The 252069-nt window shown below is 52.0% G+C and overlaps 83 protein-coding genes, 8 non-coding genes and 2 pseudogenes across 97 annotated transcripts in view; 46 read left to right on the top strand and 47 right to left on the bottom strand.

Moving 5' to 3' along the window:
- Window positions 1-1894: 1894 nt before the first annotated feature.
- On the bottom strand, window positions 1895-2407 carry NCU04501 (hypothetical protein; the record flags this gene model as incomplete). The annotated part of the gene is made up of 1 exon (XM_951977.1): window positions 1895-2407. One exon carries the CDS (start codon window positions 2405-2407, stop codon window positions 1895-1897), a length of 513 nt encoding a protein of 170 aa, XP_957070.1.
- A 1556-nt stretch (window positions 2408-3963) lies between these two features.
- Window positions 3964-6111, bottom strand: gh18-1 (glycosylhydrolase family 18-1; the record flags this gene model as incomplete). The annotated part of the gene is made up of 3 exons (XM_951976.2): window positions 3964-5688; window positions 5765-5894; window positions 5982-6111. 3 exons carry the CDS (start codon window positions 6109-6111, stop codon window positions 4662-4664), a joined length of 1287 nt encoding a protein of 428 aa, XP_957069.2. The 3' UTR covers window positions 3964-4661.
- Window positions 6112-7513: 1402 nt separating this feature from the next.
- Window positions 7514-10007, bottom strand: NCU04499 (hypothetical protein). Its single transcript, XM_951975.2, has 5 exons — window positions 9535-10007; window positions 9418-9440; window positions 9321-9340; window positions 8904-9248; window positions 7514-8839 (listed from the first exon to the last, which is right to left on the bottom strand). The coding sequence occupies exons 1-5, from the start codon at window positions 9792-9794 to the stop codon at window positions 8078-8080; spliced, it is 1410 nt and encodes a 469-aa protein (XP_957068.2). The 5' UTR covers window positions 9795-10007; the 3' UTR covers window positions 7514-8077.
- A 1184-nt stretch (window positions 10008-11191) lies between these two features.
- On the top strand, window positions 11192-14485 carry NCU04498. Of its 2 annotated transcripts, none has more exons than XM_011395807.1 (4): window positions 11192-11406; window positions 11508-11572; window positions 11630-12824; window positions 12889-14485. In XM_011395807.1, exons 3-4 carry the CDS (start codon window positions 11718-11720, stop codon window positions 13078-13080), a joined length of 1299 nt encoding a protein of 432 aa, XP_011394109.1. In that variant the 5' UTR covers window positions 11192-11406; window positions 11508-11572; window positions 11630-11717; the 3' UTR covers window positions 13081-14485. The 2 variants fall into 2 exon arrangements, with proteins under 2 accessions (XP_011394109.1, XP_011394108.1); XM_011395806.1 differs by having other exon boundaries at window positions 11192-11391; window positions 11527-11572; window positions 12889-13986.
- Window positions 13142-14972, bottom strand: NCU04497 (hypothetical protein). Its single transcript, XM_951973.2, has 2 exons — window positions 14562-14972; window positions 13142-14502 (listed from the first exon to the last, which is right to left on the bottom strand). Exons 1-2 carry the CDS (start codon window positions 14799-14801, stop codon window positions 13474-13476), a joined length of 1269 nt encoding a protein of 422 aa, XP_957066.2. The 5' UTR covers window positions 14802-14972; the 3' UTR covers window positions 13142-13473.
- A 1197-nt stretch (window positions 14973-16169) lies between these two features.
- On the bottom strand, window positions 16170-17782 carry NCU04496 (hypothetical protein). Its single transcript, XM_951972.3, has 2 exons — window positions 16834-17782; window positions 16170-16719 (listed from the first exon to the last, which is right to left on the bottom strand). The coding sequence occupies exons 1-2, from the start codon at window positions 17101-17103 to the stop codon at window positions 16324-16326; spliced, it is 666 nt and encodes a 221-aa protein (XP_957065.1). The 5' UTR covers window positions 17104-17782; the 3' UTR covers window positions 16170-16323.
- Window positions 17783-18678: 896 nt separating this feature from the next.
- Window positions 18679-18779, bottom strand: NCU15170. The gene has a single exon. It is a non-coding gene; the product is annotated as a tRNA-Leu (tRNA).
- Window positions 18780-18819: 40 nt separating this feature from the next.
- Window positions 18820-20954, bottom strand: NCU04495 (C-type cyclin). Its single transcript, XM_951971.3, has 3 exons — window positions 20380-20954; window positions 20116-20323; window positions 18820-20058 (listed from the first exon to the last, which is right to left on the bottom strand). The coding sequence occupies exons 1-3, from the start codon at window positions 20607-20609 to the stop codon at window positions 19168-19170; spliced, it is 1329 nt and encodes a 442-aa protein (XP_957064.3). The 5' UTR covers window positions 20610-20954; the 3' UTR covers window positions 18820-19167.
- Window positions 20955-21389: 435 nt separating this feature from the next.
- On the top strand, window positions 21390-22986 carry NCU04494 (acetyl xylan esterase). The gene is made up of 2 exons (XM_951970.2): window positions 21390-22090; window positions 22154-22986. The coding sequence occupies exons 1-2, from the start codon at window positions 21875-21877 to the stop codon at window positions 22883-22885; spliced, it is 948 nt and encodes a 315-aa protein (XP_957063.1). The 5' UTR covers window positions 21390-21874; the 3' UTR covers window positions 22886-22986.
- Window positions 21720-24837, bottom strand: NCU04493 (hypothetical protein). Its single transcript, XM_951969.3, has 3 exons — window positions 24145-24837; window positions 23781-24083; window positions 21720-23706 (listed from the first exon to the last, which is right to left on the bottom strand). Exons 1-3 carry the CDS (start codon window positions 24191-24193, stop codon window positions 23540-23542), a joined length of 519 nt encoding a protein of 172 aa, XP_957062.1. The 5' UTR covers window positions 24194-24837; the 3' UTR covers window positions 21720-23539.
- A 1759-nt stretch (window positions 24838-26596) lies between these two features.
- Window positions 26597-28102, top strand: NCU16802 (hypothetical protein). The gene has a single exon (XM_011396096.1). The coding sequence runs from the start codon at window positions 27093-27095 to the stop codon at window positions 27402-27404; it is 312 nt and encodes a 103-aa protein (XP_011394398.1). The 5' UTR covers window positions 26597-27092; the 3' UTR covers window positions 27405-28102.
- A 447-nt stretch (window positions 28103-28549) lies between these two features.
- On the top strand, window positions 28550-29665 carry NCU04492 (hypothetical protein; the record flags this gene model as incomplete). Its single annotated transcript, XM_951968.2, has 1 exon — window positions 28550-29665. One exon carries the CDS (start codon window positions 28550-28552, stop codon window positions 29432-29434), a length of 885 nt encoding a protein of 294 aa, XP_957061.1. The 3' UTR covers window positions 29435-29665.
- Window positions 29666-29967: 302 nt separating this feature from the next.
- On the top strand, window positions 29968-31281 carry NCU16803 (hypothetical protein). The gene has a single exon (XM_011396097.1). The coding sequence runs from the start codon at window positions 30089-30091 to the stop codon at window positions 30701-30703; it is 615 nt and encodes a 204-aa protein (XP_011394399.1). The 5' UTR covers window positions 29968-30088; the 3' UTR covers window positions 30704-31281.
- On the bottom strand, window positions 30458-32493 carry NCU04491. Of its 2 annotated transcripts, XM_011395805.1 has the most exons (4): window positions 32278-32360; window positions 31954-32167; window positions 31716-31866; window positions 31135-31599 (listed from the first exon to the last, which is right to left on the bottom strand). In XM_011395805.1, the coding sequence occupies exons 2-4, from the start codon at window positions 32149-32151 to the stop codon at window positions 31343-31345; spliced, it is 606 nt and encodes a 201-aa protein (XP_011394107.1). In that variant the 5' UTR covers window positions 32152-32167; window positions 32278-32360; the 3' UTR covers window positions 31135-31342. The 2 variants fall into 2 exon arrangements, with proteins under 2 accessions (XP_011394106.1, XP_011394107.1); XM_011395804.1 differs by having other exon boundaries at window positions 30458-31599; window positions 31954-32493.
- Window positions 30877-30970, bottom strand: NCU15171 (annotated as a pseudogene). The gene has a single exon. The product of its transcript is annotated as a tRNA-OTHER (tRNA).
- Window positions 32494-33970: 1477 nt separating the features above from the next.
- Window positions 33971-34964, bottom strand: NCU16805 (hypothetical protein; the record flags this gene model as incomplete). Its single annotated transcript, XM_011396098.1, has 3 exons — window positions 33971-34625; window positions 34724-34829; window positions 34908-34964. 3 exons carry the CDS (start codon window positions 34962-34964, stop codon window positions 34246-34248), a joined length of 543 nt encoding a protein of 180 aa, XP_011394400.1. The 3' UTR covers window positions 33971-34245.
- A 545-nt stretch (window positions 34965-35509) lies between these two features.
- NCU04490 (hypothetical protein) lies at window positions 35510-36911 on the bottom strand. The gene is made up of 6 exons (XM_951966.2): window positions 36482-36911; window positions 36329-36415; window positions 36160-36258; window positions 35945-36089; window positions 35659-35868; window positions 35510-35598 (listed from the first exon to the last, which is right to left on the bottom strand). The coding sequence occupies exons 1-5, from the start codon at window positions 36701-36703 to the stop codon at window positions 35678-35680; spliced, it is 744 nt and encodes a 247-aa protein (XP_957059.1). The 5' UTR covers window positions 36704-36911; the 3' UTR covers window positions 35510-35598; window positions 35659-35677.
- Window positions 36912-36922: 11 nt separating this feature from the next.
- NCU16806 (hypothetical protein) lies at window positions 36923-38655 on the bottom strand. Its single transcript, XM_011396099.1, has 7 exons — window positions 38417-38655; window positions 38254-38352; window positions 38078-38176; window positions 37926-38006; window positions 37742-37840; window positions 37504-37660; window positions 36923-37399 (listed from the first exon to the last, which is right to left on the bottom strand). The coding sequence occupies exons 1-7, from the start codon at window positions 38465-38467 to the stop codon at window positions 37170-37172; spliced, it is 816 nt and encodes a 271-aa protein (XP_011394401.1). The 5' UTR covers window positions 38468-38655; the 3' UTR covers window positions 36923-37169.
- Window positions 38656-38793: 138 nt separating this feature from the next.
- Window positions 38794-39707, bottom strand: NCU16807 (hypothetical protein). Its single transcript, XM_011396100.1, has 3 exons — window positions 39514-39707; window positions 39256-39442; window positions 38794-39175 (listed from the first exon to the last, which is right to left on the bottom strand). Exons 1-3 carry the CDS (start codon window positions 39514-39516, stop codon window positions 38982-38984), a joined length of 384 nt encoding a protein of 127 aa, XP_011394402.1. The 5' UTR covers window positions 39517-39707; the 3' UTR covers window positions 38794-38981.
- Window positions 39708-39909: 202 nt separating this feature from the next.
- On the bottom strand, window positions 39910-40845 carry NCU04488 (hypothetical protein; the record flags this gene model as incomplete). Its single annotated transcript, XM_951964.2, has 5 exons — window positions 39910-40127; window positions 40195-40315; window positions 40385-40480; window positions 40561-40659; window positions 40741-40845. The coding sequence occupies 5 exons, from the start codon at window positions 40843-40845 to the stop codon at window positions 39910-39912; spliced, it is 639 nt and encodes a 212-aa protein (XP_957057.2).
- Window positions 40846-40982: 137 nt separating this feature from the next.
- On the bottom strand, window positions 40983-42956 carry NCU04487 (hypothetical protein). The gene is made up of 6 exons (XM_951963.2): window positions 42704-42956; window positions 42527-42616; window positions 42283-42414; window positions 42070-42213; window positions 41875-41985; window positions 40983-41814 (listed from the first exon to the last, which is right to left on the bottom strand). Exons 1-6 carry the CDS (start codon window positions 42797-42799, stop codon window positions 41479-41481), a joined length of 909 nt encoding a protein of 302 aa, XP_957056.1. The 5' UTR covers window positions 42800-42956; the 3' UTR covers window positions 40983-41478.
- A 1199-nt stretch (window positions 42957-44155) lies between these two features.
- Window positions 44156-45594, bottom strand: NCU04486. Of its 2 annotated transcripts, XM_011395803.1 has the most exons (5): window positions 45446-45594; window positions 45062-45374; window positions 44801-44924; window positions 44632-44740; window positions 44156-44560 (listed from the first exon to the last, which is right to left on the bottom strand). In XM_011395803.1, the coding sequence occupies exons 3-5, from the start codon at window positions 44801-44803 to the stop codon at window positions 44364-44366; spliced, it is 309 nt and encodes a 102-aa protein (XP_011394105.1). In that variant the 5' UTR covers window positions 44804-44924; window positions 45062-45374; window positions 45446-45594; the 3' UTR covers window positions 44156-44363. The 2 variants fall into 2 exon arrangements, with proteins under 2 accessions (XP_011394105.1, XP_011394104.1); XM_011395802.1 differs by lacking the exon at window positions 44801-44924 and having other exon boundaries at window positions 44173-44560; window positions 45062-45462.
- A 361-nt stretch (window positions 45595-45955) lies between these two features.
- On the top strand, window positions 45956-46876 carry NCU14097. Its single transcript, XR_897888.1, has 2 exons — window positions 45956-46355; window positions 46419-46876. It is a non-coding gene; the product is annotated as a ncrg23 (non-coding RNA).
- A 32-nt stretch (window positions 46877-46908) lies between these two features.
- Window positions 46909-49385, top strand: NCU04485 (pre-rRNA processing protein Esf1). The gene has a single exon (XM_951961.2). The coding sequence runs from the start codon at window positions 46977-46979 to the stop codon at window positions 49137-49139; it is 2163 nt and encodes a 720-aa protein (XP_957054.1). The 5' UTR covers window positions 46909-46976; the 3' UTR covers window positions 49140-49385.
- On the bottom strand, window positions 49240-51726 carry NCU04484 (hypothetical protein). Its single transcript, XM_951960.2, has one exon. It carries the CDS (start codon window positions 51519-51521, stop codon window positions 49623-49625), a length of 1899 nt encoding a protein of 632 aa, XP_957053.1. The 5' UTR covers window positions 51522-51726; the 3' UTR covers window positions 49240-49622.
- An 896-nt stretch (window positions 51727-52622) lies between these two features.
- NCU04483 (sedoheptulose-1,7-bisphosphatase) lies at window positions 52623-54047 on the top strand. Its single transcript, XM_951959.2, has one exon. The coding sequence runs from the start codon at window positions 52778-52780 to the stop codon at window positions 53852-53854; it is 1077 nt and encodes a 358-aa protein (XP_957052.1). The 5' UTR covers window positions 52623-52777; the 3' UTR covers window positions 53855-54047.
- Window positions 54048-54260: 213 nt separating this feature from the next.
- Window positions 54261-54376, bottom strand: NCU15632. The gene has a single exon (XR_897889.1). It is a non-coding gene; the product is annotated as a 5S ribosomal RNA (ribosomal RNA).
- Window positions 54377-54628: 252 nt separating this feature from the next.
- NCU04482 (hypothetical protein) lies at window positions 54629-56549 on the bottom strand. The gene has a single exon (XM_951958.3). The coding sequence runs from the start codon at window positions 55678-55680 to the stop codon at window positions 55045-55047; it is 636 nt and encodes a 211-aa protein (XP_957051.1). The 5' UTR covers window positions 55681-56549; the 3' UTR covers window positions 54629-55044.
- A 1467-nt stretch (window positions 56550-58016) lies between these two features.
- Window positions 58017-60430, top strand: NCU04481 (mitochondrial ATPase). Its single transcript, XM_951957.3, has 3 exons — window positions 58017-58462; window positions 58542-58625; window positions 58714-60430. Exons 1-3 carry the CDS (start codon window positions 58192-58194, stop codon window positions 60024-60026), a joined length of 1668 nt encoding a protein of 555 aa, XP_957050.1. The 5' UTR covers window positions 58017-58191; the 3' UTR covers window positions 60027-60430.
- NCU04480 (hypothetical protein) lies at window positions 60405-62005 on the bottom strand. The gene is made up of 2 exons (XM_951956.2): window positions 61940-62005; window positions 60405-61873 (listed from the first exon to the last, which is right to left on the bottom strand). Exon 2 carries the CDS (start codon window positions 61659-61661, stop codon window positions 60579-60581), a length of 1083 nt encoding a protein of 360 aa, XP_957049.2. The 5' UTR covers window positions 61662-61873; window positions 61940-62005; the 3' UTR covers window positions 60405-60578.
- Window positions 62006-63054: 1049 nt separating this feature from the next.
- NCU04479 (LAP2) lies at window positions 63055-64856 on the top strand. The gene is made up of 3 exons (XM_951955.2): window positions 63055-63455; window positions 63521-63715; window positions 63792-64856. The coding sequence occupies exons 1-3, from the start codon at window positions 63252-63254 to the stop codon at window positions 64599-64601; spliced, it is 1209 nt and encodes a 402-aa protein (XP_957048.1). The 5' UTR covers window positions 63055-63251; the 3' UTR covers window positions 64602-64856.
- Window positions 64857-65607: 751 nt separating this feature from the next.
- Window positions 65608-67935, top strand: NCU04478 (phospholipase D active site-containing protein; the record flags this gene model as incomplete). Its single annotated transcript, XM_951954.2, has 3 exons — window positions 65608-65970; window positions 66047-66153; window positions 66249-67935. 3 exons carry the CDS (start codon window positions 65608-65610, stop codon window positions 67933-67935), a joined length of 2157 nt encoding a protein of 718 aa, XP_957047.2.
- Window positions 67936-68319: 384 nt separating this feature from the next.
- NCU04477 (hypothetical protein) lies at window positions 68320-69863 on the bottom strand (the record flags this gene model as incomplete). The annotated part of the gene is made up of 3 exons (XM_951953.1): window positions 68320-68928; window positions 69206-69240; window positions 69338-69863. The coding sequence occupies 3 exons, from the start codon at window positions 69861-69863 to the stop codon at window positions 68320-68322; spliced, it is 1170 nt and encodes a 389-aa protein (XP_957046.1).
- A 917-nt stretch (window positions 69864-70780) lies between these two features.
- On the top strand, window positions 70781-72674 carry NCU04476 (hypothetical protein; the record flags this gene model as incomplete). Its single annotated transcript, XM_951952.2, has 2 exons — window positions 70781-70994; window positions 71280-72674. The coding sequence occupies 2 exons, from the start codon at window positions 70781-70783 to the stop codon at window positions 72212-72214; spliced, it is 1149 nt and encodes a 382-aa protein (XP_957045.1). The 3' UTR covers window positions 72215-72674.
- Window positions 72675-73328: 654 nt separating this feature from the next.
- NCU15172 lies at window positions 73329-73415 on the top strand. The gene has a single exon. It is a non-coding gene; the product is annotated as a tRNA-Ala (tRNA).
- A 201-nt stretch (window positions 73416-73616) lies between these two features.
- Window positions 73617-75707, bottom strand: NCU04475 (lipase B). Its single transcript, XM_951951.2, has one exon. It carries the CDS (start codon window positions 74937-74939, stop codon window positions 73704-73706), a length of 1236 nt encoding a protein of 411 aa, XP_957044.1. The 5' UTR covers window positions 74940-75707; the 3' UTR covers window positions 73617-73703.
- Window positions 75708-76068: 361 nt separating this feature from the next.
- On the bottom strand, window positions 76069-76157 carry NCU15173. The gene has a single exon. It is a non-coding gene; the product is annotated as a tRNA-Phe (tRNA).
- Window positions 76158-76663: 506 nt separating this feature from the next.
- Window positions 76664-76754, top strand: NCU15174. Its single transcript has one exon. It is a non-coding gene; the product is annotated as a tRNA-Arg (tRNA).
- Window positions 76755-77180: 426 nt separating this feature from the next.
- On the bottom strand, window positions 77181-78873 carry NCU04474 (sulfite oxidase; the record flags this gene model as incomplete). The annotated part of the gene is made up of 3 exons (XM_951950.1): window positions 77181-77394; window positions 77471-78462; window positions 78523-78873. 3 exons carry the CDS (start codon window positions 78871-78873, stop codon window positions 77181-77183), a joined length of 1557 nt encoding a protein of 518 aa, XP_957043.1.
- A 670-nt stretch (window positions 78874-79543) lies between these two features.
- Window positions 79544-81095, bottom strand: NCU04473 (polysaccharide export protein). The gene is made up of 2 exons (XM_951949.2): window positions 80305-81095; window positions 79544-80240 (listed from the first exon to the last, which is right to left on the bottom strand). The coding sequence occupies exons 1-2, from the start codon at window positions 80893-80895 to the stop codon at window positions 79599-79601; spliced, it is 1233 nt and encodes a 410-aa protein (XP_957042.1). The 5' UTR covers window positions 80896-81095; the 3' UTR covers window positions 79544-79598.
- A 760-nt stretch (window positions 81096-81855) lies between these two features.
- NCU04472 lies at window positions 81856-88946 on the top strand. Of its 2 annotated transcripts, XM_011395801.1 has the most exons (7): window positions 81856-82861; window positions 82935-84349; window positions 84455-84508; window positions 84614-84854; window positions 84928-85957; window positions 86031-86885; window positions 86957-88946. In XM_011395801.1, the coding sequence occupies exons 1-7, from the start codon at window positions 82663-82665 to the stop codon at window positions 88599-88601; spliced, it is 5439 nt and encodes a 1812-aa protein (XP_011394103.1). In that variant the 5' UTR covers window positions 81856-82662; the 3' UTR covers window positions 88602-88946. The 2 variants fall into 2 exon arrangements, with proteins under 2 accessions (XP_011394103.1, XP_011394102.1); XM_011395800.1 differs by having other exon boundaries at window positions 82935-84508.
- A 739-nt stretch (window positions 88947-89685) lies between these two features.
- On the top strand, window positions 89686-90726 carry NCU04471 (hypothetical protein). The gene has a single exon (XM_951947.2). It carries the CDS (start codon window positions 89860-89862, stop codon window positions 90610-90612), a length of 753 nt encoding a protein of 250 aa, XP_957040.2. The 5' UTR covers window positions 89686-89859; the 3' UTR covers window positions 90613-90726.
- A 1004-nt stretch (window positions 90727-91730) lies between these two features.
- On the top strand, window positions 91731-93316 carry NCU04470 (HD domain-containing protein). Its single transcript, XM_951946.2, has 4 exons — window positions 91731-91873; window positions 91947-92093; window positions 92165-92342; window positions 92409-93316. Exons 2-4 carry the CDS (start codon window positions 92039-92041, stop codon window positions 92995-92997), a joined length of 822 nt encoding a protein of 273 aa, XP_957039.1. The 5' UTR covers window positions 91731-91873; window positions 91947-92038; the 3' UTR covers window positions 92998-93316.
- A 240-nt stretch (window positions 93317-93556) lies between these two features.
- On the top strand, window positions 93557-97555 carry NCU04469 (hypothetical protein). The gene has a single exon (XM_951945.2). The coding sequence runs from the start codon at window positions 94781-94783 to the stop codon at window positions 96812-96814; it is 2034 nt and encodes a 677-aa protein (XP_957038.1). The 5' UTR covers window positions 93557-94780; the 3' UTR covers window positions 96815-97555.
- Window positions 97556-97681: 126 nt separating this feature from the next.
- NCU04468 (proline-specific permease) lies at window positions 97682-100249 on the top strand. The gene is made up of 3 exons (XM_951944.2): window positions 97682-99450; window positions 99512-99623; window positions 99680-100249. The coding sequence occupies exons 1-3, from the start codon at window positions 97842-97844 to the stop codon at window positions 99861-99863; spliced, it is 1905 nt and encodes a 634-aa protein (XP_957037.2). The 5' UTR covers window positions 97682-97841; the 3' UTR covers window positions 99864-100249.
- A 1199-nt stretch (window positions 100250-101448) lies between these two features.
- On the top strand, window positions 101449-103063 carry NCU04467 (hypothetical protein). Its single transcript, XM_951943.3, has 3 exons — window positions 101449-102066; window positions 102294-102354; window positions 102485-103063. Exons 2-3 carry the CDS (start codon window positions 102349-102351, stop codon window positions 102737-102739), a joined length of 261 nt encoding a protein of 86 aa, XP_957036.2. The 5' UTR covers window positions 101449-102066; window positions 102294-102348; the 3' UTR covers window positions 102740-103063.
- Window positions 103064-103813: 750 nt separating this feature from the next.
- On the top strand, window positions 103814-105779 carry NCU04466 (cyanamide hydratase). The gene is made up of 3 exons (XM_951942.3): window positions 103814-104139; window positions 104217-104523; window positions 104621-105779. The coding sequence occupies exons 2-3, from the start codon at window positions 104298-104300 to the stop codon at window positions 105136-105138; spliced, it is 744 nt and encodes a 247-aa protein (XP_957035.2). The 5' UTR covers window positions 103814-104139; window positions 104217-104297; the 3' UTR covers window positions 105139-105779.
- A 225-nt stretch (window positions 105780-106004) lies between these two features.
- Window positions 106005-106075, top strand: NCU15175. The gene has a single exon. It is a non-coding gene; the product is annotated as a tRNA-Gly (tRNA).
- On the bottom strand, window positions 106024-109193 carry NCU04465 (nonselective cation channel protein). The gene is made up of 2 exons (XM_951941.2): window positions 108307-109193; window positions 106024-108243 (listed from the first exon to the last, which is right to left on the bottom strand). Exons 1-2 carry the CDS (start codon window positions 108597-108599, stop codon window positions 106305-106307), a joined length of 2232 nt encoding a protein of 743 aa, XP_957034.1. The 5' UTR covers window positions 108600-109193; the 3' UTR covers window positions 106024-106304.
- Window positions 109194-109688: 495 nt separating this feature from the next.
- Window positions 109689-110012, bottom strand: NCU16813 (hypothetical protein; the record flags this gene model as incomplete). The annotated part of the gene is made up of 1 exon (XM_011396101.1): window positions 109689-110012. The coding sequence occupies one exon, from the start codon at window positions 110010-110012 to the stop codon at window positions 109689-109691; it is 324 nt and encodes a 107-aa protein (XP_011394403.1).
- A 961-nt stretch (window positions 110013-110973) lies between these two features.
- On the top strand, window positions 110974-113280 carry NCU04464 (hypothetical protein; the record flags this gene model as incomplete). Its single annotated transcript, XM_951940.1, has 2 exons — window positions 110974-111736; window positions 111890-113280. 2 exons carry the CDS (start codon window positions 110974-110976, stop codon window positions 113278-113280), a joined length of 2154 nt encoding a protein of 717 aa, XP_957033.1.
- Window positions 113281-113843: 563 nt separating this feature from the next.
- On the top strand, window positions 113844-113991 carry NCU15176 (annotated as a pseudogene). The gene has a single exon. The product of its transcript is annotated as a tRNA-OTHER (tRNA).
- Window positions 113992-114558: 567 nt separating this feature from the next.
- NCU04463 (non-repetitive nucleoporin) lies at window positions 114559-120059 on the bottom strand. Its single transcript, XM_951939.2, has 3 exons — window positions 119103-120059; window positions 115853-119028; window positions 114559-115796 (listed from the first exon to the last, which is right to left on the bottom strand). Exons 1-3 carry the CDS (start codon window positions 119482-119484, stop codon window positions 115029-115031), a joined length of 4326 nt encoding a protein of 1441 aa, XP_957032.1. The 5' UTR covers window positions 119485-120059; the 3' UTR covers window positions 114559-115028.
- A 184-nt stretch (window positions 120060-120243) lies between these two features.
- NCU04462 (3-ketoacyl-CoA reductase) lies at window positions 120244-121904 on the bottom strand. Its single transcript, XM_951938.3, has 2 exons — window positions 121618-121904; window positions 120244-121546 (listed from the first exon to the last, which is right to left on the bottom strand). The coding sequence occupies exons 1-2, from the start codon at window positions 121759-121761 to the stop codon at window positions 120692-120694; spliced, it is 999 nt and encodes a 332-aa protein (XP_957031.1). The 5' UTR covers window positions 121762-121904; the 3' UTR covers window positions 120244-120691.
- Window positions 121905-122021: 117 nt separating this feature from the next.
- On the top strand, window positions 122022-123500 carry NCU04461 (transmembrane domain-containing protein). The gene is made up of 2 exons (XM_951937.3): window positions 122022-122414; window positions 122483-123500. Exons 1-2 carry the CDS (start codon window positions 122349-122351, stop codon window positions 122942-122944), a joined length of 528 nt encoding a protein of 175 aa, XP_957030.2. The 5' UTR covers window positions 122022-122348; the 3' UTR covers window positions 122945-123500.
- On the bottom strand, window positions 122899-124764 carry NCU04460 (galactose-1-phosphate uridylyltransferase). The gene is made up of 4 exons (XM_951936.2): window positions 124445-124764; window positions 124321-124372; window positions 123457-124258; window positions 122899-123385 (listed from the first exon to the last, which is right to left on the bottom strand). The coding sequence occupies exons 1-4, from the start codon at window positions 124543-124545 to the stop codon at window positions 123162-123164; spliced, it is 1179 nt and encodes a 392-aa protein (XP_957029.1). The 5' UTR covers window positions 124546-124764; the 3' UTR covers window positions 122899-123161.
- A 1103-nt stretch (window positions 124765-125867) lies between these two features.
- On the top strand, window positions 125868-128265 carry NCU04459 (SAGA complex subunit). Its single transcript, XM_951935.3, has 2 exons — window positions 125868-126199; window positions 126448-128265. The coding sequence occupies exons 1-2, from the start codon at window positions 126107-126109 to the stop codon at window positions 127921-127923; spliced, it is 1569 nt and encodes a 522-aa protein (XP_957028.3). The 5' UTR covers window positions 125868-126106; the 3' UTR covers window positions 127924-128265.
- A 2029-nt stretch (window positions 128266-130294) lies between these two features.
- On the top strand, window positions 130295-134258 carry NCU04457 (DUF803 domain membrane protein). Its single transcript, XM_951933.3, has 2 exons — window positions 130295-131977; window positions 132035-134258. The coding sequence occupies exons 1-2, from the start codon at window positions 131201-131203 to the stop codon at window positions 133652-133654; spliced, it is 2397 nt and encodes a 798-aa protein (XP_957026.3). The 5' UTR covers window positions 130295-131200; the 3' UTR covers window positions 133655-134258.
- A 462-nt stretch (window positions 134259-134720) lies between these two features.
- NCU10270 (hypothetical protein) lies at window positions 134721-136730 on the top strand. The gene is made up of 3 exons (XM_001728483.2): window positions 134721-135306; window positions 135460-136063; window positions 136188-136730. The coding sequence occupies exons 1-3, from the start codon at window positions 135212-135214 to the stop codon at window positions 136359-136361; spliced, it is 873 nt and encodes a 290-aa protein (XP_001728535.2). The 5' UTR covers window positions 134721-135211; the 3' UTR covers window positions 136362-136730.
- Window positions 136695-139811, bottom strand: NCU04456 (hypothetical protein). The gene has a single exon (XM_950821.2). It carries the CDS (start codon window positions 139360-139362, stop codon window positions 137458-137460), a length of 1905 nt encoding a protein of 634 aa, XP_955914.1. The 5' UTR covers window positions 139363-139811; the 3' UTR covers window positions 136695-137457.
- A 2392-nt stretch (window positions 139812-142203) lies between these two features.
- NCU04455 (hypothetical protein) lies at window positions 142204-145539 on the bottom strand. Its single transcript, XM_950820.2, has one exon. It carries the CDS (start codon window positions 145250-145252, stop codon window positions 143147-143149), a length of 2106 nt encoding a protein of 701 aa, XP_955913.1. The 5' UTR covers window positions 145253-145539; the 3' UTR covers window positions 142204-143146.
- Window positions 145540-145831: 292 nt separating this feature from the next.
- On the top strand, window positions 145832-148196 carry NCU04454 (mannosyl transferase). The gene is made up of 3 exons (XM_950819.2): window positions 145832-146175; window positions 146286-146967; window positions 147032-148196. The coding sequence occupies exons 1-3, from the start codon at window positions 146105-146107 to the stop codon at window positions 148076-148078; spliced, it is 1800 nt and encodes a 599-aa protein (XP_955912.1). The 5' UTR covers window positions 145832-146104; the 3' UTR covers window positions 148079-148196.
- A 360-nt stretch (window positions 148197-148556) lies between these two features.
- On the top strand, window positions 148557-152192 carry tol (tolerant). The gene is made up of 2 exons (XM_950818.2): window positions 148557-149459; window positions 149554-152192. The coding sequence occupies exons 1-2, from the start codon at window positions 148664-148666 to the stop codon at window positions 151890-151892; spliced, it is 3135 nt and encodes a 1044-aa protein (XP_955911.2). The 5' UTR covers window positions 148557-148663; the 3' UTR covers window positions 151893-152192.
- Window positions 152193-152588: 396 nt separating this feature from the next.
- mig-3 (menadione-induced gene-3) lies at window positions 152589-154208 on the bottom strand. The gene has a single exon (XM_950817.2). It carries the CDS (start codon window positions 153986-153988, stop codon window positions 152849-152851), a length of 1140 nt encoding a protein of 379 aa, XP_955910.1. The 5' UTR covers window positions 153989-154208; the 3' UTR covers window positions 152589-152848.
- A 1085-nt stretch (window positions 154209-155293) lies between these two features.
- On the bottom strand, window positions 155294-158102 carry NCU04451 (hypothetical protein; the record flags this gene model as incomplete). Its single annotated transcript, XM_950816.2, has 4 exons — window positions 155294-156408; window positions 156483-156556; window positions 156649-157067; window positions 157168-158102. 4 exons carry the CDS (start codon window positions 158100-158102, stop codon window positions 155473-155475), a joined length of 2364 nt encoding a protein of 787 aa, XP_955909.2. The 3' UTR covers window positions 155294-155472.
- Window positions 158103-158190: 88 nt separating this feature from the next.
- NCU10500 (F-box domain-containing protein) lies at window positions 158191-160686 on the bottom strand. The gene is made up of 3 exons (XM_011396031.1): window positions 159512-160686; window positions 159079-159413; window positions 158191-159001 (listed from the first exon to the last, which is right to left on the bottom strand). Exons 1-2 carry the CDS (start codon window positions 159955-159957, stop codon window positions 159197-159199), a joined length of 663 nt encoding a protein of 220 aa, XP_011394333.1. The 5' UTR covers window positions 159958-160686; the 3' UTR covers window positions 158191-159001; window positions 159079-159196.
- Window positions 160687-160883: 197 nt separating this feature from the next.
- NCU04450 (hypothetical protein) lies at window positions 160884-163446 on the top strand. Its single transcript, XM_950815.3, has 2 exons — window positions 160884-161544; window positions 161618-163446. Exons 1-2 carry the CDS (start codon window positions 161010-161012, stop codon window positions 163054-163056), a joined length of 1974 nt encoding a protein of 657 aa, XP_955908.1. The 5' UTR covers window positions 160884-161009; the 3' UTR covers window positions 163057-163446.
- Window positions 163314-165594, bottom strand: NCU04449 (prolyl-tRNA synthetase). Its single transcript, XM_950814.2, has 3 exons — window positions 165438-165594; window positions 164824-165312; window positions 163314-164760 (listed from the first exon to the last, which is right to left on the bottom strand). Exons 2-3 carry the CDS (start codon window positions 165308-165310, stop codon window positions 163580-163582), a joined length of 1668 nt encoding a protein of 555 aa, XP_955907.2. The 5' UTR covers window positions 165311-165312; window positions 165438-165594; the 3' UTR covers window positions 163314-163579.
- NCU04448 (T-complex protein 1 subunit alpha) lies at window positions 165556-168541 on the top strand. Its single transcript, XM_950813.3, has 3 exons — window positions 165556-166346; window positions 166456-166541; window positions 166615-168541. The coding sequence occupies exons 1-3, from the start codon at window positions 166259-166261 to the stop codon at window positions 168139-168141; spliced, it is 1701 nt and encodes a 566-aa protein (XP_955906.2). The 5' UTR covers window positions 165556-166258; the 3' UTR covers window positions 168142-168541.
- Window positions 168542-169305: 764 nt separating this feature from the next.
- NCU04447 (hypothetical protein) lies at window positions 169306-169769 on the top strand (the record flags this gene model as incomplete). The annotated part of the gene is made up of 2 exons (XM_952431.1): window positions 169306-169391; window positions 169517-169769. 2 exons carry the CDS (start codon window positions 169306-169308, stop codon window positions 169767-169769), a joined length of 339 nt encoding a protein of 112 aa, XP_957524.1.
- Window positions 169770-170663: 894 nt separating this feature from the next.
- NCU04446 (hypothetical protein) lies at window positions 170664-172474 on the top strand (the record flags this gene model as incomplete). The annotated part of the gene is made up of 3 exons (XM_952430.3): window positions 170664-171233; window positions 171347-171783; window positions 171877-172474. The coding sequence occupies exons 1-3, from the start codon at window positions 170676-170678 to the stop codon at window positions 172472-172474; spliced, it is 1593 nt and encodes a 530-aa protein (XP_957523.3). The 5' UTR covers window positions 170664-170675.
- Window positions 172475-172996: 522 nt separating this feature from the next.
- NCU04445 (hypothetical protein) lies at window positions 172997-176942 on the bottom strand (the record flags this gene model as incomplete). Its single annotated transcript, XM_952429.2, has 5 exons — window positions 172997-173333; window positions 173413-173443; window positions 173504-173594; window positions 173683-174240; window positions 174306-176942. 5 exons carry the CDS (start codon window positions 176940-176942, stop codon window positions 172997-172999), a joined length of 3654 nt encoding a protein of 1217 aa, XP_957522.2.
- A 1479-nt stretch (window positions 176943-178421) lies between these two features.
- Window positions 178422-185459, bottom strand: NCU04444 (hypothetical protein). The gene is made up of 2 exons (XM_952428.3): window positions 182013-185459; window positions 178422-181954 (listed from the first exon to the last, which is right to left on the bottom strand). The coding sequence occupies exons 1-2, from the start codon at window positions 184048-184050 to the stop codon at window positions 178449-178451; spliced, it is 5544 nt and encodes a 1847-aa protein (XP_957521.3). The 5' UTR covers window positions 184051-185459; the 3' UTR covers window positions 178422-178448.
- A 526-nt stretch (window positions 185460-185985) lies between these two features.
- On the top strand, window positions 185986-188375 carry NCU04443 (quinone oxidoreductase). The gene is made up of 2 exons (XM_952427.3): window positions 185986-187296; window positions 187398-188375. The coding sequence occupies exons 1-2, from the start codon at window positions 186785-186787 to the stop codon at window positions 188248-188250; spliced, it is 1365 nt and encodes a 454-aa protein (XP_957520.2). The 5' UTR covers window positions 185986-186784; the 3' UTR covers window positions 188251-188375.
- On the bottom strand, window positions 188339-190559 carry NCU04442 (GAL10). The gene is made up of 4 exons (XM_952426.3): window positions 190265-190559; window positions 189681-189915; window positions 189139-189589; window positions 188339-189070 (listed from the first exon to the last, which is right to left on the bottom strand). The coding sequence occupies exons 1-4, from the start codon at window positions 190291-190293 to the stop codon at window positions 188658-188660; spliced, it is 1128 nt and encodes a 375-aa protein (XP_957519.1). The 5' UTR covers window positions 190294-190559; the 3' UTR covers window positions 188339-188657.
- A 2771-nt stretch (window positions 190560-193330) lies between these two features.
- On the top strand, window positions 193331-197042 carry NCU04440 (hypothetical protein). Its single transcript, XM_952424.2, has 2 exons — window positions 193331-193395; window positions 193632-197042. Exon 2 carries the CDS (start codon window positions 193711-193713, stop codon window positions 196768-196770), a length of 3060 nt encoding a protein of 1019 aa, XP_957517.1. The 5' UTR covers window positions 193331-193395; window positions 193632-193710; the 3' UTR covers window positions 196771-197042.
- A 378-nt stretch (window positions 197043-197420) lies between these two features.
- NCU04439 (ATP-dependent RNA helicase dbp-4) lies at window positions 197421-200225 on the top strand. Its single transcript, XM_952423.2, has 2 exons — window positions 197421-197688; window positions 197766-200225. Exons 1-2 carry the CDS (start codon window positions 197542-197544, stop codon window positions 200088-200090), a joined length of 2472 nt encoding a protein of 823 aa, XP_957516.1. The 5' UTR covers window positions 197421-197541; the 3' UTR covers window positions 200091-200225.
- A 2035-nt stretch (window positions 200226-202260) lies between these two features.
- On the top strand, window positions 202261-203291 carry NCU04438 (hypothetical protein). The gene is made up of 4 exons (XM_952422.2): window positions 202261-202356; window positions 202440-202723; window positions 202795-202808; window positions 203017-203291. Exons 1-4 carry the CDS (start codon window positions 202327-202329, stop codon window positions 203088-203090), a joined length of 402 nt encoding a protein of 133 aa, XP_957515.2. The 5' UTR covers window positions 202261-202326; the 3' UTR covers window positions 203091-203291.
- Window positions 203292-204248: 957 nt separating this feature from the next.
- Window positions 204249-206502, top strand: NCU04437 (hypothetical protein). Its single transcript, XM_952421.2, has 2 exons — window positions 204249-205789; window positions 205856-206502. Exons 1-2 carry the CDS (start codon window positions 204463-204465, stop codon window positions 206362-206364), a joined length of 1836 nt encoding a protein of 611 aa, XP_957514.2. The 5' UTR covers window positions 204249-204462; the 3' UTR covers window positions 206365-206502.
- Window positions 206470-208150, bottom strand: NCU10965 (hypothetical protein). Its single transcript, XM_011396042.1, has 2 exons — window positions 207206-208150; window positions 206470-207139 (listed from the first exon to the last, which is right to left on the bottom strand). The coding sequence occupies exons 1-2, from the start codon at window positions 207894-207896 to the stop codon at window positions 206673-206675; spliced, it is 1158 nt and encodes a 385-aa protein (XP_011394344.1). The 5' UTR covers window positions 207897-208150; the 3' UTR covers window positions 206470-206672.
- Window positions 208151-208338: 188 nt separating this feature from the next.
- On the top strand, window positions 208339-210056 carry NCU04436 (hypothetical protein). The gene is made up of 2 exons (XM_952420.2): window positions 208339-209112; window positions 209174-210056. Exons 1-2 carry the CDS (start codon window positions 208515-208517, stop codon window positions 209488-209490), a joined length of 915 nt encoding a protein of 304 aa, XP_957513.2. The 5' UTR covers window positions 208339-208514; the 3' UTR covers window positions 209491-210056.
- On the bottom strand, window positions 209999-212296 carry NCU04435 (general amino acid permease AGP3). Its single transcript, XM_952419.2, has 4 exons — window positions 211516-212296; window positions 211355-211455; window positions 211167-211279; window positions 209999-211107 (listed from the first exon to the last, which is right to left on the bottom strand). Exons 1-4 carry the CDS (start codon window positions 211898-211900, stop codon window positions 210096-210098), a joined length of 1611 nt encoding a protein of 536 aa, XP_957512.1. The 5' UTR covers window positions 211901-212296; the 3' UTR covers window positions 209999-210095.
- A 4876-nt stretch (window positions 212297-217172) lies between these two features.
- cys-14 (cysteine-14) lies at window positions 217173-221586 on the top strand. Its single transcript, XM_952417.3, has 6 exons — window positions 217173-218479; window positions 218554-218633; window positions 218701-218751; window positions 218810-219342; window positions 219415-220277; window positions 220366-221586. Exons 1-6 carry the CDS (start codon window positions 218201-218203, stop codon window positions 221017-221019), a joined length of 2460 nt encoding a protein of 819 aa, XP_957510.3. The 5' UTR covers window positions 217173-218200; the 3' UTR covers window positions 221020-221586.
- Window positions 221587-222572: 986 nt separating this feature from the next.
- On the top strand, window positions 222573-223178 carry NCU04432 (hypothetical protein; the record flags this gene model as incomplete). Its single annotated transcript, XM_952416.2, has 1 exon — window positions 222573-223178. The coding sequence occupies exon 1, from the start codon at window positions 222639-222641 to the stop codon at window positions 223176-223178; it is 540 nt and encodes a 179-aa protein (XP_957509.1). The 5' UTR covers window positions 222573-222638.
- A 1324-nt stretch (window positions 223179-224502) lies between these two features.
- On the top strand, window positions 224503-224591 carry NCU15177. The gene has a single exon. It is a non-coding gene; the product is annotated as a tRNA-Phe (tRNA).
- A 226-nt stretch (window positions 224592-224817) lies between these two features.
- NCU04431 (endo-1,3(4)-beta-glucanase) lies at window positions 224818-227316 on the bottom strand. Its single transcript, XM_952415.3, has 3 exons — window positions 226699-227316; window positions 225280-226638; window positions 224818-225217 (listed from the first exon to the last, which is right to left on the bottom strand). The coding sequence occupies exons 2-3, from the start codon at window positions 226057-226059 to the stop codon at window positions 225134-225136; spliced, it is 864 nt and encodes a 287-aa protein (XP_957508.1). The 5' UTR covers window positions 226060-226638; window positions 226699-227316; the 3' UTR covers window positions 224818-225133.
- Window positions 227317-229021: 1705 nt separating this feature from the next.
- On the bottom strand, window positions 229022-231631 carry NCU04430 (leupeptin-inactivating enzyme 1). The gene is made up of 2 exons (XM_952414.2): window positions 230350-231631; window positions 229022-230288 (listed from the first exon to the last, which is right to left on the bottom strand). Exons 1-2 carry the CDS (start codon window positions 231346-231348, stop codon window positions 229761-229763), a joined length of 1527 nt encoding a protein of 508 aa, XP_957507.1. The 5' UTR covers window positions 231349-231631; the 3' UTR covers window positions 229022-229760.
- Window positions 231632-233014: 1383 nt separating this feature from the next.
- Window positions 233015-235849, bottom strand: NCU04429 (mitochondrial import protein mmp37). Its single transcript, XM_952413.3, has 2 exons — window positions 235233-235849; window positions 233015-235132 (listed from the first exon to the last, which is right to left on the bottom strand). Exons 1-2 carry the CDS (start codon window positions 235266-235268, stop codon window positions 233495-233497), a joined length of 1674 nt encoding a protein of 557 aa, XP_957506.1. The 5' UTR covers window positions 235269-235849; the 3' UTR covers window positions 233015-233494.
- A 783-nt stretch (window positions 235850-236632) lies between these two features.
- On the top strand, window positions 236633-239604 carry NCU04428 (hypothetical protein). Its single transcript, XM_952412.3, has 2 exons — window positions 236633-236855; window positions 236936-239604. Exons 1-2 carry the CDS (start codon window positions 236703-236705, stop codon window positions 239258-239260), a joined length of 2478 nt encoding a protein of 825 aa, XP_957505.3. The 5' UTR covers window positions 236633-236702; the 3' UTR covers window positions 239261-239604.
- A 614-nt stretch (window positions 239605-240218) lies between these two features.
- NCU04427 (hypothetical protein) lies at window positions 240219-243877 on the bottom strand. Its single transcript, XM_952411.2, has 6 exons — window positions 243542-243877; window positions 243385-243477; window positions 243227-243312; window positions 242454-243100; window positions 241347-242396; window positions 240219-241289 (listed from the first exon to the last, which is right to left on the bottom strand). Exons 1-6 carry the CDS (start codon window positions 243593-243595, stop codon window positions 240562-240564), a joined length of 2658 nt encoding a protein of 885 aa, XP_957504.2. The 5' UTR covers window positions 243596-243877; the 3' UTR covers window positions 240219-240561.
- Window positions 243878-244535: 658 nt separating this feature from the next.
- div-4 (nuclear division- 4) lies at window positions 244536-246433 on the top strand. Its single transcript, XM_952410.3, has 3 exons — window positions 244536-244850; window positions 244902-245955; window positions 246015-246433. The coding sequence occupies exons 1-3, from the start codon at window positions 244765-244767 to the stop codon at window positions 246045-246047; spliced, it is 1173 nt and encodes a 390-aa protein (XP_957503.3). The 5' UTR covers window positions 244536-244764; the 3' UTR covers window positions 246048-246433.
- A 1026-nt stretch (window positions 246434-247459) lies between these two features.
- NCU04425 (hypothetical protein) lies at window positions 247460-251459 on the top strand. Its single transcript, XM_952409.3, has 2 exons — window positions 247460-248171; window positions 248792-251459. Exons 1-2 carry the CDS (start codon window positions 248011-248013, stop codon window positions 250965-250967), a joined length of 2337 nt encoding a protein of 778 aa, XP_957502.1. The 5' UTR covers window positions 247460-248010; the 3' UTR covers window positions 250968-251459.
- Window positions 251460-251652: 193 nt separating this feature from the next.
- Window positions 251653-252069, bottom strand: part of NCU04424 (hypothetical protein) — a gene marked incomplete at both ends in the record, with an annotated part of 2084 nt that continues 1667 nt past the window's right edge. Inside the window, 3 exons of the mRNA XM_952408.2 lie at window positions 251653-251688; window positions 251769-251834; window positions 251928-252069. The exon at window positions 251928-252069 is cut by the window's right edge and continues 9 nt beyond it. Coding sequence (XP_957501.2) covers window positions 251653-251688; window positions 251769-251834; window positions 251928-252069 — 244 coding nt within the window. The remainder of the gene's footprint in view (window positions 251689-251768; window positions 251835-251927) is intronic.

Consider the following 252069-nt stretch of genomic DNA (forward strand, 5'->3'; position numbering starts at 1 on the left):
GCCATACCCACGGCAACTTCGAGACGTTAACCGAACTGAAGCCCGACACAAGCAAGCTCGGCCTCAAACGGAGTCCCGAAGAACCGAGCTGGATAGAGTGGACCTCATGAAACTTCTCCCGTCAAAGTTCTCGTAAAAGCTTAACGGGCTTCCCCAGTTTACTGTCGGTGTTGGATCCCCCCCGATGCCCGTCGTCTGTCTTCGTCATAGCCACGCGATGGGAGGAGGTCATCACTGGCGGTCCTTCGTCATGGTGTTTTGTTGGTTTCCACTTCACCTCTGCTCAAAAATACACTGCCCCTAACAATTTCCTCCTCCGCTGCCAACAACAACCGACGCTAACTGCCAGGCTTTCTTCTGGACCCCCTTCGTCAACAACGTCGTCACCGCCGCCAAGCGGTGATGATGTAAGTCTTGGCTCTGCACCAAAGCCCCAAAGGGTCCATTTTCCTGCCTTTTCAGGGAAATCAGGGTCCCGCACTAGGCCCACCGGACAATTCCCATTTTACAGAGTGACGATGGCGATCGCTTCCATTGACGTTCTTGACGTCTTCTGCTCCCCTTTTCCCGCCTTGCAATGCTCCAAGTCGAGATTCGGAACCGGCCGATTGACAGAACGACAGGTCGCTGCACACAGTACGGAAGTGCTTCGTTCATTGCCATGCTTAAAGCTGCGCATCATGGCATCTGCTGAAGAAAACACGAGGATGCTCACTTACATGCAAGAAACGAGGACGTCAGGCGTCTGCGCGATCATCGGATACGCATCACATGAAGTCGTCCGACATAATTCGGCCTTTCCACCTTGAGAAATTCTGCCATGCCCGCGCCTGCGCGTATCTGCATGGCATGGTATTCTCTCCATTTAGCTCGCACGTGCGCCTCGTACTGCACATCTGATATGGGATTTCCAGGTCGTGATTGGGAACAGCATTACCATGATTGCCATCCTCATCATCAACATCGTCATCGCAATCCTTCAGATCCTCCACTGCAACACCCCTAGGCCCCTTATGTAAGGGTTAGGGTCTAGCACCGCAGATGGTACTCCGGCTTGTCTGGATCGATTCATCACATGTCATAAACTGGACGGATTATTTCACTGGGAAGTCCGCCCTTTCATATTGACCTTCTCGACGAAACGATCGAGGCACAATGTTGAGCGAGCTTGGGTCTCGATCTCGCGACCAACAATCCACACTTCGTGAACAATTTCGGGTAACAACACTCGACGGTTCATGTGAGCACAAAATATGAACTCAATAATTTTAAAGGCCCTCGGCATTAATTAATTACTTGTGGATGTTTGCAGCTGAAGGCCTGAGATTGAGCTTTAGGTTTACTATTGTCCGGATGTGAGCCCAGATCGCTCAGCCTCACTCTCACACAGATTTGGAGTTGGCCAAGGCCACGCTAGGATAGCTTTCAAACGTTTCAAGGATGTGCTTCAGACTTTATAAGGTTTCGAAAAGAAAAAAAAACTATGATACACATACTGATCCTCCAATAAGCGATTCCAAAACCTAGACAAGCCAAACGCTTAACAACTTCAAACATATCGCCGGAGAATACCATCAACAGTTCGAACGCCCGCTTCTACGACCCGGGGCACTCCGTCCCCGTCAGGCATCCGGTGCCTTGTGCCGCGCCGAACCGTAACCAGAACCAGAACCATTTCCCACCTCCGACTTTCAAAATATCCAACCCTCTATCATAACCACCAATATTCATCATAATCATCAAAATCTTACACATTGGATGTCATTAACACTCCCCTTGTCCATCTCGCCAACTAACAACCCCCTCCGATCCTATATCAAGTCCCTGACTTGATTATCGTGCTTAGAGGTAAGCGATTTTCCCGTCACACCGTTCAGGCTGAGCTTAGTAGGTCTCAAGCAGTGGTCGTAGGCGTAGGTGGGACCGGGACAGAAGCCGTAACGGTAGGCTTGGGCGGGGGACCGGTGGGTTTAGGTGGCGGGCTGGGGACTGGAATAGTAGCGGTTGGCTTGGGAGGCGCGGGAGGCGGAGGCGGTGCGCTACCGGTGCCGATAGGCTTGGGTGGTAGGGCCGGAGGAGCGGTACCGATAGGCTTGGCGGGTAGGGGAGGCTGAGGCGGGGCAATCCCGGTACCGAGGGGTAGGGGAGGCCCGGGAGGTTGAGGCGGTGCGATTCCGGTGCCGAGGGGCGGGGGAGGCCCGGGAGGCGGAGGTGGGGCAATTCCGGTGCCGAGGGGAAAGGGAGGCCGGGGAGGCTGAGGCGGGGTACTACCGGGACCGATAGGCCTGGAGGGCAGGGCCGGAGGAGTGGTGCCAGTGGGCTTGCCGCCGACTTGAGGGAAGGGGGCACCGAGGGCGCCTTGGAAGGCGGCAGCCGTGGCGAGGAGGGTGAGGAGGATGCGCGTCATTTTAACGACTCTATATTTTAGGACGACTCTATATCTTGGGGGATTTGGCGTAGGTTGATTTCTTGGTATGTAAATGTGAGATTTGGATGGACTGGTTTGGCTTAACAAACTTAACTCTGCTGACCTCAATTGTTATCGACATTGGGAGGTTCGTGAAGGGGTTGTTATACTCATGGAGGCGAGTCTCCTTTCTGGCCCGCTTGGTAAACTCTAGTGTTTCATACTCAAACGCTCGCCTGTATTCGATAACGGGAAGGTAACATCCGGTATCATCATGGCTGCGACAGCTTGGCTTGCCTACCTGCCGCCTTGGAGTGAGCATCGCCATATTCCTTTCTTGTTGTTGTCTCCCATCGTACTCTCCCGCGATCGTCATTCACGACATCGAATGGCTCAAGCAAGGGGTGTGCATGGAACATGATCAGATGAGGCTAAAGTGATGCCGGCCTCCAGTTAAACTCTATCGAATTCCGGGGTATGTTAGAAGTATGCCTGCTACATGGACCATCTTATTCAATCACCCTAAAGCTAGGTCGGTAGTAATTAATGTAAGACGAGAGATCGACTATCCCGTTGCAATTGGGGTAGTGCGATCGGTCGCATGTATTTCGTGATGCTTATTCAAGCGAACTTTTCGCCGTCTACAGTCACCGGCCGCTCTTCGTTATTGCACTCACTCAACTTCCCATATTACGATCTGATTTTAGATACTTCTTCCCTAATACTTTATTTGAGCCGCGAGCATATTTAGCTCTTCTGTGCAATGGTCTGATGTAACGATAACAGCCGCGATCCGAAATCCTCCTTGACCTCACTCATCTGCACACTAACTTTGAAATAAACTTTAAGCTTCACGAAGAAAGAATCCATCATTCAAGGGTCCCGCAGGCCGGCCATCAAGTCTTGGGTCGCTTTTCATCCATCCATCCATCCAGTGCCGGCAAAATTAAACTTAAACGATGTCCAGTAACATTTCGCTCTTGCCAAGATTTCTTGAAATGTTAGAGTCCAGACCATTGTCACAGTACACTCCGGAGAAACAGGGGGTGCTTGCAACTTTGTAAGGGAGGAGGTATGTAGGAGTAGGCTCGTGTTGACTTGGTATCATGATGTGAGCTTATTTCTTCTCCGGTTACAAAACCTTACATTGGTAATCGGGGACTCTTGGGGCGTTTCATGGTCAAGGTTACGGCAAACACTCACAGTAAGTCTTCAACATTGGAAAGCTGCAAAACGAACGAAAAGAGAAGCGGAGAAAACGTCTCCGCACATCCCGTACTAGGAGGGGGCTTGCGATCTATAAAGAGCTCCGATGTCTAAATGGTTTCGGATGCCCATGTACTATCAATTTTCGTCGCGCCTTACGTTTGAAACGTCTGGATTTGCAAACGTATAAGGTATACAGGTGGCGGAAAGACTGTGATCTGGTAGTGAAAAGGCTTCCAAATGCCCCGAACACGAGACGTTGTTCATTAACATTTTTTTCTCTTTGGTTAAAAGAGAAGTCAAAAAAAGAGTCGAGAGTTCTACGTACAGGTCACTAAAGACTAAGCTGTCAAAAGACCGTTCGCGGGTATGTTTTGAGAAACACCTTGTCCCAGTACGGCCTGTGATAGCTCGCTATCTACTATGTTGATTCATTTGCGGCCCGGTACCCAAAACAAGAAATCCGAAAGCCCACGGACTGCTATGACTCCGTCCCACGAAGGAACATCAAGGGGTTGTGGCTGGGAGAACTACCAAAATGAAACCTATAGCCTAGGTTGAATGGACGTTAGGAAATGGATCAACATATCATAATAAGCTCTTATTGTGACATGGTCCGCTCTCCCACATCCCGAACTTACCTAATCTTTATCTGGTAGCTAAAGCTTTACCGGGAACCCAGAGTGAAGAATGCGACATAATGCCACTAGCATTATGTGCAAGTAAGGCCAAAGAAAAACCAGAATATAAGAGAAGACTTATTGACCTCCCAGGTCCCTCGATCGTCCTCAATAGAACGATAACGTCTCAAGTCGTGCCATGAGTGCTCGAAGAGGTGAGAAACAGGAAAGTATTTGTATATGTACAGAAATACAAACAAAGAGAGTACGAGAACGCCGGATATGTGCAATGGGAAATGCGCAGTCCACATCAGTCGATATCGATCAAGAATGACCGGAAATTCGTGCCCAAAACCCACAGAGTGTCGACTGCCATCCACTACTCATTTTTCTGGGTAGCAAAGATGAAATGAATGAGTGCTCCACGCTCAATTGCAGTGTGACCACCAGTCACTGAGCTTGACACAGCTATACGGAGCCCGGCAGGAGGTCAGGCCCTTATAGCCATTTCCGCCGCACTGTCCCCACTGGTTGACCAGCCCAGCAGCCGGAGTAGGCGCAGAAATAGCTGTCGTACTTTCAGCCCACAGTGTCGTAGTCGACGTGCTCTTAGCAGTCGCCGCGGGGCCGTTGACCGTGGCTGTAGCCCAGATCGTAACCGTAACCCAGGTAGTGGCAGTTTGCACTACGGGCGTGGAAGAAGTCGTGGTGGAACCAGGCAATGAGGTAGTTTCAATCGTCGGGGTTATACCGACACCGCTTCCGCCGGTTGAGCCAAGGGCCGAGGCAACGCTGTCGAGGAAGCCGGCGTTGGCCCAGACTTGGCTCATGTCCCACATCATGACGCCGCCAAAGCTTGAGAATGTTTGGGCGTACTTGATTACGTTGGCCAGCTGGCTTCCAGCAATGTACCCGGTGCCTGCAGCTGACGAGCTGCCCGGGACTCCCAGGAGGATCTTCACATCTTTGTTTTTGCTGACGGTCTTAGCCCAGTTGTCCCAAGTGCCAAAGTTGAAGTTGTTCTGACTAGGGGAGCCAAATTGGAAGGTGTGTACACCACAGTAGTTGTTATAGAACTGGACAGAGACAAAATCGAATGCCACAGATTGCAGAAGGTCGTTGTTAGCGCGATCTGGGAAAGGGCATTGTGGTGCTGAGCTCAAGAGGAATTTCTTGCCGGAAGTGGCAGCGGCGGAGTCCATGAGTGAGCGCAGACGAGTGGCAAAGGGGACCATGTTCTGGGCGACGGCTTCGAAATCGAAATCGAAACCGTCGATAACAGCAGTGCCAAAGGGGCGCTTGTCTGAATTGGAGACTGGGCCAAACATGGCCCAAAGGCGGTCGGCCCAGCTGATTGCCTCGGCCGGGGAGCTGAAGCCGCCCTCAGAGTAAGTAGCGCCGCCAATGGAAAGAAGAATGGACTTTCCGAGGGACTGGCAGGTCTTGATATCCTCCCTGTGTCCTCGAACTGGTGGTTAGAAGTTTGGTGTCCCTGTGAGGGGGAAGTGAGTTGAAAGAGTAAGGAACTTACTCAATCTGGGTGCATTTGATCAGTTTGGTGCCAGGGAAGATGCTACAATCGTCTCCAGCATTCGAAAAATTCATCTCAGTGTCCCTAATCACATTGAGAAATGCCAGAGGAATAGTGTTGACGTTTGTGTCTATTTGGCTCAGTGTTAGATCAGTGACAGGAAGGCGGTCTGGCCCAATCTTGAACCAAAAGTGAAGGTGAGGTGATAGGTACGTACTGCGGCAGTAGTAGGCAAGGCGCTGCTGACCACCGACTTGGTTCGCAGAGTTCTGTCCTGTGTCGAGAGAGTCGAGCCCCGAGGTCAGTTCCCTCAACCTTTGGATGACATTCGACGAAGTGCGCGCCATGTCGGCTGGAAGAAGCTGCTTACCCCAGTAGATGGCAATATTTCCGGTCGCAGTCGACGAGAAGCCCCCAAGTGCTCCAGGCAAGGAGTTGGCGAGCGCTAAAAGCGCAACGAGCATCGAAGACGAGTACATCTTGGAGGAAAGAGTGGACTAGCGCTGAAGAGACTACCAAGGACGTGTAGTGGGATAGAGGTTTGTGGTGGGGAGAGAAAGTGACTTGGTGGTGATGAAGGGCGAAGAAGAGAGACTGTACCCAAGCAACGATGGGCAGAAGAAGGAGGAGGTGGGCAACCGCCAGTGAAGGGAAGAAGCGTTTTGGAAAAAAAAAAAAAAGCGGGCGAGGGAGGCAGAATCTTGCGGCTCCCCAGCAACAGTTCTCAAAATCAGGAGGTACGGAAGGTACGACTTGGGATGAAATACCAAAAGGTGAAGCCACAGCCTGGGGTTTGATCCTGTCAAGGAAGGTGCGGTGACGGCAGGTCATTCGAGATATAAACTCCACTCCTGCTTGTCCTTCAGTCTTGGGTATTCAGGGTCCGTACAGTAGCATCTCTGATTCACGCGGATTGAGTTGACTTCGAGTTTGCTTCGAACTTCTAGTTCCTTCACCCCTCTTCAAGTCTCGATCCCACGTTGTTCTTGCCACGACGTGATACCCGTGATGCTGGCACGTAGCACATTCTAACACGCGCTCTTCCCCTCGATGGAATGGAAATGAAATGGAAGACAAACATCGAAGGGAAGCTGGCTGGGAAAGCTCGCTCTGGACAAGAGCGGATGGAATGAATGAACTGATTTCGATGGAATGTTGGAGCGCGTGCCTATAATATATCAAGATCGCAACAGCCAGTGCCCAAAATAAGTCGGTCTGGAACCATTCAGGCCATGTGCCTTTTGATTCGGTCTCACTATGTATGTTAATGAGCTGAGCTTTTCTTGACATGCCCCATTCAAAACCCTCCAAGTCAAGCGTGTATATTTCAGTTGATGTCACAAGTAGGCCGCCTGTGGGATCTGGATCTGACTTCGTGAGAGAGACCAAAAAGGTGGCAAGACTTTTGGGCCATGTTTAGACGGCCTGACACTGAGTGTCTAGTGTAGCTGTCTCGATAAACCCAATGCGAAGCTTCAGCTCTATCACAACGGCTCTGATCACGGTGGAATCGAGTTCACTCTCCACTCATTGTTTGCACTTCTAGTTTGTTGCACGCTACAGTAGGGTTTTCTGCGGATCTCCTCCACTCCAGCTTTTATCAATTTCCATTCATTACACTGTTTAACACTTGAGTCGAAAGAGGGCAGTGTTGACTGTCACAATGTGTCAATCGGCAAGGAACCAAGTGACCACCCATTTGTTATAGGGCACATGATAGATAGTTGAACAGTCTGGGATAGCGTAACAGTTGTATTTGAAGTAAAGCAAAACATGTGCCACGCTTCGTGCGCGTCTTGAAGTTGTAGTGACACCATGCAAAGCTGTGAACCCCTTGCTGAAGGGCTTTCTTTCATCACGGACTCGGCGACCCTCAGCTAGGGTAGATGGTAACATGAAATGTCAATGGGTCGTGATTCTCGGGGAGTCTTGTGCTGGAATAGCACTAGCAATGTCGAGTTTGACGCCTATTGGTAACGTTGCAAGGGTGACTTGTCAACCATCCAGCACTTTATGTTCCCGCGGGAACTACCGTTGTACAGGAATACCAATCGGTAAAAGACGAGATGAAGACTCGGCAAGGGGTCGTGCAAAATGCCTCGAAGGATATGAAGTTGTGATTGCACCTGGCGGTTCGGCTTTGTCGACGTCATGTGTCCGGAGATGTTCTTGCGTAATGGTAGGGCAGGATAGTCTGCCGTTGTCGATGCAATTCTCGGTGAACCTTTCTCCCCTTGCGAGCCAAGCGATTCTGATCTTACAGTGTGGCTTCAAGCTTCCAGATTACCTTAGCCAAGCCTTTTGAAGCCACTCTCATCCCCCTTGCTCATGGTCACTGTAGGTTTTTGTCGGTGGGATCGCTCCTTGCAACAGTCCATCGGTATCCAGGTCTGCTTGAGAACCATTATCCCGATTGCTTCTTGAACTCCGATAATCCTGCGAAATGCAACGTTTGGCACGCGGCCTGTCCACACCAGTATCTCCGTTGTTGTCTTTTCCATCGTCGTACCCAGCACAAGTCTCTGCGCGCTGCGTCCTAGGCCGAACCCTCCTCGACTGCCTTAACTCTTGACTGCTTGATCGCCTCTTGACATCCATTATTGACCATGGCGAATCTTTGACACGAACTTCGCTCGGTATCGATGGCTTTCCTACTTCGTCCTCCTTTTCCGCAGAGATGTCGTACAGCCCAGCCCCATGAATCCCACCCCACTTGTTTGTACAATCATGGCTCTCCTCCCCGCCTGTTAATATATCCATGTTGAGCGGGTGCATTTGCCCGCCAGATGGCTTGATGTGAAATTGGTGCTTCGACCGCCGCCATTCGCGGTTGAAAATGTAGTCGTGCGGGCTGCCGGTCGCTTCGAGATCGGGGCGCCAGCCATCAAATGTAGTGAGACTGTGGCAGTCAATCGACAGAGAAAAGGAGTTGTGTCGACGGTTCGATTGCTTGAGGATCTTGCCGAGGAATTCGGCAATATTCATCTCGATGTAAAGTTTGGCCATGTAAGTTAGGGGATGGACTTGTACGTAAAGAGCGTCGTTGCGGAGAGACATGAGAGCGATGATCAGGACCTAAGTTGAAGTGCGCTAGTTAGCTCGAGCATCATATGTACGTGAACAAAGCAATGATGCCTACATCAAGCGAAAGTGAAATAAAGACCATAAACAGATTAAATCTGTATACGAGTCTGTATTTTGTCAACCCGTTGGCGACTAGTTTCGACTTGATAAGCCACATAAAGTAGTAATTGAGGCCACCGTCAACGGCCATGAATAGGAACTTCTCAACCCGGTCCCAGACCTCGTTGACGTGGATCCACGTCTCGCTCACCTGGAGGCGGGCAGGGATCCAGACAATGAACACGCTGACATTGATGACGCCGATGGCCAGGAAAATGTAGACCTTGAGCTTCCTGGCCTTCTCAGGGTTGTAGAGGATTAGGGAAATCCTGTTTGTAAGAATTTGCATAAGGCATTGAGTCTGGAACATAAGGCGATGGTCAGCACATGTTTGTTTGTGAAATAGAGTAATGGTTTGGGAACCAATGCGTACCTTAATGGTCCAGGCAATGACTGACATGTGAAGTAGTGGCGATTAGTACGTCAACGCTTGCCTCTAGCACCAATGATTTGTTGAGGATGTGACTTACTCAACGTCAAGAAGTACCAAAAGCTGTATGGTATCATCCCAAGTCAGCAAAGCTCCTAATTGCATGAACAAAAAACCAGGTCGAGAAAAACTTGGGTGGCGAAGTAATTGAATGTACCTTGGCTGAATGACACCTCTTAGAAAAAGCCAGCTGATGACCGCAACACCAAGACATGAAGCCCACTCTACCCAAATCATGATGATATATGGATTCCAGAAGTGGCAGCGTCGAAAGCTTCGGAGTGTCTGCTTTACTCCCTTGGCGAGTACACAGATAGCAAGGGCCAGAGTGAAGCCCCATAAGAACGTCGCCAAGATGAGGTCGCTTTCCGTTGGCTCATACAGTTTGTACCACGGCGGGATCAGGAATCCGACCATTTTGGTACGTCGTATATGCCCTTTTTTCGTTGTTGTTGTCGTTGTAATTTTGATCCATGTCAAGTAAAAGGGTCAACCAAGCTGCGAAGAAAGCGGAAGGGCTGAAGATCATAAACAACCTGGTGCTGAGATCGTGTACCCACCAGACCGGGTAGACTATTGATCTCGCTTGCGTTACCCTCGTCGGCTTTGTCCCCATGGGGTGAGATTGGCCGATGCATTCAACATGGGATAGAGGCTGAAAGATGCAACGAACCATCGAGAGGGAAATAAGATCTAGACAGGCATAAATTAACACCAGGATGCTACATGACGCTACATTGAATAACCAATTGTCCGCCAACAGGGGACTCCGACAACAACGAGGAGAAAGGGATCATAAGCACTAGCCCATGTGAGCTGTGCGGACGGATAAGCTGTTCCTGAGCCGGGCAAAGCAACCGAGAAAAAGAAAACATGCATGTCTCCTCCGAGTATCGCTAATGGCTCACCGCAACACTCTGTCAAGGCGCTGAAGATAGCCGTGTGAAGACGGCGCCAGGGTTCAACCTCTGCGTACAAGGAGAGGTAAACCGACTTCGAGCCTCTTACGTCTGATGTAGCAATTACTGTGGTGTCTCGGTATATTGATGAAACTCCAGTCGGGCCTGGAACTGAAATGAACTCTAGAACAGATCCGTGCCCGGGGCCGGGTGCTCCCGCCGTCACTGATGAGCTTGAGGATCCTTGGGTCGACTGTAGGTGGTCGGCTGTCGTTGTCACGAGACAAGACAAGTTGGCGGCGCAAGAGGAAAGCTTGAATAGAAGGAGGTCTCATGCCGTTTCATGCTGTGAACTCGCGGAGGTGAGATGAGGTTACATCGCAACGATTTTTGGGGAGCATTGAAGTGAATGATGAGCGGCGCCATGCCGGATGCCTCTGTCGTGTGAAATGGTCTTTTCTCCTTTACGACGTCGACTGCCAGTGAGGTTGTGCCCACTCACTGGAAAAGGAAACTCCCGCGAGAGCGGAGGCGGTTCCTGGTGGCCCTGACCCTGCGTGTCTCCCATCAGTGGGCCCGGGCCACTCTTTAGCGATAGGTGTCCGTACCCGACTGCCCCAGGCAGGCGCCCTATGAAGATAAGGGGGCGTTAGGTGGATTAACAGGAGATACCGGATCCAGGGCCGTTAACCATTAGTCCTCTTAGCTTTGTTAACAGCCCTCCCAATAGGAATCACCTCGTCGCTCCCCGCTCGCGGTAGGTATTGGCCCGGAATCATCCGTCGCATCGCTTCAAGGCACCGGGTGCAGAGGTAAGGTAGCTACCTCTACCTAGCCAATCCCTGCTGCGCTCCAGCAACTTTTGTGAATCCCGTCTGGCTCGACCACGACATTAATCTCTCTCCACCACCGTCACACTGCCGCTGCTGCCATTTTAAAGCAATCTGACAACAAGCAGCCGATTGACCAAGCATTGCACAATCACTAAGTATTCACTAGTGCCACTAACTTTTGTTTCGCTTGATCATCTCGTTGGAGCCTGTTCTCAATCATGGATCAAGAGTCATCATCACAGCATCCAAAGGGGCATCAAAGGACGCGGTCTGCTGTCAAAGGTAAGTAAGTAGGTAGTACGTATCTCAGCTGGTGGGCCGATGGCTCAGACCCCCTCGATCTGACCCTCGCCCATTTGATCGTCAAACGTCACGGTCAGATCTGATCAGGAGCTAAGCCATCATCTCTCGTCTTAGCCACCCGCCCACGCTCATCCACCAAAGGACCTCTTGACGTTGGCGAGTGAGTCCATATGTATGTACCATCCAGTGCTCTGAACGTCGACTGACTGCGGCGCAGCACGCCTCTGGCATCTCATCTCCTGCCCCCTCAAACACAACAGACCGATCAACAAACATCATCGTCACACGCGGAGCAACAACATCAGATGATGATTCCCGGCGGACACGGACACCAAGCCAGGGCTCCGGTCTCCGCCTCCCCGCTTCTCCCCCGTTCCCCAGCAGCCCACTCTCCCGCTCCGCCCCACTCCCGCCGTCAACCGCCACCCTTGTCCCTGTCCCCAGCCGGCCCGAGTCCCCGCATGTCTTTCTCTCCGGGCCCTGGTAGTGGCGCTGCCTCTGGACGCGGCGCTCCACGCCCTCCACCCGACTTCTCCCACCTCCTCCGTCCTGACATCTACCATGAACTGGCTCCCCTCAACGTTCCGCCCCCTTTCCGCCAGTCCGCGAAACAACCTTCGGCCTCTACACCCATCCCCGATCTCCTTGCCGGAGGCCACTTCCGGGCTGCCGCTGTTGCTGCCGCCCAAGCACTCACTGGGGCCAATGGTGCTCCTGCTCCGGACCCGGCCGACCATGCCCTTATTCTTTCTCTGTTTTATGTCCGCTTGGCCTGCCTAACCCTCATTGACGCCACTGCTCTTGCCACTCAAGAGGTCAAAGCTCTAGAGGATCTGAATGCTACCTTTTACGTTGATGAGACTGGCCACAACTTGATCCCTTGGGAGCTACGTATCTTAGCGGTCCGGTTGCAAGCTATTAGCTTCGCCGACCAGCGGCGTGCAGTCATGAGCTACTACGACCTGGCTAGGGAGGCACGCTTGCGCTTGGCCGAGGCGGCAGCCAAGCACGACAACTCGGAAAAGCAACTGTGGAGAGAAAGGCTAAACGATCTGGGCGTTAGGGTTGCCGGCGTCCTGGTCGAAATGGATGACCTTAAGGGGGCAGTTGAACACTTGACCTCGCTGAAGGAAAGTGATAACGGGAGTGGTAAAATGCAGATGGCGAGAGCTCTGTTGTGGTTACATCTGGGAGATGTTGACGCCGCGAGGGGGTGCGTGAAGCCCGCGGAAGGCAGCGAAGGCCCTTCCGATAACATGACGGAGAGGATTATGCATGCCTTGTGCGACATGGCCGATGGAAAGTACTCCGAAGCATTGAATCAGTGGGAAGAGTTGAGCAAGGTTTCAGATGACGAGATGATTGGTGTAAACAGGGGAGTTTGTCTGCTTTACGTTGGAAGGTTGCAAGAGGTAAGTCCTTGCTGTTCGAACCTGAACTACTTATCAAGTTGCTAAACTGAACATGGCGATGTAGGGCAAAGATTTGCTTGAGGGTTTGGTGGACTCCGGTAGGACCTCACATACCCTTCTCTTCAACCTGACGACCATGTACGAGCTTTGCACGGAGAGGTCCCGAACCTTGAAGGTCCAACTGACAGAGAAGGTGGCTGCCTTGGAACCGACATCCTTTGGGTGGGAAAAGACCAATGCCGACTTTAAGCTTTGAATTGACGTATGTTCATGCGTCACATCGCAGTGCCATCAAGGATGCAGAACAGCGGAAGGGGTCCAGCCACAAGAGAGAAGATGATAAAATTAATAACCTGGTAATTGAAGCAGCAAGTCACAGTTCGTTAGATGCGGTATTCCGGATCACATGTCTTTCACACACGAAACCGCACATAATACGCGACGACCAAATCTTACCAAGGTTCACCGAAAACGTACAGTGTCCTCCAACTGATGGTCACTAACCAGGAGCGCATTCAAACCCGCACGCCCATGCGACCTCATCCAAAAACTCCATGCCGAACCGTTAAAAACACCACATCGTGGCTGAAATGCCTCCCTGTCTCCGAGAAAGAAAAAAAAGAAAACAAAGGCCAGTGAAGATCCCCCGTTACAGTTGCGTTGTGCTGGTATATGGCTCATAGCTAGCAATTGGATCCCTCGTTTGCCTGTTGCCAGGAGGGTCGGGGGCCGGCTTCCTCTTTTGAGTGTATTCATCCGGAGCCGCCCAGTTCTCGTCAAGCCGGGGTTTCGAATCTGGTGAGCCAAGGGCAGACACCGGCTGGTTCACAATGTCGTCTACACCTTGGGGATGTTGCTTTTCGACCTGGACATAGTTATGCTTGCCGCCCACGAACCCGAACAGCCCGTTCTTCTGCTGAGGTTGCCCGGCACCATCACTTGCACCGTGATAGACCTCGATGCCTTCGATATTGTAGCTGTTGCCGCCATCCATCAAAGGCATTGACTTCTCTTTGGTAGGACGAGCAACAGGCCGGTTCCTTCTGCGACGCCGCTGGCGGGTCGGATCCTCCATGAGCGAACGGCCGACATACAAGATGCTCGCCAATAGCGAAATGAAGGCACCCACACAAGCAATAATGATAGCGGACATGCCCAGGTTGCTTGTCAAGCCAATAGATCTTGAATAAGTGGCCATGATCGCGTTATGAAACTGGTTGAAGACGATAATCGCCGAGATGGTTGCGCAGATTGCAAAGCACGTCGAAATGACGCTCATGACGCCCGCTCCTCTCGGCGAAAAGCATCCCACAATGGACACCAAGAAGTTGAATATGTTAGAAGCGATAAGACCGCTGGACATGAAGGCGCTAGCTGTCTTGTAGGACTCCGTGGCTTTCAAAAAGGTGCCGTCCACTTTTCCCTGCAACGAAGTGGCCGCGAAATGGAGGACTTTCGGAATGTCGAAATAGTAGCCAACGTACGAGCTCATGCACGAGGTAGTCCCATTGCCGCGCCCACAAGCTGTGAGTAAGCCAACGGTGTATCTGCTGGCGACGCCAAGTGATTGGGCAGTGAAGTTCGGTCCAGTGTAATCCGTGCTGGAGACCATCGAGGTATCATTCGAAATACTCGATTCCCCAAGCTTCGGGGGAATTGACATCGACGACACATCGACCTAGAACATAGCGGTCAGTTGTCGTCGACTTCCCCAACGGATGATGCATCAACACTTACTTCCAGAAAGTAGACGCCATTCAGCCACGTGCTATGCTGACCGAATAGGGCCGTACTAATGAGGACGAACGCAAGAAATGACAGCAAGCCGGGAGCCAGCGTCCAAAAGAGGTTCCGCGTCATTTCTGCACGACAATTTTCCACCAACAATCTGCGAAAATTAACCTGAGAGTGACGAAGGTAGGCAAGCACTAAGCGCAAGCGATTACTTTTCACCTTGCGCAAAAGACGGGAGGACATATGGGAGGTTATACCCAACAGGACCAATCTCCAGTTCTTGAGACGAACGACAACCTTAGACCTAGGGTGGAGCTGGATGGTACCGTGTCATGTTGGTATTTGCGGAATACGGACAGCAGATAAGTGCGCCAAGAGCATCACCAGCCTCTCAAAACGTACAGTGGGATCCGCTTGAGGCTCAAGCAAATCTTGTGACTCCTCAGTGGAGAGCTATCTTTAGGCGGTCTGCGATTCTCGAAGGATGCTAAAAGATGCTCACCGTTGGGAAGAAAGACTCTTGGCCGTGGCGCGGATGCGGTGCTGGTGGATATGTAGCGTGAGAGGGGAAGGCAATGCGCCTCTATAATAAGAGCCATTGAACAACAACCGACAACAACCCTCCCCTGGAGAGACACTTCAACATCGCTCCAACAGGTCCACGTTGCGGGCCTAGTGAACGCTTGTTTTGTGGGGCACTCCAGCTACAGAGCTACAGTTCAATACTGGTTTGTTCGTTAGCTCAAGACCTCGGATCAACTTCCGTGGGCGTCTTTATACCTAACTAAATCGCTTCGTTTCATGCTTAAAGCGTGATCTGACGCTGAATAGGATATTTCTGATATGATATGTTACAACAAGTTGTATCAACGTCTTTGTAGTCCGTACTAAGCCATTCAATTTGGCTTAGTAAAGTTTGGGCCCATTCTGGATAGATCTCGCCCAGGAACTATACGAGGAGCATCAAGCTACTAAACAAACCAGCATTGGATTATACAAGCTCACCTCCCCAGTTAAAGTTCTATCAAGATGATCCGCTTGGCTACCGATCCCAGTTTCTCCACCTCATGTGTCAAGAATTTCAATATAGCGATATTTGGGTTTGCCCAGCTTACCCTTTGTTAGGTGATAGGTTATGCATTTTTCTTCTCGCGCCTTGGAACAAAACATAAAATCAGGTCAGGGCCTTGAGTGGAAAACAATTCGTGATTCCCATCCTTAGTTTCGACTGGTCGGTAGAGGTATTCCCTGAAACCATGAAATCGACATAGGTCAATGCGCCTGTTATCATATAAGCTGACCCAAACTCTTTCGCGTAGGTATGTTTCGAGCTCAACGCCTGGGGAATGCTCTGTAGAATGGCTTGATTGGTATATCTTCTTTTTAATTGCAACCTTTCAGGGTGAAAAAGAGCAACGGCCTTCGCGTACGGTCAAGTAATTGAGTTTCGGTACACATTCATCTTTGCTTTTGTTGCTTCCTCCCCAAATGAAGGTACGTTCATGTCATCAATAAGCATATGATCATAGGGTATACAGCCGAAAAAGATGCAAAACAATTTAACGACCGCCGGACAGATGCACACTCAAGCCAATGCTCAAACGAAACCAATGCTCAAAACCAGTTCAAATAACACATTATTAACATACATCCGGTCTCCACCAGGGAGAGCTTCAGATTGGTCGTTTTGTTTATTTTTCCCATTCCCCTCCATCATCATCAGCTCAGAAGGATACCATAAACCATGAACCAAGATTCAACCCTCTTAGGCAAGAGCAAACCCAAGCGCCGCAACCAAGACACTGAAAGAGACACCAACAGCTCCAGCACCGCTAGTGGGCATGGTAGAAGAGGTAGCAGACGACCAAGCACCCGAGGCCGAGGCACTGCCGCTGTGGACAGGAACGAGGGTAGTGCTGCTGCTGCCACCGGAAGAACCAGAACCAGACGAGGAGGAGGCCTTGGCAACGGAACCACCAAAGACATCACCAGCAGGCGTCACGTTGCTCGCCGCCGCCTTGGCCGCCGTCTTGAACTTGTCAAAATCGTCGGTGCTCTTGGCGTTGACGGCGCCGACCATGCCAGCTTGGCAGTGCTTGCCCTGGGAGCAGTAGAACCACAGAGGGGTGGTGGAGTTGACTGTTACGCGGAAGACGTTGTCCTGTGATAATCCCGTTAGTGTCAGGGAAAAAATAAATAAAAAAATGACTTGTCTTGAAAAGATGCGAGGATGACGGAAGAAAGGAAGGAAGGAAGGAAGGAAGAAAGAACGTACAGAAGCAACACCGGTCTGAGCAACGGGGAAGAAACCAGAGTAAAAGCCGTTGTCGGTCTTGGGCTCGCAGGGCTTGGCCGCGGTGGAGGTCACGACGCTGTGGTTGTGGGCGTAGAACCAGAACTCGAGAATGTCGCCGACGTCGGCCTTGATGTTCGCCGGCTCAAAGGTCAGGCCGGACTCGCCAACCTTGACGGGGATGGTCTTGGCAGAGCAGGCGGAGGAGAAAGCCAGGGTGGCGGCAAGGAGGATGTTGCTGAGAGAAGGCATTTTGTCTGTTTGATTTTTGGTTTTGTGATTGGTTGATAGATTGTCAGTTGGTTGGTATGGATTAGGGTATTGAGCGGAAATGAGCTGGTTTCAGGAATCGAATAGGAAAAAAGAACTAAACGGGTGTGTTTTGAAAATGAAGATCCTCCAGGGACGTATGGTTTTGAGTGTATTTGAGCTGGTTTGAGTTGATTATGATGGTGGATGGATGGAGGGAAGTGTGTTGGTCTCCTTATATATATGCTGTCGTCCTCACAACATCGTCCGCCATGATCATTGTAGCGCTTAGCTCGCGTCAGTATTTCTCTCCGTCATGGTCATGGAGGATCCTTCAAGATGTTTCAAGGATCCCTTAACTGCTCCTGAGGCTTGAGACTTGGGAAGGTCTCGTGAGTGGCTGGAAAGGCAAACATCCTTGGTGTTTACAAAGTGTTGCTATCTTAGCACATAGGCACATAAGAAGGACAAGGGGACGCGGCCTCAGCCCAGACAAAGCCCGAGCGCTGAGGCGACCGGCGGTTGCACCGGACAGCGACCAGCGGTAACGGTGACCTCTTCAATGGCTGGCTGGCTCGGTCGTGGCCCTGGGGAAGCTCGGAAGGCTCCTTACCCGCTGCGATTATGGCAGGGCTTTGTGACACTGGTTGATGGGGTGCCCATGGCGCAAGTCGTAGAAGCGTCTTATATGAGTCTGAATGAGCCAATGACGTTGGATGATATCTCCAGAATCTGGAAGCGAAGCTGGGGGCAGGAGGTTTCGGATCTCGGGGACGCCAAGCATTCTGACAGTTCTGAGGCAATCAGGGGTCCAGGGGTCTGGAACCTGAGACGCTTCACACTAATCGAGGTAGCATTGCTTTCGATACTCCTGATACTAACAAATATGGTGCTGCTTTAAGTGTGATTCTGTTAGCATGCTAGCACTTATCCCGAATTTGGTTTGGCTTATCACTCCTCAACGCGTCCCCAAGGAGTCAATCAAGATGCAAGATGAAAACAACCAAGCCAGACGCTTGGACGAAACAACGTCAAAGCAGTACGTTGTACCGATTACATAAATCCTCTTGCAAACAGATGACAGAACACATGGATTGAACTTAATGATCATTGTTTGGACTGGATTGAGTTTCCTGCCAAAGCCATCCGCGGCCGAACCAAAGACCAGAAACCATCTCGCCACAAGAACAAGATGATTGTTTTGGGCCTCTATAAGGACAGCGACTGTGTGTATCGTTGCCCCGCGCTTATTGCGAATCGCCTCGAGAGCCAAAACAAAGCGCCCGCTGCGGCTCATCTCTGCCAGAAGGGATGTGCCCAATTATACCTATGGCCTATTTTGGTATTCGGACATCAGCCGCAGCGCGGTTAAGACCTGCTTTCTGGCGGCGAACGGAGCGACCGTGGCTATTACCGGCCATCGTTAGAGGCCGAGGATATTCACGACAAATTGAGCAAACAGTCTGGGAACTGTAGCAGCAAAATACCTTAGAAAGTCACTCTGCAGAGCGGTCGCTCAGAGAAAGTAGCTTTGAGCGGCAAACGGGAATCAAAAAACAACAAAAAAGAAGTTTGCGTTGACAAGGACGAGATTCGAACTCGCGAGGTTTCCCATTGCGGTTTCAAGTTAATCATTTGATAACCTAAACACAACGCCTTAACCACTCGGCCACCTTGCCTAGTGAGATTGTTATAGATATGCGTTTGGCTTGGCATCATCTAGTCGCCTGGCTGCCTTGGTCCATGGTGTTCGGATCATAAAGTGAGAAGACAGTTCAAGCATGGTGACATTCCGGCACACCCTCGCAGAGTCAATTGGTTCACAACGTTGAGTCTTTGGGATCCAATTGTCATTATCGAAAGCAACGTCTTCCAAGGACGCGAACGCGTCCAATCAACTTCCATTTTTCATTCCAGATGTGCTATAGACTGGGTATCATCAAGTAGCCGTAAACTCCTTAGCCGCTGAACTTTAGGGTAACCAACGTAAAAGACAAACCTCGCAAACACCGTGCACATCCATATGCCCCATAGCCCACAAGGAGAATGACAGAGAGGCGACAGTGATCAATAGTAACCGTGACTTTTACGCCCCTTGTGTCGGTCACTGTTGTGGCCGCCATGCCGACTTCGCGAATATGGACTCCAGCCATGGTCAGTGTGATTTCGATGTGACGAATGCGAGTGATGAGCACTCCGGCTCGAGTGCCGTGGTTCATCTGGGATTCTTTCCTCGACCTCCTCTTCGATTTCCTCGTAGACATCATCGAAATATTCCGCCACTGTTTCCCGCTCGAAGCGGGCGTCTTCATGGTCGAAGACAAATCGCAAGGTTCCTTCAGACGACTTGCCATTCCTCTTGACAGTGATATTTCCAGGTAGCGAGCTGTTAGTCGCAGGCGAGATCACAGAACCCGGCGTGACGGAAAGAGCATCCGAGCTGTCTTGGGCACACTTGTCGCACCATGCAAAGTGGCGGTGGTACCGATTCCCCAATAGCATCTTGTTGATGTCAATTTTAACGTCCATCAACTTGTTAAGATCGTATCTGCTGCCGACTTTGGTGGACTTTGGAAATTGTGTGTAGAGATCCATTAGATCCAACATGACCTCGAGAACACAGCCTTTCCTAGCCGGATACCGGTCGGCATAGAACTGTGGGATATGATCTCCACCCATTCCCGTAAGGAGGACTGTTAGTTCAAGAATTGCCATCACAAGCGGAAAGCTTGGTTGCTTCAAGGGCGCAAACGTCTTGTAAAGATCGATGGACATGTCGTATGCATCGCTGATGAACTTCTTGACCTCGGGACTGTCCCCTTTTTCGCCCTTTGGGAACATCTTCCGAAGTAATTTGATCAGCAACTTCTGGGGATACTGAGCCTGGAAGTCGAAGCCAATGGTCTCCAGAATATGACGCTCGAGGCCCACTGTGAATTTGGATGGACCATCGAACATCTGCGCGGTCAATATTAGTAGGTACACCGTAGATCGCCAACAAGATAATTGACGAACCTTGTCATCCGGAGTCCTTTGATCGTGGGGCTGCCTGATATTGTGCGCAGCACATAGGACATCCTTGGACTTCTTGATCGTATCCTCCACCTTGCATGCAACAAACAACGACGCAAGAGCTACATCTTCGTAGTTGTACTCGGCGCTCGGAAACCGTATTCTGAACCTGTGGTAGTAGGTCGCTGCTGTATCGAATGTCTTGACCGGCCTGTGGCGTTCGTCAGCAAAATGCGTAGGTAAGGCTTGGAAGCGATGGGTCCGCACAGGCTTATGCTTTGTCGAACGCTATCAATGAGCTGGACGCCTTTGAGTCTGTATGCATCCTCCCTTGCTTCATCATAGCCAATGCTTTTCAGCATCTGCTGCAGCGTCTGTTCCGAGATGTAGCGTGGCGGGTTGGACGAAAGCCCTGGGGAAGGCCCTATCGGGACCGCTTCATGGTCATTGACGCCGTTGCGTTTCGAGGCCGGCTCAGTTGGTATGCTCGGTGCCATTGGGGAAGTTGGCAGATGACTTGGCTAGAATCGGTTGGGAGGAGTGGGCATAGAGCCCGTCGTCATGCGTTGGGAGCGCAGCCCTTGTTGGAAATCGGGAATCGTTCTGACGTCGCGAAATGGATGGGTTTAGAGCTCGGCAGTCGAGGTTCGGCGCCTGAATGTGGGATTGAACGGCAAGTGAAACTTTGCTGCCAGTGTAATCCCAGAAGGTCTCGAGAGGGTCCGCTTTCGTTTCGAGGTCGGGGCGTAGATGGTGAAAGATGTCGAGCAGAATGAAAATGGGTAGGGAAGGGAACCGAGTTGCAACTTTCGCGACGCCAATTGCGAGGGGTTGCTTGCAGCGCGCGCCGCTGTCCACAATGAGCACTGGTCCGGTTGGAGCTGGTAACAATTTTGGGTGAACCGTGCACCTAAACGCCTGATAAGATAACACTGGGCCGTGGGCGCTAATCCGGCCCCGCTCTGTGCCTCCAATTCCCCCTTGGGCCTCCACAATCCGACCTCCCGTGCCTCCCTCTGTCGCGATTCGCGAATCCTTTTCCATTTCCATTCTCCAAATTCCCATCATTGCTGTTCCGGTTACTCTTCCCGCTGCACTATCCAGATATCTCATCCAACGTCACAGCGCCCACCGGAATCGATAAGGAGTCTATTAAAGTCGGGGTAGATAGGTAGCACTGGGCCGTACCTCGCGGATCCCAATTTTATGCCATGCGTTGGTTCGGTTCGTATCCGGTGGAAGGGCACTCCGGCCGGATGTCAAGCCATTTTCGGACTCGGGATGTCAAGCCATTTTCGGACTCGGAGATTTGGTTGCCGCACGGTGACGCTGACGGTGTACCCGATGTTTACGGCGTGCCCGATGCAGTGTTTACAGCTGCCGGTATTGATAACTCGTGGAAAAGGGGCTAAAGCGACGAGTGTTCCATTGCTACGCACCAGGCGTTTAACCGACTGGGCGATGTTTCAACAGGGCATTTAGGTAGTATCATGACCTGCCCGCTCAGGTCGATATGGGAACCACCACAGTAGATCGGTTTGAAGCAAGCAGGAAATTACAGGACTCCCCGTGTGAAGTCATCACGGTCATCATCCGTCCCTAGAGGTGTTTACTAGTTCTAAGAAATGGCTTAAGAAGGTGCTTCCGACCTCGTCTTCAGCATGATTTTTTCCAGCAAGTGCTACACCACTATCAACTCACAACCCACCTCTATTCACTCTTTATCAAACCCGGTTATCCAACACCGTCCACTCTCGTTACCATGGTCCGAATTTCCCTCTTGACGTACCTGGCCCTGGGCCTAGGAAGCACCACTGTACTCGCAGACTGTGGTCAAGCCCCGAGCAGTTCGCCGGCAGTTCAGATTCCCACGGGCGTTTTGACGCCAGTTACCGACTTTGGCGTAAACCCAACCGGCTTGGATCTCCATATCTACGTCCCCAAGAACCTCGCCCCCAAGCCCGCTGTCATCCTAGCCGTAAGAAGCCCCCTCCCTTACCACCAACATCGTGAAGATGCAGAACACTAACCTTTGCAACAGCTCCACTTGTGCGGCGGCACCGGCCCTATTTACTCCTACTTGTCTAACTACAACCCCCACGCCGACCAGCGCAAAAACTTCGTGGTCCTCTACCCCTCCACCCCGCACGACAACCACTGCTGGGACGTGGCCTCCAAGAAATCCCTAACCCGCGACGCCGGCGGCGACACCACCTCGCTCGCCAGCATGGTGCGCTGGGCCATCTCCGAGTTTGACGCCGACCCTGCCAAGGTCTTCGTCACCGGCTCCTCCTCCGGCTGCATGATGTCCAACGTCATGGCCGCCGCCTACCCCGACATCTTCTCAGCCGTGTCATGCTACTCGGGAATCCCTGCCGGCTGTCTGGCCGGTTCCCCGGGAGCCAGTCCGCAGAACTCGGACCCGACTTGTGGTCAGGGCAAGAAGATCAAGTCCGGAGAGGAGTGGGCTGCCGTCCTCAAGAGCATCTACGGCAAACCCGAGGGATATACCGAAGGCTCGTATCCCAAGGTGCAGACGTGGCATGGTGAGGCGGATTTCTTTGTCAACTACCCGAACTTGCAAGAGCAGTTGAAGCAGTGGTCGACGGTCTTGGATGTTCCGTTTAGCAAGACTCAGGCCAATGCGCCGGACACTGGGTACACCAAGATTGTGTATGGAGATGGAAGCAAGTTGGTTGGTTACTCGGCCAAGGGAGTGGGACACACGGTCCCGGTGCACCCTGAGGAGGATTTGAAGTGGTTTGGCTTGTAATGGAGGGGACGGGGGAGGTTGAGAGGGGGTCGATGGAAGTCTTGTGTGTGATAGTTGACGATATTGGATAACTGGTATAGAATGAATAGTTGTGAGCTGAAGAGTTTCTCGCTACATCGTGAACGAAATGCTTGTACGGCACTCAGCGTGAAAGCAAAGGAAAAGCTTATTAGACTCAACAGTCACCTCAAGACGTGCGGCGAAGCATTCTGCGAAGAGTCCTGACGGTGTGTGGTGTTGCATCGTGTTCGTAATACTTGAATTCAGGCGTAAGCTGCGGGCTTTCCGTCGAGTTTCTGGCTGCAATGTTGCTACATTGTAGCGTGAAGATTGTAGGACGAAGTTTCATGGCGGCGGCAACAATCTAATTTCAACCACATCGATTTCACCTTACAAAGTAAATATACTTCGCCGCCCTCCCGATTTTAATCCCATGCATCAACTTGGTCAAAGTCGTGGTCAATTATGGGTATTTAATGTCCATTAAACCTTCAGTGTCTTTTCCCAATTGTCGTTACGTACTCGTACGGTATTATGTCCCATTCCCCCTGTCGTCATGCGTGGTATCAAAATCCTAAACAGCGCGCTTATTTATATATCGATGCATGCAGTAGTGCAGTATGGTGTCCATCACTCTCAGGCCTTGTCAAACTTTTAAAAAAGCATGGCGAAGACGGCGGCAAGAGGACCAGCAACGCCAAAGGTGACGCCAAGGGCGGTGGCAGCGTTGGAGGTTTGGCTGGGGGTGGCGCCGGAAGAAGTGGCAGGGGTGCCTGAGGAAGTGGGCTTGACGGTGCTGGTGGCAGTAGTGGTTGTGGAAACTGAGTGGGTTGAAGATTAGTTAGTTACATGGCTACATGTATGTGGCAAGGCGGAAGAAAGGACATATTCTCACCTCCAGACTTGGTGACACTGAACGTCTGAGACTCAGCAAGCTGACCGCTGTTGGTCTTCTCAGTGCCGAAAGCCTTGATGCTGTAGGTGGAGCCAGGGGCGGCGACGAAGTTGGTGAGCTTGTACTCGCCGTCCGATGTCTTGACCTTGTCCGCAATGGTCATGTCTACCTCGCCGCCGGTTTGGTGGTTGACGAGGACAAGCTGGAAGGTCTCGGGGTCGGAGTCGACGTGGTCCCACTTGATGGTGTTGGTCTGGGACAGATCCCACTTGGCGTTCATCTCGGGCTCGGTGAGCTTGAGAGCTGTAGATATGGTGCGGTTAGCGAGTGTCTTGGGTGTGAAGCTTGATATCGGAATTCTTACCAGCAGCGGTGGCCGCAAAGGCAGCAACGGTGGCAATCATGAACTTCATGTTGGCGGTTTAGGGTGGGTTGATTATGGGTTGATTATGAGGTATTGGGTGAAGGTTGGTATGAGGAAGATTAAATATGTGTTGGAAGGTTGGAAGACTGGGCAAGATGGGGGATGAAGGGCTATTATTTACACAAAGACAAAATGGACATAGAAGCAACGGAGAAATCTGGTGGATGTCAGACCTTCATTTTAAACCTTTCGGTCGAGGCAACAGCCCAATCGGTCAGCACTAGCTGAATTGGCCCGCGCAGATTCCAACTTTCCAAGAAACGTCAGATTTTACCGGCTGATCATCAACTGGGGGATCCTCATCAGTTCGCGAGGATCCTGGTCGTAATGATCCTTGGAGGACGGCGTCGTGGCTGAGTTTCTACGACTTGACATGGAACACCAGCGCGCGTCTCGCGATTTGCTGGAGCTCCGGTGGGTGTGTTGTCCAGCCTGTCCGCGACTCCATCTGGGCTCCTTCGTCGATACTCCTTCGTGATCTTTGAGGCCCTTCTCTGGACCCTCCTTTGGGTTTCCTCCATGGGGTAAGATGCAGCTGACGTGAAGCCGGGTCATCGCCATCCATTGCTGGAGGACAGGCAGTGAGCGTACCGGCGAGTTGGTACATCCAGGTACCAGTCCTCCAGGGGCGAAGTCTGCCCGTTTATTCTTCTTCCATTCTTTTCCCGGACCAGGTCCCCGGGCTCGCCCCAAAAAGGGATTCGGTTCCCTTCGTATTACAAGGGTCGTCAAAAGTCAAAAAGTCAAACCTGGAAACACCGGCAGGACGGCAGGTACGGCAGTGCAACTGCAACGTTCAGGGCTCCGCGCTGTGCTGGCAAACGTCCGTGGGTGACCTGGATGATGCTGATCGGTCGGGTGGGTTGCACTGCAGTGGTGGCATTGGTGGGTCATGCAAAGCCCAATCTCCGTCAGCCCAGTGGGGTAAGATCTAATTTCAGCTCATCTCTAAGCCTTATCGTCTTCTTATCGGCAACAGTATCCACATGCACAAAGCATGGATAACCCTTTTCCTCCTCTAGCGTCTTTTACGTCACTGTTTTGCAACGTTCGGTCTTGTTGTAGAAATGCAATTATGCGAAAAGACGGCGAAGAATATGCCGCTGGACGTTCGATTCAGAGCGACTAACCGCATACTATTGCCGAAAGAGAGGAATTGAACTCTGTGTTGAAACATGGCATTACGAGAACCACGTTGGCGTGTTACTTTCAAGGCCACCCAGCCTTGATGCCAATCCGCAGTATCACGTCGTTCGGGTGTGTCTTTTGGAAGTATACCTATATCGCGCATACTCATCCGTGTCTGATGCGTCGAGATTCCCTGGGTGCCTTTGCGGATCGTGTACATGCCTGCTTACCTGGTTTGGTCCTGAACTGAGCTATTGCGGAGTGCGGCGCTCGCAACAAGACCCTCGGTAAGGGGGTGTATTATACATTGATTTTCCTCGTACTTCTGTCATCGGACATGTTCTCAAACACAACAACTGAGGGGAGCAAAACATGCGGTCCAAACCGATGAACTATTATTTCGCAGGTAATTGCTTGTGACATTGCAATGCGTCATCTTGTACCTAGCCTCCGGCTACGCATCCGTGTCGTGAAGGTTGTTTGTATGGGGAGCCCGGCATGATCTGACGGGTGACCACATTTCCCGAACTGACTAAAAGGGGAAATGGAAAAGTCAAGATAGAGTCAACTCAGGCGGAACGAACTCATGAGAATGCGAGATCACTATATACCTTGTCCGCTAGTCAAGCTTACCGTCAGAGTTGACTTTGCACCGGACAACTGAGTCACTGCAGTGCCCGTACCCACCCTTCCGCTCCCGACCCCAAACAAGAGCTTTAAACTCATCGTCGAGAGGAAGGATCGAAAGATGGAAAACACGTGGGGATCACAAACCACCAGGAAATTCCCCGTCAAAGTGGACCAGATATAGAGGGAATTTTTCCATTTCAGGGTCCGACCGCTGGGTTTCAGATCAGTGGATGCGCGTTGTTGAAGTGGCTGATCGGCCAACTGTCTGCTCGTTTCCTCAAGTGGATTTTGGAGATGCGAAGTGTACACACCGTTGTACGGAAGATGGAATGCACGGCTGCGACGCAGATCCCCGCGATAGGAGGCCCTATCGCGATGTTGTATGATAACCTAAGTGGACATCTGCACGAGACGGATCGATCTTTACCTGGCAACCCCACGCCCGCATTCACCCGAACTGTTGGATGTGAATGTTAGTTCGAGAACGCCAACGGGATGACCCTGCGTTGACTTTGGTTGGGGACGGCAATCAAGCTCTGAAGCGGTGGGGTATTCATGCCTGAGGGCTCAAAACCACGATACTACTACACAGTCAGTCTTTTCCTCCCAATTGCTTAAACCTTCGTCGTCGTCGCACTAAGGTCCCATCCCACTTGGGTGCGCACCCGGCCAGCCAGCCAGCCCGCCAGTCAGTCTTTACCTTCACTCCGCTCTGCCATTGCGCGATTACATTCCTTCAACTTTTCCCGCGCTAGCCAACACCTTTTGATTTCTTCAACAAATTTGGGCAACGCAAGTACCTGGAGTACGCCTTGTCGCCGACGTCCTTCGACAAGAGGACGAGGGAGAAGTCTCGAGTTGGTACTTCAGGCTATCAACAGAGTCACAAGTACACCGTGATACCATACTACCGACTTCGAAGGACATCAAGCCAACAATATTTACAGTATCTTCAACCCCAACCCAGTTCTTCCCTATCCGAAATTAGCGCCAAAATCCTTCCGCGGGGAGCAACGACAGGTCGTGTCTCTTGATTCCTGTCTCACTTTATCCGCCAATAACTTCGACCCTTGACCCCACCTCTTTCTACCAGCATTCTGCCAAGCTGTGTCCAAAACAAGCCGCCCAAGATGCCCCAGAAAATCGCTTTCGCGCAGGACGTTAAGCTTCGTCCCAGAGCTCAGTCAGAACCGCTCGCTGACCGTTCCCCGACCCCCTTCCCGGACGAGAGACCGAGCAGCGCTACAACCACGAGCTCGAACAAGATGTTTTCATTGCGCAATGGCCGTGGCCGCAACCACTCGGGTGCCAGCGAAAGCAGTCGTGGTACTTCTCTCTTCACGTCGATATCCGGCCGTTCGTCATCGAAATCTTCTGGTCGCCTCAAGAGAGCTTGGGACAAGATTCTTAGTCGCTTGGGTTCCGGTTCGAAAACTCCCTGAAGCTAGAACACTATACCGCGAGTGTTGTTCTTCGGTATGGAAAGGATCGGTATGCTAGTACCGCCATGGATCAAAGTCGCATAGGGATTCCAAGAGCAGGAGTCTGAATGGAAGGACAAGACTGGAACCTTTGGGCGGTGTATTGCTTGCATTCCTGCAGTAGAGCAAGTGGTTGCAACCCCTTTCTACCCAGCACGTACAGGACTCGGAGATGTTTCAGATCGTGGTCTGGACGAAGGTTCCCATACTGGATGGGTTAATGGTATCAATAACAGTTAATGATGATCACGGTTTGATCATATCATGGTCTAGAAGAGCCCGTAGGTCAGGCTGTTGTCCGAGACTGCACTGTTGCACGCAGTTTATGTGGTGTGACATTGGGCCATGTATATACCACATGAGGTTGTCGTTGCTTTGCTTGCTGGGTTCTTTTGTCGTGGAAGAGATTTACGATCTAGATATCGCACATTGAGCCACATCATGCAACGGAGACTGGACTTGAATATGGCGGAGCAATGTCCACCTCAGCATTGGTTATCTTCGTCTGAGTCTATGTTGGCATGCCAACGAAAAACTTGATTCCACTCTCTTTTCGGCTCAACAACTTTACTAACAAGGGGTTCTAGAAGCAGTTTCAAGCATGCTATTTTCTTTCAAGCAGTGCGGTACCGACCACTAGCGAATAGGAAGGAACTATGAAACTGCGATACCTTATCAGTCACAGTACTGTACTTGGTGTCTCTTACCAATTTGGCCAGCGGTCTTTGGACGTATCACCTATGTCTTTCGGCAGCGCGACCGTAGGTAGATTCGTGCAGTCCACGTGACGGGTGAAGCCACAAACACCCAGTCAACCAGAGATAGGCTGGCGATGTTCGACCTGGAGTCTGCAACAGCCTGGGAGAACCATAAAACGCGATAGCAATCAGGATTGCTGTATGCATCATTTCTAACACCCCCCAAGTTACCAGAAGGCATTGCCGTACACTAGACAAGGTTGAGTGGTCCTGCGATCGATCCGGCCGTGTTTCTATACACGCAGATCGATAACAGCGAGTGCACGAATAGCTCGGCAATCTAGCGACCTACTACTGAACGACTTCCAGGTTGCACTCACGAAGCGATACCTCTCGCATCCGCTTATTATGCCGAATCTTACGCCTCAACAGCTCACCACACTCTTAAGTACTCTCACTTCAATCGAACAACGACTCGACCGAATTGAAGCGGCCCTTCACCTTAACAGCAATGCCGCGCATAACAACGGAAACGGCGACCCAACTTCCACTGGCACATCGGCTGGTCCAGCTGCCTCCGTGCTAGCCCATCCCTCACTAAGCGCCGGCGCCGGCAGGAGAGTCACCAACGCCCAATCTCCCGCAGTCGCACAAGCCCGCCCACACCCGGCCCCACCAAGTGGAAGTCGCACATCCAACCTCACCATCCCCGCCGCCACCACCCAGTCCTCCGACCTCGCCCCCCTCGACCCGCCTCCACAAGGCTACACCATCTCCTCACGAGCCAGCATGCAAGACGAGCTCGACCAGTGGACCATCCCGCGGGGCTACAGCATGCGCATCGCCGGCGCCAAAGTCACCGGCAAGAAGAAAGTCCGATGGGTATGTTTCCGAGGCGGCGAGGCGCGACACCACCGGCCGCCCGTGGACGAGTCCGTGATTCAAGCGGCCAAAGCTGAAGGCCGGCGCAAGCCCACCACCGATCGCACCTCCAAAAAGTGCGGGTGTCTGTTCAAGTTCGAGGTGATTGAGACAGCCAAGGGGTCGGATCTGTGGACGCTGCACTACCCAAATGAAGAGCACAAGACGCATAATCATGGCCCGTCGGATCAGACGAGCGACCCGAGGGCGAGGAGGTTGCCGACGGAGGTGAGCAGGGAGGTGGATCAGTGGTTGAGGGAGGGATGGTTGGTTAGTAAGGTGCAGGAAGAGCTGAGGGGGAGGGGGTTTAGGAACGTGTTGAATACAGATCTTTATAATCGAAAGAGGTTGTTGAAGAAGGAGAATGCGTAGGGGCAGGCGGGGGGTTGATGAGGGGGGAATGATCGGTCGGCCTGGCTGATGGAGACGCTAATGTCGCTGCTTCGGGGTTCTGAACGTCTGGGTTACAGGGGGTTTCATGGGAAAGGTGAATCGGGACGCCTCATTAAAGTTTTCATTCCTGTTTGGGAGGATGTTGGAGGTAATGTAGTCTCGCGATGGAAGTTATGATCTTGTTTTTCGAGTTCTAAAGACCAACTTTCTCATCTCGTCGTGCCACTCTCAAGTAGAAGAACTCATCGATAGAACCTAATATGTGATTGTGAAACAACGTACCTGCACACATTGTTGGATCATCTACCAATCAGCGACATCCTGCAGATGGAACCCTTGCTCAAATCTATTCAAGCTGCACTTTCGCATCGTTTTTCCACCACTTCCCAAAACAGTCTTTCTGTTCACGCAGTACTCACCAGCACAACACTGTAACCTAAACAAATATCTCCAGGGGCAACCGCTGCAGTCTCCACTGCCCCTTTTCTAAGCTCCATACCAACAGAAGACCCCACCATCAACATCCACGCCGGGAGGCAGGGTCCTCCACCAAACCTAGACGAGATTTCCATACCACGAAGAACAACAACCTGGGCACAAGATAATATAGAAAAAAAAACGACCACCACAACAATGACCAGTCTCCCAGCCCTCACCACCACTCCAACCCGGCACCCGACATCATGCGCCTCCCTATCCCTTCCACTCCTCTCCTTATTGAACCGCGTTCTCCCTTCTTTCAACCCACCAAGCCCGACAGACTCACCAACACTCACCCTCTCCATCGGCTCCGGCCCCGGCCTCCTCGAAGCCCTTTTTCTCCACCATTATCCCTCCCGCTCTTCATCCTTCTATGGAGTCGAAGTAGCCCCTCCTCTTTCCCAACTAAAAGAGGGAAAAGAAGTGAACACCTGGTTACCGGAACAGAACACCATTACCGTCCCGGGGACTTGGGCGTTAGTAGGCAGGGAGTGGCTCGAGGAGACGGGGGGGCTGGTTTTTGTTTATCCTAGGAGTGGAGGGTTGGTGGAGAGGTATTTGGCTGAGATGGAGGGGATAGCAGCCGAACGGGGAAAGGGACTGGAGGTGGTGGTTTGGATTGGACCGTGCTGTGATGTGGAGGAGTATAGGGCAGTGTTGGAGGGATGGGGTGTGATAGAGGACCTCACTGAAGAAGAAGAGGGGAGCGGGAAGTTGGTGGAGGAGGGGGAGGTAGTGTTGGTTTATAGAAGCAGGAGGAGGGAGTGAAGGAGGGCTGCCCCGGGCATGCATGCATGACACGAGCATGATGAATTTGGGGATCGATAAGTAAAGAGAGCGTTAGCTGACTCTCTATCTTGGTGTCAGATAGAGCATCAGCAAATGCGACTGGAAGAGGAAGAAAAGGGGGGAAGAGAGAAAGAAGAAAAAAAAGCGGGTAATGGTCCGTAACGGACTGGAACCGTTGTCTTCCTGCGGCACGTATGCAGACGCAGATTTACCACGCCGGAAATGTTACCATTACACCAACGGACCACACCACGGGAGAGCAATCAGTTAAGGGAAACTCGAACACCCTAGACGGGTTTGACACATTGGATGACGCGGGGTAGGCGGGAGGATCAGGTCGGAGGTAGGAACGGCAGGCAAACACGGAAGGTGCGGCAAGCGCGGCGGGCAAGAGTCGCACGAAGAAGAGGGTAGAGGCAACGACTGGGCTGGGTTGTGCTGCTTGATGCCGGCCTAGAACCACAGGGGTATTCAGAGGTCTGGGACAGATCGATGGTTACAAACCTCAACCCAACCAACAATTCGAAAGAAATCCGCAACACGTAGGGCAGTCACAGTCTTCCCTTTAGCCAGTCCTTGTCAGAGGTCTCGGAGTCCGAGTCATCCAACAAAGTAGACTCATCGTCGAAATCCCTTCGGCCCATCACCCCCTTCATCTTTACCCTCGCCTTCCCCCTCCTTATCCGCCTGCTCCTTCCTCAGCTCCTTAGTAGCATACGCGCCACCCGCAACCGCAGCCGCAGCCCCAACGCCTTGCCCAACAGCCGCAATAACAGGGACTCCATACCCTCCCATCGCCGCGCTTGTAGCGGTAGCAAACCAGCTACCAGCCACAACGTTACCCATCATGCCTTGAATTGCAGCTGCGAAAGACCCTACAAAGAAACCCGATTAAACTTCATGTTCAGATATTCAGACGCAGTGACACAAGCGCTCCAAGTAGAGCAGAGATGGGATAGGGCGTCGCCAAGACAAGGAAACATATATGTACCTCCTACGATTCCACCGTGAGTGGAACCAAAACCCATGAAACTCAACACTGGCCCGGTGAGCAGTGCGGGGGCAGCGACGACTGTTAGTCCGCCGGCTGTAAGACCGAGAGCTGCGGCGGCTTTGGGGTTGTTTTTGACACATTCTTTGGCCTGTGTAGCAAGGGAAAAGCGTGCGAGTTCGTGGTCCCCGGGTCAGCTGCTATTTGACTGCTCCAAGTTCAGGAGACTGGTACTGACCCATTTTATCTTTTCAAGCAAGTCATCGTTCGGCTGAGGTAGACCATTTTGGGACTCGTTGGTTGACTGCGTGTTGGGGCCCATGGGGACTTCTTTCGCGGGGGTTCTGGAGTCTTTCGTTGTCTCATCTGTTGGTGATGCCTCCTGAGAACCTTTATCGTCAGGCGTTTTTCTTGGTGGAAGTTTGCGCTCGGTCATTTTGATCTTCGCTGGTCTGATAGGGCTTAGTTCTGATGATGCGGCAACTTGGACGGGTTGGGAATATTGTAACAAGGGTATAGTAAGTGTCAAGAGCTGTGCTGCGGGGTTGGGAAGAGGACACACCCTTATACTTGTGGTCCTGGAGATTCCACGTCACATTCGGACCTTGTCCCGGCAAAGATCGCCTACGCAGTAATAGGTGTGACAGTGGCGTTGGGTGGTACAGGAGGTTTCTGTAGGTCTGTAGACCTTGAAGTGTTGCTGCTCTTTAGTAAGTGGGATGGTCGATATGCGAGACCAGCCCAGGCCTGTTGATATGACAGCCGAGAACAGTTCTTTGAGCAACCCAGGAAGAAGCTGGGAAAGTAATGTCTTGTCCGAGATATCACAGGTACCTATGTACCCCGCAGCAGTGCTCGCCTTACATGTACAGGGGCTTGTACCTATGAGTTGGCTTGTGCAAGACGGCCTGCAGCAAGCGCCTACATGCATCTGGAAACGGATTGGATCTGTTTGATACAATCTGATTCGGTACTTGATGTCGTCACGTCGCCCTAAGCATATTCAGGCCTTCTGGCGGAAATGCACCGTTTACTTCGAGGTTCCAAACACTACAGCATACTCTTCTACTCTAGCGAAGAAAACAAACTGGCTCTCAATTTAACAAATCACCCAGTCGAGCACCCTCCTCCCTGCCGTTTTGTTGGTGGCCACCTTCCATAGGTACTATATGGCTCTGAGCCCAGCTTGTCCAGCAATGGCAAGTGGGACAATAATTGCGGAGCCTGATCAAGATGGTCAGCCCTGCAACAGATGACTCTCGGGTGGGTGTGGAAGATAGAAGGACATCTTACCTCCTTTAGCCGCATTTACCATCTTCCAAACCCAAAAGACTGTGCTTACGGCACCTGGAGGACCGGCCGCAACTATGGGAGGAAAAAAACATTGCCGCGGCCCCGATAACCGATAACAGCACCAGTTGCGGCCAGCGCGAGCATAATCCCAACGTTTCCTGAATTCTAAAGAACTACGGGAGGTTTAGTTAGAAACAGACCGCCATTGGGGCTCAACGGCACGTTCATGAGCGAGGCATTGCCTACACTTGTATGAGGAAAGGGCTATGAGTCTCACTTGTGGATCTTGGGTTTTCTGTACGAGGACAGCCCAATGAAAATCTCTCTCTTCACTTGTGTTGGAGTTCGTAGTATCCTCAGGTAAAGTTGAAGACTCTCGATTTCCCGTGCTCTTCGGAGACAAGCCATGGAAATGGACACCGATTATGTCGGGCCGCCCAGGGAGACGAGTGCGCTCGGTCGAGCATTGGCACGGAACACCGGGATTCTTTCTCATTATATCAACATGAGAAGGCGGTAGAAAGTCGTCAGGATTGTCGCGAGGTGGTAGATGTATGTGAGCCACAAGATATTCTGGCCCACCGGGCGCTGAAAGCTTTCCTGCCGGACATGAACAACGGGTGTAGTATTCTTTGCGAGCCATCATGGCAATCATACAATAAGAGATGGATGAATGGGTAGCAAGAATCTTGAATAGCACCAGTCGAAACAGAGATCAAAGAAAGGGGATGAATACGGTACGAGAGATGGAAAACGAGAAGAGAACGAGGCACTGATTTGAGATGAAAATATGTTCTATGATGGACTCGGGAAACCTCAAATTTATGACCGAAGTGTCATTGAGGTGCATTTCCTGCCGCCGTTGGATAAGCGTGTTTGCTGATGAATTTCTGCAGGACATCTGCATTTGTAGAATTCATGTTCCCTCGGGCCTCATGCATCTATGCACCATCACTGCAGTGGTGCTGTGGTATCTATTTCTACCTGAAACTACTTCTCCATCAGGTCTACTACCGCCTAACTTGGGTCCAATCTTATGAGTGCGAAATGTCGTACGCCTTTATAACGATGTTACCGTATCTGAATTCTTTTGTTGGATGTAGGTCACAGATTTTTGTTTTGCCTCCAGCAGTTTTCTTCCGAATGGTCGATGTGCCGTTTGTGTTGGTTTTACGTAGGAGCCAATCTGCAAAGCTTCTCCAAAATCTTTGATCATACGCCGATCGGTTGGAGAGTTTCAACGGAGTTGTATGAAGGACTCTTCATCAGAGGCCTCAGAATCATCCAACGATGCGGTCTCCTCATCGAAGTCCTTGTCGCGGTGTCCATCCTGGTTCGCACGAGGAGTCTTCTCTGCCTCCGACCCGTCTCCGTCATCCTTCGGCCCCTTTGGGCTTGTAGGACCAGCTCCATCTGTATTTCCGTCGTCTTCACGTCCATTTCCATTCAAAATAGCTGTGATGAGCCCGGCCGCCGATGTACAAACTCCGGCCGACTGAACGGCAGTCGTGAGGCCCGCGAGTCCGTATCCGCCCATTGCAGTGCTTGTAAGAGAGGCAAACCAGCTTCCAGCTGCGACGTTCCCGATAGTTGCTTGTACTCCTGCTGCTAAAGAGCCTAACGTGGAGTTGTTAGTTGGTGGAAGAATCGATACACGCTCGGGATCCTACCTCCTACAACGCCACCAGACCCAAATCCAAGTGGAACCAACGCACCCACAGCAGGTATGGTGACTAGAGCAGGGGCAGCGACTACTGTCGCTCCTGCTAGAGTTAGCCCTATGCCTGTGGTTTGGCGATTTCTGCTAATCCATTCTCTGATCTGCGATTGCGAGAACGTCTATCAGCTACTGCTTTCCTGGTTACGGATATCATGGGAGTTGTGCAATGTGCAACTGACTCTCGCAAGCTTCTCTCCCCAGGAAAGATTATCCCAATCATCTTCATCCCAAGGCATTGCGGGCATTATGATTTTGATGGAAGTGAACAGCTAACGAGGTTGAGGAATGGTATGACCTGAAATGGTTACAAGAAACGTTGTTGTTGCCAGGTCGTGGAAAGCCGGCAGGAAGGCGATGAAGGATAGGTAGAAAGACGGGAAGGTGCGGGTATCTGACCATTCTGTGCACTGATCTTGCAGTCATTCTCTCTCGTCCCAAGTTCGCCTATGCGTGACGTGGCTGTAGGCCTCACGCATTTCAGTTCATGGACGGGTGGCGATTCCCAATTTGCTTCCGACTGGTTATGTGCAAAACATTCACGACACTGGCCAAGTGGTGCAGAAGAAGATCCAGCTTCATCGATATCAACATCATCACGTTGACTACTAACAAAATTCCATTCCTTTCCTTTTTCGACCATATTTCTTTTGACTTCCGGTCAATTTGTTTGAAGTGACAAACATTTCTACGTTGGGCTGGAATGATTCCTACGGAAGGTAGACCATATCTGGGCTACCCGCATTGTGCGTTTGTTACCTTCGATATGTTTTGCTTGAAATTGCATTTGGATCTTTTGCGTCCAACTACCATATCCCGACGATTATCCGCATTCTGCCACCTCTTCGGCTTTGAGTCGATTCCTAGGTACCACTACTTCCCTCGATATCACTACCACTTCTCAAAGGTCTTGCAAAACAGGGGTCAACTTACGTCGACAAGGTTTGGGCTTCTACTCATTGTTCATCAACTTCGAAGCAGCACCAGCAGCACCACCCGCCGCCATAGCTGCTCCAATAGCCTGACCGACAGCGGCAATGGCTGTGCCTTCAAGACCACCCATGGCTGCGCTCGTTAGGCCAGCAAAGGCGCTTCCGGCCGCGACACTTCCGATGCCGGATTGGATTGCTGCTGCCATAGACCCTGACCAAACAAATGGCAAGTGTCAGTACGTACCTGACTGAGAGAAAGAATCTGCTTTTTCATGAGGTTCTCTTACCTGCCGCGATTCCTGAAGCACCAAAGCCCAGGCCGCTCAAAATCGGGGTCATGAGTAAACCGGGTACCGCTAGGATAACGATACCCGTCACGCCGAGAACGATATACATCACAACTTCCGGGTGCTCTGAAACCCATTCTTGAGCCTATCATGGAGATAGAACCGTCAGTTGTTCACTCAACCAAAGATAGGAAAGATGGAGAGAGGATATTGACCTTTTGGACTTGCTCTTTGATGCTCTCACCAAGGTCTCCGGCTGCCTCAAGTAGTTTGGGCAAGATGGTGGATACCCAGTCTGACACTTTCAGGGCCATCTATTCAGATAGTAGCTCGTCAGCGGGGTGGCTTTTTCTTCCAAGCGAAGAAGGAAGGAAGACCACATACCATAGGAAGTTCTCGTTCAGCATCCTGCGCTAAGCCAAGAGCTCTTTTCGCGTCTTCTGAGACCTCCTTGGTCAACTTGATGACGAGCTGTGAATGGGAAGTGTGTCAGCATGCAGCCAAACACGGAAGAAAGACAGACAACTGTATGTGTACCTGTTCGGCCTGCTTCAAGGCGTTTCCAACAACTTCAGAAAACGTGTGAGACATGTTGTTTCCCAACTCGTCGGCCGCTTTGCCAGCTTCATTTGCCTGTTTTTGCACGTTCTCTCCGAATTCGTTCATTCCCTTGCCGGCTTCTTCGAAACTCTTCCCAGCATTGGTGGCAAACTCATCGAAGCCTTTGCCAGCATCGTCCATCATCTTGCCGAAATCCATCCTTTCGCTGCTGGAATGACTGACGATGGTGGACTGGAGGTTCGAATTGAATATTGGACAGATCGAGGGTAGCACTGGGAAGATCTAATGAACTTTTATGGACGAATAGATTGTTTCGTCATGACAATTTGAATGAGGAAGTATGGCTCAGTCTTATGCTCGAAGTGGAGATGGCATAGTAGGCCTCGGTGCAGAAACGGCAGAGGAGACCCCTCAAATTCAGGCCTCTGGCAGCGAGCAAACGAAACCATGATGTGTTCAATGAAAACATTTGGACCAAGCTAACGGATAATTGCACCTGCCAACGTCATAAGTCCAAACTGACTGCAAGAGGCCGTCTCCAATAACATTCTCTGGCCGAAAACACTGGGCAGAGTTAAGGATGACAGACATGGAACTCGAAGGTTGTCAAAGCGCCAGTCTACCCAAAGATCGTAGACATTCCAAGATGACTCAAGTACAGACCTCAAAGTCCTCCTATTTCAACCACAGGTACCTCACCATTGAACTTCCCTTCCATCCACTGGCGTATAAGATCTGCAGCGCCAGCGGTCATCATCGTGACCCCAGCTGTCCGTAGGGCAGCATTGAGAGCAGCAGCCCCATAGCCATCTGCACCAGCACTTTGCAGAAACGCAAAAAGGCTCCCTGGACTGACGTTACCGATGTAAGAATGGACAGCTGCTGCAATTGAATCTGATGATATGGGAGTAGAGTGTCAGCGAATCCTGTGAACTGTATAGACTGCGAGCGGACAAAAGATCCACGCTTCAAGCCCCCAAAAACGGGAGTCTACTTACCAGCACGAACTCCTTTGAAAGTGAATCCCACAGTATCCAACATGGGTTTATAGATCAATTGAGGATATGCGACCATAACAATGCTTGTAACGCCTGCGACGACTAGTAATATGATGAAGAACGTGGCGGTAGGGTGTTCCGCCGCCCACTTCTGAGCCTGCAGGTTGCAAAGATAGAATGATCAGCTTCAAGCTCAACATATAAGCGTCCACTATCATGCAGGGATTTGTTCTCCTACCTTCTCAAATTCGAGCCTGGCGCTCTCCACGAGCTCTTTACTGGTCTCCGCGAGAAAATGGAGGACATTCGTTGCCCAGTCAAGTACAGTAATGGGGATCTGAAAGTAAGCAAAGTATTTGTCAGTTGATATGAACAAATGTAGAAAGGAATTTCTTCCAGATTGGCAGTTTGATTAACCCTACCAGTTCAACAGTCTCGCCATCTTGACCCAAAACCACCTGGGACTTATCCTGAACTACGTTGGAAGTCAACTGAATCGAGACCTGGACAACAAAAGGTGTTAATTAAGAGAATTTTCTGAGGTTTTATCGGTTTGTTAGAAGCCATTTCTTACATGTTCAGCATGCTTCTTTGCATTGTCGAGAATATCCGCAAGCGTGTCGGCAGCAATAGGAAGGTTTTGGTTGACCCATTCTCCAGCATCTGCCGAGAACTGGCCAATGTGAACTCTGGTCAGCTGGTATGACGGCAAAGTAATTAGCAACTTTGATTTCCAGCAAATATCCTCACCTGCTCTGTGTGTTTCCACGCATCCTCCACTACGCTGCTCACGGCCGCTCCGGCCTGAGGGAGAAAGTTCTTTGCCCACTGCGATGCATCGGTCGAAATCTAGGGAGGCATCAAAAGTCAGTCAGAAATAGGTCGAACAAACGGAGGAGCGAACCGATAATACCTTTTCGGTGTTTTGGGCGAGTATATCGCCAAAGAAATCCCAGGGCGCCATCTTGCTGTCTTGACTGCAAATTGGTGATTGATGCTGGTGGTGAGGTGATCTTGACAAAAGATAAGAAGTCACGAAGGGCTGCGGGACGTTGTAGGCACCTATCAAGCATTGCAACTGTCCGGGGCGGTACCCCAGCCCATATTATCTGGTTGACAACTACAAATCCTGCCCGACGAGGCCCGACAGCGCGGCCCTTGACTGGATCTTACTGTGCCGGTGGGAGCGGGGATGAAGGATGAGCTGTCGGCGGCCCGCAGCTAGACGGCATTGGCCATTGAATGACAAGTACCACTTTTCACCATTTCGATCTGGGTTTACATACTGTTGTTTTACCTGCTGGTACTGTTGGCGGGGTTTTTGCATAACCAGAGCTGATCATTCGCAAGAAAGCGCAGTTATGGTCGTGAACACCCGATGTAAATGGTTCAAAGTAACATGGGCATATCATGCATTACAAAGTATTGAATGTGATCATCCAACAAAGGACAAAGCGCAAGGAAACCGGTGACGCCCATCATGATCCAGTCTTCCACTTCGACCAAGCGGCAAGCACAACACCAACATACACAGTCAAAAGTCCAGCAACCGTCAATACGTCGGCAATCACCTTTGCTCCATATCCGCCCATTCCGGCACTCTGTAAAATGGCAAAAATGCTTCCTGAGACTACGATCCGCAAAAGGGACTGAACCTTCGCTGCAATGGATCCTAAGAAAGAATGGGTAATGTGTCAGCGAGCTTGTAAACTCAAATGGCACTGGTGATACTGGAAAGGAGGATTCATTTACCTGCAACAATTCCAATCTTGCCGAACCCAAGTATCATCAACAAAGGGGAGACAACGAATTGAAGAAGTAATATAAGTGTACCGGCGAGGATGATGTAACCTTCTAATCCAAGTTCTTCTGGAAGCTCAGGGAGGAACATAGGTGGCCATCCAAGTCCTTCTGGTAGCTCGGGTAGGAACATAGGTGGCTGATGAAGAAGCCGTGAATTAGCAAGGAAGAAGCTTGTTACGACAAGAACAGCAGATCAGTACCACATACCATTTTAGCTTCCGCTCAAGAGGAAAAGATTGTCAGGCTAGAACTGAGAAGTAGGTTGGCTTAAGTTTGTGGAGTTGAAAAATGACATTGAGTGTTAACAGGAAGTGGCTCATAGGCGATGGGAGTGGGGAGACAAGGACGGAAGCTTGAAAGGCTTATATGTATCGGATGTCAAGATATACGATGGATCAAGTGCCTTCAAGAGGGAGCCGAATGATTACACTCTGCCTTGCCTTTTCGATATGCAAAATCGCTGACAAAATAGGCGCCGACCAGAACCCGCTAGGCCTATGCAGACGGCCAACAGCCATGTCAGGGTGTGATGGTGCCCAAATGCACCCCCACATGATTGTGTGGGAGGCCGGGGCTAAACCGGCCACGTTCCAGCCGTTTAAATCACAGTTTCGCCTTTAGGGGATGACGCTCTCCTGTACTCGGCCTCATGATACCCAAACCTGTACGAACGCAAGCAGCGGTACCCAGGACACCGGTATAAACCCAAGGAGCAAGAGTGAAAGCACCCATTCCACCCATGGTTTGGCTCTGGATGTATGCAAAAGTGCTTCCTTTTGTTACGTTTCCGATCCAGGATTGCCATGCACTTGCGATAGTATCTGGCAGCAGTGGATCTTGCGTTAGCACTGGCGGACAACAGTTTCATGTAAACAGCTGCAAACTTACTTTTTGATACACCTTTAGAAGCGAAACCGATGGCGTAGGGAAACAAGACAATCAGGACACCTGATACAACAAGTACGAGAAGTGCAGCCTCAAGAGGATGTTCGGCAGCCCATACTCGAGCCTTTTTGGGAGAACATGATAGATTAGAAACACACCGCAGAACTTGATTCATGGAAGAGTTGCTGCATACCTCCTCATACTGCTTTCTGATGTTCTCTGTGAGCACTCCAGCAGACTCGAGCCAGGGAAGAACCAACGTAGACCAATCCTGGGGGGTAATTGGTGCCTGTTTGATGAAATAATTAGCCGTGAACCGTACTGAAGTGGTGGCATGAGACTGATGTATGTTCTGTAAAACTATCATACCGGCTTCCCATCTGCTCCTTCTTTACCCACGCCTAGAGGTAGCTGATCGTTCGACAACTTTGGGATATCGGCACCGTGAAAGACTGAGGAGAAGGGGACCTGGAATCACGATTTGTCAGTAAGCCAGTGTGTGTCCATGTATTTTGTACTCGGGAATTTGATTGCGTCGCGTAAATATACCTTGCTTGCATGCTTCTTAGCATCTTCGATGATTCTCATAAGTCTGGCGGGGGAGATAGGGGGCGTGCAAGAAACCCATTTTCCAGCATGGACCTTAACCGTCATGTTGTCGCCTAATCAATTTGGTAATGTGCAATCAAAACTCTTTACACATTCGGGGGTGAGTTATCGCGGCTTCCGCAGATCAAAAGGGCCGTAGAGTGTAGTAGGTGTTGAAGCTTCTTCTATTGTGTTTGATGTGTTGAAAAGTGTGGTTGGTCACCCGTATAAATATAAATTATGTACAGTCCTTGCAGCCTAACTTGGTACATTCTGCGAGGGGTAGCATAGGTAACTAATGATCTTTGCCGGCGCTTGCAGGGCACGCCAATGACAACTGTCAGGCAGTGTAGATAACGCGAGAAGCCCGTTTCTGCAGATGCTACTTTTTGGGGGCCAACCACGGATTGGCGAAATTCGTTGACAGTCCATGAGAACCGAAGCGGCAACCGGGTAACTCATTCGGAACTAAAGACAATGGGGAAAGAAATGTAAGGGAACTAAGTGGAGGTGGAGAGGACCGGAATTCATCTCGAAGAAGAAAAAAAAAAAAAAAAAAAAAAAAAAAAAAAAAAAAAACGACTAGACTGCCTCCTGCCTTGAAGTTGATAGCGAGGGAAATTGGCAGGGCCGAGACGGCAATTGTGGATGGAAGTGCCTGCCAACCTTTACATAATTCCTCCTTCAGAATTCACTCAGCTATACCAACCATGCCATAAACCCGACCAGGCTTTCAAGAGAAAGTGCAAACGCTGCGACTGTCAACAAGGTACCGATCGCGCCGTTTCCCTTTTCTTTCCGGGTTGCCCCAGCGTCAGAATCCAAAGATGCCACAACTGAACGTGGCTGCGATGCCTGAGCAGTACCTGATTTTGCAGTCAGACCATAGTCGGCAGCTTTACCGGTACGCAAGCCAGCAGCACCGAGGATGGGACCGATAAGCAGCTTGGGAAGTGGTATACCAAAACCTTCGGCGACCATAGTCAGGCTAGCGGTGCCTATTACACGTATGATCCGCCGTTCGGCTGGGGAGGCCTGAGTCAAAACAGAATTAGTATTTTCTGCGGGAATGAGCTGCAATGAAACCACTCCTACCTGCTCATAATGCCGTCCCGCGTTCTTTGTAACTTCCGCAGCGTTGTGAGCTAACCCGCTCGCAGCAGGAACGAAGTTGTGGGTAGTCCAGTGGGCGACAACTCCGGAGATCTGAAAGGCTGTCAGCAGATGATACGGAATGACATGACGCAGGGCGTTCTGTCGTTGGCGTTCTTATAGAGAAAGAATCCCTACCTGCTCGGCATGGTCCTTGGTGTTCATGGCAAGGCCAACAACGGCGGGAGCCACCTGTTCAGCATGCTTCTGTGCTTCCATTGCAAGACCGACAGCACGAGGAGCAACCTCCTGGGCGCCCCATTCAACGACATGGCCAGATATCTAAAATAAGTATGGAGTTACGGTCAGCGCCAGCAATGGAATGCAAGTGGAAAGCACCATATACCGTACCTCTTCGGCATGTTGTTTGGCGTTCATGGCAAGGCCGACGACAGCGGGAGCCACGTGCTCAGCATGCTTCTGTGCCTCCATTGCCAAACCGACAGCACGAGGAGCAACCTCCTTTGCACCCCATTCCGCGACCTAACCCAAAGATCAGAGATGGGATGTCAGCACGGGTTCCACTTGAGACGAACCATAAACAAGGGAAGTGCGAGGCCATTAAGCCTGACAACCTAATTTATCAATCACTTACCTGCTCAGCATGCTTCTGCGCTTCCATCGCAAGGCCGACCGCACGAGGAGCAACTTCGGCAGCTGCCCATTCCGCAGCCTGACCGCCAATCTGGAATTGCATCCATGGTTAGCGAATATGGTAAACGCCTTTTTTTTTTTTTTTCCTCTTCCATGTTCGTAGTATTTGTCCACCAACCTGCTCGGCATGTTCTTTGGCGTTCATCGCAAGACCAACCACAGCTGGGGCAACGGTGCTCGCGCCCCATTCCGCGATATGACCCCAGAACGCCATCGCTTTGGTGTTTTCTGGTGTTGACAAAGGGTTTCCGTCTCTCGTGAATTGGGATAAATAATAGGTAATCCGCGACCGTCAGTCCCCGTTCAGATGGATGAGGGGTAGAGAATCTGACGACTGTTGTTGTTTCCGTTTGCTTTCTCGGGTTTTTCTTCAGCTCTTGAAGAGGGGTGCTGCAGGACCGGGGGTCTGGAGCTGCGTGAGGCCCACAGAGTGATAAGTGAATGGTACGGTGCGTTCGCTTGTCGACAAATCAACGACTGAGCAGTATGTATTTGAATGCAAAGGGACATATACGGCTATCAGCCGGGAATATGTCGACGTTTGTTCCAAGATGATGACGAGGGAATTTGTCAGGAGTTGCAACTTCCGATGGCTAATACTTCAAAACACTAGTCATTGGTTTGGCAATTGCTGGAAGATACCATCTCGATCAGCGGTAGAGACTGACAAACCAGGAACAGGCCGTATATCCCTTCTACTTCCGTGATATACACGGTACGAAAATGAACATCGGGTTGGGAGTGCGGTACCCTCAATGTATTCAAGGATAGATACCATCGTCCTTCATCAAACCACCAAAACGTCGATCATCCGATCCCTAAAAAGGCCAGAAAATGGCACAAATGAGTGGGAGGACAAAAATCGCAAATCCAAAGACCAGTCCCGCCATTTTTGTCATGATCGTGAAGAACCCTGCGCAGGTCGCCCCGATACTTTGGAAAATTGCAAACCAACTACCGGCGACGACATTCCCAATCATGGAGTGAATCCAGGCCGCAAAAGATCCTATAGTGAGTGGCATGACAGCGTTAGAGCTTGCTTGATCTTCACAGACCCTGCAAAGAGGTTGTACGAACCGGCCCTGACACCAATTTCTGTCCATCCGAGAAGGGATAGAACACAGCCCATTCTAGAGACTCTATGAAGGCTATATAAGGGAAAGAATTAGTCCTTCGTTGAATACATGAGCAATATGCGTACTCCGTGTAGGATCGTACACACCTTTCGGGTTTCGAGTATTTTGGATGGTTTGGAAGATAATTGGGGAGGCGATGCGCGTGGAGAGAAAGTTGAGGGAGGTTGCCACTGGCATGAAGCATGAAAGCTGGAATTGCTTGTTTATGTTAAAATCATCTGCTGGCCTTCAACTTCTCGTAGGCCTCATTCCATTAGGGCTGTAGTAAGCAAACGACGAAAGCCGTCGACGCAATGACTAACGTCATGATCCTTTCCGAAGCTAGATGCATGTTCCCGATGAAGCGAGAGCATTTTCCTGGGAACTGGCTCATGAAGTGACAAAACAGATGGCGAGATAGAAACACCGAGGGTTTCCCAGGTATAGCCAGTATAGCCAAAAGTACGGCTGCTTCAATAACTCGACTTCCCGGGAGAGATACGCCTACTCAAAGTGATAACGAGCAAGGGCTGACTCAATGCGGACCAGAAAATGACAGAGACCGATTATGTTATGACATTCTTGAATCCGACCCACGCAACAAATTTCCAAACTAGCATGTTAATACGGTCGACACTTGTCTGATGATGTTTTATCTTCTCCTCAAATCTCGTCCCTTCCGCAACCCGACATCAGACACTCGGCACTGGAGATGCCAGTGACGAGCAATCCGCCACCTTGAACAACTCCGTTGACAATTGCGGCACCATATCCGCCCATTGCAGCGCTCTGCGCAATGGCAAAGGGACTGCCAGCGACAACATTGCCGATTACGCCCTGAGCTATGGCTGCAGCAGAGCCTGCTTTGTATCAGCACTTGATCTCCGACCACAACGGCTTAGATTGCGCTTCGTATGTAGGTGACACTGACCAGCAACAGGCCCCGCAGCACCGAATCCCAATACGGCGAGAATGGGTGCGGTAACTATCGCGGGTGCAGCGACAGCGGCTAGCCCAGCAACGACAGGAATCAAAGGAATCTTGAGGGCATGGTCAGCTCTGGCAGAAGCAGGGAAGGGAGTAAAAAGGCAGCAGTGTACCATCTTGAGAAGGGTTTTGTGCAGTGTTGAGTACGTTAAGCTTTTCTTTCGGTTTTTCTGGAATAGAGGCAGGATAAACCGGCGACTTTGGGATGATTCAAGTTGCCGTTGTTCATCTTAGGACCTGGATACTTGAGTCTTGCGCGGGAATTTATAGAGAGTCAGTTCTGTGACACCACTTGGTGTCTTCCTACATAATTGTTGTACATATGATGCAGCTAAAGTCAATCTTCGTTTTCACGAACAAAATCGTTTACATACAGACGGAAACATGAGAGGCCTGCCGAAACGTAGAGAAAGGTTACTGGTGTCGCTGTTCGTAGGCAAACGCTGTACGCATGTTGAGGCCTGGGTATAAGTTGTCGATGTGTCGGCCGCGTGATGGCAACCTGGAAGAATGCTTGGTGTTTCGATTGGTGACGATGTTGGTACCTGCAGCGCAAACGCGAGATTCAACCGTCCTCTGCCGGCTCCTGCTCCCGGGAGTACCTACTTAAAGTAACTGTGGTTGCGAGCCAAAGTAAAACCCTTTGTCAAGTACCGAGCATGACCCACCACAAGCAAAGCTTCGTGGCTTTGTATAGGGCACTGTGTGATCAGCGATCGCGAGCAACCTGGCCCACGGGTTTTGGTTACCCTGCTCACCGTATCGGGTGTGTGCATAGTGCAGTAGTAATGAGTCTCGGGTGTGTAGCCGCTCACGGGAAGTCAGCCAGGGGCAAGCGACGCTGGCACGGCCGGGAATGTGGTTGACAGAGGTCTCGAATGTCGTTGATGGCTTCGAGTCAATGTCGCGTCCCAAACAGCTGGGCAGGATGAAGAATACAAACACCCAAATCCGGACTCTGTGGTTCACTCTGTTGATGAAGAAAGGCGTGCTCGGTGTCTCACGTGATGCAGGCATTGTTGATGCTTCTCGCTTGTGAAAATGCCAAGAACATCATCGACATCTGATTTAGGGTTTTCCGGGGTTGTGTTGGCAAGGCATGCGGAGTCGATGACACCCGGAGAGGCATTCCGGAGCTCAGTCCTAGGGACATTCGCCTCGACTCCCGCCTTGGTAACCCCACCTGACCATCACCAAGGATCTCTTTCCTGGTTGAGCGCAAACAAAGAACAGCTTGGACTTGGTCCGGAAGTTGTGTAATGATGATTGCCCCTGAAGTGAGGAACGAATAGTGGTGGGCCATTGATTCTCGGATGGGGACCAAAGAACAATTATAAGTCTTGTTCGGACGCCCTTCATCTTTTGGACTCGCCATCCAACCCTCATTAACCATCCGGTTCATATCTCAGGATCCCACGTCCCAGACACATCCTTAACAACCCATCCGATAACGCGGCACTGTCGACCAGGTTCTTCCAACTTATACAAACCATGAATCTGGAGAGCTACTCACGACTCATTTCCTCCGACCAAGACGAAGACGTCAAGGCAGAGAATAGGGCTTGCACAACGCTATTGTCGCTCTTGATGCTTGTTGGGATCCTTACGTTGGGCGCAACGATGTGGCATGGGAACAGTTAAAGAACTGAAACCTGCGTAACATCTTCGGTAGGTAGTCAATCCGCGAACACTGTCAATTCATGCGATATCAGTCGTCCTAACGAGTGGAAGGTCCAGATTCGATGACCAGCGACAGCGACAGCGGACAGGACTGGATGGCCGATCGGTGGGTGGGTGACGTCGAATGGGAGTTCTCTGGTCATAAGTTGAAGGACGGCCGATGAGGCATGCGATGACAGGATTATACGTTGGATTCCGAATGACGGACAAGTTGATACCCGAATTTGTTGGATTGGATGGTCGAGGACAATCATCGACGGGATTGCTGGAGGACGATGGCGTTTTTGGAGTTTTTCGAGGTTGAACAGCCCTGCGCTGACAGCGTCAGTGGACTTTGGCTTTTGACGGAGTTTTTAGCGGGCTCCATTTGCTGCATGCCAGGGCACCAATGCGGGGAAGTGGATTGATCCATAGCACAGGACTTGGCGTTTTAGGTGGGGCACCTTGACATTAGCATGTGCAGACCGCCTTTGGCAGAATCAACAACGCTCCACTAAAATTTTCTCGGACTTTGCGTGCTGTGCACATGTCGGGTCGAATCTGCGAGTTTCCTTGCTGCCGTCGAATCCTCGATTTTGGATCGCATCAGTCACCATCTCCACATCCACCATGCCCAAAGATAACAAGCCTAAAAAGCGCGATGGCGCTCCTGCGATTACCGATGCTCGCTTTGCCAACTTCGAGACCGACCCGCGATTCCAGCTGCCCTCAAAAAAGAACCTAAAGACCAAGCTCGACAAGCGTTTCTCCAAGGTTCTCAAAGATGCAGAGTTCACCGCCGTCGCAAAGGTCGACAGGTACGGCCGCAAGCTAAAGACCGACACCAAGAAGAAGGCTTTGGAACGGCTGTACGAGGATGAGAGCGAGGACGCCACAGACAACGAGGCCAAAGAGAAGGCCAGCAAGGGAAAGAAGGACGAAGCGGAAGACGAGAGCGACTTCGAGGTCGAGGACGACGACATTGTTCAGCGCGAACTCGAGGCTGCCAACTCATACGACCCTGCCCGTGGCGGCGGTTTTTCTTCATCCGATGACGACTCCGACTCCGACTCCTCAGATTCCGAAGACGAAAAGCCAGAGGTGGAAGACGAGGCTGATGCGGAAACACGACCCGGTATCCGCTTGCGCAAGGATAAGGAGGCTGTTGAGGAAGGCGAGATCACAAACAGAGTTGCCATCGTCAACATTGACTGGGACCATATCAAGTCGATCGATCTATTCGCCCTCTTCTCGAGCTTCGTGCCCCCAGGTGGTCGCATCGAGAAGGTATCTGTCTACCCTAGCGAGTTCGGCAAGCAGAGGATGCAAAGAGAAGAGCTGGAGGGTCCTCCCCAGGAGATCTTCAAGAAGAAGAGTGACTCCGATTCCGACAGTGACTCGGAGGACTCTGATTCGGACGAGGCCATCAAGAAGGAGCTTCTTGAGGAAGGAGACGACCAGGACTTTGACAGTGACGCCCTTCGCACTTATCAGCTCGACAGGTTACGTTACTACTACGCCGTTATGGTTTGCTCCGACAAGAACACAGCATACAAGATCTACGAGGCGACGGATGGCAACGAGTATCTTTCTTCTTCCAACTTCCTCGACTTGCGATTTGTCCCCGACGATGTCACGTTCGACGACGAACCCAGAGACGAGTGCGACAGCGTCCCTGCGGGGTACAAGCCGGTGGAGTTCGTGACCGATGCTCTCCAGCATTCCAAGGTCAAACTCACCTGGGATACGAACCCCGAAGATTACTCAAGAAAAGAAGCTCTCAAGAAGGCCTTCACCGGTAGCCGCAACGATATCGCCGAGAACGACTTGCGCGCTTACCTTGCGAGCGACAGCTCAGACGACGAGGAGGACGAGGAGGAGAAGGAGCAGTTCGAGGCCGAGGGGGCCGCTGCCGAGGAAGCAGAAGAGGAAAAGACACTGTCCAAGAAGGAGCTTGCCAGGCGCAAGATGCGCGCTGCTCTTGGTCTTGCTGACGAGCCCGTGGTAAAGTCCAAGAAGGATACTCCGGTGGGCGAGATGCAAATCACCTTCACGCCAGCACTATCCGCCAACGACAAGAAGAAGGGTGACGAAGATAGGGAGGAGACGACCATCGAGAAGTACAAGCGCAAGGAGCGCGAGAGAAAGGAGAGGAAGCGGCAGGAGATGCTTGCTAGGAGGGAAGGTCGCGATCCCAACGCCGCTCCTCAGCAGGAGGAAGAGCAAGGCGACCAAGGCGAAGATCTCGGTTTCGACGATCCATTCTTCACTGCTGAGCCTGTGGTGCCTTCCAAGACGGCGATTCGCAAAGAGGAGAGGCTCAAGAAGAAGGCTGAGAGGGAAGCTGAGGAGGCTGCCAACGCCGCCGAGAAGGCACAGCTGGAGCTGCTTATGGCTGATGAAAACGGTGACAGTGGCCGTCTCGATCACTTCGACATGAAGCAGATCGCCAAGGTCGAGAAGGTCAAGGGCAAGAAGAAGGGCAAGAAGGGCAAGAAGGGCGTGGAGGGCAACGATGGTCTCCAGGAAGAGTTCGCCATGGACGTCGAGGATCCTCGTTTCAAGGCCGTTTTCGAGAGCCACGAGTTCGCTATTGATCCCTCTAATCCTAAGTTCACGGCTACTCAGGGTATGAAGAAGCTTCTTGAGGAGGGCAGAAAGAAGCGCAAGGATGGACCCAGTGTTACGGAGAAGAGTGAGAAGAGCGCCAAGAAGGTCAAGACTGACGACGCGGATATCGATGGTCTGATCAACTCTGTCAAGAGGAAGGCGAAGGCGAAGGCGAAGAAATGATTGCATCACGGGTAACAGCATATTAATGGCAAGTTTTTGATTTCTGTTGGTTCACATCCATCTGTCGTTCCTCCACTGTCCAGTCTTGTAAATGGTCCTTGGGTCAATGTGGTTTAAATTCAGGTCATGTAGGGTTGCTCCCTTTGTCTTTAATGATCGTCCCCTTTTGTGGATGAGGACAGAACCACGTACAGCTACCTCGCAACTCTTTTCCACTTCACAATGGCGGCCATAATATGTGGTACTCGAGGTCCATCAGTTCCTCATGGCCATGTAAGTTGGAGCTTTTGTTGTCGAGATGTTTGCCTTTACCTTTCTTAATCTCTCTCCCCGAGGAAATAACTCTGTGTGTCTGGCAAAACCCCTGGAAAGACACTGGGCCTCCGACATTCTTCCCTCGACAATTGTGTTCGTCTTATCCATAGCTACCTCTTTTCATCGTCCTTCGAGGTTTGCAAGCGATTCTCAACCTCCGGCCAGTCGTCAAGGTTCCTCCGTCAGATCCACAACCGGAACCTCTTCCCCTCCCATCTCCACCGGCAGCCACTCCTCCACATCATCCCTCGTTCTCTTCTTGCCTGTAGACTCCTTTTGCTGGGCCACAGTAGCCACACTCTTTTCTTCGACTTGCTCGGTCTTGACGACTTTCGTTGGCTTGGAAGAAGCCACTTTGCGTTCGCTCTGTCCCTCACTGCCATCATCCTGTGTCTCTTCGATCTTTTGGTCCACTGCGGCACCATCGTTGCAGTCAGCGTCAGGCATATCGATATCCTCCGTCGTAATTGTCGTTGTTTTGTTCTTTGGTGTCTGTTTCTTCTTCTCGCTGGTGATGATACCGCTTTCGTCTCGCTGCCTGCTGTGTCTAGCCTCCACCACGGACTCCTCTCCTTTGCCATTCGATACCATGTCGCCAACAACAAGATGACCCAACTTTTCCAAATCCTCAACAACAATATCCGGCTGCTGCTCGCCCGCCGTCTTGTCTTCACACCTGGTAACCCAGCAAGCCGTTGCTCCAATAGCCCTTGCCAGGCCAAGGTATTGCTTTGAGCAGCAGGCAAAGAGAACCTCGTCTTTTCGCATTTCCGGGGAATCGGCCGCCACTGTACCTACTTTCACGTCCGTTCCCTTGCTGGCATTACCTTCACCGCCGTCCGAATTTGCCTCCTTGGCGATGGCGATCTGAGGCGTGATAAATCCAGGCAAAATGTCACCTTTCCAAACCCTCGCAACCGCCTCCCCCTCAATACCAGAAGCATAAATCCCACCCACCACCACCACAGCCGCTGTCGCTCCACCTACTGCTGCCGCCTGTCTTCCTTGACCCTGATATCCCCTAGCCCCTTTACCAGCAGCCGTGACACCCATGCGTCTCATCAGTTCTTGGATAATCTTTACGCCCGGTGCCGGCGTTGCAGGCTGCTGCTGCTGCTGCTGCTTCTGCTGCTTCTTCTTTTTGCTCTTCTTCCCATCTTTGTCTCCGTCTGTGCTTGAGGTCTGCTCAGGTGAAGAAGAAGAAGAAGATTCAAAGCCATCCTGCGCGATGAGAATAACCACGTTAACGTCCTGCTGCTTCATCTGCTTGGCGAAGGGCTCTAGGTCCGGGTAAATGTCAAATTCGGAGAGGAATTCGTGGGTGTAGTGGAGGTAGGCCTGTGTCCAGAGGGCGATTGCGTGTTGGTAGTCGTATTGTTGTTCCTCTTGTGTGGGTGTGCTTGGGTCCATGACTTTGGCTTTGCCTTTACCTTTATCTTTGGAGCTTGATTTGGTGGTGTCTGAGTTGGCTGCTTCTGCTGCAGCAGCAGAAGAGGAGTCCGGCTTGCTGGGAGTCTTGAAAGCACCAAGCTGATCAAGGGCTTCCCCGAGCGTAGCATTATGAGCAAAAGCGTTGAGAATTGCGGTCTCACTTGGTTGTGGGGCGTTTGGACCGAGAATGGCTGCGAAACAGTTCTGGATTGTGCGAATGATGATGCGGCGGCCATCGATAACAGTGTCGTGGTGGAGAATGATGATCTTTGGCTTGGAGATTGTGGTACCCTGGGTGTCTGCGGAAAATGAGGCGGGAATGACGGGTGTGGTGGGCTGTCTCGACTTGATAATGGAAGGCAAGTGAGCGGTAGGACTTGGTGTGGCCTGTAGGCTGCTCGGCGGGGTGGTTGCTGAGGCAGTGCTGGGTGATGTGCTATCTGTATCTTTGCTTGGTGTGACGAGTGGAAATGATGATGGTATGGATGGGCAGGTGGTCGGTTCTGTATAGGACAAGGTGCGTTCGGGATGTGGCTTCGACGTGGTTGAGTGAAGGTTGGCTGCTGTGGTCGATGGCGTCAGGCTGTCGGTGATGGTATCAATGGAGGGGGTCTCCTTGCTAGAAGGTGAGTCCATTTTGAGAGTATTCTGAATGATGATGATTTTCCCGAAGGTCTCAGCGGTCGGTTCTCGTTGCCGTGTGTGGGCGATAAGAGGTGGACTGCGTGGGATCTGAAGATGGTATGGATGTCTGCGAGATAAATGCCTAGAAGCGATGCGTTGAAAGAAAGATAACAAGGAGCACGGTGAGGCGTGATAAAGGCCTTCACTTTCTCGTGGCCGAGTCAAGTTTATTTAAAGGTGAAAGAGGTTGAAAGTTCAAAGAAACGTCCTTTTGAAGGATGTGGCCGCATTTTGTTCTGGAAGATCACGGTGAATTACTCGTGCAGGATACGGAAATGAGACGAGAACGTGGACATCCTGAATCCGTTCTTCTCCATGCCTCATGCATGCAAGAAAAAGACGCGATGACACAAGTTTGGCAAAGGTTTGCCCCGAGTGCAAACGGCGGGCTAATCATCTGGTGTCACTCTTCGGGCATTTCTTTTTTCTTCCGCGCCATCGCTTTCCACTTCACCCGCACGTGTCTTTCTGGGGAGTAGAGCACATGGATGGAGATAAGGAGATTCCATCAGTCAAAAGTAATAATAATTCCTTGGGAAAACTTGCGACTCGGCCTAGCGAGGTCACACTTTGCTAGCATGGATGACGATGGGGGATTCGATCGCGGACACTCCCCGCTAACGTATCGAGTGTACGTTTTCAGCTCAATTTTGAGTGGCTATAGCATTCGCCAATGGCTCTTCAAGCTTGATAGTACGTTTGAGAGACATACATTTGCTATTATCGCGGTATAGAGTGGCGTGAACAAGAGAGGCCACGATTTGAACGCAAGAAAGGCCAGAGGTTCCTTGCAAGTTGCGACAAGGAGTTTCAGACCTGCTCGTGAAAACTATGAAAAGTAGATGCCAGACTATAGTTTCCCCAATAAGTAAAGCCATGGTAACAAGACATTCAATTGGGCAGACAAATAGAAATAGATGCAAATGGTTTCAAGACATAATATGAGGAGGTTTAAATATCACAGACCCTAACCCTGATGGTAATCAATGAAAAGACAGCTGGATCCACAAAACGCTTCCACTTTCTGTCGTCATTCTGACCGGGTTCGGAGGGCTTTAAATTGTCTTGTCTACCAGCTTGACAGTTCTCCGGAATACTCAAATTTACATTTTGTGTCTTGCGCATCTTCAGTATTCTCTGTATCAAATTCAAAAGATCTTCATTTTTAGTATTCTGAACTTGACGCTTCTCTCGCCAATTACCCCACCATGACCACCTCCCACAGCCTCAAGGCGGCTGCACCACCAGCAACTCCCCTCACCGCGGCCCTCACCACCCACCTTGCCTCCCTCCTCCCTTCCTCCTCCAGGGACAGCCTCCGCACCTCCGTCCTTCCCTCGCTCCTCACCTCCATCGCCGCCACCTCCACTGCCCTCCGCGCCGCCCAAGACGTCTCCCTCGCCGGTTCCTCTAACTCCTTTGGCGACGACCAACTCAACGTCGACGTGCTCGCCGAAGAAGCCATCCGGCTCTGTCTCGCCCAATGTCCTTCCGTCGTCACCGCCTCCAGCGAAGAGGACCCCATTGAGAAACCGGTGCAGCACACCGGTCTTCCCTTTCAGGTCGTCGAGGCCGAGCAGGATCGCACCCACGGCGAGGTCTACACGGTCGCGTTTGACCCGCTTGATGGGTCCTCTATTATTGCGCCGAACTGGACTGTCGGAACGATTTTCTCGCTGTGGGATGGCACGTCAGCGCTGGGCGCTAGTCCGAGGGACAAGCAGATCGGGGCGGTGTTGGGTGTTTATGGACCGAGAACCACAGCGGTTGTTGCGTTGAGATTCCCAGGGGAGGAGAAGGGCGTTTGTTTTGAGGTGGGGTTGTCGGATTCAAGCGAGGCAGGGAAAGGGCAAGAATGGGATCTCATCCGCCCCTCTGTCTCTTACGCGCCGCCGCCTTTCAAAACGCGGTATTTCGCCCCGGCGAACTTGCGCTCGACCAACACGCACGCGGCTTATGCCAAGCTGGTGGCGCATTACATGGCGGAGAACTACACGCTGAGATACTGCGGCGGACTCGTACCGGATGTAGTGCACGCGCTGGTTAAAGGGCATGGAGTGTATCTGAGCCCAGTGACGGAGACGAGCAAGGCTAAGTTGAGGAGTCTGTATGAGCTGTTCCCGCTGGCGCTGGTGGTGGAGTGCTGCGGTGGACGGGCGGTAGATCCGGTGAGCGGGGAGAATATCTTGGGGGATAAGGGAGTGGAGGGGTGTGATGAGCGTGGTGGTATTGTGTGCGGAACAGCGGAGGAGGTTGAATATGCTAAGGAGGTGCTGTGCGGTTAAGAATGAGCAGTGGGGGGGGTTGAATGGATTCCATAGTCAAGGGACCAAGAGATGCATGCCGAAGTCACGATGTCAAGTTAGTCACGATATTATAGAGGCTCATCGTTCGCTTCTTTCGAGATGATGGTATAGATTATAGATTTCAAGAGTTTAGACAATAGATGACTAGAAAGACATCTTTACGTTACACAAACTGAGAGGCAGACAAGACACGGATATAGGTTCTCAAGAGTCTACCAACCGGCAAACCTACACGGTCAATTCTTTAATCCAAAGAAAAAAACATATAGACGAAAAGAGAGAGAGGACTGAACGTGCGAAAGCAAGAAAAAGTGCGGTAAAAAGGAAAAGAAAAAGTGTGGGCTGTACCGGATGCGGACTGGTAACTTCTATTCTGGAAGAAAAAAACATACAACACCAGGGATTCGCTGGTCGTCACCGACCCAACTACTAGTCTGGCCCTCACTGGCTTATCTATGGGAGAGCGGACGGGATCCCGAGTTTTCCAGTGGGTATGGTCGTATGTACTTTTTATGTCTTGAGCTTAACCCTATAAAGGAATGTTTGGAAGAGATGAGGGCTTTGGAAGTAGAAGTGGTAGTGAACTATCGCGAAGTCGTTTAGAAGCCACAGATCTCAACACGACAGGTGATCAGCCAAGTAGTGTTCACCATTACATCAACGGACAACGGGAAGGTGCGGAAGCAGGTGAGTCTCATGCACCTACTCTAAGCCCCGAAACTGGTAAGGGTTGGGATGAAGTGCTCAGTCAATGGCAAAAACGTTTTGCATAAATCTTCGCCCTATTGGCGGCTCTCAAACTGAAGGGTATAATGTTCTAAAGAGTGTGTCCAGATCCATCCCTGCCCGTCCTCGTAAAACTCGTGAAACCATCAAGTGTGGGATGCCACAACCGGTTCATCCCATCACATACAGGTGTGAAGAAAAACTCAGTGTCGACGTAGCTTGGCCAATGCTAGGTCACACTCTCAACCTTCGCCTCGTGACTCATCCCATGACATGATTCCAACCCTGTCTGCACGCGTGTTGAACGGCACAAGTCCAGTGGCACACCCCATGTTCATTTTCCCCCTCCAACATCCCCGACTCAAGCCGGGTCTATGCCTTCAATCCGTCTACCTTGCGAGTGAAAATCCACCCGAATCTCCTGCATCACTTACCCCCCAAACTTAGTTGGCGAAAATAGCCCAGTCCACGCTAGTAGGCTGGTCACCATTGCAGTTCATGTGTCCCTCAGCACCCACCCGCCTGTTGCTCTGGAATTTGTCGATCGAGCCCCTCGTAAGATCAGAAATGTCTCTGCTCCCGACATGGACAGGATAAACGCTGCTGCTCTTGACACCAAACACACAAGTGTTCGTAATGACCAGACGGCAATAGCCACTGTTGAACGCCCGGTCGGTCCAGTACGCGACATAGCGGCCCTGGTGCCCCGCATAGTAGTCGCGAATGGAGGCGCAGTCGGAGACGAGGGGTGAGTTACCCGACGTCTTTCTGATGTAGGACGAGGCGCCACAGGAGTCGGCGTACTGAGCGCCGTCGTTCCAGTCAAGACGCTTGGTGAGGGTGCCGGGGTTGAGGGACTGCCCGGAGGCGTCCATGTCGATGGAGCGCTTGAGGGCAGGGTGGACGAGAACGGTGACGTTCCGTCCGTCGCTATTGGTGAAAGTGTCCGCGACGTAGGCCTCAGATTCGACAATGTAGGTGTAGCCGTCAGGGCTCACGGCTGTCTTCACGGCAGAAGGCGTGAGGGGAGCGGCCGCGGCAAAGGCGCAGAGAGAGAGGAGGGCTGTGGAGAAGAGCATTTTGAGAAGAGGCTTTTGGGGATTTCGGGTGTGATATGGTCGCAAAGGCTGCTGGAGATGTCTTCAGGGTCTGGCTTTGGTGGTGAGAGGCTGGATGAAGGAAGAAGCTGATGATGATGCTGATGAGAATATCGCCGTACCCTCGAAGAGCCTTGTCGTACTTATAGATTTTTCCTAGTGATGCAGACAACGCCAAGTGAATCTTCGATTCTGACTCTTTTCCTTCATCATCATCATCATCATCATCCCCTTCCGTCATCGGAGCCACGCCGACAATGCCGAACTGTTGAGGACTCGTGAGGGGGTTTTGAGAAGTGCCAACATCGCGTATGCACGATCAAGTGACTGTGATAATGTTGCCAGGACCACACGTACGCCGACTGGCCCCAGCCTCCACGCAAACAGGACGGCGATGGTGAAGTTTTTCGAGAGTTGAAGTCGGGAGGAGCCAAGAATTCTGCAGGCAGAGGTGAGAACGCAACGGAATGTAGCAGTAGAAGTTGATAGTTTCTCAGCCACATCAAGCATGAAAAAGGTCAAACTCTCACGAACTCCGCTATCGAGGTCTTATTACTGATTGTTGGATGTTTCGGAGTTACTGGAGAGTAGTACTCCATGATCAGAGTAGTATCCACTGGGTGGAAAGTGTTGCGATGAGGCTCGGTACCGGTGCTTTAGGTTTGCCAGGTTGATGGGGATATCCGTCAACGGCAATGATAGGCACAAGGCGCCGCCCGAACCAGTATAGGCCGGGGTGAGATCGTCACTGATCTAAACCGGGACCCTGAGTCGATACCTAGTGTATACGTATTCGTAAGGGTCTTTCCAACTTGTGTGTCCGCAAACCGGAGGCATCAGTTGAGTGTATCTCGGAGTATACATAGAGGTGAGCTGATATCTAACAAACATCTGTACGGTGGAAAATATCGACGGGGAAGATCAACGACGGCGAGCATCTCTCTGCGGAATAGTATTAATACTGTGCTTGACGCATGGCATGTAGCTTCAGGAACACCAATAAGACCCTTGATCGTCCTCCTTCACATAGTGTAGACAACGTATCCAGCACGACGTAAAAAGGCCTAAAGGATCAGTACCGGCGAGTTTATCTCAACAACAGCAATATGGGTACCTCTATGTGCCAGTGATGATGTGGTAGTCTGTGTGGTCGAAACGCAGGCGTCTGGCAACTCCGCAACAAGAGCCACGTCAAAGATGCTTCCAGTATCGATATTATTTTGTTCGCAACGTCAATGGTAAAACAAAAGAGAAAAGACCGCATCACGCTCGTGATTTGTTTGCGTGATCATGTTGCTGATGCCACTCATTAGTAAAATGTAAGCCGGAGACGTTGCTCGTTGCTGCCCGTAACGTGTGGAATCCGAGGCGGCGCGGTGAAGCCATGACAAAGTTTTAAGTTGCTGCCGAAAAGCGGCCTTGTTGCTGTTGGGATAATCGCATCTCGAGACAACGACATGGTGGTGAACAAAAAGTTCGTGATAAGTGGAGGTTCATGAAGATTGCCAAGCCAATGGCATCACCCCATCGGCTCTCCACAAGCCGAACGGACGGGAAGGGTTCATTCCTTCCATCCGGATGGCAGACCGACCCCGCACATTGAATGTTGGAGAACTTCCACTTGAGCTTCACCTTTTATCACGCGGCAGCTTTTGCTGCGGTCAATACTCTAGTGTAGAGGTAGGTACGTACTGCTGTGGCACCGATATCAGCGGAGGACGGGAGGCTCTGAAGGTCCGCAGCGTACAGCGCCTTCTGTCAGCGCGCTACATACCCGGGCCGTGCCACGCCTTCCCCTGAACAGGGACTCGATTCTAAAAAAAAATGGGGGCGACCTGAGGCACGGGTCGGTAACGGTCGTTAAATGGTCCACACTACAATTGGACAACAAGATCCCGATGAAAATCCGTTCTCTCCGACCATGCTGCCCCTGCCCCTGTCCAGAATTCCAACTTCTTGGAGCATCACCAACACTTCTTACTATTTCGACTTTATCGATTACACATACACCAACTTTGTCTTGTGTCGTTGTGACCCAGAGACAACTGAGAAATCTGTGGCCCGACAGAGCTGCATTCACGACTCTGATTGCCCATGATCTGAATCTGACTTCAGCATGACCAATAAAAACACGACCTGACACTTCCCTTGTAGAGGATTTGCCTCCTTCATTGGCTTTCTAGAATCACAAGCCTCAAAGATGCCGTCCCCACAAGGCCGAACCCCGTGAATGCCTTGTCGTCCGATTCGATGGCTGCTGGAGTCCTGAACCAATTCTGCCGTTTGTTCCGATTCCGTCTTCCCCACCGACATTGACACACGCCGTATCATGCATTCCTCGCTGCTGCGAGTTCCTTAGATTTCTTTTTCAATACTTTAGTCTTTTTTTGCTTTTCTTGGTGATCTCCATTTTCGGTGTCATCCCGCCACCTCTAGTTCCTCGTTCTCACCACTCCCCGATTAGTGATAGTAGAAGCCAACCGGTTGGTCAAGATGCGCGTGACCAGTGTACCGCTCGGGCTCCCGACTACGGCGAAACCCCTCTTTCGGTCGTCGACTGCCCGTTCTGCGAGAATCATCACAAACACCAGCACACCCCGGCGCACACAATGTACATCGGCATGCGGACATAGAAACGTCAACGAGTCGCGGGCTTTGGCACATGCTGCTCGGCCTGCTGCCCGCATCATCTTCCCTGCGACATTTACCGCTGGCCAAAGGAGGAGAGCGACAACTGCTACCGCCGCAGCCGCTGTTCACAATGGTTAGCCAAACCCGGACCTCTTACCGGCGCCATCACTCCCGTAATGTGAGATCTTGATTTGACTCTTTCCTGTCCACAGCAAACCCAGAAAACCTTGGCCCCATCCAAGAATACGACCGTCGAGTTGCCAATGGGGAGCTACGAAATGACGACCATCAAAGAGGTGAGTGAGCATGCAACACTTGGAAGCTCAACCTATAGACGGAACAAGAGCAGCCGCCAACTAACGCGCCTCATCTTCGCACAAACAGGAATCATCCAGAATCTCCAGCATCTCCACGAAGAACTCCGGAATTACGCGGCACCTCCCGTCGTCCACCCGACCCTCGAATCTCTAAAACCGCAAAAGTCTCTTTTCTCCTTCTTCGGTGGCAAGTCCAAGAGTGCCATTGCCGAAATCCCTGCCAACCTTCCCCGGGGGCTCTACCTCTATGGCGATGTTGGCTGCGGCAAGACCATGCTCATGGATCTCTTTTACGACACATTACCCCATAACATCAAGTCAAAGACGAGGATACACTTCCACAACTTTATGCAGGATGTCCACAAGCGCCTCCACAAGATCAAGATGCAATACGGCAACGATGTCGACGCCGTTCCCTTTGTTGCGGCCGACATTGCCCAACAGGGAAGCGTTCTCTGTTTCGACGAGTTTCAATGTACCGACGTCGCCGACGCCATGATCCTTCGCCGCCTCCTCGAGGCTCTCATGTCCCACGGCGTTGTGCTTGTCACGACCTCCAACCGACACCCCGACGAGCTGTACATAAACGGTGTCCAGCGCGAGTCCTTCATCCCCGCTATTGAACTGCTCAAGAACCGGCTGCACGTCATCAACCTGAACTCCAACACCGATTACCGCAAGATCCCCCGTCCTCCTTCCGGTGTCTACCACACCGCGCTCGACGCCCACGCAGCCTCCCACGCCGAGAAGTGGTTCCGCTTTTTGGGCGATCCCGAAAACCCCGAGCCGCACCCCGAGGTGCAAACTGTCTGGGGCCGCGAGATCCACGTCCCTCGTGTCAGCGGCCGTTGCGCCTGGTTCACCTTCGACGAGCTGATCGGCCAACCGACAGGTGCTGCCGATTACATTGAGCTGATGCGCTCGTACGACGCCTTCATTGTCACCGACATCCCCGGTATGACCTACCGTCAGCGCGACCTGGCCCGCCGCTTCATCACCTTCATCGACGCCGTTTACGAGTCGCACGCCAAACTCGTCTTGACGGCAGCCGTGCCCTTGACAGAATTGTTCGTTTCCCGACAGGAGATTGAGGAGTCACTCAAGAAGCAGGGCAAGGCTTTGGACCAGACGCATTCTGTTGCGGATGTGATGAGTCACATGATGGATGATCTCGACCAGAATGCCGACAAGCTCTCCAAGTCTAACCTGTTCAGCGGCGACGAGGAAGCCTTTGCGTTCGCGCGTGCGCTGTCACGCTTGACTGAAATGGGCAGCAAGATGTGGGTTGAGCGTGGTATGGGTCTGGAGGACAAGGGTGGTAAACCTGAGCATGACAGCTGGACGAAGACGAGGAGTAGGCAGATGGAAGACAGCATGTGAGATAACAAGGAAAAGGAAGAGATGCGGTTGTTTGGTTAAAAGAATCGATACCCCGAAAGACAGGGCGACCGTCGCTCCACTTACATTACCCACGCGGCTCGTCTGTAAGAGACATGAGACTTGGAAAAAAAAGCATGCATTGGTGGTTATCGTCCTTCATTTAATTTTTTTTTTTTTTTTGGATCCTTTTTGGCGCTAATTCTGATGGCAGCGGACTTTGGTGTCGTTTCTCTGGCTAGTCTTGAATACTTAGCTTTATTATGTCTTAATAGCATGCTGTCCACTCAGACGTGAAGCTTTGCTACGGCAGATAATGAAGGTTGACTTGGACACTTTTTACAATCTTTCCAATAATACAGCATTATTACAGAGACAGTACTAGAAACCCTCAATATTGAACCGCCACTCAGCCCTGAGGGCTAACTTACTTACATCACACTATCACCACTATGCCATCACAGACGCCCAAGTCTACATAACCGATCACACAGATAAACCCCGAGCGGTTGACTTCCCTCCTCTTCCCCTCCAGCGAGACCACGAAATTGCCGTTCAGTAAAGACCAGGAAACAACGAATACGGAACCTCCTTCTTATATCGTTCCCACTGCTCTCCATATCGGCTCTGCATGTACTCGCTCATGTACACCGTGCTCCTGCTAACAAAGTGCCAGATATGGAACGCCGCCACGCCCAGGGCCGGGATCCAGCCGCCCGCCGCCATCGCGTACCCAGCCCTCCACAGCGTATATCCGCCATAGTTGATGTGGCGCGCCTTATTCCAGAGCCCTTCGCGGCAGATCTTGCCCTCATTGGCCTCGTCATCCTTGAACTTCTTGCGCGTGCGCTCCGTGAGGGTCTCGATCGCCATGCCCGTCACGTACATGACCGTGCCGAGGGCGATAGGCAGAGGCAGGGACATGTAGGTGCCCGTGGCTGAGTTGAAAGTGAAGGGGATGGTGATGCGCGGGGTTGAGAGGGCGGCCGAAGTCGAGGTGCTCAACAACAGCAAAGAACCCATGGTGTTGACGACCGTGTTGAACAACGACACCTCCACCGCCGCAGTAGGGGTAAGTTCCTCGCGAGATAGACTCAAAAGCCAGTAGATCTGCTTGAGACTGGATCCCGCAGACATGAGCAATAGCAAAAGGCGCGGCAGGGGGAGGTGCCGGATGATGGACGCCTTGGTCCCCTCCGCAGTGGTCGTCTCCAACACGTAGTCGTACAGCGGGATCGACGAGATGTTCAGCTTGGACAGCAGGCGCGTACCCCAGTCGCCCGCGAGTAACTTGTACTGTAGCAGCGGGTCGAGCGCGCGGAGGCCAATGAAGGTGGCGGTGCCCAGCAGGTTGGACTTGTACACGCCTCGCTGGATCAGGTCTTGAGGGTTCCGGGAGCTCAAAGAGGAGGAGGACGGCGCGGTCTTGCCGCCACTGGTGCTGCTCTTGCTGCTGCTCTTGGGCTCGCTGGTGTGAGACTTGCCGTGAGACTCCGAGGTGGCATGTTTACTGTTAGGTTCGGCGGGGTGTTTGTCATTCAGCTTGCTGGCGATCTTGCCGTTGGCGGTCTTGTTGCTATCGTTGGCGTGTTCCGATCCCCTTCCCATGGAGGGAGGGAAAGCCTCAGCTGAGGACATGGTGGTGGCTTGGCTATAGATGAGTGTCTGCTTCTCGTTGGTGTTGTGGAACGGTGGGGTGTAGGCTGTTTGGTTTGGTCTTGGGTCGAGGTTGACTTTGATCAAGAGACGGGAGAAAGACTGGGAAGAACTGAGTTAGAGGTAAAGAGGGGTAGCAGTTCTCGGATAGTATATGATATTAATTTGTGTGCCCCTAATAATCATGCATGATGCTACAGTTTATTCGGTTCACGTCAAAGTTGCTGTTTCCCCAACTCTGTTATTAAGTTGTGTAAGACCTACCTCTAGCTCCACCTGCCTTGATAGGTCTCCACATACTTTGTACCTATCTTGATGACAGAAAGACCAGCTCGGTTGCTAAATGGAAAGAGATACCTCTACCTTAGACTGAAGAGGATGCAATCATTTTGTCATCCGTACCCTCCTCTACTTCGCTTCGGGTCCGTCCGAGGAGCTTCTCAGGAGCCTTCTGGGTACTCATAAGCATCTCGGAGCTCGGACGCCATGGCGCTTCTCCGCTTCACCCCACTCTAAACGGGGAGTTAGCGTCGAATAATGCTCAATTATAACGAGGAATGAAGTCATTGCTAGTGTCATCCCGCCTCTAATATTAGTGTACTTGTACAGGGCCACAGCGGACAAGCGGAGACCGAAAACCCTATCTTGACGGCTCGGTCCTGGCTTCCGGTTCGTACAGTCGAGGGTTAGGTGCCCTGGTCTCCGCCGAAATAAGCGAACTATCTGCCACCTTGATCCTGAACATACCGTATCGTCCTTTCCACTTGTTCATCTATTGTAAAGACAGCAAAGTACCCACGAGTAATGAAACTCCAGCAGCCCCTATTCAAAGTAAACATGAGAAGTTAGATAACGAGAGTAGAGACAAAAGTGCTTGGCCCGTGAAAAAGAAGGGATGCTCACCATGTTCTTGAATACAATTCCGTCCGCCTATGAGAAATGCCGTGGTCGGATCTCAGCTGTGATTCAGCCGCAATTCACTTTGCAAAAAGCAGAGTCGTGAGATACACAGTCTTATACATATGACTGAACCAGAGTTGAATGAGAGAATAACACATGACTGGACCACTTCAACCCTCTAAAGCCTGCAAGTGAAGTTCGAGGTCTCGTCAATTGCTCTTCAGTTTTGTTAGTTGCTTTGCTAGTTGATGCAAGGCCTGTGGAGAGCCACGCGTGCAGTGACCAGTGCAACCACGGGTTCGTCACTAGGTAGCGCCTTGGCAGGGGCAGATCCGCCCTGACCGCCCCAGGCAGCAGGGGCATCAGTGGAGCATCCCCGCGCGGAGTGCTTATCGGGGCCTTATCAGATACATACCCAAAGCAGCTTCCGAAACGGGCCAACGGCAGGCACCGGGAGGGGATGCATGACACATCAGTCAAGTCCCCAGGCCGGCCTTGGAACAGGCACCTTGTTGGTCCCCAGGTCCCATCGCGCGGTGAGACCCGGTCCCGTCTCTTTCCCATTCCGTCGCAGCGCATCCTCTTCATCCCATTCAGTTTCCTCCCTCTTTCATCCATCAACCAAGTCAACACACACTTCAAACACCATCGCAACATTCACCAACAGCTACAATGAAGATCTCAAACGCATCGCTTCTTGCGCTGCTGCTCCCCGCGGCAAGCGCCCGCTTCGTTGAGCAGGCCGAGCAGAATCGCGTCATGCTCTTCCCTGATGGCATTCCTGAGGAGCCCAAGTCAACGACGAAGTACCACATTGAGCTCTCGCCCGGAGACACCAGATGGGTTACGGAGGATGAGAAGTGGGAACTCAGACGTGTATGTGAACCTTGTCGGGGGCCGGGAATCATCTGGCGAAGTGCTAACAGCTGTTTCGTCTATAGAATGGCCAGCGCTTCTTCGACATCACCGACCATGCCGAGCTCGGTACTTTCAACAAGCGCCCCTACAAAAAGAGTGTCTTCCCAAAGAAGCCGACACAGAAGAAGGACCTCGAGCCATTGCTCAAGAACCTGTCCAAGACTGAGATGGAAGACCATCTCACCACTTTCACCTCTTTCCACACGCGGTATTACAAGGTATGTGCGCGCAGCATGGCTTATCAAGGCAATCCATTGCTCGTGACATGATGAGCTAACGTCGGCATGTCCATAGTCCGAGAGCGGACGTCAATCGAGCGAATGGCTCCTCAAGCAAGTGCGTGACACCATCAAGGCCGCTGGCGCCGACGATACCGTTACTGCTCGCCACTTCGAGCATGCTTGGGGTCAGAACAGTATCATTGCCACCATTCCCGGCAAGACCAATGCCACCGTAGTCATCGGCGCGCACCAGGACTCGATCAACCTTTGGCTTCCTTCCGTTCTCGCTGCCCCTGGCGCCGACGACGATGGCAGCGGTACCGTCACTATCCTGGAGGCTTTCCGTGTGCTGCTGCAGTCCGAGGACATTATCAAGGGCAACCACGAAAACACCATCGAGTTCCACTGGTACAGTGCCGAGGAGGGTGGTCTTCTTGGCAGCCAGGCCATCTTCACCACATATGAGAAGGCTCGAAGGGACGTCAAGGCCATGCTCCAGCAGGACATGACCGGCTTCGTATCCCGCACCCTCCAGGCCGGTGAGGTGGAAAGTGTCGGTGTTATCGTCGACTATGTCGACCCAAACCTGACTGATTTCATCAAGAAGATCATTGTCGAATACTGCGATATCCCCTACGTCGAGACCAAGTGCGGCTATGCCTGCTCTGATCACGCTTCTGCTTCCAAGGCTGGATATCCCTCGGCCTTCGTCATCGAGTCTGCTTTTGAGTATTCGGACAACCACATTCATACTACCGACGATCTCATCAAGTATCTCTCGTTCGACCATATGCTTCAGCACGCGCGCATGACTCTGGCTTTTGCCTACGAGCTGGCCTTTGCCGACTTTGCCAAGTTGGAGAAGGGACACGGTGATCTTTAGTGAGGTATTCAAGTTGGCATAGGGTCAATATAGTATAGCGCAGCTCCATTTGGGATAAGAGCGGTTTTGGGTTGGGAATACCCATGTTTTGTTTGGGTTTATGGATGGTTATGAATAATGGCAGATAGGATGAACATGATTATTAACTTGGTTCCGGGCGTTGAGCCATTGCTCAGTGTCTCGCAGTTTGCTCCCAACGCCTGGTTTTTCGCACAGACTTTTCGAACACTACCTACCATGATAAGGGATCCTGCGCTCATCCTCAACAAACTGCATTCACTTGAACGCAGAAGATCGGTCGTCCCGAGTTGGGTCAGTCCGAGTCCACATACATTCTGCGTAATTGTTCCTCACTCCCCGCACGCACCCGTGCCGACTCGGAACCGACACCATCCACCCAACCACTGACGTCATCAACAAGTCGGTGTTGGTGGTGACTTTTCACCTTTCAGGCGAATGGTCGTCCATGACAACAAGATCTTGCTAACATTGAGAGGTCTTGGAGAGATGAGTGCCCCGGGCCATATCAATCCTTTCATTATCTCCTCTGCTTTATGTGTTCTGGACGAATTGTGAAAGTCAGTTCGAAGGACGTACTTTTACCAAGTCTTGGCGCTCGGGCCAACAAGGTTCTCAACATCTTCCAGGCAGGTACTGGACTGAAATGTATCAGAAACGGTTGGGAAGGCACACATTGCAGGGTACATGTCCTGCCAGGAGCAAATGCCCCGAGCAATTTGAAAGTGCACTGATCTCGTTCATCATGACACCTGCCCATAGCCCCAAGTGACATGCTTTTCTTTGGACTTGTTCCCTTGCTACTCCCGGAGACTAAGCTAGAACTTGCAATGCCCGGAGGACTCATTGTCCCAACATTCCATCTCTCATCTTGATCATCATTGCACACCTACTACACAACTAAGTAACCAAAATCATCAACCTCCGTTTCTGTATCTCTGAGCGACATACATATTGCTTCCACAAATATTCCACGAACATTTCCACTATGACCAAATCCAAATTTCCAGATCACATCTCAGATCGTATCCTCGACCTCTGCACATCCTCTGAGACCGTCTCTTCACTCCTCGCAAGAGAACCCAGTCTTTCCCCCAGTGCTGCCTGGGACAAACTATACGGCCGGCATGCTCTAAAGAAGAGGTCTCTAGGGGTCGACGAGGAGGAGAAAGAGGAAGAGGGGAGTTTCAGCGGCAGTGAAGAGGAGGGTAGTAATGGCCAGGGTTCAACAGCTTACTACAAGTCACCACCCACGCCACCTCATTCGCCTCGTTTGGCCCAGGAACACCTTGATCGGGCAGCGAAGTGTGGGAAGTGGGGAGGGAAGAAACCGAGTGAACTATTTTTGCAGGTACTTAATCACTTCCTTTGGCATCATATATGGTTGATGGGATTCACAGGAGACCGCTGACAACTTCTGTGGCAAGATATATCACGACGCACTTTGCACACTGGACGATGATCCCCTCAGGGGTATGGTCAGTCCGCCGCTTTTGGGGACCTGCGGTACTGTTCCGTTGACGATAATCTCCGTGTACGTGAAGCTGTCAACGCAATCCATCCTATTTCTGGAGCAACGTTTAGCACGTCCTTAAAGCTGTTGATGTTAACTAACCATCGACCTGAAAGCATCCCCGACATAGCCCGCCACATGGCCAACCTGATCTACCGCGCAAAACACGAAATCTTTCTAGCAACAAACTACTGGCAATCAAGCGTTGCCTCAACCTACCTAACAAACGCCATAAGGGACCTCAACCGACGTCTTGCCTCCGAAGCCCACTTATCTTCTGGCGTAGAGTCCCAGCCACAAAAGAATAAGATATTTCTCAAAGTCCTCTACGATCGCGGAACCCCCAAACAGCTTCTCTCGCCCCACCAGATCGTTTCTCCAGATACCTACACCGACGCCTCCACCGTCGGTCTTCCCCATCCAGACGAGATCCCATTTATCGACATGCAAGTGATGAACTATCACATGCCCATCATGGGCACGTTTCACGCCAAGTACATGGTGGTGGACAGGCGCGTGGCAGTGTTGCAGAGCAATAACATCCAGGACAACGACAATCTGGAGATGGCGACGCACTTGGAGGGGCCAGTGGTGGATTCGCTTTGGGATATGGCGATGATTAGTTGGTACAAGCACTTGGAACCTGGGATGCCGTGTGTCAATTCGCCGGCGAGTGAGGCATGGGGGAGGGAGAAGGAGGTGGAAAAAACTGGGGTGGGCCAGATTGAAAGGAAAGTGGAAGTGAAGAGGCTTGCTGTGACCGAAGAGCCACCCACCACTGGGACGACCACTCAACCGACTGTTACTCCCAAGGTTCCCCGACACACAACCGAAGAGCCTCACTATGACGCTTCGATAGCGGCCGAAGTCGCCCGTGTTCAAACCTCCTTAGCATCTAAACGCGATCCAGGCAGAAGAGTTATCGAAACACACCTACAAGCTGTCACTCGTCTCCTCAACCACACTCGCAACCCCAACTTCACGGCCGACCCACTTGCCCCGGACCCGGTCACTGACCCAAACAATAAAATGACTCCTTATCTGTTCCTTCCTCATCACCAAGCCTCCATTCAAGAACGAAACCAACACCCCGAGGCAGTACCAATGGCCCTAGTCAACCGCGCCCCTTACGGATTGCCGAACCACTCCTCCGTCTCCAACCCGCAAAATGCCGCCTGGCTTTCTGCCCTCCGCAACGCCACCCACTCCGTCTTCATCCAGACCCCAACTCTGAACGCCGCTCCTTTGCTCCCCGCCATTCTTGATGCCTGCAACCGCGGCGTCCAAGTCACTTGCTATGTATGTCTTGGGTACAATGACGCAGGCGAACTGCTTCCTCACCAGAACGGTCACAACGAAATGATTGCACATCAGCTATACTCGTCACTCCCACTTGGAACGAGGCAGAATCTGCATTATTACTGGTACGTGGCCAAAGACCAGACCAAACCGCTGGTGCAGTCCAAGGGGTTGAGGAGCTGTCATATCAAGTTGATGGTTGTGGATGGGCACGTGGGCATCATGGGGAATGGGAATCAGGACACGCAGAGCTGGTTTCATAGCCAGGAGATTAATGTGATGATTGATAGTGAAGAGGTTTGTGGGACGTGGATGAAGGGGATTATGAGGAATCAGAACACGGCGATATACGGGGCGTTGGATAAGGAGAAAGGGATGTGGGTTGATGCGGAGGGGAAAGAGGCGGATGGGGTTATTGGCGTTGATCCGGGTGGGAGAGTAAAGAGATGGGCTAAAGGGGCGGTGGGTGCGGTGAAGAGGGTTCAGGGGATTGGAGGGTTTTAGAGTTGTGATTAGGAAGTATGAGGTGTGTTTTGGGTGACGAGTAGACCTTTTTCTCGTACGGTCGTGGATCAATGGCTGGACATGGGGTATTGGATTCAGCAAAGTATGCAAAGTTGGTAAATTGCGGGACTGTGTACTAAATTGGAAAAGGAGACAGATTTCTGCTTGGATACCCGCCCTATTCAATAGAGGAGTCTTTGACTTCAAAGACCTGATGAGACCACACCAAAGGAAAAGCGCACCCTAAAGATTGTGATGAAAACCACAAAGAAAATCAAAACCCGAAGAGAAAGAGTACAAGACACAGAGGATAACCGAGAAGCTTCAATAGAATCATACTCCTTTCCGAAGCTCCCACAAACGGACAGGATACCACCGCATCCGTCAATCCAAGACTTCGCTCTTGATGACCAGCTTGCCCTTGGCAACCGCTTCGGTCTTCACGTTGGATTTCTTGCTTGAAGTCGTTTCGCTTCGAAAGGCCTCTTCTTTGAACACAGTAGCCTCAAGGGTGAGACTAGCAATACCCTCAATCACGTCATCAACAGCGTCATATTCCGAAGTACCGGGAATACCAAGGCGAATACCAGCAATACCCCTCGCAATGAGATCCTCGCTAGTCAGATAGCCCCTTACTTCGCTCTTCAATTTCTTTGAAAGGTCACCTCCAACCGTGTTAGGCTCCGGCGCCCCCATAACTCGGTCCATGGCAGTCTTCGATACCTGCGCATAGTAAACCACCAGCTTTGCTTCCTCTAGGTTGCTGCACTTCTTGATGATATTGCGGAACGTGGCGTGCCAATACATCCACCGATCCATGTGCATTCCCGACTCCCCTCCGTACATGACACCGGTTGGCGAGCCCAAGTCCCAGATGTAGGACGAGTTCTTCCCGGACTTGTCACTTGCGGGGTTGTCCCAGTCGAGCGCCTGCTGCCACAAGAGATGCGCAGCAAATTTCATCCACTCCGCGGCCGACGCCATGAAGCACTCCTACAGTTCGATGGTGGCCGGGTGAAAATCTTCGAGAGCAGCGCGCAACACCCAAGTAGCGCAGGGAATGATTCTGTGGAGGCCTGTGGCTGCGGTTCGAGCTTGGAACGAAGAGAAGTTAATCCAGTGCCACATGACTTGTTGATCTCTTTTGTCGCGTGGGTAGGCTGTTGACGGCTCAGATGTCAGTCGAGTGTCACTCTCGAAGAACATTGTCAGAGTTGAGGTAAGGGGGAACACACGTAGGACAAACTTATTGAGAGAGTCCGAGAAGTACGGCAAGGGCTCCCGCCATGTGAGACGGCAAAAGGGCTGTAAATATGGCAAGATATGTCAGCAATCGATGAGACGTATGTGAAGAAAAGAACGAAAGGGGAGAAAGACACATAGAGAGGGGCGCAAGATAAACATGCCAGTGTTTCAGGACCATCGCCTTCGCGAGTCATCCACTCCTTCTTCTCCACCTTCACATCTGCATCGCAGAGGTCTGCCAGCTTCTTGATGAGGTTCTGGAGTCTCTTTTGGGCAGGATGCCAGTAGGGTATATTCTTCGCGACGTCGAAGAATATGCACCAGAACTCTCGCATCACTCTTGCGGCTGGGTGCTCCAACTGCATACCGCTGGAAGACAGAGAACGCGTCGTCGTGTCGAACGACATATGGTGTTCTGGCACGGTCTTCCATGGCATCAGCGCGTTGAGAGCGTTAGCAGTGGCTTGAAGTGACACCACGCGAGGGTGATTTAGATGTGCGATTAAATGCTCCATGACGAGCTCCTGATCGTCTGTGAGATTCACATCACGAATCCAGAGGTTTGGGAGGTAGGGATCCTCTTCCTCCAGGGCGGCAAAACTCATGGGATCTGAATCTATGGCCGATTTGTTCGAGATAATAGTCGCGCCGCTTGATGAGTGCCTATTTCCGCGTTCCAACATGCCGACTTGAGATAACGAGTAGGTATAGGAAATTAAATCAGAGATGAGACTGGATATAAAGTCAAGGTAGAGGTAGGAGCGCGGTGAACGAGCGATTGTTCTTGGTTACTTGCGAAAATATCTTACTTTCACGACGAGAAGAAGGGAAAGACAGGTCAGACAGACAAAAAGTGAGAGGAAGGTGAAGGAACAGATCAACCTTGAATTTTTCGCTGCAGCAATTCCTTGTGGGCAATCGGCCAATTGCCTCTTGAGAACTGGACCCTAGAGGTAGGTACCAACCTCTATCTATCAAGGTACCCAATATGGTGTAGCACATAAATACTCCTTTCCCATCTACCTTTTTCCAGGTTGCCAGGACCGACCAACCACTCACAGCATTGCAGACACCTGTGGAGGGATACGTTCGGGTAGGATGACAGGAACCTGAAGCTCTGCATAATCTGGGAAGGCACAAGCAATCGGAACCGGGCAGTCATCCATTGCTGTTGCTTTGTTCTTTCACTTCTTGTGGTAAACAGAATATTTCCCGCTCAATCCCTCCTTCTTTGAGTCTTAGTCAAACCACCTGACATACCCATTCCACTTACAATGTACTCGGTTGTTTCTTCGAGGCAAAGGCTTGCTACAGACGATAATCCAGACATTTCAATATCTGTCTAAGGTATCCTCTTTTCTCAAACGGCATCCTTTGGAGTATCGGGTGTCTCCCAGGCATACTATCCACATCGTCACCCCAAACTACTCCCGCGAAGAGCCCAAAGAGCGATAACAAACGAAAACGCAGACCCCTGACATCATCGCCATCGCTTATTGAGGCCGTTGATGCGGATACCCCCAGCAGCGCTTCAAGTGTACGAGCCGTCAGAAAGCGTGTCAAGATATCTAGTGAATCTCCCAGGTCTGGAGAGTCGAAAATGGAAGACGAATCCGCACGGGTCTCTGACGACTACGTCTCGGACACCTCGGTGTCGAAGATCAGCAGCTCTAGCTGCGCTACAGTCACGACCGAGATCTACACTGAGTCGGAGTTTGTCATTGAGATCAAGCACGAGATAATACCCGAGGATCCGTTACTCTCTAAAGTCATGAATGTGTGCGTCATGTGCGACAGGCCAGCAACTGTGCCATGTATGTGGTGCGGCCACGAGTCAGAGATTGGCTGGTGTTCAAGCTCCCATGTTGTGGAATTCGAAGATATACACTCACCCCGGTCACCTCTTTGCCTTGAATTTGCACACGAGTTCAACGACAGCCAACGCCCGGGTCCTGATTACCGTCGCCTTGTTTACTTTCCAGTCAGAAACCGTACCAATCCAGTCTGCTGTTAGGGTCGGCTCGAAGAAAATGGTGCGTTTTCATCATCGCTTTTTGTCCACAACCCGGAAATAATTCAATATTGGAATATGTGTGGAGGTCTGGAAGTGTTTGACACCGACTACCAAGTTATCACCCCGAGAGATGTTCCCGTGACCACGATGAGTAACTTCGTGTATATGGCATCCTATAGTCTGAAGGGTATGTTCGGTGCAGAGGAGATCAATCAATCCCTGGCTGTCCTAACCAAAGGACTTATCCCCTTTATTCCTGGGACGGCGATTATTGCGGCACTGTCATGGTCTCCTGAAAGAACATCGCCCCTCAATCTCGAGGATGTCACCGGCCGTGACATTGTATTTGCACTAGACAAATTGAGGCTGGAGAATGTTGGGGTGTGCAACCCTGATCCACGTCGCAATAACCTACCTTCGGTGCCTGGTATCAAGATCACCGACTTTAGCAACCCATTTCTCGCGCGTGCATTTGGGGCTGATCATGGAATTGAGAGCTTGCAGCCGGTTCAGGTCTTGGAAAGAGAAATGCGCTATGAAGGGCATGGGAAGATGTTTGGCTGCACCATTCCCTTTCTCCTCGGTTTGCCTTGGATTACGCGTGCCGATAATGACCCTCGGTGGGCGATAGAAAGGAGGAAAATCGAAAAGCCAATCAATCTCCGCTACCTGAATTTTCAATTCAATGCGGCAGATGAGCGGCGGATCTTGGAAAACATTTGGTTGTATAACAACGAAGATTGGCAGGCAGCACCGGGTCACTACGGAACCTTCGTTCTCGTACATTTGCTGGGAGTCAAAATCTACCCTTACCACATCTCGGCCTTATGCGACTATCTTGATTACTGTTTCGAATTCACTATCACTCCGAGCAAGGAAGGGTTTCTTGACTCTTGGCAACAGTGGTGTCAGGCGCATGACGGAGATCGGGACAAGTTTATCTCACCTTACGATACTGGCGATCTAGAGGAAGCGGATCGTCTCGACGATGGCTCCAAATCACCAGCCAGGAATTTGTAGGGCGAATTTGGTGAATGCCTGATCAAAGATATCGAGGATTGTTCTGCCGTCATATTCGAAGATCTGTGGCCGGTTGTCTTTGGAAATGCATGGGCCGTTGAGGATTCGACATGTGGGTCTGCTCCAAGCGACGGTGACGGCGCTTCATTGATGGAACCCCTTGGCAAACCTATTGTGCCATCCATTGAGGACGGATCGTTGCGCGCCGAATCCCGATCACCACCTGTTTCAAGACGGTCGACTTCCAGTCCGAACCAACTCTCTGATTCCCCCTTGTTGCCGTGATAGAGTGATGTTACGGGTCATATTCCTCGGCGTTTTGGTTGGTCTGAGCTGGGTATCAAACGGTTCGTGGGATTCGCGCTCTTCGAATAGGATAGCATGCTGTCGAAACATTCTTGTGGTTCAGTTCAGCATGCAATGTATTATTATGGTAGAAAATACGAGGTATGGATGCACTGAAGATGTTCAATGGACGATGTAAGCGCGGAAAGAAGAGCTTTCTGTCTGTCTGCACACACAGTCTACCATCATGCGAGCTGTGGAGAGTATCAAGAAACAAGAATTTTAGATATCTTTCTCAGGACGACATCGCCATGGATTTTCCTGAACTTGAAAACATGCCAAGTTTCCATATATGCTCTGTCCGTAGCCGAAGTGATCGGAAACATATGCTTGGATGCGTGACAAGAGCGTATTCAAGTGTAATGTACGGACCGTAACGTGTTCGATCCATTCTTATTCTTAACGACCATTTGCCAGCCGAGATTTGAGCGCACCGGGATACAGCCGGGGCGGGCCGGGCCGTGGTGGGGCCGTGCAATAACGTGGAATTGGAGCACGCAAGCCGAAAAGATGCCGAACGGGTCAGGCATGAAGGACCTTGTAACCGATGACAGATGAAGTATAGATGGCTGATTTCGCAGGGCCAGCTATATAGGATTTGTCATTCTCTCTAGGTATCATCTTGACTTGAAAGCGGTGGAACGGTTGAAACCACCATCTTCGCTGTCTTGCCCCCCTTCTTTACAATGTCAGCATAGGGAGGCTACACTGCACCGGGGCGAGCACAGAATATAGTTTCATGATTTGAACAAGTTACTAACAATTCAAAGGGCTATTGGTCTAGGGGTATGATTTTCGCTTCGCATTGTGCAATGCGCCTTGTGAAAGGTCACCGGTTCAAATCCGGTATAGTCCATTGTTTTTGCTCCTCCTTGCTTCTTTTTTTTTCATTGCGAATATCTCCTTCTGCAATCATAATCCCACACCTCTTTTTAGTATGTGAAGATGTGACAGACAGAGGATGATGGGTGTCGGCGATGCTAGGGTTGTATACTGACGGGGAGATGCATGTCACGGCGGGGTATTTATGAACACTGGTATAAGTCTTGAAATTGTTCCCAAAACATTTCGAAAATTTCACAAATACTATGCTACTCATCGCATCCAGGATTCTCTCGCAATTCTAGTTACATATATTGTTGACTCAAGCTGCGTACTGTCTCAAGGCCGGCTCTCTCAACAATTTGGTAGGGAAAGCACCCATCCTGGCGCCCGCAGTGGCAAGGAGTCCCTCCGTCTTTGCTCTGTCTGTGAGCTGCAACCCTGGCGCGACCACATTCGAGCAGGCCCTGAACATCTGCGACCTGATTCTGCTTAGGCTCGCGGGCCCTCCATTCTTCAGCGCGTCGAGCGTCATTGCCGCAACGAGCGGGTGCGCCATCAAGGTCGAGTGGCCATATTGCCCACCGCCAACCGATAGTCCGCAGACCGTTTGCACCTCCACGTTCGTCACGCCCTTGTTGCGCGCGTCTCCCATCCTCGCCGACGCCGTCAAGCCGGCTTGCGGCTGGACAACCTCGTCAGTGAGACGTGACCAGAACGAGGTGGTGGGCACCTGCGCGTCTCCGCCGCCCGCCGCCCTGAGGGTGTTGATCAAGTTTGAGCTGTACAACTGCTGGAGCACCGACGGCGGGCAGGGCGCTCCCGCCTTGGCAACTTTCCCGAAGTTGCCCGCGCACAGCCCATACGCCAACATGGTCCCGTGGAAATCCGGGCTGACGGAGATCAGCTGGCGCACCTTTGGGGCGGTGCTCGGCCAGTAGGTCAACACCCACTGCGTGGCCAGATTACCCTGGGACCAGCCGATCACGTTCAAGTCACGGTCGTCACCGATGAGCGCCTTGACGTAGCTGATGGCGTAGGCGATGTACTCGGCGTTTGACTGTACGTCGTCCAGCATGGCGTTAGGCACGTTGACCCAGACGGCGTCGGCGGCGCCGGCATTGGTGATGACTTTGAGCAGGTTGTCGGCGAAGGATTCGTGGCCGTAGGCTCCGGTTCCGGGGACGAAGAGGACTACTTGGCGGTTGGTGGACGAGTTGAAGCCTGAGGGCAGGTAGATGGCGGAGCGGAGCTTCGCCTCGGGGATGGTGAAGGCGGGATCCGCATCTGAGGACCGAGGGTAGCCAACCCCTGGGACGTCTGGGTTCTGGTTGTTGAAGCTGTCGCGAGGGTCGGTAGGAGCGACTAGGGGTGACTGGCGAACGACCTTGTTCCAGACGACGCCGGCGTCGTGTAACTCGTCCCTGTGAGAAAGCTCTCCGATAGCCCGGACACTTTCGTGGTGCACCGGTTCGGATGTTGTGGGGAGGCCCAAAGCGAGTTGAGCGAACAAAGTGATGGTGCTGAGGAGCACCGCAGGACTGGAGGTAAAGATCATATTCTATAAGCTCGTCGACCCTGGGGGTCTCGTAAGCTGCGAATTGAGAATGACTTATCGAGCTTAGGTCTGGCGACTAGACTGAGGAGAGCACCAGATTATATATCAGTGTCTCGAGTCCCCAGGTCCTGGGATCCCCAAACGTCCTAGTGGCCGTATCCCGGGCTAGCTTGCGAGCTGTAAATCTCAACTGGCAATGGCATCGATCCCTCCTCCTTTTCCTTTCTTCTGTCGATGGGGAATTATACATTACAGCCGCGGTCTAGCACTTGGCACTCTCCGCATGGAGAAGGGGTGAGGTACACAATCGGTGAGGATTCCAGCAACAATGACCTCATGCGTGTGAATCCCTTCCCATTCTCGAAACCATTCACACCGGAACCTGACATACCCCTTGGGGTTCCGGAGTATCTAGGCTGGTGCTCTTCCCACACCGTCCGGCAAGTTGCGAAATTAAAGAGACGCTAACCGTGATCTAAAAAGTCTGGGGAAGGTTGCAGTCGCAAGCCATGCCCACTTGAAGAATAAGTGATCATCCCTCGTTCCCCACCAGCCTCGTGGATGAAGAAATCCAGAACCGAAGATCCCACAAGTGCACGGTCAGCCAAGATCGCAACACGAGCTGAAACCCCAAGCCTGCCGAGGTCTGCAGAAAGAGAGAGAGAGAGAGAGACGGAATGCATGAAGCTTTTATGAGAGCCAAGACAATTTCTCAATTCTCATGTTTTTTTCTAGCATGTTCTGCTTCAATAGTCACACAATAGTCACACACACACTCGAACGTCCTGAGGGAACGGGATTCGAATCTCCGGAAGATGAAACGGCATCTATCTTTTCCCCACCTTGCCCCCGAACGGCTGCATCACATTGGTCAAGTCCCCCTTATATCTTGGCGCGGAATGCGTTCCGCTGAACAACAACCGAGAAGAGAGAAGAACCACATGAAACTATCGTGAATCTTTTCGCAAGCTCTTCCAAGCTTAGGTCCAATTCTCTATAGAAGTAGGCATAAAAAGCAAACAAGTTTATGCAGCCAGCCAGCCAGGCAGCCAGCCAGCCAGCAGAAGTAAAGCAAAAAAAGACAGACAGACATAAAAACAGATCAGAAGAGAAATGTGCAAAAAAGAGATGCGGTTTGTGTGGATCGAACACACGACCTTCAGATTTATGAGTGAAGTGGACTTCAGTCTGACGCTCTCCCAACTGAGCTAAACCCGCTTGATTGGCGTAGTGAGGTATTTGCTAAGCCTAAGACTTGCCAGCAAGCGGCACCCTCACTGCGGCTTAGCAATCGGAGATTTCCAGTTGAGTGCTTTGATTATTATCTGGTGCACATGTGCGCTGGCCCCGAGAGCATCGAAACTCTTTCCATCTGTAGAGAATGTTCCACAATCTTGTTACGCTCGTGTCCTCATCCTTTGAAGCAGGAGAGCGATTGAGATTGTCGGAAAGCGGTAGCATTACAGGAAGTTGAATTTATAAAGTAGTGTGCATTTAAGATGCACAGCATGCTAACATAACAGTCCGTTATCCATAATATCGTTGGAGCAGCTATAGTCAAATTCAATGTTCGTATCTAACATACACAGGAGGCACTTCTACTTCTTTAGCATGTGTCGTGCAAAAGCCGTTCATAGTTTGCCCCAAAGAGAAAAACATGTCTCTCGTAACAGGACTCACCAATATAGTATCGAACAACAAACAGAAAGCAAAACACATAACTTGCCCGGCTGGCGCAATCGGTAGCGCGCAAGACTTCTATTCTCCTTCGAGATCGCAATCTTGAGGCTGTGGGTTCGAGTCCCACGTTGGGCTTTTTGCTGTTGTGGTGGATTGGCGGTTGATCTCCTGGGATACCTGGTTGTCCTGGACGGTTTCTTCCGTCACTCTTTTTTTTTTTTTTTTTGCTCGGCGTCCAGGATGATGACTTGACAACAACGCTTTGAGGCAGGCACCAACCCCGATACCAAAGACGATCTTGAATTCGGCACTTACTTCCCGGCTCTCCACAGTCCAGTAGGGATCATGCAAGCAGGCCATGCATTCGAAGGCCATCATGTTCATGAGCTAAAACTATCACAACATACTTGAGTTCAGGCCGGTAAAAAAAAAAAAGAAGAAAAAAAAAGAAAAAAAAAAGGATGAACATTGACGATGGTTGACAGATTGCACAGAAGACCTTCATGTCATAGACCTCTCCAATTCTCAACGTTCGCCGTATCAGAAGCCCCTCAGACATACCTACTCAAGAGGGTCCCGTCCGCGTTGCTCTGCCATGGACGCCTGGTATTGCTCGTCCGTCTCGAGCTCGATGGGCAAAGGTTTGGTAATGGGCGTGAGCGGTATACCATGCTCTTCCAATGCCTTCAACCGAGCTGCGGTAAGAGGCTTCGAGCGGTTGACGCTGTAGACCCTGATACGATGGCAAGAGGAAGTGACGTGCAAATCCCAGTTCCTGCAATAGGGGCTTTGTTAGTATTTGACCTTTCAACCTAGACATCACACCACGGGGAGCAAGGAAGGCAACTCACCAGGCAGATCTGACATATGTCGGCTGGGTGTTCATGGCATTATCCCACGTCCTCACGCAAAACTCCAGCCAGCCCTCGGGATCAAGAGGCAGGTCGATCTCCCAAAGTCTCCAAGCGTAGTAGTACTTGGTCGACATATTCTCTGTCGGCACTTCATACCAGATGGCGCCTCCATCAGGACTGACCTCCACGCGAATCGGCCAGTGTCCACCCCCCGAGAAGGCCCAGCCTCTCAGTTTGACCTTGCCGTCGTGCGTGATGACATCCATATCCTTGGGAGAGATAATCGCCGAAGAAACGGGCATGTCCTGGATCGAGAAGCCGTTGCTGTACAAGGCGTTCTGTTTGCCGATCTGAGGAGTGTAGTAGAGGTACTCCTTTCTCTGGACGGGCGCCTCGCTCGGGTCCGTGATACCGCGGATCCTGTACAGCCACTTGCAGCTTCTGGCACCGATGTACCCATAGACGACCGCACGAAGGGGGAAGCCGTGGATTTTGGGCAACGGCTTGCCGTTCATCTCCCATGCCAGGAGCACCTCGTGGATCTTGACCTTGCGCCAGGGAATGGATACAACGTAGTTGTACACCTTGCCCTTCTTGAAGTAGGTGTCAGCACCGAAAAGCTCGATGTGCTTTGCGCCGTCTTTCAGTCCACCGCAATACTTGATGACCTTCTTGAGAGAAACACCGGTCCAGCGGGCGGTACCGATGGCGCCTTCACCCCAAGGGGCGTTGATGAGCTCGTCGCCATCGCCGGGATATTGGCGGATTTGTTCAAGCCGGCGCGTACCGGAGCATTGGAGACTGACGACCTTGGTCTCGCGAGGAAATAGCTCTTCGTTCTGCAGGTCGGCGAGGGTGAGACGCTTGGGATTGTTGACGAGGCCATCGATCTCGAGGAAATACTTGTCAGCATCAATTTCAGGAACACCGCCATGGTTGCGGACGAAGAAGTCTTCGTTGCGGGTGATCTCGGTTGAAACAAGACGGTCCTGGACGCAGGTTAGATACGACATCTTCTCTCGACAAGATCAAAGGCCATCAAGACTGACTCCGGGAGGCTCTCCGTTGTATGGAAACTGGAGGACATGCACCATGTCCTCGGCCTTTTCCTTAAGCACATACTGCCAGCTGGTGTCGACCAAATGGCCGAGGCCCGTAGCATAGTGGTACTGTTTGAACCGCTCTCCGGTCAAGATGGGATTCGTCTTGGGCAAAGGAACAAGCTGGAATTCAGGAGGGTCGGGAAAGTCGTATTGCTTCAGGATCTCCTCCACCTGCTTTTTCTTCTCGGGATACTTTTCCCATTCAATGTATCCCTTCCAACCTTCCAATTCATCCTCGAAATGGGGTAACTTGCCCTTTGGACGAAATGGGGGTGCGTTTGGCTCCGCGGGTGCCATGATGAAGAGCGAGCCGTGAGTTTAGTGTTGTTGGGCAGGCAAGGTAGCTATGGAGAAGGAGAGAGAAGAGACACGGCCCTCCGTCGAGAGGGGAAATGGTCAAGTAGGTAGGTATACATATGCCCCTCTTCCCCTCTTTCCCTCTTTCCTCTTTCCCTCTTCCACATAACCCGCGCGACTATTAGTACGTAGCAGCGCCGTTGATGGAGCCGCGTCAGGCGCATTCTTGTTTGGCCTTCGAGAGGACAGTCAATGGCAGGATCTGGATATGGGTCTTGCCAGAATAGCTCGCCCAGCTGTCCCGATCCGGGGGGTAGGAGCCATTGCCTTGCCGGGCCTTGACCCGAGCATGCCGAAAAGAGGCTGGTCGACCAAAGTAGCTTGTTTGATCTCAAAAGGTAATGCTGTGCATCGTGAGGCCGTTATGCTGAGTAACAGGGTTACGGCTGCATCATATCCTGCGACTGGGTGGAGGATTTGCCCGGATCCAATTGGAGAACGAAGTGGTGATATCATCATGTCGTACACAGACCGGACATGGTCAAAAAGTGACGGCCCACTCTCAGAGGGTCCAGAGATAAACAAACCCAAAAAGCGAGTTATTCCCGAGCCAACCGCGCCAGCAACATCCGAGAGCTTTGACCGACATACTATTGCCCCTAGTATCGCCTTTAGCAGAAACGTAAATTGATTAGTATTTGTCTATCCAAGAAGTCCCCTACCATCTATAAATGAGCCCATCCGTTGTGCACAATGACTTGCATTTCATTGATGAGACAAAATGGTCCAGGTTCCTTGCGACCTTCCGCTTTCTCCGCCCACTTGCGAATACGCCAGCGAACCTGCAACTCTTTGAAAAGAGGGGTGGTGAGCCATCTGGCGACCCTGTTCTTCCACAGGCCAGAAAAGACTTGGGACAGAGAAAGCCAGCCTCCTGGCGGATGCACTGCATCGTACGCCTTTCTGGAATATCCCACGCGGACGTTGGGGTTAAGGAAGACGCCCCTGGTACGTGACGCCGGGTTGTCCGCATGGATGAGACAGCACTCGGAGCCCTCCAGATGGTATTCGGCCAGTGTGTCGTCGATTCCCCGAAACTTGAGGCCTTGGACTCCAGTAAAGACAGACGGGTGCATTGCGACAATTCCGTTCCAACAGCTCGACACTGGCACGGGAGCACCGCGGAGCACCGCTTTTCTGGAGTTGGAGGACCGGAAGTACGGCCAGGTCTGGGTCGCGTATTCATGACCGCCTGAATCTCGCAGGGCAAAGGTGTCGTAGAAGCGAGGCGGTTTGCTGAAATCGAGCGAGCAGGCCGCAGCGTATTGGCCGTCGTTTGTGTTTAGCAGAGCCACGATATCCGGAACCTGCAAAGAAGAATATCAGCGAGGGGATTTTGAAGACAGGCGCAAAGTGACCAACAAGACTCACCGAGAACACCACGTCGCCCAAGAACAACACGTAGTCAAATGTGGTCCCGTTCTCTGCCATGTTCAGCAGTGGTTGAAGAGAAAGATTCCGCATGCCAGCCAGGTAAGGTATTCTCCTCAACCTTTTTTCACCACTAGGGGCGGTAATCCATCCATGTTCGGCTGGCGGTGCGTCTATGGCGTCTTGATGTGTTTCCTTGTCGAGCGTGATCTGCCGCTGAACCCCAAGTCTGCCCAGGTCGCGGTCCAGCTCCCGGAGAGCACCCTTGGAATCATCCCAGCTACCGCTCTCGTAGACACTGACAAAGACATTGTCCGCACCCAGAGCCCTGGTCAGGTCCACGACCGCCTTGTTCCAGTCGGAGCGCAAGATGGCGGCGTTGTTCCAGTGCAGGCTCGCAATGTACACCCGTGTCGGCTTGAGAAGCGTCGTAGCTTGGGCTTGGGTGTCTCGCTCGGCATGGGCGACTCGGTAGTATATGAGCTGAGCCTCGACAATGGTCCATACGATGAAGGCGGCAATCAGCTTCCGGATGGTGGACCGCGACACGAGCTGGCGTTGGAACCGCGATCGAGGCAAGGTCACCGGCATGGTGCCGTTCGTTTCATTCGAGCGCAGACACTGAAAGATGTGTGAATGAAGTCGGCGGACGGTGGCCGAGAGCCATTGCAGAACGTACGGTACAGAGTCCGGAGTCCCGCGAAGGTGTGCGGCTCGAGAGGACAGCGAGTCCAGTGGTGTTTACCAATGTCAACTGCGCGATGGGACGAGTGGGAGCTTCCACTTCCTCTGCCGATAGTGAACACGGCCAAGCTTCAGGTCCTTTGTGCCTGGGCTGGGCTGTTCGTTAGGTTGTTCGGTTCGTGGCACCATCAGCGCTGTCAGGGCGGGGGCGGGGGCATAGGTATGTACCTAGACTACCGCCTGCCCAGTGTGTATGTAGAAGTATCCAGGGGGCAATGTGTGGGTGGAGCGGGACACAGCCGCAGTTCGGTTAGTTGGTGCCTGGCATCCCGGTCCCCTAACACCAACACCAACATCAACTTTCAAACATTCATCAACCGAGGCGATGCAAAATATTGCAAAAGTAGTACGGTCTACTTGGAAGATCAGATCAGAGTTGCGAGACACAAACAGCTCATGGCACCTGTAAACTAAGTGTCTCAATCAACGATTGATTGAGAAGGCGATGGCATCGTGTTATTCCCCGCATCCGTGGCGGCATACTTTACAAGTAGAGCTGCGATTTCGGGCCGTTGGCAGCTGGTGGCACTAGAGGTATGCGGGCAGTACCGGCACACTACACTGTACTGTACGCAACATGTATTGACTTATACGCCTCCAAATTCAACGTCGGTTCACGACAAAGGCTCCTTTCCGTCCACTGCCAATCATGGAATCGAAAGACCATCGCGACCGCGCAAGACCCAGTTATCACAGAACTGAGTCCAATTATTTCTCATTCTTTGCCCAACGGGCAGTTCCGCGAGTGGAGATGTCGAACTGAGTGCTTACATGTGTGCAGCCGGCCTGCGAGAGGCCCTCACTTCAGCGAAAGTCACTTAAAGTATGAAGCTGATCATTGGAGCTCCATGTAGGAGCTATGCGGTGTCGCTGCCGGCCAAGGTCGGGCCTCCTGCTACGGATGGACGTCCGGGTCAGCTACCGGCATGATCCTCGAGTGATGTGACGGCGGCCTGCCTTTGCCAACACAAGCGAGCAAATCATGATCGGTGGAGGGGAGATATAGGGTCCAGCCAACCGCTTCAACCCCAATGGGAGTTCTGTGTTTGGCCTCTGGCAGAATGCATAAGTTTGTTGCTGAGTGTCTGTTGTCAGGTTGGGATATTCCTATCATGAGAGATGATTGCGAGACACGCCAAACCAGCCAGCGAAGCAATGTTGCTGTACTGTTACCGTCGCCCGCATTTTGGTGTTACCTAGAGGCCAAGGTAAAGTATGTACAGGTCTGCTTGTTGGTATCTGCTCCTTGGGGTATCGAGAGGTACAGAATACAGGGAAATTTCCTCTAGCAGGTCCGTATCGATATGATACACCTTCCGTGTAAGTGTACCGTCCCGGACCTTCAACATCCAGGCAGAAATGGACACCCAACGCTATATAATGGACCTTTTTACCTAGCCCACCACTTCACCCGGCTCATCTGACTACTCGCCTTTCTCCCTCCAACATCGCACAGCCGAATTGGTCATTCCAGATCTCGTCGTAAGGGCAACTTGCACACAGATTAGGCCTTCTTGTCTTGTTTCTAAGCTACACCCAAAGGTCCTGTTGCCACCGAAACCCGGCGAGCTAAACTGATCATTCTACGAAGCGGTACTCGCGAATCTGGCCAGAATGGCTGGTCCCGATAATTCCAGCGAGTCGCCTGGTTACGGCACTGACACTGGCGACAACCGCCTGAGGAGCTGGTTCCGATCGTTGTCCCCGACAAAGGTTGACATTGTCGGCGATTTCACCGGCAAAGAGCGCTTTGCCATTCATGGAGAAGCCCTGCTTGCACATTGTCTTCATGCCATGAAAGTCGACTTTGACTGTGTGTTTGACCCCATCCGCGTTCCTCATCTCTAGGGTTTGTCCTCATTGCTAACCACCGGTTAATCGTACAGACGGCTTCCAGATTCTCCATGCCGTTCATTCAGTTGAGACTCTTCTCCAGAGGCTGCATGATCGAGGATGCAACTTTCACGTCCTCTGGTTCAATCGAGAGTATCAACTATCCATCCCCACGGACATCCCAGCTGAGATCACGTACCGATACCAGCTCACTCGAAGCATCCTGATCGAGCACTTCGCTCACGCACAGACTGACAAACAGACCATTTTCAGTCTTGTGTTCACGAGCCTGGACAGCAATTCTTTCGCTCAATATCTCCAAGAACATCATCCGCACTTTTTCTTGGGATCTAATGGTACAACGCCGTGGTGGACGGGTGGCCCGCAACTTCTGGTGCCTCTTCACATGCTGTACCGCATCAATTCAGCAGGATTGCATATCGCGTGCGTTGAGAATCTGGAGTTCAAGAGCTCAAGGGCTTTCCTACCGGTAGCCTCTCCCAGAGGGGCGCAAAGATCGCTCAATGGCGACACTCTTTCTCCAATTCCCGACACCTCCTTGATGGAGGACAACATTCAACATCGTCTTGGAGGACTCGCCAAGACACACAGCCTGACTGCTCGGGAAATAATATCCCTATACTCACTGGCTCATGTGCTTGCCAACCATGCGCTCGATGCCAGTGAGGGCGACGAGATTGGGCAGCACGTTAAAGCGCTGCTCCTCCAGCTAGTGTTCATGAGACACTGCAATGTTTCGAGCCGGAGCTTTGAGTCGCGGGGATCGGGACTCGAGTTGGGCAGCGCCGCCAATTCTTTCATTTGTTCCTTGGCTGAGCCGGCTCAACGCATTCTTGGCTCGTGGAGTTCAGGACCATTCGCAAACTCAGCATGGGATGCATTTGATCTCTTTGATGGGCGGCTCTACCTGGCATTACTGCGTTCTTCACACAACATACACTTGTCCTGCGCTCTTCACGAACAGTTCGTCCAGCTCGGTGGACTACTCGAGCAGCTCTGTGGCTACGATGCCACTGCAAAGTGGCCGGTCGATCTGACGAATACCGATGGAGAAGAAGCTCGTTTGAAGATCAGCGATCCCCAACCTAATCAGTTGGTACCGTCGCTGTCTATATTGCCTTTCAGCCATCCCGTTCTGGACAAGTATCTTACTTCAGTGCACCTACGCACAGATACTGTCATCTCCTCTCCAGTTGATTACAAAGTGCACAAAGAGCTGACGCATTGGCACAACAAAAAGCCAATTGACCCTAAGCAGCCCACCAAGGCTCCTGACTTTTGGGCAAGACGGCGAAACCAACGCTTCATGGCCGACATCATTGCCTACTCTGCTAGTCTTACCGGTGCATCTGGAAAGATTATCGAACCAGAAATCGTTGTTGTACGCGGCTCGGTCGAAAGAAGCAAGCCCGTTAGTAGACATGCGTCGAACAAGGGCAAGAAACAGGCAAATTCCAACATACATCTGGAGATAAGCCGCGCGCAATACGCTCCTAAAGAGGCAGAACGGCAGCCCGCTAATAGGCATGCATTGAACAAGGGCAAGAAACAGGCAAATTCCAACATACATCCGGAGATAGGCGGCGCGCAATACGCTCATCAAGAGGTAGAACGGCAGCCCGCTAATAGGCATGCATTGAACAAGGGCAAGAAACAGGCAAATTCCAACATACATCCGGAGATAGGCGGCGCGCAATACGCTCATCAAGAGGTAGAACGGCGCAAGGAAGCCAAGTTCAAGGTCAAATCGCTGGCAATCATCACCTCCTGGGAACAAAGGTGTCTCGAGTTCTCAAAGGAGGCATCTCTGGTTAAGCGATATTTGCTGGTCGAAAAGTATCTCTTGGGCTTGAGTCCAGACCATTTGTCTGTGATTGGGGCGGAAGTCTCCTTGTATCTTTGCCATATTCTACGCCAAATCCAGGGTCGCTACAACCCGGACACGCTGACTCGTAAGTGATAACCTAGGAGGCTGTCTGTACACTTCAGCATTCTTCAATCGGGCGCTGACTATTATGCAAATAGACTGCCATGTTTTGGCCATGCTTTGGTCCCGAACTCAGGAGACCGCCAAAATGACCATGACCAAAGAAGTCCACACACTTGTGAACAGAGTTTCAAAGTCTCTCGAACTCCCCCATTACAAGATCCCGGCACTCCTTTCAGAGAGAAAGCTGCCATTTGAGTTCCTGGATATTGCGAGCGGGGGTTTACTGCCTCCTGGAAAGTCTTCGCTCGACTTCCAGCTCGGATTTTGTGGACCGTTCTTTGAACGAAGTTTCGACTCGGCCCCAGATTCTCGTGTGCCTTTTGAGCCCGATGCCTGGCAGAGAAAGGTACTTGACGCTATCGATGAGAACAAGAGTCTGCTCGTGATTGCCCCAACGTCGGCTGGCAAGACGTTCATCTCATTCTACGCTATGAGGAAGGTTCTCGAAGCCAACAACGACGATGTACTGGTGTACATTGCCCCGACCAAAGCTCTCGTCAACCAAATTGCCGCCGAGATCCAAGCCCGATTCTCTAAGCAATATGGCCAAGAAGCGCGGTCTGTCTGGGCTATCCATACTAGGGATTACCGCATCAATAATGTGAAGGGATGCCAAATTCTTGTAACCGTCCCGGATATCTTGCAGATTCTTCTGCTGGCTCCTTCCAATGCAGCAGGCCCAACGTCTTTTTCCCGGAGAATAAAGAGAATCATTTTCGATGAGGTTCATTGTATCGGCCAGTCTGAAGACGGGATTGTTTGGGAGCAGCTTTTGCTGCTTGCACCATGTCCCATCATTGCGCTATCGGCCACCGTGGGAAACCCCCTCGAATTCCGAGACTGGCTTTCCAATGCACAGAAGGCCAAGGGATTCGATATGGAGATGGTGGTACATTCATCCAGGTACTCAGACCTCCGCAAGTTCATCCATGATCCGTCTCCCGGTTCATATGAATTCGAAGGCCTCAAACCCGTTGAACGTCTCCCATTTCCTGGACTAGACTCTGATTGCGAGAATCCGTTGCCATTCTCGTTTATACACCCAATCGCAGCTATCATGGATAGGTAGGTAAACATCGTGCGATCATGTAATGACATACCTCTACAGTAAGATCTCATGCTAACTCCAAAATAATAGGAGCCGGGACACGCTTAACGATGCCAGTCTTGAACCTCGAGACTGTATCGTGCTTTGGAAGCACATGACCAAACATCAGATTGGCCAGTATCAAGTTCCAACCTCCCTGGATCCTAAGAAAATGTTGCCGTCGCTCGTCAAAAAGTCCGACGTTACGAAATGGGAGTCGGCTCTCAAGGACGTCTTGGCTGACTGGATGCTTGACCCCAACTCCCCGTTCGACGAACTTCGAAACGATTTGCGTGGAGAACGGTTTGCTCACCTATCATCAACGCACAATCAACCCGAATCCATCGAATCCCCGCCTCGTCAATCTGGACCTATTGTATCACGACGTTCCATATTCTCACTTGTGACTGATCTTAGGTCGCATGGAGCATTGCCTGCCATCATCTTTAATTACGACCGGGTTGGCTGCGAGACTGTTCTTCGAGAACTCTACGAGACTCTTAAGTCCGCGGAAGCAGCATACAAGCAACACGATTCAAAGTGGCTTAAAAAGCTGGCGGGCTTCGAAGAATGGAAGAAACGCCGTGAGAGCGCAAAAACGAAGGACACAAAGATGAAGCAAACCAAGAAGACCGGCTTGAGAAATGAGGACGACGATGGCGCAATGAGTAAAGGAGACCGAGCCCGTGACGCAGCAAATCGAGAACTGAGCGTTTGGGACAGCTTTGACCCAGAAGCCCCCCTTCAGCAATTCAGCTTTGCTGATAACACCAAACTGACACAGGAAGAGCTGAATACGCGATTGAAGTCACTCAGGGCGGATGCCGTCCGTCCTTGGATCCGAGATGCTCTCTTCCGAGGAATCGGCGTACACCATGCAGGGATGAACCGCCAATATAGACAGATGTAAGTCTTTTCACTGGTATAACGAATTCATCCTTGACATTTGTATCTCACTGACTGATCCGTGCTGCCAGAGTCGAAATGCTTTTCCGTAAAGGTTATTTGACTGTGGTCGTCGCGACCGGGACACTTGCCATGGGTCTCAACATGCCTTGTAAAACAGTTGTCTTTACCGGCGATTCAGTTTTCCTGACTGCTCTCAACTACCGTCAAGCCTCGGGTCGTGCTGGCCGGCGTGGCTTCGACCTCCTTGGAAACGTTGTCTTTCATGGCCTCCATCCGCACCGGGTTTTTGAAATAATGTCTGCGAGGCTCCCGGATCTTCGCGGGCAGTTTCCAACATCGGTCACGCTCATCCTACGGCTCTTCATCCTTCTACACGGAACGCAGAACTCTGAGTTTGCAGCCAACGCTGTAAAGGGCCTGCTGACCCAAAGCAGACTTTGCTTGGGTGGACCTGATGCGAAAATGTCGATCGCACATCATCTTAGATTTTCGATTGACTACCTCAGACGCCAACACCTGTTATCCGAAAATGGTGTCCCTCTTAACTTCTCTGGCCTTGTGGGACATCTGTACTACACAGAGAATGCTGTCTTTGCATTCCATGCCCTCCTCAAGGACGGATACTTTCACGACCTCAGTACTAGCAACCGAAGCCGGGAAGACGTCATTCTTGAGATTATGCTTGTTCTAAGTCACTTGTTCTGTCGCCACGATTTGCCCCAACACAAAGACAAGCAGTTCCTCGAGCGTGTACATCGCTCTCCGTGTGTTGGAATTCTCCCAGATCTCCCCCAGAAAGCAAGTGAGGTCCTGGAGCGCCACAACCAGCAGACCTTGTCCATTTTCCAGAACTATGTCAGCTCTTATACCAATCAACATCTGACCGGGATGCCGGACAACTGTCTCCCCTATACCAAGTACAAGGTTGATCCTGTCGATGCTCAACCAACGCCGGACCTTTCAACTGTACTTCCCTCCTCTGACCGACCTCGGCCGCCCACGGTTGTTCGATCTCCATTCTCTGCACTCTCTGGCTTTACGGACGAATTTGCCACTATCCACGAGCTTTGCGAGACTGTCCGCGCAGGCGTCTTCCTTGAAGAGTCTGCAGTCCCGTATATTCCGATGGCACCAAAGGAAACGAATGGAGTACCTTGGAACGCCTACCTTTATGACTTCTTCAAGCATGGAGATATGGAAGCACTCAAGACTGTCAACATGATCAAGGGTGGCGATATCTGGTACCACCTCAAAGACTTCTCGCTCATTCTTTCTTCAATTGTGACCAGCCTTGCCAATTTTCTGGAGCTTCCAAATGCCGACGGTGATTTCGGTTTTGAGGAGGAGGAGGATGATGATGAGCTTGAGATGGCAGATGATGATAGACCAATCTTTAGCGGGGAGGAGGGGAATGGGATAAGGAATGATGTCTGCGGCGCTCCCGCTCCACCACCGCAGAAGGAACAGAAGAAGACCAAGGCGAAAAAGGAAGTGGTTGCCGAGTCATGGGATGACGAGATCAGCGATGAAGACACAGAGGAGGACACAAAAACGGCCAATCACGGTGGCAATTCGTGGTCTGGATCAGCCTCTGCTTACCCTCAGGCGCCCAGATGGGCTGACGACGGCGGTCAGTCGTTGATGGAGGTCTTCCGAAATTTCTCGGTACTTCGACAGGAGTTTGAGGAAAAATTCCGCAAGACATTTGCTTGAGGACTGACTTGTCGTTGCTGTCTCCAAGAAAGCAACGACGAGAAGAGTCCGGGAATACGCAGCTCCGGTGTGAATTGGAAGTTACATTTTCAGGTTTCTCTTCTTCTCCGTGGCGTGTTTGTGTTGGAATTAGATGTGGCTTCATGATAGGACCCCGGTTACATATCCTTTAGATATTCTCTGATGGAAAGAAAGCCCGATGCAGGAGTATCAATGTAGAAACGTCCCCTAAAAGTATTTGTCCGTAGCTGTTTCTTGTTTGCCCCATTTGGTTCGGATGAGCTGCACTTACCGAGCTCGGATTCGGATTCTAACATCAGTATAAGCAAGTTGATCATTACCAAAACTTCTTTCTCGTCCTTTTCCGGACATCTGAACTTCCGTGCTCGTAGTGACGACACCGATGGACGACAGATATACTTCTCTACCCCAATCTTCTCGCGGCGACATATTGTCATAAAGGAACACGAGGGCAGCTGGGGCAATATCCAGAAAAGCTCTCTGACCGAGCCGTCATTATCACAGCAACCGTCCGCGGTCTAGACCTAGATCAGTAGAAATGACCACACCTCAATACCAACCACTTACGTAGTCACGTCCTCGAATGACATCAGTAAAATTCTCGGTGAATCGTGTTTTTGCCCGCACACCACCTTCACAACAACAGCCCGCGGTCATTTCAAAGAGTGGGTAATGATGATGACTACCTCTATCCAAGGTTAATTGGAGGAACAAGATGGGTAAAGCTCACAAAGTGCGTGACGTTGCAGGAAGGATGAAAAGAATATTCCTCCCAGGTCGTCAATACTTTCCCCATAGGGAGAACGACGAGGCAACATGGTGTGTAGTGTATGGCTCATTGTCTTGGAGCTGATCATACGCGAGACATGCCTCATTCCCGTGAGCCGCGCCACGAAATCGTTTCAGGAAGCGTGTTTTTGGGTGTGTGGCGTGAGAAATATGAGCTCAGAGCTCAACGAGAGAGGGGGGAGGAAGGAATGTAAAGAGGAGATATTAGAGACAAGGAAGCTGAACTTGAAGTACATATATGGTTAAATAGTCTGCTCGGCCCCCGCACATCTTTGCTGACAACACGCCAGCACAGGATATCGCGTCAAGTTAGGCGATTCATGAATTATAACTTGGTCAGCTTGCAATCCCTTCACTACCTACGTCGAGTCCCAAAGCTCAAGCAAGCAACGCAACCGGGAGACCAGTAAACAGAGGAGCAACAACAACAACAGCAGCAGCAGCAGCAATGCTTCACTCATCCATCCTCGCCATCACGGCTCTCTTCCTCTCCGCGACGACATCCGTCATTGCCCTGCCAGCAGCTGAAGCTGACTTGGCGGCTCTTGAACACGACACCGCTGATGCCGCCGCTCATCTGCTCAAGCGTGCCTCGCCTGGCCCAACCGACACCACCTTCATCAAGAACGTTCTCAATACCGTCAACCCCATTAGGTCCAAGTACAAGGCCAACCCCCTCGCTTGGGATGCCACGCTTGCGAGCTTTGCGTTGAAAAAGTCCAACGGTTGTATGCTCAATCATACCGTAAGTTCGACTTTAGTTTCCTCCTTTCCATCTTCTCTCTCTCCCTCTCCCTCTCCTCTCTTCCTACCTCATCATCCCTCTTCCCTTTCTCCCTCGGATCAACCCATCTTCTTAATAACCAACCAACCAACCAAAACCGCACAGGGCCCCTATGGCGAGAACGCCTACTGGTGGTGGACCATCCCAGCAACCAGCACCCCCAACTTTGCTACCACCGTCACCAACGCCTTCAAGTCCTGGACCTCCCAGGCGGAGATTTCCGCCTACCAACAAGGTGACCTGCTGGGTGGCGGCCACTTTACGCAGACGGTGTGGAAGGCGAGTACGCGAATCGGGTGCGCGTTTAGCACCAACAGGTGCGTGCAGAATCCGAACCAGGATTGGTGGTTTTATTGCGAGTTTTCGCCTAGGGGGAATTTGGTGGGAGCTTATCCTGGGAATGTCACGGTGGTTTGAAAGAGATCCATGTTTTGAGAATGGGGGAGGGAGAAGGAGAGGGAGGGATAGTAGTGATTGATAGGGTAAAGGCTCCAGAGTACGGATGTGAGGAATGAAAGGGATGGGTTGGGATGGGTTGGAGGGAATGGTGAAAAGGAAAAAAAGCGGAGAGTGAGCGCGATTGATGGTGATGTGGAGAGGATAGGTAAATGGAAGGAGGGAAAGAGATGGAGGGTTAGGGTTGAACACGGCAGCAAGCTCGAAGGCCAGGCGCATGAAGATTGAGCCAAGATTGAGCCGGAAGTGCTTCTGGACGGGTATGTATTATTTGTGGGTTGTTTGACCTTTTTTGATTGAGTGTAGTTGCTTTCTTGACTTTGAACTTTTGTCTTGTTAAAATTAGAAATGAGGTTTCACCTTGCTGTTGGGCAGTTCCTACTCGACCACATTTCTTCAAGATATTCAAGTAGGTGAATTATCTCTATGCCGTGTGTTCAGGGTGCTGCTGCTGCTGAAAATCCGCAAAGCATCCTTCACCAACAGCAGCTTGGTGGAAAAAAGACAAGGCAAGTCAAGCCGAATTAGTCTCTGTTCCTCACAAGCAGCAAAATATAATAAATGGGCTGGGCCGCGCTGGAAAAGATCGACTGCTGGGATGTTTTTACTTCCTCACGGCGGTCAGTGGATGGTTGTAAGCTGTCAAGGTAGTGTACACTCGACTGGGCTGAGGCCTGGTTTTGGTTGACATGGTCCCAGATAGGCATGTAGCGTTAGCCGCAAGTGTTTTCGTAGGTTTGATAGGACAGTAAACCGATATCAAAGCGACTCGGTGGCACAAAGAGGGCGTTTGGTTACACGCGACACCATGGAGGGTGATATTGATCCGGGATTTTTCAGGAACAAAAGTGAAAAGGACTGCGGCTGCGCGGTTAAAGGCGGTGCACTGCTGTATGTACATACATGAAACGGAAGGGAAGGAAGGTGCAAAGTGACATCACTGTTGCTCGGCCCGCTGCCGAAAAACGCGCACCAATCAAATCCCACGGTTGCCTGAATGCCAGGGGCCCTTTGGGTCCACTTGGATTTCCTCCACCAATAGGTGGTGGGCGATTGTGTTTGTTTGACATGCGCTGTCAGCCTTGTGTGCTTGTCACCAAAACCGTCCCGTCTTGTCCACTTTCATCCCTCTTCTCCCTTGTTGAGGCTGTGACTTGTGTTTACATTGATTGCCCAGATAAGAACCCGACCTCTCGAAACTCAGCAGTATTTCAATATTTCGGTGTGTATCAACTTTAGCAAGCAAGCCCTACCAATCTAGATCTTTCGCTCACATTATATCATCTCGGTTTTAGGCTTGCGTCAACGAACCATACGTTCAACATCGCGACCCGAACCTGGACATTCAAACGAGACCCATACAAATTTCATACCAGCGACCACGAACATGTCATCGAACCCAACCGAGAACGACATCAAGCCAAATGGCGTCGTCGAGACAGGTACGCCGCCACTCACCCAATCACGCCTTGAGGTCTTGTCGCCCAAGACACGTACTGACTGTGAAGGTCAGATCTGGGAATTGTTCCCGTTCCCAAGGTGGAGGGCACTTGGACGGTAGACAAGGCAGTTGAGACCATCAGCACCGGGAAATACGCTGAAGGATCCGACTCACCAATTGGCTACTTCCATCTCCTCGAGCGCCTCAAGACTACCAAGCGCGAGGGATGGACGCGGTTTGCCATCAACCGGTAAGCGCCTTGCCTTGACTCCAAAGTCATCCATGTTATAGTAGACTAACCGACAGCTGTTCACAGAGGAGAATCCATTTCCGACCACATGTACAGAATGTCCATGATGACCATGCTCGCCCCCGCCTCCCTTGCCGAGAAGATCGACGTCAACAGGTGCATCAAGATGGCCCTGATCCACGACATGGCCGAAGCCCTTGTCGGCGACATCACCCCAGTTGACAACGTCCCAAAAACGGAGAAGAACAGACGTGAAGCCTCGACTATGGACTACATCACAAAGAGGTTGTTGGGCAATGTCGACGGTGGAAAGCAGGGCGAGCAAATACGTGCCATCTGGCAGGAATACGAGGATTCCAAGACGCTGGAAAGTCTCTTTGTCCACGACATTGACAAGATCGAACTACTCTTGCAGATGGTGGAGTACGAGAAGCGCGCAAAGGGCAAGCTTGACCTGGGCGAGTTCACCTTTGTCAAGACCAAGGTCGGACTTGACGAGATGAGGGTCTGGGCGGATGAGATTATCAAGGAGCGCGAAGAATTCTGGGCGGGAAAGGAGCATGTTCGTCGTGACGGGGGTGATGAAGGAGTTATCACGCAGGAAAAGGAGCAGATGCAAGAGGCATACTATGCCGGCCATGGGCGGAAGGAGTAGAAGCCGACGGCCAATGATCTTGAAATCACTTTTCGCTGTTTACATCGGCATTGGAAGACTTGTGGAGTGGACGGGAGTTATGGGATTTTAGGCGCTCGCATGGGATTATGGTTACGTACCTATGGCATCTGAAAGGGCGCTGTCGCCTTTGACGTGGATTTGTATGGAATACCCAGGCGGAATCGGACGGTTTGCGCCACCATCATGATATCATACAAGAGAAGCATGAAATAGCTAATCTAGCATACCTGATAGAACGGCAACTTTAGCATTAGAAATCACGATTTTTGTTTCCTTGGATTTCAAGTTGCCTCTTCACCCCAGTAGGCAAGATGTTCCTATTTCTATGACGGTGATAAGGTGATCCCGCCTCGTGCTGGAGTGGTCGGCTGCCGGGTAGTGACCCCCAAAACCGCTGCGCCAACCCCACTGAACTTACCGCGCCAACGGCCCGTGACAGCGCTGTTTGGTTAGCACAGGCCGTGGAGTTCAGATTTGTTGACCTTCGCCAACTGCAGGGGGTGAGGGGCTTCACATCTCCAGAACGGGATCCTCGCCCCGGTCATTGATCAGGAGACCCCTTGATCAGGTTCGGATTCCCCTTTCCTGACCCTCATGCGATCAATATCGACCGCACCCTGTCGTGAGCTCAAAACCGCTTGAGTTGACAACCATCATCTTCTTCTCTTCAACCAGTCGACCTTCGACTTGCTCCGGTTTTGTTGCGCCATCAGTCCAAGGTTCCGGTCCAAACCTTGATCAGTCAGAAGCAGAGCAGCCGTCACAACTGAACCGGAAGGCGATCATACAACAGCCAAGCCTGCGCTCAGCTACGATAAGCCTCGAAATTGTTGACCGCCCCCTCTCCGATAGTCCGACACCCCGTCCACATTCACATTCACGCAATCTGGATTGCCGTGGCTGGGTTTGAGAGAGTGTTCGACGCCGTGGTTCACTTTTTTTTTTTTTCGATTCTCCGAACAACTATTTGTCGGCCTGGTGTCCATCTGACGCTTGGGAAACAACACTAAACCCACCCGTCCTTTTTCTTTTCGCGCTGCGCGTCGCATACATATTTCCCTCGAAAGGCCGTTATAGTCGCCGTCCGATCTCTCACCGACTACCTACACCTGGTCCCGATTCCAAGGAGTCGCCCTCGCCCTGTCTCTAACTTCTTGTCTCTCCGTCTCAGCTCTGATCGCCCTTTGCTCTCTTGAGTCTGTGCGACTTTGGGGAGACACCCGCATACTTTCCTTTCATACAACTTTGTCCCCAAACGGCCGCCTTTCCTACCACCCCGAGCAGTTGGGTGAGGGCTCACAGTGCTCGACAATCGATAGCTCAGGCTCCTGATACCGTTTACCCCGCGATCGCGCGCCTCGCCGCGGTCACCTCCTTACTCCAACTCGTGCGCACCTGTCCACGATCGTCCGAAGAGACAATCACCGAGGAAAGGAAAAAAAAAAAACAGGGCCGAGATTTTGATTTGGACCCCTCTGAGCAGTCAGGGCGACGCACAATTGGACCCTGGCCGCCGGATTACCATGCAGAGACGCTCCTGCGGCAAGCACAGCATCCAGACTCGACAACCATTGGACCGAACGAACCACTCAGCAACGCAGTCACCGTTGCGGTCATCGAATCGTCATTCTTGACTTGGCTAGCCCCAACGCTAGAACTGTCTTAACGCACCGCGACCCATCGAAATTTACCCAACCTGCATCGGCGACACATTGAATGAAACCCCGTCGCATTTCTCTCGACCTTTGATAATCAACCCACCATGTCCTTCGGCCCCGATTCCCTTCCCGGTGGTTACTTTGAACCGGGCGGCGAAACCCCATCGCAAACCCTAAGTGCTGGCATCTTCCAGCCGCCAGCATCGCCGGCCGATTCGAACCACAACCTCGGCAAGTCTAACGGTAGTCTCTACGACGACATAGCCATGTCCAACGGGACAAGCCCCTCACAAACACCAGAACAAGCAAATGCGAAGCGGAAACGTTTGGGATTGGGTGTCCAGGGAGCGACCCCGAACGATCACAACATGCAGGTGGATGGCATGAACGACGGAAAGGCAGAGACAGGAATGACGGATGCGGGCCAAGCAAGATACAACTTGGCCGGCCAGCTGAATGCTACCCCAACGGGCGGCACCTTCACGGTCAACGGTAGGCTGGAAGAGAGCATGTACTCTGATCTAGACTACAGGAGAGCCGCAGGCTCCAAGCGAGCCCATGACGACCCCGATGGTCCGTCGTCTCAGATGGAGGGTCAGGTCGACTCTTCCACACAACAACAGAACCCAGCCAACTCGTCGAAGTGGGGATTTCTCGGCTTGCAAACCATAGGCCAGGTAATGGGCAAGGTTTGGGAGTTTTGTAAAGGCGGAGGATTTCGTGGCTTCCAAGCCGGAGGCGGCACAGGATACGAGGTTAACGGTTCAACAGTTACCCCAGCTGTGCAGGCCACTGCCGTTGGCCAGCCGTGGGCTAGCGAGCAACAAGAACAACCCATCCATTTTACCATGGAGGCCGATCAGGACACGTCGATGCCTCCTCAGGAGACGGTGATAACGCCCATACCGCCACCAGTGCAAGAATTCGTAGCACCCCAGGAGTTTTCATCCCCACTACCCCTACCCATGTCCGATTATATGCCCTATGCGCCCGAGTATCACGAGACGAACAATTCAGATTCGTTGACCCGACCGGCCGTCAAACGGAGACAAGTAAGCGAGATCCAGGATGACCTCAACAGGAACTGGATAATGGTAGACGAAAACGGCAACGGTGGCAGCCCATCGCCCTCCCCTGTCTTGCCTAGCTTTGGCGCTGCGTCATCAGGACGGGCAACGCCCGGGCTAAGGCCACCATCTTCTCTACGGACAAGGTCGACAGGATTATCTTCAAGTAATGCTGCAAGACGTATCACGGCTCCCTCGCAAAGATTTACTGGCGGTCCATCTATGCTGCCCCGGACACGGGCTCCTTCGAGACTATCGCAACATACCGTGGCGCCTAGTGTGGGCGCCCAAGAACTCCCTAGTTTTGGCGCTCCAAGGTCGCCACCGGCCAGGGACACGCCAACTCCTTCGTTCTCTACATCTACAACGGCGGCAGCTCCCGTGAGCCGAATACCCCTCCCGGCTTCTGCCGGTGGGGCGCCAGGAAATGGAGGGGTTCGCCCCAGTTTTGGCGGTCTCGATGCAGCCGTTTCCAACGGCCGCCAAAGTCCTGCTACTTTCAACGGCCGCCAAAGTCCTAGCCATGCAAACCCTACCCCCTTTGCGTTCTCCTCGCCTGCCTATCAGTCCTCTTCCAACTCGCGCCCTTCCAGTCGCCAGAGCCTTGGCTATGGTAATGCCGGCGGTGGCAACAGTAACACTAGGCGAAGTCTTCAAGCGCCCATCCAGCTCTCTTCCCCTGCCATCCCCAGACCCTCGTCGAGTTCAGCCGCCAAGGTCCTGAAATCCCCCACCAACCACCACCGCCGCGGTGAAAGCAGCGGCGCTGCCGGTCCCAGCCACAGTTCCTCGGCAAGGCCTGGGTCGTCCATGCGTAGGAACAGAGGACTGAGTCTTCATGGCGCTTATGTCGAGGATGGACTGAAGGGCAGCCCTAGGCTGGATGGCGAGGCGAAGCATCTTGCGAAGAAGAAGATGGCTGCCGAAAGGGATGCGGATGCGAACATAGATGCTTTCAATGAAAAACTGTTGCAGATGATTCGGCAGGGGAAGGAGGCATTGGGGACAAAGGTGGAGGTGCTCGATGATAGGGGTGGTAGTAATGTCGTGTGGGAGGAAGATGAGCTCTGAAGACGGGTTGGAGAGTGAATCAGGTGTTGGTGATACCCGGTGGCTGCGAGGTCAGATGAGCTACGATCAGTTGGATAGGCTTTTCTGATATTGGATCCCACCCATGATGAGTGAGTTCAGGAAGCTGCGGCCCAGGCGCAATTCTGGAGAATTACGGAACATACAGTTGTTAAAGGTAAACTGTTTTGGGCTGTTCAAAGTGGCAGGATGATCAAAAAGATTGGCGGAAGGTAGTGTGCTCGTGATTGATTACAATCATTGGGCAGACACGAGAAGGAAGGTAGGAAGGAATGCGCTGGGGGCTCCACGTCATTCGCTCCTTGTTGTTTGCATTCAGGCGCGCGGATCGCATGGGCGCCGGGAGTTTTCTGCTTTGCTGACACGTACTCCATACCTGCTCTTTTGCTGTCCGTTTTTGTTCTTTGATACCATTTCTTGGAGCCCCCTGTTTCGGTTACTTTTTGAGCGAGCAAGTGTGTCCGATTTTGGTGTGTTTTTGTGTGGCTGTTCGTTCCTGTCGTCCGTCCAGGGCAGGCAGATTGTTTACATTTGTTAGGATTACCGAAGTATATCATGGCATATTTTTTGTAATCTTTAGTATCATCCTGTGAATGATATATAACAAATAGCATTGGGAAGTTGACTCGTCAGGTACATATTTTTTATCGGATTTCTCCCTCTTCTACTATTACATATCCCTAGATAACACGGTACCTACCCATCAGCAACCGCATTTTTAACACACTGCGTATCTATCTCTCCGGCATTAACCCTAACCCAAATGTTATCGCTGACAAGCAAAGTGTGTCACACCATCCAAGTCCTTTCTCACCTCACAAGAACTCGAGCTTCTCACCAATCACATCAATGTAACGCAACAATCACTCTGTCAGCACAACATGCCAAATCCCATGTTACGCTGAACACATTCATTTACCGCACACTCGGCTTTCCGAAAACGGAATTCGGCGGGCGGGCAATCTCCTTGACCTAGAGTCGCAGGCACTAATTCACATCACCGTGAAAAATGGCGCCATCAGGTTGGGGAGCCTCGAGAATGGATGGTGATGCTGCTGCCCGTGGTGCGCTTCTCCGCACCGCCAACACCAACAGCAGCGGCGACAAGACTAAGACAGCAGCGACAGAAATGACGGTGAACTACCATACCATCAACAACACCAACCACCGCTACGACAGTCCCCGATCATCCGCAGACCTGACCTACCTCGATCCCGAGCCCTACGACTCCGACAACGACACTATGGGTTCATCCTCCTCACCCATTCTCGAATCCCAGCAGCAACTTCCCCATCACCGACGTGAAGGAGCAGAAGACCAAGAGGATGGACACGCCGCCGCCGCCGCTGCTGACCTCGTAACCACCACCGAATCCCGCTCACTCACCCGCGGCCTCGCCCAGCGCCACCTCTCCATGCTCGGCATCGCCGGCTCCATCGGCACCGGTCTGTTCCTGGGGCTCGGCGGTGCCGTCGCGCGCGGCGGTCCTCTCGGTGCGCTGCTGGGCTACTTTGTCATCGGCCTGATTGTGTGCGCGGTGCAGTTCGCCTTGGGGGAAGTCGCGTCCCTGTTGCCGGTAACGGGCAGCTTCGTGCGCCACGCCGAGTTCCTGGTCGACCCGGCCTGGGGGTTCGCGATTGGCTGGAATCTGGTGTATGGCAATGTCTTGTCCATCCCGAGCGAGATCACGGCGATTTGTGTCTTGTTTGAGTACTGGACGGAGGGCCGCGTCAGCCCGGCCGTGTTTATTGTCTTTTTTGTGGTGGTGACGGTCGGGGTGGGGATGGCGCTCGTGCGGGTGTTTGGGGAGGTGGAGTTTGTTTTTGCAATGCTCAAGGTGGTGTTGGTGGTGTTTTTGATCTTGCTGGGGCTGGTGATTGATTTGGGGGGGATCCCGGGAACGGAGAGGATCGGGTTTCGGTATTGGAAGAGTCCGGGGCCGTTTGTGGAGTATATTGCCACGGGAGATTGGGGGAGGTTTTTGGGGTTTTGGAGCGTCATGACGGGGGCGGTGTTCTCGTTTGCGGGCGTGGAGAGTCTGGCGATGGCGGCGGCGGAGACGAGGAACCCCCGGAAGGCGATACCGAGGGCTTGCAAGCGCGTGTTTGCGAGGGTGGTGCTGTTTTATATGCTGGCGGTGCTGGTGGTTGGTATGTTGGTGGCGAGCGATGATCCGAGGCTCGATGGTAGCGGTGATAGCGTCGCGCAGAGCCCGTTCGTGATCGCGGCTTCGGCGGCGGGCATCAAGGCGATTCCATCGGTGGTCAACGCCATCGTGATTACTTCCGCGTGGTCTGCGTCTAACCAGAGCTTGTTGGCGGGCACGAGGGTCTTGTATGGACTGGCGCTGAAGGGACAAGCTCCCAAGATCTTCTTGCGGACTACGTCGTGGGGAACGCCGTACATGTGTGTACTCCTGTTTGGAGTTTTCATGTCTCTGAGCTTCATGAGTCTCTCGGAGCGCGCTATCAACGTGTTCTGGTGGTTGGTACGGCTGACCTCGGCGGGAGTATTGGTGTCTTGGTCATCCATCTTGGTGAATCATATCCGCTTGAGAAAGGCAATGGACAGGCAGGGCATTGCATATACCAGGCTGCCGTGGTCCAGCTGGTGGACTGGTAAGTTGTTGTCGTCAAAGCTAGATTCCAGATCTGAGACTGATCACTTTCCCGGTTATAGTCTACAGCTCGCCGGTAGCCCTGTTCATGTGCATCGTCATTCTCCTAACAGGAGGCTTCAGCGTTTTTACCAAGGGTAACTGGGATGCCGCTACATTTGTCTCCTCATACTTGTAAGTTCACCAACATCAATCAGACTATAGTCGCAAGGATACTAACGAATGACTAGGGACATTCCGATCGTCCTCATCGCCTACCTGGCTTGGAAGTTTTACAAGAAGACCAAGATCGTGTCCCTGGATGACGTCCCCCTTGATATTGCATTCGAGCAAGCCGAAGACGCCATTTTCGAGGACCCCGAAGAAGGGAAGACTAAAGGGTGGGCACGGGTTGTGAGTTGGATATGGGATTAGAAGGAGAGGCGCTTACGGCCGGTACGTTTACGCAACGCTACGATACCGATGATGACAATCACTTATGCATTTACACAGCCACAACATAGAGTTATATATCTTGCCATTTCCTACATTTCCTCCCTCTTCTAAACTTGCTTACCATGTGCTTAAGTATCTGCAGCCTTGTGGAGTCGATGTCGCTTGGGTTCGCCGTTGCCTCGACGCATTACGGCTTGAGGTTAGCTGGAAATCTCACAACTACACTGCTCTTCTGAAGCGGTATTATTAGAAACAGTCGATGGTGGGTATTTAATCTGGCTTTTTTCGAAGGCCAGCGCAGGCAGGTGTATATAGTTAATCAACAAACCACCTTATTCTACAGGCGGCATCCATTGGACCCTCGACACGGCCCCGGCCCCGGCCCCCGGCCCTATAGCCAACACATTGTGCATTTTTTGGAACGATATATCATTTGACGGACCACTTCCTGACCCAACGTGGCCTTTGTCACTTGGCAACGAATACTATCCTGGCCGCATAGGACCTTGCGTCCATGGTTCGTATACGGTCCCATCTGTTTCCCATTTTTCCATTGACGATGGGTTTCTGCAACCATTGAGCATTATTCGGATGTGATTCTTTATTAATACGCGGATTCCACGCATTGTATTTGCCAGTCGAATATATGCTGCCCATGCTCAATTCGTTGTCATTTTCATGAAGGGCGTTTATAGCACACGATTTGTCCGTTCGATTGACCAAGACTATCAAACGGCTGGAACTCTGGCCCTATATATGTCTTCCCAGAAGTTCGGGGCATGATTGCACTGCACCTTCGCAGATAATCATGTACCGACCAACGGCGGGGTCCATGAAATTACAGAGGCAAGTGGGAGGTGAGATTGCTGATTATCATTTCCGTTTCTAGTCGTCCTGGCATGTCCCTCGTCCGAGATTGGCAGGTTGCTGTTGCGGACATGTCCAGGTTTGTTTTTTTCGAGACCCAAATCTCAAACATCGTGGACATTGGTGAAAATTGGGTGCATTTTCATCACATCATGGTTGAGCAGAGTACATCGCTCATGTTCAGCGTTGTAGGTACGCCACTGATCCCTTGCTTCATTGCGTCTCTCATTGACTTGGCAGATGTATATATAGCACAAGCATACCTCCCTTTGGTTAGGTACATACTCGTGGTTTTTTCGGCCTGTTCAAACCAACATTTCAAGCATTATATCCACCACATTTTGCCTGACATGGTATCAACACATCTCAATTCAGTCTGTTTGGTCCAAGCCGGGAAATCAACAGCCTACCTTGGCCTGGAATTCGGTGTGGCACTCTCGGTTCCTACGTCTTCACTCCATTGAGGCTCTTTTCCCCTTCGGAAATCCGTGCTCATCCAGCTACTTTAGTCCCTGGATCGGCGAATGTGCTACCCCTGCTGGGTTCCCATGTTCTGGGTTACCCTCCCTCGGTCAACCGTCCCCCGCCGCCCCGATCCATGCCTTGGGTCGCATTCCATTGAAGCGGCAGGTCTCAAATATCCATGGGAACTGGGGTTGCCACTCTTCAGTTGATCAGACAGTCCCCCAGGGTATAAGTTCTGCCTTTTCCAATGTCATTTATCGGAACCGAATTGTGGTACGGAACCAAATAAACACAGCTGCGATTCCGGTTCGAGGTGGACTAAAGTCAAGGTGTCATCCGGTCTTCTCACCATCTCTTCACCTTCTTCAGATCTTCTCACATCGCTCACTCTCGTTGCCTACTTTCCGCGCAGACGGCCGCCTTTTCCCGTCTACTTGGCTTTTCTGCGCTTGTCATCGGACCAAGTAGACTGCTTGCTTCTTCGGCTCAACCCGGTTGTCAAAAATAGAGCACTTCAAACCTAGCGTGGCGGTTGGTTTCATCTTTTCCATTTTATGCGCAACTATTTGAGACTATTTCAACGTTCTAAACCCCAACGGCTTAGCTTTCGACCCTGAACAAGCATCATGAACAGGGTTGCCGTGCACCACCTCGTCTTTTGATTTTGGAGCTGTGGCTTTCTTTCTTCTTGTACAAGTGGATATCAAAAAGCAACAACAACTCCCCATTATCTGGGTACAAAAGCCTCCTCCCTGTACCATCAATCTATAAAGACTGGTTTCGGGAAGAAAAAGATCATTTCCTTCATACCTGACAGCGTCGATCACCATACCTTGCCCGTGCCCACTAGGTGAGCCTCCTGCTTCTCCCCTGCGGATCATCCCCAGCCAATACACTCCTTGGTTACTATTACACGACATATACAATGACATGACACACGACACATACAACGCAGCCAGCCTCCCGTTCATCTATACTACCCCAACCCTTCTGTCCGTACCATCTGGACTTTGGAATATCCAGAATACAGACTGTGTTTTTGATCGCACGAGACTTGGACCTGACCACGATTTCTAGCCAATTCGACGTTCATATTGAACAGTTATCCCGCCCTACACGACCCGCCGTCAAAATGAAGGCAAGTAAACTCCGTCTTGTGAAACCTCAACTCCCTTCCTGCACATCTGCAGCGTTCCAAAAGACCAAACCTCACTTTCCTTACCTTCGCCTTTATACCCAACCCTCGACTAACTCTCCCACCACCAAAGACCTCCATCGCCCTCATCACCCTCCTCAGCTTCTTCACCGCCGGAGCTGTTGCTTTGCCTACTGGCCAACAAGCCACCGAGGGTCCCGCAAAACCCAACGTCAATGCCGTCCAGGTCAACTACGGCACCCCGAGGTGCCCCGATCCGCGGCTCGATGCGCTGTGCATGGCTAACAATGCCGATGCGTACTGCGATGCGCAGGGGTTCCATAATAATTTTATGAAGACTTGCAAGGCTTGCTACTGTGAGCAGTGATGCAATGCAAGGGCTGTCTAGCCGATAGTAGAGAAGGATTGGATTAGCGAGCTGTGACGGAGGATTGGATTTGAGAAAGGGAAAAATGGAAGCTGAGGGAAGAAATTATATGGAAAATATGATTGGAAATAGGGAAATATACTTGAGTTTGAGAGAGGTTGAGGAAGAGTCGGCAGGTTGTTTCGACATTAATAAGGATAAGCGAACTTCGGAATGTTTTTGGGGACTAGATGGAACATTGTTCTACCAGGTATTTCCTACATTGGAAGCAGATTTTCGGATCAAAAAACCAGTTAAAGATCAGTGAATTGAACTATTCCGCTGAGGTATACTAAAGAAGAAAGCAAGCCATGTATGTATGTGATGTGATGTGATGAGAAGTGGAAGTTCGTAACTTTCATTCAATTACCGTACATACCGGTTGTGGCGAGCCAGGTCTAATGGGTGTTTCAGGTAAACATCACATGCTAACCAGCAAAATTGATGGTATCTAGCTTGTGGCCACTAATTTTGCTAGAGCTAGCGTCTCGTGAAGGTGTGTTTCTCTTCTTTTCCAGTTATTTCTTGTATTCCCCCTTTCCGTAATATTTTGGACGTTTCCGCCAGGCGATTTTCATGGTGGTTTGTCTTGGTCTTGTGAAGAGCATACGGGATGGTACCAGCTCGACATAAGTGGTCAGCTAGCGAGGGCTGAACGACAGACAACAAGTCGAAATTCTATCGCTGATAGTTCAAATAGTCTTGAATTGATTCTCCGCGGAAATAGCAGATGGTCTGTGGAAGATGCAAGTAAAAACCTCGTCAAGTCACCCGCCCTCAAACAGGCAGTTAGTGATCCCCACACGCTATGCACTCCGACACAATCTGCGGAACCCACTATTGGGATTTCCCATAACAGCTGTAGGTAGCACTTAGATACTGGGATACCTAGTCCAAGGCCCATTTTATGGGCGATATAGAGGTCTTCCCGTAACCAATTCCCCAGCCTGGCGATAACATCACATCGCAAGTTTCCGACTGACGTCTTGATGACAAATCTCTCCACTGACATTGATGATGATGCGGTCATTACTTGAAGGTGTTTCGAATGAATGTTGATTGAAGAGTGCAAAAGCATCGCATGTATGTCAACAGACGACAAAAAAGCACTGAGTATTGTTTCAGAAGAACCAACACAGCAGTCTCGTCGAGTCGCCGTCACTACCCGAACTCACACCAGCCTTAAATCCATACGGCCGTCAATTGGAACCACAATATAATACACGTAGTTTCTCGTGTATCATCCATGATTATTTACGGAATACTTACGTACATCTAGAAGATTTCGACCAACCACGGGGATCGCTTCACCGGGAGAGGCGGGTCGACGTGAAGAACCCAAGACTGTGGGTAAACGATGAGTCAGCTTCCCCAGTTCTTCTTGATCGACGATATATGTGAAATAAATGCTCATTGTTCGCCTCGCCAACCATGGTAGAATAAATATCAACATCCAGAGATAAAGAACATAACTTGATTGCTTGTGTCCCAAATCATCCACCAAAATCCCAACATCACCATGTGCCCCAACACCGATACCGTCGGCCTCCACGGCTGGACCGCTGTGCCTGTCGATGCCGATGCCATCTTCGAAGGAAAGCCGTACCTCAACGAGCCCACTCCCGTCTCGCTCTCGGATATTGCCTGGCCATCCGATGATCCCATCGTAGCCAAAGTCCAAGAATACGCCAAGGAGAAGCTTCCCATCGAGACCTACAACCACTCCATGCGAGTTTTCCACTGGGGTAAGCTATATCCTCTCATCACCATACTCATCCTCATCCTTTTCACTCCCCACCTAGTACTCAAGGCTAATTAAACATTGCAACAAAAAAAAAATAGCAACCATTATCGCCCGCCAACAATTTCCCACCCACGCCTCTTCTCTCTCGCCTTCCACCCTCGCCCTCACCTGCCTCCTGCACGACATCGGCACCACCCCCGCCGCCCGCGCCAGCACCCAACTCTCCTTCGAGTTCCAAGGCGGCTTCATCGCCCTCCAGCTCATCCAGCACCAACTCGGCGGCGCGCAATCCCAAGCCGAAGCCGTCGCCGAGGCCATCATCCGCCACCAGGACCAGGGCACCGTCGGCACCATCACCTTTCTGGGACAGCTGATCCAGCTGGCGACCGTGTATGACAATATGAGCGAACGGCCGTATTTGGTGCACCCGCAGACGCGGGAGCAGGTGGTCACCAAGTTCAAGAGGTGTGGGTGGAGTAGGTGCTTTAGTAAGTCGCTTAGAGCCGAGCTGGAGGAGAAGCCGTGGGCGCATACGACGCATTTGGGCAGTGAGAAGTTTCCGAATGGGGTTCGGTTCAATAAGTTGATGGAGGAGTATGATGCTTGGACAGAATGATGGGGAGGTTAGAGAGGGAGAGGGAGAAAGTAGAGAATAGAGGCTGTGTGTCTCTTTGCAGCCTGTGAAGGGAGGGAAGAAGGGAAGAAATGATAAGTAAGTGAAAAGAAAAATGTGATAAGGGGGACTGAACCCGATTTGATGTAAATGTGTCGTCGCGAGCATGGTGTGCAACATGAATGGTTTGTAATCATTGACGGATGGACTGCTACTCGGGAGAGAGATAGGTTCTCTGCGCTGTCTGGTGTCCAAATCACATGTAGTGTCTGTTTGTTAGACATGGAGGATACCCATGCTAAGATTGGAGAGAAATATATTGGGCCAGATACGGGCCTTGCTCGGAAAGATAGCCGTGTCTGAACTCTCACGCCGAACGAGGACTATTCGTTTTCGCTAGAACTTGTTTGGTACGTTGAGAGTTTTCTTGCGAGTGAGAGAACGAGATGAGTTGCTTAAGACTGGGATTGGTTACTTACCCTTAGATAATCCGTCATTGCGCGAGAACAAGGGCGTCTAAAATATGAAGGCGCAAGTAAGTACCTCAACATATCTTATCACTCTTGACTGCTCAACGATGTGTTCGAATTCGACAGCGCCAGTGAAATCCTCCTATTCAACCGATGGCCGAACTTGCAAATCGACACTCCTCATTCCTCAACATATGGAGCTGTGAAGTTAGTTCAAGCCAGGAAAATCACATGAGAAACATGAGTGAAGCATATGCGATAATTTCGATACGCGAATTTCTCGCGTATGCGCCACGGTGACATTGAATGATGCAATGTTCCTCATACAGCCCAAGTGAGTAGCATGCATGAACAGTAATAAGCCAAGGAGCTGCATTAAGATCTTTAACAACAGCAAAAGCGCCAGTGGTTTAGTGGTAAAATCCATCGTTGCCATCGATGGGCCCCGCGTTCGATTCGCGGCTGGCGCAATTCTTTTGACTTTTTTTTTTGTTCCGCATTCTTTGTGTCCTAAATATCTCATTGCCCTTGGCACTAGGTATCTTTCAATTTCCGGCCAGTATCCAAACCCAAACACGACTCATCTTTATCTACTCAAAATTCGGGAGCTTGGATGGGGATATCATCAAAGGAACCTCCATGTTTCCGGACATTCATTCCCACTAGTGCAAACCACTTCTTCTCAAATCTCAGCCTCCGCTAAACCGCGCTCCCAGCGGAGTGCTTTCTCCTTCTATGCATTCCTTCGATGCTGCCCGTCACATCAAACTCCATCGACCTCCCGAGCTCCAGTTCGGTCGATGCTCTCCCCAGGCCGTCACCCATACCTCTACTGCCCCGCCTAAGACCCATGAGATCCATATCTTCCAATTCTTCATCTACAATCCCGTCCATCTTCTCCAACATGTCGAGCACCTCTTGCGGCGGCTCCGTCCTGAACAGCGCGTGGATATCGGCATAGGGGTTCAGACCAAAGAACCACTTACTGTCCTCTCCGTCACCTGCACTGGGCGTAGCGGATTTGGCCCACACCCGTCTACGCTCGTAAAGTGCGATCATCAGGAGGACCGGGAAGTTGATGACTTTGATGGCTGCAACGTTGATGTGGTGGAACATGGCTGGACCGACTACCAACTTCAGTGGGAGCATAACTGCCAAAGCGAGTAGGTTAAACGGAGGCGGATAAGCGAAAATAGAGTCGCTCTTGACGCCCTGGAATGTTAAGACGGCACGGCGGAAATAAATTTCCGCCTGTGCATTGGAGATAATCTTGGAGAAGGTGTTGGTGAGCATGGCGACAAGGATGGTCAAGAAAAGGGTGTTGCCGAGGAAGGCAAACGTCACGGCCAAGGCAGGGCCGAGGATGGTGTGGAAGTCGGCCGTCCGTTCGATGCCGGTGCCATCGAGTCCAAACCAGATCCACAGAAGCCATTTTCCAATGGTGGCCCAGCCTGGACGATCCTCGATGGAGGACTGGGCCGTTACTAAACCTGCGGCGACATCGGCAGGATCCGGGGGCGCGCCCGTGCGCATCAGCCAGAGAAGGCCGAGCAAGAAGCCGGTAAAACACCATATGGCGATAAACGTAAGTCGGGTGAAATCACGCATCATTGCGTGTAGGGCGATGAAGACAATGTTGTCTGGCATGAGAGTGAAGGCTATGCGGGTAAGTAGAACCGGGGCGGCGACGCAGAGGATAGGTATGGCGTAGTCGGCCTCGGGGTAAAACCACAATTCCGCAAACCGTACAACGCCATATACTCCAAAGATGAAGGTAAAAGTAAGGTCGAGGAAGCTCCAAAGGTTTTGAGCGTGTACCTCCCAGCCGTGTTCGACCAGAGCGGCAAACTGTTCTAGGACCCAGCCGGTTGTATATATCACAAAGGCAGCCTCGAAACCCCCAAATGGACTTCCACCTCCGTCATAAAAGTCGTTTCGATGTGTCATGGTCAACACATACAGGCCTAGAAGGATGGTGAAGTGGGCGAGTTCGAGAAGATTTCGTAGTCGAGGAACGATCAGTCGGCGATGGTTGAGTATGGAAGCCCGCCGTGGTTCGTAAAGCGATACAGGGTGGTACTTGTAATGGTCTGGGAGGATATCGACAAACGAGAGCGGAGTGTACACAACTTGGCCGCGGTAGACAGCGTTGACGATGCGCTGACATGCGACTGACCCGATCAGGAACTTGCTCTCTGACAAAATGGCCAACTCGAGTGCCGTAAGTTTCCGCTCGTGACCGCCACGGTCTTGATACGGCCATTGTAAAGAGCGTCGGTATCGGCGAAGCGGATCGGGTGCGGCGTCAAACGGATCGAACCCTGAAACCAGAATATTGGCAAGGAGCAAGAGTCCTGGACGATCTGGGTGGTCTTGGTGAAAGCGTCGAAGTACGCGGGTAGCCAGCAGTTCGCAGAGAGCGGCTCGAGAGTTGTTGACAGCCACATAGAGGGACTCGTCTGTCGCGGAACGTTGAAACTGGACGCGATTGGCGAGGAGGCAGTAGACGACTGAGAGGTTGTCGGGACTATACAGCTTCTCAACTAGGGGCCGAACCATCATATTGTCCATGCGAGGCGTCTGCAGTTGGTCGAGTGTATAGGGGTCGTCGATGGCGGCAATCACCAAGCGTCGGATCCTGTGGTTTGCCTGTTAGCCATTGCCAGGCTCTTATTTGTCCCCTTCCAAGCCCTATTCGTACCGATGTATGGTGACATAGACCGGCAACACTTGAGAGGCGTCACCGGCCAGGTAGATGAGCTCGGCAGCATCCAGGCCTACTTGACTGCCGGGGGCAATGCGCCCACGGCGACCGAAGAGGGGGGCCACGTTGTTGGATCCGGATTGATGTTGGAGTTCAATGTCGCTGTTCTCGCTGGTGTAGCTAGCCTCACTGGCGCCGCCGTCGTCGTGGAAGGGGTCGGACTCCAGGGGGGCGGGATGTGAAGGGTCATCGGGGGGTTGTGTGCTGGGGTGGATGTTGGAAACAGCCATCTTATATAACGACGGTGGTGGTGGTGGTGTAGCAGGATCAACGAAGCAAAGGAGGGAGTTGGAGCAGTCGAGATGACAGGACGGTTACGCCAAGGCACTGGGCATCTGTATCTAGTTAAGGACCGTCATGGCGTCGACGGTGTTGCCCTGCAACATGGAGAAAGTAGTAGCTAATGGTTACAACCCGGATGGCCGGGAGAAGCGTGGAGAGTGGGTTCCGGTACACAGTCGAGGTTGGCTCCATTTGTCATGGTTCATTATCCATCATTGAAGCCCCTCCGAGCCGGTACCGCCAACGGGAGAGGCGGTACTCAGGAGTGCCAGCTAGCCAAGGGGGAAACATGGACAGCCCCGGCTTAGACTAGTGGGAAGGACGGAGTGATGGAGGTCGTCCCTGAGGGAGGGTGGAGCCAGAATCCATTGTATGTTCTGGACTCGAGCTGATTTGGTTGGCATGGTCAGGTGGACGATCAGACAGCAGAAGTGGAAAAGGCGCTTTGAAAAGGCGGTACGTTGGGACGTTGGGAAGAGAATATTAGTCGTCAAGTTGGGGTTGGTTGCCCGGTTGGCAGTTCCATGAATACTGTGCCACACCACATCCGTCGCTGCAGAAATACTGTACATAGTGTTTTCGGGGTATGTTTCAGATCGCGCATCTCATCTGCGGCATCATCTGTTAGTGGAGATATGGCGGGGCTAAAGCACTGCTTAACATGGGCTAACAGTAGCGTTGGTTCCCATAACGTAATTTCTGCATCTTCCGCTTCGGCCACTTCAGCCTTGATCAGCCTTGGCAACTTGGCAATTACGTTACGCGTGATTAGCTCATCACTGCTCGTATTCTTTATGAAGAGTGTACACTTCTCGTCGCAGATGGCAAAGATCATATTTCCATGTCTTCGGCGGTGTAGTTGCAAAGTCCGAGCTGACCAAAGTCAGTGTTGCCCTATCTTTGCCGCGGTCAAAATTCTTGGAACACATCGTACCTGGTCAGATCTGCCGGCCTTATACTGGACATCGAAAACCCTAGCCTGTGCCTCAAACGACGTACTCGAATCCGGCGCATGGGCATAGTAAACTCTCACACGGTTAGCCCCGAGGAGGTCCAAAGTCTGGCCGATAATGGTGGCTGGTGCTGGTCCGCGCTTCATCAAGGTGCGGCAGAGGACGGTCAGCGTTCACCTTCGAGCTAACGATGAAGGCCTTATCAGCTACTTTGCTTTGGCCCAAGAGCGTCTCGGTATTCCATGTGTTGCCCGGGTGGGCGGCGGCGGCGGAGTCGGATTCCAAGATGTTGAGCTCTTGCAACACTGACCAAGGTTTTGACACTTCTTCAGGAGTGTCCCGTGTAGAGGTGAAATTTCTGGCAGTGGTACCAGAGCACCCTGCTCCCAAGGTCAGGCGAGGTGGCATCTTGCTAAAGGCCCCTTTACTGTTGAGACTGCGGTTGGCAAGTGTCCATGATCAACTACATAACACTGAGCTATTCGAAAGTTCGGAGGACTCGCTCTCTCCAAAAGAGGCAACATGCTGGTCGTCTCATGACAGCTTAGGTCTTCGCAATTTGCATGTTAAACGCTTGGTAAGCTCTCGAAAAACCAAAACATACCACGGCTACCGGGCAGTTGTCAACAGACCAGTTCAGTGTCCCAATATAAGGCCAATGGGTGTGACTTTAACACTTGTACGGATCGCAAAACGAGGCTTGCTTCTGTATGAATTGGTGTTGTAAGAGTGACGGACAACATGCTTGTAACCCGCTGGCCGTCCAAGATGGACATATCAGAACCACTCACGAACACCTCAGTGGCTACACCACGAACAATGGAGATGACCGAGGAGATACAAAACAACCCCACCATGGCTTCGGCACGAACAAGCTTGTAAAGCTGCGTCGATAGAACGTCACACGCAAACTGCATGTCAAGCGTGTTACATGTGCGATTGTGACTTCGGGTGATTTGCTGGTCATGATCATTATCTAGGTATCTATGACTTGCCAGCTTTTGGGGATGGAGGACACTAACGAGCTTCGAGGCATTGAACTCTCAAATCCATCCGATGATATCAGACATCGGTGACGACGACTTCTACTGTTCAGGCAACTTGAAGCACATCCGTTAACAAAATTTAGCAATCGAACCTGACAAACGAAAGAACACTGAGCTTAAGACTTAAGATCGACTGAAGAACTCTTTACGAAGCCTTCACATCAAGATTTTTTTCACGACAAACACGCATCACAGACAACTATCGACATGCATGCGCAATTCTAGCTTGGTCGGATCACCTTGACGTTCAACCTTGGCCAGAACCATCCTCTCATCCCAGCGAACTTGCATATCTCTGACTACTCTCACAACCCATGAAAACCATGATGCTCCTAGCCCGGAAAAAAACCTCCACGGAAGCCGGCTGGATCGTTTTCGCCGTCATCTTTTCCACCTTCAGCTCCGCGCTCATCATATTCCTCTGCTGGCGAAACACCCGTGGTTCGAGCAAAAAAAGCAGCAGCGCACAACAGCAAAGCGGGAATTCAGAGTCAAGGACAATATCCAGGCGCTCCGTACGCTACTGGTACTATTACCCAGAGTACTTTAGTGGTTACAATGGATCTTCAGAGTCATCAGAATATCATTATGCAAATACCGGGAGGGAATATCATTTGGAACAAACTCCGAATTACTACATCTATCCGCCGACTTATCCTCCATGCCCAGATCCACCGCCGCCCCCGCCGCGACCGCCGAGGACGCCGCCGCATATAGCTGTGTACAGAACTAGGCCGGTTAATGTGATGAGCTTTTTGGATCGAACACAAATGCGGAGGAAGCCACCGCCGGTGACAGAAGTGACTTCTCCAGAACGGACGAGTACACCAAGTCACGAGAGTGGCTCGTCTTCTTCAAGCGATTCTGGGCCTGATGAGCCTCTTCCGGATGGGGATGGACCTCCACCCAGTGGCCCCTCGGGCAGTCCCTCGGACGGCCCTCATCCAGATGGTCCTGCGCCTGGCTCAACTACACCTGCTGCGAATCCCATGGGTGTTCGCTCGCCCAAAGAAGACGGTAGCGTGATCTCAAAACAAGACGTTTCAGAGGCGCAGGCAAACTTCAGCAAGTTAATGTCAGAAGCAGGTACGATCAGTGAGAGGAGTGCATCTTCTCAGGCTGGCTCTGAGAAGTCGACGTCACTGAATCTCAGTCATCAAAACATGTCAAGGGATTCGAAAGCATCAATCCGGGAACCATTTGTGAATGATGAGTCGAGAGTACGGTCACCTGTATCAGAATTACGTTCACAACACCCACACTCAAGCTCGGAAGCGGAATCTCAGCGTGACAATTCCGCAAGACGAATTTCAGGTGTTCGTTACGTGAAGGCTCCAACGAATGCGTCGTCAAAAGAAAGGCGCCGTTCCATGGCAGTATCACCGCATGGCAGATCTCCAGCATCATCAAACAGCAACTCACCCACCGCAGCCCTCAGAGACACCACCCCCAAACCGAGTTCACATGCCTCACATTCGTCATCAAAGCCCTCCATACGCTCCCATACATCACGCAGGCTGGACCTCAACCCATTATCCCCCGGCTCTCGCGCCCCCTCCCACCACTCGCTGCGCTATGCGGCCTCCAGACACTCAAGCCCGCCCCAGTCTCCTACACGATCCCATCACTCCCAGATTCCAAGCTCCCCGAACCGCCACAGTCGCAGCTACAGCCGTAGCCATAGCAATCCTACCTCAAGGCACTCAAGCCCCCCTCAGTCACCTACACCGCCTCATCAGTCCCCGATTCCACACTTTTCAGGTCGTCAGAGCTATGGCCGTCCTACTTCACGACACTCCCCAAGATCACGCTCCATCGCAGGGTCAGGGGTATCTTCGATGCCCCCATCGCCGACAGTGACGGATTTCGCACCTATCTCTGCAATTTCCCACCCGCTTCGCTCTCCAGCTCCACCTGGCTTTTCTCGTTCCTCGCTTTCTCCCGCTTACAGGTCGGGTGGGTTTAAGGCGGCGTTGAGTCCACAACCAGATGAGCAGGATGAACGGAAAGGGTCGCGCCAATCATCATCGAGATATTCGAGACACTCTGGTGAGAAATCACCTTCAGTAGTGTCTGTGTCGGTTGTGGAGCTGCTAAGTTTAGAGAAGGAGCAAGATGGTGATGTTGGCATGGGGGAGCCAATGTCTCTTTTGGATCATGAGGAGTACGAGGAGAGTGAGAAGTGCGGGGAAAGACAGGGCAGTGAGGATGTGATGCTGGATGAGAATGAGGTTCAGCGGCGGGGTCGAAGAAGTGTCTCTGCAAATTCACAACAACAACGAGGTATGGATCTTGCTGAACATGAAGAAGAATCTGTGGAAATGGGACATGACCATGACAGCCACGGCGACCAGGATCCAGAATCAGAACCAGAACCAGAACAAGCACCAGAAGACTACTACACATCTTACTCACCTGTCGCTCCTGCTTCCATTACCAACCCTATACCATCCTCCCCCAACCTTTCGGGCCACTCATCGAACCTCTCACCAAAATCTCCCTATCATCCTCGCAAATACATACCAATTCAGGTACCCAAGGAGAACCGACCGCACCAAGCTAGTGTCTGTAGTGTCTCCGACAGCACTGATTCTGGGATTGGTGGCATAGGCGAGGCTAAGAAAGGGTGAAGATGAGGATGAGGGTGAGTTTGATGGGTTGGAAGTTGGTTAGTGGTGCTTGTGTGAGGTTGGGTGTCAGCGGAAGATGAGTGAGTGAAGTGGTTGGCAATGTTTGACTTGTTTGGAAACCTTTGCGGTGATGGTGGGACAAAGCGAGAAGATTTGCTAGTAATCAAGGAGAGAATTGGTAGTAGTTAGTGATGGAGTAGATGGGGAAGGAGTAATGGAAAGAGTGAACGAGAACAGGGAAGGGATGCAGACGATTAAGACCATACATGACAAGAGAAAAGGGAACAAAAAGGTAGCGGTGCTAGTAGTAAGTTTATTTGAAACCATCTTCCAACATCTTCTGTCACTATCGTTACAGTAGCCGTAGAGTTAGCCAGCAGGGGCGTACGTATCTCCTTCCTTCCTTCCTTCCTGCCATCCCTCCCAAGTCTGAACCTGCCCACTGCCCCATGCCATCCTCTGCCAGCAGCCTCCTCGTCACTTATCTCCAATTCCATCCAGTCGATAGGGGTACATATGGTACCCCCTCAGATCTTGTTTCTACTAACAAACCCAAGAAAAAAGCACGGTTAGCGCAATGGTCTAGCGCGCCACTTGGGTTGAGAAACAGAGTTGGAATCCCCGTGGACTCACAGTCAAAGACCGAGTTTCAGAGGGAATCGGAACATGAATCACCAGATAAAGACCCGGGCTCGAATCACGGACCGTGCAATTTATTTACCTCCTTTTTTCTCCTCTCCCCTCTCCGCGTCCATAATTTTTTTTTCTTTCTTTCTCTTACCTTGATTGCTGGTCTTTCGTTAGAAGCGCAGCTCTTTTCCCCTACTCAAACTCGTTGAAGGTTGAGGGACTTGGGTTTTGGACGTACACGGTCTTCAGCATTGACACCCCCGGTTCCTGCTTTTGATCTGGTTGGAGACTGAAGGGACTCTCAAAGGAGATTGTCGAGTAGAGCTTGATCTCAGTTAGCCATCCATGGATGCAGGCGTGTTTTCGTGCCATGCCTCTGTACTGGCACCTAGAACTATTCGAAAGAAGTCCCCGTTCTCTTTGCTTCCGCTTTTGATGATTCAAGGCCAGACGTAAAAGCGCAAAACCACCCTCTCGAGCACGAGTGTTTATCCTGAGAGATCAAGTGAAAAGGGGTAAAAGTGGAGACCGACCAGCATTTCACACACACATCGACAATATCAACTCAACCATCTTCATGTACCAAGACGCAAATGAGAAGCCAAAGCAAGCAGGCCCGGGTGGTCTAAAGTACCAGAGAGATGAAACGTGGAGAAAAAAGTCACATAAATACTTTATGTACAGTACACATTAACCAAACCAACCAACCTACCCACACACCAAAGCCATTGGTACCAATCTACTCGACAAAATGCTAGAAAGAGGACCACGGCGGATAGTATCGAAAACACCTACTTCCAAGGTCAATCAACAATGTATCGCTTTCTCTTAATTCTGGTTTCCTTCTCTTCGCCACGCCATCTTCATAGCGATATTTTCAAGGCCCCGACACAAAAGAGGCAGCAATATTCAATATTCGTAAACATAACTCACAGCAACTCCCTCGCTTCCATGTCTCAGGTAAACCCCCTCTTCCACTTCCCCGGGATGCTACCCATCATTGAATCCTCCCCTGCCGCACCACAACTCTCATCCGGAATTTCCTCCACCGTGGTCTTATACGACGTCCGCTTCTTCTTATTCATGGGCGTCTTGGGAGTCGTTGGATTCACCTGGTCCTACCTGGTGCTGAACAACAGACTGCCCTGGGCCTCGGCCTGCGACAGCATCTCCACCTTCCTCTTCAGTTCTCTCGTGTCCCTCCTGGTATCCGTGATGCTCGCCGCCTGAGCGGGGTCCCTGGTGCCGGCCGCAATCGCAACCAACGCCTCCTCGGCCCTCGTCAACAGCTCAGCCACCCAGGTGGTGATGGCGCCGTCGCCGTTCTTACCCGATGCCGAACCGCGGTGCTCGATCTCGCGGATCCACGAGTCGACGACGCAGTTGATCCACTGTACTACCAACTTCCTGTGCTTGCCAACGAAGGGCGCCTCCTGAGCGTCAAACATGTTCTCCAGCACGCGGGCGATCAGGGCATGAGGAACGCCCAGCTGCAGGAAGGCAGCGACAGGCCAGCAAGGGTCAGCACCGATCGAGGCGTCCTGGTGGTTGTTGATGGCGTAGGCGCAGACCATGGGGAGAAGAGTGTCGACGGGGAAGATGAGGCTGTCGAGGGAGGTGCGGTGGGCAATGGACTGGATCTGGGAGACAACAGCCTCGTAAGGCATAGGGGGTGGAACTTCAAGAGCCTCGACACCCTCGGGCAATGCCTCGCCTGCCTCAATGAGGCGCCACACCTCTTGCTTCTGCTCGGTCTCAAAGTGGATCTGGTTGATGAGATTCTCCCACGTCTCTTTGATGGTGTGCGGGTTCTGGTAGTCCGCGGCGTTGTAGATGAGCAGGCAAAGGTCGTAGTATCCGGCCTGATCGGCGAAATCGTTGAAGAGCTACATGGTACAGATTAGCAACTAAAATAGCATCATACTTTTAGGGATTGACTCACAGTAGAAAGGCCCTGGACAGGACCATCCAGAACCTTCTCGATGTCAGGGAGCTTCTCAGGTACTATGCGAGGATCGGCCCTTAATCTCTCAAGCAAATCGTCCTGGATGTGGGCAATTTCCAGAAGCTCAGTCACTTCGTGGTTGAGAAGCTGCTGCTGCTGGCGACTCACACCGACAGTGGTGACGCTGGCGTTGGCCTTTGCTCTGCTCAACAAGGTAATGCGTTCCTTGATGCCAAGGGGGAAGTCTGACTTGGCGAGCTCAGCCTGCACTTGAGCAGCCTCGAAGAAGCGGCTGCGTTGTGTGTAGAACCGGCAAAGAAGATCGGCGTGCTGAGCATCAACCGCAGCGAGTCTCTGCAGGTACGTTACGACATGAGGAGAGTCGATGGCCAACATGCGGTCGGTCCAACCCTTCTCAATGTACCAGTCGTACAAATCAAGGTGGAAGACCTCGTCGTCTGAGCTATTGACGACGCTGTATGCCTCCGCCCGCTTGGTGGCAGCAAGAGTTGGCCTACCGTCAACAACATCGGGCTCTGAGGCCGACTCAATCTCTAGCCGGTCAAGGACCTCATGTATCAAGGAATAGCAACTTTGCCGGTCCTTGAAAGCCTTTTCACGGGGATCGTTAGCCGGCTTGCCTTCGTTGAACCAAGCAAGGGCCGCGTTTCCACGGTCCTTCTCTCGCGCAACTATCAAGCACAGCTGGATAGCACCAGCGTAATACTTCAAATTGATGTACTGTTCGACCGCGTTGCGCAGGTTGGTCATGGTCAGGCTTCCCGCGACCTGGGAAAACAATCGCAAGCTCTCCGCAAGCAAGGTGCGCATCAGGTTAGGATTGCCCGATGACTCGCTGGCCCGCTGCAGTTGTTCTTGAGCCTTGAAAATGACAACGTCATCAGGGGAGCAGAAAGTGCCGCATCTTCTCCTGAGTGCATCGGCAACGGTCTCGACATTGGCTCCGTTGGCAATGTTGCGGTTAACAATAGCCTTCACCAGAACCTTGGCGAGCTCCTTTCCAGAGTCCTGAGAGAACAAAGCTTCATAGGTAAGGTTTTGCAGCTGTTGCTTGGACGAATCATCTAGGCGCATGAAGATGTCGGTTACCCGCTCATCGAACAGCATCAAGACGAAAGAGATGCCCTCAGACACGCTGTCCATAAGCTGACGCAGAGCGTGGAGAGACTGGTGCTCCAGCTGCAAAGCGATCTCCTCTTGTCTGCTAGAAACCCGATCGGAGGGTCCGGCCAGGCCCTGGATGAGACTTTTGTTTTCCTCAAGGAATCTCCTTAGTCGTTGCACACTTTCCTGTACCGTCATGAGCTTGGAGATGGGAATCGCCGAGCCAACAGTGAACCCGCCCGAAGCGCTATCCGTGGCTATCTCAATGACCTTGGACTTCCATAGGGTGCGGGCGAGGCGCGCAAGATAGAGCACCAGCGCATCGTGGCGAGCCGAGAGCTGTACGTTGTCCTCCGGTGCCTGCAAAACATCTGCGTCCGCAAGCTTGGGCTGACCACCGTAGTTGATGAAGATGGACCGCGCCCTGTCCTCAGTAAGAGGATCCACAGCACGACGGGCGTCTCCTCCTTGACCACATGCTACCGCCAAGGCAGCCGCGACCATTTCGACCCTGCCGTAGATGGCCGTAAACGTTTTCACCTTGCTGTCCAAATCCTCATCGCCAGATGCGACACGAATCGCATTAGCGAAGATGTCAACAAACCTCCTGCGGCGAACGATATGGATACCGGTGTTGGTGAGCACAGCGAATTCGCTTGGGGTATGATCGAACTGAACAGCTAGCTCGTTGCCAAATCCGAGCGGTTGTTTTGCAGCCGCAAAAGGGTTGCCAGTAAGACCGATGGAAAGAACTCGGCTTCCGTCACCCAAGGGGATGAAAGTACCTTGCTCAACATATCTGAGTACAGCGCTCTGCTTAAGTCTGCCGACATCGGGGGCTGATACAAAGAGCAGATCCGTGCGACTCTCTTTGGGTCGAACCGCGTCGAAGAAATAACCCGGAGGAAAACGTTCACCAAGGCAACTTTCCGAAAGTAAGCCAGACATTTGATCTTGAGCTGCTGCAGGTGCAGGTGCATATGCAACTGCAGTGTTGATCTCGTTGCGGAGGGGAACCTGCTGGTCTTCGCTCGTAGGAGGAAACTTGATGTATTGGACCTGCATGCTCTGAGGAGCAAGGCTGGTTGAGGCGCTCAGCATGTAGGATGCCGCGCTCGTCGCAGTAAGGAACAAACGGCATCCGGTGTTGGTGAGTGCCATGAGGTGAGACTTTGAGGCTTCTTGTGCCGAGATGGCGCTAAGAGAGACGATTCTCACTCTCTCGTTAAGCAAAGGGTTTCTGTTCAAGTCAACCATATGCGTCATGTCACTAAGGCACGAGACCTTGTTCTTTTCGATGACTTTTGTCAGTTTCCCAGAGGGCTCCATGAAGTATGTTCGAATGGTGGACTTGTCCGAGAGCGAGTATAGGAGTTTCCGAGTATCATCGACAACCAGCTGAACAAGGTGTTCCTGATCACGGTGGCCCAAGAAGCCCATTGGCACTGGGAGGTTAGGAACAACTGATGTCCAGCCAGGGTGTGTGTGGTTGACCTTGGCACATCTGCTAGAGAACCAGCGCTCCTCCTGCTGGTAAAGGAGCTCGTAGATGTCGGTATCGGTATAACCGCCAAAGAAGATACGGCCGTTCGAGGTACCGATGATTAAGCTGACATCGGTGCTTCCGCGATGTACTGCCATTTTTGTTTGGTAGAGGGCGACGGTCTTCGATCCCGAAGGGGTAGGTGTCGCGGATACGCCCAGCAAAACTATCTCGGTGCCCGTAGCAACGACTAGAATATGGGTGATGTTACTAACGAACACGCCAGGTTTGGGGGGCACTAGGGCAACCGCGGTGATGGTGGTGGTGGCATCCTCGTAGCCGATAAGTTCGGGGTTTGGGTGGGTATAGTCCCAGAGAAAGAGGGAGCTGTCAATAGCAGCCCACGCGTAGTTGATGTCGGCAAATAGGCCGAGTTGCGTGTTGACCTCTCCCCTGTTTAACCGCTCAAAGACTTGATCGGGGATGGGATACATATGAGTCTTCTTGAACGGGGCGCCGGGCGCGTCATCAGTCCTGTACATGTCATAGTCCGAGGAGGAGCCAGCTATTTGGGAGAGACATGGTTAGCCAGTCCTACCAGGTACCATGAGGGATGGAAACCTAAACAGGTAAGCTCACCTCTAGCATAAGAATCAACATCGGGGTAGTTCTCGTCACGTAGTAGGGTATTGGTGATGCGCCGCGCGGCCTTGGCAACCGGTGGTAGATCTGTGCGAGCTTGAGCTGGCACCATTGGAACAGGCACCTGCGAGACGGGACGAGGAGCAGCAACAGTTCCAGCACCGGCGCCGCCAACAGAGCCCGAAACGGGCCCAGTCACGGGTCCGGAAGCAACTCCGGCACCACCAGCATTATAGGACCCGAACCCTCCTAGCACCGGCCTCGCAGTGTTCTTTTCAGGAAGCGAGTCCAAGTAGCGTCGAGCATCATCGGTCCTGGGCGCAGCGGGCGTGTTGAGGAATGCACCGGGCACTTGGCGCATAGGTGTGGCTGGATTCATGATGGCGGATATGTGATGCTAACACCCGACAGGACGATGGTGGGATGGCAGCGGGATGGTTGTCGGTGCCACCTGCAAAAGCGGTTCAGAGTTCGTCGCGAGCGTCGAGGGGAGGGGAAGCTCCAGAACGAGGCGGATGGAGGCTGATGGAAATCTGGCGTCGGCACAAGTTGGAGCTCCAAGGGTGCAGCGTGATCTGGCAGCTTCGTGATTCTCCGCGCTTTGCTGTGATGCTGTGTTGTCGCTCTTGCTTCGTTTGCCCTCTTGCTTCAGGTCTCCCAAGTTGGTTGGTTGGTTGGTTGGTTGCTTGAGGTCACAAAGTCGAGAGCGCGGTGCTCGCTGCAGTCGGTGGGTGTACTGCTACAATTGCACCACCATCAAAGAAGGTCTGGGAATCCAGGGGAAGCTATAAAGTCCAACACGATGCGACGTGGTCGAGGAGCAGCGACCACAGCTTGAGGTGAAAGCGGTTGAGTTGTTGTTGTGGTGTTGAGAGCAAGGAAGCTCTGCGCGCGATTGGGCAATCACTGTCGAAGGTGGACTGTGGATGAACAGCAGAAGATTGAAGAGGCTGGCCCGCTCCGGCGGCGGGCTACCGTAAACAATTTTTGGCTGGAGAACTGGGACAGCGGTACGTACCTCTACCGCGACCGGGCAGGAATCATTGGTGCCCAGGGCGGTCGTTTCGCGGCTGGCAACTGGGACCTGCGACCTGAAACGCGAATTTTGGACGCGCCTGTGTGCCGGAGCAGTTGGACGGCGGGGACCACAGAAGAGGCGCTAACCTCTTTTTGGAAGCATGTTTTTCTACCGCCTATAGAATGTCGAAACCGTCCAATCATCGTCGAGAACGTCATCGAATGCCCGTCACTAGAAGTCGGATTTGCAACTCAGAATATCAACTATAGACAGACAGCAACTGCTCTTGATCTGTACCAAAAATACATTGTGCAAAAATATGGTTGCTTCATGATCATCGTTCAATTATCATCTTTTAGCTTTCTGTACATTCCACTCACATTATGAACTCGTCTGCTAACAACGGGCCGAAGTTTCTCATTTTCTCTACAATAGATACAGGGTCCGAAGGGTGGATGTAACGCAGGCCAATGGGATGTGTCTTTTGGCTAGAGCCATCATGCCACAAGTCCATGCTCCTTCCCAGCTTCACGTGAGAAACATGGTAGCTAGAAGCTGCGATATGCGCTTACTGCTTCTTGGCTTCACGAGCGGCCTTGCGGAGAGCGCGGTTGCGGATGTCGATGTGCATGTTCTTGTTCAGCCTGAGGGTAAAGTAGCTGTAGGCACCGACAGTGTTCTCAACAACCCACTTGAACACAGCATGGCTCCACCAGGGGGTGTAGGTGTTAGGAAAGGGCTCGGAGCTGTTGAGGCCAACCTTGCCGAGAGCAGCGCGGACGAACTGCTTGGGGTTGGGGATGAGGAGGCTGGTGCGGCGGATCTTGCTCATGGCAGTGGTAACGAGGTAGCTGACAACAAGGTGGACATCGACGCCCTGGTCCTTGAGCTCGGCAGAGAGAGCGCTGCTCCAGTGCTGGAGGAACGCCTTGCTGCCGCTGTAGGTGGCAAGGTAGGGGGTGGGCATAACACCGGCGAAAGAGCCCATGGTAAGGATAAGACCCTTCTTGCGCTGGGCGAGGATGGGAGCGACAACCTTGGTGGTCTTGAGTGTGCCGAGGCAGTTGATGGTGACAATGTTCTGGAGCTCGTCGCGGTCGGTCTGGAGGAAAGGAACGGGGATGCTGTGGGACTGGCCAACGTTGTTGATCAAGATACCAATGTCGAGGCCCTTGATGAGCTCGGCGAGACGCTCGTAGTCGGAATCGTCGTCCTTGGAGAAGTCCATGGCGAAAGTCTTGGCCTTGAAACCATCCCATCTGAGCTCGAGCTCCCTAGCAAGGACGTCCAGCTTGGACTGAGTGCGAGAGACGAGAACGAGGTTGAAGCCCTTGGAGGCGAGCTGCTGGGCGAACTCCTTTCCGAGACCATCGGAGGCACCAGTGATAACAGCCCAGGTGCCCTTCTTGCCATACTTGCGGAGCTGTCAAGGTTGATGTTAGCCACATTCACCTGACAATCTTCAGTCCCAAGTAAGTTTGCGAAGAGACGTACGTTGGTGCCGCTCAGGATGAAAGCGTTAAGGAGCAGCTGGAGGAAAGCGCCGACGCGAGTAGCGACGTAAAGGGCGCCGATGCCAGCAAGGGCCCATTGGCCATATTGAGGGACAGTGCCCCAGATCTCGGCAACCTTATCCATTGCGTACGGACTGTCGGCGAAAGTCGTTGATGAAGGAACGCCTTTGGTTTGAATCGGGGAGTTGTGACACTTTCAAAGTTGGGTCCGGTCGCAAATAATTGTTGGGAACTTTTTGGAGGACCTGGGGTCGACTCGCCTACTATGTACACTTGCATGTGTCAGCCGCCAAGATTTTCGAGACGTCCCGCCCCGCGGCCCCGGCGAGAGGACCTGGGCAGCTGGGTTGTCCCCGCTTTTGCCGAACCATCACTCACTCGACGCCGCCATTGAACTCCGACGGAGCTGGCCATGGGCCAATGGATAGAGGAGAAGGGGGAGCCTGGCGGATTTTGTTTGTTGTCTCCAAAATGTCGTCCAATGCCCGTGGACCTGCGTCCATGATGCTACGATGACCCCTGTCTCTCGCGCTTGAGAGTGGCCCGAAGTGTGGTTTCCATCCGATCCTCGAGCCGCTGGAACAAATGGAGAGCTGCAACAGGAAGGGCAACTAACACCTCAACAACAAAAGGTCTTCTCAATACAAATATCCTGGACTTACGATAGCTTTCTTCCCTGACGACAAACCGCTTCATAACTGTTTGAACCAAATGGACGCTATCAAGGCTTTCCTGCCTTCGGGCGAGAAGGGTCTCCTTCCCTACTACCTCTTCTTTGTAAGTTGACGGTTGCTGGTCCCCCTGACTCTTCACATGGTTTCGCAATTAACACGCCCTTCGTCCAGGTCTCCATCGTAGCTATGGGAAACGCCCTCCAAAACTACACTACTCTCCACTACACGCGACGCCTTTACAACGGCCGTTTCGTCCCCAACCCTTCCCTGCCGCCCGCAAAGGGCAAATTCAGCCCGGAGGACAGCGTGGACGTGCTGAAGCCCGTCTCGCCCTCAGAGGCGGAGAAGAAGGAGGCGGCTGCCAAGGACCAAGTCACGCCGCTGGCGGCCCGCGTCTTCGGTACCTACACCTTTATGGCCGGCATCATCCGCTTCTATGCGAGCTACAACCTCGAGAACGAGTCGTTGTACAAGCTCGGTATCTGGACCCATGTCATCGCCGCCGTGCACTTTACGAGCGAGTTCTTCATCTACAAGACGCTGCGTTTCAGCGGACCTCAGATCTTCCCCTTCTTGGCGGCGTATGGCGGCACGTTGTGGATGGTGTTGCAGTATGGTTACTACGTCCAGTAAAAGACAGGTGCAGCTACCAGCTGGTCTTTGGGAATCAAAGCAGGAAGCAGTACATGGCCCCCAAAAAGGAATGGCGAGTGGACTCGGATCATGACCATAAGAAGCGCGATCGCGTATTAGGTGAAATAAGACTCCGACGATAGGCTTTGTGGAAGATGTACCACTTATTGATACCCTTTTCGGTCAAGAAGCGAAGCAAGCGCATCATACATTTCCACTACTGCAACGACTTGCGATAGAGCTCACCACCGCAGTCTCTGAGTCGCGCAGCCGCTTGCTCCGGAGTGATATCCCTCTGCGGCTCAGCCATTAACTCGTATCCGACCAAGAACTTGCGCACGGTAGCAGACCGAAGAAGTGGAGGGTAGAAATGCATATGGAACCAGCTCGTCTCAGCCTCTTCCTCTGTGCAATCCAACGGCGCCTGATGAATACCCGAGCCTTCTCATACCGTTAGCTCCTTTCTCCCTTTCTCTCTCCTTCGGGCAGTTGCAGAGGGTAGTAGAACTTACTATACGGAAAGTTTGTCTCGAACAAGTTATCATATCTTCTCGTAACCTCCTGCACCGCCTCGGCAAACTGCAGCCTCTCCTCGCTCGTAAGCTCCACCAGCGCGCGCACATGTCTCTTCGCAATGACGAGCACCTCAAACGGCCAGACAGCCCACCAAGGGCAGACGACCAAGAACCCGTCGTTCTGCCAAACCACACGCTCGCCCTTGGCCATCTCCACCTTGACGTAGTCCTCCAGCAGATGCCTCCCCTTGTGCTCACGGTGGTACTTGGTCATCTGCGCCAGCTCCTTGCCCGGCTCCTCGGGCAGCGTGCTCGTCGTCCAGATCTGGCAGTGCGGATGCGGGTTCGAGCAGCCCATGGCCGCGCCCTTGTTCTCAAAGATCTGCATGTACCGCAGCTGCTGCTTTTTCGCGGGCTCGACTTCGCCGTCCGGGTTAGGTGGAATCTCGCTGAGTGAACGCGCGGCGGCGTCCCTGAGCGGATGCGAGGCAGACAGGTGGCTGGCGTAGATGCGCGTCCAGGTCTCGATCACGGGTACGATCTCGGTCGCGCTCATGTCCGCCAAAGTGGTGTCGTGCTTGGCGGAGAAGGTGAGCACGTAGCACCGGCCGGTGGCGGGCTGCGCTTGCAGGAGGAGAGAGGCAATGTCATCGTCGCCGTCACCAGCGGCGTCCTTCCGAGGGTGGTACTCTTGCTGTTCCTCTTTGACGGCGCTGTAGTCGTTGACGAAGGCGAATGTGTTTTTGTAGTGCGGGTTGGAGTCGCCTTGGGCGCGCTTGTTGCCGGGGCAAAGGTAGCACTGGGTTGCAGTTAGAGTGAGTGAGAGTAATATAAAGTCATGAAGGGACGGGGATTACGCACCTGGGGATCATACTCAGGAAGCTTGTTGAGGGCTGGAGCCTCTTGCTGTCCTCTGATTGCAACTCGTCAATTCAAACTAACCCGCTGTATTTCTTTATTTCCGGTGTGGCTATCGAGGACTCACTGCCATGGCCTCTTTGTTCTGTGAGGCGATACAAGCAGCCAAGAGCCGTTGAGCGGGTTGTAGCGACGATGCGAGATGTCGTCAAGCACTTTGTCGGTCATGGTTGCGCTTCAAGAGGCTTTCAGGAAAAGAGTAATGTGGGAATTGGAAAAGAAGGCTTGCGATCAATCAAGGGTGTTGATTGGGAAATCAATTTTCTTATAAGTGAGGTGTTCAATAATGTAGATTGGTGGTTGGTATTTTGCACTTTTGAAGTGTATTGGTAGTCATATGCTCGGGGATAGCATCCCCGAGGCAACCTGGTCACACTTACCGGATTGTTTTTATGGGTACAACGGCCGGGTAGCAGACAAGATGAAAATGATCCGATCTGTTCGGTGTTCTTCGGCCTTATTGCCTAGAAGCACCCTACAGATCAACGGACCGTTTATTTACAGGAATGAAGTCGCTTGCCTGATAGTGATACACTGGCTCAGACTGGTGTGCAACTTTTGATGAGCATTCGAACTCGCTTCTTTCCCGAGTTTTCTGAGGCGCAAAAGGCACTGTCATTATCAGACAGCAGCCTGCATCAGGATGAAATTCATATTCCATGTGTACCTGCCTACTTCAGCTACTGCACTGTTATGGAAGTGTGGAGGGCTACCTCTAAGCTGCTTCAGCCTCCAGTGCGCCCGGAGAAACAGGGTGAGCGACTGGACGTCAATTGGGATTCACCGTATTGTGTTTCAACTCGAGCACTGATATACTGCAAGATCTGATGCTCTTCAGAGGATTAGCATACAAGGAGAGCTTGTGAGTTGGTTACAATACGGGTGAAAACATGGCAGAATTTATAGGAACAAAAACATCACCACTATGATCCCCAATTCGCAAGCAAATGTCCCCTCGTTGGTCGTTACCCCTCACCATGGTTTACCAATGGAAGCAACCCCGCGTCTAAACAAGTTCTTGTGGGGCTCCTCCGCACCAGGGGCATGATATTAGTGGAGCGGCTGCACTCGCTCCATGCTTCGCTGTGCGCCAACTTGACAAGGGACTTCGATCCATCAGTCAGGCACACTACGTACCACCTTGTATTTGTGTAGCAGATCTGACAGACGGCGAGCTTAAAAGTTGACTGACCGTTCTGCCAGAATTTGTTGCAGGATATACCTTGGTACTTTGCCGCCCGATCTCTGATGTGTGATATCCTTTGTTCGTCAAGCTCACCGTTCCTTTGTCGACAGTAGAGGTACATGATACGTAAGCAAGTAGCTACGGGTTAGGGTTGTGCCACAGAAGCGGCAACTCGGGACAACGTCGGAGCCAGAATGACTTGGAAGTGGGCTCCCAGCTGGAGCCACCTGTCCGCTCATTCAGATGTTGCATTGTGGGAATGCAGCCCCTGGCCCTGCTGGTTCCAGGCGCATCACCCCCTCGTACAACCGCAACATCGTTGCCATCAAGGTCGTCGACATAAGTCCATCGACAACTCGCCATCAGCCACCTGGTTCATCAATATACGCATTACAGAAGCCTCGCGAACCTCTGCGCTTTCTGTCAATGCCATCTATGGGGCTTTGAGCGGTGGAATTTGGCCTACATTAACCCCTTTTCTGACTCCTCCCGCCCGGCGCATTATCGGATTATCCTAACCCCCGTCCCTCGGGGACATCCACCATGGGCGTCATCCGTAAGAAGATCGCTGCACGAGGCGGCGAGGGCGGTGTCAAGTATGTATGCGACGTCTGCTCAGCAGACATAACGTCTACGGTAGGTTTGTGTTTTCATATAGTTAACAAGCCTCAACCGTTGTTCTCGTGCTTGGACGTCATATCTCCCTTCCGATGCGGCCGCTACCGCTGCCCCAGACCTCGCGTCGCGCGAATCACGAGACGACGTTGTGGGGTTGGGGAACCTCTTTGGACTCCAGCCCTCTGGCTCCCAAGAACAACAACGACAACAACAACAACAACAACAAGCAACAACAACAAGCCAGCTAATCTTTCCACTTCGCACAGGTCCGAATTAGGTGTGCACACAGCGCTTGCAATGAATATGATCTCTGTGTCCAATGCTTTGCGCAAGGAGCGTCCAGCAATGCGCATCAGCCACAAACCCATCCCTATCGAGTAATCGAACAGAACTCGTTTCCAATCTTCGACCGAGAATGGGGCGCGGACGAGGAGCTCCTTCTTCTGGAGGGCGCGCAGATCTACGGCTTGGGTTCGTGGGCCGACATTGCGGACCACATCGGCGGCTACCGAAGTAAGGATGAGGTACGCGACCACTATCTCCAGGTCTACGTCGACTCGCCCAACTTCCCCCTTCCGAAACGATGCAGTCCCCATGACATGGAACTGGCAAACGAAATCTCTAGAGAAGAATTTCAGGCGCGCAAGAAGCGACGCATCGAGGAAAGGAGGGAAGCCGCCAAGAACGCCCCAACCCTCCAAGCGAAGACGAAGCCGACAGCCAGTGTTCCATCATGCCACGAAATTCAAGGATATATGCCAGGACGTTTGGAGTTTGAGACCGAGTTCTGCAACGAAGCGGAAGAGGCTGTCCAGCTCATGCAGTTCGACCCAGGAGATGGAATTAATCCACGGACAGGCGAGCTGGAACCGGAGATGGAGCTCAAACTCACCGTTATGGAGATCTACAACTGCCGGTTGACGCAACGAGTTGAGAGGAAGAAGGTTATATTTGAGCACAACCTGCTCGATTACAGGGAAAACACAAAGTCGGAAAAGAAGAGGTCGAAGGAGGAACGCGATCTTCTGAACAAGGCGAAACCCTTTGCGCGGATGATGAATCGCGTCGACTTTGAACAGTTCTGTCAAGGGTTGATTGACGAGCTCAACCTGCGGCAGGCAATTGCACAACTACAGGAATGGCGTAGTCTCCGGATTGGTGATCTACGAAGCGGCGAGAAGTATGAGCAGGAGAAGCAGGCACGAATTCAGAAATCAATACCGCTGGGTTCCATGGACCGCGAACGACTGGCGAGTGCTCAGCGCAGCAAACAACCGCCACCACCAGATCCGCCAAGTGGCGCGGCTCTGCTGGTCCAACCTGAGCTGCCGGCGCGTATGCAGTCACCTCATGTCATCGCCGAGGCCGAGAAACTCAGCAGCATGAAAGTGGAACCCGGGCAAGTCAACAGTGAAAGTGTAATCGTTGCCAATGGCGACACTACGCCGTCAAAACACAAGTCCTTACCACAACCCGTTCCCGGGATACAACCTCTTTCACTCTCTCAGGACAATGCTCCCGACCTTCACCTCCTTACGCCGGAAGAGGTCAAGCTGTGCGAGGTGCTCAGGATTCAGCCGAAGCCTTACCTGATGATCAAGGAGCAGATCCTCAAGGAAGCCGTCAAGGGCAACGGGAGTTTGAAGAGGAAACAGGCTAAGGACATTTGCAGAGTCGATCAGCAGAAGGGAGGGAGGATTTTTGATTTTATGGTGAATGCGGGTTGGGTGGTGAAGGCTTAGAGGACCTGACCAGTCTCGAGCACTACATACTGGGAGCAAGGGTTGGACGGGTGGGTGCTTTTGATTTCTACGTGATGAGCGTTGGAGCCGGGCGAACGAATTTTACTTCAATAAGACAACGGCGTTTGGGACGGGAGCGAATGACGAGTGCCAAAAGGGATACCCTCATACACACGCTGGTCGGAGAGGGCGTTTCCTAATAAAGCTCTTTGGAGAGACCGAGTCGGCATGCATCCACATCATATTCACATTGTACATAGTATGTCTTTGGTTTACCATAATACCATTTTACTCTTTTGCTGGAGCGGGGCTACAATCTAGAGATTAACTGATCTAGTTTTCTTTCCTTCTATACCAACGCCTGCCTGTCTTGCTCCTCCAGCTATGATGAAGGAAGTGGCGCGTCATGCTTTGCCGCACTATATATTACCATCTATTCCTACGACTCCCATGGCGAAGCCCATATGTCCTTGACGATGTTATTAAGGCGCCTCCTGAATACATTTCCCAGCCACATGCGCCGCACATCAGGTCGCGGCGTTCAAGTGTTTTGGTTACTGATTACTATCTCTCAAAACTGTTTATCGACCAAATCACCGTCAACAGCCTTGTTCAGTGTTCTTCAATGCGAGGCCTCCGGTCGACCATTGTCTCGAATCCGGGCCATGGGTTGGTTACACAGCTTTTGCTGATGTGCTGTCTGTGCGTCGAGCGAGAGTCTTACATCCGAACAGTCAAATCGCCATACCGAACACGCACATCGCATCGGGTTGCAAGAAGGGAGTCGCTAAGCGCCTAACATTGATTCGTTGGAGAAAGAGAAAAGAAAAAGGACATCTAATCGTAACATTACATACGCCATTGTTGGTAGATAGGTAGTAAGCGGTTAGCTATATATGTTGTGGTTATCGGTTAGTTTTTTTTTTTTAAAAAAAAATACAAACACTTCAAGGAAGACTTATGGAACGTCAATAGGTAGAAGTCAGATGTGAAGAAAGATATCTGGATACTCACCTGCATCGAGGAAGAAAGACGATCTTTTTTAGTTGGCGCGTATGACGACACAAGGTCATGAATCTTGATGGAAAGGCCGTCTTTTCAGGTCTCAAGTAGGTATCCTTAGCATCATTTCTGTTCCTGATACCGCTCGCTGTTCCAGAAAATGTTCCGGGCTTTTCTTGAAACGTTTCTGGGTCCGGGAGCCGGGTTAAATCGGTCTGCCCTATGAAAATCGCTTCTTTTTTTTTTTTTTTTTTTTTCCACACGGGATCTTGGCCCAGGGGGAAATTGGGACTAAAGATGAACGTGTTTACATATATAGTGTACGTATTATGTATGTTTTAGGTATGCGAATCGGCTGGCCATTGTTTTGTTTCAAAAGGCGCGACGATGTGCTGCAGGTCTGGCGCCAGAGATAATGGCCAAGAAGAGCCTATGAGGTCATTCAGACACATGGCCTTCTTTAACATCGATACAGCTGCACACAAGCACATGTACGTGTACGGGCTATGTGCTTCTTAGTGTAGGTCACACCCACATACATAGGTATGCATAGGATATAAGGCACTCACTCAGCCTTCTAGAATTCGTAATCAATATTTGATACGGGACACGAGCACCAAAAAAAGGGGCGCTAACACTGCTCAGCCCTCACGGGCACAAGCCGAGCAAGCAGACAAGACAATCTACATATGACTGGCAACTGAAGTCGTGGGATTGGCCTCGTCCGTCGGAAAGAATACCTACAGTACTTCGGTACCTGACCAACGGAGCTGACTGACCTCCCGGGTCCTGGTGGAAGACTACTAGTACCTAGACTACCTATCGGGCCCAGACCATAGGACACTGTGCCTTCCGAACGCACTGCCCTGGAATTCGGCGGATGTAGTGTAGGTAGTAAGGGTACCGGAAATCGACTGCATGGGACCAGGGGCAAGCTGCCCGGTGAGATGCATTCTGGGTTACCGGTCGCTTTTAGTTCGTCATGGAGGCCCCACTGCATCCCACCAAGGTACCGGCCGGTGGAGGGGCCGGCGCTGGGTTTCAGCTTCCTTCCCGTCTCAGTTCCATGTTCGGGCCACTGGCTCTGTTTCTGGGCTGCCCTGTGTTTGGCGCGCGCGCGCAAGTGGAAGCCCGGAGTTCGTCTCCTCACATCTTTCCGCTCCTACCTAACCTGCCTATTACTTTCTTTGTTTTTCTTTCTGATCATTCCTTTTGGTTTCTTTTGGTGTTGGACGTGCGCTTTGAAGGAAGCGTCATGGACTGACCCGACCATCTCGAAGCTTATCTTTCGGATCCAAACATCCCCCCCCTCCCCTCCGGGCGTGCTCAGGCCCCCCCGCCACCCTACACTAAAAATATACCCCACGATCCTGACTCCAGCCAGAAGGCTTGGCAACGAAAAAGTCCAGCCTCCAGCCTTTCCATATTATCAGGATTCAGGGCACCCGGGACCCGAGTCCTTGGACATTCTTCAGCCTATCTGGCCTGACCTCCGACTTTCACAAACACACCAAATAAACTACGTATACACAACGTCGGCCGGGCACGCGACCCGGGACACTCGGGGTCTTCAGTACTGCTCGTTGTTGGATTTCTTCACCTGTTCTCTTCGACTATACGAGGCTCATCTCGCTCGCAAACAGCAACCGTTTCAACTTGCTCGTTAACGACACCGACTCCACCGGCCCTCTCAAAACTCCGTCAATCACTGCGTCTCCATCAGACGATCCGGGTCGCCTTATTCCCCGTCTCTAAGCCCCGTCTCTAAGGTCGAGCTTACAATTACACAACTCTCGCAAACCCCTTTTTGGTTTTTGACAGTCGACGTTTATCTACAAAGCCTTTGTTGTGCTGTGTTCTTTCGTTTTGTTTAGTTTACCAACCACGTACTTTCACCGCGTCCTGTCGGCCTTTCAGAAATAAACGCCGAACCTTTTACTAGCTTTGGGTCTAGCCATTCACGCCTGCGGAGCCGCGCTTCAGATCTGGCCGTCCTTCTTCAAGCGGTTTTGGACTTGTTGAGTTGGCGGTAACGCTACGTCTCGGGTCGACGACATCCCTGGCCGCCCTTCTTCCCTGGATCGCATCTCTCCTTGACTGGGTACGGAATTCAGTGTTTTCCTCACTGGCTTATGCTGTGTTCCTTCACAACGGCAAAGACTGCCTCATCCATACATAGTCGCAACGTGTCGCCTGAGCAGCAACCAAAGAACGGCATCTCTTGCTCCTCCACACCGGCGATTCTGCGTCGTCGTGGGCTTTCCTCCGCGCAGCCATGGATCAAGCTGCGCAAATACTCGAAGTGGCGCATCATGTATACGCTCGTGCAGATGATGCTGCGGACCTGCATGCCACTCGACCGCCCTCCTACAAAATCATCGGCATCCTTCTCGCCGTCGGTTCCGGCTTCTTTATCGGTACCTCCTTCGTAGTCAAGAAGATGGGCTTGCTAAAAGCCAACGAGAAGTACAACGAGGTGGCCGGCGAGGGTTACGGATACCTCAAGAACGCTTGGTGGTGGGCGGGCATGATCCTCATGCTGATAGGGGAGCTTTTGAACTTTGCCGCTTACATGTTCGTGGACGCCATTTTGGTCACCCCTCTCGGCGCCCTCTCCGTCGTCGTCGCTACTGTCGGATCCGCCATAGTTCTCAAGGAACGCCTGAGTATGATCGGCAAGGTTTCTTGTTTTCTGTGCATTGTCGGCTCCGTCGTCATTGTCCTGAACGCACCACAAGAGTCCGCTGTCGCCAACATTCAGCAGTTTCAGCAATTCGTCGTCACGCCAAGCTTTCTGTCATATGCCGGTGTCATTGTTCTGGGCGCAGTAATTGCGGCTTGGTATGCTGGCCCCAGATGGGGAAATAAGAACATGTTGGTGTACATCTCCATCTGCAGTTGGATTGGTGGTCTCAGTGTCGTCTCTACTCAGGGCTTGGGTTCGGCCATCGTTGCCCAGGCCGGAGGTGAGGCACAATTCAAGGGATGGTTCATCTACATTGTTATTATCTTTTTCATTGCCAGTCTTCTGACTGAGCTAATTTACTTGAACGTAAGTCCCGCTTGGTCGCCTCAGCTTGCCGACTGACATAACTTACGCTCCTTACAGAAAGCGCTGAACTTGTTCAATGCCGCCATGGTCACCCCAACCTATTACGTGTACTTCACTAGCACGACCATCATTACTTCGGCCGTCCTGTTCAAGGGCTTCAAGGGCACCGCTGTCTCGATTGTCACTGTGGTCTTCGGTTTCCTGACGATTTGTTCTGGTGTCGTTCTACTCCAGCTATCCAAATCCGCCAAAGATGTGCCCGATGCCGCTGTCCTCTCTGGAGACCTGGACCAGATTCGCACAGTCGCAGAGCAGGAACAGCCCGAAACCGAGCCAAAGGCCGACGCCCTCAGAGGTGCCGCTGCGATTGTCAGACGTTTATCGTCGGCCAAGCAGCAGAAGATGGAGATGGAAGAACTGAAGCGATTACACGAAGAAAAGATGAGGGAAGCACTTGAGACAGTTGGCGAGGACGGTCCTGTGTACGAATGGGATGGGCTAAGGCGGAGAAAGACGGTATTGGGAAGCAACTCGGCAAGTCAGCGATCAAGAGCTGCGACCTCGGCAACGTTTCAACTTCCGATGCCGACACCACACCCGCCCCTCGGATGGTCGCATTTCCCGACCGAGGAAGAGCTTGCTGCAGCCGCTAGACCCGCTTCACCTGCCCTCTCTAGTATTGTCGGCACTATCCGCAACCGAGCGCGCAGCGTCCTCCTCCCTGGCCACCCGAACTTTCGCCCCACTTCAGCATCCAACAAGGTGCAAAGTCCTATGCACCCCGTTCAGCTGACCGAGATCGCAGTACCGGCGCAAGACTTTGACGAGGAAACAGGGTATTACCCACCAGGATCCGCTGCCGGGCCCTCCTCAAAGGGATATATGTACGACAGACCAGGAAGCAGAGGTAGTATCTCCAGTTCCGCGCGTCGAGTACAATTTTCTACCGATGCCAACCACCCATCTAGCAGCACGCTCGCCGCTCCTCTAGCTCCTCCTCCCCTACGAACACCAACGGGCGCCACCAGGCAGTTTTCCTTCCAGAGCGTCTTCAAGCGCGGCGATCGACGCAGCCAGCACACCCACACGCAAAGCGACGGCGCCAACTCGCACAAATCCTCTCACTCCTCCGACAAGCAGGACAGAGATAAGCTGACCACTCACCGCGGCCTCTCCACGCCACACATAAGACGGGGCGCATCCGAGGAGGAGACGTTAGGGCTCGTCAGGGGCGACTCGCGCGATTTCCGGACCACGCCGCGCACATCGAAGCATTATGACGACGACGATGGTGACGACGGGTCCGAAGAGTTTGAGGAGGTCGGGCGGTATATGGACGAGAAGCAATCGCGGTATGGCCCAAGCATCACGCATAGTCCGCCGCGTGCTCCAGGAGTAACCGGAGTAAGAGGGGGTACAGAACAACAATATCCCGGTGGGGAAGAGGAGGATGTAAAAAAGGAGTATACTGAGCATATGGAAAGTGGTGGACAGGGTCAATCACAGGGACAGGGACAGCAGCACAGGTCATCAAGGAGCGACATTAATTCGTACCGGGAACGTTTGAGAAGAATCAGGGAGCATGAACGTCACAGCGACAACAACGGCAGTGGGTCGGGTCCGTCGTCACCTTCGAAGTCGAGTTCGAATCGTGGAGACGGTGGAGGTTTCATCTGATCTGCTTTGACTCCGCTACGCGTTGAGCTAAACCCAACAAAGGACGGAGGGAAACGACTGCGGGTTGGGATCGGCCGGGATCAAACGAGACGAGAGGGACGGAGTACGACAACAGCGGCAGCGGGAAAGGAACAAAGCACCTTTTTGGTTGATACCCCCCATTGAGACGGAACGAAACGACACGAGTAACGAAGGCTCGCTTATATGTCTGCATACATATTCTTACTTTCTTGATTATGATATCTCACCACCTTTGTACACGATCCATGCATTCATGCCTACAGCGCCTTGTACATGTGGCCGTACGTCGGTCGGTCGGAGCTTATATAGCTGGCATGGGTGGGACTATCTTACGATGGAGCAAGGCAGGGAGGGTTGGGGGAAAGGGTTTATGATGTATGAGATTATGACATGTTTATCTCTCGGTTATGGATGTGGAAAAAGGGTCGGCTTTTTCTTACATGTGATATAGCACATACGGAGGGTTGTTGTTCCTGTTCGGGTTATTAAAAGACTAGCAAATCAACTCGGGCCGGCATGAAACCGATGTAGAGGTGAAATACCGAGTTTTTCTTCAGCGTGTACGGAAAGCAACCACGATCAGAGACGTCGTCTGATATTCCTACCTAATGTTTGTGAGAAGAACCTTGATGGCTGGCCTGACCTCGGGGTTCACAATACATCTACAGGTAAAATACCTCGCTAGATATCATGGGCATGCAATGGCAATGGAAAGACAGCCACAAGAGTGAGTTGCTTTTATGGACCTAACAATATGCTGGTTGGTGACACAATCATCTCTGACCGTGATGTCCTGACAGTGATGCCGAGGGAACAAGCTGACTTCTAGAATGTTCCCATTTGGGAGGTTTACAAATGCAGGTGGTTTAAGCGAGGTAGCAGTCCCTCCCTGTTGTTACTGTACCTTGGTAAAACGCTATGCCGCACTAACAGAACCACTAATCAGATACTGTCATCCTGTCTATCCGGCCCCTGCCGGGATGTGGATCAAGACCCCAGATTCCCCAACAGCTAACAGCCCCAGAACCCCACCACGTTGCGGCAGCTTCAGATGAACTCCGAATCTCTTCATCAGTTTCCTCTTTCTACCTCGAACCTCAAAAGATTGTGGTGTCAATCGATTGATATTTCCCCGCGGTTCCCTCTGTGTGAACGGCCGCCCAGGATCCGCAAGCTTCTTCGCAAGTCTTCCCCGGACCCCAAGGTATGCGCCAACCGTTGCTCGGCCCCGTATTCAAGCGTCACTGTCCTCCTCCTTGAGGACACTCGTATCTGCCTCCTCCGACTTCCGACCTCGTGCTCCTCTCGTCGCCTAGACCGCCGACCTACTTGTCGACTCCCACTCGAATTGCAATCGCATTTTACCAGCTAGGCGACAGTTGTTCAAAATCAACTCCGCGCCATTTTTCCTGCCTCCGTTTCTTACCTTCCTTCTCCTTTAGACCAGCAAGTCTTTTCGCGGAAACAAAAGCACCTCTTCTCAGCCGAAATACCAGCGCGTACGAATTTTATCAAGCAGCGACAATCACCAACAAGATGTCAACACAATCCTCACTAGCCCTCAAAGAGGAGGGTAACCGCCACTTCCAAAAAGGCGACTACGTCGCTGCCGAGGCGTTGTACACCAAGGCGCAAGTCCTTCCTTCTGCTCCTCCCGCTCCCTCCCTCTCCCTCCATCCCATTCATTCCCCATCATCCTCAACACCACCGCCACACATCTCTCTCGGCCCAACCCAAAAAAACCAAATCAAAACTAACAGCCCCCCTTTTTTTGAAACACACAGAATCCTCGCTGACCCTACCAACCCCCTCCTCTACACCAACCGCGCCATGGCCCGCCTCAAAATGTCTCGCTGGGACTCGGTAATCGAAGACTGCGAGGAATGTCTCCGCCTGTCCTCCTCCAGCAGTACCGGCAGCAAAAACTTCAAAGCCCTCTACTACCTCTCCCAAGCGCACCTCCCGCTCAGAAACTACGACCAAGCCGTTGCCTACGCGCTAGAAGCGCACAAGATTTGCGCAGAGACGCACGACAAGAGTTTGGCGGCCGTGACGAGTCAGGTGCTCAAGTGCAAGAAGGAGAGGTGGGAGCACAGGGAGAAGTTGAGGAAGAGGGAAGAACAGGAACTGGAGGGCGAGGTGGTGGAGATGCTGAGGAGGGAGATGGACGGGTTGCTGAAGACTACTAGTTCTAGTGGTGGTGAGGATGGGGACAAGGATGAGGAGGAGGAGGAGAGGAAAGAGACGGAAAAGATGTACGAGGAGAAAATCGAGAGGATACGAGCCGTCTTTGAAAGGGCGAGGGATAAGGAAAACCAGCGAAGACCGAATCCGCCAGATTGGGCGATTGATGATATCAGTTTTCAGGTCATGGTTGATCCTGTGATGGTGGGGTTTTTTTTTTTTTTTTTTTTTCGCCCTTTTTTTTTTTCTGCACCCTCTTGCTTCTCCTTCTTTTCAAGTCTCATGGGTGGAGTGGTGGTGACTGACTTTGAATACAAAAAAAACACAGACAAAAACAGGCAAATCCTACGAACGCGCATCCATCGAGGAACACCTCCGAAGAAGCGAGACGGATCCGCTGACGAGAACACCCCTGACCATCAAGGATCTGCTGCCCAACATTGACCTCAAGCACGCTTGCGAGGAGTTCTTGAATGAGAACGGGTGGGCGGTTGACTGGTAGAAGCACTGATCGTCTCGGTAGGAGTTTACGGTCTTACGATCCTTCCTACTTGGCCTTGAATTCATTTTTGAAAAGTCAGCCATTGTTTGGGCACTCTTGGGGTACAAGCTTTCCGTTCAATATTGCTATAATAATCAGTGCATAGCAGAGCGGTGTTTCTGGAGGTTGTTTTTATTTCAATTTTATAAGCTTGAACGGCTTATAAGCGTGTGATTGCGTTCATTGCGCTTCAACCGCTAGGCAAATCACAGCGGCTTCGTATTGTACCTCTGTGCATCAAGATTGGTGAGAGCCTGAGAGACACTACAGTACTAATCAACAATCCAAGCAGAGTGTGCCAGTAAACAAGACATATATTCCACGACTCAGGTACCCCAACTTAGTTTACGCCTCCTGACCATTCCTAAATCTCATACAGCTACAAAATCATGCTAACCCAGCCATACACAGTATACACATCCATATGAGCCTCCCAACCCCAGGCTGAAATCAAAAGCAACGTCAGACATCCAACTTTCCAGATAGCCATCCATCCTCCCTCCCACGCCCATATACGGCACTATCTTACATGCTCAACACAATAATGAACAGAAGAAAATATGGTGGTTTGCTCGGCCTGGCCGCCCATGGTATCCCAGCCCCATCAGTCAGATCAACAACTCCTCGGTTTCCAGCCTCGAATACGAAATCAAATTAATGTGAAGCACCAATCCAAGTCTTCGCGCTTCATCAAAAGAAGAAGCGCACATCCAGCGAGTAGAGGTGCCAAACTTTAAAAGGAAAATATAGACAGTCCAAAACCCGAAAACACCTGAGAGGCATACGGGAAGAATGAACAAGAAAAGAATGATGCAAAGTAAGTGGGTAAAAAGCATCGCACCGCAGGCCATAGGCGCGAGTACCAATTTGATTTCCTCCCACAGCATTGGTGACGGGACCTCAATTTCACCGTTTCCTCTCTTCTCATAGACGGCATGGCCTCGTTATTTTTGTTTTGTTGGTGTAGTTGGAGAGACCGTCTGCTCCAAATGAAGGCGTATATCTTGAATACGTATGTTCGTTGTGGCATGTTTTTTTTTTGGTAATTTATACATGATTAATATGCCTGCCCTAGTGGTGTTTCATTGCTCACTGGTGGCGGGGGAGCAGGGGAGGCGGTTCGCGAATCTGGGCGGTACTCCTGGGCAACTGGGCTGGGGCCGGGAGGTGTCATCCGTCGACTTGCGGTCACTGGGCTTTGCGTGCCGTGTGTGATGGGGCGGTCAACGGGCGAGCCGGGGTTTCCGTTCTGCACCGGGCTCATAGGTCCATTATGGGGCATCATTGGCCCAGCGGGAGACTGTGGTCGAGACCACGAGCCGGGAGGTGGTGGGCCGCGAGGATTCATGAACTTGGTATTGATCGGTCCGGGGCCAGGACGTCCGCCGTTCGGTCCACCTTGAGGAGGTCCGCGGGGAGACCCGCCAGGACCACGGGGTCCTCCGTTAGGACCGTATCCAGGCCCGCCGTTCGGGCTCATAGGTCCATTGCCAGGTCCTCCAGGCCCATAGTTAGGCCTGACTGGAGGCCCGCGGGAACCAGGACCGCCCTGGGGGGGCCGTGACTTCACGGGACGCGCGGACAAGCAAGTCCGGGGAACAACGCCCTGTTGAGACCGGTCGAGGCGAATGCAAAGTGCCCAGCCATCGTCGTACTCGTGCAGAAGACGAACGAGCTGTCCAGCTTGAAGAGCCATTTCATCTTCCAGGGTTGGCCTGAAGTCGAGCTGGACACGATGGACAGTGGACTGTGCAGGTCCACCAGCGGCAGCAATGGCGGCAGCGCTAGCCGAGGGCCCAGGTGGTAGGCCAGGGCTAACAGTGTTGATGCTATAGTCGGTTCCAGCAGGGCTGGGCGGGTGGGCGTTCAACGGCAGAGGTTGGGGCTTGGTCAGATCAAGAGGTTTGAATCCATCGTTCCGGATGGAAGTTTTCCGAGTTAAACCGCCAGCAGCAGCACCCGCGACAGCTCCAGCCGCACCAGCGGAGACAGGCGAGTCGCCAGCCGGGCTGACTGGCGAAGACTCTTCGGGAATTTGCTGATTATCACCGAATGGGTTGAAGCTCGCACTAGTGCCGGGTCTTTCGCCAGCGGTCTGAGTCGAGCTGACAGTCGGACGCTCCCAAGCGCTAGCTCCTGCAGGACGGCTGAGGGGGGACCCAGGTACGTTCGAGCTGGTGTTCATCATGTTGGCGCGGCTGGTTCTCCTTTCTGGAACTTCGGTGGGCATGAACTGACTGGCGGGTCGCAAGCTCAATTGCGGGGCGGCGGTCGGGGTTTCGATCTCGTTCTTGTCGGAAAAGGGACCGTTGATCTTTTCGTCATCTGCCAGGCGTTGCTTCTCTGCTTCCATCTGGCGTTTTCGCTTGGTGAAGAGGAGCCACACCAGCAGTAAGACAGCCAGCAAACCAGCCAACACACCAATGGCAATACCGGCTGTGGCAGCACTGCTGGTCCCTTGTTGAGTGGTGCTTGCGGCGGTGGCCGTTGGAGCAGGAGTTGTGGATGTGGCTGCTCCAAAGCTCATGGATGTCGGCGACGCAACCGCCAAGGTAGACTCAAGATCGAGGGCTCCCGTTGACCTGATCTCATCCGTCATGACGTCTGATGGGAGCAATTCTGCAGGCGCTGATGACACTGGTGATTCTGGCGCCTTGGTAGTAAAAGCTGTCAACAAGGTGGTGGATGGCGGGGCGGCGCTGTGGTGTGTAGTGGTGTGCGCAGTCGTGGTCGCGGGGGCAGCTTCAGCGGTCAGAGGAGGCCCGTTGGTTGCAATGGTTTCCTGGGCAGTAGCTGTCGCCCAGAAGTTCTCGTCGGTCACTGTTTGCGCGACTCTAGTGGTGAAAGCCTCCGTTTTCTGTTCGGGGAGAAATACATTGTTCCAAAATGACTTGACGTCGTCCCAGGCCTTGCGCTCCAAGTGATGATGCGCATGGCGCACATGAATCCTATGGTCCGACATGCTGGGCGAATATCCGTACAGAGTAGGAGTCGTGATGATTCGGGTAATGGTGTTGGGTCCCCAGTTCTTCGGATGAAATAATCACGTCGCCTTCGTCTCTCTCTCTCTCTCTCTCGTCGTCCTCGTCGTCGTTCAAGTAGAGCAGATGGTGGTGTGATGGTGTCTTCTCTTTCGTGAGAATTGCCTAAAAATGAATGTCTGGTCGAGCGGAAGTCAATCGCTCGTTGTCGTAATGCGAACTTTGATCAGTTGCAAAGAAGGAATGGCAAGATATCTAGGGCGCGATATCAAAGTAAAAGGAAGGGAAGGGGCGAGTCAACATGTCACGAGCTCATGATCATGGATCTCAGAGACTCAACACCACGGGGCGAAAAAAGAGAGGCGCGTTCTTCCAACGGAGAAAGTGTGGAAGATGCAGGAAGGAAGAGAGAAAAAAAAAAAGAGAAGAGGTTGAAGGAGGGATTGAGAGGCTGAGAGGAGTCGAGAAAATGCCAGCGCAATGTTGGGTTGCAGAGACAGACCGTTCCTGCCCAGTCCTCCTAGCCGACTCCGGCCACCATGCGGCATGCGGGTCAAGACTTCCCAAGCTGGGGAACCAAGCGAAGCTACATAGGTACCTTACCTAACCTCACAAGTTTGTGTACAATGCACCTATGTGCCTGCCGGGAATTGAAGGGATCACGTTCACCTTCATCGTTGTGTGGCTTCACTCTAAGATTGTGTTTGATGTTGCTGATCAGTCAACAACTCATAGAACTTTGCTCGAGTCGTTTCATTCTCTTGGATCGCAGTGAGAGAACCAGTGCCTCTGCGATCTACAATCAGTCGGGTCCCTATCGTCCACTCGTTCTCTCACGCTTACCACCTCCGGAGGAGCCTGCAATCTGCTCAGGTCCCAGGCGTCTCTGATTGGTGGGCCCTGCTAATCACTCATCAAGCGAAATTGCTGCCAGGGATCCTGATTGGCTTTTGGATTCGTGAATCGCGGACCCCATCACTTATTTTTGCGGGGCGGCCGCCGACAAACATCCCCTTGACATCCCCAATAAGTTTGTATTCCGTTCGCTACACTACACTTGTCTCGGGGACAACGACAAACCCTGACGACTCCTTTCCTCCGCAACACCAAGGCAAAGCGAAAAGACTTGTCCGCTTTCTTTCTCTCGCTTCGTTTGATCCCGCTCGTGCCGCGTATGCACAACCGATATGCATGTCATGCAGTGGGAAGCTATCGGGTGATGACAGCAAGCCACAGTTTGCACCGTTGCGTTACCAGATGGAACAACGAGCGGTTTCTCTTCCTTTGGCTGAGAGGCATCATGGGGATCGGCAGTTGGATCGAGCCACTGCTGGTCAACTTCTTTTGAACACTGTAGTTGAACCCCCGGTAGTCATAAGAAAACTCCGAGCAAACTTCCTCTCTCCTTCTCCTCCCTTGCGCTGAGCTGTACATCTCGTCTATCGCACCATCGTTGTGGGAGATTGGAGGTCTGAGCAATAGCCCCCCTAGCTCTTAACGGCAAGATAGAAACTTGTGATAAGATCGCAATTTGAGCTCGGCTCACGGGACCGCAATGCTAAGCAACTGATCCCCCAGGTGTAATATCCGCCAGCAAGGACGATCCAAGGACCAAACCCAATGTTTGTCGGCTGTCCTGCCCGGACGGGCCCAGTGCTGGAGAACCAAAGAGAGCCCCCCATCGCCCATCCCCCCCTGTAATTTCTGAAACTCTAGCATAAAGCAAGGGTACCGTTGCCTCGACGCGTTGCCTCGACGTTGCACTTTAGTTCCCTATGCTGGGCCCTGGGGTTGTTTATACTCTTCCCCATTGACATCATCAGTCAACTCGGTCAATTTCGTGGGTGAGGTGATCATCGTCACAGCCTCAGTGGTAGTCTCTTCAACTTCCTCAAACACATTCCGAAGTCGGAGCGCGCCCGGCTATGGCACTGGGAAGACGGCGGTAGTACATGCATACTGAGATTCAGAACGTTCGTGGGAAATGGGAAGGGGTAAGGCGGGCGCGGTAAGCTCGGTTGAACCCATATGTGAGAGGTTTCACATTGGAGAATCCTTTATCATTGCAGTATAGCGGAGTGGAAGAAAAAAAAAAAGTGATGATCAGAAGGGCGAAAGTTGGGAAATATCCCTCAAAAGCGACCGAAAGGGACAAAAACTGACAAACAATGGTACACGAGCACCACGGCTCGCAACATCCACATATATACGCACCCGGATTTGTGAATTGGTTCCCGTCTGTTGGGACCATACCAACACCGACATCATACGTACAGTACAGTCCGATGTTAATCTGTTTGTAAGCTTAGTCTTTTCAGGATACAGGACGACATCCACCCCGAAGTGTCCTTAACCTTACAAAGACAGATTAAAAGTCAGCTACTATGTCAAAAGTATTGATCGGGTTCAAGACGAGTAATCAAATTTAGTGAAGGGTATACTCCGGGGAGAGAAACGGATCAATTAGATGATGTTCGTTAGACCACAAATCAGTATCGGACTGTATACTCACCGTTGTTTATCCGCACGAACCACTTGATCAAAACCGAACATACGGGAAGAGCGGGAGGTATCGTAGTGTAGTGCAGCTCTGAGTAGGAGGAGCGCATAACAAGACAAGGGTAACGCATTGAACATGAATGATGACGGACATAGCGTGTCTTGCACCGTAGTGCCGAGTTGCCTGTGATAGTGTAAAGGCATCATGAAATATCGATCACCCATGTGTATAGTAGCATCGCGCCGTATTTGTTCACATTATGGATATACATATATAGTAGCACGACACAGCACAGCAACATTATAGCGCCATTTTCAGGAATGAGATCGACGTCACAATTTTTGTCAATCGATTTCTCCACTTGATCTGTCTATCTAGGTGCAGCAAGTGAATGAATATATAGCTCGCAATGCGCGGGTCTACCTGGAGCGATCCAACAACTGCCGCTGTCGTTTCTCAAAGCAGGCCTAGTACCTGAGCTGGAGATACACAAGTATCTAAACAACCAGCAATGTCAATTGATGATAACATCATGGCCATGTGTATGTGCCTCTGGGTCTCTCTGTTTGTATCGCACTATCCCTGCCACAGGTATGTGTCTTGTTTGTATGTCACTTTCGGTCTGGTGCCTGATATATCGACAACCATATCCCCCAGTAGGTACCAGCCGTGATTGCTGTATGTACAGCATATCGTTCTTGTTAACTTGACATCAGGAACACCATGCTGCATCATCATAAAGATGCCGAATGACCAGAAATGAATCTGGTATAATATGTACTCGTTCAAAAATACTCGGACATCAAAAATGTACTTCAAACCCCATCCTTTCCTTGTACGAAGAGTATCCAGACTCTTGTTCCGTTTTTCCTGCACCAATTGATGTAGGCAGAGAATAGTATACCCTAATCAATAGCACAAGCATGCTCCTTCTGAATGAAGGCCATGCTGGATGCAAGCAAAGGTTCGCTCAAGGAGCCATTCTTCTTCATAACCGAAAGTCAAGCCAGACCCTCTCCAACAAACCAAGAATACTGGTAGACATGACTCGGGACATGTAGATGGTATGAAGGTAGAGAGACCCTCAGGTGATGCGCTGTCAAGGCCACTGCGTGTTGCCTTCACAAATCAAGGATCGAACAAATGGTCGGTTGATTTCCTGGGAACAGCCACTGCTCTGATGGATATGTGTCTCAAGAATGGCGCCCGACGCCTTCATTGATATTGTTGGCGATCCACGCGGCAACTGGGTAGCTCGATTCATCCTATTTAGGAGCCTGACCGTATGCGTTGTGCTGTCCCCAATACTGCTGCTGCTGCTGCTGCTGCTGCTGCTGTTGCTGCTGTTGCTGAGGTTGTTGGGATTGTTGGGGCTGTTGGGGCTGTTGGGCATGCTGGGCCTGCAGCTGTTGGAAGAAGTTCGGGTTTACGTATGCGCCAGAGATAGGAGGTGGGGGCGGGACGCCAGACCACACAGGCGGGACGGTCGGTGCCTGATGAGGGTAGCTGGGAGTCGACGATTGTTGCTGGGGCGCGGAAGCAGATGATGACGAGGACTGTGGTGGGTATTGATACGGTTGGCCCTGAGCCTGATTCCACGCCTGGAAGTTGAAGTTAAAAGCTCCTGCAAGCTGAGGGGGAGGAACAGGTGACTGGGTCGAGGGCCGGGGGAAGGAAATAGGCGGCGGTGGGAATGGAATCGGGATATGAGGCCAATGGCCACCGGGCATCGGGGGTGCTGCTCCTGGGGTTGCGCCGAAGGGAGGCGGGGGGATTTGTGCATTCGGGGGAATAGGAGGAGGCAGCTGTGTGTTGGGGAATGGAGGAGGTGCCGAAGTGCTCTCGTAGCCTCCATAGGAAGGGGCGGCAGCACCACCACGTCCAGCACGGTGGCCACCAGGCTTCCGATCAGCACCACGGTATCCTCCGCGCTGGCCACGTCCGCGAAACTCGCCCCGGTTTCCACGGCTGAAGCCACCCCGCTGACCCTGAACACCATGTGCCGCGTTGAATCCGACCTCGGGCTTCGGTGGCAGTGATGGCGGCCCTCCCTGACCAAAGCCTACGGGCCTAGCGAGAGGCCTGTAGGGACCATCGTCATCCTCGTCGTAGTTAAGCGTAGCACTGGATACTGTGGGACTGTGGTCGAGGGTGGCACTGGATGCTGAGGGAGCATACGCAGTGCTTGGGGCGTAAGACTGGTCACGAAGAACCTGCTCACGCAGACCCCCGCGTCCAGCCTTTCCACCACGCTTCTTCATCTTTAGCTGCTTCTTGTATTCGGCTTCCTTCTCGTCGTCGGAGAATTCCATTTCATCGGCACCAACTTCTTCGTCGTGAAGATTGCTGGCATCGGTGCCCTTTTGTTTCTTGAGCTCCTGGGTGAAGACGTAATTGGCGTGTTCAACGGAGTAGAAGATCTGTGTGCCGACCTCCAGGCCAAGCTCCTTGATCTCATCCTGGTTGGCAAAAGCGCAAGTGTACAGCGGGCTTTTGACATTGCCGATGATTTCGGCCAAGGCGCCGATGACCGTCCTGTCTTCCTTGCAAAGAACCGAACCCAAGTCGAGCACCTTGACCTCGCCGGGGACTCTAGACTTCATGACCACGGTATTCTCAACAATAAACTCGACGTGAGCCAGAGGCTCAATCTTCATTTCGGGGGTGATGACAACCTCGGGCTTAGGAATGATCTCCTCGACGATCTCGTTCTTGGTCCGCAATGGCGCGCCAGCTCCTTTTCCTTTGTTGGGTCCATCCTCGTCTTCCTCGTCAAGGCCGGCCATGAGCATCCTGACTGTTTCCTCCACGCCCAACACGGGGTGCGCATCTTCGTCATCCGAATCATCATCGGATGAGCTATCAGAGCTCGACTCCGAGGAAGATTCGTATGGTGACGAATCCTCCTCCCACTCAGGGTGTTCCTCCTCTTGGACTCCGTCTTGATCGCCGTTGGTCATGTTTGCCGAACTGGCGGGAGCATCCAGCATACCATTGAGGGCGGCTTCGAGTGTAGAAGTGACGTCGGGGCTCGGAGGAGAGTCGAGGTTGGAAGCGGCGGGGTTCTCGGAGGCAGTTTGTTGCTTGTTGTCGCCGTGATTCGTCATGCTGACGTCTTCCTGTGCCTTTGCAGGCGTGCTGTCTGATTGCTTGGAATCAACATCCATAGCATTCTCATCCTTCTTCTCCTCCGTCTTTGGCTTTGGCAATCCAAGCAGTTGCGCAGGGTCAGCAGAGTTCACTGCCAGGACGTCCTGTCCGACGATGCTAGCGGCAGCGACAAGAAGATCAGGTGCAAAATTGTCAGCAGGGAGCTGCTCGTTTGGCCTTGCCTGGCCAAGGCCTGGAATCTGAAAGGGGTGTTCAGACATGGCAAAGCGAGGCGAAGAAAAGGCAGCAATAGTGGTCTAGGCTGAATGTAGTGTTGTTGTCGACGGTGACGATGAAGGTGAATGCTGGTTGACAAGAGGTGGCAATGGTGGGCGAATTGACTGTAGCACCACGCGTGGCACAGGGTGCTTCTTGGGAAAGAAGATGGGTGCGCCTTCTTGTAGATATCGATCAATTCAAACTGCGATATCAAATACCCAGCGCAATCAATCCTCGAAAAAGGATATGAAGATAAACACTCTGTGAGCAAGTTGATGGGATGGCGAAGGAAGGGAAAAGATTCAGGCAAAACAGCAACTTCCTTTGCAGGACCACTTCCTTATCGCGACTCTTATCGGACATACCACATCCAGAATTTGGGACATGGGCAAAAAAAAAAAAAAAAGGTTATCGAGCCAGACCCCTGTCGAATGGCGGGCAAAGCTGCAGGAAGCACGGATTAGATTTAAATGCGCTATTCTCTTTACAGACAAGCGCAGCACAAGCCCAGCTTGCCGAGCCTGCCTGAACCGACGTCTTCACGTGCATTGAATCCAATGCCTGCCTGCACCGAATCAAACCTCTGATGGAGCGCTGTCCAATTGCGGGAGTGACGCAAGACGAGCTGCTGAAAATCCCCCAACTTTTCTGTTATTGTTGAACGCCAGACTCTGACCAGTTGCGGGTTAAGTTGTGTTGTTGACCGCGGGCGGCTTATTCTGATAGCGCCAATGCTGTGACGACATTTCCTCCTTTCCTTTCCTTTAGCTTCAACTTTGTCTTCCTCCCTCCCAATTCCAACTTATTCTTGAATTCATCCAAAACACACCAGTTCCAAAGACAGCGACGATCCGATGCCACCACCTACCAGCGAAGCTCCCAAGAAGGAGTTTGTGCATCCCAAAGCCAAACATGCCAAGAAGCAGTTAGTGAAACCCAGCACCCATCACGATCATGACAAGCTTCCATTCTGCTTCACTCATGTCTGCTTGACATCTGTTGCTGGAACGTGTAGTTAACATAACGTGTCGCCAGGGCAATTCGAGATGCCTACGCGATCGAGCCCATCTCGGCCTTCTACATCTTCCTCGGAGCCAACCTGATTGCCGCTCTCTTCGCCCCCATCCAGGACTGTGATGAGACCTTCAATTACTGGGAGCCAACACACTATCTGAGCCACGGCTATGGCCTCCAAACCTGGGAATACTCGCCCGACTATGCCATCCGAAACTGGCTTTACGTCGCCCTCCATGCCATTGTGGGCAATATCCGCAGGCTGCTCCCTCACTCCAACAAGGTCGCCGAGTTCTACTTTGTCCGCTGTGTTCTGGCTTTCATCTGTGCCCTCAGCCAAACGCTCATGTGGAGGGCTATCTGCTTGGCCCTGAACCCGAGGATCGGCCTGTTCTTTATCGTGGCGCTCGTATTCAGCCCCGGTAATTTCCACTCCAGCACCGCCTACCTGCCCTCCAGCTTCGCCATGTACATGGCCATGCTTGGAGCCGCCGCTTTCATGAACTGGCGTGGGGGTCTTAAGACTTCCATGGCCATGTTCTACTTTGCCATTGGTGGTGTGCTTGGGTGGCCTTTTGCCGCCGCCCTTTGCGCCCCTTTCTTGTTGGAGGAAGTCTTCTTTGCCCTGGTCGGCGATAAGGATCGCTTCTTTGAAGCCGCTCATCGTGTGGTCCGCGGTGTCGTTGCGGCTGGTCTGCTTGTGGTAGGTCACATCTCTTTTTTCGCCATTGTGCCCTCTGCTTGTAGCAAGTGCTAAGATGTTCTAGTTCGGGGACATGCTGGTCAACACCTTCTTTTACAGGAAGGTTGAGATTGCCTCCTGGAACATTGTCAAGTACAACATCTTCTCCAAGACCGGTGGGCCTGAGCTTTATGGCACTGAGCCGTGGGACTTCTACTTCAAGAACCTCACATTGAACTTCAATATCTGGTTTGTCTTGGCACTGTTCTCCCTCCCAATCTTGTTGCTGCAGAAGCTCCTGTCCAAGTCCGCCGAGACTTTCCAGACCGGCTTCCGTACCGTGGTCTTCTTGACCCCCTTCTACATGTGGCTCGCCATCTTCTCCCTCCAGCCCCACAAGGAAGAGCGGTTCATGTACCCTGCCTACCCCTTCCTTGCCCTCAATGCTGCGCTTGCTATCCACACTCTGCTCGCGGCCTTTGGAAATGCCGATCCCAAGAGCCTGGTTGGTAAAATTCCCGCCAAGCTGAAGCTCGGCGTGGTAGCCCTTGGCCTGCTCTTCTCCATGGCCATTGGCCTCGCTCGTATCTACGGTCTCTACACAGCCTACTCTGCACCTCTCTCCATCTACAAGCCCCTCTTCGAGGTAGGCGGCGAAGGCGACACCGTCTGCTTCGGCAAGGACTGGTACCGCTTCCCCAGCTCTTACTTCCTCCCCCGCGATATGCACGCCAAGTTCATCCGCTCCGAGTTCCGCGGTCTTCTGCCCGGTGAGTTCTCAGAGGCCGGCACTGGCTTTGGTCTCTTCAGCGGCACCTGGCTACCCACCAGCGGCTTGAACGACCGCAATGAGGAAGATCCGGGTAAGTATGTTGACCCCAAGACTTGCGTGTTTCTTGTCGACACGCAGTTCCCTGAGCAGCAGAAGGGTCTGGACTGGAAGGCGCCGCCCAACGAACCCGACTTTGTTGCGGACACGGAACACTGGGAAATCGTCAAGTGCGAGAAGTTCATGGATCCGGCGAGCACCAGCTTTCTGGCGAGGGCTTTGTGGCTGCCTGACTGGGAGATCATCCCGGAGAAGTTCAGGAGGAAGTGGGGACGTCATTGTTTGTTGAAGCGGAAGCAGTGAGTAGTCTGGGGCCCTTAGATAACAGTAAAGAGGATGTTGGTGTATATGTGGTTAAACATTCATACTATAGAGAGAAATGCGTACAGTACATACATGAAGAAGTGTGTACCGAAATGACCTTTCTGTACGTGCCGCCGCCCAGTGACTGAGATGACCATGATCTGCTGGGATGCCAATGTTAGGGCCAGTATGTCAATCCTACAGAAAGTAGGAGGATAGATGTTAGTGACTGGCACTTTTCTGTAAATACCAAGTAAGCACTCGTCAACGGTAAGGAACTGCATTCCCCAAGGGAAAACGAGCACTTACCTACGAACCCACAGTCGCACGACGGTATCACCAAATGTCTATTTACCGTTCGGCGCTTAGAGAGACCCACCTTTGCTACTACGCTATGCTACACTACAGCTGACGACAACGTCGATCATGTGAATTGGCACGATGTATTGCTCTCAACTTCTCTCTTTCACTTTGCTACCTCTACTCCTTCCGGAAAGTCTTTCGACTTTACCGCAGTCTTATACTAGTCAAACTTCCTGGGCTCACCTATGCTCCATCCAGCTGAGCAGTTCCTACAGCACCAAGATGATATCCCCATCCTCCAGCTGCCCAACATCTTCTATCAACAGTAACACCTACCCAGTCTCCTCATCTTCTGCCTCTTCCCCAATACCTTCATCGTCCCATCTAGATCCCGAATCAAGATCCCACAAAGGATCCTACGAAGCAGTCCTCGAGTACTTCACCTCCAACTCCCTCCCTCTCCCATCCTACCTTCAAACGTATGACTCTTTCGTCTCTCACTTCTTTACCTCTACCGATAACCCCTCTTTGCTTTCACCAATAAACATACCACCACACCTCACTTCATATGAAGCTTTTATCCGGTATTCCATCGCCAAAGCAGCCCCTGCAGCATCGTCACTGCCTTCAACAGTACCTCTACCACTAAACCAATTCTGCCCCCGCTGCACCAAAGCCCTAGCATCATCCCCACCACCCCCCTCCCACGCTGCATGGTGGCGTCGCGGAGGCGAGCTATGTACCCCCGAGGAATTGTTTCGTTCTGCCAGCGAGGGCCAATGTCAATTCTGCTGGTTTGTGATGGTGAAGGTGCTGAGGAGGCTTGTTGTTGGAGTCCAAATCGAGGATGAGGAGGATTTGAAACAGAAAGTGGAGGAGGTTTGGAGGGATGTCAAGTATCTCCTGGTTGGACTGTCTTTTTGGGCGGAGGATAGGAGGGAAGATGTTTGGAGGGGGGAGGTGAGCGTTAGGTGTGTGCCAAGAGTGCCTCTGGGAAGGGAGAAGGATGTGGACGTGGATATGGAGGGGAAGGTGGTGGTTAGTGAGTTTGTCAGGTTGAGGAGGGGGTATATCCCCGGTATGTGCCCAGAAACTGTCTAAAAGATCGACTTGAACAGTCAAGAAAGTAGAACAATAGCTAATACGCATACCCGAGTTTTGTTTTCCCGTAGGCCCCAGCTATCCCCCCTCCTTCCTCGCCTCCTTTCACACAGCCAGCGAACAGAGCTGGAGCCAAGCCCTCGAATGGATCAACAACTGTCGTTCGCACGCTCTATGCAGCGCTGCCGAGACCATGGACTGTCACGAACGGCGTCCTGCGCGACTAATCGCCGTCGGACGTCCTGGAGAAACGCATGTCCGAGTCATCGAAACGGCCGGACTGGCTGTCTCCGAGACACCCTTCATGTCGCTGAGCCACTGCTGGGGAAAGGACGGAGTGCCCACCCAGCTCCTCAAGGGAAATTATGACCGTTTCACAAAGGAAGGTATCAGGCTTACCGAGCTGCCCAAGACCTTCAGGGACGCCATCGAGGTGACGCAGAGGTTGAACATCGTGCCCTACATCTGGATCGACTCCCTCTGCATTATCCAAGACTCTAAAGAAGACTGGGACGACGAGTCGGTCAAGATGCAGTACGTTTATCGCAACTCGGTGCTTAACCTGGCCGCGGGAGCCTCGCCCAACTCTCACGGCGGGCTGTTCAACCCGCGCCATCCGCTTTCGACGGTACCTTGGTCTATAGAGGTACCTTTATCAGACGACAACGACGATAAAGACTACAACATCAAGAATAAGACGTTCCTAACAAGCGAGTACCGCTCCGAAAAGGAATCGGACCTCATCCTCTTCACACGTGGCTGGGTCCTCCAGGAACAACTCCTCGCCCGGCGCACGCTAATCTTCGGCAAGGAAGAACTGCACTGGGAGTGCGTAACCTGCGAAGCGAGCGAGTCATTCCCCTCGTCCATCGATAGGGAGCGCTGGGACGGCGATATGAATGACAGGCGAACCATCTTTCAGCATCAGTGGGAGAACCTTACTGGAACCGACACTGGCAACAAGCTGGGTCCCGCTGATAGTAGTGACATGAACTCCAAGCGGCGCAAAGCCTGGGAACTCCTGGTCCAGACGTACTTCAGCCGGTCGCTGACCAAGGCCTCAGACAGGCTGATAGCCATCTCCGGTATAGCAGAGCAACTCAGCGGTCGATGGGGCCCGGGGGTCACTTATCTGGCGGGATTGTGGTCGTACCGGCTCGTGCAGGGGCTTTTGTGGTATATGGGCGGCGAAGATCGGTGTGAGGAGCGGGATGCGCAGGCGGCGCCCTCGTGGTCGTGGGCGTCGCTTGTGCCGGAGCATGTACCCGGCGTCACGGATCTGAAGCTGGCGTTTGCAGAGGCCGAGTGTGTGGATGGCTTGGCAGAGGTTTTGGAGGCGCAGGTGACACCTGTCAGATCAACGAATCCGTTTGGGCCGGTAGTTCCTGGTTCTGGGAGTATCAGGCTTAGGGGGCCGGTGCTGCCGAGACCGAGGATTAGGAATAGGGATGGGAATTGTGAGGTCTATGATTTGGTTTTTGGAGCGAACGAGATGAGTTCGGATTTTAGGATGAGCGAAAGCGGCGTATACGTCAATATGGCTACCGGTATGCCTGCTTATCTGCAGTCGTATCAGTCTATCGCGGTGCGTTGGGACAATATCAATGATATGAAGGAAGATGAGGAGGAGGCTTACCTGGCGCCGCTCCAGGTGCAGCTTATAGAAGACGGGCCGGCAGGAAACCCGAGCAAACTTCAACTTGTCGGATTGGTCCTATTGAAGGCATCATCGTGGGTCGCGGTACCACAGTTTCGAAGAGTGGGCTTGTTTTTCATCACTGACGAGGCACCTCAGTGGAACTCTGCCCCTGACAATGAACTGCAAGACGGCGAACAACGGGACAACGAAACGGCTACTCACATGAACGTCGATTTTGAAAGCTCTTCGGACCCGGAATCTTGCGCCGTCCGATATCCCGACCCAAACTACCATCACCACCCGCCAGACACAGACGACGACTCCAGTAACTCACAACCGGACGACATCTGTTCCGAAGATTCCTACTCATCTAACCCCTTTGCCGACGCCACATGGGAAAGTGAGTCCGGTGAGGAAACAGAAAGAGATCCCGCCGAGTTCAACGAATACTATTACGAAGACTTCTCCGTCTGGGCATCGGGCATCGAACGCCTTAAGAACCAGGGCGTCCTTCGTAACATTGACACATGGTTCGCTCAAGAAATTCAGCAAGGGCAACGATCGGATCGCTTGAAGGAAGACCCCTACGCTAACGGCCCACGTCCGCTGAACACCAATCTGGCAACGCGATACTCACCGTGTCTCCAACGGACGTTCTACCATCGAATTGATAGGTTTCTGGAGACCTGTCAGGCTGTGGCTCGACTTAAGCCTGACCTGGTGCTGGGTGGCGGGGATGCAAATGGTTATTATGTTTATGAGATTGTGTAAAGGCCGAGTGGAGTTGGGTCGCTGTAGGCATTCAGGTTATCATGTTGAAAGGCTGAGGTCTTGATATCATCCATACAGCAGTAAACAGCCTAACGTCCAACACTGGTATGAGCAGCGTACATACTTATCCATCGTCATCTTTGTTCTTTTTTTGATTAGATGGGCAGTGGATGCATTGGATGTCTTGAGGTCAGCGTTAGTAGGAATCAACAGAACTTGGGCGACAGACCTGCCCTGCTCAAAGCACTCGACATGAGTGGAATTGGACTGCGGTTAGGTTCCGATCACCAAGTTTGCATTACGGAATTTCACTTTCCCAGGTACTTGGTTGTTGTTGGTTGATCTGAAATGATGCAAGGGCGCTAGAATGGAAGGTCAGAGACAAAGCCAAGATACCATCTATGACAGAGGGAGAAGAAAAGACGGAGGAAGAGAACTAGGTACAAGCGTAATGCAAACCCAAATAAATAGGTACTCTGGTCGCACAAGCGACAGCGGAACCCATATGCGGGTCGCCAACGCCGTTACAAACACCGCTCGCCAGTCGCCACTCTACCAGGCGGCAGATGCGCTCAGATCTACCGGTATTGAGCTTATACCTAATACGGCAACAAACCGGCCGTTCTCACGCTCCGGCAGCCTCGACATCACATCCCTCTGCCACATCCATGACTAGATCAGAGCACTACGCACGAACGGGAACATGGTAACGATGCGATGGCTCCCTACCGGCGAAGAGAATAAGCTCTGGGAAATGGCCATTGGTTAAGAAAGACTGGACTCCTAATATGGCGGCCGTTCGGGCACAATGGAAGGGTAATTATATACCTGACACGGAGCCAAAAAAACCAAGCAATCGACAAACGGGGAATTCTATATCGCTCGATTCCATCCTGTTTAAATACCTAGAAGTCTAGTCTATATCCGCCCTGTCTTTGATATGTCCTGCTCTAGTTCTACGCCTGTGCCCCGTACACCTTCTCGAACTCCTTGCTGAACGGCTGGTCGATATACCCATCCGGCGACTTGGCCTTGTAGAACGTATCCCTGTCATACGGGTTCAACTCGATGCCCTCCTTGATCCTAAACGGCAGATCCGGTGTCGAGATAAAGTGTCGCCCGAACGTAGCAACCACGTCCTTCTCCGGGAACTCGCGATCAACCAAATGCTTCGCCGTCTCGGGGGTAAGCCCGCCGGCGATCAGTAACGGCCCATCCCACAGCTTGGCCGCAAAAGCCAAGTTCTCCTCATCCTCCTCGGGCTGAACATCCATATTCCCGGCAACTCGCGACTGTGTAAGATGCAGGTACGCCAGTCCAAACCCGTTGATCTTCCGAATCACATCCTCAAACTGCGGAATCAGATCCTTCTTCATCTTCATCCCCTGGAATGTGCTGTACGGACTGAGCCGGATGCCCGTCTTCTCGGCGCCAACAGCCTCCACCACAGCCTTGACCACCTCGTGCGCGAACCGCGACCGATTCTCGATGCTGCCACCGTATTCGTCCGTCCGCTGGTTGCACGTGTCCTGAAGGAACTGATCAATCAGGTACCCGTTCGCGCCATGGATTTCGACGCCATCGAAGCCAGCCTCAACTGCGTTCTTGGCCGCGGCCGCATACTCGGCCACCCGCTCCTTGATCTCGGCCACCGTCATCTCCTCGGGCACGGGAGCCCCTTCCTCCATGGGCACGGCACTCGAGCTCTTGAGCTTTAACCCCCCTTCCTTAGCCAGCACCTCGGGGTTAGCAGCCCGCCCGAGCGACCACAGCTGACAGAAAATGAAACTGCCTTTGGCGTGCACGGCGTCGGTGATCTTCTTCCAGGCGGCGATCTGCGCGGCGTTGTAGATACCCGGGACGTTGTCGTAGCCGCCGGCCGCGGGGGAGATGAAGGTTGCTTCAGTAACGAGCAGGGTGCCCGGGACCGAGGCACGTTGCGAGTAGTAGGTGGTCATGAGCGGGACGATGGGGACGTGCTCGTCGTCAGACCGGAAACGGGTCAGAGGGGCCATGGCAAGACGGTGGCCAAGGGTGATTTTGGGGGTGAGTTTGAGTGGCTGGAAGAGCCGGGACTCAGCAGCGGTAGCGGCCATTGTGGATAGTGTCTCTACGTGGTTCCAGAGGTTGTTGACTAGGAGTTTTTAACGGTTCTATTTAGAGAAGACGGGTTGGGTATAACGAGTGAGGTTGTAATGTGTAGTGTAGTCTATGAGAGATGAGAACACGTGTGCTTGTGGTAAGTATCTGAGACTTTCCATGGAGAGTCGTATATTCAGAGATGGGTTCCCTCTATATACTCTTATCAGTGTCTGCACGAAACCGGTTTGTATCATCGGTAGTATAGGCTCCACCACGATTTCAAATCAACGACACATCGGCGACATTCTTCGCTTCTCTATACCCCGGTATTCCCGATCGTGGTATTCGCTACCCACGGCACAAATCGGTACAGCCAAGGCGCCAGCCAAGCCCCTAATCTGTACAGAAAACCAGGGGCTTGAATATGGTAAAAATGACCATTTGCTGTGAGGTTGATTGATAATCAGTAGAATCTCCATCCGCCTCAATGATGTGATGAACGGCAGCCTGACCTGCCTAAATGGGATAGTTGAAGGTGAAGACTATCAGAAGACGTTCGGTGAAGCCAGAAGGTTCATGACAAGTAGACTTGTCTCAGTGAAGATGATCAATCGACTCCTGTAGAACTATCTAGTGTCGAGGATTCTCGGGGTTCTTATACGTACCTTGTCCGTTTGTATGGGCTGGCTTACCTCGTGCTTCTTCTCTAGGAGGAGCGTCGGGAGAGATATGAAATCGGTTGAATAAGTTATATCAGCATCAACACAACTTGGGATTGGGATCTAATGACAAGCATCCTACTGCCTTCTTTAGATATCTTTTTGGCTGTGTTCTTCATTCTCCTTTCAAATACGTTTCTGTCGCCGCGTTCGGGCGTTCATCCAGGCTCTGAGCATTTCGTCTCGTAAAAACAATACTCATCACCGGATCGAAAATTGCCCGGTCTTTCAATACGCAAGTTATCATCAAGTGTTTTTAAATGGAATAGGAGGTTGCGTGTGGAAGGGTGGTGGGTCTCGGCATCTCTCGTCAATATGCCGGTGAAGTACTACTGATTTAACAAAAACCACAAAGCAATGCCTGTATCAAGGTCGATGTTACTTACTCCAGGACAAGCACACGAACAGCTACTTTTGACGTTGTCTTTACATTTTCTTATTTCTCATTTTCATATATTTTAACCTTCTTTTGTTGTTGTATTTGTACATACTCTTTGCCTTTTTGTTCCCGTCTACTATATTCCATCGTGTTCTTCGACCAGATTCTTTGTTCGTAGCTGGTACTTTGTACGATACTTCTTCTTCCAACTTTCATCGCATCAATGATCCGCTTTTTGGGTCCCTGCTGCTTATGTCCTTCCTGGACGATTCCTTGTCAGGTAACCCGTGTCATCTTGAGAAGAAGATACGCACGAGTCAAAGAAATGATGAACGACCTGTTTTCCAAGCTTCAAGTGAGATGCCAGCCGTTACCGCGCGACAAGAGGTCAGGAAGGCCGTCAAGTGAAAGAGGAGGAGTTTGAGCTGCTAGTAGCATTGTCAATGCTCTGAGAGGCGGCCTCGTTAGGACGAAGATTGGCGACAGCGGCAGCACTTCCAAAGATGGAAGGTGGTACGGCTATGCCGTGATGGGCAGCGGCGGCCGGAATACCTCCGGGCACCGAAGAAGTGGAAGAAATTGAGCCAGAAACGGTTGCAACAGCAGGAATACCCTCCACTAAAGGTACATGGGGAATGCCAGCCGCAGCCATGACTTCCGCAACCGGGGTCTTAACCTTCTTAGCCGCAGCGCTGGCCTTCGCAGCCCTTGTAGCGGAAGCTTTGATTTCTGCAACTGCAGCAGAAACAGCCTGGGACTCAGCCGCCTCGCGCTCGTACATCTCCTTCAGAGTTTGGTGTCTGGCCCACCTCCACTCGAGCTCGAACATCGAGTACTCCGGATCACGGGCGATTCCCGGGCTGGGGTGGCGGTCGGGTGTACGTGGAACGTGACCCAGCTCGAGCTGCTTGATGCGATGCTCGTCGCTTTGTCTGTAGTTGTAGATTCGCAAGACCTTCCTCCTCTCGAGGGTGATGGTTTCCGGGGTTGAGCTCATCACCGTCTTGTCGATCTTGTCGTTCTTGATATTCTTCTCTTCCTCCCCTTTGTTGTTCGATCCGTTGCCGTCCTCTTCGGCGGCTGGTTTGACTGCTTCAACCTGTTTCTTGATCCTGACAAAGACCTTGCCGCTGTCCGCATGGCCATAGCCGTATCTGTCCTTGGCTCTGCAGATGCCAATCTCCTCAAGGTGAGGGATGCGATTAAAGTAGAGATTTGCAATGGTCGTATCATCGTCATAGACCTGCGAAAAGTCAGGTGGAGGTCTAGAGGCGTGCCTGAGCATGGTGAACTTCCTGATGTTGTTGTGAGCCCTGAGGGCTTCGATCATGTTGGCCTGATCAAGTTAGATATCCGTGAAAAGATGGCTATCGATGATGGCAGAAGGGGGCTATATTGTGTGATGCTTACATCTTCAGCCTGGCAATGGGGCTCGCTGAACTCCCAAAACAAATGCCTGAGTTGAGAGAGACTCTTTACAGCGTCTAGTTATAACATCGATGTCAGCGAGGGACAGGTTAAGGATTGCTTTCTGTGCATATAAGCTGGGTTTGTAAAATGGGCATCAATAACTTACACTGAGGGGTTCGATGTTGACGACTTGTTCTGATACCCCTTGTTCCGAGGAAACAAGCTGTCTCGATGAACTGCGAGTTCTGAAGCGATTTGAAAACTTCATTGTCTGGACGGTCCCATACGCCTGTGGAACGGCTCCTCAAAACACGCAGATTGGGGCAGGAGCGGATGAGGGTTCCCATGGGAGGAGCAAGAGAGTCCAGTGTGATGCTCCTGACGGTAGGAAGGGTGCGATTCTTGAAAGCATTTCTCAGCGTGTCATATTTCTTCGACGAATAAATCTCAAGTGAGACAAGATTGTCCATGCCTGCGATGACTGTACGGACACAATCGAGGCGACCAGCTTCTCCCCAACCTTTCCACGTGTTTGGGCGGCTCACGTAAGCACGACCATTTGGAGGGGGGCTAATAATCAAATGTCTGTAAATATAGGAAGTTGATTAGCACTTTGATATCCTTTCATATACCATGACAAAGCGAGGGTAATTGGGAGTTGGGTTGGGAGTATGGGATCACGTACTTCACTCTTGAGATAATCCCGGAATTGCGGTTGGCCTCGGAGAGCCGCGTGAAATCATCTTTTAAAAACTCATCAAACTCTGTCCAAATTTGCAGGTAATCGTGCGCCCCAAAGGCAACGCAAAGATCCCGAAATCGCTTGCATGTCTGCGAAAGACCGTGAAGCTTCTCGTCGGTCAAAGAACCGGCACAACGTTTTCCCTCGTGTTGCGCATGAGCGTATGCATGACCGTCTGGCTGGTCCTGCTGCTGGCCTTCCATTTGGGCGGAGAGAGGGAACTTTGGCGGAGAATAATGCCACTCGTGAACACCGCCCATGACATACGACACAATCATGTTGAGGATTTCGCTGGGAAGGTTGGTGATCAAGACCTTCTTGGTCGAGTGAATCGCCGGGGGACCAGCGGGTCTTATCGAGGCTTCAAGGCCGTCGACGTGACGGGTCAGGTCATTGATCTGTTGCCGCTGTTGCGCGATCCACTGCCGACAACCAGGACACGGACAGCCTTCCTCAAAGAACATCGGGCCCATGCCAACGGGGACGACTGGCAATGGCTGAAATACCATGTGGCCCACGGTATTGGGGATGACAAGCAGTGGCTGATCTACCATTGGCTGACCTACACCAGACAATACATTGTCTTGCTGAAGAGTCGTAGAGGCAGGAGTCGGAATGTCCGGCTCAGCCTTGAGAACTATATGGTCTTGGACGCCCGACGACGCTAAAGCAGGATCACGGCTGGCCATAGAGTTGCTTGGTGGGAGGCTGGCCTGAGTTTGGCTGGAAGTCGAAGTCTGCTGATTCTGACCAGTGCCCTGGCTCGGAGTAGAAACGATGAGGTTGTTCTCCGCGCCCCTCTGTATCATAGGAGTGCGCAAGGAATAGTTATTGGGCGAAGTTGGACTCGAAGCGAGTCTAGCCATAAGGAGGGGCATCTTAAAGTGTCGCTACCTAGAGCAAAACGGCGCTGAAGTTGCAAAGCGAAGGGGTTGTTTGTTGTGTCAACCGAGTTACTTGACAAAAAGGAGAATGGGAAAAAGCAAATCTGGGTTGATACAGAAAAGAGTTGGATATTAATAGTAGGAGTAAAATGAAAAATTAGTCAACGTGTTCGTGAATAGGTCAAGGTCCCTCCACAACCTGGTGCTGTATCCGCCTACTCTTCAGGTTTGTTGTTGTGTTTTGCCATAAGGTTGAGGAATATCCTGTGAAGTGACACATAGCAGGATACTGCTAGACAGTGAGCTCATGTTCTCGACGAGAACCTGAGCGTATTGATCTGAGTGATTTGCAACCTCTTCGGATAGAGTGTGAATGGCATTAGCAAGAGCACAGTGTATCTGGACTATGAAGTCTTTGACGGGACCGCCAGCATCTGCCTGATAGGAACTGCCAGACATCAACTCAAGCAAGAAAGATATCAACTGAATAACTTCAATGGTCGAATCGAAGAGAGAGAGATATCTCACAAATCAGTAACTGTACCGCAGTGCAGTGCCGTGATGATTCTGAACCGTTATAGCGAAGCAAGCAGCTGCCACCGCTTGGTGCCGCCTGTATATCAGGGTCATCCGTTGTGTTCATGAACACTTTTCTTTTTTTTTTCTTTTTTTTTTTTTTTTTTTTTTTTTTCACAGTACAAGGACCTAGACTTAAATATACTTGATGCCAGCGCAAACCTGCGCAAGATATCAATGTGGTTGAACCAGCAGAAACCAAAGTGGGAGAATGTTATTGAATTCGAAATGTAAAGGTTTGGATTCCGAATTGAGGCACAGAGGGTAGAAAGAGCTTTGTTTCGATCAAGTGGAATTGTTCATTTTGTTTGGACGTCCTAGAGAATTATCAGTAACATGAACATGTGGCATGGAAGAGTTTGCGGAAATCTTCCAGCATAAAAACAGCGCTCACCGATCGAATATGCCCGCTTCTTAAATGACCATGAGGATGCTGCCATTGCCAATGCAGCGTCTTCTCAGGTAACCAGAGCTTTGTAGGCATCGCATGATTGACGACCAGATTCCAGGCCTCAAGCGAACAATGGTACAGCCCACCAGGCTCCAAGCACGACTAGCAAGGCCAATATCAAAAGCGGTATGTCAATTGTAAGCTTAAGTCGAATCCACCTCTTTACTCTGTTTCTTAGCTTCCTGCGATGTACGCACGTTGAGGTGCTGTATACCAGACACCCAAGGCCGGGGCGGGCTTCACACTCATTGTGCTCTCTCCAACGCTGCATGAGAAGTCTAGAGATACTGTGGATCAGCGCTTATCCACTGGCAAAAGATGAAGTGAAGAAGGTTGGGATAACACTGCGTTGAAGCAGAAGGAGAAACAAACCCACTTTACACTGCCTCGGCAAAATCTCACGTCGCTACCAAGGTCACAACTCCTGTGATTGGGGCAACCCAAGTGCAACCTACGACACTGGACAAGCCACTCGACCTTCTTACGCACACCGGTGTCCACGAGATTGTAAAAGTATCTGTTGACGTGTTTCATGGATAGGGCATCGGGGTAGATGAGTTGTTCGGTAACGAGGAGATGGATTTCAGCTGGCAGCTCCATAAATGATGACTTCCGTGCAGCGGGAGAAGTCAAGCCATCATGGACGTCTGCATAAGGTTTGTGTTCCAAGCTCGCGTGTTCGGATAACGTTGTGAGAAGCTCCGCATTCGAGGCCGGCTGACCATCGGGCGTCGTTGAGTTGAGTGGGTCGGAGCCCGGGATTTGTGGGGCTGGACACGGGAGTGCGGGTCTCGACTTATATCGACGAGTAGGTGATGCCATGGCAATCTACCTCGAATGTACTCCGCGTATGGTATGAGAAGAGAACAGGGGGAGAATTGGGTATAGGCCGGGGGATTGTGTGCATTTGAGAAGATGAGCTTCGACACAACGTTCGAGCGAGGCTGCAGGTTCATTAATGTTTTAGAAAACCAAGACTATACAGGACACTTTGCTGGAAACATCAATGAAAACTAGTCAGATCGCCCGATGGACCACAGGGATGATGCGTCATTGTAGCATACGAGTGGTGTGAAGATTAGAAAAAAGCTGGAGCCTGGCCGTTGTGGTGTATTAACACCACGCGGCACGAACACTAGGCCAACCATGCTGCCCCTGAGTCTCCGAGGAGTGGAGATCATTCGTACCTTTTTTTGAAGGCAACCGAGAATCGCGAGACTTTTGTCTAAGCGAGGGATTGGGTAATCAGAAGCTGGGTGCGACTTGGAAACGCGGCGTTGCCCCTGGAGGCTGAATTGACCGACCGACAAACTCCGACAACAGGCAACAGAAATAATCGCCAATCGCCTCTACACTTGCGGTAGCGGAATACGAGACACCCCAAACAAGAATGACGGGGGCATGATGAGTCCAAGATGGCTGACGACAGTTGTTGGTCGAACAAGTAAAGACAAACGAATCTCAGGAAGCCAACCAAAGCAAGTTAGGTGAAATTGCTAGTGAAGGTGATAAGAGGCTGTCAAGGTAAAGCAACAGCGATTTGAAGCTTGACTATCGTTGTTGGGGAGTGTGTTAGTAGTGTGGTGCTGAGACGGTGTGGTTGGCCCATGCCGTCTGTGCCAAGCATGTTCCGCTCATCACGTGAGCTCGTGCCACCGGCCGGCAATTGGCGTTGCTGGAAAAGCGGGGCAGCCGGGAACAAGTCGCGCCCACTCACCCAGCAATACTATGACGTCCTCTGTTTGGGCACCGTGAAAGCCTCCCGATGTTCATATGCCCTCCGCGCCCGATTCTCCTACTGAGAACCTCATCACATTCTTGTGGTTTGCTTCAAATTGCTTGCACGTAAAGATGCACTAGATGCCCTTGGGAGTATGGCGAGGCCTGCGCCCAGATATTACAGCGACAGCGACACAGATGGCACTAGCTCGCACGACTATGGATACAACTTGACGGCCGAGGAGGAGGAGGAAATCTCCGCCCTCATCGACTCCATCTCGCCACCGACACCACCGATCCCCGGACCAGGCACACGCACCCTGCCTCAAAACACCGCTGCGACTCCCTTCGGCTCTTCCGCTTCTCCTCGCTCTCCCCCCAAGTATTCTACCACCGTGGTCGCTGATGCTGCCTTTGTCGACTTCTTGGCTGAGGACGAGGACGACGTATCTGATCCATCCTTCGACATCCGGTCCATCGATAACGCGGTCCACCGTCACGTCGCCAAACCAGATCCAAGTGAGCGCGCGTGTATCATCCCGTCTCCAGATGTTCCATCATCAGACAGCAAGTCGCGCCTGGCGCCTTCTGTCCGCGACGACAACCCTCGGCTTGCAACGTTTGTCGCCGATTCCAACGCAAAGCCGGTACATTCTGACCCCACTGACTCGGACGTACACTACCCGGATTGTAAGCTCTTCGCACCATCTGCTTTCCAGCTGCTTGTGAAGAACGTCCACTGACAGACATGTTGAGCGACTAGTAAGCAATGCGCTCTCGGGCTTACAACAGCAAGAGCCGTCAGGGTCCCCATCCAACACGCCTGCTAGTAAGGCTGGGACTCCTAGGAAGAGGGGCCGACCAAAACGATCGGCCGAGGAAAAAGGCCTCTTGATTGAAGACAATCGGTCGCCTATCCTTCGTTTCCGAACATTTCCCAAGAAGCCCTTTTCCGTCAGTGATCTTACCTCCGGCGCCTGGTGTGAGCTGCAATACTACTTTGTGTTGAGTAAGCTCCCAGGCGGGAAGAAGACGCGAACGCAAGCAATGAAGGGAGGCACCTCGATCCACGAGAAACTGGAGCGTGAGATTTACACTCCGGTATCAGTGGAAATCACCAAGCCCGAAGACAATTTTGGTCTCAAAATCTGGAACATTATTACGGGCCTGCGCACTCTGCGCGACACCGGCTTGACCCGTGAGCTAGAGGTATGGGGCATTCTCGACGATGGCCTCGTCGTCAACGGCGTCATTGACGGACTGAGCTACGACAACCCGGACCCAACCCTCGAGGAAGAAGTTCTCAGCAGTCGATCCAGCCAAGTGACCGACAAGCCGCTGTCGCAGCAACAACAGCACGAAATCACAGATTTCTTCCCGCCCGAAGTCGCCGACAAGCGCGAGATCTTCATCACGGATGTCAAAACGAGAGGATCCAAGAAGCCGCCAACAAAAGCCGCCATGCGCGTCACCATCATCCAGCTGTTCCTCTACCACCGCTTTCTTTCTGAGATGGCCTCAGGCAAACTTAACTACTGGCGCATCTTCGAGAGGTACGGCATAGACCCTGATGAACCCTTCTCCGACACCTTCATGGCGCAAATGGGCGCTCTTCACGAGGAAGTCTTTTCCGACACCACATCAGACGGTGCCGGACTCGATTACGTTAGCGCTGTGTCCACCACCTCAGACGGAGCCTCTGAAACGGTCTCACGCGATGACGACCTAGAATCGACCGTCTCCTCTACCAACGCCTTCGACTCTCTTAGATACCGCACCCTCCGCGACCTAGTTTCACTCCTCAAATTCGAGCTTCAACTCACCTTTCCCCGCGGCGGCGCCAGCCTGGGGCAGATCGTGGCGGTGGAGTTTCGCTACCGGTCTCCTCGTCCACGAGAAAATAAGGAGGAGGAAGAAGAAGAAGAAGAAGAAGAAGACCCAGAGAACGGGTCGGTCATCTGCGTCAACTCGTTCTACGTCGAGCCTGAGACGCTCGACATGTACCTCCAGGACGACCTGCAGTGGTGGAAGGGCGAGCGGGACCCAAGGGGTGTCCCAGTGGAGGAGTCGTACAAATGCCAGATGTGCGAGTTTGCGGGCGAGTGTGATTGGCGCATGAGGCTGGAGCAGGAGACGATGAGGATGGCGAAAAAGAAGAGTTTGGCAAGGAACAAGAATAAGGAACCGTCGGTTTCATGGTGAATCGTTGAGGAGTTTCAAAAGTATTCGGATATGATGATGATGATGACCTTTCTAGTTTGTCTTTGTGTGTTCTGTTTGAGCGTGATACCCATGCTTTGAATGCATTGGCTCTTTGGGTTATGGGTGAACTTGGATAGTTCGGAGCAAAAAAAGGGGGAGGGAATCGAGGCGTCAGGGTCAGGGTTTGGGCAATCTTCCGATATCTCTCTTCACAACGACGAATGCGATGGCACTTTGTTTCGGGACCAAGAGTTGGCCTTCATGTACATTTCACATCTTACTTTCCTCTCAATAGTTCATGAACTTTTCTCTTTTTTTTATGCTCGCGCAAAGGCCCTAAGGAATAAAATATGGCAACAAATAATATCCACGGCGCCTACGCTTTCTTATGAGATCCACAACAAACTCCAGCGCTGCCTGCATATTTCATCAAAAGCTTCCACGATAACATCAACAGAGCCACTTTCCCATAACTTTTCCATCCGTTTTTATGAAAAAAAAAAAAAAAAAAAACCAACACAACTTAGTAAGAGCGGCCGAACATGCACCACTGCTCGGCAAGACGGGAGCACTCGGGGTTCAAGCACTTGGTCTCGCCCTTGACCAGACCCTCGGGCTGCTCGAAGGGAATGCAGAGAGACTTCATGCCCATAGAGGGGGCCTTCTGGGACTCGGGGCCCTCAGCAGCCTCGTCAGAGCGGCCAGTGGTGAGCTCCTTGATCTTGTCCTCGCATTCGGGGACAAGGCAGTGGGGGATGAGAACGACGTTCTTGGCGTCGAGAGCAGGGACAACGTCATCCCACTTCTCGATCTTGAGGCGGTGCTCGCGGAAGGAAACTTCGGCCTTGTTGTACATATCCTGCTGGATGGTCTCAAGGAGCTCGGGAACCTTGGTAGTGAGCTCGGCGATGGGGATGGTGCCCTTCTCGCCGGTGTCGCGGCGGGCGTAGCTGACGACGTCCTTGGCGGCATCCTTGGGACCGAACTCAATACGGAGGGGAACACCCTTGAGCTCCCAGTCGTTGAACTTCCAGGCGGGAGTGTAGCCCTCGCGGGTGTCCACGTCGGCGCGGACGCCAGCCTTCTTGAGGGTGGCGAGGAGCTCGTCAACCTTCTTCATGTGCGCGTCCTTCTCCTCGGCGGACATCTTGGCGGTGAGGCCAACGGGGATGAGGATGGACTGAATCTTGGCGATACGGGGAGGGAGGACCAGACCCTTGTCGTCACCGTGGATCATGACCATGACACCGATGACACGGGTCGAGAGACCCCACGAGTTCTGCCAGACGTGGATGTGCTTGCCCTTCTCGGCGGGATCCTCGACGGTGATGTCGAACATCTTGGAGAAGTTCTGGCCCAGGCAGTGAGAGGTGGCACCCTGGATACCACGGCCGTTGGAGGGAATGTAGCCCTCGACGGTGGTGGTGTAGTAACCACCGGCGAACTTCTCGGCCTCGGTCTTGCGGCCACGGACGACGGGGACGGCGAGGAGCTGCTCGTAAACACCGGCGTAGAACTCGAGGATCTGGAGAACCTCCTCACCGGCGGCCTGCTCAGTAAGGTGGGCGGTGTGGCCCTCCTGCCACATAAACTCACGGGCACGGAGGAAAGGAGTGGTCTGCTTGGCCTCCCAACGGACGACCGAGTTCCACTGGTTCAAGCGGAAGGGAAGATCGCGATGGCTGCGGATCCACTTGGCGTAGTCTGGTTTCCCTGCGGTCAACACAACGGGTAGATGAAGATGTAGGCCAGACTCTTATGACTTACAAGGGTACATGACAGCCTCGGAGGTAGGACGGACAGCCACGGGAACCTCGAGGTCCTTGTCGCCAGCCTTGGTAACCCAAGCCAACTCGGGGGCGAAACCCTCAACGTGTTCCTTCTCCTTCTCGAGCGACTTCTGTGACAAGAACATGGGGAAGTTGGTCTCCTCAACGCCGAGCTCGTCAATGTGCTCCTGGAACCACTTGCGGATGACGTTCCAGATGTACATGGTGGCAGGGCGCATGATGAAGAAGCCCGAGATCTCGGTGTAGTACTCGATCAGCTCGGCCTTGAGGACGACCTCCTGGTACCATTGCGAGAAGTTCTCCGACTTCTTGACCGTGATGCCGATGATGTCGTCCGCCTTCTTGCCGCCGACGACGGGGAGGGTGGCTTGCTTGGCGGCCTTCTCAGCCTTCTTAGCAGCCATCTGGGCGGCCTTCTCAGCCTTCTTCAAGGCGCTCTTGGACTGGTCCTTGTTCTCCTCCATTGCTGCGCAAAACGACGGGTATCAGTTCTCGGGTTCAGTGTGTCGCGTATGTGGAATTGACGGCGGATTGAGAGGAGGAAGGGGTCGCTATATGTGTATATGTATGCCCAACACGGCACTGACTCACCGGCGGCAACTGAGTCAACTCGGGGGGGGCGGGACTGGGCTGGCTTAGATGATGTCTGGGAGCAAGGTGATGGAATGCGCCGAACACTGGACGAGACAGGAAACAGCACTGCACAACGGGCACAGACTCTCTTCAGGCACACAAGCGGGAAACGGGCTTCACATTCAGCGCACACAGTTTTGGAGATGTGCCCCGCATTCGAGACTGGGACGGAACCCGCAGCATGGACACGCGCCAGCGATGCTCGGGCCCTGTCAAACGATCCCAGGGCCCTCGAGGGGCACTTGAGGTGGTGGGGTTTCTGGAGTCTGGATTCCCGCTCTGCCCCTGGTGCTGGACCTAGTCCTGCCAGCGAACGAGGCCAACAGCTGCCAGGCAAGAGAAGGACCCTGGTGGCAGCTATTGACAGCTGGTTCCTTATCGGGGCAAAGCGATAACATTTTTTTGATGCCAGCGCGCGGTCGGTCGCGCGGTCGAGGTCATCAATGCGGGCGGTGGGGCAGGGACGTGCTGAAGCTGCCCGCCTCCAGCTGCGTGGGCTTTGCCTGCCAGCACCTCAGCGCCTGAAGTTCAGAACTGGCAGAGAGGGGCCCGGCGGTCGGGTCGAAGCTCTGAGAATCGAGATTGCTTGGATTCCACATTTGGCGTGCTGTTGCTGCTGGAGCTTCCATCCCGCCTTTCACAGTTGACCGTTGACAGTTCACGTTGTACGAACCTACCCACCTTCCTGACCTAAACCCAGCTTTTCGATCGTCTGTTTCCCCTCGCCCCTCGACGACGACGACGGCTGTAATCCATTCGCATCCCACACACATCTAATCATGGCTTCCATGTTCGCCCAGTCGGGCAGCGGCACCCTTTTCCTCGGCGGCCAAAAGATTTCCGGTGCTGATATCAGAGACCAGAATGGCAAGTCTCACCTGCCCCTGAGCCTCCAGTTACGGATCCCATCCATCGTCAAAGCAATGTTTGGGATAGCAGCACGGTCTGGTCGCTAACCCTTGATGGTTGCGTATAGTCATCGCCACACAAGCTATCGCAAATGTCGTCAAGAGCTCCTTCGGCCCCAGCGGTCTCGACAAGATGATGGTCGATGACATTGGTGTAAGTTGCTTCTCCCCCGCCCCTATCGCCGAAAGCTGAGTGAACCCCGCCATGCCTAACACTGTTTGCGCAGGATGTTACGGTTACAAACGATGGCGCTACTATCCTCAGCTTGCTCGACGTCGAGCACCCCGCCGGCAAGATCCTCGTCGACCTTGCGCACCAACAAGATAAGGAGGTTGGCGATGGCACAACATCAGTCGTCCTGATTGCGGCCGAGCTGCTCAAGAGAGGAAACGACTTGATGAAGAACCGGATACACCCCACAACCATCATCACCGGCTACCGTCTGGCCCTCAGGGAGGCGGTCAAGTACATGAAAGAGCACATCAGCATCAAGGTCGAGAACCTCGGTCGCGAGTCCCTCCTCAGCATCGCCAAGACCTCCATGTCCAGCAAGATCATCGGCGCCGATTCCGACTTCTTCGCCAACATGGTTGTTGACGCCATCCAGGCCGTCAAGACCACCAACAACAAGAACGAGACCAAGTACCCCGTCAAGGCGGTCAACATTCTCAAGGCCCACGGCAAGGGCGTTACCGAGTCGATGCTCATCAAGGGCTATGCCCTCAACTGCACTGTCGCCTCCCAGGCTATGACCACCCGTGTGACAGACGCCAAGATTGCTTGCTTGGATATCAACCTTCAGAAGGAGAGGATGAAGCTTGGTGTTCAGATTACAGTCGATGATCCCCAGCAGCTCGAGGCCATCCGCGCGCGTGAGTCCGGCATGATCATTGAGCGCGTCGAGATGATTCTTAAGGCGGGCGCAAACGTCATTCTGACGACAAAGGGTATTGATGACATGGTTCTCAAGCTTTTCGTTGAAAAGGGCGCCATGGCTGTGCGCCGCTGCAAGAAGGAGGATCTTCGTCGCATCGCCCGTGCCACCGGCGCCACCCTCCTCAGCACTCTTTCCGATCTCAATGGCGACGAGAAGTTCGAGCCCTCTTACCTGGGTCACGCCGAGGAGGTTGTGCAGGAGCGCATTTCCGACGACGAGTGCATCTTGATCAAGGGTACCAAGGTTCACTCTTCGGCTTCCATCATTCTCCGTGGCCCCAACGACTTCACCCTCGACGAGATGGAGCGCTCGGTTCACGACAGCTTGTGCGCCGTCAAGCGTACCTTGGAGAGCGGCAGCATTGTGCCCGGTGGTGGCGCGGTCGAGACGGCTCTGCACATCTACCTGGAGGAGTACGCCGGTACTGTCGGTTCCAGGGAGCAGCTCGCCATCGGTGAGTTTGCCCAATCGCTACTCGTTATTCCCAAGACCTTGGCCGTCAACGCCGCCAAGGACGCCTCCGAGCTTGTCGCCCAACTACGATCGAGGCACGCTCTGTCGCAGCGCATCCAAGAGGGTGAGGCGAACGAGGACGAGAAGATTGTTGCCCGCAAGAAGGCCTACAAGAACTACGGTCTTGACCTGATGAAGGGCAAGGTTGTGGACGAGATCAAGGCCGGCGTTATGGAGCCCAGCATGAGCAAGATCACGCAACTGAAGAGTGCGGTAGAAGCATGCATCAGCATCATGCGTATCGATACCCTCATCAAACTCGACCCTGAACAGAGGGCCGAGGATGATGGACACGACCACTAAAGGGGTTGTTGAGATTGGTTAGATGTTGCCATGTAGTTTGGGAGTACATAATGTATAGAAACTCTGGAAACTACCCAGCATGGTATCAAGTCTGTGTACGTCATCTGCTTTTCCCTGTCATGAATCACTTGCGTTGCGCGGTTACGCAAGGCGAGCTGTCCCTGGCATCCTAAACATCACTGACTGGGGGAGTGCATTTCAACCCTAACCCTGCTCAGGGGTAAATCGAGTTCAATGTCAAACTTGCATGATTATTCGACCTTAACCCAACTACACTTCATCTCCCCCCCCCCCCCCCTTTAACCTTGGTTCTCTTTTTCTCTTTTCTTTCCCCTCTGACTACCGTACTTGAGAAGTCAGGAAGTAGTTTCTTCACTGTGCAGCATATTGAGTATCCTCGGAACATCTCCGACGAACCCATTCCCAGCCCGCTACCCGTGTCCGTTTTCTCCCTCGTACAATCCATCGCTCCCATGGATTCACGACTGCTTGTAGCGCCGACAGTGACACGGTGAGGCTCACCCCTTTGAGCCCGATCAATGATCACAAACTCCGAGTTGATAATTTCTCGTCATCATCACACGAAATTGGATCTTACCTCAGCTACGCCTTAGTTGAAAGAGTGTCGATCAGTGGACTCCACCAAAGCGTCGAGACTATATCTACATTCCGAATAAGAGATAGAAAGAGCATCACTTTTGCTGTGATCGTTAAAAACGTCCCATGAGCGGGTCCCCAAAGACAACTCTACAAGTAGGCAGACGAAAACGGCTGCCCATGTTAGTTGTGGAAGCCTTTCAACTACTTGCACGTAGAGGCGTTGACGCTCAAGGCCATGATATCACCTGAATCCTCCTCGTAGCACGGTGAAACTAATCCTTCAGCTTGACGATCATGTCTATGCATCACGAAATGTCTGTTGGACTCTTTGATAGAAGACGGTAGAACAGGAGGATGCACGGTATCTCCATGTATACATGCTCTTATGCTGAACACAGGTGACGATAAGTCTATGTAAACCGCCCGTTGTCTTCCATTGAAGGCAGTCTGTTCTCGTCACTATCTCAAGCAAAAAGCACATCAGACGTTCAAAACCATAACGCAGCGTAGCAGTCCCATTCACACCTACAACTTCAACACAATTCCTCCTGAGCAACCGCAACAATGAAGCTCACTATCATCCTCACTCTCGCCGCCATCGCCCTTGCCTTCACCAGGCCCAAGGCGAACGAATACAAGAACTCCGAGTGGTAAGTACCTATCTATCTTACTTACCTACCCTACCTCCTTCCCAACCTTCACCCATTTGTCGAACTGCACCTGAAAATCAGAGACGGAAAGCTTTCCAAGACCCGTCACTAAACTCGGCGTACAGCTCCGACCTAAACTACGGCCACAACTCCTTCTTCCTCGAGGACGTGACCATGGACGATACCACCAAGTCGGTCTACCTCACCGATGGTAGTACACTCGAGGGCATGCCCAAGGGCTGGTTTGGCTTTTCGGACAAGACCGGCGACGGAGGCAAGTGCTCGGGCGAGAAACTGGGTCGGTTGCCGGAGAAGTGTGTCAATATTGACACTCTTGCTTCTGAGAGGATCAAGTGCGTTCGGTCTGAGGTCCTGTAAGTGAGCAAGGCTATACTATGAGATTTGAGATTGCCTGGGATGGAAATGGCATGCCGTGACAGATGCGTCGAAAGTGCTGGGAATAATGAGCATGGAGGAGTAAATGGGTAGCATCTAGGAAATCGTACGAATGAGGGCCGCGAACTTTGGCCCCGCTCTGTTGCTACATGTTCTACATACTTTGGAGCCGTTGACATGTGAACCGTTCCATGTTGGGGGACTCAACTTCGAAAGTGCCCACCAACATCCTTTCTAGTGTGTTTACATGCTTCGAGAATGCCAACACAGAGGTTGTTGGGTGGGCCCAATCGGAGTACGTCGCATTGCATATTTCTGATATCGCCCAATAAGAGGTTTTATCCTATACCCGGGATGCATTATGACTATCCTGTGGGCTGGCGAGCGGGAGTCGTCCTTGACTCGTTATCGTCAGGATATGGATATATTGTGGAATCAACGATCCACCTTCAACATAACACCGACCATCGTCAAAACAAAAAATCGATGAACATCACGGCTACCCATTCACGGACTTGATCTCCTTGACTCCCACAGACTCGCATGGGAAAGTGCTTTTTCCTACGCTAAACTCTCTGCACACCGTAGTTCTTTCCTCTGTTTTCGGCTCTTTGCCAGTGGTCTGTGTGTGGAGTGCCTTCGGTGATTTTATCCATCACTTACCTCTAGTCCTGAATCTGGACCTGTCTGGGCCCATCCAGGGCTAGTTCTTATTGGAAGCGGTTTGCATATCATATATCAAAGACGACTTCGTTGTATTCGCTTGTCTGAGCACGAACTATCGTCTTTTATATCATTGTCCCACGGGCTCTGCCTTTCTTTTTTTCTTCCTTTTTTTTTTTTTTTTTTTTTTTTTTTTAACCGGAAGTTCAACACCCGTAACTCACAATGTCCGGCAACTTCGACACCAACCCACCACAACCCCCAAACCTCGACCCCGACGCCATTGAACTCGTCCAACGCAACCAACAACATGCGTCTTTCGCCGGGCACGAATCCGACCCCGAAACCCTGCGAGCAGCCGGTGGCACTCCTCCTCCAGAGGGCATCGACCCGGCCACCATCGCCTTGGTAGAAGACGTCCCTCCAGATGGTGGGTACGGATGGGTGATTGTGGCGGCAGTGTTTCTCATCAACGTCAACACCTGGGGCATCAACAGCGCCTGGGGAATCTTCATGGAGCAGTATATCCGCGAGAACACCTTTCCGGAAGCCAGCCATTTCGAGTACGCCCTCGTCGGAGGTTTGTCCGTCTCGCTGGCCCTGATCTTGGGACCGATTATTAGTGCTATCCAGAAAACGTTGGGCACCAGGTATACGATGGTGCTGGGGTCGTTGATGATTTTTGGTGGTCTTTTCTCTGCGTCGGCGGCCAGTCGGGTATGGCATCTTTTCATGAGCGTGGGGCTTTGTATGGGATTTGGGTTTGGGCTGCTTTATATCCCGGTGAGTTGCCGTTCCTCTACGGATATTTTGAAAAAAAAAAAAAAAAAAAAAAAAAAAAAAAAAAAAAAAAAAAAAAAAACTGGGTGAGTGGCTTACAATGAACACACAAACAGGCAATGGGACTCCTCCCCCCATGGTTCTCACGCCACCGAAGCCTGGCTCTCGGCCTTGCAACGGCGGGAGCAGGCGGTGGCATCGCATGGAACCTCATCACTGGCAAACTCCTTTCCGTTTCGGGACTGAAATGGACCTGGCGGATTCTTGCCCTTGTCTCCATTGCTTTTAACATTCTTTGCGCCTTTCTCTGCCGCGAGCGGCCTATTAGCTCTTCCACGGGGTCGTTGAAACGCCGATCCTTCAACATCCGTGATTTTGGCCGGACCCAGGTCCTTCTTATTCTTCTGTGGGGTTTCATAACCGAATTCGGCTACGTCTCCCTCTGGTACTCTCTCCCGAGCTATGCAACCAGTATCGGTCTCACTCCATCCCAAGGATCCGTGGTAAATGCCATGTTGAGTTTGGGAGTAGGCGTTGGGCGCCCGCTTGTTGGGTAAGTGAGCTCTCTAACTAACACTGTCTCGCTATCTATTGCTCCTCAACGTCAATTTCCGGCAGTCTGCTAATTCTCCTATTACTTCACTAGCGCCCTCAGCGACCGCTTCGGCCGCATCAACCTCGCCCTCTTCTGCTGCTCTTCATGCGCCATCCTCTGCCTAACCCTCTGGATTCTCGCCCGCTCGTACGCCGGCTTGATCATCTTTGCCTTGGCCGCAGGCGCTGGAGGTGGTTGTTTCTGGTCTACAGTGAATCCTATCCTGGCGGAAACCGTCAGTCTCGCCGAAAGTAGTGCCATTTTTGGCACTATCTGCTTCGCCTTGGTAATTCCTACCACCTTTGGCGAAGCCATTGCGCTGCAGCTGGTCAAGGGTGGAGACGGCATAAACAAGTTCATTCCGAGCCAGATCTTTGTCGGTTGTACGTTCCTAGGGGGTACCGCTTTACTCATGCTCCTTCGAAGCTGGCAGATTTGCGAAATTGAGAGGAAAAGTGAGGGCATGGGGAGTGGTCAACATGAGCAGGGCCATAAGAGGTCTGGAGAAGAAAGCCGAACGGAGGAGGATTTGGAGCAAGGGGTTATGGCTTCGGGAAGAAGCGCTGGGGTGGCGGTGTTGGGCGAGTTGAGGAGCTCGGCTGCTGGAATGTGGTCTCCGAGAAAACTATTTGTTGCCAGGAGGGTGTAGCGGTGGGTGACATGTCACGGTAGAAAGCGTTTGGTTTACTCAGGTTTAGGACTGGTCAGCGAAATCATGTGTTTGTATAGATCTAAAAGCACTAATTAACTCTGATGGAAGTATCTCCCGCCAAGCGACTACCTGTGTAAATATCCGCGTATATGCTTTTGAACCCCCAGTTGTGCCTGGTCCTGCGCCTCAAATGCTTCCCTAACATAGGTAAGGGATGGCAGCAGAACCGTGCTGAAAGCGCTGTTAGCAGAATAACGGGCAACAACTAGTAGTGAAGGGGCAGCAAAGGCGAAAAGTATGTACGGCTCAAAGCCCTTCGAAGTGCATCCCAGTCTTCGCAAAACCTGTCCTGATCGTGCTTTCCATAAACACCGTCGTAACGAAGTAATGTTGCTCTTCGTAGATATCGGATAGAGAACACTACTCCTTAGAAAAAGAGCCACCGAATAAAGCAGAAGAAAATTGCAAGTGGCTGTCAAGTTCTGAAAGAAACCGACAGCTTCAACCTTCAGTAGTCTCTCACCAATCACTATCATCGCTGTCACTGCCAGAGTCGGAGTCGGAGTCATTGCCAGACTCGCCCTCACCACCGCTCGTTGCGTCTTGGTCTTCATCACCCTTGTCACTTTCGTCATCCTCATAATCACTCTCGATTACAAGAGTACCGTCGGTTCGTCGTCTCGTCCGTCCGAAAAGAGATCCTACCTCCTCGTCCGTGAGCTTATGCTTGGTGTTATCATTCGTCTGGATAGCCTTGCTGATGGCTTTCAGCTTGTCTTCTTGTAAGTCGATAATCCGCTTGTCGATGGTATTCTTTGCTAGGATCCGCGTGAACCAACTTTCTTTCTTCTGCCCACTGCATTGATGTTAGCAACCATGACATGCCACCTGGTTCTACCAGATAAGACCTCATTCGCGGTTGAACCGTGACTTACAACCTGAACACACGACCAAATGCTTGTTTTTCTTCACATCATTGTTAGTATCATAGTGTCATATGAACCTTCGGAGGTACATAAAACATACCCATCCCATTGTTCCACCAGGCATCCAGTATAACTACGCGATTGGCGGCTGCCAGATTGAGAGATTGTCCTCCGACTCGCAAAGACGACACCTGGACGGGACCTTAGTCAGTATCAGGAAACGGAGAGATCTCATGATGTGCGAGAAAGGTCAACCTCTTCTGAGACATGAATTCTTACCAGAACTTTGATCCTTGGGTTCGTCTGAAAGGCTTTGATCTGATCCTCACGGACGGTTGGACCCATTCCGCCAAAGAGGTAAAGGAAATCGATTTTCTCCTGTTGCAGCACACGGCCCAGAATTCTACCCAGAAGAATCCAGTGGGTAAAGACGATAATCTTGTCATCAGGCGCGTCTTTCTGCCATTCAAGAATGATGTCTTTCAATCTGGTTGTTTTAGCGCTGGGTGTCATATTTACCGTGTGCTTCCTGTCAGCCTCCGCGAGAAAGGTTGCATTCTTAGGATCACCCATAGGCTGGAACCCATGAAAGTCGTCGCCGAGGTCATGTTTGCCTTCCTTGCTTTTTCTGATGTTATAAGATTTTCTCGCCGTCGAAGCCATATCTGATACTGATGCCCTGTCGTCTCGCTGGCTCTGAGTGCTGTATCTAATGATCAATGGGTCCAACAACGCGCGACGACATGTGGAAACTGGGCAAATATAACGCTTCGCCTTCCGTGACTTTGCCCTCTCAACGTGGTCACGGATGCATTCAGGGCAGTAGAAATGATCGCACTAAGGCAGCTCTTGGTCAGTCTATCACTAGGTAGAAAGGATTCAGAAGATGGAGGAGGACCTACCTTTGGTTCATTATGTTCCGGTTCATTTGTCAATTCCAAACACACGCTGCAAATTTCCGCTCTGCTTTGCATGTCCATTTTTGCCTTCTGCATGCTTTCAAGTTGCGGGGCTATGTCGAACTCTTCACCATAGTCGCCTTCTCCGAACTTGTCGTGGTCGTCCCCCGCATAAGGTTGACGTCTGAGAACACCCTGCTGAACTAACCCATCACACCAGCGACCTATTTGTTGAACATATCTCTGATTAGTCTTGAGCTTGCAAAGCTCGTCCTTCAGCTTCTGTATGTCATCCGGCGTGAAGTGGTCACGCATGAGGGACTCGAGTAGGTATGGGTGGGCGGTAGCTTGCCGCAATCGAAGAGCTAGGGTGAGGTATGATTTAATAAACTTGTCAGCTGTTGTGTCCATGCTTGCGCGTTGCATGAATTTGTCGTTGAGCTCCTTCCTGAACTTGCCCTCTACCATTCTGTAAATGAGCGTCTCCTCTCTGGAGAAGTTAACCCATAGTTCCAGATCAGGGTGCGTAATAGGAATTTTAAACAAAGCTCTGCCCAGGAAAACAGTTGTGATATCCCGCTTCAAAACGATTTCAGAAAGAAGAGCGGAGAGATCAGCAGGAAGACCTCGAGCTTGTTGGGGCTTTTGCAGCTCGTATTTCTTTCTGAAATGCCTGAATGAATCGATGTTTGGGACCTTCAAAAAGCGTAGAAAGGGGTAAAGCTCGGAGAGACCGTTTTGAAGGGGCGTTGCGCTGAGTAACCACTTGTATTCACCCTGGAGCGCAAGACATGCCCTAGCTGTCTGGGTGTTGTGGTTTTTGATAGCGTGGCACTCGTCCAGAATTACTCGGAACCACTTGACTTTGAAGAGCTCTCCTTCTCGTTCCTTCATGCGCTCAGATACTTCTGGCAGGCTTAGACCTTTTTGAAGTAGAGATTCCTGAGACCGTTCACTCGGAAATCCTTTGACCACCTCTTGATAGCTGCTGACGACTATGTCCATCCTGTTCATGCTGCCCTGTCGCATGCGATGCTGGCGAGTAGAATGGTACTGATCGAATGTCATGCGAGATGTATGTTTTCCGATCTCCTCCATCCATTGCGAAACTGCAGAGGCCGGGACGACGATTAGGGTGCCACCACGAGTAGGATCTTCATCTCTGTCCCATGGAGGATTACCAGCAATGCATGCCAAGGTCATTACTGTCTTTCCCAAGCCAGTATCATCGCACTGAAAACCGCCGGGAACATCTCCAGAACGTTCTCTGTTCACCATCCATCCAGCGCCAGCAAATTGGTAGTGATGAAGCCGAGACTTAAGACCAGTGATCTTCCATGTGCCACCATCTTGCTTATAATTCTTCTTGCCAAATGCAACACGCGCTTCCTTTAGCTGTTTTAGATCACCTGCAATTCTCTTCTTCTCTTGGGGGGTAAGCATGTCGTCGGCTTCAATGACATCTCTGATATGCTTCTCCATCCCTTCAACAGTCTTTGCTTCCTCGGGGAGATGGTCGAATGTCGCGAGGATCCTCATATGATTTCTGGCTATCACTGGGTCCTCTCCGCCCAACATACTGGTGATCATCTGCATGGCCTTCTCCTTCTGCTTTTTCTTCTTGTGTGCCGTCATCTTTGGCTCAGGCTTGGGTTTCTTGGCTCTGGCCTTCCCAGGCTCCGCATACGCCCCTTTTCGTTTCTTGTTAGTATCCGATGTTAGAACCCTGCTGTTACGGGGCGTATCTCTGTCCCTGTCTCCATCCACACTCGGCGGTTCGACAGATGCCCCAAGTCTCCGTCGAATACTCTCAATCTTTCGGTCGACTTCTTCAAGCCTCATCTCACACCTTGGTGTTAATTTGCCCTTGGCGCTACGGCGCTCCAGCAAATTCTGCTCTGCCACCAGTATCTGCAGCTCATACTCCATCTCCTCAATGTCATCATCATCGTCCCCCTCGTACTCATTATCGATATGCTGGACCTCTCTGCCAGATTTTGGGCGTTTCTTCGGTGAGCGTTTCGAGCCATCTTTACCACCCGCAATGGGTCTGCGGCCGTGGCGGCGCCGCCGTTCGCTTGCGATAGACCCATCGGAGAGTTGTGCGTATTCGTCCATCATAAACTCATCTGTCTCTCCGTCTCTGTCGGAATGTTGGGAGACAAACAGATTGTCACCACTGACTGCACCATTGTCGTTGTCATGGTCGTCAATTCCATTGTCATATTCTTCGACTTTGACAGTAACCTTCTTTCCCTCAAGACCAGTAACATCAGGCGCAACTCGGACTTGTGTGCTAAAGGGCTTAGAGTTGGCCTTCATTCTGACGTGTTCCGGGACATCGGCTTCATCGATGATCATACAATCATCGTCATCGTCATCACCAACGCCAACAGCTGAGTTCACAATATCGTTCTTCCGGGCTTTTTGTTGGTGAACCGGCATAATGTTATTGACGTCCAGACTAGCGACGTCCTCCTGCTTGACAGTTGTGTCCTTGGCTGTGTTCCGGATGCCGAAGAAAACTCGGTTTCGGACACTTTGGATAAAATCCTCAGGGTCTTCTGCCTTGATCTCATCACCGCGAGACAGTAACCACTGCTGGCGTATCTCTCCAGTGGATCGGGTATCAGTGCTCATGTTGGGCCTTGCTGGAGCTGAGTATGCCCTTGTACCCCCGTCTTCGGGATGTGAATCTGAGAGTTGCTCCATGATCATGCAGAGCCTACCCTGTCTGAAAGACTGGGGATGTTGATGATGTGACTGGCTTTAAAGCGGAGTGCTGAATGGCTATGACAGACATGTTAGAAAGATTAACGAGTGGCAGCTGAGGTGATTCTCAACTTTTTGGCAGGATCAAAACTTGACTCACCGAGAGATGTCTCTGAAGTGTAGATAGTGATAAGAGAGGCTAAACTGAGCGTACTGGGACCTCCCCACCCCTTGGAAACAAGTACTGAGTAGGGCGTCCGCAATGATAGGTGATGGAGTAGGCGCTAGTGCTAGATGCCTTGGAGTGGGTGGGAACAGACGGATAGACCGAAGACCATCAACGGGAATGAAGGTTGAGGTGCTGGAAGAAGAAGTGAGATCTAGAGAATTGGGGAGGAAGGGAGGTTTATATAGACTGGCAGCAGAGCGAGGTCGGAGAAGTTGGCAAGTGACGTATCTTGCTGCCGAGGAAGTCTCGCAGATGTTTGCCTACGAGGGCTATATTCGGCCTTTGCAAAGCGTCATTTTCATCTGGAATATCCGATTGATGACTTCGTGGGAGAAGATCTCGACCATCTTGACCGCCGACACGGGGAAACAGGATGAAAGGTGTGTCGAGTCTCGTGCGACAGACGTGGAGTTACTTCTCGAGGCAGCCCCATCGAGTCAGGGAGGTGTTACAAATCTTTATGGTTGAAGGCCGCTCAGGAGGGGGGTTTTTTTTTTCGACAGGAGAGTTGGTAGTTGCTTGGAATACTGAAATTTGTGGACTGAACTCAAAGTGATGGTAATATCCCTGAGGAAAAAGAAAGTGAACGTGAGCGGTGGGAAAACGCTGCGGCCTGAATGATTGGCTTTGTTGGAGAAAGGAAAAAGGGCTTTCCAGGCCATGTCTGACTACCGTACCTACGTCTACCTAACCCTACTAAGTTGATAAAATCGTGTAGTCGGGTGCTCTTTCCGACCATAACATCCTTCAGTTTCCAGAGCACACATTGCACCTTCCCTGTGTCAATTCTCTCTGTGATGATCAAGGCGCCGTGATATCTTTCTGACACGAAAGGAAATGGCGATCCGGGTAGATAGCATCTTCTCCGGCAATCACTAAAAGTACATCCTGGCAGTCCATTTTCCTGCCTCTGAACGAAAAGATGAAAGAGAAATGGACCCGGAACTTCAGATGAGATATCGCAATCGAAAGGCGCCAAACGCTTGTGTAGATTTGCAACTCACATGGGAGCAATGACTGGGGCGTGAGTCCAATCTGAGAATCCCCTGAAGATAAACACACTCACTCCCAGAACGCCTTACACAACTCAGAACAATATGACCGCAATCTCACCATCACCATCACCATCACCATCACCATCACCATCACCATCACCATCACCATCACCATCACCATCACCATCACCATCACCATCACCATCACCATCAATCCAACTCTCCAGTAATATACCCCATCTGCCTCCTGCCCCCTCCTGGCTGACCCGCCCCATTCAAGCTCCTCGCCAACCTCTCCTGCGTCTCCACCAACTTCTTATGCTCCCCCAACCTCTTCACCATCCGCGCATCACTCATCGCCTCGATCCTCTCCATCTCCCTGCGTTCGTGCACCCTCACATCACTCAGCTGCTTCGCCGCTTGCAGCCTCTGCTGCTCCCACTGCGCCGTCTGTTCCCGCTTCCTCTCTTCCATCTCCAGCTCCGCCTCGCTCACCAGCCTAGCCCTCGATAATCCGGCTTCGAGAAGCTGGCGCTCATGCTTCATGCCCGCTTCGCGTTCAGCTTTACGACGGTGCAGTTCGGCCGCGAAGGCTTCTTCTTCGACCGTCTGCCGGCTGCGCACGGCTTCCATCTCCTCGTCCCGCTGCCGGCGGATGCGACTATCTTCTAGCTCGGCGCGCGCGAGGAAGATTTTGTTTTGCATGGTCGCAATCTCCTTTGTGCGCGCAATGGCAATGTGGTGTTCCTCTGTCTCCTTTTCGATACGCTCGGCGCGGGCGCGACGTTCGCGTTCGGCGCGAAGGAGCTCGCGGGGCAGGTTGACGGCGCCTTCGGGCTGTGGCCCGTCGTTGGCGTAGTAGACGTCCCGGCAGCGGTAGGATCTAAGGAGGTTGAGGAGGGCGGAACGGTCGGTGCTGTTGGGCGGGAGGATTCGGAGGAGGTATTGGGTGGGAGAGTAGGTGTACACGCCGTCGGTCCATTGGTGGTCGGGGGCGTTGATGGTTTTCCAGACACCGGCTTTGAGGAGAGCGCGGGTGATGGGGAGTGGGTCGGTGGAGTGCAGGGCGAGGAGGAGCACGGATTTTCCGTCGGCTTGGATGGAGAGATCACTGCCTCGCTTGATCAGTTCGGCCATGACTTTTTCCATATCCTTTTCTTGGGTTGATGATAGGGGGCCGGTTTCGGCTGCGTTGAGGCATAGTTCTCCTAGGGCGGACCGGCCGCCATGAACGATACTAGGGAAGTCGGGATCGTGGCCGAACTCGATCAGCACTTTGACTGCTTCGAGGTTGAGCTTCCTAGCGGCGTTATGCAGGGAACCATCGTTGAGAGATGGCTCGGCAGCCAAGAGACTCGCCATCATGGCTGTGCCTAGTTCGCCTCCAATCGCAGTAGCCAGTGCCATCGGAGTGTTATTATCAGCATCAGCAACATCCACATCGGCACCAGCGAGAAGGAGCGCCTTGACCAGATCTGGCCGTCTGTTTTGGATGGCGAGCATAAGCGGAGTCTGTTTGGACACTCGTGTCTCAAAATTGACTTTTGCCCCTTTGTCAATGAGAAGCTGGATGATACTGCTGCTGATGCGCTTTTGAGGCTGACTCAATGCCCAAAAAAGCAGATTGACCTGTTCTTCTTCGCTGCTATCCATGACTCTCATGGTCGTGAGCTGGTCATGATAATAGCCTGCATTCAGAAGCGTTTCCAGCAGTTTCTCTGACCGAGGATATTTGTTGAGCGCACGAAGTAGAATCGGCGGGGAGGACGGTGTCATGACGTCTAGCCCTTCTCCCTCAAAGTCGTAGCAGATGAATAGTTCGACCAGTGACAGGATCTCTTCTTCTTGGAGGTCTGCGTCAAATATGTGGGGAAACGCCATGGAAACCGAGTGAGCATCTGGATTCTGCTGCAGAATCAGCTGTATAAGTTCCGAATTCGCCTTCTTGGCTGCTTTCTGCAGCACGAGCCCATCCTGACAAGTGACGCTCGCCCCATGTTGTAGCAAAAGTGTTGAAAACCGACGAGCCAGTGCTTCATGTTCAGTCCCGTATGCGTCAACAGCAACATTCAAAGCCGGGAACAAAGGCTCACCACCCTCTGCGCCCTTCTCCAGCAACATCTCTGCAATCAGGAGACCTTGTTCAGTCATCCAATCCTCAGCTGCCTCTGGAGTAAAGGAATGTTCGAAAGTCCACGAGACATCCTTTCCGGGAACATCAAACGTCAGCAAAGCCTCCAGCACATCAACCCGGTACGACCGAGTCGCATCCATCAACGTCTCGCACCCATTTACCAAAGGCGAAGCACCATGCGAGAGCAGGAGCCGAATCAAGCGAACATCGCTCTCCTCCTTTACAGCCCTATGCAGCGCGGTATGCACATCCTCCGATGGCTCTAGCCCTGCAGCAAACAGCCACTCAATGACTTGATACCTTGCGTCCTGGCTCGATTTCCGGCTGGCTTTCAATGCTTTAAGCAAGGTCTGTTGCGACGGTTTCTTTTGCCGATCACCTGCTGCTTCTTCCACACCCAACATCAACTTTAGACTTTTCAGCGCTGTCCTCTTGGTCGCCTTCCAAATAGCTTCGCCAGAGTTGTAATCCGGATCCGCCCCATAAGAAAGCAGCAAGCGCACCAGAGCCTCGCCGTCATCGCCAAGAATTCCCGCGGCAATAAGCTGTTTGTCCACGACCTCGCCGTTGACTCCTCTTTCCAGCAGGAGTCGGAAGATCTCCGTACGATCCTTGACATCCGTGACACTAACACTCGCTGCTTCAAACCCCTTTACTAAAATCGGCTTCTTGACCTGAGCCGTGGGGTGCAACAGTGCGCTCAAGACGGAGATGGCAGCGCTCTTGCAAGCTTCTACTATCGCTTGACCTTCCTGGTGCTCGAGGCTGGCTCCGTGGCCCATCAATAGATTGACAAGTATCAGGTTTCCATCGGACGCCGCGGTGACGAGTGCGTCGGAGACTTCAGAACCGGACACCCCCCTCTTAAGCAGTGATGCGCAAATCTTAGGATTCTTGAGCTTGACGGCTTGTGCAAAGGTGGTATTGAGCACCGCTGCAGGGTATTTTCGTGAAGACTTTGCCAAAATCAATTCCACTGCTTGAACATCCTGCTTCTCCACCGCGAGACCGAGGGCTTTGCCATCTGTTGAGTCGGCGTAGGTTGATAGAAGTTCGATCAGTTGGTAGTCAGACAAATGGGCATGTAGAGCGTAGCTCAGCGCCCTATTAACTTCTATACTCGGAATGCCGGCTTCGACAAGCTTCCGGGTGAAATCTTGACGGTTACTGGAATCCGGTATGTTCACCGAATGTCGAAGTGCCGCAGCTAGGGTGTCGGGTGCTGGCTTAACACTCAGCATTAGGTCCGTCAACTGTGTGCTACATGCCTTTACGGCGCAACAGAATGCGGCGGCGTTGTGGGAATTGATGTCTGCACCGGCTGAGAGGAGAATTCCAACGACATCATAGTTGCGACTTTCCAATGACATCTGAAGAATAGCCTGAACCTCGTTATATAAGAGAACATCTAGGTGATCCTTTTGTGGGATTTGGCATGAGAGAAGAAGAGACATTTTGGCAGCTTTTGCAGCTGTCGTTGGCACTTTGGAGAGATCGTTGAGGCCGCGATTCACTGTTTCGGGTGTCGGCTTTCCGTACTGGATAACGAGCTCGAGGATGGCAGGATCGGGATCGCGAACAGCTTTGAACAGTTAGAAACGCATTATCTATAACAGCAGAAACATATAAGTCAAGCATACCGAGAGTGACAGGCTCGCCGTCTTTGAAGTTGGCATCCACATTACCATGTTTCAGCAGGAGAGAGAATAGTTGTACATCCAGAGGTTGGGTAGCTAGTAATTGTGACAGTGCCGCGGATACTTCGTTCCCTTCTCGACCAGCGCCTGCCTGAAGCAATAACTCCACGATCGTATACCGGACTTCTTGATGTTTAATCAACATGGCTTTAGCCATAGCCGCAACAGACGTTTGAGGTGAGAGTGGCCTCTTGAGCATTTTGCGCAGGAGTGGTACATCCCCAACAGCAATGGAAGCCAAGACTCCATATTTATTGTCGGAGTATGTGCCTTCAGTGTATCGCAAAAGAAGGGAAATGAACCTATCGTCTCGTCTGGGGTGTTGTTCTTCGATTGCCCCTGTCAACGCAGCGGATAGACAGGGCCCAGAAAGCCCAGCAGCCAGAAAAGCCTCGGTAATGAGGTAACGTTCATTAGGAGCCAATTTCTTGACCTGCGGAAACACTTGCTCCAGCGTTGACGGGGACGGCTTTCCTGTCAGAAGCTTCTTCACCATGTCTATGTTCTCGATCATGACTGCGTTGTTTAGAGCCATTCCATTCAAGTGGTCCACCGAGGCCATTTCATGTCGGGCGTGCTTCATCTGTGGCGAGCCTTTTCGGAGCTTCCCTTCTGGAACAGGGTTTTCGGGAAAATACGGTGTAAGCAGCAAATTTACCGACTGATCATCTCCAGCCCTCACCGCAGCAATGAGCGCGTCGCCCAACGCAGTGCCCCCGGCACCTTTCCGAAGCAGGATGTTGAGAAAGGCATATCGGTTTTCCGGGCTGACTGTCGTCGGAATCACTCCAACACACCGAGATGCGAGGCTGGGACTCAGACGCGTTCGATCATTTAATAGTAGCTGAAGAAGGTTGTAGTTTCCTTTCGTAATGATATCACATAATACCTTGGCATCTTGGTACTCAACTGAAGCTCCGTTTTGGACCAAAAGATGAATCATGTCGACATTTTCAGCCTGGCACGCTTGCTGCAAGGCGACGGCCGCCATATCGCCAGGGGCACCGGCGCACAAAAGCGCCTCTGTCAAGAACAGCTTCTCATTGGGGCCAATGGATTGGCTGAGAAGCTGTTTGAAGCTCTCCATCAGACCGGCCCCTCCGGGTGTAGGTGGCTGTTTCCCCGTCAAGATGGCGAGTGCAATGTCAACTCTGCTCTGCCCAATCGCTGTCCTGAGAGCTTCGGCCGTGTCAAAGTCGGCATCCGCGACTGACCTGCTCAGTCTCCAGACCGTCTCAAGACATCCCTTTCGTGAGGCATCGATGAGGCATAAGGAGAGTAGCTGTGACGAGAAGCCGCCCGGTGACTGAAGAATAAGTCCTACAAGATCCGGATGACCACCCGCAATACATAGCTGGCGAAATTCGATTTGGGCATTCTGCGACTGGGCAGGATTTGCGCCGCGTTGCAGTAGCAGGCCCAGTATTATGAGGTCTTTGGATCGTATTGCGTCGGGCAATGCCATGTCGAGCGCGATATGGTCTGCATAATGGACCAAGACGGCAACCATGTCCGTTTGACGGTTCTGGATCGCCTTCTGCAATATCTCACTCCGTTCTTGGGACTTCAAGCTCCTTCTTCTAGACAGAATGGAGTCTGACCTGCTGCCTTTTAAAGCTTTGATGTTCGGATCCCCCCCAAGCTCGAACAGTTTTCGAATGAGAACATTTGCGATAGCGGGCGAACCCCCAGAGGCGACATGGTTGTCGAGGGCGTCGAAGATTTCTTTGGCTTCCCATGGCTTCTTGGTAGACGAAAAGGCTCGTTTTAGGGTACTTTGTGAGCTTTCAGGGTTCTCAGCTTGTCGTCGGTGTCTGAGGAGTTCTTCCGCTTGCAAATCATCTTGTGGGCTCGGGGTAGGTAGTCGGGTCGGAGGGAGTGGCGAGATAGGCGGTAGCTCGGTAACACCAACGGCGACAGCGAGTTCCAGGAGTCGGGCCCGCCGACTATCCTGTGAACGTTGAGGCGACACAGCTGCCATTTCGACCTTGTCGTTGTCGAGCTTCACAAGCTGGATACGGCTAAACCACGGGAGCAAGATTTCGGCCCCGTGCCGCTGTAAGTGCGTGAGGTTGGATCAACGTCCCATATCATGCGAAGAAACAGAATTCGGCCTATACGTGAGCTTCCAATATGCGACTGACTGGGCAAAGGTGCTCTCCGTATGAGTAAGCAGGCTGTCGAGGAGAATACAGCTGGTCACCGATGAAAGCGATGGCATGAGAGTAGTTCGGCTGGGCCGTAGAAAGGGTTCAAGTTGAACAAAGGGAACGCGAGTTTAAGCCTCGTCCCGCCTCTTTGGCAAACAGTCGATATCCAAAACCGTGTATTATGTGGTGACGTGGTGGCGGGGCAGTGTTGGTCACGCAAATGCCTGCCCGCTTAGGTACCTAACAGCCAGTAGTAACGTAGAATTGCAGAAGACTGGTATGAGATCATTGTGAGAAAGGAAAACGATCATGGAAAATTGACACCAACTTCCACTTGGATATTCAAGTTGGGCAGGATCACTCGATTGCGCATTCTGAAACACTATGATGATAATACACCAAAGCTGCGCCGAAGCTCTCACTGTGGATCCATACAGTAGTATGTAGCTCTAAGCCCAGGCAGCTGGATTTTGGGCTGAATGAATGGAAAGCCACCTCCAAAGATAGCACCCGTGGGATCGATATCCCTAGATACCCAGCCGTGCGAATCTCCGAGGTACCCCAGCAGGTAGAGGCGATTTCGACCAGTCTTTCCCCCCCTCTCGTGGCGGACGCGCGCTTGGGGAGTGACAAGCGTCGACGATCAACAAAACGCTTGCGAGGCCCTTTGTGGAACAGCCTCAAATCTGGGCATGGTCGCGGAGCTCTGTCCACTCAGGCCACTGCTTCCTCAACATTGCTTTTTCCTTTGGCACCGGAGTACGAGGTACTGCCCCTGTCTATCAATAACCTCCATGTCGCCGCTCGTTCCAGACTCCCGAAAGTTTGTCATTCTCCAGTCATTGACGAGTGCACTGGTGCTGCAGCCAAAGCGCAAGCACTCGATGCGCAGTTGGAATGGCATGTTGGATGGATGGATGGATGGATGGATGGATAGATAGAAATCGATCCTCCACAAACAGACACGAGCTGACTGCAGTGATGAGATGTGAAATGTGCGATTGCGGAGAAGACGTGGCATTTGAGTTTTGGACGATGGATGATGGGATGAAGACCAACGGAATGCCATCCTGTTATTGCATGTGGCCATCTCGTCTTCTACCAATCAAGCATTTTCCAAGTCACTGTCTTCAACGTCTCACTCAATCTTCAACGAGCTGTGCCTGAGCTGAAGAAATGGCGCCGGAGGAAACGAGCGGAATCGGAAACAAGTGAACAAGGCGGACTCTGTAGATCGCGACGCCACGAGGGAATTGTTATAGCGCACGGGAAGACCTCATCCGCGTAACCGAGGCTAACAGGAGGTTTCACTCGAACCAAGTGCCATACAAAATACGGTCATTATTCGTTCCATTTTGTGGCTGGCAGGCAGCATCTTTTGTAAGACCGATGCAGATTATTAGTGCCCATGACCCACCAAATGGCTTAGACAGGTCTTGGCGAGATAGTGCATGTTAGACCCAAGTCAAAGGAAGAGATGCCAAACGTCATCGGGCTTTGACGTCTCGAGTATCGATACATGTTTGCTTCGCCACGAGGGGCCTGATATTACGATGAGTATCCCGAGCGCCGGATCGTTTGATGTTCTTCTGATCTCATGCTTTTTCTCCCGTTTTAAGCTCCTACACGGAAGGTTTCACCCGATGAACATCTCCAACAATAACAGCAACAGCAACAGCAGACCAGGCTGACCAACAAGACTGGTTGTTGAATTGCCCGTACCTGGCATGGCTGAATGAGCAGACTTTGTTCATGCCTGTCCATCTCGATGACCAACTCAAATCCTGAGGTCCGCCGCTGCTTGGCCGCAAAGGATAACTGATCGTTGGTTGAATGAAGACGGCTGTAAATGGACGACCGGGATTGACATTTCAATCCGGAGCCGCGGATCCCCTCCCCTTCAGCTGCTCCACTCCGAGATCCCGATACCGAATAATAGCGCCACCCGGACGGAAGGGAACCGAGTAAGACACACCGCGACTCTTCATATTGCTGCCGAATGCTACGACTCCGGTTCCGCGATAATCATAAACCAACTCTCGATACTTGTGTCACACCGTCATGATTATGAGATGAATATTTCCTCTCGAAATGCTTTCTGATCAGCAATCAATGATAACATTCATTGGAAGGTTGTATATCCAGATCGAAGCCGAACAACACCTGATCAAGGTACCACTCGGCTGCTTCACGGTTAATCGTGTGTTTGATTACATCATCGGCCCGTCTTATCTTCTATCTGTGAGTTTCGAAATGCCGTTCGGATTTAGATGGACGCTCAGAGGTAAACAGACGGGAGAGCACAATCATTGACAATGGTTCGGGGATAAACGCGAATCGTTTTCCCATATCTTGATTGTACAGGTTGTATGTAGGTGCTTTTTCGCATCACGACCAAATCAACGGATTGACGTGATAGACTTTTGTTCTCCGTTCTCACCCGGCAAGTCAGTGTGCAAACGCAGTCGACTGTCCCCTTACCGCAGTCCGCACTCCGCAGTTCTAGCTCGTCGGTCGTGGGGCCAACCAGTTCGGGCCAGCAAGGTTCGAAACACATCAAACACGATGATGACCGCAGGCACCGGTTCACGTCACGCTACTACCGATATCATCTCCACCATCAACACCATCGCGGTCCACCGCAGTCGTAGTCGGCTCCTTGAGCTTCCCCTTTTAAACGTGTTGACCCCCTCGAGTTCATCTCGTCGTCGTTTTGCTACTTTTGCTGCTTTAACGAACTGTTCCTCCTATCTTTGTCGGTCTTCACCACTAACATCGCCAATTCCCGCTTCCCCGCACCAACACCACCATCGCAACATCCACCCCACGCCGTTCGTCTGCCCGGGCACCAACAACATTTGTACCACCAGCGTAAAGCGTAACAATTTCCGAGCCAAAAACACACATTTTTATTCCACAATGGCTGCCGAAATTCCAAAGACCATGTCCGGCGTCGTCATCGAAAAGCCCGGTGGCGTCGACGTCCTCAAGTACAAGACCGACCTGCCCGTGCCCGAGATCAAGGAGGGTGAACTGCTCGTCAAGAACGAGTACATTGGCGTCAACTTTATTGATACGTAAGCTTTCCTCTCACCCTCCCCTTTTCCCTTTCTACCTTTTATATAAATTCCCCCCCCAAAAAAAACTCTGTCTAACCTCCCCCCCTCCCCGCCCATAGCTACTTCCGAACAGGCCTCTACCCCTCCGCCTCGGGCTACCCCTTAATCACAGGCAAAGAAGCTTCCGGCACCGTGGTCTCCTCCAAACACCCCCGCTTCTCTCCCGGCGACCGCGTCGCTTACCTCGGCGACGCTGCCTACGCGGAATACACCGCTGTATCTGCCTCTCGCTGCATCGGTCCCCTTCCTGAAAGGATCTCCTCCGAGACCGCCGCCGCCGCCCTGCTCCAGGGTCTCACAGCCCTTACCTTGGTCCGCGAAGCTGCCGGCATCGAGCAAAAGCTGGGAATCAGCGAAGGGCCCTGGGCGCTGGTGCACGCGGCCGCGGGCGGCACGGGCTCGTTGCTGGTGCAGATCTTGAGCATCATGGGCGCCAAAGTGATTGCTACGGCCGGAGGACAGGAAAAGTGCGAGCAGGCGCATCACCATGGCGCGCATTGGACGATAGATAACAAGAGCGAGGATGTGGTGGAGAGGGTCAAGGAGATCACGAATGGACGCGGGGTGGATGTGATTTTTGATGGAGTCGGTAAGGCTACGTTTGATGCGGATCTGGAGATGGTGGCCAGGAAGGGCACGGTGATTAGCTTTGGAAACGCGTCGGGCAAGGTGGAGCCGCTGGATATTCTAAGGTTGGGGGCCAAGAATATTAAGGTGATGAGGCCGGTTCTGTTTGGATATATCGTCACCCCGGAGGAGTGGGAGAGGTGGACGACCGAGTTGTTTGAGCTGATCAAGACGGAGAAGGTCAAGATCAAGGTCCACGAAGTCTACCCCCTTCAGGAGGTGGCGCGTGCGCATACCGACCTGGAGGGCAGGAAGACTACCGGCAAGCTGTTGCTGAAGCTTTGAGGAATAAACGATCCTAACCAGTCAATATTCTTCGGCCCATAGCCATGACATATATATGACAATATAATAGCAAAACACGGAAGGCATCACGGCATGCAGAATTCATGCAGACTTTCACCTCGGTATTCTTCTATGAGATGCTATCTATGAGGTTGATTACGTTCAATCGGAGGGGGTGTCATGAACTTGAGCAATACGTAGCAACGTAGCGGAAGAAATCATAACACAGTCGTAACAGAAAAAAAAGGGGGGGAATAAAGCAAAGGGGGAATTGTTAAAACAGTGTGATGCGACCCAGAAGCCCCAAAACGATAGAAGCCAGAATGTAATAAGTGTGAAGGTAAAAAAAAAAAAAAAACAAGAATAAAAGGGTGGTCGTAAAGCAGTGAAGAGCCCGAGAGCCCCTTTTAGTTCTTGACGGCCTTGCTGGCCTTGAGCTTCTCCAAGAGCTCGGCCGGCGGATCTTGTCGGTAACCCTTGGGGTTGTTCTCCACCCAGCGCCATAGATCGGCGCATGCGTCCTCCAGGGTGAGCTTTGTCTTCCACTGGAGCTCCTCGTTGGCAAGCGCGGGGTTGGCAGTCAGATCCAACACATCGCCGAGTCTCCTGTCGACAACCTGGTAGGGCAGGTCACGACCGACAACCTTGCTGAAAGCCTTGATCATCTCGAAGACTGTGCTGCCACGACCGGAGCCAAGGTTCCAGGCCTTGACACCAGGCTTCTTTTCGCGGAGGTAGTTGAGGGCGGCAAGGTGACCGCTGGCAAGGTCAAGGACATGGATATAGTCGCGAATCGCAGTGCCATCCTTGGAGGCGTAGTCTGTCATACAAGGTTTAGCATCCTGTCATGTGGGTTCGAAACTGTTTTTGCCGGGTGGGACTACTCACCGTCACCGAATACCAAAAGCTTGTCTCTCTCCCCAGTCGCTACCTTGCCAAGCAAAGGCAAGAGGTTGTAAGGAACACCTTGAGGGTCCTCGCCCATGATACCGCTGGGATGAGCACCGCAAGGGTTGAAGTAGCGGAGCAAAGCGCCGTTCCACTGCTCGAAGGGCTTGCCCGCCTTTTTGGCCTTCCTCCTTTCGGCTTCAATATGGTCGCTAATGACGGTCTCAATCATCACCTTTGTATGACCATATGTGTTGGTGGGGCCAATGGGGCAGTTCTCGGGAATGGGGATCATGCCAGGAATACGGGTGGCATCACCGTAGACAGTGGCGGAGGACGAGAAGACAATGTTGGAGACATTGTGCTTGGCCATGGAGCGGAGCAGGGTGATGCTGCCGCCGACATTGACACGGTAGTACTCCAGTGGGATTTCGCCAGACTCGCCAACGGCCTGCAGGTCCACAAAATACGACTGTTAGCTGATGGTCACACCACAAACACAGACGGACATGACATCGGGTGATGGCAGGTGGGCAACGTACCTTGAGGGCGGCAAAGTGAATGACGCTGTCGATGTCGGGGTGCTTGGAAAACACATCGTCGAGGCCGGCCTCATCTGTGATGTCGACCTGGTAGAAGGTGGGACGCTTGCCGCAGATAAGCTCGATGCGGTCTAAGGCGGCCTTGGACGAATTGAGGAGACTATCGACAATGACGACATCGTAGCCGTTGTCGAGAAGGGCGAGGGTGGTGAAGGAGCCAATGTAGCCAGTACCACTGCAAAAGCAAGCCACAATCAATATCTCAAGCCGCGACAACAATAACAAGGGCAAAGCGCCACGCGCGCTCACTAGACAACGATGACGACGACGACAGGACAAGGACGTGATGGGATGATGATGGGTGGTTGCGGCGTGCAATTGCGCGCGCGCCCGTCGAGGCGTTTCTTGTGTTATTCAAGGCGATCCACACAAACTGCCCGTGCGGCGGGAATTGGAGCGCGGTGCAGCATCTTCAAGGATGACTGCCTGGCGCAGTGTTGTTGTAGTTGGGCTGGGCGTTCGGGGAGGGTGGTTCGTGTCGTCGGGTGTTGGAGCGGGAAAAGGGCTGGAAGGGCTGGTCTTACCCGGTGACGAGAACTGTTCCCACAGCCATTTTGGATGCTCGATAACGCGATAGCTTTGTTTCCTTTTTTTTCTCTTCTTCCACTTCTCTTCCAAGACTGAAGTGATGCTGCTGCTGCTGTTGATGCCGTTGCCGCTGCTACCGTGGAGAGAAGGAAACGAATCAAACACACAAACACACAAAAAGAGTGACAAAGGGTGGAAGAGGATGGTTTGGTAGGACCGGTTAAAGATAGAAAGGAATTGTGGTTGGTAGGAAATGCTAAGTAGCGAACGAGAGGGCGGCAGGGCAGCGCATGCAAAGGTTAATTAAGCTCGGTCTTGGAGCCTGCAACGAGGGGTCTGGTGGTCCGGGAATGGGGCCCTGGCTTCCATTCCCTGGGCCTGCGATGGACCGTGATGGACCGGCATGGGTCTAGGCTGGACGGCGGCACTATCACATCCTGGTGTCATCCTGCAATGGCATACCGACGGGTCCGGTCATGAAATGACGATTGTCGAATTTCGCTAGACCGTAGTTTGCCGTGGGGCGAACATGAAACGACAGGGAACCACATCGGCGACCCAAACAGAGGCAGGACCGTGATGATTGTCGATGGGATCATTGTATGGAAATTGAGATGAGACTCCCGTCAGAGGTGTTTTGCCATCCGTTGCTCGCCGTCCCGGGATTACCACGTTACCTCTACCCTGCCGCACAGCACCCTGCGACGGGTTGCGGGTTCTAACGGGTGCAGCCTTTCCTGGATGTTTTGTCGCAACATGCAACGGCAAGGTTTTGGAATTCGAGGTACCTACCAGACCACGGCGACCCCATCTGCTTCTGAGAAGCTTCCATCCAGGCCTCCCCCGGTCTCCCCCTGCTGCCAAGTTCTCGAGATGGTTCTATTGTAGTGTTGTACATAGTGTGAAGGGGGAGAGGTAGGTAGGTAGGTAGGTAGGTAAGTACGTATGTGCAGTTTTTAGTAACATGTGACAAAAGTCAAGACCTGCCCCTGGGGAGCCCACATCGGGCTTCTGGGGGACTATGCATAGCCTACCGTCAAGCTTTTTCCCCATTCTTCTCGATGTCTTGGCCCGGGGAATAAACATGCCTCCCGTCTCTACCCTACACCAGGGGCAGACGGGAGTCTGGGAACTGAACTAAGCTAAGGATTTGCTTTCCCACTTCGGATATCAGCTTCGGAGACTCGAGACGCAGTAGCCAGTAAAACGATACACAGTTATATTAAATGATAGCCAGCGGGTAGCACGTAACAAGTTGCAATGTTCCATGGTGGAACGTGCAATTTGGATCGTCTCTGCTGCGCCAGTTAGAGAACTTGCTTACGCTGGAGGTCCTGGAGATGTTGTGACAATGAAAACTGCCTGGGAATGTTGGTGGAGCCTCAGTTGCCCCAGGTTCATCCCATCTCGATGTCGTCAAGTCCGTGCTAGGCAGATTGCAGTGAGAAGAGACGGCGATCAGACCGGATTGGAAAGACAAGAGATTTCGGTCTACCTGATCTGACACGACACAGCCCTGGCTCCCCTGAACGGGACCGTGGAACAAGTCCCTGATTCCGTCCTCGAGCCCCCGAAGATCGGGAATTCAAGATACAGCAACGGGAACTGCATATCTCTCGCTTAAGCGCATATCGGTTCGCTTATTCATCGAGCCATTCCCGCGACTCTTCATTCCCTTTCCCTTCCAACCGTCAGCCTCCACCCAGACGCTATGATTTTGCTTGGCGCCGCGCAACTGGGCTGAAGTGGGGAGCTGACATCAGCCGAGGCGGGAAGTTGCACTTTGTGAAGGAGCACGAGCCACAGGAGAGCCAAGGCGAGTGCCCCCTGATGCCTGACCTTCCACCTTCAACGCAAAGGAAAAGCGCTGTTGCGGCAGGCAGTCGGCCGCGCCAGCAATGCGCACACAGGCACATAGCTGTTTCATCGCATCCTGTCCCGTCTTCAATCTTTCCACTTGCTCCAAGCTGAGGGCACTCCCTCGCTTTCTATTGTGATTGCGCTGCGTCAAAGACAGACGGGAACCTTCGACGAAGAGCAGCCGAAGGGTCCCCTTTACAACAAAAGGCACCATTGAACAAGAGGCTCTCACCAGACAATGACTGCTAACAAAGGCAAGGCGGACAGCTACAGCTCAACATGAAAGGCAGCTCGAGTCAACCAAGACATCGATCCACAAAGAGACGAGGCCGTTTTCAGAACAAAAGACACCAGCAACTTGCCTTGTCCGTTTGCGAATGGATGCATGCATTGTCAATAACAACAACAACATCAACAACATCCCTACTTACCCCAGAGACATCGCTGTAGCAAAGTAATAATCATCTTCTGATTCACTTCCGCCGGGCCCCCTTTGCTCAGCGCTTTTCTGTCTTCATGCTGGACAAGCCACGATCTCAACCTCAAAACATTGAATGAAAAAAAAGTGAAGCAAAAGTCAATTGTTCCCCAACATCCACGACGTATCCACAATTTCTGTCAGGAAAAAAAAAAGATTCCCAGCGTTAGAAGGCTTTCGCTCAAGTCTCCTTTGATCGCTGCTGCAGCCTAGCATCGCGTCGGTGCCATCAATCGAAGCCACGCGTGCCGAGTCTGCAAGGGAACGCTGCACATCATCGCCGAGGACCCGACTACCCGACTTTTCACTGCGTTCAGCGAGGAGGTTGGGTTACTTTTCTTCAGGTCTCCCTCGCGTCGGATCTGTTGGCGCAATTGACCAACGGTATCGAGTAATCACCTTGGGCATCCGTAGGGCTCTTCAGCAGTTTCACCTTGATTGGAGGCGGGTGCCACGTGTTGCGCGCCTCGCAAATAGCAAAAGTCTGGTTGCCGTTCAGTCGCAGTCGCAGTCGCAGGGCGAAGGCGCATCAACATATCGCAACCACCCGAAGATCAACCTCCAATATACAGACCGGCGGCGGCTTCGTTGTCTGGCTGGTCTGGACAGGAGGACGCTCACCCAAGCAAAATCGGCCTGCAGCGGCAGCCTCACAAAAAGAACCCCAAGAGCCACCTCACGGCTCTGCATTTCGGCCCAGCCTCTTAACACCCATCGATTCGTTGTTACTAGCAACTCGTCTTCAAAAGACTTGGGCGGCATCTTAGTCGTCTAGTCCGACATTTAAATGTGAGTTTGGATCGCCCCATGCACATGCTCTAACCGCGGCTCTTGTTTTTCTTTTTTCAATTCGCCTATAGTCTTCAACATTTCTGTAACGGCTCTCAATTTTGGGATCTTTTTCCTCAGTAGCACATTGTTTCCAACCGTCTCTGTTCATTGCGACAACATTGTGTCATAGGAAAAAGAAGAACATCAGTTGTTCACATTTTGGATTTTATAACGCCTTCTAACACTATGGACAGTTCATATTCCAATCACTGGTCCCACGTTGACCTCGCGTTTCACGACGTTAACAATCTTTTCACAAAATCCACGGCAACCATGCCTCCTAGACGGATAACGCGGAGGTCGGCGGTGTCACCTTCGCCTGCCCTTTCCGATATAGGCACGCCAAAGCCTGGAAAGCGCGGGACTTTGATTCCTGTTAAGCAGGTCAGGAATCAAACGCCCACCAGATTCAGTCTCAGTTATGGCTCCTCACTGGTGGCTATGCCAGACAGGAACAAAACCGCTGCAGGTACTGATCTCGAAACGGCCTTCGCCGAGATACACGAAACTGTCAGGACCGACAATATCAAGGCTGAGGCTCGCCGTCGAGAGCTTGATGCGCGTAGGGGTAGCACAACTCCTGGCCCCAGACGCCCTGACCCAATTGAGGAAGAAACCGAAGAGGAGGAGGAAGAGGATGAGGAGGTGCAGGAAGAGAAGGAAGAAGACGATGACGACAACCAAGGTGGCTACTACAATGACGAGGAAGAAGAGGAACCCGCACCAGACCCGCCCCGGCGTGCTACGAAACCAGTCCAAACTCTCAACAAGCTACAAGATCAGATTGAGAAGGCAAAGCTACTAGAAAAGCAAAGGGCGGAGGAGAGAGCAGCGGAAGAAAGGGAGAAAGCGGAGAAGGACGCTGCGGAGAGAGAGAGGAAGAGGTTGGAGAAAGACAAGAAGGACAAAGAAGAGAGGGAAAAGAGGGACAAGGCTGAGAGAGAAAAGAAGGAACAGGCCGCGAAAGCTCAGCAAGAAGCCAAAGTAAAGGCTGCGCGTGAGGCCCAAGAACGAGCCGAACGAGAAGTCAAGAAACGAGCACGCGACGAGGAGGACCAGAAACAGGCCGAGCTGGAACGTGCCGAACGAAATGCTCGGCTAAACCGTGAGCGTTCTGAAGATGCGCGGCGTCAAGCCGAACAGAAGCACGCAGCAGAGGCTGCGCGTAAAAAGGAAGAGCAACGCCAAGCTCGAGAGGCAAGCGAAGCAGAGATGGCAAGCCTGGAGGAAGCAAAGAGGCAGGCTATGCGACCACCCCCTCCACCTTCCAAACAACTGCTTTCAACACCACCTACTTCCAGGACAAGGGAACTTGTGGTACCCGATACCGGCAACAGCTACGTGGAGGAAAGCGATGTCTACACGGACTCGGAAAAGATGAGGGAAGTGCTCGAAGAAGAGGTGCGAATGGCTCAACAAAAGCGATTAGCCCGATATACCCCAGAGCCTCCAGAACCACCCAGAATCGCAAGGCGACCAGCGTCAACCCTCTCCAATTCTCTCCAACCTCCTTCCCATCAAGTCGATCAACACCAAGACTTGTTCGACACAGAGGCGAAATCCATGTCTGACAAACAGTATCCGTCCTTTGGCAAGGTGTCCAAGCCCACAGCTGCAAGACCAAACCAAACATCCAGGCCGCGAGCCGAACAGTCAAATACCACCAACGTGGAAACACCGCCTCCTCCGTATACTACTGCTCCTCCTACCTTCGTGCAACGATTACTGAGTTTGATTCGCCGTTCGACATGGGGCGTGTGGAAGCTGTTCACATTCCTTGTACCAGTGCTCCTCATCGGTCTGATAGTCTTAACCGCGTCTTCTTATGGTTCGCCGGATGCGAATACCAGCATCCGATGGTATGGCTGGAAGCACTGGAGGAGCAACGTCGGGCAGTTCATCCCCAGTCATCCGCAGCTAACGGATGATCAGTTTAATGACTTGAAGGACTTTATCCTTGAACAATCTTCTTCTACGGAGAGTGCTGTCAAAAACATCCAAACTCTTCTTCCCCGGATGGTGCACGTTAAACGTGGTCCAAACGGCGATCTCATCATTCAGGACGATTTTTGGCATGCTCTTCTGGATAAGATGCTCAAGGACAGCTCGGTTCTCACGCTTGACGGCACTGGTGACATTTCCGAAGAGCATTGGGACGCACTACGGCCGCGCCTCATCAAAGCCGGACTTTTCGAGAAGGGCCCATCGGATGAGCATATCTTGCAGATTGCTGAAGGCACTGTTTCCAAATCTTGGGAACGTTGGGTAACCAAGAACGGGGAAAAGGTTGCCCAGGTTGTCAAGGAGCATCTACCAGGCGACAAAGGCGATGGGGTCACGCGTGACGCAGCCATCAGCCGAGATGAGTTTGTGGGCCTCTTGAAGAAAAGGATTGCAGAACACAAGGAGGAGATTGATGGTCAATTGGATTCCGTCAAGAAAGGGCTTGAGACACTCATCGACACTACGGTCAAGGCGGCCATCTCCAACTCCGAAGGCAGTCTTTCCAAGTCCGAAATCACCACCTTGGTTAGGAATATTGTCAAGAAGGAGATTCCTCGGGCGCAACTTGAAGCAGCCGCTAAGGACGGCATCATGCGCAACTACCACGACTACGTTGAAACTCAAGTCAATCATTTCGGCCTGGGCAATGAAGCTGGTATCGTCTTGTCGGAATCATCCCCCGTATACCGACTTGAGTCGCAAGCACTGCCAGGCAACAAGCACCTCAGCAAACTGCTCGGCAAGCCGAAGCCCATTTCGAGCAAGGATAAGGTCACCCTGGAAGCAGAATACATGCTGGCGCTCTCTGCCTGGAACGACGTTGGCCAGTGCTGGTGCGCTGGCATCTCAGCCAGCAGGGGGGCCGAGCTCGCCGTGGAGATGGCCAAACATGTCATTCCCCAAGCCATCGTCGTTGAGCACGTCCATCCGAACGCGACGAATGACCCTGGGTCCATGCCCAAAGACATTGAGATTTGGGGATACTATCCGGACGCGGACGACAACAAGCGACTCCTGGCTTGGATGGACGAGTTGTACCCTGGCGAGCGCGAAGCTGACATGAAGATGGTCGACGCAAACAACAAAAAATCGCTGTCCCTCATCAACAGAAAATACGTCAAGATCGGCGAGCTGGAGTACGACTATGCCAAGACCAGCGGTAGCCACGGCATGTTTGTCCACAAGCTGTCGGAGGAGTTGCTCGATCTGGATGCGGCGACGTACAAGGTGGTCGTCAGAGCCAAGACGAACCATGGAGCCCTGGATCATACATGCATTTACCGCCTGAAACTGTTTGGGGAGGAATTAGAGTACGAGGGCGAGGAATAACAGGATTGATAATGGGTATCTGGGCGACGGATCTTGAGCTACCGAATACGTATTGAAGGGAAAAGCAAGGAAATTGGGAATGGGGCAAGGCGTTTTGGTCCTTTTTTTTTTTTTTATCGCTTTCAACTTTGGGAAACGTACATATGGGTGGGTCTAGTGGGTTGGTTTTATTGCGGGTGTCTACCTACGAAGGAATCATGTGAGCGAGCGATACCCGTCTTCAAGCTCATTTTTTTCGTGGTTCAATACATTATGCTTTCATGATAGTTTGGCTCTTTTCATTGCTCAGGCACGGTGTTGATGTTCGAATGTTGCTGTTCTAAGTGAAACATGTAGATTGCTGAAGTTGTGGGCGCTGAGATAAAACCACTACAATTCGAATTTGGTTCGATGCAAAAGCTACTGTGAATTTTCTACTTCAGCCCCGTACAACTGCCCATCCAACCCATCATGAACCATAGCAACGACTTGAGAATGTCACTGGGGGCTGACAACTCGATGGTCGTCTGTCTGCTCGTATGACCCTAACCCTGGTCTGAGCTGGCCGCGAGTCCGAGACCCCTGCTGCAGATCCCCTCGCTTACAGTGGATGAGGTGGGTCGAGCTGGCAGAATTGCTCTCCGCCAAAAGTTTTCCCATTCGCATCGAACTGAAAGGCCACCAGCGACGACCCGCAGGCAATTGGATTCGCTCGACTAGCAGACCCGACCTTTGGAACTTCGTCGAACCCACCACGCCCAATTTCCAGCACGTTCAGACGATACAAACACAATGGCTCCAGGAGGCCCCAAAGGCCGCGGTGGCAAGGGCAAAGCCGAGAAGGAGAGGTCCAAAGCCAACAAGGCCGAACACAAGACGTTGAAGAGGAAAAGAGAGTTGGAGAACCTCGAGGCGCTTCAGAAGAGAATCGACGAACTTGTAAGTCCTAGTACTGAACCCCCGTTTCTCACCATACAACCGCACACGCTTCTAAATATTGTGTCTCAATCTACTAGGACCCCAAATCCACCGAACTCAACAAGTTCTCGGACCTTCCCCTTTGCGAACCTACCGCCTCTGGACTACGCGCATCCCATTTCGAGGTCCTAACCGATGTCCAACGCGCCGCCATCCCTCTCGCGCTCAAAGGGCAAGATATCCTCGGCGCTGCTAGGACAGGTAGCGGCAAGACCCTCGCCTTCCTTGTTCCCGTCCTCGAGAAGCTATACCGTGCACGATGGACTGAGTACGACGGTCTCGGTGCCCTCATTATCAGCCCGACCCGTGAATTGGCCGTCCAAATATTTGAAGTTCTCAGGAAGATTGGTCGCAACCACAGCTTTTCGGCAGGCTTGGTCATTGGTGGAAAGAGCTTGAAGGAGGAGGCGGAGCGTCTTGGGCGCATGAATATCCTCGTCTGCACACCTGGCCGTATGCTGCAGCATCTCGACCAAACGGCCGGCTTCGATGTCGACAACCTCCAGATGCTCGTGCTTGATGAGGCCGACCGCATCATGGACATGGGTTTCCAACAGGCCGTTGACGCTCTTGTTGAGCATCTTCCCAAGAGCAGGCAGACCCTGCTGTTTAGCGCCACACAAAGCAAGCGTGTCTCGGACCTTGCCCGGTTGAGCTTGAAGGACCCCGAATACGTCTCTGTTCACGAAGCCGCAGCATCGGCGACCCCCGTCGGCCTCCAACAGCATTACATCGTCACACCTCTCCCTGAGAAGCTCGACACGCTATGGGGCTTCCTACGAACGAACCTCAAGAGCAAGATTATTGTGTTTATGTCCTCCGGCAAGCAGGTCAGATTCGTCTACGAAAGTTTTAAGCGGATGCAGCCCGGTATTCCACTACTACATTTGCATGGTCGCCAAAAACAAATAGCACGTCTCGAGATCACGAACCGGTTCACGTCCGCGAAATACTCCTGCCTCTTCGCCACCGATGTCGTGGCCAGAGGTGTCGATTTCCCCGCCGTTGACTGGGTCATCCAGGTCGATTGCCCTGAAGATGCCGACACCTACATCCATCGCGTCGGCAGAACGGCGCGTTACGAGAGCAAGGGCCGCGCCGTCTTGTTCCTCGACCCCAGCGAAGAAGAGGGTTTCCTTAAGCGTCTCGAGCACAAGAAGGTGACCGTCCAGAAAGTGAACGTCAAAGAAAACAAGAAGAAGAGCATCAAGAACGAACTACAGTCACAGTGTTTCCAGTCACCCGATCTCAAATACCTCGGACAGAAGGCTTTCGTCTCGTACGTCCGTTCGATTTACCTGCAAAAGGATAAGGAGGTGTTCAAGTTCGACAAACTCGACCTCGACGGTTTTGCTTCCAGCCTGGGTCTCCCAGGTACTCCACAGATCAGATACCAGAAGGGCGAGGACGTCAAGAAGCTCAAGAATGCCTCGCGCGCCGCCATGTCCAGCGGGTCCGACACCGAAGGCTCGGACGGCGAGATCCGCAAGAAGAAGAAGGAGGTCAGGACAAAGTACGACAAGATGGCCGAGCGTCAAAACCAGGACGTCTTGTCGACGCATTACCGCAAGCTTCTCGGAGAAGATCAGGCAGAAGACAACGAGGAAGACGACTTCCTCTCGGTCAAGCGCGTGCTGGACGACGATGCCGCCCTCGACGACGCCGCCGGCAATGCCAAGTCCGGCACCAACCCCGACGGCACGGCCAAGGTGGTCAAGCTGGGCAAGAACGCCGAGTTGGTCATCGACTCGCACCGTCGCGAGAAGCTGCTCAAGTCCAAGAAGAAGCTGCTCAAGTACATGGAGAAGGGCCAGAAGCTTGTGTTTGACGACGAAGGAAACGCCCACCCGCTCTACCAGCTGCAAGACGAGGAGGACTTCCAGAAGGAGGGCGACGCCAAGGAGCTCAGGCAGAAGTTCGTCGAGAGCGAAGCCACCAAGGTCAAGGAGCAGGATGTCGAAGACAAGCTGCTGGCCAAGCAGCGGAGGAAGGAGAAGAGGGAGCGCGCCAAGGCAAGGGAGAGGGGAGAGGAGGTCGAGAGGGAGAAGGGTCCCCTGCAGCCGGCGCTGCTGGACGCGCACAGCGATGTGGAGGAGGATCCTTTGGCTTTGCTCAGAAGTTTGCCTGTTGCTGGCAAGGGCGGTGACAGCGGTGACGAGAGCGAGGACGATAGGGAACCGCCTAAGAAGAAGGCTAAGAAGTGGTTCCAGAAGGATGACTCGGATACGGAGTATAGCGATGACGGCAGGCCGAGGAGGAAGAAGGCTAAGATGGAGGGCGGCAGGAAGGTCATTGAGATGGATCATGAGCCGGATAACTTGCAGGATTTGGAGGCTTTGGCCGCTGGCTTGTTGGAGGATTGATGAGTTGGTTTTCAATGTTGGTGTTGGTGTGGGAAAAGGAGAGATATCGGGGTTCGTCATCCAATCATGGATGTTTACATACGTATTTTGCGATAGTTTTAGACTTGTTATGATACCTAAACCACGTATTTTGACAAAAGGGTCGGTCCCATGCCACTATGCTCCCTTCGTGTAGAATACATTTCCAGCTCCAGTCTCTATCCATCCTTTCCCAGCAGCTTGCGGCGAGATTTCGGGGTACTGTAAGGCTGGACGAAGCATTTCGTAAGTTTCTGAAGCATGTCTCTCGCTCCTTCCAGCACAGGACAGCACCCCGGACACTCGGATGGATGGCTGCTTCCGTTTTCGCCTTCGTCAATCATTTGTGGATGAAGGAGCAGGCCAGAACCTGGAAGAGAAGTCAAGGTGTCAAATTTGATACTTCGATCATCCCCATCTGAGGCGGGATTGATCTGTTTCTGTCGTTCGTTACCTCTCATTTATTGAAAGTTTGAAAATGCTCTACCTTCTCTTTGTGTCCTCTTTTCCTCTGAAATCATTTTTTTCGTAGGCGAAACTGTGAGGTAACCCAGCTATCTCTCCGCACTCGTGGGAACATGCCTTTTCTTCCAAGTGATTCGCAACAACAGCGGGCTGGTTAATGTCAACCCTGGGTGTCAGCTACACTGGCCGTTCCGTCGCACCACCTATCCTTCAAGGGGGAAAAAAATAATCGATAAACATGATGGTGTTGTATGACATTTACAAGTAGCAATGTCGGCACAGCATATGTAAGGCTCAAGCCTCAGATCAAGCAGTTCGGAGTAAGTTAAGTATCAACACTCTTGCTAGGGAACCCATATGATGATATTTCGTCCCTTGAATTATTTGCACACTCTCTGCAAGAGACTGGTTGTTGTCTAGGTAGGTATCTGATCAAAGCCATCTCGTTCAAGGCATCTGCCTGAGGTCCGTAGCGGGGAATAGGAGAAATGGAGAGTTAAGGTGCTTCCCCTCGACTGACGGGAGGCTTGTGTCAAACGAACGACGGGACGAGATGCAAGCATCCATGATATAGCCCCTTCACGATAAGATGCCGCGTTTGTTGCGATCAGTCTTTTACACACCCACACACCCCTTGGTAAGGCTGTCTGATGTTTTCCTGGACAGCAATTATCGCCGTCAACAGATGTTCGAGATGACTGGTACAGCTTCATCTTACTTGTAAATGCTCCTCTGTCTGTCTTCCGCACACCAGCACGCTTTTTAGCACATTTCCAATTCCGCAAAGACTCGGGCCATTGATTTTCAACTTCTCTGGAAATCAGGCATCATCGGAGATACTTATCCATACCTTATCACATCAGTTGGACCAAGCCGAGTCAAGTTTTCTACTGCCTTCAAGTACTTGATACGTTCTCATCAAGGCACAAAGTTAACGTTGAAACTCCGTACCTTGGCGTCTATTGACCGGCACTCCCTCCTAGAAAAGTAGGCTGGCTTGAATTCCGGTTGTCATCTTTTATTACCACTTTACAATCATGTGCCTTTTCCGTAGTCATATTTGCGCGTCCATCAAGATCAGCTGCAGATTCTAACATTCAGCAGGTTTTCCACGCAGGGTTGAGCGAGTCCTCCGGCTGTCTGCTTGTTTGTACTGCTCGTTGGCACTTGCATACTGCGTGCTATGCCAAATCCCATTGGATGAGGTACCTAGAGGTACTTGATGATAGCGTCACCATCCAAGTCCTCTGCTTCCCTGCCCACTCGTACTTATAAGATGTTTCTGCAAAACGACGTGTGCCCTCTTCGGCCCCTCACCTCAGCTTTGTCATCCAGAAGCCTGCTTGCGGAGATACAATTACATTTACCAAGGCGCCAGCTGGCCTAAACTTCTTTTCCCTCATTGAGATTGACCATGACTACTCTTACCGTCGAGACACGATCGCAAACTGAAAAGCTAGCCTCCAGCAAGACTGAGGCCGTCCAAATCGAGACCGTACAGATAGAGTGTGTCGTCTGCACAGAGACGAAAGACTTTCTTCATTTTCCATTGTCGAAACTCTCTACTGATTGTCAACACGCGATGCGTGTCTGCGTCGAATGTGTTCGTTTGAGCATCACGGCGGATCTCAAAAACAAGCCCTGGCAGGACATCAATTGTCCGGAGTGTAACAACCGTCTCGATGCGGATGTTGTTCTACGTTACGCCAGCCCGGAGAAACGGGCGAAGTATGAAGATTTTCTAACTAAGAACATGCTGGAAAGCCAAGAAGGCTTCAGGTGGGTAAGTTAATGGCTCCCATCGGAACTACCTAGATTTCCCTAGCTCGGCAGCAATCGATAGCTGACCGTTCCGTACTCCAACAGTGTACAGAGCCAAGTTGTGGCAGCGGCCACATTCACGAAGGCGGGTACAGCCAGCCCATCATGAAGTGTCCCAATGGACACTTGTCATGCTACGTCCACAAAGTGCCATGGCACAAGGGCATGACTTGCGACGAGTTCGACATTGTGAAGAAGAACCCGGACAGCCCGGCCTACAAACAACATCTTCGACAACAGGAGGAGAATCAGCAAAGCGAGAAGATAATTGCGCTTACGTCGAAGCCTTGCCCTTCATGTGGGCGAAACATTGAAAAAAATGGCGGATGGTAGGTTTACCTTTTGTGGTGTTTTGCCTTCCATGGTTACAGAACAGGTGGCTAACGTCCGTGGTTGACAGCGCGCACATGATATGTAAGACAATCTCCCCATCGATTTCAACACCATTTTCATATGTTTGTGTCTGAGACTTTTCGTCTACTCTGTTCCCTGTCAGATACTCCCCACCCGTGTCCGCAGCTCAACATGCACCGGAAAGACAAGTTGCTCTTCCTTGTTCATCGCACCCTCTAACACATCATAATATACATGTCCTTGAATTGATCTTCTGATGCTCCTCTAGGCTCCCTGTGCCGCTACGAGTTTTGCTGGCACTGTCGCGATGCTTGGCATGGGCATCAAACCCGTCGACGCTAAGAGCGCTCCCACCACGAATATCTCGTTTCTGTTCCTTCTTTTTTTCTTAAACACGAAGTCTCGAAGTTCACTTCGGGTCCCTTTCCCTCTGTTTTCCCGTATCGACACAGAACATCTCTTTGCACCAAGCAACCATGATCATCAATTTAAGCACTGTGCTAAAACAAAACTCGTGTCTCAATTGATAGGCTTCAAGTGCTCATACGAATTCTGCTGGGAATGCATGGCAGACTTCAAGGAGATTCTGAGGACTAGCAACGATGCTCACCAGAAGGATTGCAGGTTCCATACGAACAATCTGAAGGACTGATTCACGGTTCAGTTTGTTTTGATGTTGAACCTACTGCTGGGTTCAGAGACACTGCCGTACGCTTCTTTCACATGGGATGGACGGCTCAGGAAGTTTGTTGACATTGGAGGTGGTGGTGACAAGGGCACTTACGCCAAGGCAGCTTTGGATCCTGTAAAGAAGCTGTCAAGTCGAGAAAGGAGCCAATTCGAGGAAAATTGAGTGTGAGATTTGGGAACTGTGATTTATTAACAGACCATCCTGATGAAAGAGATGCATAATGCGGAATATTCTTCATCATGGTGGACGTATTGCCTGCCGTAGTGGGACAATGTGCGAGGCGGCTGTCGCTCCCAGCGGTGACAGGGGTAGTAGCAACAGTTGACTTCTAACCAATAACCCTACTAACCTTGATCATCTTGAGCCTTCTACAAGGCACCATTCCTCCCAGGGCAACATTCCCCCTGGGGCACCATTCCCCCTGCACAGACTTCCGCCTCGGTGTGTTCTTGCTGAAACATCAGGTATTGTGCCCCTATATCTTACGATACCGTATTTTACATTGCAATGTGGAGAAGCATGGGCACTCCAACCATTGAAGAGGTCGGACTGGACACTCGCAAGTCTAGCATTATCTCGTGACGTAAAGAACCAGGATAGTACGGAGGTGCTGTTTTTCAATGGATATACTCTCTAGTGAGTAGATCAGGTCTCTTTTTTTCACGCGTCATAAGGTGTTCAAAGAGGTGGTGAAGTTGGCTGTATGCTGCTGGCTGTGAGGCCCCACCCCGCAATCGGTCTGATAGGTAAGTATTGTGTACGGTGAGGCTAAATTTTCCTTTCCATATTTCAAACAGGTAACTGGTCGACTTCCACTTTCCCAGTACATCTCTCGAATCTTGCATCCAACGAACTTTCGACTCGACAACGCACTCATCCCCACACTCATTGCCTAGAGGTACATCCAGACATTCTGAATACGGTTGCGTGCATCTCTAAATTGTGCGCAGCCTTTTCTTGAACCGGCAAAATCAAACAACTTCAACGTGACGACAAAGAGGACGACAAGCGGAGAAGGCCACAATGTCCGGGCCGAGCACCTCGTCAAATGCCTCCGCAGCTGTAGGTTTCGCAGCTGCTAGGGGACCGGGAACCGCTCAATTTCCTCCATCTCTCTTTGGCGCTTCTGGACCTTTTCTATCCACTGCGTCTACGGGCGGTAGTTTGTTCGGGCCCTCGCCCGTTTCATCAACAGTAGCACCGGCCGCGGCTTCAGCCACACGTGGCAGCTTATTTGGGACTGGAGCCTCTGCGGCAGTAACTCTACCTACAAATGGTGGTTTATCTGGGAGTAGGCCTGTCTCGACAACGGCGACCCCGATAGGCACTGGCAGCGGGTTATTTGGTTCCGCCCCTGTTCAAAGAGACTTAGGAGCTGCCACTGCCATGACGAGCTCTTTTGCTTCAGGTACTGGGTTGTTTGGCTCTGCGCCAGCTACAGGAGCTCCAACTTCCACAGGCAGTTCCTTATTCGGATCAGGAGCTTTCCGAGCAGTGACAACTCCGGCGACAGGGGGTGGCTTGTTTGGTTCTGCACCGGCTGCTGCAGGTCACACCTCAACAGGCAGTGGGTTGTTTGGGTCCATGGCCCATCCAGAATGGATAGCTTCAACCACGGCCGGTGGTCCTTCAGGCACTATATCCACCGCGGGTGCTTGTCTGTTCAGCAACCCTGCTTCTGATGCACCCAATGCAACGGGCACGAACAAACCGGGGGGCTCGACCTTGCCACATGGCAACGTGATCAACATCGACCCCGAGGGAGATCTCTTGTTGGACGTAGGGGGAGACGAAGACTCCGGACTATCTCAGCCACAGCGGTTACGCGTCTGTTCTTTTGCGCTCCGCCGCCACTCGCCGGTCTGGAAGCAGATGCTGTTTGGTCCCTGGAAGGAATCAAAGCCAGCCAATGCCGAGTCTGAAGTGTGGATCGTAGAGCTTCCGGATGATCCCTTCAGACCAATGCAGATTGTCCTTGACATCATACATGGACGGTTCAGCAAGATTCCTCGCTCTCTTGGTCTCGATGAGCTTTATAAACTCGTGATTCTTACCAACAAGTACGACATGACCGAAACTTTGAGACCATGGTGTGCAGATTGGGCACATATAGCCCGCGGGGACCTGTCTTCGGCGGATACATTGAAGTCCTTGTTCATTGCGTGGGAATTGGGAGATGAAGACCTCTTCGCTCTGAGAATTGAGGAGATCTCCGTGAACACCAGCCTCGAGGCAGAATCTCTATTCAAGCCGATGGAGATCCGTTTCAACAAAACGTCCGTTCTGGCTGGAACTTCAGAATGGATCAATCTGGAGGCTCAGGACTACCTCGGCCCACAAGATGTTCACAGTACGTTCGACTTTCACATGCCAGACCAATATAATGTACAATTAATTAACGCTAGTCTCTCAACAGATGTCATCCGTTCAGTTCGATCGGAAGTGCTTTCGATGATTGTCGCGGCTGTTAAGGATGACATGGCGCTTCGACGATTTCCAAGTTGTCGAACGGTTTGTTCTGGTCCTCAAACTCCATATAGGTCTAACAGAACGACGAACGCAGGTGACATAGGCTCTGCAGCCCTTTGTGACGCAGCAATCTTAGGTGGTCTTTCGATTCACATAGATCACCGTGTCACATCAACCGCTATCCCGTTCATTGAAGAAACCATTGTACAGGTGGCATCCGTCGTATTCCCGAAAATAAAGCTAATCGAGGTTTTGCCGCATCATCAACAGTGCTCCTTGCGTACTAAGTACGAGGCCCTCGATAAAAAAATACACGACGATCTTCCCGGTATCGTTGCGAGGCACATCAAGCCGGGGCACAAAAGCTATATGGAAAAGCAGAGGAATAAGACAGGAATTGAGTTGTCCCGGACAGGACAGAATCAAAGGCAGGCTAGTACTCGCCGATATTGGTGATAGCCAGATATCTAGCCTTCATACTCTCCTTTCTACTTTTACAGATGTGGACACTTAACATGAACATTGCATCACTCAGACACGCAGTTTGTCGTCTTTCGACATGCCATAACCAGTCACTTTCTCACTGCCCAAGCTCACCTTCATTCAGTAATCACCCGTACATGCTTATTTGTATTCCGTGTAAGATCAACCGTCTGCACCCTGGATTCCTTGACCCATAGCTCTCCGTCTCGTACCCTCATCCTTCCAAGAAAAGAAAACCCAAATGAGGCATTCCTCCGTTTCCGGTAGAAGCATTAAAGCAACTACCAGTATCGTTGCCTACTAAGCGCAGGCTGATTTTCCAACCCAGTTTTTGATCTTTTCGAAGCCATATAAGCCTGATGCTTAGGTGTCAAGAGCCCTCGGGCAATTGTGGTGACGCTGTCGTGTAGGGTCACGTTGTGCTTCTTGTACTTACCTTTCAAGGAGCACTGTGTAGAATGAGACTCAAGGGTCTGGATCTCATCCATCATGAGGAACAATTCAGACGCCAGATGTACAACGCTCTCGGTGATACAGGTGCTTTCCCTCGGAAGTATGCTACCTCTTCGCTGTATCATACCGCGATGAATACTTCCGAGAACTGCAGCATCACATAGGCGTCTGGTGCTTGTGTTTGAAATACTACTAGTGGTGCAACGGGGAGTAGAATCCACTAGAGCTTCCAGATCTTCAATGAGGGGCGCAGTCATCTTTTCAATCACCGCTTTCCGAATGTTCAAGATCACATCTATCCACAGGTCAGCAACGACTTCAATGAGGAAGGGGGGGCATAACTCCGTAAACGAGCACGAACCTATGACATCCGTCGGACCAAGATAATCCTCATCTCCGACAAAAATTCCATCAGGACCCTTGGTAGATGAATCCCTGAAAACCAGAAAATCTTCTTCAATCGACGTATTAACCGCAATCTGTGCTAGTCTGGCGATAAAAAGACTTTCGTATCCCAGCGTCCATGCGATATATAAGCCTTTGAGTACATCAGGTCCCACAAGGGTTCCTAGGGCTGGCGTTTCCCAGTTTCTACGCCAAGGCTTCATGATATGAGCTATGTCGTATTTGTTGACGAGGATGAGAAGCTTGAAAAAAGTGTCAATACCAAGATACGACGGCACTCGATCGACGAAGCCATGTATGATGTTGAGCACAATCTGGAATTCGTACGCGGGATCCTCGGGAAACTCAACCGCCCATCTGCTGTCGTCTGCCGGCTTTGATTCCTTCCAGGGTCCGAATAGCATCGCTTCCCAGACTGGCGAGTGACGACGGAGCGCCGCTGAACACACGCGGAATATAAAACACCCTTCGAGTCTAGGGTCTGGTTGCGTCTGAAGCAGTAGATCTCCATCCAGATCGATCTCGATAATCTCATCACATGACGGCATGCTTGCATCATTTGCAGTATCCATGTTTGCGAGCGTCGGTGATTGGGCGTCCGAGGTCGTCGTAGTAGAAGTGCGAGGCTCGTCAGGCAGTCCAGCCATGGCCACTGCCCGGATCGTTCTTGCCGCTCGCTTCTGAGAGGGAATAGATGGCTGCGAACAGGCCACGTACGGTTGCGCTTGGAGCTCTCGTTGTTAGAGTATGTTCGAGTTGCCTGGTTATCGTAGGGCTTATGCCAAATGAAACGTCTAGAGATAGTGCTGGATGGGGGGTTGGTTGTTGCGCAAGTTCGAGGTCGTGATTCGAGTCGCACTACGCAAAGAAGAGAGGTGGGTGTGTTGGTGTGATCAGGAAGGTATGTTGTTTTTAGAGAAAACGTTGTTGCCCAGGGAGCTTCAGGTACGTAGTACTTACTGGGCCTCTTGCATCATGGTTGCATTCACGTGTACAGGGCACTGCCCTTCACATCTCCCTATTTCAGCATTTCATTGGAGATGCGCGTCCTTTCCCATATTTTTCTTTTTTTATTCTTCTTTTCGTTTCCTCCATTCTTTTTTACCTGAGGATACTCCAATACCATTCATTCTTTTTACTTCACCACGAGAGACTCGTCGTTTTCCAACACCTCGACCACACCCAATGCTTCACCCCAGCATCAGCTGGCAATGACCAAGCCACTCATCCTCTGAAATTCCATCATACACTGGTTAGGCGAAAAAATGGCTGCAGAATTGGGAACTTCCAATGCCAACACTGAGACTGCACCATCGGAATTAACGACTGTCGACATTGACCCTGAAGGTGATCTCCTTATAGATGCCGATTTTTGCAGATTTCGCGTCTGCTCCAATGCCCTTCGTCGACAGTCGCCAGTCTGGAAACAGATGTTGTTTGGTCCATGGAAAGAAGCCAAACCCACGGACGGATCCGCATGGATTGTCGAGTTTCCCGATGACCCTGCCGACCCATTACAGATCTTACTTTCCATCATACACGGAAAATTCGACCCCGTCCCGCCTCATCCAACTGTCTCCAGGATCCACAGTATCTTGATCTTGGCTCACAAATACGATATTACCGGTATTGCGAGGCCGTGGTGTTCCCAGTGGCTACAAGTTGCTGGCGAACTCAACCCTCCAGCGGCAAATGTGGTTGAGTCCTTGTACATCGCATGGGAATTAGGCGACGAATACCTCTTCGCTTTGAGACTTGAACAGATCTCCTTACAGGCTCGAATCGACTCAGAAGGCCGCTTAGTATATGGTGAAAATATCGTTCTCGAAGATGAAATTCATCTCGGTCCGCATGATGCACTGGGTAAGTTGGTGTAGGCTGCTATTATACAACGAACAATAAATCCCAACTAATTTTTGGGCAGAGACTATTTCCGCGATACGTATGGCTTTACTTAAACAGTTGATTGCGCCAGTTCACAACACACTGGAAGCTCGAATGAAGGAAAAACCGTTCTGCACTCTTGGCGGTTATTATGACGACACCGCTAGGAGAGTCTGTGATGCCGCGGTCATAGGCTGTATCTATCGCGGGATGAGACAAACTATAGGGGGAATACCTCCAAGATCTACCACTGACACCAAGGTTACTGTTGTAGAGCTGGCGTCTTCTCTTTTTCGGACTGTGGAAGAAGTCTTAACAATGCATTCCGGATCAGCGGATTTGCTCTCCTCGATCTGAGTTCCGAGATCTTAACGAGAGTATCCACGAGGATATCCCAGTGGTTGTGAATGGCTTCATGAAGCCAGATTACAAAGAATACATGGCGAAGCAGAGACTGAAGACGGGAGCGGTGCTAGCAACCAGAAAGAGGACTCGATATTGGAAGGAAATATATTAATGTTCAGATAGTTATGCTATGGGGAGCTGCAAAACACAAGTACGCAAATTCAAACAGTAGTACCGACGATACATTGGCTGATGAAATACATGTCGTACTCCATTCCTGAGGTCAAGAGCTGTTGTTCCAAACAGCACTCGTCAAACCCGCAACTAGAATCAACTTGTTCCAGAGCAAGTAGCACCATGAAGCGATGCACGATACCGCGGCCCCGGTATGGTCAATCAGACCTTCTTGGGACATGGTGGATTCTTGTACCTCCAGTTCCTTATCATTTATCGCGGTAGGAGGAACATTTGCGGTGCAAGTTACACCCAGAAGCACAGCCAGATTTCTTTAAGAAGTGGACGAACGCGAATAAAAATCATAGTACTGTCATGTTTCGTGGAGAGTGTTATTCTCCTCCCACACTTGGCATTGCCGACATAACATAAACAACAGGCAGTTATAGACTGGAAAAAATCTTTCTCCACCATGGCAATGGCCTCCCATCCGCCCCCCTCTCCACCTCCTTAGCCTCATCAAGATCCCGACGCCTGCCCGCCTGAAGATCAACCTCATGCGGCCGCCATAGCCGCGTCTTGAACGTGAACTTGTACACAAAGTAAATCACAGGAAACAACGGCAACAGGATGTAAGCATCCACGAAATTGCCCGCGTCAAACGGAGCCAACGTCGACCAGCCCTGCACAAAAGCCAAAAAGACATTGGAAATCAGGCCAAAGTAGGCATTCCATGGGTACCACAAGGACTTGTACGGCAGTTCCTCCGGGCTGTGTCCCTGCGCCTTCCAAGCGGCGCGGAAGCGGATGTGAATCAGACTGATGGCGCCCCAGACCAAAAAGGTCGAGACACCACTTAGGTTGATAATGTACCCATACGCCTTGCTTGCGCCCGTGCTGACGTTCATCATCGAGAGGGCTCCGCACGCATTGGTGAAGATGATGGCGTAAACAGGAACGCCACGACGATCCGTCCAGCCGAGGAACCGGGGTGCCTTTCCGTCCTGCGCCATGTACAAGAGGGTGCGGCTGCCGATGTAAATGGAGCTGTTGACGGCGCTCAAGCAGGTGACGAAGATGAAGGCGTTGATCAGGTGGGTGCCGTTTGCCCAGCCGGCGTTGTGAAGAGCGATGGTCATGGGCGACTTGAGGGCATGGCTGGCACCGCCGGAGAGATCGGGGGCGTTCGACGGGCAGGTCAAACCGAAGAAGAAGGCGCAGCCCATGTAGACGACGACGATGCGGATGAAGACTTGGCGGATGGAGTGCGGGACGGCGACACCCGGGTTTTTGGTCTCGGTGGCGGCTACGGCGACAGATTCGACGCCAGCGTAGAAGGTGGAGCAAAAGACGAAGACGGAGGCGACGCCACGGAAGCCATCGGCGAAGGGGCCGGGGTCACGCCAGTACTTGAAGCCGATGGCGTCGGCGCCTTTGACGCCTCCGGAGACGTAACTATTTTGGGGTCAGTACAAGTCCGTAGACATAGACATGTTGGAGGGTCGCAAACTAACACAATGCTAAAGATGAAGTAGGCCACCAGTCCCATAAGCTTGATAAGCGCCAGCCAGAACTCGGCTTCACCGAATGTCTCGACACCGAGGAGTTGGAAGCCCAAAAATGCGAACTGTCTGCCATGTTAGCAACCACCCTAAACTCGGTCTTTCACTATATGCCTGCTTGACAGAGATATAAAACTGACCCAAAATATCAAAAAGTACCCCCAAAGCGGGACTTTATCGCTCCAATCCACCATGACGCTCGAAATCACATTATACTCATTCGCCAGGACACAAACCCAAACTAAACCACACAAAGTCAGCAAAAGAAACGTCAACTCGCATAACGACAACAGAAACTGACTGATAAGATAATTCCACCCGACCGCCACACCAAACGCCTTATCAATAAACCTGTCCCCGAGATCCGTGAACGCGCCTCCGCTGGGGTACAGCGTCGTCAGCTCGCCCAGACTCTGCATGATGGAAAAGGCAATGAGGCCAATGACTCCAAAACCAATAAGCAGCGACGCAGGGCCGCCGGAATGTAGAGCACCGCCGGATCCGACAAGAAGACCGGGGCCGATGATGCCGGCCAGGGCCATCATGGATAAGTGTCGAGTCTTGAGGCCGCGCTTGACGCCCGAGTGAGGGTCGATGGCGCGGAAGTCGCCGCCGTCGTCTTTGGAGGGGATGGCGGTTTCATGGTCGTCGAGAATGGTGGCGCTCCCTTTTTGGGAGAGCGACATTTTGGAATTTGGTTTTTTTTTTTCTCGGGGATATCACCCGTTTGTGTCTGATGCTGGTGGCTGTTGTTGTAGTAGTGGTCGTTCTATGTGGGTATAAGGCGAGAATGTATTTTGTTGCGCATACAGTTTTCACGCCCAGCGGAGGAGAAGATTGGACAGAGGAAGATATGATGATGTGATGATTGTCAGTGTGGGAAAAAGAAAGATGAGGTAAATGAACAGGGCCTTGTCCGGTTGTTGAACTCCCAGAGTTGCATTTCCCAAAGGGCAAAGCACGGCACTTGGAACAGGGACGGAAGTGAAGAGAGGTTGAAGACTGATGGGACAGCTCCCCAAAACAAAGTTTCCATGGACACACGACATACATACATAATTGTGTCGGAAAACATGTCCGTGAATTGGGGGAGGGTCGTACTGCTGCTTACTGTAACTCTTTTTCTTATCAAGGAAACGTTGATCCGAAGTGTAAGTCCCCAAAACGCGCCTTATCACGGGCGATCTGCACTCGCAGTCGCGGCACTCACACGGGTCTCGGTACCATCCACTCAGCTGGGACATCCCCGATCTCGCGTGTTTTACCGCAAGGAATGATACCAGATCTTTCTCTTGAGATGTTATTGCCAGCCAAGCCAAGATAAAGTTGCCTTTTGCGTTGTATAAAAGGGATCTAGATTGAAACGGTGACACAAAGGTCGAGGGGGGTTCACCCTCGACACCAAGAACAAGTTGCGATAACCTTAACAGCCAATGACGGAGCTATAGTGAAATATAGTTAGTGCACTACGACTTACACCACCCATGCCATGGATCGCGCCATCCATTGGCTTAAGCCTCTCTCTTGAAATCCACTGAAGCAATAAGCGAGCTGGCCAACAGTCAGCACCATTGATACGAAGTGCCCGGACCGTACCCGGACGTACCTAGAGGTACTCCCGCGTCACCTAACGTGTAGTGTATCGTGAGATGGAAGTTGGGGTTTATAAGAACGACTTGTAAGCAGATTCATACCCTCCTGGAGAAGCGCTGTCTAGAGATGCTGATATCAAGCAAACGCTATCAGAGAGCGATCGCGCGGGGTGGCTGTTGCCTGCCCGTTTCGGCCATGTTATCGTTACATGCAGCGATAGACCCTAGCTGGGAGCTAACCCGATGTCGTAGTGCGATACGTTCGAACGGATGCCCGCGACACGCGCGCAGTACCGCCGATAAGTGTAATACGTACACTAGTATATCGGGTCAAGATCAGATAAAGAATATGCGATGCGATAGAGCTCGTCGTACTTGCGTGGCTCTCTATCACTCCTCGTTGCTTGTTGTTGAAGAGCCTGGTGTTGAGGTCCAGACTCCAGAATAACACAACACCATGGCGAAATTGAAGAGTACGGAACTTCAGTTTGACAGTGACTTCCAATGTTTCAATTCAGCTTTGGGATTTCGACTTTCGAGGTGCTCCATAGAGATCAGCAGTCTTCGTTACAAGTTGCAGTAAAGATAAGTCCCCCCGCCCCGCAAATGCCACTCCACAGGGGCCAACTCCGCATACTGTGGGCCGAACGGGACCGGGGCCGACCGCGGGCGGTAGCAACTCCGCATGCGGGGTACGGAGACGGAGCGGAGACCTCTCCTGTCGGCTGTTGAGCTCCGGGGGGTCGTTCTTTTGGGACTCTGTTCGATATTAAACCTGCAAGTTGAGTAGTCGGTGGAATTTAGGGAATGTTAAACAGTTAGCGAAATTTGTGTAATGCAAAGGCTTGTTTATATTCATATGTTTGGAGATAATTTGAACACGGATTATGATGGGAGTTGCTGGCGTAATTGGCGGTTCAAGTTGTTCAAGAAGGCATTTGGCCTGCTGACATGGTCGACCATCTTTTACGCTAACTGCCTTGATTTCCAGAGGATGATACTACAATAGCTGCCCAGCCTGTCCTCGGGTGAAAACTGACGCAAGTGGTTCTTTTGATGCTCATCGCTAACAGAAAGTCACTACAAGACTCCCTTCTTCAAATTCCCATCTTCATCATTAATGTGTTTGCATCTGGTTGGTCCTGCTCAAATTCCCATCTTCATCATTAATGTGTTTGCATCTGGTTGGGATAAACATCGCCAGTATCTCTCATCAACAATCCCATACAATCCTCAGAGGCCACCAGTCTGGTTGGTCCTGCCGTACCTAATCTTCAACAACATTATCCGTGATCGGCGACGTCGTGATTGGTACAAAATAGCCCTGCAGGTAGCATTCTTTGTCAATCCATTGACTTATACCATGCAACGGTTGCCCCTCTCTGCTGATAGGGCTTATCGTAACTTATGCACACCAACAACCCTGATAGAAGTGACGATCATCCTTAGCAGATTCGCTACATGACAATATATGGCTAACTCAGTTAGTGATACGGGACGGGAACTTTGATATTCACACTACCTTATATGCCCAGACTGACCTTGTTGCCATTGCCATGAGAAGCAATTGACGGGCAAATGACAATATTCTATATACGTACATACTTATCAATTTCTCAGCTGTGTATCATCACCTGGACGAACTGGGACGGACTGAACATTAATACCCAGCAAACCCACTTATCTACATAACTCTAGTCCACAATGACGCCCAAAGACGAGGTGATTGAAACTGCCTCCATGCTCCCTTATTCCTGTAGTTCATTCTTCACCATGCTCCTCCCGAAGCTGCGCAGCACAACCTATCGCCTCGCTTTCACGAAACGCCCGTGAGTTGTACCTGCCTTATTTCAAGGCTGGCGCGAAGGGTCCTCTTCCCGGCAGCCTTTTCGCTTACCAAGAAAACTTCCGCGCGACCTCGAGAACGGGTTTTACATTTGCATATGACAAACAGACCGGCCGACTACCCAGTTCTTGCTCCTTAAAGGCCGTGGAACCGGTCCCATTAAGAGACGAGAGGGCCTGGGGGTAAAATCCATAGAGTTGGGGCCTATTGGGTTATGCCGCTTGCAAACAGGCTAATTCTTCCTGTTTTCTGGTTTTATATGAAATTAATTTTTTTTTCTTTTTTTGGGGGGTTTTTCATTTTCCTTTCTTTATTTTATTGTGATTGGCTGGTTTGCTTGGGAAACACCACACAGCTAAACCCATTCATCACCCCATAGAGAAGAAGACGCCCATATCTTTTTCGTCATCGGTCTTCCTCCCTTTGTTTGTTGAGAGGGGGAGGGGTGGGGCAGGACGGGCAATGTTTATGGGTTTTCATCAGATAGAGAGTGCCCCATATGGATAATTGGGACAGGTCTGGTGTTTTGAGGTAGGATCAGGAACATTCATTGAAGTAGCGTCGGGAGTAAGCGTTACTGATGCAATGGCCGCCGGCTGGAGCATACAAGAGCAGAAAGGAACCATTAAAGAACCGCCGGGGCTATAGCGGATATTGAGTATCTGTGGTACTTCAGAAAGCTGAAGAAACAACAGGAAAACTTCGGGATATCGAGTGGCCATTGGAGAGGGTCGTACTCAAAGGGAGGGTATGAAGGTTTTGGGCGGATGAAGTAAGGGGAGTCTTGGAGGGTGGAGTTGTTTGCGAATAATAGTTGATACTCGTGGATGATCGGATGATGTGACGGGCGTTGCTGAGATAGTAGTACTCTGGCGCGTATCGGGTAGTTCGGGGATGCAAACTGCAATTCCACATCACCTACACCAGCTACCCGGTGCAAGTGAGATTGTACTACCGCATCATCTCATAACGTGCGTTGCCGCTTCGAAGTGACATTTGACGTCGTGTCTCATACCGGCATCCTGTAGACATTGCGAATCCAGTTGTCTGAACCGTCCAGTTTTCATGGACAAGTTGCCTCATATTCGCACCCATCAGCTCACACAGAGCCACCCCCACAACATCCCCTGTCACAAGGGAGTAATTGTGTAGTAATGAAATTCAGGGGCTGACCTGAAGAACTTGGAAAAGTTGCTGGTTCGGCAGGATCTTCCTCATAGCTTCATGCACGAAATGCACGGTACCACGATGTCAACTTGCCTACGCTGTGGTGTATAACAGCTAAATGACCTGATGGTTGGAGTCTGCGTATAGTTGAGGCCGGGGAGGATAGAAATTAGCAGTCCAGACCATGCTGGGTCAGGCGAACGGGGTCGGCAAAACTTCGCTGTCAGTGAAACTGGAATCTCCGAGGAGTTTTGTGATGAACGAAGACTTCATCTTCTGGTCAACATGTAGTCAAGCCACTGACTAGCCACTGACTATCATGATGTCGTTCGGGCTATGACTCGCCAGTGCTGCTATTGCCTCCCCGAGTGAGATACCGGTACATATCGCACTCACATACTGACAGCAATGTGCTTCCGCATTCGGTCATCGCTCGTGTGAGTGGCTGAACATATCGAGATGGGAATCCAAGAATGACATTGGTGTGTGGCTGCGAGCAGCAGTGTGTTTCTTGCCTTCGCCAAGTGCTCTCCTTTCCGCTCCGTGTTCCAGACACCGGGCTAGACGGCGCCGCTGCCGACCCTTCATGTTTACCCAGGCGTACATCTTGACGTCAGTCCACTTGTCTCACGCCTTCGCCGTCGAACCCCGCGATGGGTTATCCGTCTCGTCTCGATGGATGTTTGGACTCGGGAATCCCGTTGATCGTGCCATGCCATTGCAGGTAGCTTGCATGTATCAAGATGTCCACATTTTAGACGAGGTCTGCGTGGACCCGTGGTTCACATACTTCATACTGTGATCTAGACCCGCCTGCCTGTGAAGCTGCGAAAGCTGAGAAGCTTCATCCGTGTCTTGCATTTCTTGTCTTGCGAGGAGACAATTCGTCGGAGTGGGGGGGTCAGAAGCTTCCATGCTTCCGTGTGCTACTGTACGGCTCGTTTCTTTGTCCGGTGGTCTGGAGAGCTCGAGGAGACAATGGAGAAGTCAGCGTTCGAAGAATGCTGCGGTTGTGATTTGGTGGCAGAGTGTTGAGAACATTGCGCCATGAAACCCCTGGGATGTCGTCATGTTAAAGGTGGGCGGGCTGGACCCTCTTATAGGCCGAGGCCAAGCCCGCTAGCCTCCTTCTGACGCTGAGGCTTCTGGATTGCAGCAGCCTTCCACTCACAGTGCAGCCAAGACACAGCTCTTGCTGCGGCGGGTGAGGGGAAACTCTGGGAACGACAACTCCCAACGACAACCCCCAAGGGAAGACAAAGACCAACAACCGCAAGCGAGGCACCCTGCAACACAACCACGAAAAATAAAATAAGGAAGCATACAAAAGAGACATGGCGATGAACGACAAGGATCAGACACACCGCACGGCGGCGGCACAGACATGCATTTTCGCTTGGGGATGACGTGCGACTCCAAAAGCCATGCAGGCAAGACACTCTTTGCCAGTGATATCAAAATGAAGGAGGATGACATGTTGCGGCTGAATTCTCGGTACGTTGTCGGTACATGTTTCTGGAAACCGAGGAAAGGGGTCCCCCGTTGAGTACGTTGGCTCCTCGAACTATCATTTCCCAGCCTTAATCTTGCCAGCGGAATGAAGCCTTGGCTTGATGATGCGAGATCTCGTCAACGCGGCGTGCGAATTGGCGCCGACTTGTAGCCTCTTGGCCATTGCTGCCCAGGACTGGGCCAAGCAGAGGTCCCCGAACCCGGAGAAGGATTGCCCCCATCCATCAACACATTCATTTGTACAATATGCCACGGACAGGGCGAACTTCCGATTTAGGTCTCTGTACCGCGTGTCAGTACGCGGCGTGGTGGGGTTTCCGGCTGCGGGCTCTACAACTGTATGCAAGAGGGAAATGAATGGGGTGGGATGGGATGCATGGAGGTATGGATTTGCATTCCGGGATGGCACCAATAATCAAGGGCCCAAAAACCATGTGTAGGAACTGAACGACTGGTACCACATGGCAGGGATACATACCTCGATGCTGTAGCATCCGAATTTCACTGCGTATGTGCTACATCTACCGAATGGTAGGATCTAGGATTGGGCTATAGTGCCACTTAGCAGAGGATTGGGAATGGAAGAGAGAAAAAAAAGAAAAGAAATAAGGAGACAGCACGCTCGTTGCCTCCCCACGGCTATGCAGCCTGGTCCAGAAACTAGGAGACACCCCATGTTCGCTGATGCCATTCATTGTCACCAAATCGGGACGGTAACGGAAGCTACCGCAACATTGTTCATATATATCCAGTCCTTCTTGTTTGCAGGGTCTCGGCTGTTTGCTCTCACAGTCCTGGCTCTGCTACATTTTACTTCGATTGTCATACCCTAACAACTGGAGAGTCCGTGACACTCCATTGACACTCAGATGGCTTCAACAAGCACAGCGGGAGACCGCATCAAGAAGTTCCTCGGAATTCCTGCCGACGAAAGACTCAACGACACAGCATGCTACGTCGATGGCTCCTTCGTAGAGTCGGAACCAACCACCCAGGACTTCCTCAACGAGATCCGTCCGACAGTTCAGGGCACACTCAACTACCTCAGGGAATTGTTTCCGTTTGTCAACTGGATCTTCCACTACAACTTGACATGGCTGTTGGGTGACTTTATTGCGGGAGTCACGGTTGGCTTCGTTGTGGTACCGGTCAGTACAACGGTTTAAGCTGTCCTAGGACACTCGGCTCTTGAAGAGATACTGACAAGATACGAGAGTAACAGCAAGGCATGGCTTATGCAAAACTCGCCAATCTCGCCCCTGAATATGGCCTTTACACTTCTTTCGTCGGTTTCGTGTTATAGTGAGTCTTTCCTTGAGGTTGGTGTCAGAATCCCTACATCAATGAAAGCTAACCGTGAGTTACACAGCTGGGCTTTTGCTACGTCAAAGGATATAACGATAGGTGCAGTCGCTGTAATGTATGGCTCCCATAGTACGAATGGCATTTAAAGTATTGCTAACATAATACCACCACAGGTCCACCATTGTTGGAAACATTATCGCGAACGTCCAAAAGGATCATCCCGACTTTGACGCCGGCGATATCGCACGAACACTGGCCTTTATTTCTGGAGCGATGCTTCTCTTTCTTGGTCTCATTAGATTCGGTTTCATCGTCGAATTTATCCCCATTGTGGCCATCTCAGCTTTCATGACTGGGTCAGCAATATCGATAGCCGCGGGACAGGTATCCACCCTCATGGGCATTCCCAACATCAACTCCCGCGAGGAGACCTACAAGGTCATCATCAACACGCTAAAGGGGCTTCCCAATACACATCTGGATGCCGCCATGGGCTTGACCGCGCTATTTGGGCTGTACTTTATCCGTTGGTTTTGTACCCAAATGGGGAAGAGATACCCCCGTCAGCAGAGGGCTTGGTTCTTCGTATCCACGCTTCGCATGGTCTTTATCATCATTCTCTACATTCTGGTCAGCTGGCTTGTCAACAGGCACGTCAAGGATCCGAAAAAGGCGCATTTCAAGATCCTTGGACATGTTCCAAGTGGTAAGTTTACACCCCTTTTCCAACTCGACACCCCCCTTTTGTAACCGTAACTTACGAACCGGGTGACAACAGGCTTTCAACACAAAGGAGCTCCCCGTCTCGATAACGAAATACTCTCTGCCATCAGTGGCGACATTCCGACCACCATTCTCGTTCTGCTGATTGAACACATCGCCATCTCAAAGTCGTTTGGTCGCGTCAACAACTACATCATCAACCCATCACAGGAACTCGTCGCCATCGGCTTCACCAACCTCCTCGGTCCTTTCCTCGGCGGCTACCCCGCTACCGGATCATTCTCGAGAACGGCCATCAAGGCCAAAGCCGGTGTTCGCACGCCTCTCGCTGGCATCTTTACCGCCGTCCTCGTCCTGCTCGCTCTCTATGCGCTCACCTCCGTCTTCTTCTACATCCCCAACAGCGCTCTCGCCGCCATGATCATCCACGCCGTCGGCGACCTGATCACTCCTCCAAGGGAGGTGTACAAGTTCTGGCTGACCTCGCCGCTCGAGGTGGTCATCTTCTTCGCCGGAGTGTTCGTTTCCATCTTTACCTCGATCGAGAACGGTATCTACGTGACCGTCGCTGCCTCCGGTGCCGTTCTACTATGGCGCATCGCCAAGAGCCCCGGCAAGTTCCTCGGCCAGACCGAAATCTACACGGCACCCCGCGAGTTGGTGCGCGGCAGCAAGGACTCCGGGCTCACGCAAAGCCTGCTGCAGAAGTCGGAGCACCACACCGCCTTCTTGTCTCTTGACAGGGACGACCTCTCCAACCCCGAGCTGCAGATCTCGACTCCCTGGCCCGGTATCTTCGTGTACCGCTTCGGCGAGGGTCTGAACTATGTCAACTCGGCGAAACACCTCGACAACTTGACCATCCATGTCTTCAAGCACACTCGCCGGACGGAGTTGAACAAGTTCGAGAAGCTCGGTGTACGTGATCACCCCCACCTCTCTCCCCCCCCTTGTCCCTATCCCCTCCTCTCGAAAGGACCAGAACTGACAGAAGATTATTCAACAGGACCGACCATGGAACGATCCTGGCCCGCGCCGCGGCCAAGCCTTCCTAACCGACGAGCTCGTTTCGCGCCCGACCCTGCGCGCCATCATCCTCGACTTCTCCGCCGTCAACTGCATCGATGTGACCGCCGCCCAAGCGCTGCAAGACCTACGCAACCAGTTCGACCGCTACGCACACCCGGATAAAGTCGAGTGGCACTTCGCCGGCGTGTCGAACCGATGGACCAAGCGCGCCCTCGTAGCGTCTGGGTTCGGTGTCGACTCGTTGCGAACGGCGAAGGTGCAGAGGGAAAACCACAAGGGTGGTGTTCAGGAGGTGGACCAGGGCCCGTTGGTTGCAATTGGGCCTAGTGTTTCGGCTAGCGATATTGAGGCGGTGCCGGTCGGCACAAGTGGTTCGGGCAGTACGGACGAAAAGAGGCCTGAGGGTGAGGGTGGTGCTACAAATGGTGGTATGGAGAAGGGTAGTGCTAATGGGGAGGATATCTCGACGGTGCCGACTGCGACCAGTGCTGACGCTTGTGCGTTGGCAAGGGACGCTGGAGGGAAGAGGTTGGTGCCGGTGTTTGGGATTAACAGGCCGTTCTTTCACATTGACGTGGCGACTGCTTTGAAGAGCGCGGTAAGGAATACCGGAGTGGTGGCCGCAGAGTGACGGGCCTAATCGGGCATGATCAGATGGAGTTGGCTTTGTATAGCCGGAGTTTTCCCATTTTCCCAGACGAGATACCTACTACGGTACGTAATGTTGAATGATCTAAAAGTTGAAGGCACTGCACACTGTTGATTTATGGATACCTGAGTGGCATCAAAATCATTGCTGGTTTTTTTGATATCCTCCAAATTGCACCTGATGGATAAATACTTGCCGTGAAATCCTTCCTCAGGTTACACCACCTAGCTATACCACCTAGTTGAAGCTCACATGAACGTGGTCCCTGAAGAACACCGATCAGCACAACATGCCAACTCATAATCAAGCCGAGACATCACTGGCTTTGGGTAATCGAGCCACGATCCTCCATAGTCCTCCAAGAAGTCCAGCTCTTGACCGAGCCGATCGACGGGTTCCAGATTTTCTGACCCCAAATAACGTACTTGAGGTTGAGTGTACTCCGGTTATTCATGACCCAACTCAGCAATCTCGCGGCCAGACATGGTAGGGACCTGCACTCCATCGACGGATGTCAGCTCTACCCTTAGCTTCTTCTCCCAGCTTCAAACTTCCCTCCAACTAACAGAGCCATATCAAAGCAAAGAGGAGAAACGTACACCACCAGCATCCTAACACACAAAATCAATGGCCTTTTAAGTACAATGATCAGACGTAGCGCCTCCCTCGCAATCGCGAATGCAGTAAATCTGCCTGACCCTTCCTTGAGAAAGCGGCCACAATCTATGTATGTAGTCGATACTGGGCAGCAGTATAGAATTTCCTGGATTCAGAAACGAACAAAAGCTGTGCAATTCTCGATAAACAAGTCAGTTGCCATCGGTTGCTAATGTTGTAGAGCTTTTCTCGTTGTTTTCTTGCCTGCCTGGTCAGCCCGCTTTGAGTATCGGTCTTCTTACTTGTATCAGTGGTTGTGCTCTAAAATCAAGGCGAAGAACCAGGCAGCAACTGAGTGTCTACCTAGCAAGTCGTTGAGTAGCTTGAGAACAAGGTGATGCTGTGAGAAGGACAAGTGGCAAACAGATGCAACAACAACAACAAACGTTTTCCATCTTCAGTGCTTGGCTTCCGAATGCTAAACGTAAAACCATGACCAGAAGAATCAGAAACATGTATGTCGCTTGTTGGGGAGCCGCGGACGATACGTTGCAGCATTGGATATCACCTCCTTCTGGGCAACTGCCGCCGACAGTAAATGTGCTATGACATTGTTTTCTTGGAAATCATCTTTTCTCGCTGATTCCTATGTAGTCTTCGGACAGTATAATATGTAAGGAGTCTATTGCTCCGATCTTCAGTTTAGTTCTCCATGACTTCTATTGTCGGAGGGTCGCGGTATGAACTGCATAGATTATTTGTGCGCGACATTGTTCTGAGTCTCCCATGCATTGCTGCATGTACTCCAAGCACAACCGCCCAAATGTGCATCACGGGCTTCTGTTCTATGGTTTAAACGAGATTATAAATATTTCAGCACATCGATTCCGCTCCATTCACTTCTTCTCTTCCTTCTCCTCACTACTTATTCTTCCCACCTCCAGTCGGTCTTTGCAACACCATCTTTCTTTCTCTATCACAACCACATCTTTGACCTCGTTACAATGCCCGTCGTTAACGGCGTCGTTATCTGCAATGGCACCAACCCTCCTAAGAAGAAGAAGAACGGTGACCAGCTTCCCAAGACCTTGAACCCTCTGGCTCCAGAGTTCGTCCCCAAGGTCCAGGAGCCCACTCCTCCCGATTCCGGAAGATCCACTTTCGTCGACCCTGTTCATACAACCCCGGTGAAGCAGAATTATCCTCCTTATCTGGGCCCCTTCCTCTATCCAGAGTGGCCTCAGGAGCCCTACCAGGGCACTGGTGGATCTCAAGTGCCCTACCTAAGCCCTTATCGCCAGGCCTTCAACGCCTCCTACCAAGTAGAGGTACCTCTAGGCTATACACCCTATCCGGCACCTGCCGCCGCCGCCGCCACCGCCGCCGCCTGCGGCTACGAGTCTCACATCAGCTTCGGTCGTAACATTACCCAGGAAATTATGGCGGTGTTGAATAATCCGTCCCCGCCGAAACCCTCCACATCCACAGATGGATCTCAAGCGCCTGCCCACCCGCCGCCTAACGCAGTCCCGCAAACAAGTTGAGTTGAACCCCATTTTATCAAAAGACCACTAAGAAGTCGCTTGCGTCAAGCTCATTGTTCTCAACCCTGCTGACCAACTTTGTGGGGGGTATCTCCAGGTCCGGGAAGCGATCCTGAGAAGAAAAGTGAAATCGCCCGTGACTAGTCACGTCTAGTCTAGAGGGGGGTACGTATTGACTCTTTACGGCGACTCTACCTATATCTCACACTCCCGACCTGATCTGGTTCTGACACACACAACGTTATAGCTCGGAAGAGGACGCTCGAGCGGAGGAGATACACATATGAGGCGGAGGAAGGATGGGGGGGGGGACCCAAAGGGCACAACAGGATCATGGTCACCCCGTCCAGTCTTTAGGATTTTCCTTTTTTGTCTAATTGTCGCTCATCATCATCATCGACTTGACAAACGGCATGAAGCGCATTGCTTCCCAAGAAGCAGCAAGCGATGATGTTGATTTTCGATAGAGAAGAATATCAACTGTCGCGGCAAGGCCTTATTTGTTCTTTTTTTTTTCTATTAGTGACGCTTTTCCAAGATAATGAAAATGCTGCATGTTCCAGTAGAGATACATGGATACCTACCGTAGAAACTCGGGGAAATATAGGCATCCGTTTTTTTTTTGCTTTCCCTTCTCCCCTCTTTGACTGCCGGGCAGGGCATATGCCTAGTAATGCTCCGTAAGCCAGTTTGTTGCCAGCAGACGGATCGATATGCCTGTCCAGTTAGTGAAAGCTTGAGGAAGTGGCTCACTACTCTAGGTACCTAACTTGCGTGCGTTTCAATGTACATGGAGCCTCAAGCTTGCCTCGCTATTAAGACTTGCCCTCTCTGCCCAGCGATCGAAGGGGGGAAAGGACGATTGCCTGTATTTTGTGACTTTTTTTCTAACGTATGTGCAGCACCTGGCTGGTCATTCACTCTTGCGGGCATTAATTGCCAGGAAATTTAGTAAAAGTGCGTGCATTGCACGGCGTCGTACATTCAAGATCCATTTGGTAGGTACAGCTTCTGTGCATCTCCACTTACACGTACCCATAAACCAAGGTATGCCGGCTCTGTCAATGAACGCACTGTATCAATTTACACAGGCGTAAACGTACGTAACATTTTAAACATGTAGCTCGGACCTGATAACCGACGTCATTTAGCACAATAAGAAGTGAGTTTGTGTTGCTGGATTTGTAAGTTTCACGAGTGTCCTCGGTAGAGAATGTAGAGGTAGGTATACCCTAGTGCAGTGGCGCACTGCGCAGCAGGACGTGCGCGCATGCAGCCATCCGGACGTCTTATACACTATTACTGATACTATTTTAATATTCAAGCGGGTTTAGCTCAGTTGGGAGAGCGTCAGACTGAAGTCCACTTCACTCAATAATCTGAAGGTCGTGTGTTCGATCCACACAAACCGCATCTTCTTTTGGAATTTTTTTCCCCAACGGGGTCGGTCACATAAGATGTGGGTGGGCCTAGCGAGGGTGGCGGCGATTCAGGGGGAAGTAAACAATGAACCAGGCGCAACCGTTCCTCCATGTAAGCAAGGAACAGCCGTACGTGGCAACCGCAGGAAATGCGATTTATTTTTTAGGTTTTTTTTTTCTTTTTCATAGCGAATGCAGTATGGTCAGAGAAAATTGAATGGATGATGTGATGAAAGTGAGGGGTTCACCACCTTCAGAAATATGATACTAGAGTAAATATATAGCTTATGTACATGAATGGTAAAATGAATAATGATAATATGTCCAAGAGAATAAAGTGAAGATGTTGTTCAGTGAATGAGAAGTAGTGCCGAATCCGAAGGAGGAGACGGGTTCCTGAGCAGCGCAACAAGCGAGCCCGCCCAAAGAGAGAGACATTCGCATAAAAAGAAAAAAATGTGGTAAACAGCCCACAAGGACTGGCAAAAGAAGTGTAAGAATCCTCCCCTTTCGTACCGCGTCACCTAACGCAGCTCAGTTAGAGACGTAATGAGCGACATAACCAACCTCCATCATGGACCCAGGCCCATCCAGAGTGTTAACGTTCGGATAACCGGGCTGAACATTATCAACACGTTAGCATCTATGTCGCAATTTCAATAAAGAACAGGACAACTCACCCAATTCCCACCAACAGCCACATTCAAAATAAAGAACAACGGCTTGTTACTAATCTTGTCAAATATCGCAGAGTCACCGATCGATTGTCCCGACACTTCATGGAACTTGACCCCGTCCATGTACCACGTAATCTTGGAAGTCCACCAGTCCCCCGACGTGCGATCCCACTCAATCTTCCACGTATGCCAGTCCTGGTTCGGAATGGCGGTACTGGCCCCCCTGCCGTTAGGTTCGTTGCAAGGACCGCCGGGATACGTTCCGCAGTGGAGGGTTCCGTACCCTCTCAGATCACCGTTGACAGTCTCCAGGATATCAAGCTCACCACAGGCGGGCCAGCTGCCGCCTGAGCGGAGTTCTTGGCCCAGCAACCAAAAGGCCGGCCAGATTCCCGCCTTGGTGTTGGTCGGGTTGCTGCCGAAGCGGATTTCGGCCTGGGCGACGGTCTTCTTGCCGGCTGGGGGTGTGAAGGTATAAGTGGACTCGATGCGGCCGGAGATCCAGTCGCCGTTGCCGTTCTGTTGGCGCCAGGGGACGATCTGCAGGGTGTGGCCGCCACTGACATGGATGGTCTTGGTGGAGGAGGTGTACGTCTCGAGCTCGTTATTGACGTTGAGCTTGCCATTGATGATGTTCCATCGGCTCACACTGGGCAAGGTTTGCGGACTGCCTTCGAATTCGTCGTACCAGACTAGGTTGTAACCCTGGAGAGTGGGAGGGTGCCAAGCTGAGACCAGTGAGGGAAGGAAAGGAAGGAGGAGGATGGATGGATCGAAACGCATTGTGACTGGACTGTGTTGGTGGAAAGGAATGTAGTGAAGTGAAACGAGGGCAGTATATGCTGGTAGAACAACAAGCTGGCAAAGAATGTAGAGGCAATGTTGAACGAGTGTCGGGAAGCTCTTGCTCTGTTGAAGGTAAGAGTAAGGCCTCAAGAAGGGGAAATTATGTTGTAGTTAAATAATCATCTCGAACACCCTCCAAATGTGTGGTCTGGAGGAAAATGACCGCAGTGCGGCAGCATCGTTCTCAGGGTAGGATCAGCCGGCCATGTTGAGAACTGCTGAGTATGAGAGGTGTGCCATCAAGGACGTATCACTTGAATGGTTTCCAAGCCTTTCTTGGTGCTTGGTCCGAAGGTCCGGAGGAGTATTCCGGCACCGACCGGTGTAGGTGGAAGGCTGGGTGTATCGACATGGCGGATAGGTCCCGGATCTGCTGCCGGAAGGAGCAAGAGATCCCCTTCGACGAAATAAGGATCTAGATGTGTACTGTCGTTCGAGAGCCATGCGAACATACCTAGATCACTTGCATCCCAAGTTCTCGTCACCATGTAGCCACCCTGATTACTGAGGCTCGACCTCCAATAGCAGTCAGTGATCGTGCAAAAGCTCTAGAATTCAGGGATTTAGGAGTCTGACTGAGGTGTTTTGGAGTTGTAGACATCTTAGGTCGAGGCAGAAGTTGATAGCATCCCGCTGTCTCTATTGGGCCACACGGACGATGTCGTTAGATGAAAGGTCCCAGGAACAATGCTACTACCGTCACAGTACCGTAGGATCAGACCCCGGATTGGCATCTGCTGTCGTTGTTCCTGCGCTAGTCGACCAGCCTGTGGCACTGCATAGACAGGGGAGATATTGAGCACAAGGACATTGCCAACGTCCCGCTGATTTTAGCGCCCTCTTCACGCGGAGCTATCATTCTTAGTGACCTGGAGTGCATAACTTGGGTAGTATCCATGTCAGAGGGATCGCATGCTGCCAGGTAAGTAACCCGTGATGAGGAGTAATACCGCCGCGTATGCTGCCCACGGGTCTCGGTTGAGGGACGTTGTCGAGCAGAAAAGGCAAGTGCCTGCCTACACTGGGCACGTCGGCCTGCGTGTAACGTTGTATACTGGGCGCTGTCTCCCACTTTGACATGTTTTTGTCTCCAAGAGTATCCCATCCTGAGCAATTGCCTATGGGTTTCCAGGGCCGTTGGTGATGAGTCGAGGCCGCTGTGTCTGAGACTTTTTCATCCAGTGTTTGCGTCTGTTCAAAGATACTGACGTCAAGCTGGTGCATTAACTGGGATCTATCAAGCGTCTGCCCAAATTGTAAATCATTGCCCAGGGGTCTTGACCAAGGCCTTGGGTCTAGAATGCACTTGAGAAATCGCGGAGGGTTGAGCAGTAACTCGATCCCATACATCGAGCCTTGGAAGTTTGTTAGTCTATTATCCGCTCCACATTGTCTTACAGGAGGGTGACAGGGGGGGGTCGCAAGGCAGGACACGTCTATCTACGCGATATGATTGGCTGAAGCTACCTGATTTCAAGGAGAGAAAGAGCTGACAGAAGAGATCAGAAAACCCCAGAGCACCTTCTATCATCGGTAAATTTACAGGGCATTCACCGGACATTTTGTCTTTCCCCTTCGTCTAAGCCCCTGTACATATAGGCACCACTAGCTAACGAACTTTCCAGGGGTGAAGCACATGCCCCTGTCGGTCGGGCATCCCAGCCAGCCGGCTTCACAACCTACGACTTTGATGACGTCCCGATGTTTGGGTTCTCACCCCATCATTCCCCCACAAGGCCTTGGGTCTCGAACGCAGTTCAGAATCGCGGAGGTTCAGGATAGCATGTTCATTGGCTGGATTATTTGCAGGTTAAGATTGCCAGGGGCACATGCACCGGTTTCTTTGCAAAGGAAAAGGAGGAGGGATACGACCTTGTTTTCCAATTCTAGCCACGCGTTCTCATCTTGTGGCTTGTTTCTAACTGCAAGCTCATGCATGCGATGAAGTCGAGACAACCCATTGAGTTTTGGCAACCGTCTCCCGATTCCAAGCGCTTTCGAGTGTAGAGGTAGGTAAGATCCAAACTCATGAACAAGGCGTCGGACAGTTATTGTTTCACTTAAATCCCTGCAGTATCGCCAGTGTCTGGCTCCGTCAGGCCTACTCTTCGACGGGATAGGAGGTTGTGATGATGATTGAAGGATGGTGAAAGGACATATGACTTTGCCACCTGGGAAAAAAAAAAAGCCCCGTTCATGTCCGCCGTAGAGGTCGTAGATCATACAAGAGGTAAGGCGAGCTGATCGTCGGTGTTTAAGATCCGGCGAGCATCCCGGATCATCGGCGCCCATCTCTTTTCTGCCAGACTGATGCAAGTGGTGATGAACACCCAAATTTACGCTCAATGACCGGAAGGGTGTGATCATTCGAATCCGGATGGCCTTGGCAGGTTATTCTTTTTCCAGGTCACCGGAACAGTGGTGATCACCTTACCCGGAATGATATCCTTCCAGAAGACGAGAAATTTCCCCACATTAACGGAAGGCAGGTTGACGATTTGATACGTTTCATTCTCGTGAGCTGAGGTTCGAATACAACTGGAAGTAATGGAAATTGGACGATGGGGCAAGAGGGAGCCGAAGACAGACACGCAACAACGCACATTAAGAAACAAAGGCAAGAGCGAAGGACGGGGGATTGGCTTAAACGAATGCTTGCCGGGAAGAAGGGCAGAGGATATGGAACGCCCAGCCAGGACGGGGAGAAATACGACATTTGGAGTACGGCCAGCCATGATCCAACAGCAGGTGCGTGGAACTATTTCGTGTCGGTGTGCTTCATCTTGGGATAGTGGGAGTTGGAAGGCAAGAAAGGCCTATTTGAATGCAAGTTTGCAGACCTACCTCTAACGATAAAGGAAGACACGATCTTCACACCAGTTATTGAAAGCCTAGTGAGTAAAAGAGGAAGGAGTCATACCTGTGAGTGATGTGGTTTGAAAAGAAAAAGCAAAACTACTTGAACCGAAGAAGAAAAGGACACTCGGGGAATTGGCAAAATCTAGACTATCTCTCTGAACGCCCGGCAGTAGGTAAGCACAGGAAGCAGCCCACTTCTGTACGTATGTTCGCTCAGTTAGTGACAGCTACACTACTGTGTATACAACACTACTCAGCAAATCTTGTCTGTGTTTCAAAGCATAGGCTCGGACTCGAGCGCTAGATTTACCAAGGCCCTGTCTGATTTCCAGGCTTTTTACGTGTTCAGCTTTTTGCCAATTCCCCGAGTTCCGACGATGAGGTTTCATCAGGTGCCTCTAAGCAGAAGATCGCCATCCCATATGGACAAATACCTCCAGGTAAACAGTCTACCCCACTTCACCAAAGTGCTTGCCGGGTCCAGTGCCCTGGCACGGGTGCGGCACAGCTTCACCTTACTTGCCCACAGGCTGCTGATGTGCGGCGCCATGTGTACTTCAAACTGTCCACCTTTCAAATTCTGCCGACATCACAGCACTCGGTACAATCATGCCCCTTCTGTCTTTGACCTTTTTGATCATTTCACTGTACTAAGCCATGTCCATCAAGGGATATCATATCTCATCATGTGTCGTTATACATTCCAACATGCAAATCATTATCATCGTCATGACCATATTGCCAACAAACCCACACCGACCCTTCGACCACGAGGGTATTTAGATCTCCTCCCCACCGCCGCAAGGTCCAGAGTGAGAGTGGACATGAGCCCCGTTTGCGCGCTTCTTGTTGCGCTTAAGGGTCTGGGCAACATCACCATCCCAGCGGCGCTGCATAAGGTTGATGGCGGGAAGCGACTTGAACGAGCGGGCATACTTGGCCACGCTGTTGGCGATGGCCCTGGTGTTGAGAAGGAAGGCATCCCAGGCGATGTTGTCGATGGTGTCGCCGGCCTGGTGGTAGTTGACATCGTACGCAATGCCCGCTGTGCCACCAACGGCCGCAGCTTCCGCCTCGGTCTTGATGCCCTCGGCACCGGTGAAGATGCCACCCGAGGGAATGCCGTTCTCGATGAAGGCGGCATAGTCGGAGCGACCGTTGAACTCGGAGGGAACAGAGGCGACCTTGTTCTTGGAGAAGAACTGCTCAAAGTCCTTCTCGATGACGTCGGAACCCTGGGGACCGGTCAGGTTGAAGGCGCTACCGTCGCCGTCATAGATGCCGTAGATGTAGTTGGGGCTGGCAATCTGTTTTTGGAACGTCAGCATCATGGCATTATTGGCTGACATCTCGAAAAGGGAAGCATACCATATCGAAGTTGAGGTAAGCACGGATCTTGGCGAGCTCAGTCTTGGAACCGTTGAGAGACTTGACATAGTATTCGGAGCCGAGCAGGCCAAACTCCTCAGCAGACCAGAAGCCAAAGCGGACGGCGTTCTTGACCTGGAATTTGGCAAGGGCCTTCGCGACGGTCAAGATACCAATAACACCGGAACCGTCATCGTTGATACCTGGGCCTGCCGCAACGGAGTCAGAATGGCCACCAACAATGAGGACGTTGTTGTGGTCACCCCCCTTTGTCTCGGCAATGACGTTGAAGCTGACACGGTGCTCGGTGACGGCGTCCACTTTGAACTCGGCCTTGATCTCCTCACCGCCCTTGATGGAGGCAATGAGAGCCTCGCCATCCTCCTTGCTGAGACCAACAACGGGCGCATAGTCCTTGAAGGCCTCGCCGAGGGTGCCCGAAAGAGAGCCGTCAACGTTGTTGTAGATGACCAGGCCGACGGCGCCAGCCTCCTTGGCGCTCAGGGCTTTCTGGCCGAAAGTGCAGTTACCACGGGAGACGAGAACGATGTTTCCGGAAGCCTCAGCAGGGTACTCGGCGGCCGAGCAACCAAGGCCCTCGGCATAGACGATAGGCCCAGTGGCAGATCCAGCAGGTGTATAGGTCATGATCCGGACATCGAGGGCCTTGCCGTTAACACTCAAGGAACCGGTACCAGCCGAGTAAGTCTCGACAAAGGGCTGCTTGTAGACGTCATAGTAACCGGTGTCCTTGAGGGTGTTGTAGAGGAAGTCGACGGTGGCGTTGTGACCGGTGCTGCCAAAGACACGAGTGCCGTTGTTGGCATTGGCAATGTCCTGAAGCTTCTGAGCACCGGCGCGGATGTCCTTCTCGGTGATTTGGTACTGCAGGGCGTCGGAGCAGACATAGGGCTTCCTGGTAGGACCACCTTGAATGGTAGCAGCCAGTGCGGGAACCGCCAGGGCGAGGGTTGCGAGGGAGGCAGCGGCAGTTCTCATTTTGGCAGATCCAATACCTATGCTGTTTTTGAGCCGAGATAGGGTTGAACAGGCAGAGCGGGGGAGAGGTAGAGATGTAAGACAGGAACGTGGGAATCACCATCAAGATAGGGCTTTTGAGCTCCCATCTTGTCAACCCCTGCCTGTTGTTGCTCTGCAGCGCGACTCAGTTCACACGGCAGCGCATTCCATCATAATTCCCATGCCAACTCACAATCACCACCTTCTCCTTTACCCGCGCTACATTTCCAACCATCACGTCAACGAAGCCTTGGAAATCGACAACACGAGGTTCGATGAGACGAGGTTCCCGAAGTGGCAGTTAAATGTAGCGCTCCCACTAGTCTTCCCCAGTTTCCTGGCCTTGGCAGGCTCTAGGCTGGGCTAGCCAAGAAAAGCCAAGCGTGATATCGCGGGAGCTGCCTCTTTTAGCATGGCGCCCATCGAGGCCAATTGCCGAATGTCGTGCTCTGCTAAATCCAGAACGGCAGGTTCTGGACACTCATGCCGGCCTGGATCATGGATCGGGATAGGCACCGTTTCTCGGCATTCTTGGGGAGTTGGGACTGGGATTCGGATTTCCCCCTCTTTGCAAGGTGGAGCTGGGATTCCTCATTTCGATCCGGACTGGTGGTCTGTTGCTTTTCCTATGCGTACCAAAACCTGCTCCAAGGCTTTCAGTTCCAACAACGACATCATTATCGGACAATCGAATGAACAAGCGAACCAAAAAAAAGCCGTCAATGTTGGATCTGCACAAACACATACAGTATCAGGCAGCCACGCAGGAACAGCGTGGGATATCAATTCCGACAACGTCTATGTTGTACCTCTCAAAGCGTGCCTTACATATTCGACCCTCCCACGCAACGAACGCCTTGCATTTGTATCTCTCGAATTTGGAAGCTGACAAAGAGTCAAGACAGCAAGATAGCGAGCAGGTGATGCTTAGACAATGCGCCCAGCGGTGAGCACATACGTTACAGTACAAGAACGTCACCCATCCGTCCAATATCCGTTAGCTCCATCTCGGGCATGGCAACCCAAAATAGGTCCTCACCGAAGTCGTGAAGTGTTGTGATTTCGATAACAAGTCTGGAGAGACCTGGAAAGGCTGCGTAGCCTGGTGAAGTCGGAGGTCTTGTCACTGCAGGAGACCATTTGCTTGCGTCTATCTTCGGACTTGGCTTAGCATGGGTGGTTTTCTTGGTGTCTTGGTTTTGGGTGACGAACACGAACCAACCTGATATAGAACATACATACCTAGTGGTAGGTGAGACAATGGGTCAAGGCCAGCATCGCAAGTGAAATATTAGTTGGGGGTGTCACTTACTACATATGTGGTTGCCCGATTCAATTGCGCGCCAAGACAGGCGTTCAGGGGAAGGTACCCCGCGCAAACAATGCTGCTGCCCCTCAAGGGAAGCTCGGTCTTGGCAGCATTCAAATCAAGGTCGTGAGTGCAAGCAACGGGCGAACATATCTTCTCAAGTCAACGAACTCGGTGTCGTAAGTGTTGTCGAGCCGAGATGGATCAGATACTTCGTGCTCCGAGTATCCTCCTCACCATCTTACGCTTGTAAAATAGAGTATCTCGTTTCCGAGTATCCTTCTTCATCATTACGCTTGTAATGAGGGTAAGAATCATCCAATCTTAAGTTGTCTACCTAGTCAAAATCGTTTATAAGCATGACTCTGGCTCCTCATGGTAAAACCTAAAGAGGTACAAAACTCTATTCTACTTGCTGATGATGCAATGAGCATAAATCTACGCTGCCCACCAACCCTATTTGAACCAACCCACCAGTGTTCATTTTGCTCTACAGTCTCTTGGAGACAAGGACAAGCCAAAACCACATGAACGCCTAGCCTGCTTGATCTTCTTACCCCCCTTCGGAACTTTGGGTTCGCCAATGCGACATGATACCGCCATGCCGTGATAATGTAATGTTTTACACCGAAAAAACAGAACGCGCTGCTCCCAACCCTCCCCACGCCTTTCGATCATCGTAGTAGCTTAGTAACCTGGCCACAACAGAATGCCCAACTCACCCTCCCCAGAAACGTACAATATTGATACAGCCAATGAAGCCAGATACATGGCAGAAACCACAAACAAGTCAGTGCCCTTGGTCATGAAGAGGCTCTACTTCTTCTCTGCCTTGCTGTCGACCTCCGACCTTTCGCTGGGCTTATCCTCAGCAGTCGCGGTCTTGGCCTTTTCGGCGTCACGTCCTTGACGGTACTTATCCATCTTTTCCGAGAGGTAACGTATCGTGCGCTTGAAACCGCTGGTAAGAGGGCCCTTGAGAGACTGTGTGGTGGCTGGCCAGTTGATGGTCTTCTTGATGACGCTCCGGACCTGTTTGCGAAGCTCCGCAGGGTCGTCGCTGGCAATGCGCTGCTCGAAGCCTCCACCCTGGCGACGCTTGAACGAAATGGCGTCCTCGTTTTGACTTTCCTCCATCATCTTGTTAAAGTCGAGTTGGGGGATGGCAAACTTCTTCTGGTACTCGAAGTAGAGCTTCGATCGGAAAGCCTTGGGCAACCGGCGAACCATGTTTCCGCGCTTGACAGGATCCATGTCTTGCACGAGATTGAGGCTCTTGTCATTCCAGATCCAATCCCTCTCGGTGGCGCCGGCATCATTGTACTCCAAGTTTGGTAGCGTCTCAATCAGAGGAAGATACAGGCGGCGGAAGTTGGTCATGTTGTTGCCGACAATGTTCTTCACCTTGCTTGGGTTCTCAGTGGGAAGAGACATGCGAGGGTCGCCGAGGTAGCTGATGCCAGCAATAGTAGCAAAGAGCTCGTCTTCGGTGAACTTGGGTGGCAGCAACAGCAGGGCTGTCCGAAGAGCGGACAGAAGGTTGATCTGGTTTGCCAAGCGAATCTTGGGATCGTCGCGCAGAATCTTGACAGGCTTGTGCAGTCGTCCAGCAAGATAAAGAGTATCCCACTGGGTCAGATCCCGCTCTAGCGTATCCAGTTGTACAACGCCATACTTGATCAAAATGCCATTGACAACGACGTAGGGGTTAAAGTATACTCCAGCGCCCATCTTGTCCTGAACGTAGGAGACCGCACCCGAGCCCAGGCTCGCCAATGCCGAGTAGTGCTCTCGGTGCTGCTTCATGTTGAGGGAATGCCAATGTTGCGTATGGGTGACGCCAAAAATAAAGTCGATCATCTTGGGCGTTCCATCCTGAGCTCTCTTGACGCCTTCGGGCGCCTTGGGGTGAATCTTGCGCAGCTCTTCGTCCGTAATCACTTTGCCACTAGACTTGGATTGCGGGAAGACGCCAGAGCCGTAGGCGAACGCGTAGCGGATTGGGGCCCGGAACTCCCAAGGTATTTGCTTAAGGACCTCCCTGAACTCGGGATCGAAGGGAATGAACTGGTTGACGCCAAAATTCGCGTGGGGTAGTTGCTTGAACGAGTCGATGTTCAAGTTCACGTTCGTCTCCCAATCATTCGTCTCGTGGAGAGTTGTGGTGCTGGAGGACGCAGAAGAGCTGGAAGCCTCGTTTAAAACGGCCTGCTTGGACTTTGTGTCCTTGGATGCCGCATCCGCGGCGGCGTTTGCGGCGTCTTCGTGCTCCACATTCTCCTTGGCGTCCTTCGCCTGAACGGCCGCGCCGTTGTTCTCGCGTGCCGTGGCGTATCTGCGCCGTAATAGGGGAGTGTGTCTCTGATAGTATAGCGAACTTGGGGGCAAGGCCGATTGGGAGCGGAAAGGGCTGGCGCGAGCGAGCAAGGATGGGGCGCGCGGGTTGAGCCGACCCTGGAGAAGCTTTTGGTTAGCATGGGCTGTCTCTTGACGGTCCGTGGGTATGACAATGGGAACGCATGGGGATAACCTGGGGCCAGAGCTGGAAACATACCGTGAGGATTTGGGGGAGGACCCCTCTGCTAGCCATGGCGACAGACGGGAAGCTCTATGTATACTATTCTAAACGGGAACAGTGGTGGTGGAATGCGAATGGGACGGATTGAGGCCTCGTCGGGTGTAAAGTATTGCTGAGGCAGCGGAAGCTGCGGATGGTCACCTCGGAGTATGATCCATAAGCCGGAAGTGGTGGAAGTCTGAGTCGAGTCGGGCTGGAGCAGTCGAGGCGGACGGGATGTGGTGGGATGGAGTTGTGGTGATGCCGTGGGATTGGATGAAGGTCGGAAATGGCCGCTGGATCAAAGGAAAGAAGCCCGTCGCTAGCTCCAGCTTCCAAGTCTTCAATTCTACCGGCATTCCACTCTTCCACAGGGTCGGCACAGCTAAATTCCAGAGTTGCTTTTCCTTCTCCAACAGTGGACTCTTTTGCTGTCATCGAGTGGGGCATCGCGATGTGATAGCCGTGGGCTAACTTGAAACGGTTTAGGCAGACACACAGATCATCTGGGGTGACTTGCATTTCTGACGTTTTCTCCCGTCCCTGTCTGGAATTCGAACCCCACATGAGCTCCCCTGGGGTCATCGAATTCGAGTTCATCTATTTATGTATCCATTCCGTGTTGCCATTGGTAATTTTAGGCTGGTCAGCAAGTGTTTGTTTCTTCAATTCCATGGACATCAGATGGAATAGTGGCGAGATGAGAGTTGGTAGCTTCATAATTGGGCTGACATAGTGACTAGTACTTGCCTGGGTTCACTTCTACACATAGAAGCTATGTAAATGACACTCTTGAGCCTCATTCTCCAGGGGGCACTTTTATAACAGGGACATGGTTTCGACTTATTTGTCGCTCCCGAGGAGCAATGGTGTACATAATGTAGGTAGTGTAGTATGTCTTTAAAGTGACGTTATATCATGGAGCGTTATGGCATCATACTATTATGGAGCAGGCTCTAGGTACCTCTACGTAAAGCTCCATCTAGGTACACTATACACAAAATCTAAGTGTAATCTGAACTGAAGGAGGGTTGATCGATCTCGGACATTGAAGATCTCGTTGAAACACTGACCACAGCTGGACCACCATCAAGGCCACGCTGGTCCATGCCCTCTTTACAGACATCTCCCCCCTTGTGCTGCCAGGTTCTCCAGACTGCCGACGTCGCGAGCCGTTTCCCGCCCGTTTTCCGTTTCCCCTGGCCCTGGCTGTGCGTTCCAGTTGAAGCCTCGCAGTCTTGGCAGACCTGGCACTGCAGTTTCCTTGTCGGGTCCACTGAAAACAAGTGTTGAACCAACCAACAGAGCCACTGCAACCCACCACTGTCCCCCAAACGATTGGGGCTGCGCTAATCTCGATGCCGCGACCGCGCTTTCAAGTGGAACTGAAAGTAAACACAACATCCAAACACTCCCAGCTCTTCCTCGCATGTCGCCGGTTCATACGCCGACTGCGCTCTTCTCGCCATGCCGCCATCGTCAATTCCTCAACCCGGCCAAGGCAAGCCGCCCTTGCGTCGCGGTTCTATAAGCGGTCCCTCAGGCCCGCAGGCACAGTTTCGCGCCAGCATTGGAGCCAGCGCCATCCCACGTCCGCAGACAGCGCTCAGAGGATCTAGGGTACGTTTTCGCCTGTCGCAAACCAAAGAAGACTATTGACTCAAGATGACGTCCTGACTGTGGTTCCAATGCGTGCGTAGCCCGGGAGTTTTCGCGCTTCGATTAGTGCTCAGCCGTCTTTCGCCTCCAACCCAAGCGGCGATTCCCATATTCCGCTATCGATTGCCAACTTGAGCCGTTCGAGTTCGCGCCAAGGGCGTACGCCGACCGGGCCATCACCGCCGCCCGCTAACGATGAAACCGCAGCCAGCTCGACGAATCCGACGCGGGACAGCAGCAAGGAGAACATTGCCCCGCCAGATGCAGCAGAGTACGAAGCCCAGAGGCGGCGCATCGAAGAGCTAAAGGCCGAGGTTGGCACTCTCACCTACCAGATCAGCAACTACGAACAGGAAAAGGAGTTGGGACGATTGCAGATGGAAAACGAAATGCGCGATATCCGTCGACAAGCTGAGCAGGATTTTAAAGCAAAACAAGCCGCCGATGCCGAAAAGTCCAAGGCGCTGCGACATGCTGAGTCGCTGCAAGCCGAGTTGGACGCCCTACGAGCCGAAAAGGAAACCCAAAAACGAGAACTCAATGCGAAGACAAGGGAAACACAGGAAGAGGCAAGACTACTTCGAGAACAAGTCGAGGAGTTGAAGGCTGCTAAGGAGGAAGCAGCACGGCTAGCGGAGCGGGAAATCACCGAATTAAAGGCGAAGGTAACTGTGTTGGAAAGGACCGCGCAAGAGACAGAGGAGGAGAACAGAACACTAAAGGATACCCTCGAAAAAGTCAATGCCCAACTGGCAGAGCGAGACGACACAATAGGCAAACTCGATGCCGAGGTTCTTCGACTCAAAGCTCACACAGGCGATGCCGAGACAGTGTCCGTGATCCGCAGGGAACTTTCGGACCAAGTGAATCACATTCGGATGCTCGAGTCTAAGAACCGTGAGCAAATAACAGAGCTCAAACACTTGCGACAGGTTTACAAGGCCGTGGAGGTAGTCGAGGAAGAGAAACGGACTCTACAGAGGAAGTTGGAAGCAGCACAAACTCTGGAGACCGAGCTGGCCGAGGAACGAAGGCAACGCCTCAGGCTAGAGGATGAAAGGAGATCATGGACCGCATACTTGGAGTCGAATTCAGAGGGTCCCGTCGAGTTCGACTCACCGGAAGCCGTAGCAAGGGCATTGGTGGAGGAGCGTTTCCGCTCCGCCTCGCTGACCGAGCGGTTGGGTGCTCTCCAGCCGGAGATTGCCGACCGTGATAACATCATCAAGTCACTGGAGGATGAAAAGGCCAGACTTCTCGAGCAGATTGAGAAACTTCGGGCAAGCAGCGGTCCTTCTGCTAACGACAAGGCCCGCGCCCGTCTAGACCGGCAACGCGCCCTCGCCGTCAAGGAGGTGGAGTACCTACGCGCCCAACTCAAGACCTTTGACATGGAAGACGTCACCATGCAACCCGAGCAGCTAGACGAGCAAAAAGCCAAGCGGATCCAAGAGCTTGAGGACCTCGTCGACAAGTACAAAGAAGAGGTTAACACCCTCCACGCCGACTTGACCTCCCTCGAATCCGCCAGCACCAGCCCCGTCCAACCCGTACTGGCCGGCACCAAACGGCCCCGCGATGACCACGACGGCGCCGAGTCCGAACAACTCGGCCAACTCGCCCGCAAGAACCGCAAGCTCCAATCCGAGTTCTCCGACCTGCAAACCGCCCACCGCATCCTCCAAAAGGAGCACGAAGTAACCACCTCCCAGCTCGCCGCCGCCAAGGAACAACTCAAAACCCGCATCCTCTCGCTGCGCGACAACCCAACCTCGGAATACGAAAAGATCAAGACCGACACCCTTAAAGCCCTCAAGCTCGAGAACGCCGAGCTGCTCGCCCACCTCGAGCGCCAACCGACTCTCTTCGCGACCGTCCCCGCCACCCAAATCGCCGCGCTCAAACGCGAAATATCCGCCGCGCAAGCCGAGACGGCCTCGGCCCAGAAACGCGCCGACCGCCTAAAACAAGTGTGGGCAGCCAAGTCTGCCGAGTTCAAAGAGGCCGTGTTCAGCACCCTGGGGTGGACCGTGACGTTCATCCCCGGAGGCAAGATGCGGGTGGAAAGTGTTTATTACCCTTCCAAGACGGAGGAGCACGAGAACAGCATCGTTTTCGATGGCGAGAAGGGCACGATGAAGGTGGGCGGAGGACCGAGGAGCGAGTTTGCCAACAGGATCGCGGATAATATCCGGTTTTGGGTCAGGGAGAAGGGAGAGGTGCCGTGCTTTCTGGCGGCCTTGACGTTGGAGTTTTATGAGGAAATGCATGGGGCGAAGCAGTTGCAGGCGGCGGCTGGGGGAGGCGAAAGTGGCAGTGGGAGCGGGACGCCTATGGAGGGGGTGACTGGGACTGCTTCGGCTTAGTAGGTCAGCTTGTTCGGTCTGGTATCTGGGCTTCCTCGGGTGGACGTTGTTTTGGGAAGCATCAATTTGGCGTTGGTGAACAATTTTTTTTGCTTTTGCTTTGCGTTGCTTCACAGGCTGCTCCAAAAGAAAGTAACAGACTTGAACGTTCGGGATGCTTAGTTCCCCTCTATCAGGCCTTTTGGCCTTTACCACGCAGAATGGATTAAGAGCAAAATGGCACTACACATACATACATACATAATTTGACTTTGAAACAACGAGGAAAATGGGACAACCGAAGGGATAACTATCTACTTCTTACGGTGATGCTGTCAGTCGCGAATTTGCGTCAAAGCACATTAACAGATCACAGAACGTTGACACGTTCCAACGATTCATGAGTTGCGAGACTAGTACCGAATGATAGATATTCGTGATCTGGGTAAATATGTATCAACCACCAGTTACCATATAGACTATGTATCGATATGTGTAATTTCCGTGTCGTGTCAGTAGTATAACCCAGCTTCTTCTAAGCATCTCCATAGGTTTACCTAAGAGTGGAACCCTCAGAGTTCCATGTCATTGGTGGCCCTGCTGATTCGGTTACGAGCAGCAACTCTTGGGATGTGGCGATTGGAGAGACAATGTCCTGAATTAAAGAAATAAAAATAGAAAATGAAGTGGGAAAGTCGATTAGCGAGATTACCCGAGATCTCATCATGGGTCTAATAAGCTTGAGCCCCTTTACACATTGCCCCCCCCCCCCCTTTTATGTATTAAGCATCTCGCCATGGCTTTAGGTGTAGTTACCTAGCTTTTCTTTTGCTCTCGTTGACAAATGTCAACAACCGCCAATTGTAACGATGACGGTGGGCACATAGATCGCCATCATCAAAGAGGTAGAATGAAAGATTTTCCAAACTGGCCAACCCACCAGACAACCAGATGCGAAAATAGACAATAAACCGCCCACAGTATCTGAACTTGGTTAATCGTGAGTGGTATTTTTTGGAGCATGATGGTAATAACTATGACAAAAAGAAAAAGAAAAAGGGTAAGGTAGGTAATTAATGAAGTGCCATGCAAAAAATAAGGATGACAGGCCAACATCGTACCTTGGGACGTTAGTTCAAAACCAACCATAACAAACAAATAAAAAAAAAGTACGATGATATCCATTACATGGAGAGATAGATTGCGGACAAGATCAGATAGCCACTTTTTACCCTTTCATATGGCTTTTCGTCACATGGCTACACAGATGACCACAGTCTCTCCGTCCCAATTTTCTTCTCCTCTTGTCCCCCTATCCACTTTCACTTAGCCTCATATTTCCCGCCGATCAACTTTCTCGACAGAGGAACCTCAGCCCACGTCCTGCCGTCCTTACCCAGCGCAGGTGAAATCGGTCCCTTGTCATCCGCAAATGGATCCTCTTCCTCCGACTGTTCTTCCGCCTTTTCCTTGCCCTTGCCTTCCACGAGCCTCGATACTGAAATGCCGCTACCCACTTCGCCTGCCGGAGGAGCTGTGTATTCCCACCTGACCTCAATGTGCCCAGGCTGTGGTTCACCATTTTGCTCGCCGATTACCCGGCAAATGATCTTGGCCCAGTCATCCGTCAGTGTCAACTCGGGAATTCTCCAGTACACAAGATGCTTCTCCTTCAGGTGGGTGCCGGAAGGCTTGGTCTGGACACCACTTGCGCGGGCACCCTCGTAAGTCGCGACAAAGGTCACGTTGTGCAGGACGATGGGGCGCTGCAACGTCACAGAGGGGTTGAGGCGGTACTGAAGCAAAAGACCAAGCTTGTCTCCCTGGGGTTTCCAAACGGGGTTGATGCTGATCGGGCAGTGGGAGGACACGAGGGCGGTATCGTTCTCGGCGTGGACTCGGTAGGTAAAAGCGGGAGTGGATATAGTCGTGAGGTGTGAGGTGTTAATGGTGAACTCATCCGGGGAAGTGGCGTCGCTAGTAACAAAGAGGCGATTGGGTCCAATAGACTCAAGGCGAGCAAAGTTGTTGAGACGTATTATTTGATTATCTGCAGTTACCATTAGCCAAACTGGACAGCTTTCATGACGTGTCACATGATACATACCGGTCTGGAGGTTATGAGGGTCGGACTTGTATGAGAGAGCGATTTCGCCAGTAACTTTAACGGACTTGGCCTCTCCATCTTGGAAAAGAGCGGAGACGGTTTCAATGATGGATGAGTGTAGGCCTGGTCCAAAATCAGGTCCGTGGATGTCCTGATGCTTCAGATGCGCAATGCCACCGTAAGCTGAGCCCGCTCCATATGACGTTCCAGACCGAATAGACTGATTGTCGGAAGCATGCGAGGCACGGCTTGGCTCTGAGCCCAGAGTTATCGGTGGTGTAGACCTAATAATGGATGAAGCTGTAGCTGGCAGGGATGGTGATGAGGGGAAAGGATTTTCGGGGTGATCCGGTACTGGCATAGCAGGTATGTACATGGTATGACGCACATCTCTCCTGCCTCTAACAGTTCCTGCCTTGCGATTCGGGAGTCCCATAGCCGTGAGTGTATGGGCGACGTTCGACAAGGCCGCTTGCTTCGCATCTTGGTCCTCTTCCGCAATGGGTTCGTTCTGAATGTTGAGTTTGAACAAGTGATCAGGCTCTTCAGCGGCCGCCTCCTTTTGGGCCTCGGCGATGGGGTCGTGGGAATACTGAGGAATGGTATAACCCTCGGCATCCTTCGCAGGCTCCTCGTGAGGTTGTGACTGCTGGGTAGAGGCGGGAGGTGCCGAGGGAGCGGCATCGAAAATATTCTCGGCTGTACCATTGGTGAGGTTGTTGGAAGTCGGTCGTGGCTGGCTAGACTCAGCCTGTCCATCCCCAGAGTTGAATCCATTTGTACCGCCATGCAAGAAATCATTAATGTTGTCCCTCTTCACCCGCTCATCTGAGGTGGAAGGTCTTTCGGCCATGGACGACAGCCTGTGAGGATGGGACTCTGCCAGATTGTGAGAAGACCCCCCTGGAGATAATGTCTGACCATGACTACTTCCAAGGCCGCGAGTGAAGGCGCCAAGGGCCTTGGGGGGACCCAACTGTCCGAATCCCCCATGAATGCTCTGCCTTCGACGTCCTAGCATTGTTCCAATACGGCTGCGTAGCTTCGAATCTATTTCAATCGGTTAGTAGGCCGATAGCGCATCCCCATGAAAAACGCCACACATACCTGACTGATCTCTAAAGCCGGAGTGTTGACTCATGCCGTCATCGTCGTGCAGTGGAGTGCCCGGAGGGGGTCCCACGGGCGGGCTCCCTCCGCCAGCAGAGCTCGATTGTCTAGCCGTGGTCGTCCTCCTTTCAAACTTTGTCCTTCCAGCCGTAACCTTGCTGACGAAGTTGTGAATTTCCAGGCCAGTGTTAACCTCCAGCATCGTGTTCAACACCTCCTCCGCTGCCGCCTGGGTCCGAGTGGCTTGGTCGACTTCGTGGGTCTGCAGCTGAGTCAAGACATCGCGTAGGTGGTTGGTCCGTTGTTCGTCTAGAGCCTGGAGGGTTTCGAAGATAAACGGCGCCTGCGATTCCCATTGTTGCGAGGCAGCTTCCAGTCTTGATGCGGCCGCGTCCACTTTTTGGCTCCTAGCCTTCCCACCCTTCTTTGAAAGCTTTTCGGACTTTTCGGCAGCATCGTCAAGCTCTCTTGCCATCGTTTGAAGGTTGGCATTGATGGTGTTGATGTTCTGCATCTCTTTGCGGGACTGGAAGCTGCGAAGGGGTTGTTCGACATCCTTATCGATGCGCTGGGCGTATAGCTGGTGGGAAGCCGCAATTCCATCGGTCGACGAGAGGATCTTGTCCCATGGTGCTTGAAAGACACTACTCAATGGACATTGTCAGTACTCTGTATTAGGAAGCGAGGGCGGGATTGGAGTTGCAATCGGAATCGGAATCGCAATTCTGAGGGGGAAGAGGAGTGAGAGAGCGGGGAGTGGTGCGACGAACCCTAGCTCGGATGCGGCATTGGGAACCTTGAAGAGAAGCAACTTGCGCAAGCCGGCAACATATTGCTCCTCAACTCTCCTGCGTTCCTGTGGTTTGTTTGTTCAGTTTCGTTGTCCTATCGGTGGCGGGTTGTTCTCGGGCGGTCGGCGCATTCGTACCTGAAGCCAGTCCGCAATTTCCTGGTTGACTTTTGCGATCCGCTTGACCCGGTCCGAGAATATTTGTACTGCTTGGTTGGGCTGGAGGCTGGCCTACAGCAGAGTCAATGGTCAAAATTGCTGTCCCAAAAACTCGGGAGAGAAACACCAGGCTTACCAGCATCGCCGGATACTCTGCTCTCGAAAGGTCGTCCATGGTGGGCGTAGTCATGCGATGAGCTGCGCAATTAAAGAAGTCGCTCGGACTGGTGAGGGGAGGGGGGCAACGGCACAGGTCAAACCAACAACAGCAAGAACGACATTAAGATAAGACGCCGAAGAGGGCGCAAAAGAGGAGGGAATTAATGATTTTTACAGGTTACAAAAACTAAGGTAGGTAAGAAAATGGAAAGGAGATGTGTAGAGCGCCAACCTGGAACTAAAAGAAAAGCCGGGTCTGGCGTAATCCAATTTGCGCGAGATGTAATGTTAAAGTTGTAAGGTTGAGTTGGAGTTCTAGCGGGTAGGTTACCTAGTTGGTTAGGTAAGGCGTCAGTCAGGGTGCGGATTCGAGGTACTGTAAGGTACCGACGCTTACATGGAACATACGGGCATGGCAGGGCAGCAAAGCAACATGGATTGGAAGTGTGAGGACTGTGCAAGCCCGGCAGGTGGGCGTTCCGAGGCCATCCTGTAATCCGTGCATCCAGCGCTCGTTCGTACTTGGGTAATTACCACTGTCCAGGCCCCTCGTTCCAGTCCTCCCGTCTTGGGTCGAGTTCCGAGCCCTGGGCTGGCACCGGCGGCCGCAGGTCCAGTGCTGGGACAGCGTGGGTACGTAGCCTGTAGCGTAGGCACGAAAACGCAGCTGCCCGAGCTGCAGGGCATTCTGCATCGCTTCTGTTCCCTTCCTGATGTCACGGGTTGGAGCCTGCGCAGTTGTGGAGATTTTTCTCATTTGATGGAGCCTCGATGGAGCGTGCACAATTCCCCATCAGCTGTCGGCAAGTGCTTGGCTGGCTGACTGAGCCAATCAGCATGAGAAGTTACAGCCCAATTCCGGGCGGAGCAACCTGAGCTGAGAATCGTCGGTACGTACCTTTTTCCTGACGTAACTAACCCCTGAGTCCGGCGTGTGTCCAATGCAATTGCTTACCTACTCAATCGTGCGTACCTCCACCAAAATCGAAATGCCAAACACTTTCACCTGACGCCAAGTCCAACCCCAGATTCGAGAATCGATGATCCTTTGATGTTTCGATTGGTTCCTGTCTTCGAAAGCCATCATCTTTTTCTCCCTCAGTGTCGTAGATCTCAGCTGTGCGTTGAAAGTTAACCGAAGAAAACTTGGACACACCGTGCACTCCTTCTTTTGGGCAGGGTGACTGGAAATATTTCAACATGTCCCATTCTCCTCCTGAGAGTCCCGGGATGAGCTGGAAACAAAGCCTGACGGCCTCAGAACGATACGACAATATCCAGAAACTGTAAGTCGCTCTGTGCACATCACCTGACACATATGCTTATCAATTAACAAGACAGCAGTTTGTGGCCGCGGCAGGACTGAGTGAAAACGCCTTTGCCCTGGAGAAAAACGCCTATGAATCTGCACGCACCAGGGAGGAGTATGATGAGTTTTGCAACCAGTCCCTTTTTGGATCTTCTGAGGCAGATCAGGCCGCAACGGCTGTGTCTAACGAACAGGATGAAGATGGGAACGCCGAAGTGGATCCTGGAGTTACCATTGGTGACTATCAAAACTGCTACTACATTACGAGCGGCGTGACTGCCGATGTCTACAGAGCCGGCGACAGGGCGCTCAAGGTCATCGTCGAGACTAGAAACATTGAGCCTCACAATCCAACACGAGAGGCAAAGCTCCTGGGCCTCTTAAGCAAGCCATGCATCCCTTTGCTCGACACCTTTCGAGACTACGAGCAGCGTCTGGTCTTAGTCTTTCCATACATGCCGCTGACTCTTGAGAGCCTCCGGGAGCGGGCGCCTCTCAAAGACAGCCAAATCCGCATCATTTTCAAGGATGTCTTTACTGCTTTGGCCTCTTTACATAGCCAGGGAATCATTCACCGCGATGTCAAGCCTTCGGCTATTCTCCTTGAATCCCCCACAGGGCCAGCCTACCTTTCCGACTTTGGAGCGTCCTGGCATCCGACCCTGTCAGCAGCCACGGAGCCCGCAGACAACAAGATCTTGGATATTGGTACCGGCCCCTACCGAGCCCCCGAAGTCTTGTTCGGGAATCACTCGTATGGGCCTCCTGTCGACATGTGGGGGGCAGGCGTGATGCTTGCCGAGTGCTGCAGAAGAGGGGCGAACAAGCACCTATTCGAGTCACGAGCTGTGCATGAGGACGGGAATCAACTGGGTCTCATTCTTAGCATATTCAAGACCATTGGGTCACCTACGAGGGAGAGCTGGCCCGAGGCCGTGAGCTTTAGGACGCCTCCCTTTGACATCTACCGCGAGTTCGAACGTCGCTCATGGGACAAAATTCTTCCGGATGTAACTGAGGATTGGAGGGAACTGATAAGTGGCCTTGTGAAGTATGATAGCGGAAGAGCTACGGCGGAACAGGTATGTGACCTATCTCCGGTGTCAAACCGACTCTTTGCTAACGGGTTCACGTTGATTAGGCACTCCGATACCGCTGTATGAATGAAACGTAATGATTTTTTTTATAGACAAACAAGTTGATGGACGCGGTGGGCGGTGTTACCTCTTTCTCCAAGGGCGTAGGGTGAGTAGGATGGAGATATAGGAGTTTGTTCTGGATGGAGTTTGTGACTTCGTCTTGAGAATCGGGTGAAAGCCTTTTGATGTACTCTTGTCTTTGTGTTGAACTTCGACTCAGTCGAAACAAGAAGATCACTTAATGGCTGTATGCGCTGTAGCCCAGAGCCAAACTTGACCCGTACCGCAGCCCGGGCAGGCTTGATGAACTCCGCTTCCAAAACCAGATCTTAAATGTGGGCCGACGGCGACGAAGATACGGCAGAGAACATTCTGGACGAGTTTACAACGAAGAAACAATTTCCCAAGAAAATCGAAATCATGCTCAATTATCGATCGAAATAGGCAACAGGTGAGCAGAGCACAAAAAGAAAAGATACTGGAACGGGAAAAAGAAAGCATTGGGCACCTCTCCAAATGTTGGACAGTGTAAAGAACTGAAGTGGAATCCGGGCGTGAGGTGTCCGTGCGCGTGATGGTGGATGAGCGCTCTGCCGCTGTGGGCTGCTGTGAGCTACGAGCTCACCCCTGCAAGCGGCGTCCACAATTCGACGCAGGTACAGAACTGGTGGGAAGTAACGTTCATCCAAACAAATTGAGGGTGAAGCGGGGATGTTGGACGTTTATCGTGGTTGACCATCCAACCTAAGTTGTGAAACATGGAACATTCCCTTCATCTTCCATCCTGCCGTTTGTTGACAAAAACTTGGAAGAGCAATCTGCCGTCAAGTTATTCTTCCAACGCCGAGGAAGAGGCGAACAGACAGAAGAATATCTTCCGCCGATTGCAACCTCGACAATGACGACAAACAGAAAACCTACAAGACGGCGGATGTGGTGAAGTGACGTTTCGCGAGGGGCCAGGAATCAAGAAACTAGCCCGCTGTAGGGCAGTCAGCAAGATGAGCAGGGGAAATACCAGGTTTGTTTACAGGAACAGTATGGGGTAACAGGGCTGCTACCTAGTCATGGATGGTTCCATTGCTGGGGTTCGGAGCTGGGCGTTGATCAACCGCCGTCTGGTCACCCAATTCACCTCACATCTTGGGATGGGAGCTCGGGAGTTTCAACGGTCCTGAATAATCTTATATCATGCAGGATGGATCGTAGAGAAGTATCGAACTCGAAGGAATTTGAAAAAGCTACCAAGACTAAGTTTGTAGGTGTTTCCTCAATCCTCAGCTATCTCTTCCTTTTACATCGTGCCTTTCTCCCTTCCTTCGCACAATTTTCGCATCGTCCATTCCAATCTTCTGGTACCGCATCCTTTCAACCAATCACGAGCGACCCCAGGTTGTTTCAACTTCACCCATCAACGACAGCCAACGGTTCAGCATCCCAAACAGAATCTCGCAACGCGTTACGCCAGTCCTTACTTTGGGATTGGACATAGCATCAGACCTGGGGGCCGTCTGGGGGTGAGCGACTAGCCATACATACGGACAGGTACGACGGTTCAGCAAAAAGTTTATTTTCCCCCCGGGTTCACAAAGCACCAGACACGGTCGACTTGTTCTCCGGGTCGCGGGAAACGGCCACGCTTAAATACTGCCGGCCACCTCTCGCATCCTGACGATTCGTTCAATCCCAAGACCTTTTCGTTCCAGGCCTCTCTAGACTGAAACGCATCCCTGCTGGCCGGGTTGGCAGACACTCGCTCAGATATTTTGAGTTCGGAATTCTTGGTCCCGACTTTGGCCTTCTTCTTCACAATATTTAATATCTAATACCGTGCCCGAAGCATTCGACCGAGCTAGAAAACGCCCGTCTCGGCTCTCGAGGTTGTTTATGCTCCAACCCGTGCCCGGCGCTTGACGATCTTGCAACCTACCCAGCATAAGCGCAGAAGATCGTGGACTAGGAAGACAACAGGATATCAACTTGGGAAAGACCCTGAAAATGCCCGCCCAAACCAAGCTCGCTCCTCTCAGGCGTGCCGCTCCCACCAGGTTCGAGTTCCTCGACGACAACGACAGCGACAGCAAGAACGACATTGACCAACCTCTGTCTGCATCTCATGCGGCTACGGGCCTGGGCATAAGTGCTAGAGTATCTGGACAGTAAGCATTTGTTTTCCATTTCCCCATTCCGTGTCTCAATGGCACATTCATTCCTTTGTCCGTCGTGTTTCACGGGGCAGGAATTCTCCCAGCATTTTGTTGTCTGGTTGTCGGTATTTGGCTGGACAAGCTGAACCGGTGCCCTTGACACAAGCTGCAGGGCGGGTTTCTTTACTAGTCCCACACGCTAGTTGTCTCTAAGTGGTGGATTACACGCCTGAGTTGGACAGCTTCCATCAGCCTCCGTTGGCTACCTTACCTAGGTACTCGTGTTCGCTGTGCCACGATACCTATGCCTGGTTGACAGGATGCTGCGCGCCTTTGAAACAAACACATGCCACTACCTACCACGCCCCTTCCGTCGCTACCTATGCATCATTTATCTACAACCTCGTCCCACCTTGGCTGTTCGAGCGACATCAAGCGATGTGTAGTCAAGAATACCTCGAGAAGAACAGTTGCTCTCCCTAATCTCTTTCTCTCAATGTTGGCCAAATCGTCTTCTTATCCCTTCAGCAAAGCTTAGATTCCTAAGTCGATAAGCGAACAACCGCCCACTCAATTGGGCGCTGTGACTGTTACAATCGCGGTAAAACTAACCACGCTTCGCCGACTTGTAGCAAGACCGTCCCGGTGCAACCCCCGCCCAGAAACCCGCGACGTCTCACAGCCGTTCAGCAAAAACAGACCTACCGACCCTACCGACCCACCTCATCAATCTACTCGGAAATTTCTCCGCCTCTTGCACCCCACGACCCCAAGCAACCTAGCACGCTGGCGTCCCATTACTTTCAACGCTATCGAGGGGGCGAGGAGATTTCGCCCCCCAGCTCGCCAGAGCCGAGCTATGCTCAGCCCCACCATCGGCCTCCCATCCTTCCACCGGGCGATGTCTCGCCGATCGAGGAAGAATATGAGGAGACGGCGCAAGGAGCTTCCGAACCTCAGCCCTATGGGAGGACCCAACATCCACACTTTTACCAGGGTCCGGGTTCCCACTCACCTCCATCGAAGCTCAATGCTGCGGCCAGCATCAACGTGATGCCCCGTGGCCAGCGCAGACTTTCGGACGCGGCCCTTCGCAATACTCATGTGAATCGTGCACCCCCATCGCGACAACCCCGGGCCCCGGGACCGGGTTTACCTTTGTTTGATCCGGTAACCGGCGAACATCTGGACAGCGCGCATGGCCGTCCGCTGAACAGGCCTCCGCCGGGTGCCCCCCATGGCCCAGATCCGAGATCCGCTCGCCAGCCGCCGCCGCCGCCGCCGTTTGCAGGGCCACAGCCGAAAATGGCTTCTGCCAGGGATAGAATGATGAGGATGATGAGCGCGAGCCCACGAGAAAGCGGGTCAGACCCAGCAGCAGGAGCTTTCGCGGCCAATCGTCCTGGTTGGCGTGGACCAAGCGGTCGAACAGCTATCGTTGATCCCGTCCGTGGTCCTCCTAAGGTCCCCCCACTGAGGATACCCGATCGCGATGGTAGACGGGTTGTGTCGCAAGATTCCGGACCCAGTCAAAGACCCGAGTTGTCTCTGGGTATTCCTAGACGGAATCAAATATCCCCGCCAGCTCGTGCTGGTGCACCGATGGGGTTTGCGCCACGGGACCCCGGCCAGAGAGTCATATCCTCGTCTCAGGTTCACCCGCAGTCTGCGACGACACCGCGACCGCTGAGAAGTCCAATTTATCCGAGTCCACCGTATTCTGCGATTACCCCACGAGGAGATGCACCGTTCGTAGCAGCCCAGCAGCTCAAACGTGACGGTATGGGTCCTCAACCTCCGATGGCGTTCACCCCTGTTTCACCAACAAACACTTCTGTGAACTCCAGCCCACAGAGCTCACAGCCGAAATCGGTTCAGAGGAAGCCCACCTCATCTTACGCCAACCATCAATCCCAGGACTCTTTCTCTTCAGTTTACTCCCAGCAGCAACCTGAGGTGCCGAGACCGAAGCAACAGCCTCCTACCCCCCAACCCGTGGCTGCCAACCCGCTTCCGGCCGATGAACCTTGTATAAAACCCCCTTCGCGTTTCAGCGTGACAACGTATGCGTCCAGCATATCCACCATAACCCACGCCCCACGCGAGTCCCTGGATGATTTCCATGACAATAGTGATTACCAGCCCTCATTATCCAGCATTTCGCAGCGGCGTCGTTCAGAGAGCCCCAAGGACGAAGAGCCGGTACAATCCATCATGAACAGGAGCAGACCCAAACTTGAAGGCTTCGACTACAAGAAAAACCAAGTCCCCATCGTCGTCTCCCTCAAAGACCAAATCGTCTCCCCCTACGAGAGTGTCGTCGACCGCGAATCTCCCGCTGCCCGCGACCGTCGAGTCGGTATCGCAAATGGATTCAAACCTACTCCCAGGCGCGTCTCCGCCACCCCCTCCGACATCAACAAATCCCTCCCTCCGGCTCCTCCTGAACTCGAAGCTTTGTCCCTCCACGACGGCAAGCCTTCCAGCCCTAAAGACCTCACCGCCTCTGAGCGCGTAGCGCTCTACGACGCGCAAATCCAGGCCCTCGGTAACCGTCGCATCAACATCACCCGCTCCATCAAACAGATGACAGAGCTGATGCCGACGGACAACATTTTGAACAGCGAGGCGGTCCGCCGCAAGCGCGAAACAGAAAAACAAAAAGTCGAAGGCCTAAAAACAGAGCTGGCAGAGGTGCAGAGGCAGATGTACGAGCTGGGACTGAAGTTGCATCGGGCGTATAAGAGGCAAGAGAAGGAGGCGACTTTTGAGCCTACTACGCTTTGGGTGAGGAGGGTTACTGGGTGAGGGGTTGGATAAAGAGGGAGCTGGTGTGGGACATGGCAATTGACTTGCTTTTTGTCAGTCATATTTGAACATGTGACAAGTTCTTTTTCCTATGTATGTCTTGGGAGGACGGTCCTCTTCTTCTTTATGAAGAGCATGCATGCTACAAGCGAGCGGGTACTAGTGCCGCGGTGCAGTTCAAGTGGAGTTTAGGCATGAGCTGTGGGGTTTTCTTACTGCTCTTTTTGCGATACGTATAATGACGACCAAGTAAAGTTTTCGTATTTGTATCTGTATGGATGACATGTTGGGGCAGTTAGTGGGATAGTTCCAACGGCAGATGGAAGGAAATAATGGATTGACTAACTGCATACCATTTGGTCTTCCATACGTACAATATGTGAAAAGCAGTACAGTTGAGAATAATTATCGTACAAATTGCATAGTCAATTGTACAATAGCATGCACATGAACAGAAAGTCCCAACTCAACTCGGTACTACCAAGAGTCCACTGTGAACTATCGATTTGAGGGGAAAGTTAGGTCAAACTAGAAAGAGTAACAAACTTATGGAAATGAGAGAAGGATACGAGAACGGACCCCCTCCCTCCTCCCTTTGAATAAGAATAACAACCCAAAAAAAAAAAAAAAAAAAAAAAAAAAAAAAAAAAAGGACTGTAGGCGATGTCCGTGTGACAGACAGCCATTAATCGAGTTTAACACCTAGCACGGCCTTGAAGTCCTGTGGTTGTAGAAGCAGAGTTTTAGTTCTAGTGACTGCTCCTTTGGCATTGAGCCTGAATTGGTACGTGGCCATCTTACCTCCAGGTTATCGTTGACCCCATCACCGGTGTCGAATGTCAGCTTCGCGAGCGTTTGCTTCTTGGTCTGTAATGCAACGATGTTCTTTGGCTTTGGTTAGTACCGCTGTCGGTAGGTGAACATGGGGGGGGGGGGGAGGTTGTCGCATGCGTCGCTTACGTCTTCCACGGTTCTTTTCATAATGTACCTTGTCACAAGGACATTTTTCGTCTGGCCCATGCGAACTGCCCTAGCAATAGCCTGAGCCTCGACTGAAGGATTCCAGTGCGGCTCAACGACATGTACGTGACTTGCCGCTGTG

Source organism: Neurospora crassa, linkage group IV (assembly GCF_000182925.2).
Source record: "Neurospora crassa OR74A linkage group IV, whole genome shotgun sequence".
NCBI lineage: Eukaryota > Fungi > Ascomycota > Sordariomycetes > Sordariales > Sordariaceae > Neurospora > Neurospora crassa.

Bases quoted from the DNA above. Each gene is read 5' to 3' on its own strand.
- NCU04499 (XM_951975.2), bottom strand. From the start codon at position 9,794: ATGGTCGGATTCCTGATCCCGCCGTGGTACAAACTGTATGAGCCAACG. The intron at 9,341-9,417 runs GTAAGTCACATC...TTCACATGTCAG, and splicing joins TTGGTACTTCTTGACGTTGA to TCATTGCCTGGACCATTAAG. The intron at 9,249-9,320 runs GTACGCATTGGT...CTTATGTTCCAG, and splicing joins TCATTGCCTGGACCATTAAG to ACTCAATGCCTTATGCAAAT.
- NCU04498 (XM_011395806.1), top strand. From the start codon at position 11,328: ATGGATCAAGAGTCATCATCACAGCATCCAAAGGGGCATCAAAGGACG. The intron at 11,573-11,629 runs GTGAGTCCATAT...ACTGCGGCGCAG, and splicing joins GGACCTCTTGACGTTGGCGA to CACGCCTCTGGCATCTCATC. The intron at 12,825-12,888 runs GTAAGTCCTTGC...ATGGCGATGTAG, and splicing joins ACGTTGGAAGGTTGCAAGAG to GGCAAAGATTTGCTTGAGGG.
- NCU04497 (XM_951973.2), bottom strand. From the start codon at position 14,801: ATGTCCTCCCGTCTTTTGCGCAAGGTGAAAAGTAATCGCTTGCGCTTA. The intron at 14,503-14,561 runs GTAAGTGTTGAT...GCTATGTTCTAG, and splicing joins ATGGCGTCTACTTTCTGGAA to GTCGATGTGTCGTCGATGTC.
- NCU04496 (XM_951972.3), bottom strand. From the start codon at position 17,103: ATGCCTTCTCTCAGCAACATCCTCCTTGCCGCCACCCTGGCTTTCTCC. The intron at 16,720-16,833 runs GTACGTTCTTTC...GGATTATCACAG, and splicing joins CTCAGACCGGTGTTGCTTCT to GACAACGTCTTCCGCGTAAC.
- NCU04495 (XM_951971.3), bottom strand. From the start codon at position 20,609: ATGGCACCGAGCATACCAACTGAGCCGGCCTCGAAACGCAACGGCGTC. The intron at 20,324-20,379 runs GTGCGGACCCAT...CGAACGCCACAG, and splicing joins GTTCGACAAAGCATAAGCCT to GCCGGTCAAGACATTCGATA. The intron at 20,059-20,115 runs GTTCGTCAATTA...TTGACCGCGCAG, and splicing joins AAAGGACTCCGGATGACAAG to ATGTTCGATGGTCCATCCAA.
- NCU04494 (XM_951970.2), top strand. From the start codon at position 21,875: ATGGTCCGAATTTCCCTCTTGACGTACCTGGCCCTGGGCCTAGGAAGC. The intron at 22,091-22,153 runs GTAAGAAGCCCC...CCTTTGCAACAG, and splicing joins AGCCCGCTGTCATCCTAGCC to CTCCACTTGTGCGGCGGCAC.
- NCU04493 (XM_951969.3), bottom strand. From the start codon at position 24,193: ATGAAGTTCATGATTGCCACCGTTGCTGCCTTTGCGGCCACCGCTGCT. The intron at 24,084-24,144 runs GTAAGAATTCCG...CCATATCTACAG, and splicing joins CTTTGCGGCCACCGCTGCTG to CTCTCAAGCTCACCGAGCCC. The intron at 23,707-23,780 runs GTGAGAATATGT...CAACCCACTCAG, and splicing joins CAGTGTCACCAAGTCTGGAG to TTTCCACAACCACTACTGCC.
- NCU16802 (XM_011396096.1), top strand. From the start codon at position 27,093: ATGCCCCAGAAAATCGCTTTCGCGCAGGACGTTAAGCTTCGTCCCAGA.
- NCU16803 (XM_011396097.1), top strand. From the start codon at position 30,089: ATGACCAGTCTCCCAGCCCTCACCACCACTCCAACCCGGCACCCGACA.
- NCU04491 (XM_011395804.1), bottom strand. From the start codon at position 32,151: ATGACCGAGCGCAAACTTCCACCAAGAAAAACGCCTGACGATAAAGGT. The intron at 31,867-31,953 runs GTCAGTACCAGT...CTTGCTACACAG, and splicing joins TGCTTGAAAAGATAAAATGG to GCCAAAGAATGTGTCAAAAA. The intron at 31,600-31,715 runs GTACATATATGT...GTTTCTTTGTAG, and splicing joins TCACGGTGGAATCGTAGGAG to GGTCTTTCGCAGCTGCAATT.
- NCU04490 (XM_951966.2), bottom strand. From the start codon at position 36,703: ATGGATTTCGGCAAGATGATGGACGATGCTGGCAAAGGCTTCGATGAG. The intron at 36,416-36,481 runs GTACACATACAG...TCCCATTCACAG, and splicing joins CCTTGAAGCAGGCCGAACAG to CTCGTCATCAAGTTGACCAA. The intron at 36,259-36,328 runs GTATGTGGTCTT...CTATCTGAATAG, and splicing joins CTGAACGAGAACTTCCTATG to ATGGCCCTGAAAGTGTCAGA.
- NCU16806 (XM_011396099.1), bottom strand. From the start codon at position 38,467: ATGGCGCCCTGGGATTTCTTTGGCGATATACTCGCCCAAAACACCGAA. The intron at 38,177-38,253 runs GTGAGGATATTT...CACATTGGCCAG, and splicing joins CGTGGAAACACACAGAGCAG to TTCTCGGCAGATGCTGGAGA. The intron at 37,400-37,503 runs GTAAGTAGACTC...CCATATCATCAG, and splicing joins TTTCAAAGGAGTTCGTGCTG to ATTCAATTGCAGCAGCTGTC.
- NCU16807 (XM_011396100.1), bottom strand. The intron at 39,176-39,255 runs GTAAATGAATCC...ATTCTTTCTTAG, and splicing joins CAAGATTGGAATTGTTGCAG to GATCCATTGCAGCGAAGGTT.
- NCU04487 (XM_951963.2), bottom strand. From the start codon at position 42,799: ATGGCGTTCTGGGGTCATATCGCGGAATGGGGCGCGAGCACCGTTGCC. The intron at 42,617-42,703 runs GTTGGTGGACAA...ATGCAATTCCAG, and splicing joins CCAAAGAACATGCCGAGCAG to ATTGGCGGTCAGGCTGCGGA. The intron at 42,214-42,282 runs GTACGGTATATG...TACTTATTTTAG, and splicing joins CCAAACAACATGCCGAAGAG to ATATCTGGCCATGTCGTTGA.
- NCU04486 (XM_011395802.1), bottom strand. The intron at 44,561-44,631 runs GTCAGTGTCACC...GATACAAAGCAG, and splicing joins TGCTGCGGGGCCTGTTGCTG to GCTCTGCTGCAGCCATAGCT.
- NCU04485 (XM_951961.2), top strand. From the start codon at position 46,977: ATGCCCAAAGATAACAAGCCTAAAAAGCGCGATGGCGCTCCTGCGATT.
- NCU04484 (XM_951960.2), bottom strand. From the start codon at position 51,521: ATGGACTCACCTTCTAGCAAGGAGACCCCCTCCATTGATACCATCACC.
- NCU04483 (XM_951959.2), top strand. From the start codon at position 52,778: ATGACCACCTCCCACAGCCTCAAGGCGGCTGCACCACCAGCAACTCCC.
- NCU04482 (XM_951958.3), bottom strand. From the start codon at position 55,680: ATGCTCTTCTCCACAGCCCTCCTCTCTCTCTGCGCCTTTGCCGCGGCC.
- NCU04481 (XM_951957.3), top strand. From the start codon at position 58,192: ATGCGCGTGACCAGTGTACCGCTCGGGCTCCCGACTACGGCGAAACCC. The intron at 58,463-58,541 runs GTTAGCCAAACC...TCCTGTCCACAG, and splicing joins CGCAGCCGCTGTTCACAATG to CAAACCCAGAAAACCTTGGC. The intron at 58,626-58,713 runs GTGAGTGAGCAT...TCGCACAAACAG, and splicing joins AAATGACGACCATCAAAGAG to GAATCATCCAGAATCTCCAG.
- NCU04480 (XM_951956.2), bottom strand. From the start codon at position 61,661: ATGTCCTCAGCTGAGGCTTTCCCTCCCTCCATGGGAAGGGGATCGGAA.
- NCU04479 (XM_951955.2), top strand. From the start codon at position 63,252: ATGAAGATCTCAAACGCATCGCTTCTTGCGCTGCTGCTCCCCGCGGCA. The intron at 63,456-63,520 runs GTATGTGAACCT...TTTCGTCTATAG, and splicing joins AGAAGTGGGAACTCAGACGT to AATGGCCAGCGCTTCTTCGA. The intron at 63,716-63,791 runs GTATGTGCGCGC...GCATGTCCATAG, and splicing joins TCCACACGCGGTATTACAAG to TCCGAGAGCGGACGTCAATC.
- NCU04475 (XM_951951.2), bottom strand. From the start codon at position 74,939: ATGATCTTTACCTCCAGTCCTGCGGTGCTCCTCAGCACCATCACTTTG.
- NCU04473 (XM_951949.2), bottom strand. From the start codon at position 80,895: ATGCCGGTGACCTTGCCTCGATCGCGGTTCCAACGCCAGCTCGTGTCG. The intron at 80,241-80,304 runs GTGAGTCTTGTT...TCTTCTTTGCAG, and splicing joins TGGGCGACGTGGTGTTCTCG to GTTCCGGATATCGTGGCTCT.
- NCU04472 (XM_011395800.1), top strand. From the start codon at position 82,663: ATGGCTGGTCCCGATAATTCCAGCGAGTCGCCTGGTTACGGCACTGAC. The intron at 82,862-82,934 runs GTGTGTTTGACC...TTAATCGTACAG, and splicing joins CATGAAAGTCGACTTTGACT to ACGGCTTCCAGATTCTCCAT. The intron at 85,958-86,030 runs GTAGGTAAACAT...CCAAAATAATAG, and splicing joins ATCGCAGCTATCATGGATAG to GAGCCGGGACACGCTTAACG.
- NCU04471 (XM_951947.2), top strand. From the start codon at position 89,860: ATGCTTCACTCATCCATCCTCGCCATCACGGCTCTCTTCCTCTCCGCG.
- NCU04470 (XM_951946.2), top strand. From the start codon at position 92,039: ATGTCATCGAACCCAACCGAGAACGACATCAAGCCAAATGGCGTCGTC. The intron at 92,094-92,164 runs GTACGCCGCCAC...TGTGAAGGTCAG, and splicing joins AAATGGCGTCGTCGAGACAG to ATCTGGGAATTGTTCCCGTT. The intron at 92,343-92,408 runs GTAAGCGCCTTG...AGCTGTTCACAG, and splicing joins ACGCGGTTTGCCATCAACCG to AGGAGAATCCATTTCCGACC.
- NCU04469 (XM_951945.2), top strand. From the start codon at position 94,781: ATGTCCTTCGGCCCCGATTCCCTTCCCGGTGGTTACTTTGAACCGGGC.
- NCU04468 (XM_951944.2), top strand. From the start codon at position 97,842: ATGGCGCCATCAGGTTGGGGAGCCTCGAGAATGGATGGTGATGCTGCT. The intron at 99,451-99,511 runs GTAAGTTGTTGT...TCCCGGTTATAG, and splicing joins GTGGTCCAGCTGGTGGACTG to TCTACAGCTCGCCGGTAGCC. The intron at 99,624-99,679 runs GTAAGTTCACCA...ACGAATGACTAG, and splicing joins ACATTTGTCTCCTCATACTT to GGACATTCCGATCGTCCTCA.
- NCU04466 (XM_951942.3), top strand. From the start codon at position 104,298: ATGTGCCCCAACACCGATACCGTCGGCCTCCACGGCTGGACCGCTGTG. The intron at 104,524-104,620 runs GTAAGCTATATC...AAAAAAAAATAG, and splicing joins CATGCGAGTTTTCCACTGGG to CAACCATTATCGCCCGCCAA.
- NCU04465 (XM_951941.2), bottom strand. From the start codon at position 108,599: ATGGCTGTTTCCAACATCCACCCCAGCACACAACCCCCCGATGACCCT. The intron at 108,244-108,306 runs GTACGAATAGGG...GGCAAACCACAG, and splicing joins GTCTATGTCACCATACATCG to GATCCGACGCTTGGTGATTG.
- NCU04463 (XM_951939.2), bottom strand. From the start codon at position 119,484: ATGAATCCAGCCACACCTATGCGCCAAGTGCCCGGTGCATTCCTCAAC. The intron at 119,029-119,102 runs GTGAGCTTACCT...TCTCCCAAATAG, and splicing joins TGTTGATTCTTATGCTAGAG to CTGGCTCCTCCTCGGACTAT. The intron at 115,797-115,852 runs GTGAGTCAATCC...TGTACCATGTAG, and splicing joins CTGTCCAGGGCCTTTCTACT to CTCTTCAACGATTTCGCCGA.
- NCU04462 (XM_951938.3), bottom strand. From the start codon at position 121,761: ATGGATAAGGTTGCCGAGATCTGGGGCACTGTCCCTCAATATGGCCAA. The intron at 121,547-121,617 runs GTACGTCTCTTC...CAACCTTGACAG, and splicing joins TCATCCTGAGCGGCACCAAC to CTCCGCAAGTATGGCAAGAA.
- NCU04461 (XM_951937.3), top strand. From the start codon at position 122,349: ATGGACGCTATCAAGGCTTTCCTGCCTTCGGGCGAGAAGGGTCTCCTT. The intron at 122,415-122,482 runs GTAAGTTGACGG...CCCTTCGTCCAG, and splicing joins TTCCCTACTACCTCTTCTTT to GTCTCCATCGTAGCTATGGG.
- NCU04460 (XM_951936.2), bottom strand. From the start codon at position 124,545: ATGACCGACAAAGTGCTTGACGACATCTCGCATCGTCGCTACAACCCG. The intron at 124,373-124,444 runs GTGAGTCCTCGA...AGTTGCAATCAG, and splicing joins AGAACAAAGAGGCCATGGCA to AGGACAGCAAGAGGCTCCAG. The intron at 123,386-123,456 runs GTAAGTTCTACT...CGGTATGAGAAG, and splicing joins CGAGACAAACTTTCCGTATA to GCTCGGGTATTCATCAGGCG.
- NCU04459 (XM_951935.3), top strand. From the start codon at position 126,107: ATGGGCGTCATCCGTAAGAAGATCGCTGCACGAGGCGGCGAGGGCGGT. The intron at 126,200-126,447 runs GTAGGTTTGTGT...CACTTCGCACAG, and splicing joins CAGCAGACATAACGTCTACG to GTCCGAATTAGGTGTGCACA.
- NCU04457 (XM_951933.3), top strand. From the start codon at position 131,201: ATGGATCAAGCTGCGCAAATACTCGAAGTGGCGCATCATGTATACGCT. The intron at 131,978-132,034 runs GTAAGTCCCGCT...CGCTCCTTACAG, and splicing joins CTGAGCTAATTTACTTGAAC to AAAGCGCTGAACTTGTTCAA.
- NCU10270 (XM_001728483.2), top strand. From the start codon at position 135,212: ATGTCAACACAATCCTCACTAGCCCTCAAAGAGGAGGGTAACCGCCAC. The intron at 135,307-135,459 runs GCAAGTCCTTCC...TGAAACACACAG, and splicing joins GAGGCGTTGTACACCAAGGC to AATCCTCGCTGACCCTACCA. The intron at 136,064-136,187 runs GTGGGGTTTTTT...AAAAAAACACAG, and splicing joins TCATGGTTGATCCTGTGATG to ACAAAAACAGGCAAATCCTA.
- NCU04456 (XM_950821.2), bottom strand. From the start codon at position 139,362: ATGTCGGACCATAGGATTCATGTGCGCCATGCGCATCATCACTTGGAG.
- NCU04455 (XM_950820.2), bottom strand. From the start codon at position 145,252: ATGTCTGAACACCCCTTTCAGATTCCAGGCCTTGGCCAGGCAAGGCCA.
- NCU04454 (XM_950819.2), top strand. From the start codon at position 146,105: ATGCCACCACCTACCAGCGAAGCTCCCAAGAAGGAGTTTGTGCATCCC. The intron at 146,176-146,285 runs GTTAGTGAAACC...ACGTGTCGCCAG, and splicing joins GCCAAACATGCCAAGAAGCA to GGCAATTCGAGATGCCTACG. The intron at 146,968-147,031 runs GTAGGTCACATC...AAGATGTTCTAG, and splicing joins TTGCGGCTGGTCTGCTTGTG to TTCGGGGACATGCTGGTCAA.
- tol (XM_950818.2), top strand. From the start codon at position 148,664: ATGATATCCCCATCCTCCAGCTGCCCAACATCTTCTATCAACAGTAAC. The intron at 149,460-149,553 runs GTATGTGCCCAG...GTTTTCCCGTAG, and splicing joins GAGGAGGGGGTATATCCCCG to GCCCCAGCTATCCCCCCTCC.
- mig-3 (XM_950817.2), bottom strand. From the start codon at position 153,988: ATGGCCGCTACCGCTGCTGAGTCCCGGCTCTTCCAGCCACTCAAACTC.
- NCU10500 (XM_011396031.1), bottom strand. From the start codon at position 159,957: ATGGCATCACCTACTCGTCGATATAAGTCGAGACCCGCACTCCCGTGT. The intron at 159,414-159,511 runs GTGGGTTTGTTT...CAGTATCTCTAG, and splicing joins TTTTGCCGAGGCAGTGTAAA to ACTTCTCATGCAGCGTTGGA.
- NCU04450 (XM_950815.3), top strand. From the start codon at position 161,010: ATGGCGAGGCCTGCGCCCAGATATTACAGCGACAGCGACACAGATGGC. The intron at 161,545-161,617 runs GTAAGCTCTTCG...TTGAGCGACTAG, and splicing joins GGACGTACACTACCCGGATT to TAAGCAATGCGCTCTCGGGC.
- NCU04449 (XM_950814.2), bottom strand. From the start codon at position 165,310: ATGGAGGAGAACAAGGACCAGTCCAAGAGCGCCTTGAAGAAGGCTGAG. The intron at 164,761-164,823 runs GTAAGTCATAAG...CAGGGAAACCAG, and splicing joins CGAGGCTGTCATGTACCCTT to ACTACGCCAAGTGGATCCGC.
- NCU04448 (XM_950813.3), top strand. From the start codon at position 166,259: ATGGCTTCCATGTTCGCCCAGTCGGGCAGCGGCACCCTTTTCCTCGGC. The intron at 166,347-166,455 runs GCAAGTCTCACC...GGTTGCGTATAG, and splicing joins TGATATCAGAGACCAGAATG to TCATCGCCACACAAGCTATC. The intron at 166,542-166,614 runs GTAAGTTGCTTC...CTGTTTGCGCAG, and splicing joins TGATGGTCGATGACATTGGT to GATGTTACGGTTACAAACGA.
- NCU04444 (XM_952428.3), bottom strand. From the start codon at position 184,050: ATGGCAGCTGTGTCGCCTCAACGTTCACAGGATAGTCGGCGGGCCCGA. The intron at 181,955-182,012 runs GTATGCTTGACT...AACTGTTCAAAG, and splicing joins CGGCGAGCCTGTCACTCTCG to CTGTTCGCGATCCCGATCCT.
- NCU04443 (XM_952427.3), top strand. From the start codon at position 186,785: ATGATGACCGCAGGCACCGGTTCACGTCACGCTACTACCGATATCATC. The intron at 187,297-187,397 runs GTAAGCTTTCCT...CCCCGCCCATAG, and splicing joins GGCGTCAACTTTATTGATAC to CTACTTCCGAACAGGCCTCT.
- NCU04442 (XM_952426.3), bottom strand. From the start codon at position 190,293: ATGGCTGTGGGAACAGTTCTCGTCACCGG. The intron at 189,916-190,264 runs GTAAGACCAGCC...TTGCTTTTGCAG, and splicing joins GGAACAGTTCTCGTCACCGG to TGGTACTGGCTACATTGGCT. The intron at 189,590-189,680 runs GTACGTTGCCCA...GTGGACCTGCAG, and splicing joins TTCACTTTGCCGCCCTCAAG to GCCGTTGGCGAGTCTGGCGA.
- NCU04440 (XM_952424.2), top strand. From the start codon at position 193,711: ATGCCTCCTAGACGGATAACGCGGAGGTCGGCGGTGTCACCTTCGCCT.
- NCU04439 (XM_952423.2), top strand. From the start codon at position 197,542: ATGGCTCCAGGAGGCCCCAAAGGCCGCGGTGGCAAGGGCAAAGCCGAG. The intron at 197,689-197,765 runs GTAAGTCCTAGT...TCAATCTACTAG, and splicing joins AGAAGAGAATCGACGAACTT to GACCCCAAATCCACCGAACT.
- NCU04438 (XM_952422.2), top strand. From the start codon at position 202,327: ATGCTGGAAAGCCAAGAAGGCTTCAGGTGG. The intron at 202,357-202,439 runs GTAAGTTAATGG...GTACTCCAACAG, and splicing joins GCCAAGAAGGCTTCAGGTGG to TGTACAGAGCCAAGTTGTGG.
- NCU04437 (XM_952421.2), top strand. From the start codon at position 204,463: ATGTCCGGGCCGAGCACCTCGTCAAATGCCTCCGCAGCTGTAGGTTTC. The intron at 205,790-205,855 runs GTACGTTCGACT...GTCTCTCAACAG, and splicing joins CGGCCCACAAGATGTTCACA to ATGTCATCCGTTCAGTTCGA.
- NCU10965 (XM_011396042.1), bottom strand. From the start codon at position 207,896: ATGGCTGGACTGCCTGACGAGCCTCGCACTTCTACTACGACGACCTCG. The intron at 207,140-207,205 runs GTTCGTGCTCGT...ACCTGTGGATAG, and splicing joins TGGTCCGACGGATGTCATAG to ATGTGATCTTGAACATTCGG.
- NCU04436 (XM_952420.2), top strand. From the start codon at position 208,515: ATGGCTGCAGAATTGGGAACTTCCAATGCCAACACTGAGACTGCACCA. The intron at 209,113-209,173 runs GTAAGTTGGTGT...ATTTTTGGGCAG, and splicing joins CGGTCCGCATGATGCACTGG to AGACTATTTCCGCGATACGT.
- NCU04435 (XM_952419.2), bottom strand. From the start codon at position 211,900: ATGTCGCTCTCCCAAAAAGGGAGCGCCACCATTCTCGACGACCATGAA. The intron at 211,456-211,515 runs GTCAGTTTCTGT...TGTGTGGTTTAG, and splicing joins CGGGTGGAATTATCTTATCA to TTTGGGTTTGTGTCCTGGCG. The intron at 211,108-211,166 runs GTTAGTTTGCGA...ACCCCAAAATAG, and splicing joins TACTTCATCTTTAGCATTGT to TTACGTCTCCGGAGGCGTCA.
- cys-14 (XM_952417.3), top strand. From the start codon at position 218,201: ATGGCTTCAACAAGCACAGCGGGAGACCGCATCAAGAAGTTCCTCGGA. The intron at 218,480-218,553 runs GTCAGTACAACG...CGAGAGTAACAG, and splicing joins TTGGCTTCGTTGTGGTACCG to CAAGGCATGGCTTATGCAAA. The intron at 219,343-219,414 runs GTAAGTTTACAC...GGGTGACAACAG, and splicing joins CCTTGGACATGTTCCAAGTG to GCTTTCAACACAAAGGAGCT.
- NCU04431 (XM_952415.3), bottom strand. From the start codon at position 226,059: ATGCGTTTCGATCCATCCATCCTCCTCCTTCCTTTCCTTCCCTCACTG. The intron at 225,218-225,279 runs GTGAGTTGTCCT...GATAATGTTCAG, and splicing joins TGGCTGTTGGTGGGAATTGG to CCCGGTTATCCGAACGTTAA.
- NCU04430 (XM_952414.2), bottom strand. From the start codon at position 231,348: ATGAGAACTGCCGCTGCCTCCCTCGCAACCCTCGCCCTGGCGGTTCCC. The intron at 230,289-230,349 runs GTATGCTTCCCT...TTCCAAAAACAG, and splicing joins CTTACCTCAACTTCGATATG to ATTGCCAGCCCCAACTACAT.
- NCU04429 (XM_952413.3), bottom strand. From the start codon at position 235,268: ATGGCTAGCAGAGGGGTCCTCCCCCAAATCCTCACG. The intron at 235,133-235,232 runs GTATGTTTCCAG...AAGCTTCTCCAG, and splicing joins TCCTCCCCCAAATCCTCACG to GGTCGGCTCAACCCGCGCGC.
- NCU04428 (XM_952412.3), top strand. From the start codon at position 236,703: ATGCCGCCATCGTCAATTCCTCAACCCGGCCAAGGCAAGCCGCCCTTG. The intron at 236,856-236,935 runs GTACGTTTTCGC...ATGCGTGCGTAG, and splicing joins CAGCGCTCAGAGGATCTAGG to CCCGGGAGTTTTCGCGCTTC.
- NCU04427 (XM_952411.2), bottom strand. From the start codon at position 243,595: ATGACTACGCCCACCATGGACGACCTTTCGAGAGCAGAGTATCCGGCG. The intron at 243,313-243,384 runs GTACGAATGCGC...AACAAACCACAG, and splicing joins AAATTGCGGACTGGCTTCAG to GAACGCAGGAGAGTTGAGGA. The intron at 241,290-241,346 runs GTATGTATCATG...TGGTAACTGCAG, and splicing joins CCCTCATAACCTCCAGACCG to ATAATCAAATAATACGTCTC.
- div-4 (XM_952410.3), top strand. From the start codon at position 244,765: ATGTCCCATTCTCCTCCTGAGAGTCCCGGGATGAGCTGGAAACAAAGC. The intron at 244,851-244,901 runs GTAAGTCGCTCT...TCAATTAACAAG, and splicing joins TACGACAATATCCAGAAACT to ACAGCAGTTTGTGGCCGCGG. The intron at 245,956-246,014 runs GTATGTGACCTA...CACGTTGATTAG, and splicing joins GAAGAGCTACGGCGGAACAG to GCACTCCGATACCGCTGTAT.
- NCU04425 (XM_952409.3), top strand. From the start codon at position 248,011: ATGCCCGCCCAAACCAAGCTCGCTCCTCTCAGGCGTGCCGCTCCCACC. The intron at 248,172-248,791 runs GTAAGCATTTGT...GCCGACTTGTAG, and splicing joins AGTGCTAGAGTATCTGGACA to CAAGACCGTCCCGGTGCAAC.